The 276,530-nt window shown below is 43.8% G+C and overlaps 4 protein-coding genes, 1 non-coding gene and 1 pseudogene across 10 annotated transcripts; 2 read left to right on the top strand and 4 right to left on the bottom strand.

Annotated features, from left to right (window-relative positions):
* Nucleotides 1–38,264: 38,264 nt before the first annotated feature.
* Nucleotides 38,265–74,228, bottom strand: LOC135509172 (zinc finger protein 536-like). Its single transcript, XM_064929604.1, has 4 exons — nt 74,199–74,228; nt 54,590–56,433; nt 45,873–47,045; nt 38,265–39,065 (listed from the first exon to the last, which is right to left on the bottom strand). The coding sequence occupies exons 2-4, from the start codon at nt 56,220–56,222 to the stop codon at nt 38,827–38,829; spliced, it is 3,045 nt and encodes a 1,014-aa protein (XP_064785676.1). The 5' UTR covers nt 56,223–56,433; nt 74,199–74,228; the 3' UTR covers nt 38,265–38,826.
* On the bottom strand, nt 52,059–52,113 carry LOC135509808 (U7 small nuclear RNA). The gene has a single exon (XR_010450977.1). It is a non-coding gene; the product is annotated as a U7 small nuclear RNA (small nuclear RNA).
* A 2,958-nt stretch (nt 74,229–77,186) lies between the features above and the next one.
* LOC135509171 (unconventional prefoldin RPB5 interactor 1-like) lies at nt 77,187–91,270 on the bottom strand. 3 transcript variants are annotated; one of them, XM_064929602.1, is made up of 11 exons: nt 90,907–90,954; nt 89,987–90,769; nt 89,709–89,743; nt 89,262–89,340; nt 81,187–81,322; nt 80,032–80,123; nt 79,617–79,885; nt 79,193–79,460; nt 78,946–79,097; nt 78,487–78,727; nt 77,187–78,125 (listed from the first exon to the last, which is right to left on the bottom strand). In XM_064929602.1, the coding sequence occupies exons 2-11, from the start codon at nt 90,104–90,106 to the stop codon at nt 77,943–77,945; spliced, it is 1,575 nt and encodes a 524-aa protein (XP_064785674.1). In that variant the 5' UTR covers nt 90,107–90,769; nt 90,907–90,954; the 3' UTR covers nt 77,187–77,942. The 3 variants fall into 3 exon arrangements, with proteins under 3 accessions (XP_064785674.1, XP_064785673.1, XP_064785675.1); XM_064929601.1 differs by having other exon boundaries at nt 89,987–91,270; XM_064929603.1 differs by lacking the exon at nt 89,987–90,769 and having other exon boundaries at nt 90,907–91,270.
* A 7,698-nt stretch (nt 91,271–98,968) lies between these two features.
* On the bottom strand, nt 98,969–102,256 carry LOC135509169 (cytochrome b-c1 complex subunit Rieske, mitochondrial-like). Its single transcript, XM_064929600.1, has 2 exons — nt 102,003–102,256; nt 98,969–99,699 (listed from the first exon to the last, which is right to left on the bottom strand). The coding sequence occupies exons 1-2, from the start codon at nt 102,166–102,168 to the stop codon at nt 99,089–99,091; spliced, it is 777 nt and encodes a 258-aa protein (XP_064785672.1). The 5' UTR covers nt 102,169–102,256; the 3' UTR covers nt 98,969–99,088.
* Nucleotides 102,257–103,708: 1,452 nt separating this feature from the next.
* Nucleotides 103,709–106,794, top strand: LOC135508794 (ribitol-5-phosphate xylosyltransferase 1-like; annotated as a pseudogene).
* Nucleotides 106,795–111,177: 4,383 nt separating this feature from the next.
* Nucleotides 111,178–273,494, top strand: LOC135509168 (SLIT-ROBO Rho GTPase-activating protein 1-like). 4 transcript variants are annotated; one of them, XM_064929598.1, is made up of 22 exons: nt 111,178–111,743; nt 161,012–161,207; nt 177,520–177,682; nt 184,140–184,202; nt 190,527–190,706; nt 191,884–192,012; nt 198,670–198,891; nt 199,476–199,577; nt 209,816–210,013; nt 210,639–210,723; nt 211,925–211,952; nt 234,074–234,107; nt 237,141–237,201; nt 238,014–238,091; nt 241,587–241,721; nt 244,155–244,263; nt 245,005–245,229; nt 249,551–249,630; nt 256,175–256,355; nt 261,433–261,570; nt 267,098–267,479; nt 268,403–273,494. In XM_064929598.1, the coding sequence occupies exons 1-22, from the start codon at nt 111,680–111,682 to the stop codon at nt 268,802–268,804; spliced, it is 3,255 nt and encodes a 1,084-aa protein (XP_064785670.1). In that variant the 5' UTR covers nt 111,178–111,679; the 3' UTR covers nt 268,805–273,494. The 4 variants fall into 4 exon arrangements, with proteins under 4 accessions (XP_064785670.1, XP_064785669.1, XP_064785668.1 ...); XM_064929597.1 differs by having other exon boundaries at nt 267,095–267,479; XM_064929596.1 differs by lacking the exon at nt 234,074–234,107 and adding an exon at nt 233,306–233,414 and having other exon boundaries at nt 267,095–267,479.
* The last annotated feature ends 3,036 nt before the right edge of the window (nt 273,495–276,530 follow it).

The following is a 276,530-nucleotide window of genomic DNA, read 5'->3' as shown; positions in this document are numbered from 1 at the left end:
CTGTCAGAAGCATTTTGCTCTGATATCTGACAGATTTACTAAAGATACTCTTCTCAGGGCACTACTCTTTATATCGTTAGTTTAATGCACAATGACATGACCAATTATAGTGAGCTACATGCTCAAATAGCATGTCAAAACCTGTGTATCAATCCATTAGATCCTGTCTCCTAGCACATTAAGTGGTACCTTAAGAAATCTCTCCAGCAGTACAGAAGTGCTGACTGAATGGAAAATCTACCTCAGCTCACCATGTTGTCTTTTGTAGAGAGGCACTGGAAGAAACATCAACAATACATCTAGATAATGGCTGGCATTGTTTACTTCGCACTGGAAAGTAAACAATGTGCGAAAGCCTAGAATGCATTTAAGGCATATAAGTCACTCGATTTAAAGCTTTGTTGATACTCTGAGCTTTCAAAAACTGGAGAGGTGTCATGACACCATCATATCTTAGAGTCTGCGAGCCAAACCTCTGATGAGTCCACTGACTCACCCTGCACATTGCTCTGTAGCTCTCCCTCCCACCATGCATCCCAATAATCTGTCCTTTCTGAAGCGTCCTCTTGTACACTGCTTACCACAATTTTAAAAATAGTTACAGTAGGGACTTTCCACCATATTACTTATACCAGTCATTTCTTTTCAAATCCACGAAGAGAAGTAAACACTGAGAAATGACAGATTATTGGGATGCAGGCTCTGTCTTTGTGTTCTCCTGCCCTGTCGACTATGACAGTCAGTGGGCTTGGGGGGGGGGGTGATTTAGTACAGCTGGTCCTAACGACCTCCCTGTCCTTGTGATGAGGACACCCCCTCAGGGCGCTGGCATGGAGGATACATCTCGGACCGACTGGCACCTCGCCTGGCTGGCACCACGCTGCCCACATGGCACCACGTCCACACTCTGCCACCCCTCTGATAGATACCTCTTTGATGCCACCTTTATTAAACTATCTGGTAAATCACTTTTGATTTGTTATCATGTTTTTCTGATGAGTTTTTGTGGATAAAAATACCCTCCAGCTAAGGCATAGGAATAATTGCATTACCCTTCCATATATCAGCTTAATGCAAGCGCACCTGTTTGTGTGTGTGTGTGTGTGTGTGTGTGTGTGTGTGTGTGTGTGTGTGTGTGTGTGTGTGTGTGTGTGTGTGTGTGTGTGTGTGTGTGTGTGTGTGTGTGTGAGTGTGTGTGTGTGCATGCGTGCGTGCGTTTGTGCGGGTGTAAAACAATTATTGAAACAGGTCCACATTACAGACCCTGCTAGGTAAAGTCCCCCCTTATCTCACCATAGCATCTCCCACCTGTAGCACACACTCCAGCAGGTATATCTCTCTAGTCACCCCCAAAACCAATTCTTTCTTTGGCCGCCTCTCCTTCCAGTTCTCTGCTGCCAATGACTGGAACGAACTACAAAAATCTCTGAAACTGGAAACACTTATCTCCCTCACTAGCTTTAAGCACCAGCTGTCAGAGCAGCTCACAGATTACTGCACCTGTACATAGCCCACCTATAAACAACTACCTCTTTCCCTACTGTATTTATTTTATTTATTTATTTTGCTCCTTTGCACCCCATTATTTTTATTTCTACTTTGCACATTCTTCCATTGCAAATCTACCATTCCAGTGTTTTACTTACTATATTGTATTTACTTTGCCACCATGGCCTTTTTTTGCCTTTACCTCCCTTATCTCACCTCATTTGCTCACGTCGTATATAGACTTGTTTCTACTGTATTATTGACTGTATGTTTGTTTTGCTCCATGTGTAACTCTGTGTCATTGTATGTGTCGAACTGCTTTGCTTTATCTTGGCCAGGTCGCAATTGTAAATGAGAACTTGTTCTCAACTTGCCTACCTGGTTAAATAAAGGTGAAATAAATTTTAAAAAAATAAACAGAATAGAATTGAATGTCCAGTGACATGGCCACTATATGAAACTGTTGCCTTTAGTGGTGACTGCTTTTTCGAATGTGCCATTTCAGAGCAACCACATCAATAAGGTATGATTACAAGGCTGACAAAATGAATCTCAACTGTCATTATGGTTTGGACAGGCTCTGATCAAGTTTCATTAGTGTGAAAGCAAATGGATGATTTGACCCAAATCTAAATCAGTTTAGGCAACACTATATTTGGATAGTCCGGATTATCCATCTGCAGATGGTCATACTATCAACAAACTATCTGTTGATATGCAACTGCTTGCTAAAGTTACATTTAGGGTTAAGTTTAAAATAAAGGTTAGGACTAGGGTTAAGTTTAGGGTTAGGAGAAGGGTTAAGGGTTAAGGGCTATGGTTAGGGTTCGTAGATAGTGAGTTGACATGTTTACTGGAGATAGTCTGTAGAGCATCTACAGATGGACTATCCTAATAAATGTTAATTGAATTTATCAAGCCTTCTATTTGCCAAGGGATTATTACGTTCAAGAATCATACGCTGTTTGAGACAATTTACACATGGAGCTGTGAATTTTAAATCCTCCTCTGTATTATGAAGCATTTTAGCAGGTAACAGTTTGGGTTACGGTTCAACAATGGGATGCTGTTGGCATGTGTTTACAGTATGTTGTGGCTTTTGTTCCCTCCACACACACATTGTAGCCTACTGCACAGATGCATACAAGATTTATATGGGTCAAAGATAGTCATGTATAAACAAAAGAGGCCTTACAAATTCTGTAAAATGAACATTTACAGTATCTTGACATGAATGTATACCAGAGACAGAGAGAGCATACAGAGACCAGCATTTGGATAAGTCAAGTCACTCCTTAAAGCTAAAAAGGCTTTTTTTTAGCAAAACTGAGAATGTATTTTTTCCATCTGAAAACGTTGTAAACGTCCTTTAGGATGAGGATTCAGCTTCTGGACAGAGAAGGTAAGAAGGCCAGCTCAGGACATCCTTTCCTCTCCTCTGCAATCCAGACACAGTGGTTAGACACGGCAGACATTTTGACACAGTGCGTCAGGCTAATCCAACAAGACATCCTCATGTTTTATCAGAGCTTTCAAAAATGGGCCGTCGGTCTCCCTCTGCGTCTTCCGTATGTCAGTCTGTCTCCTCCCGAATGCGTGGTGTCGTGTAGGTGGCGTTGCCAACCTCTCGAGGAGACGGAGCGCCTGAAAGAAGCAGCAAGAGAGCGGAGCCAGCGCCGTGACCTCCTCGGCCATGCGACGTGTCTGGAGTTGGCAGGGGACGCAATTGAGACTGACACTCCTGGTTGGAGCTGCCAAACTGCCACTTCCTGTCCTCTTTATTCACACGTAGTGGGAGTTTAGAGTGGACGTTTGAAGAGCCCAGAACAGACATGTGTCTCCATGTCCAGCCATCCCTTCTGACTGTCATTAATGTAGTGCAGAGCCATTCAGTTACATACCAAATAATGTATGTTTTATGTATTTGTACCCAGATCCCCTCCTAGATAAACAAGCGGCCCACCTGAGTAGGTCGCAGCTTTTAAGTAGGCAAATTGAACACATAGACTTAAGAAGTATTCATACCTGTCACGCCCTGATCTGTTCAACCTGTCCTTGTGATTGTCTCCACCCCTTCCAGGTGTCGCTTATTTTCCCCGGTGTATTTATCTCTGTGTTTCCTGTCTCTCTTTGCCAGTTTGTCTTGTATGTTCAAGTCAACCAGCGTGTTTTTCCCGTGCTCCTGCTTTTTCTATCCTCTTTTTCTAGTCCTCGCAGTTTTGACCCTTGCCCGTTTCTTGAATCTGTACCCACCTGCCTGACCATTCTGCCTGCTTTGACCTCGAGCCTGCCTGCCACACTGTACCTCCTGGACTCTGAACTGGTTTTGACCTTTTGTCTGTCCACTAACATTCTCTTGCCTACCCTTTCGGATTATAATAAATATTGAAGACTCAAACCATCTGCCTCCCGTGTCTGCATCTGGGCCTTGCCTTGTACCCTTATAATACCTCTTGACTTATTCCACATTTTGTTGTGTTACAGCTAGAGTTTACCTTACCCATCTACACACAATAACCCCATGAAGTGAAAACGTGTTTTTAGACATTTTTGAAAATGTATTGAAAATTAAATAGCAAAATATCTAATTTCTCATTCAACCCCCTGACTCAACACTTTGTAGAAGCACCTTTGCCAGCGAATACAGCTGTGAGTATTTCTGTGTAAGACTCTAAGAGCTTTCCACACCTGGATTGTGCCCATTATTCTATTCAAAATTCTTCAAGCTCTGTCAAATTGGTCGTTTATCATTGCAACAACAATTTTCAGGTCTTGCCGTATATTCTTAAGTAGTTTCAAGTCCGTCTGTAACTTGTCCCCTCAGGAACATTCACTGTCTTCTTGGTAAGCAACTCCAGTGTAGATTTGGCCTTGTGTTTTATGTTACCGTCCTGATGAAATGTGAATTAATCTCCCAGTGTCTGGTGAAAAGCAGACAGAACCAGGCTTTCCACTAGGATTTTGCCTCTGCTTAGCTCCATATCGTTTGTTTTTTCCCCTGAAAAACTTCCCAGTCCTAAAGGATGAGAAGCATACCATTAACATGATGCAGCCATCACTAGTGTCACGCCCTGGTCGTATTATATTGTGTTTGTCTTAATTTATTTGGTCAGGCCAGGGTGTGACATGAGTTTATTGTGGTGTGTTTTGTCTTGGGGTTTTGTGGGGTGTTGGGTGTGTGGCTTAGTGGGGTTATCTAGAAAGGTCTATGGCTGTCTGGAGTGGTTCTCAATCAGAGGCAGGTGTTTATCGTTGTCTCTGATTGGGAACCATATTTAGGCAGCCATATTCTTTGAGTATTTCGTGGGTGATTGTTCCTGTCTCTGTGTTTGTTGTCACCAGATAGGCTGTATAGGTTTTCACGTTCCGTTTGTTGTCTTTGTATTGTTTGTGGGTTTTTTCGTCGTCATTACATGTATCAAACATACCAAGCTGCATTTTGGTCCGCTTCTCCTTCACCAGACAAGAACCGTTACAACTAGGCTTGAAAATATGGAGAGATGTGCTCAGTAATGTGTTGTATTGGATTTGTAGTCATTACAAAAAGTGCATTGCTTTGTCAAATTCTTTGCAGTATTACTTCAGTGCCTTGTTGCAACCAGGGTGCATGTTTTGGAATATTTGTATTCTAAAAAAACTTTCTTTTCACTCTGTCAATTAGGTTAGTATTGTGGAATAACTACACTGTTGACCCATCCTCAGCCATTAAACTCTGTAACTATTTTAAAGTCACCATTGGCCTCATTGTGAAACCCTGAACGGTTTCCTTCCTCTCCGGCAACTGAGTTAGGACAGATGCCTCTATCTTTGTGTATTGAGACACCATCCAAAGTGTAATTAATAACTTTACCACGCTCAAAGGGATAGTCAATGTCTGATTTTTTATTTTACCCGTCTTTCCAATTGGTGCCCTTCATTCCGAGGCATTGGTGTTTGTGGTTGAATCTGTGTTTGAAATTCACTGCTCGACTGAGGGACCTTACAGATAATTGTATAATTTTTAAAGAAGGCAATCAAAAATCATGTTAAACACTATTATTGCACACAGAGTGAGTCCATGCAACTTATGTGACTTGTTAAGCACATTTTTACTCCTGAACTTATTTAGGCTTCCCATAACAAAGAGGTTGAATACTTATTGACTCAATACGTTTCAGCTTTTAATCTTTAATAAATGATTCCACTTTGACAAAAAGGGGTATTGTGTATAGGCCAGTGATTAAAAGAAATCTGAATAGAATCAATTTCAAATTCAGGCTGTAACACAACAAAATGTGGAATAAATCAAGGGGTATGAATACTTTCTGAACGCACTGTTTATTTTAATGTTTGTGTTCACAAGGCTTTTAACTTTAGAGGGGATCAAGTTTGTCACTCCCCCTCCTCCCTTCTCTGCTTTAATGTCTTTGTTTTCTCCTTCTGAGTATCCCTAATAACACTTCAGCTGGCCATGAGTCACTTTCACCAATACAAATCAGATTCAAAGTGATATGTGTCCAGACTCTGGTTTCCATTCAACTCTGTCCCCTCAGGTCAAGTTTGCGCTCTCTCTCTCTCTCTCTCTCTCTCTTTTTTTTATTATATATATATATATATATCGCCTCAAGCTATTACCAGAATAAGCCGATTTATTCACTCAGCCCAATGGAAATGTAATATATTCTGAAGTAGCCACATGAAGATATAACAGCTTCAAGCTACTTTCCCAGGTCATTGCATCCAGTCATTCTGAGTTTACAAATCAATACAATTATAGATCTATATACCTATCTGTTGTTTTAAATGTCACTCTAAAGAACAGCTTTATACACGTTTGTGCTTTGGCATAATGTCTTCTATTCATTGTTGAGTCACAGAGAGCTGCCAGTAAATGTAAAGAATGACTGCTGTGACTTAGAGGGCAGCAGGGAGGGAAAAAGTGAGATGTTACAGTGAGTGGAGGGAGGCAGGCACACAGAGCAGAGAAAGTTGGAGCTGGGACAAAAATGTGTCTATTCATGCCAACTGGTGTCCTGACCCTCCTCCAGGCAACTATTGCCTTCTGTCAGGGAGAGAAATTACAGGGATTGGGGAAGAGGACAACACATAGCTAGACAAAGGAACCAAATTACTGTTCGTTCATCTTTACAGGTAGTTGTTTCAATCCCAATCCTTAAACAGGGTTCAAGCTGATTAAAAAGGGAGTGTAGAGAAAATAGGTTTCTGTCACTTTAAGGTGAAACACTGAGGTGCCAAATAGTGAACTGTTCCTTCCAGAGGAGAGAAGGGGAAGGTCACGCAGAGTTCAGCAGTGAGAGAGGATGAGTGATGGCTATAGTGAGGGGCTCTGGTGTCCGCTCTCCTCTGCCATGTTCACTGTGCTGCAACTCTCCCAGGCAGAGAATGTACATGCACGCACACACACACATGTGCGCGCACACACACACACACACACACAGTCAGTGAGATGCTCCCCCACAGCTGTGCCTGCAGTCCCCCAGGCGATGTGACCAAAGAGAGGGGGTATGTATGTAGGTGGGCAGTATCACAAGGTAAGGTCAGGACATCCTGTGGTGTCTGATGTGTTATCGCTTAGTGCTTTACCATTGCAAGCTGTAGCCTAGGCTAAACCAGACCTGGGCGACCAACGCATATCTTTCTCTCTCTCTCTCTCTCTCTCTCTCTCTCTCTCTCTCTCTCTGTCTCTCTCTCTGTCTCTCTCTCTCTCTCTCTCTCTCTCTGTCTGTCTGTCTCTCTCTGTCTCTCTCTCTCTCTCTCTCTCTCTGTCTCTCTCTGTCTCTCTCTCTCTCTCTCTCTTTCTCTCTCTCTCTCTCTCTGTCTCTCTCTCTCTCTCTCTGTCTCTCTCTCTCTCTCTCTCTCTCTCTCTGTCTCTCTCTCTCTCTCTGTCTCTCTCTCTCTCTCTCTCTCTCTCTCTCTCTCAAGGAGGAAAAGGAGGGGGAATTCAGATTCCAAACTTGCCATACAATTGTTGTCTCTGTCTCTCTCTCTCTCTCTCTCTCTCTCTGTATATATATATATATTGTGAGAGAGAGACAGAGAGACAGAGAGAGAGAGAGACAGACAGACACAACAATTGTATGGCAAGTTTGGAATCTGAATCCCCCCTCCTTTTCCACCTCTAGCGTTTTCCGCACCCTCAGCAACCCAAGTGGTCATGTTCTCAGACTGCTCTTCTGTGAAGTGGCCCTTGCCATAAAACAACAGTGACGTGACTGATTGATCCAGCAATGAGGATGGCAGTGGTGTTCTGCATCAATATGAAGCCGGGCAGGCAGCCTGGGGGACTGGAGGCCTTTTAGACAGCTCTCTGCTTCTCCTCCTTGGAGGGAAAATCCATACACAATTGATGGCAGTTCAAAGGGAGGCTTTATTGTGGGATATCAAATAAAACATCAGAGAAAGAGGGGGAGAGAATTCGAGGGAGAGGGGGATGAGGGAGAAAGGGATGGAGAGAGAGTGTGTGGGAGATAGAAATGGGAAATGTGCTCTGCATTCTGTGCTGTTGTTTTCACCTGGTCATGAACTGGACTGGCTGAAATAAGAGGACATGTACATGAAACGTCTCACTCTTGGATGTATGTCCCCCTTAATTAATTTGACCTCGATTCAATTTAGTCCAATATAGGTACATACAGTACAGTTGCAGTACAGTAGCATTAGCTAGTAAAATGTAGACAAACAACAAACAATTGTAAATATGAATGAGTGCAATGACCCCTGGATGGGTAAAACCACAGTATTTTTAAGCGCATGACAGGGTGTAGAACAGTGTGACTGACAAGTGACAGAGACATCAGTCCAACCCTACATGCCTGCCATCCTCTCTGTCCTCTATAGCTGATCCTCCAGCAGGCCCCTGCATGATTTTACCAACACAACCTCTAATCCACTTTGCTTAATGAAATACATGATTAACATAGCCTAATTGCAGTAAGGACAGTTTTGACAGAAATAATTTCCTGTGGTTAACAGCGTGTTAATTGAACGTGTTCCTCGCTCCCTATCAAGACCTTAGAGTGGCTGAAAGTTGTTTATTTTTCCCTTAATATGCTTCTTTCTCTTTTGACTGCTCTCTCCTGGTTTTGACTGATGGGTGTGTCAGACTTTGATGGGGCGTCATGGAAGGCAGAGCGGGTTGGCGGAGAGGTCCAACAGCAGATGGTACAGTGGAGTATTAGACAGGGTTCACCTGCTGTGTGGTCTCCTGCATCCACCCTGAGTTATACAAACATCACTGAGAGATAGGGGGAGGTGGAGGGGTAGAAAGGAAGGAGGGAGAGGGAGGGAGTGAAGGAGAGGGGCAAGAGAGAAAGGGAGAGGGGGAGGGAAGGAGGGAGAGGAAGAGAGGGCTGATAATTTGCACATAGGGAAAGAGATGCAGAGAGAAAAAACTGCTACCCAGATGAACAGTCATATACCTCCTCTCCTCTTTTCTCTTCTCCTCTTATCATCACTCCTATTCCCTCTCTCCCCTTTCTCTCAGTATCTAAGAAAGGCCCATAACGGAGATGGTGACTAGGACCCATTAAACACACCTTATAGACCAGAAGTTGGCTATAGATGGCCATGGAGGGCCTGTAAAGAACACAGAGTAACTATGAGTGATCACTGAGGACTACTCCAGGGAATATCCTCTATGTAATTCTCTTAGAGCAGAGCAGCGTCATTTATCCTCACAAATAGACATAATGACCCTGCAATACCCCTGTGTCACGCAGAGTTCAAGACAGAGTGCAGGAAGAGAGGATCGTGCACACACACATGTGCACGTGTAGGCATTTGCACGAGTTCACACACATTTAAAGATGTATTGTTACATGCACAGGATACAGCAGGTGTAAAACAGTACAGTGAAATGCTTGCAAGGTCTTTCCCAACAATACGCAATAAAGGTCATAATATACACTGAACAACAATATAAACGCAACATGGAAAGTGTTGGTCTCATGTTTCATGAGCTGAAATTAAAAATCACAGAAAATGTCAATAGGCACAAAAAGCTTACTTCTCTAAACTGTTGTGCACAAATTAGCTTACATTCCTGTTAGTGAGCATTTCTCCTTTGCAAAGATAATCCATCCACCTGACAGGTGTGGCATATCAAGAAGCCAGACATGTCACCCATTGAGCATGTTTGGGAAGCTCTGGATCGACGTGTACGACAGAGCGTTCCAGAGCGTTCCAGTTCCCACCAATATCCAGCAAGCCATTGAAGAGGAGTGGGATAACATTCCACAAGCCACAATCAGCAGCCTGATCAACTCTATGTGAATGAGTTGTCAAGCTGCATGAGGCAAATTATGGTCACACCAGATACTGACTGGTTTTCTGATCCACGCCACGACCTTTTTTTTTTAACCAACAGATGCATATCTGTATTCCCAGTCGTGAAATCCATAGATTAGGGCCTAATGAACTTATTTCAATGGACTGATTTCCTTATATGAACTGTAACTTAGTAAAATCTTTGAAATTGTGGCATGTTGCGTTTAAATGTTTGTTCAGATAAGGAGAAAAAAAGATGTACAACAAAAGAAAAAAAAGGAAAGAAGAGAAATGTGTGAATGCAGTTATATAGAGGTCAGTGCAATGCTAGTACTGTTATTACAATGTGTAGGGGTACTGGAGTGGTTGAGCAAGGAATGTACACGTAAACAGGGGTCAAAGTAGCTGGTAGCAGGATAAATACTAATGGTAATGATAATCGCTATAATCAAAATAGCAGCATCGAATGGTAATGGTTGATGGGTAATGGTCGTTCCATGAAATGTGTGCCTTTTGTGTCCCTTTGATATTTCAAGTAGAAATTGTGCACCAATATTGCATTTTAGAAGCCTGTTATATTAAATTAAGTGACCTTAAATATAGACTACATGGAACATTAAATACATTTGATTTTTTAATATGAATAAACTTTTGTTAGAGTGCCCAAATTAAGCATTTTGTCATGTCTAGTAAGATTTTAACCCACGTTGTCCTTTCCTGCAGTCAATGACCAAAAGCGTCCTCTTTGGCCTCATGGTTGGAATGTTGGTAATATTTTTCCTAATTTCATCATGAACCAAGATGATAATTAAAAAGAAAATCCGGTGTTTCTATGTCAAACAGTTTTGTTATATTTCAGTCTTCTGTAAGTTTAGTATTGGGCTGAAAACTCAAAATGTAATACATTTCACCTCTATATTTGATATGGTACAAGTGTCTTTTTTTAAGCCCATAACCATGTGTGTGAGGTGTATACTGTTATTTCAAAGAATATTGGTTTAAGACTACCAATAACCACTCTGTGTGACCCTGATTTAGCCCACTGCAGTAAAAGGGTAACCCCAACATTTCAAAATGTCACCATCATTGTAAAGCCCTAGTTATTTTGTTGCTTTGACAAAGTCATTTCTGGAGATGATTATTCATTTCATGTCATTAGTGATTCCTTTACGTCTGTCAGTCATTTTTGGGTCAGCCCATTTACATGAATTAAATTCATATTTTCTAAATAATCTAATATTCATTTTTTTTTGTAAAATCAGGTGAGCTGGTCCTACTCTTTTTGGCAATTTTCTGGTATTTTGTGGTGGAGCATACACTACATGACCAAAAGTATGTGGACACCTACTCGTCCAATATCTCATTCCAAAATCATGGGCTGATTCAGAGGGGTTGGGTTAAATGCGGAAGAAACATTTCAATTCAGTTGTACAACTGACTAGGTATCCCCTTTTCCCTTTCTCTTAATATGGAGTTGGTCCCCCTTTTTCTGCTATAACAACCTCCACTTTTCTGGGAAGGCTTTCCACCAGATGTTGGAACATTGCTGCAAGGACTTGCCACAAGAGCATTAGGTCCACCACGGATGTTGGGTGATTAGGCCTGGCTTGCAGTTGGCGTTCCAATTCATCCCAAAGGTGGGGTTGAGGTCAGGGCTTTGTGCAGGCCAGTCAAGTTCTTCCACACCGATCTCGACAAACCATTTCTGTATGGGCCTCGCTTTGTGCACGGGGTTGTTGTCATGCTAAAACAGGAAAGGCCCTTTCCCAAACTGTTGCCACAAAGTTGGAAGCACAGAATCGTCTAGAATGTCATAATATGCTGTAGCGTTAAGATTTCCCTTCACTGGAACAAAGGGGCCTAGACTGCACCATGAAAAACAGCCCCAGACCATTATTCCTCCTTCACCAACTTTACAGTTGGCACTATACATTGGGGCAGGTAGTGTTCTCCTGGCATCCGCCAAACCCAGATTCGTCCGTCAAACTGCCAGATGGTGAAGCATGATTCATCATTCCAGAGAACGCATTTCAACTGCTCCAAAGGCCAATGGCGGCAAGCTTTACACCACTCCAGCCGACGCCTGGCAATGCGGATTGTGATCTTAGGCATGTGTGTGGCTGCTCAGCCATGGAAACCCATTTCAAGAAGCTCCCGACGAACAGTTCTTGTGCTGGTGTTGCTTCCAGAAGCAGAACTCGGTAGTTGCAACCAAGGACAGACGATTCTGTGAGCTTGTGTGGTTCCATTCTGTGAGCTTGTGTGGCCTACCACTTCGAGGCTGAGCTGTTGTTGCTCCTAGACGTTTCCTTTTCACAATAACAGCACTTACAGTTGACTGGGTTAGCTCAAGCAGGGCAGAAATTTGACAGACTGACTTGCTATAAAGGTGGCATTCTATGGATCTGCCACATTGAAAGTCACTGAGCTCTACAATAAAGCCATTCTATGGGCAATCTTTCTCTATGGAGATTGCATGGCTGTGTGCTCGATTTTACACATCTGTCATAGGTGTGGCTGAAATTGCCGAATCCACTGATTTGAAGGGGTGTCCACATACTTCTGTATATATAGTGTAACACGTCAACCCTGTTACCCAAAGATAGACAGGCTAGAAATGTTTTAACCTTTTGGGGGGGGGGGGGGGGGTTGCAACATCACCTACGCCACACTGACCCTCAACATTGGGGCCCCACAGGGTTGTGTGCTTAGTCCCCCAATGAGACAGCCTGGAGGGAGGAAGTCATGAGGAGGGAGGAAGTGGCAGAATGGTGAATATGGGTAAAATCAGAGTTTGTTTTGGATCAAGTTACAGAAATTGGTGGAACAACCCATTAATCACTCCAATCAACCAATTACAGCAGCAGCATATGTTGCGTGTGCATGGTAATGAGTGAATGTGAGTCTATGTGTGCGGTGTCAATAGTGAGTGTGGGTGCATGAGTGTATGTGTATGTGGGTATGCGTGAGTGTGAAGTGTGTCAGTGTAGGTGTGTGTGGCTGAGTGGTAGAGACCCGAGGATGGGCAGAGGGTCCATGGAGGTAGTCAGTGCAGATAGTCTGTGGGAGAGCAGGAGGGCAGGGGTAGTTAGCTATTCAACAGTCTTATGGCCTGGAGAAAAAAGCTGTCACAGAGCCTGTTGGTCTGAGACACAATGCTCCGGTACTGCCTACCGGACGGGAGCAGATTGAACACTCCATGGCTTGGGTGGCAATTTTTCGGGGCTTTCTCAGGCACCGCCTGGCATGATTGTCTTGGATGTCTGGGAGCTTGCCCCCAGTGATGCGCTGGGCCGCCAGCACCATCCTATGTAGGGCCTTGCAGTCGAGCATGGAGCAGTGCCATACCAGGCGGTGATACAACCATTCAGGATGCTTCGATGTTGCACCTGTAAAGGTTTCTGAGGATTTGAGGGGCCATGCCAAATCTCTTCAGCCTCCTGTAGTCCACGATCACCTCCTTCGTCTTGTTGACATTGAGGGAGTGATTGTTGTCTTGGCACCACACTGCCAGGTCTCTGACTTCCTCCCTGTAGGCTGTCTCATCGGGGGACTATTCACACGCCCCTGTGGGGAACCCGTGTTGAGTCAGTTTGACGGAGGTGATGTTGCCTACCCTCACCACCTGGGGTCAGCCGTTAGAAAGTCCAGGATCTGGTTGTAGAGGGATGTGTTCAGTCCCAGGGTCCCGAGCTTGGTGACAAGTTTGGAGAGCACAATAGTTTTTATTTATTTATTATTTAACCTTTATTTAACCCGGTAAGCTAGTTGAGAACAAGTTCTCATTAACAACTGCGACCTGGCAGTTGAACGCTGTGCTGTAGTCGATGAACAGCATTCTCAAATAGGTATCCCTCTTGTCTAGGTGGGAGAGGGCAGTGGAGTGCAATTGAGATTGTGTCTTCTGTGGATCTGTTGGAGCAGTATGCAAATTGAGGTGGGTTGATTGTGTGCCATGATCAGCCTTTCAAAGCACTTCATGATCACTGATGTGAATGCTACAGGGCGGTAGTCAACATGGCACATTGACTTAGGGTTCTTGGGAACAGGATTGATGGTTAGTCAGCTTGAAACATGGGAATTACAGACTGAGACAGGGAGAGGTTGAACATTTTCATGAGGATGCCAGCCAGTTGTTCTGCGCATGCTTTGAGGACACGCCCTGGAATACCGTCTGGCCCTGCGGCCTTATGAGTGTTGACCCATTTAAAATACTTACTCACGTCGGCCTCAGAGAGTACCTAGGCTCAAGTACAATACAGCCACACCCAACCATCTTGAAGTCGGTCCAACATCCAACAGACACACATCCTGTGCTCCTCCTATCTGCCCTCTACAGACTCTACAGACTCTAACCAAAGCTGTTAGGGATGAGTAGGATGAGTGGCAGGTGTGTGTAAATGCTGCCGCTGATATGTCACAGGCACCAATCTGCCGTCTCTAGGGAGCGCTCCGGGAGTTCAGGCACAGTATCACACAGAGAAGAAAACTATTTCTGCTGCCAATACTCCCGCGCAGATGAGAAATGTTTTAATATTCGCGGCTGCTTTATGGGGGAGGGTTATGACAGTGATGGGGAAAATGTCAGCTATTTCTCCCCCTCCTTAAATGCCATTCTTTGTCTCAGCCTGTTTCTTTTCATTGATCTCCGCCTTTGGTCGTGAAATCAATAAGGTCGGCCAAACAATGTATTTTCTTTTCGAAGATGTCTTCACTCACTGGCGCGTTGTTGGCTTTCAACAATGTCTCAGAATTCTGAAAAGAATGGGTAGTCTTTCTGTATGCCTAATTAGTCTTCCAATATCTGTCCTAATGTATAGCGTGTTAAGAGAAAGGAAATAGTCAGTCTCTACGGCAGTATGTCATTGGCTGACACATTATATTAGATTTTATTTGATTCAATTAAGATTGTCCCTATAGCCTATGGTGTGCTAGATGTCTACTGTTCTGTACTATATGTAACATTATGTGTGCAGTACCAGTCAAAAGTTTGGACACACCTACTCATTCAATGGTTTTTCTATATTTTTACTAGTTTCTACATTGTAGAATAATAGGCAAGACATCAAAACTATGAAATAACACATATGGAATCATATAGTAACCAGAAAGTAATTTGCTTTGAAAGTTGATTAACTTGTAAACTCACTTTTGAGAAAATGGCCTTTGAATTATTTGGTACTACTATTGGAGAGCCCTTCTTTGTCTACACCCATTCAGCATCATTCACACCCTCTTAAGCCTTAGCCCCACCCATCTCTTCAGGGGTTGATCTGAATGTACTAACAACAGCAGTCAAGCACCCAAGCTAACTTTATAGCTACTTCCAGACATCTAAGTGAGACAGAACAGCTGAGCTTAAAGAGGGTGTGCACGATGCTGAATAGGTGTAGACAAAGAAGGGCTCTCCAATAGTTTACTGACACTAGAGAGTTTTGTTAATTAATAAGTTATTCTGCGCTCTCTGGCACACTCAGACGAGAGTGCTCTGAAATCAGAGTATATGGCCAGACTGAATTTACGAACTCACCCAAAATGGTTTCGTAAAAACATGTAGCTAGCTAGCTAGGTAAACAATGAATCATAATCACAACTCATGACGTTACTACCCTGCATGAATCTGCAGGTAACTAACCAACCAGGTTCAATGTTAGCTTGCCAACATTAGGCTATAGCTAGCTAAGCAAATATCTCTGATATGAATAATAAGGTCATACACGTAATGTTAGCTAGCGAGTTAGCTAACGTTAGCTAGCTAGCTAGGTCAACAGTGAACCAAAATCACAACTCTTGTACTACCCTGCAGGAATCTGCAGGTAGCTAACCAACTGGATTCAATGTTAGCTAGCTAACATAAGGCTATAGCTAGCTAAGCAAATAGCTCTGAGATATGAATAATAAGGTCATACACATAACATTAGCTAGCTCGCTAGCTAGTTAGGTAAACAATGAATCATAATCACAACTCATGATGTTACTACCCTACATGAATCTGCAGGTAACTAACCAACCAGATTCAATGTTAGCTAGCTAACATTAGGCTATAGCTAGCCAAGTAAATGGCACTTCCTGTCAAAATTAGAAACATGTCATATCTGATAATGTATTTAGCCAGACTATCGTCTGTATACATCATTCAGGTTGGACGCGTCTCCTGTCGGATGCCATGGTTGCACTTAGTTTGAAGATGTAATCCCGAAGCTACCATACTCAAATTCCACTGATTTCAAAACTCAGTCCTCCAGAAAGTGGAGAGTAACACTTGTGCAGTTTTAATACACGGTACATTTAACAAAAAAAAGCTGCATTAGACAGGATTATCTAGACATACTGACCATCTCAAATAGATAGAAGCCTGCTGTATGGCAGACCAATCCAATCTCATGTACAGCCCACTCATTATCTCAGCCAATCATGGCTAACGGGAATGTTGCCACTTTTTCTTTGGCTAAACCAACTAGGCTCGTAATTTGACAATTTTATTCGTATTTACAGATGGCTTACAAGTTTGTTATTAAAGCACATGAAAGTTCACATGTTTGAGAAGGCATTTCTGCAAAAAAAAAACGCATTTTGATCAAAAAAAATAAGTTTACGTTCAAACGCCTCTCCTGTCAAGTAGTGAGACGCGATATACGCCTAGTTTCCTGAAACGGGTCACATATGTGGGAACTCCTTCAAGACTGTTGGAAAGGCATTCCAGGTGACTACCTCCTGAAGCTGGTTGAATGTAAAGCTGTCATCAAGGCAAAGGGTGGCTACGTAGGAGAAAATATAAAATATTTTGATTTGTTTAACACTTTTTTGGTTACTACATGTGTTATTTCATTATTTTGATGTCTTCATTATTATTCTATAATGTAGAAAATTATACAAATAAAGAAAAACCCTTGAATGAGTAGGTATGTCCAAACTTTTGACTGGTACTGTATATCTATCCCTAGGCCATAGCACCTACCAAATCAGCAGCACCACTAACATGCCACCACTACACCCTCTCTCCGACCCCCATTCCACAGCTCCCCGGATGTGCATGTCACTAGTAACTGATCCAAACTTGCACTCTCTTGGGTGGTTGAATAGTAATTGAGTTAGAGTTGAAGGTGAGAGGAAAGTGGAGTGTATGCAGTACTTCATAGATGGTATACCATGTGTAGCATGATGTACTACAGCTCTGATATTTTAAGTTTTTCTGATTGACCACCCTAAATTCCCAAAAGCAGATACACTTCCTCATGGATTGTCAAACTGAATATCTTATTGGAGGGGGGTGTTTTAGACACAAGACAAAGTAGCGTCTGTTTGACAATGATTGTCTGATTGCCTGAGTCCCATATCTGTTTGTGCTGTTTTGACAACTTCATTGCTGTCATGGGATTGGCTAGACAGCACAAACAGATCTGGGACTCAGGCTAACTGTCTGAAGGTTTGAGATTAAAACTTGATACAACAATAGCCCCATTAAGCTGGAACATTGATTCAGGGGTCATCTGGGGGACTGGTGGGAGAGTGATGATGCAATAGAACGCATCATTTCCCTTACATGGAGACAGGGCAAACAATTAAAGGTTTGTTCTCACTTGGAATGTCTTCCAGTCTCTGGGGTTGGGACGTGAAACTGATCGACCCCTTAGTGACATAATGAACAAACTGTACTGTATATGTAGATACAGACAGAGACACAGAGAGACAGAAACACACACACACACACGCACACACACACACACACACACACACACACACACACACACACACACACACACACACACACACACACACACACACACACACACACACACACACACACACACACACACACACACATCTTGTTTCCCTTGAACAATAGACCAGTAGAAGTAATGTCTAGATACACAAGGATTTCATCTACACAAGGGAATAACTTCTAAGGGCTGTTTAAGGCTAATGTTTAAGAAAACATGTCACTTACCCACCTCCCCTCACTGCCTAGACTCCAATACTGTATGTCTGCAGTTGGTTAACAACTGGAAGCCGCTCATTCTCCTGTCACACACACACACACACACACACACACACACACACACACACACACACACACACACACACACACACACACACACACACACACACACACACACACACACACACACACACACACACACATACACACAGTGGACACGTGTCAGGTCAAAGACTGGAGGTGAGTGAGAAGAGCTGCTGCTGATGGTGTGTTAGAGAGGTGAGGCCCTCAGAATACGTGTCGTCAGTGAGGTGCTACAGCTTGTCAAAGCACAGCAGTGTCAGATGACCACATGTTCCCTCAATTATAAATGGCCCAATAATGTCAGAGGCTGTGAACCAGAGGCTTCAGCTCTGTCCATCCATCAGCATGGTGTCTGAACAATACAGTCAGTGTCTCTCTGCTGTATCACCTCTAAGTGTCCAGGTAGGCTACACAACAGTAGCCTCTGACTTTCATGTTACACATCACAATGCCCATTTAGGGATGGATTGAGGTATTATTGAAAATAAATTGATTGATCTGTGCAGTGGGACACACTTCTAGAGATAACACTATAATACAAACATGCACTGTAATACAAACATGCATGCACACACGTACACACACGTACACACACACACACAGCGAGAGAGAGAGAGAGAGAGAGAGAGAGAGAGAGAGAGAGAGAGAGAGAGAGAGAGAGAGAGAGAGAGAGCGAGACCCCACCCACAAACATTCCTAATGACTAGCCCACAGTACCACCACTGACCTGAGACTGACCCAGCCTATAGGAGTGATGCTGGGACTGACCTAAGACTGACCCAGCCTATAGGAGTGATGCTGGGACTGACCTAAGACTGACCCAGCCTATAGGAGTGACGCTGGGACTGACCTAAGACTGACCCAGCCTATAGGGGTGACGCTGAGACTGACCCAGCCTATAGGAGTGATGCTGGGACTGACCTAAGACTGATCCAGCCTATAGGAGTGATGCTGGGACTGACCTGAAACTGGCCCAGCCTATAGGAGTGACACTGGGACTGACCTAAGACTGGTCCAGCCTATAGGAGTGACACTGGGACTGACCTGAGACTGACCCAGCCTATAGGAGTGATGTTGGGACTGACCTGAGAAGGACCCAGCCTATAGGAGTGATGCTGGGACTGACCTGATAATGACCCAGCCTATAGGAGTGATGTTGGGACTGACCTGAGACTGACCCAGCCTATAGGAGTGATGTTGGGACTGGCCTGAGACTGACTCATCCTATAGGAGTGACGCTGGGACTGACCTGAGACTGACTCATCCTATAGGAGTGACGCTGGGACTGACCTGAGACCGACCCAGCCTATAGGAGTGATGCTGGGACTGACCTGAGACTGACTCAGTCTATAGGAGTGATGCTGGGACTGACGTGAGACTGACCCAGCCTATAGGAGTGATGTTGGGACTGACCTGAGACTGACCCAGCCTATAGGAGTGATGTTGGGACTGACCTGAGACTGACCCAGCCTATAGGAGTGATGTTGGGACTAACCTGAGACTGACCCAGCCTATAGGAGTGACGCTGGGACTGACCTGAGACTGACTCAGCCTATAGGAGTGACGCTGGGACTGACCTGAGACTGACCCAGCCTATAGGAGTGACGCTGGGACTGACCTGAGACTGACTCAGCCTATAGGAGTGATGCTGGGACTGACCTGAGACTGACCAAGCCTATAGGAGTGACACTGGGACTGACCTGAGACTGACCCAGCCTATAGGAGTGACGCTGGGACTGACCTGAGACTGACCAAGCCTATAGGAGTGACGCTGGGACTGACCTGAGACTGACCCAGCCTATAGTAGTGACGCTGGGACTGACCTGAGACTGACCCAGCCTATAGGAGTGACGCTGGGACTGACCTGAGACTGACTCAGCCTATAGGAGTGACGCTGGGACTGACCTGAGTCTGACTCAGCCTATAGGACTGATGCTGGGATTGTCCTGAGACTGACCCAGCCTATAGGAGTGATGCTGGGACTGACCTGAGACTGACCAAGCCTATAGAGGTAACGCTGGGACTGACCTGAGAAGGACTCAGCCTATAGGAGTGATGCTGGGACTGACCTGAGACTGACCCAGCCTATAGGAGTGACGCTGGGACTGACCTAAGACTGGTCCAGCCTATAGGAGTGACGCTGGGACTAACCTGAGACTGACCCAGCCTATAGGAGTGATGTTGGGACTGACCTGAGAAGGACCCAGCCTATAGGAGTGATGCTGGGACTGACCTGATAATGACCCAGCCTATAGGAGTGACGCTGGGACTGACCTGAGACTGACCCAGCCTATAGGAGTGATGTTGGGACTGACCTGAGACTGACCCAGCCTATAGGAGTGATGCTGGGACTGACCTGATAATGACCCAGCCTATAGGAGTGATGTTGGGACTGACCTGAGACTGACCCAGTCTATAGGAGTGACGCTGGGACTGACCTGAGAAGGACCCAGCCTATAGGAGTGATGCTGGGACTGACCTGAGACTGACCCAGCCTATAGGAGTGATGCTGGGACTGACCTGAGACTGACCCAGCCTATAGGAGTGATGCTGGGACTGACCTGAGACTGACTCAGTCTATAGGAGTGATGCTGGGACTGACCTGAGACTGACTCAGTCTATAGGAGTGATGCTGGGACTGACCTGAGACTGACCCAGTCTATAGGAGTGACGCTGGGACTGACCTGAGACCGACCCAGCCTATAGGAGTGATGCTGGGACTGACCTGAGACTGACTCAGTCTATAGGAGTGATGCTGGGACTGACCTGAGACTGACCCAGTCTATAGGAGTGACGCTGGGACTGACCTGAGACTGACCCAGCCTATAGGAGTGATGCTGGGACTAACCTGAGACTGACCCAGCCTATAGGAGTGATGTTGGGACTGACCTGAGACTGACCCAGCCTATAGGAGTGACGCTGGGACTGACCTGAGACTGACCCAGCCTATAGGAGTGACGCTGGGACTGACCTGAGACTGACCCAGCCTATAGGAGTGACGCTGGGACTGACCTGAGACTGGCCCAGCCTATAGGAGTGACGCTGGGACTGACCTGAGACTGACTCAGCCTATAGGAGTGACGCTGGGACTGACCTGAGACTGACCAAGCCTATAGGAGTGACGCTGGGACTGACCTGAGACTGACCCAGCCTATAGGAGTGACGCTGGGACTGACCTGAGACTGACTCAGCCTATAGGACTGATGCTGGGATTGTCCTGAGACTGACCCAGCCTATAGGAGTGATGCTGGGACTGACCTGAGACTGACCCAGCCTATAGGAGTGACGCTGGGACTGACCTGAGACTGACCAAGCCTATAGGAGTGACGCTGGGACTGACCTGAGACTGACCCAGCCTATAGGAGTGACGCTGGGACTGACCTGAGACCGACCAAGCCTATAGAGGTAACGCTGGGACTGACCTGAGAAGGACTCAGCCTATAGGACTGATGCTGGTACTAACCTGAGACTGACCCAGCCTATAGGAGTGACGCTGGGACTGACCTGAGACTGACTCAGCCTATAGGAGTGACGCTGGGACTGACCTGAGAAGGACTCAGCCTATAGGAGTGACGCTGGGACTGACCTGAGACTGACCCAGCCTATAGGAGTGATGCTGGGACTGACCTGAGAAGGACTCAGCCTATAGGAGTGATGCTGGGACTGACCTGAGACTGACCCAGCCTATAGGAGTGACGCTGGGACTGACCTGAGACTGACTCAGCCTATAGGAGTGACGCTGGGACTGACCTGAGACTGACCCAGCCTATAGGAGTGATGCTGGGACTAACCTGAGACTGACCCAGCCTATAGGAGTGACGCTGGGACTGACCTGAGACTGACCCAGCCTATAGGAGTGACGCTGGGACTGACCTGAGACTGACTCAGCCTATAGGACTGATGCTGGGACTAACCTGAGACTGACCCAGTCTATAGGAGTGACGCTGGGACTAACCTGAGACTGACCCAGTCTATAGGAGTGACGCTGGGACTGACCTGAGACTGACTCAGCCTATAGGAGTGACGCTGGGACTGACCTGAGACTGACCCAGCCTATAGGACTGATGCTGGGACTAACCTGAGACTGACTCAGCCTATAGGAGTGACGCTGGGACTGACCTGAGACTGACCCAGCCTATAGGAGTGATGCTGGGACTGACCTGAGAAGGACCCAGCCTATAGGAGTGATGCTGGGACTGACCTGAGAAGGACCCAGCCTATAGGAGTGATGCTGGGACTGACCTGAGAAGGACCCAGTCTATAGGACTAACGCTGGGACTGACCTGAGAAGGACCCAGTCTATAGGAGTGATGCTGGGACTGACCTGAGAAGGACGCAGTCTATAGGCGTGACGCTGGGACTAACCTGAGACTGACCCAGCCTATAGGAGTGACGCTGGGACTGACCTGAGACTGACCCAGCCTATAGGAGTGATGCTGGGACTGACCTGAGACTGACCCAGCCTATAGGAGTGATGCTGGGACTGATCTGAGAAGGACCCAGTCTATAGGAGTGATGCTGGGACTGACCTGAGAAGGACGCAGTCTATAGGAGTGACGCTGGGACTGACCTGAGACTGACCCAGCCTATAGGAGTGACGCTGGGACTAACCTGAGACTGACCCAGCCTATAGGAGTGACGCTGGGACTGACCTGAGACTGACCCAGCCTATAGGAGTGACGCTGGGACTGACCTGAGACTGACCCAGCCTATAGGAGTGACGCTGGGCTGGGACTGACGCTGGGACTGACCTGAGACTGACCCAGCCTATAGGAGTGATGCTGGGACTGACCTGAGACTGACCCAGCCTATAGGAGTGATGCTGGGACTGATCTGAGAAGGACCCAGTCTATAGGAGTGATGCTGGGACTGACCTGAGAAGGACGCAGTCTATAGGAGTGACGCTGGGACTGACCTGAGACTGACCCAGTCTATAGGAGTGATGCTGGGACTGACCTGAGACTGACCCAGCCTATAGGAGTGATGCTGGGACTGACCTGAGAAGGACCCAGCCTATAGGAGTGACGCTGGGACTCGGGGAATGCAAGGGAACAATGAAAACACAATAAACAATGCATGATGTGTGAGCCGGGGCTTTATGTGATGGTTGGCCAGTGATTAAGCAGATATTTCACAATGTAGAAGACTTACAAGGGATCCCATGATACCACACAGAGATGAGAGAGACATTATGATGAGGTTCATGATGATGATAAAATCAGTCCAATACACAGGGCATGTTTTGAAATCTATCTTCAGATAGATTTTTATCCCCTGGTTTCAAATAGTGAATTCATTTGCAGAAGATTTATTTTATGATTTGTGGTTTATTTTATGTTAACATTTATCCCATTGAGATGTGCAAACTCCCTGACCTCTATGGAGAGAGCAAAGCACAGATTATTTAGAGTTGGTGCAAAGTCAGAGAACCAACCCATCATGCAGACAAAATGACTTATATACTGTATATAGACTGAAGCAATAAGGCCCGAGGAGGTGTATTTCTGGCCAATATACCACTCCTAATGACCGTTCTTTAGCACAACGTGGCCCTTAGCTGTAGTATAGTGGCCATATATCACAAACCCCGGAGGCGCCTTATTGCTATTATATCCTGGTTACCAACGTAATTAGAACAGTAAAAATACATGTTTTGTCATACCCGTGGTATGAGGTTTGATATACCACGGATTTCAGCCAATCATCATTTAGGGCTCAAACCACACAGTTTATAATAGAGGAGAACATTTAAAAATACAAAAATGAGCTCCCACCTATATTAAATATGACATTTTATCATTTTAGTTACATCAACTGCACTCAAGATTAATACCATATCAATCAATATGTAATTAAAGTTGTTTATCTAAGATTTAATGTCATTCATGACCTGATAAAGAAATACATTAAATTATATTTTCATTTCAGTTTAACTAATGACGAGCCTGACCTCTAAGAAGAAGTACAACAGTAATAATCCAAAACAGGAAGTAATAATACTTATTACAGGAAGTACTAACGGGTCTGTGTATAATGGAATTGCAGTGCAGATTGGGCTCTTCTATCCTGCGTGCTATGACGTCAGGGTGGAAAAACAGTGTTTGTTGTTTGCAGTTATTTACTTATTGTTGTTAAATTGCAAATGGACGTGGCTGTTTCACCATTAAGGATTCCAGCTTTAAAGAGTATCTATTATATAAGGGAATATACGCTCTTAGAAAAAAGGGTTCCAAAAGGGTTCTATTCAGTACCAACAAGGGTTCTACAAAGGTGGACAGCCGAATAACCATTTGGTTCTAGATACAGTGCCTTCAGAAAGTATTCACACCCCTTGACTTTTCCACATTTTGTTGTGTTAAATTATTTTTTTAAATTCTTCTTTTCTTCTTTTTTTACATACAGTATGCTAGAATTTTTTCTGTCACTTTGACAGAGTATTTTGTGTAGATTGTTGGGTAAAAAATATATAACTAAATCAATTTTAATCCCAGTTTGTAACACAACAAAATTAGAGAAATGTCAAGGGTGTGAATACTTTCTGAAGGCACTGTCACACCTTCTTTTGTAGGAGTGTACCATCACGTTCACTTGTTCGAAAAAGGGAAGAAAAATGGCAATAAGTACCTGGATGGGGGAAATAGAGCATGCATCAATATCCTTGTCTCCACTGCAACAAGTAACATATTGTGTCACCGCTCTCTACATCTCCATCAATACTTATAGGTGGGCTGTCGAGAAGGGTTCACTTCAACGTTTTTCCCATCAACCCATAGCACAAGAGATGGCACCAACACCTTCAGTCAGATACATGACATCTAGTGAAGCTATGCAGAGAGACAGGAGACTATGTGTACCTCTTTACTACCAGATACTGAAATACATCCGTATGCCAGGTTAGATTCAATCTGTTGTGTTATCATTTGAACATGCCAAAAACTGTTGGCACTTTCGACGTCATTCAAAGTGAGACGGGAGATTACAGTGAATGTCACCCTCCTCTCCTTTTTCAATCATCCACTTTCAATCCATCCTTGTCGCAGGGTTTGATAGACAGCTTGGTGTTGATGCCAGTAAAATGGGATCAATAGAATAGGGAAAAACCGGCCAGACAATCTCTTACCCCCTTGAACGTATGTACCCATGATTGATTTGTCCCCTGTCTCAACAGAGGAGACATTACAGGAAAGGAAACATGATGTGGCACGGTGTGTGTGTGTGTTCATGCCTGCGTGTGCATGGGTGAGTGCATACATGTGTTTATGTGTGTGTGCGCGCGCGCATGCCTGCATGCATACAGTACGTGTGTGTGTGTGTGTGTGTGTGTGTGTGTGTGTGTGTGTGTGTGTGTGTGTGTGTGTGTGTGTGTGTGTGTGTGTGTGTGTGTGTGTGTGTGTGTGCGTGCGTGCGTGCGTGCGTGCGTGCGTGTGTGTGTGTGTGGCTGATTCACTCATGCACACTAAGCCCAATGATTGATGATCTGAAGCACATACACATCATCAGTGAGGCATTTGCGAGGTGTGTGAGTCAGGAGCTGTCATCCCCCTCAGTCTGCTCCAGCAGACGCCACTGTGGCTGATTTATAGTAAATCATTAAAATCTGCTTATTATTGCAGCAGCTCATCACCCACCCCCTCCCTCAGTCCCCATAACCAGCCACTCCCCCAAATCTGCCACTGCAGAGAGAAAGAAAGGGTGAGTGAGAGAGAGGTAGAGAGAGAGGAAAGGGAGACATAGAGAGAGAGAAAATAGGGAGGGGGGCAGACAGACTAATTCATCAAAACTAGACAGGGTTTGACCAGTCCACACCAATTCTACCTGCCTGACACACAGAAGCCCTGCAAACTAAAACTGAAATGAGTCCTTAGGACGTCCTCAGACCGTCCTGAAATGGTCATCTAAAGTCGTCAGGGCGTCGTGTCATGATCCGCTGGAGGTCTTTGTTTAGATCTCAGTGTATTACCGGAACCTTACCGGGGACATTTTTAGGACATTCTTAGGACATTGTGTCATAGGTTTGAAATAATACATTCATCTAAAGAAATAATTTTATCCAACTCAAAATAGCAACTTAATCTAACTTTAAGTAACAATTGTATCCAACTCCAAATAACATATTCTCACATCTAAGGGTTAGGATCTATTTCTCAATGTGTTGACTGCATGTGAAAGTTAAACAATGATGTTTACAGAGATTTATCCAGAAAAGACACACAAACAAACTCACACACACTTTCATAGCCTTGCTTGTGTGGCATTGATATTGCGATGTGACTTGATCCAATGGCAGGTGTATATTTGTCAAGGACATGGCTGTCTCTTCAAGTCAAGTGAAAAAAAACATTCACTAGTAGAGACTTTCCACTTCTGAAGATTTGGCCTGACATAATTTCATTACAAAATGGTCACCCATCCCTCAATATATAAAGATACAATAAAATACAATAAAAGGTTTTGAGGGTCAAGCCTTAACACATTTCTAGTAAATATCCTAACTTCTGTATTGTCTGTTTGCACTCTATCATCTGGTAAAGTAGATTTAAATTAGTGGTAATTGAAAGCAACATCACATCCCCATGAAGTGCTTATAATGGAGTTTGCAGCAGTGCAGACATTTATAACTCAAGACAGGTCTTATCTGCATATAGCAGAGAGGAGGCCTCAAACCCAAATGAACTTCAGAGGTAATCAGACACGATTGGCTGAGCATTTCACTGATACTCCAAGTACGAGTTGAACCTAACCAATTCAATTTCTGTGCATGTATGTACAGATGTCGGATCTTAATTTGACCACTCTTTTGTTGATGAGAATTTTCCTGCACAGCAGGAAATGCAAACTTTTTGTATATTTTAGTTTTTAAAAGGGTTCTAAAGTTTGTAATTTCCACTTTGAAATTTCTGACTCGATTTGACATAATGAAAAATATTTCAACCCCTACAAAAATGTGCATTAATTATAATCCACATAATAATTCACATTTAATGTTGCTGCAGGATTATTCATGCTGTAGCAAACTGGCTCAAATTAAGATCCTAGATCTGTATGTATGTAGATTAGGTTAATCTCCCCAAATGTATGCTTAAAATACATTCATGGGTTTTGGAATCCAAGCAAGCAAAGTTTACATCTCAGTGCCCTATACTGGCATATTCTCTCTCTCTCCCTCTCTCTCTCTCTCTCTCTCTCTCTCTCTCTCTCTCTCTCTCTCTCTCTCTCTCTCCCCCAGTCTTTCCTCCCTCCCCCTCTCTTCTCTCACACATCAAAGCATCATCCCTCTCTCCAGCCTGTCTCTAAATCCCACTGGATGTTTGGAGCACAGGTGCAGGACTTCGGAGCTCCAGTCTGCAGCCCTGCAGCTACTGTAACAGGAGAGGAACGTACACACAGAGAATTACCCAGTCTCCATTTCTCACACTGACATAATCCTCATGTTTTATTTGTCCCCTTGTAATTCTTTTTATATCTTGAGCTTATGTTCTTTGGCAAGCATTCAATCCCAGCCTCGGGACATGCGGGGCTGTTGAGCCAAAATGTGTGCCTAGTTGCAGTTAACGGGCATTAGTTTCTTTGTAACAGTGACTGAACTTGCACGTCTCAGTTCTGTGGGAGCCTGTTTCATTTTTGACTGACAGGCCATGACTGGATGCTGTACTTTGAGTCTCACACGGTCTTGTCAAACATGAGTGCTGTCAAAAGCATTCTTCACTCAGTCCCTGCCCCACCTGGCCTGCATGTCTGTCAGTCAAATGTGTAGAAGACGGAGAGTCATGTTCATATGGCAAACCATATATCCCTGAATTGTTCTAATAGATGTACCTCTACAAGATTTCCCTACCCTTAAGATCTGACATGGAGAATGTTAGTATGTTCTACATGGTTTCATGATCGCACAATCTACTTTACCTGCCAAATATTTCTGTATTCATCAGATGTCACTGGAGGGTGTTTTTTAGTCTACAATTCTTTGGGATTCAATCCGAGAGAGATGTCTAAGGTTGTACACTGTCAGGGGAGAAAAGCATGTTAAAACTGTGGCACCATGTCGCAATTGCCAACAGTATATTGTTTTCACAACTGTGCAAGCTAATAAGCATGCATTTTTCATGTACAGCGTGAGGAACAGTGTCTACATTCCAAATGGCACCCTATTCCCTATTTAATGCACACTTTTGACCAGGGCCCATAGGACTGTGAACTAATTAGGGATTGGGTGCCATTTGGGATGCAACCTGTGATTAGTGTCTATTAGTTCTCATTACCTCTCCTGTCACACTGTTTCCTTTACTTCCTACAGACAGGCTGATTGGCTCAACATGATCTGCCTCTTAGAACTTCTGTGGAAGCCATTTGCAAAGATATGTGAATGAAAGGTTGAGTGTATTACACTTGAAAACACAGTTATGAGAGTGCTGACCTTCATCAACTTAATCTTGGCAAACTTCAACTTTAACCCTAGTTCTGTGGAGGACAATTTGTAAAGAGATGTTTGGAATGTAGATATTGTAGTAATGCTGCTTTCACATTGGATTTATGGTATTTTGCCTGTAAAAGAAATTGTGCAATGTTTATATGACCCCCTTGTAAACAGGCCCATTTTGACCAGATTCTTGCCTGCATATGCCTTTTATATCTCCCGCATGCCGGCACACTGGTGATGAGTGTTAGTAGTGGTGTGCAGATGTGGGTAGGCGTCTATTTTTTTCTTTCTTGAGTAAGGCAGCTCCAAAATGCAGGTGTTTCAACCTAGCTCAGTGCTTTCTGTAGTGGTGGGGCAGACCGCGGAAAACACGGAACGTAGTGGTTGTTAATGCCCTTTAGTTGCGTCATGATTGGCTCAATGTTCTGTCAATCATGGGGACACTACGTCATCGCCAAATCTAAGGGTAGAGCACAAAAAGACCCTTGGGTGCTGCCATAGAGTTACATTAGAAGTGCCGATCCAAGAAGACTTGATGTCATTGGCCACAGATAAAATAACGTCAAATCACTGTTATATCTACAGTAACTTTGATTGGACTGATCATGTCAACATCATACTTTCTAAATCTTAGCTAGCTGTCATCATCATGAATCAAGTCGACAATCTACTGGCAAATCCTTTTTAATCCTTGTCATAAGAAGAGAAATAATGAAGAGAAATTATAGATAGATAAAACGTATCGATGCTCATCGGCCATTGGACATTGGCATTACACAAGTTGGAAATCGCAAATTCAACTATGAGTGGTTTGGAAGGAATCAGTGGCGAAATGCAAGCATTGAAAAGCAATCACAGGCCTGCTATTCAGTGGAGTGGGTGTGTGGTCTCAAATCTGGGTTTAAGGGTCTATTTTCCAAGCTTAAAAGGATAAACATTCAACATTGGCTTTGCTGTCAATCCAGCATGACTTCTGCCGCGGTCAAAACAACAGAAAACTCGGAACTGGAAATCTGACTTCAGTGAGTTCAAGACAACAGGGAACTCGGGGAAAACATGAGCTCCGACTGGGAAAATACGTTTTGAACGGTCATCCAACTCGGAATTGTACATCTGGAACTCAGGCCTCTTTCTAGGGAACTCGGGCCTCTTTCTAGAGCTGTGACCTGAAGCTCACTGACATCATCGAGGTTCAACCTTGTTTTTGCCCACAAAGGACCACTGCGCCTCCTTCTTGTTCAAGTGAGCACAGCACAATAAGAGGAGTCCAAAAATGTATTTTATGCAGCTGCGTAAATTATGTAATATGCCAGAGAGATACAGTGCCTTCGGAAAGTATTCAGAACCCTTGACCTTCTTCACATTTTGTTAGGTTACAGCCTTTTCTAAAAACAGATATTTTTTTTAATCCCTCATCAATCTACACACAATACTCCATAATGACAAAGCAAAAACAGGTTTTTAGACATTTTTACTAATTTAATAAAAATGAAAAACTTAAATATTACATTTACATAAGTATTCAGACCCTTTACTCAGTACTTTGTTGAAGCACCTTTGGCAGCAATTACAACCTCGGGTCTTCTTGGGTATGACGCTACAAGATTGGCACACCTGTATTTGGGGAGTTTCTTCAATTCTTCTCTGCATATCATCTCAAGCTCTGTCAGGTTGAATGGGGAGCGTTGCTGCACAGCTATTTTCAGGTCTCTCCTGTTTGGTCAGGTTTATGTCCGGGTTCTGGCAGGGTCACTCAAGTATTTTCAAAGACTTGTCCCAAAGCCACTCCTGCGTTGTCTTGGCTATGTGCTTAGGGTCGTTTTCCTGTTGAAAGGTGAACCTTCGCCACAGTCTGAGGTCCTGAGAACTCTGGAGCAGGTTGTCATCAAGGATCTCTTTATACTTTGCTCCGTTCATCGTTCATCTTTGCCTCGATGAATGTAGCACAAAATATCTCCACAGAATGATTCTGCTGCCACCATGCTTCACCGTAGAGATGGTGCCAGGTTTCCTCCAGATGTGACACTTGGCATTCAGGCCAAAGAGTTCAATCTTGGTTTCATCAGACCAGAGAATATTGTTTCTCATTGTCTGAGAATTTTTAGATGCCTTTTGGAAAACTCCAAGCGGGCTGTCATGTGCCTTTTACTGACGAGTGGCTTCCGTCTGGCCACTATACCATCAAGGCCTGATTGGTGGAGGGTTGCAGAGATAGTTGTCCTTCTGGAAGGTTCTCCCATCTCCACAGAGGAACTCTGGAGCTCTGTCAGAGTGACCATCTGGTTCTTGGTCACCTCCCTGACCAAGGCCCTTCTCCCCGATTGCTCTAGGAAGAGTCTTGGTGGTTCCAAACTTCTTCCATTTAAAGATGATGGAGGAACTGTGTTCTTGGGGACCTTCAATGCTACAGAAAATGTTTTGGTACCCATCCCCAGATCTGTGCTTCGACAGAGTCCTGTCTCGGAGTGCTACTGACAATTCCTTCGACCTCAAGGATTGGTTTTTGCTCTGACATGCACTGTCAACTGTGGGGTGTTTCTCTTTCCAAATCATGTCCAATCAATTAAATTTACCACAAGGACTCGAATCACAATGTAGAAACATATCAAGGATGATCAATGGAAACAGGATGCACCTGAGCTCGATTTCGAGTCTCATAGCAAAGGGACTTAATACTTATGTAAATACGTTTTTTTAACCTGTTTTCGCTTTGTCATTATGCGGTATTGTGTGTAGATTGCTGAGGATTTTTTTAAATCCATTATAGAATAAGGCTGTAACGTAACAAAATGTGTAAAAAGTCAAGGGGTATGAATACTTTCCGAAGGCACTGTATATATACTGTTGCTAAGAAAGGAATACTAAGCGTATGTTGTATAGTAATCTGTTAGTTTTCCATGCGCCTCACCCTAATCATTTGGTCCCTTTCCTCTCTTAATTTCACCTGCTGTTATGATTTGATGGTGCACATGTAGCCTATAACCTGTTTTAGAGAAATGCAATCATCAAATATTTTAAGAGCTTTCATTGTCTGCTTATTTGCCCCCTTTATTCATCCTACGGTTCTGACTTGGTGTACAGGGAGAACACTGTAAGAACGGCCCATGTTCTGAATTCTGTCGCTGTACATTTCAAAAGTGCTCAACAAATAATTATATTGACTTTGTCCGTCCTGCCATAGTTTGTACATCTCAATTGTCAGTAGAAACCACATTTGTTTAAGCAAGTCAGCCATATCAGCTAAGTTTAAGATTTTTTAAAGGCTGTAAATGAGGCTGAATGAATTATTTTGCTGCCAGACAAAGCTCTACTGATAGCCAGGTGTAACAGTGGTAAGGTGTTGCGACTGCTGTCGGGACAGCTTTATGTAGGCCTTAACAGTTTGTGGGCACCGTTTGTCACCATTATAGTGCAACTAATGTATTGTCTCTTGTTGATATCTGTTGCCTATATGGGATTGAGCAAAATAATAGGCCTACACTTGATTTGGGCTCCATTATGCAAGAGATAATCAAAGAGCGGCTATGCATTCTATGGAAAGTAATGAACAACGTGGAAGGTGTGTTCATCAACGAAGCGCTAGCGGAGTGGGACTTTTTGGTAAAAACTCAACTCGTCATGTTTGGAGGACAAAGAATGCTGAGTTGCATCCAAAGAACACCATACCTACTGTGAAGCATGGAGGTGGAAACATCATGCTTTGGGGCTGTTTTTCTGCAAAGGGACCAGGACGACTGATCCGTGTAAAGGAAAGAATGAATGGGGCCATGTATCGTGAGATTTTGAGTGAAAACCTCCTTCCATCAGCAAGGGCATTGAACATGAAACATGAGTCTTTCAGCATGACAATGATCCCAAACACACCGCCCGGGCAATGAAGAAGTGGCTTCGTAAGAAGCATTTCAAGGTCCTGGAGTGGCCTAGCCAGTCTCCAGATCTCAACCCCATAGAAAATCTTTGGAGGGAGTTGAAAATCTGTGTTGCCCAGCAACAGCCCCAAAACATCACTGCTCTAGAGGAGATCTGCATGGAGGAATGGGCCAAAATACCAATAACAGTGTGTGAAAACCTTGTGAAGACTTACAGAAAACATTTGACCTCTGTCATTGCCAACAAAGGGTATATAACAAAGTATTGAGATAAACTTTTGTTATTGACCAAATACTTATTTTACACCATAATTTTGAGGACATAGGATCCTCTTAAAGAAGAAGTTTCAGGTCTGTGAGAGCCAGAAATCTTGCTTGTTTGTAGGTGACCAAATACTTATTTTCCACCATAAATTTCAAATAAATTCATTAAAAATCCCACAATGTGATTTTCTGGATTTTTTTTCTCATTTTGTCTGTCATAGTTGAAGTGTACCTATGATGAAAATTACAGGCCTCTCTCATCTCTTTAAGTGGGAGACCTTGCACAATTGGTGGCTGACTAAATACTTTTTTGCCTTACTGTGTGTGTATATATATATATATATATATATATATATATATATATATATACTACATGACCAAAAGTATGTGGACACCTGCTCATCAAACATCTCATTCCAAAATCATTGGCATTTATATGGAGTTGATCCCCCCTTTGCTGCTATAAAATCCTCCACTCTTCTGGGAAGGCTTTCCACTAGATGTTGGAACATTGCTGCAGAGGCTTCCATTCAGCCACAAGAGCATTAGTGAGGTTGAGCACTGACGTTGAGCGATTAGGCTCGGCTCGCAGTCTTTGTTCCAATTCATACTAAAGGTGTTCAATGGGGTTGAGGTCAGGGCTCTGTGCAGGCCAGTCAAGTTCTTCCACACCAATCTCGACAAACCATTTCTGTATGGTCCTCGCTTTGTGCACGGGGGCATTGTCATGCTGAAACAGGAAAGGGCCTTCCCCAAACTGTTGCCACAAAGTTGAAAGCACTGAATTGTTTAGAATGTCATGGTGTGCTGTAGCATTACGATTTCCCTTCACTGGAACTAAGGGGCCTAGACCGAACCATGAAAAACAGCCCCAGACCATTATTCCTCCACAAAACTTTACAGTTGGCACTATGCATTTGGTCAGGTAGCCTTCTCCTGGCATCTGCCAAACCCAGATTTGTCCGTCAGACCGCCTGTTGGTAAAGCGTGATTAATCACTCCAGAGAACGCATTTACACTGCTCCAGAGTCCAATAGCGGCGATCTTTACACCACTCCAGACGATGCTTGGCCTTGTGCATGGTGATCTTAGGCTTGTGTGCGGCTGCTCAGCCATGAAAACCCATTTCATGAAGCTCCTGACAAACGGTTCTTGTGCTGATGTTGCTTCTAGAGGTTGTTTGGAACTCGATAGTAAGTGTTGCAACCGAGGACATGCAATATTTACGCGCTACACGCTTCATCACTCGCCGGTCCCATTCTGTGAGCTTATGTGGCCTACCACTTCGTGGCTGAGCCATTGTTGGTCCTTGATGTTTCCACTTTGCAATAAGAACACTTACATTGGACCAGGGCAGCTCTAGCAGGGCAAAAAGTTGACCAACTGACTTGTTGGAAAGGTATCATCTTATTACAGTGCCATGTTGAAAGCCAATGAGCTCTTCAGTAAGGCCATTCTAATGCCAATGTTTGTCTATGGAGATTGCATGGCTGTGTGGTCAATTTTATAAACCTGTCAGTAACGGGCAGTGGTGCAAAGTACGTAAGTAAAAATACTTTGAAGTACTACTTAAGTCGTTTTTTGGGGTATCTGTAGTTTACTTTACAATTTATATTTCTGACTACTTTTACTTTTGCTCCACTACATTCCTAAAGAAAATAATGTGCTTTTTACTCCATACATTTTGAATGCTTAACAAGACAGGAAAAGTGTCCAATTCACACACTTATCAAGAGAACACCCCTGGTCATCCCTACTGCCTCTGATCTGGCAGACTCACTAAATACAATTGTTTCATTTGTAAATGATGTCAGACTGTTGGAGTGTGCCCTTGATTATCTGTAAATAAACATTTAAAAAGAAAATTGTGCAGTTTGGATTGCTTAATAGAAGGAATTGTAATTTTTTAATACTTTTACTGTAACGTAATTCTTCTTCCTCCTCTAACGAGGAGTATGAAATGTCGGACCAATGCGCAGCGTGGTATGTGTTCATGATGTTTATTAACTGAACAACAAAATACAAAATAACAACGTGAAATAAACGAAAACCGAAACAGTCCTGAAAGGTGCAGAAAACACAAGACAGAAAATAATCACCCACAAAACACAGGTGGGAAAAGGCTACCTATGTATGATTCTCAATCAGAGACAACGAACGACACCTGCCTCTGATTGAGAACCATACCAGGCCAAACAGATAAACACAACATAGAAAAAAGAACATAACTACCCACCCCAACTCACGCTCTGACCATACTAAAACAAAGACATAACAAAGGAACTAAGGTCAGAACGTGACATTTACTTTTTCTTTTGATACTTAAGTATATTTAAAAACAAATACTTTGTGGCTTTCACTTTTACTTGATTCATTTTCTGTGAATGTATCTTTACTTTTACTCAAGTATGACAATTGGGTACTTTTTCCACCACTGGCATGAGCTTGTCCTCATTTCTAATACAACATATTGGATGCATGTCATTCATATTCCATTCACCCAGTTCAATGCAACATCGATAAGTTTAGGCTACTACATGATTCTTGAATTTGCCCTATACTCATCATAAGGTGCTTCAACCTAGCCTACAAATTAAAATGTGAAATGTAGGTAAACAGGTCGAGAGACAAATTGGAGTAATCAGTTGAGGTCATGCAATCAATACCACCTTGCACACTCTTGCCTGCACCTAGCTTATCTGAGATGTAATCATCAGTCCAAACAAGAGTTTATTTTGGACAAATTCAGGTAGGTCCATCTCTGTTTCGTTCCATTTGCTTTTTTTTAGCAAATGTTTTGTAAAAGAATATGTGGAATGAAAACACCCCTGATCACCTACACACAGTTCATTTCCATAGCAACCACATACAGCATCATCACTTTGCTCATTCTATAATTCCTTCTCGCATATACACACTCTCCTCCTCTTACCTTTTCCATTTTGCTTATGGACCTCAGTGCATAACACAACAGCTATCTGTGACCAGGCGCAGAAACCTCTTGAAGTGAAATCTTTATACCATAACCCCTAACCACTACATAGCCTACATCGTTATCACCATATTAGCTAACATTATAGTCAACCAACTCTAACGAAAGCATGAGTAAACCCACAATCCAATCAATGTGTACAATCATGCAGTACAGTGTACAGCAAGCAGTTAAGCAGTTACCCACTGGCGGGCCCCAGTGTCAATAAATTTATAAAACCGAAAGCTTACCTTGACTTGGAAGAGCTAAAATAAATAGCATTTTTAGTTGGTTGAGTCAGGTTGTTGAGAGGCTAAATTGTCTGCATTAGCTAAAATAAACTCAGAAAAAGAGAAAAATACAATGAAAGATCTCCTTCTCTCCTCTCTCTCTCTGCTGCTTCTCCTTCATTTTCAACTATCGTCTTTCTTCGCTTTGAGTCAACTACTCTCCACACTTTATGCACTGCAGTGCTAGCTAGCTGTAGCATATTCTTTCATTAATAGATGAATTCTCTGACCCTTTGATTGGATGGACAACATGTCAGTTCATGCTAAGAGATCTGATAGATTGGAGGACATCCAAACGTTTCTGATTGCACAAGTTCAGATAGTAGGCCTTCCTCCCCATTTTGTTCCTAGTGAATAAGACCCAGGTTTGCCGTATCCTCTGCTTCTGTTAAACTGAATAGTGAACCCCTCTCAGTATCACATTGGCTATGGTGAGAGATGACAACTGAAACATTCATCTTGATCAGGGGTAATTAATTAATGCGTTAATTAATGGGGTATGCCTTAAGGAAACTGCGTAATTAAGAGTTTGACATGACAAGGTTTGAGGCAATGCACACAGGTGAGTGTGTATGTGTGTCTGTGTGCGTGCGTGGGGAGGTGGCAGAGTTCAAAGATGTAGGGTTTAGTAGCACCTCTAAACTCTCTATCCTGTGTCCTCTGTCACCCACCACCCCAGGCAGGTAGGGTAGGGTACAGCACGGCTTTGGCATGGCCTGGACAGACTTTAGACAGATACTGTATGATAGGTCTCTGATTACCCAGTCAGCTGGAGGACTGGGCCTTGTCACCTGTCAGTTACAGAGATGGAGGGATGAGTGAGGAGAGAGACAAGAAAGGCAGAGAGGAAGAGAAGCAGGAGGGGATTTGAGAGGATTAGATTCATCACCAATGACAACGTACAGCACAAACATTAAATATATAGACACAAATCATTTCCTTATACTGTATTAGGTGAGTTGGAGAGCCTTCACAAGGAGGATAGTGTGGACTGCCCAGGCAGCAAGGGAGAGAGCGGGAGAGGAGACCTTTGACAGACACGTCTCACCCAGACTGACAGATCTGTCAATAGCCCCGGGATGGCTGCCCTGATTGACAGCTAGCAGGTGGCTGGCAGAATGGAGTTATCAGGGCGTTTGTCAATCAAACACATCACCGTGGTTACTGTGGGCTGGCTACAGACACACAGCTGCCCAAGGTGATCTCTTGTTCTAATGGCGGAATGTTGGCACACTGGTCGAGCAGTCGCCTGCCTGGATCATGCTAACATTACCGTGGATGGCCACTACTTGTGTGCGCGTGTGCGTGTTAGGCTTTCTTTATTACAAATGGGCTGATATACAGTAGGCTCATATAGAGTGCCTTCAGAAAGTATTCAGATCCCATGACTTTTTCCACATTTTGCTACGTTACAGCCTTGTTCTAAAATTGATAAAATTGCAAAAATTACCAAGATTCTCTGGTCTGATGAAATCAAAATTGAACTCTTTGGCCTGAAATCCAAGCGTCACGTCTGAAGGAAACCTGGCACCATCCCTACGGTAAAGCATTGTGATGGCAAAATCATGCTTTGGGGGTGTTTTTCAGCGGCAGGGACTGGGAGACTAGTCGGGATTGAGGCAAAGATGAACAGAACAAAGTACAGAGAGATCATTGATCAAAATCTGCTCCAGAGCACTCAGAACCTCAGACTAGGATGAAGGTTCACCTTCCAACATGAAAACAAACTAAGCACACAGCCAAGAAAACGCAGGAGTGGCTTCGGGACAAGTCTCTGAATGTCCTTGAGTGGCCCAGCCAGAACCCGGACTTGAACCCAATACAACGTCTATGGAAAGACCTGAAAATAGCTGTGCAACAATGTTCCGCATCCAACCTGACAGAACTTGAGAGGATCTGCAGAGAAGAATAGGTGAAACTCCCCAAATACAGGTGTGCCAAGCTTGTAGAGTCATACCCAAGAAGACTCAAGGCTGTAATCGCTGCCAAAGGTTCTTCAACGAAGTACCGAAGTAAAGGGTCTGAATACTTATGTAAATGTGATATTTCAGTTTTGTATTTTTCATACATTTGCTAAACTTTCTACAAACCTCTTTTGGCTTTGTCATTATGATGTATTGTATGTAGATTGATCAGAAAAATAATCAATTGTAGAATCAGGCTGTAACCTAACAAAATGTGGAAAAAGTCAAGGGGTCTGAATACTTTCCGAAGGCACTGTACATCTACAGTATGGATGGTTGTCATCTTTGATTTGTATTTCATTTTAGTGCCTCCATGATATCAATGAATATATGTAGTTTTCCATGTCTTTGGTTCCCCTTAAATGAATATTGTTCACATTGTTAATGGGAGATAATGATATGTGTGAAAGGTGCCCCCCCGAATGGAATACAGAACAAATGAAGGCATTCTACTCCATTACATCTGCCAGGATTACACCCTGAACATCTGGCATAGGATTCTGACTGATAACGGTTTTGAAGAACTCATATTAGGAGATATTTACGAAAACACCGACATTTATAGTGCATGAAAGAGCTTGGGGGAAGTTAGTTTGGTGCCTGCTCACGATCAGACAATTAGTCAGTGTTGAGCTGAAGGATGTATGTGGGTGAATATAAATCAATATGACACTGAGTATAAATTAAGTAAAAAGCACTCAATCTCTCTGTACTCCACACACCACAATACACTTTATTATAGGCAGTTTGTTTCATACAGATAAATATATTTTCAAGTCCACACTAGAATGTACATCGAGTTTTTTTTCCATCTCCAAGAACATAACCCTATCCTCCCTCTGTCATCCTCCACACCTGAAACTAAAGGACTAAACTACAGCAAAAAAAGCTTAATTCAATTGTCACCAGCATTACAGTTACAGTTACCAACGCTCTGGATAACATGAAAACAGCCTAACCAGCTCTGCTAGGGCAAGTAAAGGTGTTTTCTCATTTGTGTCTGGAAGCAGCTAGCAAGCTAGCCATCGTTAGGCAGTTAGCTTGGGTGCCTGACTGCCGATGTGAGGTCTGAACACTCAGATCAACCCTACTCCTCGGTCAGAGCGTCCAGTTTGCGTTCTGAACGCTCCGATAGCGAAACTCTGAATTTACTAACTGACAATCTGACAACTTTCAGAATTTACTAACGCCCAGAATGCACTCTGAGCACATTCTGGCACTCCAGATAAAATGTTCAAACACACCCTATGGTTAGATGCAGTTGCCATAGCAACATCAAGTCCCACACAATGATGCCATAGTGATATCTCTCCCAGTGGGTGTAGGCCTAGGGGCAGAACCTTCCTGGGAGGTGTAGTGTGTCACAGGGGTGTTGGCACGGGGCCGTCGGAGGCGTCTGTCTGGGTACAGGCTGCTGTCGAAGGGCCTGCGGTGAACACACAGGACATGAGTCTTCAGGTTCCCCTTCTGGGTGGCACTGTAGGGGCAGTACCTGCACTGGAAAGGCTTCCCCCCTGGCAGAGAGGAAAGCATTGCTTTAGACAAATCAACCTCCCAGCCCTCCCTACTGATTATACTTCATTGTGTTTAATACTGCCAACTCTCCAGTGCCAACTCTCTAGTGGTAGTCATAAAATACTGTGGATGAAATGATAATAACCCTATTGGTGGAATCATGGAAAAACAACCCCATGCGTTCCCCATCTAATTCCACCTCTGACTAGTACTACATGAAACATACTACTTCATTTGTGATTTTGAAGTCCTTCCCTTCTCATTTTATGCACACAAAAAACAACAGAAACACACACACATGCACCCTGGGCTCATGGTGGTGATGAGTGTTGGGCTGAGGAATGAGAAACGTCTGCAGCTGGCTACACTGAGCCCTACCTCCATCTCTCTCTCCCATCAACTAATAATGTGACTCATTTGTGCTGGGTTCTACTCTAATGTTTTTACTTCTACACACACACTAGTGCCCTGTTCAGATGGGATAAGTTTAACTGGGGGAGCTTCGGTAATAGAATTATGTGCACGAGCACAAATCACCACATCAGTAATTTTAGTCCCGTCTGAATCTGGCATGTCAGTCATTTTTACTTGGCAAGAAGGTTATTATCCCAGCCCTAAAAACCTACTGTTTTTCAGCAAACTCCCCGGTCCTCTGATAATTATCGTCATCCCTGTGTTTTGAGGGATATTACAGTGTTTAACAGGTGCTGCACCCAGTTTGGGTAAGAACATGGGAACAAATGGATGCTTAAAACAAAGTGCTATGCAAGTAGCATACAGATGAATGAACTGCCTTGTCATATATCAACTTCAGCCTCCAGGCTTCCATCCTAACGGTCAATTTTGAATGAGGATAACAAATTATTACAGGGGCAGTTTGGTAAAACAAATCCCATCCGAATCGTCCACTGGAACAACGGACATGCTGGGGCAATAATTACATAACCAACGTTCTATAGTAACACAAGTCCCGTGCGAATAAGGCTTATGTCTAGATGTTGTCTTGTGCTATTACAGGCCTGGTTACAGCACAACTCATCTCCATGCTTTCTTTCTGGAAGAACTCCACGGCTTCTTCTATCATTCAGGATTACAGTAAACCGTTATGGGATGATGTAATATGACCTCAAATAACACGCTGCCACAACCTTTTAACCTCTCTCTTCCTCTTCTCCCCCCTCCTCCTCTTCCTCCTCCTTCTGTATGAAATGGAAAGCTTTCTTTAACATCTACATAAAAAGTAATTTTGGTGAAAAAATGTAAAAAGCCCACAGAAGGAAACCAACCAGCAGTACAGGAAATGAGACTATGAAATGAGACTGTGACACATCTGTATGCCCTCTGAATATCACTGACCTGTCTGTCTGAATATCACTGACCTGTCTGTCTGAATATCACTGACCTGTCTGTCTGAAGATCACTGACCTGTCTGTCTGAAGATCACTGACCTGTCTGTCTGAATATCACTGACCTGTCTGTCTGAATATCACTGACCTGTCTGAATATCACTACCCTGTCTGTCTGAATATCACTGACCTGTCTGTCTGAATATCACTGACCTGTCTGTCTGAATATCACTGACCTGTCTGTCTGAAGATCACTGACCTGTCTGTCTGAATATCACTGACCTGTCTGTCTGAATATCACTGACCTGTCTGTCTGAATATCACTGACCTGTCTGTCTGAAGATCACTGACCTGTCTGTCTGTCTATCACTGACCTGTCAATCTAGTCTGAATATCATTGACATGTCTGTCTGAATATCACTGACCTGTCTGTTTGAATATCACTGACCTGTCTGTCTGAATATCACTGACCTGTCTGAATATCACTACCCTGTCTGTCTGAATATCACTGACCTGTCTGTTTGAATATCACTGACCTGTCTGTCTGAATATCACTGACCTGTCTGAATATCACTACCCTGTCTGTCTGAATATCACTGACCTGTCTGTCTGAATATCACTGACCTGTCTGTCTGAATATCACTGACCTGTCTGTCTGAATATCACTGACCTGTCTTACTGATGCTCTGGGAGCTAAAATATAAATTACAATATATATATATACAGTTGAAGTCGGAAGTTTACATACACTTACATACACGGTTGGAGTCATTAAACTTATTTTTAACCACTCCACAAATTCCTTGTTATCAAACTATAGTTTTGGCAAGTTGGTTAGGACATCTACTTTGTGCATGGCACAAGTATTTTTTCCAACATTTGTTTACAGACAGATTATTTCACTTATCGTTACTGTATCACAATTCCAGTGGGTCACACGTTTACATACACTAAGTTGACTGTGCCTTTAAACAGGTTGGAAAATTCCAGAAAATTATGTCATGGCTTTAGAAGCTTCTGATAGGCTAATTGACATCATTTGAGTCAATTGGAGGTGTACCTGTGGATATATTTCAAGGCCTACCTTCCAACTCAGTGCCTCTTTGCTTGACATCATGGGAAAAACCAAAAGAAATCAGCCAAGTCTGGTTCATCCTTGGGAGCAATTTCCAAATGCCTGAAAGTACCACGTTCATCTGTACAAACAATAGTATGCAAGTATAAACACCATGGGACCACGCAGCCATCATACTGCTCAGGAAGGAGATGCGTTCTGTCTCCTAGAGATGAACGTACTTTGGTGCAAAAAGTGCAAATCAATCCCAGAACAACAGCAAAGGACCTTGTGAAGATGCTGGAGGAAACAGGTACAAAACTATCTATATCCACAGTACATCGAGTCCTATATCGACATAACCTGAAAGGCCGCTCAGCAAGGAAGAAGCCACTGCTCCAAAACCGCCATAAAACAGCCAGACTACAGTTTGCAACTGCACATGAGGACAAAGATGATACTTTTTAGAGAAATGTCCTCTGGTCTGATGAGACAAATATAGAACTGTTTGGCCATAATGACCATTGTTATGTTTGGAGGGAAAATGGGGAGGCTTGCAAGCCGAAGAACAACATCCCAACCGTAAAACAAGGGGGTGGCAGCATCATGTTGTGGGGGTGCTTGGCTGCAGGAGGGACTGGTGCACTTCACAAAATAGATGGCATCATGAGACAGGAAAATGATGTGGATATATTGAAGAAACATCTCAAGACGTCAGTCAGGAAGTTAAAGCTTGGTCGCAAATGGGTCTTACAAATGGACAATGACCCCAAGCATACTTCCAAAGTTGTGGCAAAATGGCTTAAGGACAACAAAGTCAACGTATTGGAGTGACCATCACAAAGCCCTGACCTCAATCCCATAGAAAATTTGTGGGCAAAACTGAAAAAGTGTGTGCAAGCAATGAACATGACTCAGTTACAGCAGCTCTGTCAGGAGGAATGGGCTAAAATTCACCCCACTTATTGTGGGAAGCTTGTGGAAGGCTACCTGAAACGTTTGACCCAAGTTAAACAATTTAAAGGCAATGCTACCAAATTGAGTGTATGTAAACTTCTGAACCACTGGGAATGTGATGAAAGAAATAAAAGCTGAAATAAATAATTGTATCTACTACTAAAATAAAGTGGTGATCCTAACTGACTTAAGACAGGCAATTTTTACTAGGATTAAATGTCAGGAATTGTGAAAAACTGAGTTTAAATGTATATGGCTAAGGTGTACGTAAACTTTTGACTTCAACTATATATATATATTAGTACCAGTCAAAAGTTTGGACGCTCATTCATTAATTCTAGTTTTTTTTATGTTTTACTATTTTCTATATTTCTCTTTGTTTATTTGAGCTGTTCTTGCCATAATATGGTATTTGACTAAATAGGGCTCTCTTCTGTATACCCCCCTACCTTGTCAAAACACAAATGATTGGCTCAAACGCAAATTAACTTTTAACAAAGCACACCTGTTAATTGAAATGCATTCCAGACTACCTTATGAAGCTGGTTGACAGAATGCCAAGAGTGTGCAAAGCTGTCATCAAGGCAAAGGGTGGCTACTTTGAAGAATCTCAAATCTAAAATATATTTTGATTTCTTTAAAAAAAATGGTGTTACTACATGATTCCATATGTGTTATTTCATCATATTGATGTCTTCACTATTATTCTACAATGTATAAAAATAAAGAAAACCCCTGTAATGAGTAGCAGTGTCCAAACTTTGGACCGGTACTTTATGTGTATGTTTTATGGTCACGTTCACCGGATAGGTGCAGTGAAATGTTTTGTTTTACAGCGTCAGCCATAGTATTGTCTGCAAATTAAAGGCTTTCCCTATTGTATTGTAAGAAGGGGAAAAAAATCTACCCTGACTTTGCAGGGTGTAATACATCGCTAAATGCAGGATCAAATATTTTGGAACAGGTCAGGACAGTGCATTTGGCAAACCATATGTTTCAAGAAAAGGATATTACACTTAAAATATCTTACCAAATCTCCTTTCTTCTTAGAGCCATTACAAAATGTAAGCTATCTTTTTAACGTGTTACAAATTAAGCATATTCAGCAAATAATATAATATAAAGCAAGTCAAATCTCTACACGTATAGTGATTGCCCTATCTCTCCCCTCTTTCTCTCTCCTCTTCCTGTCTTGTACATTCTTTTTTCCTGATATCTCCCTTCCAATGGACGAGAGGTGAGGTCCAGGAGAGGGAAACCTCCAGATAAGTTCCATTACTCACAGGCCACAGTCTAATCTAACTAATATTTTACAATTAGAGGAGACAGGACTGGGCCCAGAGCCATCCATCTCCCCAACACATGATCACCCATTCATAGGCTAAACACCAGTCTCAAACCAGACCAGCTCACACACACATTTACCAGGAAACAAGAAAGGATGTGGGAAGGGGAGGGAGAGTGTGTGTGTGCGTGAGTGTGAGTGTGCAATCTCGGTGTTTAGGTATGTCACACACAGGGTGTGTGTGTGTGTGTGTGTGTGTGTGTGTGTGTGTGTGTGTGTGTGTGTGTGTGTGTGTGTGTGTGTGTGTGTGTGTGTGTGTGTGTGTGTGTGTGTGTGTGTGTGTGTGTGTGTGTTTCAGGCAGAGATAATGACCATGATGACAGTGGCGGGACTGTGGGGGCCAGAGGAGCTGAATGGTGACGGATGACACAGCACTGAGCTCTGATGGCACAGAGACAGTGAGTGATGACTGCACATCCTTCCCAGCACTCCACCCTTCATTATCTCTATGGGGAGACCCAGGCACAATGGCAGCCTGCTCGGCCTGCCCTCTCTCTGCCCTCAAACGACATCTGCTCAGAGACAGCCACACTTGCCTTCTTCTTTCACCTCGCTGTCGCTCCATCTATCTCCATCTATACTCTCTCTCTGTCTCTCATCCTTTCAGTATAGGGTATGCACTCAGACAACGAGGTAATGACTCTTCTCCCTTTCAAATCGGGTATTTTCTTTCTTTCATTCTTAGATAATCTATTCTGTATCGATCTACTCATATTCTCCATGTCTCACGTTTTTTTTCCTGAAAAATAATTGGATTGTATCGCCATCTAGCGGCTGTGATTGGGAGATGCAGTTGCAGGACATTAACCATGAGGGAGGGCTCGATATAAAACAAATGAGCATACAGACTGGTTCATCCAGGGGTCACCATCTGGCCAATTACCACCGTTGGCACACTGTGTCCGACCTGAACTGTCATTGCACACACATCACTCCATGTCCACGGTGCCCAGCAATATGTCACTGAGTGACTAGACCTAGACGTACAGTATGGGGACAGGAGGCAGGTCCTTGACAATGCCACCTGGCCAACATTCAAAACAGAGCAGGCAGAAGCAGTTGTTGTGATGAGAATAATGTCTGACTGACCACCTGCTTGTTGTTTGTAGTTAGAGGGCACTCGCTAGGCTCAATGTCAATTATGTCAACTTTGACTGATAGCTTTCCATCTTAGCTAATGATAGACCCTACTTTAGAGTGCAATACTGAGGGGGGGGGGGGGTAAAGCATGTACAGTGGGTTTACTTAGTTATCCTCTTTCATAATTTCTATACCAAACTATACTAGCGATGTAACTTGTAACTTATTGTAAAAAATTGTACAAGTGACCAAAGATAAGTAAAAAAAATTGTAAACCCTGAATATGCATGACCTGAAGAGGTGAGATGAGTGCAGAAATATACATCACTTCAGGAAGTTGTAATATGCATCTAGTATATCTAAGAAAACCATTATTCTGACATACTGTAGCCTATACTTTTACCAACAGGAACCATCAATGAGCAAAACACATGTTGTGCCCAAACAGAGTTGACAGACACTTTCATACGAGAATATTGTGTGTTTCATATAGTGTTTCTGCATCAGATGGATCAGAATGATGGGGTATCAAGTTGCACTCATAATACATGTATATCATATCAAAGGATCCCAAGTGTCTGAAAGAACAGGTAATTAAATCTTGCTTTCGGCAGGCGTCTCACACAAGATTTAAGCTTCTCCATTGCCAGGGTTATTTGTTACCTATCAGATAGTGAAATTGCATCGTCCTCTAAGTGCGGATGTAATCAATGCCACACACCTGTGACTCCAGTACCCTTGTTTTAGTTCTTCTGAGTTTCACAATCACAAGTGTTCATACTAACTAGAGTTCGTCAATTTCATCTGATAAATTGTCTGCTGAGGTAAGCCTATTTTTTGAATGAAAGAGAGTGTACTAAATATCCAAACATATAGGATAGGACAGTATAGGAAAGGATGATATAAGGGGGCAGGATCACTACTTGTCCACTAGATGGCATTGTACTCTCATGTAACGTTGAAAAGAGTTAGGAACCAGAGGGACAGTTGACATCATTCATTGGGCAGAGAGAGGGACACTCACTTGAAGTATCTGCTCTCTCCATTGGCCCTCCCCCTCCACCATTCAAGCTCTCTTCATTGTCATTGAGGAACGTGTGATTCTGGCCACTGAAGGACCAGAGGACTGAGAGGTTCCTGTGGGGATGGAGGCAGTGGTGAGGAGTCTGCCCTGGCTTCAACAGCTCCAGAGGAGAGAGGAGAGGCTGGATGACCGACCTGTCCCACTGGCCCTGCTTCCCTTGGGTACACTCAGGGGCCTCACTGGGCCCCTGGGGAACAACAACCATCATCTCTGTCATCTCCTCACTCAGCCCTGCTTCATTGCTGCTACTCTTCATCATCCTCCACTTGTTGAGGTCCTCTTCTTCCTCCTCTTTGTTAAACACAGGTCTCTCCAGTGTACACTCCCCATTGTGAGCTGATGAGTCATAGGTGTGTGTGTCCTCCTGATCTATAGACAACTCCAGGTCACTACCAGTGTCAGACCTGGCTGTGTGTTGTCCAGCCTGCAGCCCATTGCTATTGGAGGAGAGGGAGCTGTGCTGCTGGAATAACCCAGTCAATCCCCCTGAACCAGGCTGTGACGACAGCACCCAGTCTGGCCTGAGCGACAAATCCAGAGGCTCATACTGGGACTTCCTGGTCCTGGGTGTGACTGCAGAGCCACCAGCACCTGCCTCCCCCTCACTGTCCCAGTCACTCCCCCTGACTCTAACACCATACTCCCCCTCAGAGCTCCCCTGTCCTCCCCCGGGAGGGCTGACCCTCCCTCCCCTTGCTCTCCTCTTTCTACCACCTCTCAGAATGCTGGATGTCAGGCCATTGATGAAGGTCTGTATGGATTGATGAAGACCCTGTGGGTTCACACTGTTCTCCTCCATAGCTGGAGGTCCTCCATAGGCCCGGCGTAGGTTCAGGTTGGAAGGGTTGGGCAGGTTGGGAGGCCTGTCCATTTGCAGTGTACCTGGGTTTCTCCGGTTCTCATCTGTGCCTTCCATCCCACTGTAGAGGCCAGAAGTAGGGCTCCAGTCCTTGGGGCTTGGGGTCTGTGGGGACGAGGGGGCTCTGTTGTCCATGGTGTCCTGGTTCCACTGGGGGTGTTGGTTGGGGTGGTAGCCCTCTAGATGGTAACTGAGAGAGGCTGATTGGGCACTGATGTAGTCACTGGAGGGACAGCTGTAGAACTTCTCCTTACCTGTTAGAGCCACAAGACAGAACAACAGTGCAGCGTGAACCAGACATCTCCATACCAGTATTTCACATTTAAGTTTCTCTGGATAGCTGTATACATGTTATATTTCACAAACAATTGTCTGACTTGTACAACTAAATCATTGGCATACTGAGAACCAACCTAAAGAACCTGAGCGATTGGATCATCTCTTTGAACTTGGGAAATGTGTGTGTACATATGGCCACCATTTCTAAACATGAATAATGTGTTCAGAGCCACACAATGCTGAGTTGAATGATTTAAGTTGTGCTCCGCAGTAAATCAGGCTTGTAATCAGCTTTCAGCACAGGTGATACATCATCGCACAGCATGGAGTATAGAACACCATACGCAAGGAATATACTCAAAGATGTTAGCAGCAAATAAATGTATATTGTTGGCTTATCCCCATAAACTTGGTGAGCAAGTTGGAATGACTTCTCACCTGTACGGTGTCCATAATAGGCCAAAGTCACATGTCCATGAAACATCTGTCAAAGTCATTTGGAGTTGGATGTTTAACTGTCCTAATATCGACAACGTATACATGAACACTTCTCTCCAGGAGTCATGTTAGGTTGAACTGTGTTATAACAGCCTTGCCTATAGGGTTTTACATACAGTGCCACCATGTTGAGTTAGTGCTTGTCTGAGAGACCCTTGAATGTGTCCCAAAGGGCACCATATTGACCCAGGGATCTGGTACAAAAGTAGTGCTCTATATAGGGCATAGGGTGCTATTTGAGACACACCCTTTGCATTCCACCTTCTTTAAGCAGCCCAGCTGTTTTGGTGCCATTCCAATTACTGTAAAAGTCATCTGCCGCTATTAAGCCACAAATATTGGCAGTTTATTGTCCAACACTCTCCTGGCATTTGAAGGTCAGGGCATACATTATACTGGGTCTTTTAGGGATGTGGCGTCTGGGATGGCGAGATAAATTTACAGCGGCATTCATTTAATTTTGTGCATATTGATGCCTTATTGTTCTTCTTTAATGGATTAATATCTGACTTACAACAGTGATTCATTCCCCTCGGCTGAAAAATCCATTTCATAACACCTTGAGATCAGATCTGACCCTGAGGTAATTGTCCCTGAAGTAAATCTCTCAATCTAATGATCTAAAGTTGTTTGTTATGCTGTCTCCAACTTTAATACCAACACCATCCGTCATTTAATGAGATAAATTATATGGAAAAATAGCCTTTGTTTAAATATTGGAATTTTAAACTACTTAATATACCCAGAGGAGAGAGGAAAATAAGTGTATTGAATGGAGCAGATCATAAAACATCACACTAATAGGTTTCATTTAGACAGGCAGCCCAATTCTGATATTTTTTATGCAAATTTGGTCTTTTGACCAATCACATCACATCTTTTCACATCAGACCTTCTTCAGAGATGATCTGATTGGTCAAAAGACCAATTACCGGGGAAAAAAGTTCAGAATTGGGCTGCCTTTAAACACAGCCATAGTGAGGTAGAAATCACAGCTGGAGTCACATATTAATGACCTTCAACAACACAGTCAACAATAATTTGTGTGTATGCATGTGTTCAAACAGGACAGTGAGTGGGAAAGAGCCTCCTCAGAAACACCACATCCATTGTCTTTAGTCACAAAAAAAACGCCTGCTTAATGGCAGTATTTCAGACGGTTAGGCTGCGTTTACACAGGCAGCCCAATTCTGATCTTTTTTTCACTAATTGGTATTTTGGCCAATCAGAACAAGAGTTGATGTGAAAAGATCATATGTGATTTGTCAAAAGACCAAATTTGCGTAAAAAATAACAGAATTGGGCTGCCTTTGTAAACGTAGGCATAGATACACTGTCTCTCTCAATTAATCCGTGGTTTACATTACCATGAAATTACCTGCAGGTCTGAAATGCAAAACCCCCCAAAAAGACATATCTGACCTCATCTTTGGCCACTGTCTCTTTCAAAAACACATTTGCTCGCCAATATCTCCCAGAGCAGCGAAATAACAAAAAGACTCAAGCCCCGACTCATCTTCTGTCTTTGGACGGGTGCCATCTTTCTGATTGCCTGGTTCATGCTAACTTAATCAGTTTTAGATTTACTTACACTGACGAGACCCACATTATGAGTAATTTTAGTGCTTAGATTTATCAACCAAACTCCAATTACTGTATCATTACATGGCCCTGCTTCTCTCACCTAACACAGACATTCAGATAATGAAGAGATGCATATGAGTTATCCAACCTGTGATTAGAAATGCAAAAGAAAACATCTGATACTGTGATGTGGCAAAGCATACAGCTGGTAGGGAAAGTGATTCATTTCATATGGAAATGCACTCTTTATTCAATCTGTTCACCACCCATGTAAACACACACACATGTGCGCATATACACACACATGCACACACACACATAATTGTTATATTGTAACAGTCTGCGTGCAGTATAAACTAAAGCACCTAAATGACTAAACCTAAGCGGTTTGCGTTGAGATGAAACCGCCTGAGAGGGATATTCACACCCAAGACTGCTGGGGAGAGAGAAAATAGGGGCACCAGATGTTCTTTGATGTTTATAATAGCATATTATTAATATTAATTAGACCACATCGTCAATGACGCATTTGGGACGTTTCCAAGTCAATTAAGCCAAATGGCATTCAGGAGACGTGGAACAATATTTCAAGGCAGGTGTTCACAACTCCCAGGGTAAATCTTTTTATCAGCAGCTAGGAAAACAAGCATTTTGAGCTTAGTTTGAGCCTCATACCTCATATCTGCAATAATAATTAAAAAGAGGATTAGGGGACAAAAAAATGAGATGGGGAAGTCAAGCCCAACAGGTAATCCGGTTTATAAATCATAAATCAGCAGTGTTCAAATCTACTTACGTATATAGGCCCAGTTTGTGTGTTGAAATAAAAACAGCCATGCTACAACTTAAAGGGATTGTTTAGCGAAATTACATATTTAAATGTTTTATAAACATGTGCTTTTGCTGAACTATCCATTTAAGAATCATCGGATGCCAAGGGTTGTAGGAACTAGAAGTTAGAACGATTAAAAAGTTACACTGATTTCTATTCCCCTAAACATGATCCTTCCTCGTCTCTCTGTAAGCACTCGTAACCTGTAACATCTGTACAGTAGAAGTAGTGTGACGGCTGGAGAAGGAAACAAAGACCAAGTGAGGATGACATCATTACATGGTGTCTGCTCATTGACCTTGGGGTTAAGAGTTTGAATAGGACTAATGAATAACTGCCAGAGGATTTCAGGCATGTTTGTGTTCCCAATTTAAATCTGGACACTCTGGTGTCGGTCAGGGGCTCTAATAAGCACATCATTATTCATGATCTAAGATTAGAATTACAGTCAAAGGAAGTTTTTTAATCTGTCTTGATTAGATTTTAAGAGCAGCATTTTCAACACTAGCTAGTAGCCATATGAGTAAAGAGACCATAATCTAACACGTTGACACTGTATCTATCGGTCACGCGTGGCTCAGTTGGTAGAGTATGGTGCTTGTAACACCAGGTTTGTGGGCTCGATTCCCAAGGGGTCCAGTAAACAGAAGGGGGGGGGTATGAAAATGTATGTAAGTCGCTCTGGATAAAAGCATCTACCAATTGACTAAAATGTAGCAGAGCAGTCACTAACTCTGAACTGTAGTCACTATCCATACTGGGAACAACAATATAATAACTTAATGACTTCTGTTTGGCTGGGAAAAAAATCAGCCACTTGTTCAGGCGTAATCAATGTGTCTCAAACTGAAACATCTGGCAACAATGGTAATTCCTCACCTTCTGAGTTAAAACTACTCCAGCCCCTGTAATACAGGCACAGTAAACTTATCCCATTCCTAAAACCCCTCATCAAGACTTGCACTTAGTGCCTGTACGTTCTCCATATGTATAGGATTTACCTATCTGTCCCGCAGCAGACCTGTGTGTTGAGCTGGGGCCAGCAGCGTGTGATTGTGTTAATTAATCTGTCGTGGAGAGCAGCTGCAGAGGTCTCTGGGATATATTGTCAGAGCAAAACAATGCAGTGCTTAAGCCCCTGAGTGAGTCCTCCATTACACAGGAACAAGAGGAGGAGAGGCGAGCTGGGATCCATCATATAAAGAAGCAGTGACGCCTGACCTTTAAAATGAATTAGTTTCCATGCTTAATATCGACTCAAATTACACTCTGATACCGAATGTGGCAGCCCAGAATTCATCCGATTCATTCTCAGCTAGCTTTTATAAACATAACCCTGCAGTATTGGCTGGGTATATGGGCTGGGGACTGGGGAACAGGAGAAGCTGAAAAGTACCAATGATTGTAACTGTTTTGTAAAGGGCTGGCAAGGATTAACCTTAAAATACTGGTATAAACATGTAAATACAAGTATAAGTAGACAATATGTCAACAAAACATTTAACAAGATTAGACCTGATCCATTTATCTCTTTTTCACGGTGGATCAAATCCTCCAAAACCGTGTCAGAGACGCTGACTCTCACCATGCCTGCTAGAAGATCAAACCTGGGTTCAAAGACTATTTGAAATCTTCCCAATACTTTGAGTGTTTGCTTTAGTCTGCCTAGAGTGCTCCTGAGCCTGTTGGGAGTTTGTACTTTTTTATTGGTTCCAGTGCAACAAGAAAGCTCAACCGAGAACAGCTAAAGTATTTTAAAGAATTTAAAATAGTATTTTAGCCCAGGTCTGTGGAAGATCCAAAATTCTAAGCCAGGGAGGAAAAGAGTAAAATATATGCTTTAAGCTAAAGGTCAGCAAAACCACTACAGTGGATACTGTAGTGTACTGTATTATGTATAGTTAACTGTACAATAGTGAAAGAAAACTGTAGTATATACTATAGTAATTAATGTAGTGTTTTTTCAGATTGTAGTATTTACTGCAGTGTTTTTGCGAACTGTACTTCCCTATAGTATTTTTGCAGATTGTAGTATTTACTATAGTGTTTGTTTTAATATCTTTGACATAGAAATGGAGGCTCTCTCTTTCAGAAAACCTACTGGAGAAATACTAAATGAGCAAATTTTCCATAATCTGTAGGTAGGTAGGTACAGTGCATTCAGAAAGTACTCAGACCTCTTGAATTTTTCCACATTTTGTTAGGTTACAGCCTTATTCTAAAATTATTAAAAAATGCCCTTCCTCTACATGCAATACCCTATAATGACAAAGCAAAAACAGGTTTGGAAAGGTTTGCAAATGTATTAAAAATAAGCTGAAATATCACATTTACATAACTATTCAGACCCTTTACTCAGTACTTTGCTAGAGCATTTTTGGAAGAAATTACAGCGTCAAGTCTTCTTGGGTATGACGCAACAAGTTTGGCACAACTGTATTTGGGGAATTTCGGCCATTCTTCTCAGCAGACCCTCATAAGTTCTGTCAGGTTAGACGGGGAGCGTCACTGCACAGCTTTTTTCAGGTCTCTCAAGAGATGTTTGATCGGGTTCAAGTCCGGGCTCTGGCTTGCCCACTTGAGGACATTCGGAGACTTGTCCCGAAGCCACTCCTGCGTTGTCTTGGCTGTGTGCTTAGGGTCGTTGTCCTGTTGGAAGGTACACCTTCGCCCCTCTCTGATATGCTGAGCACTCTGGAGCAGGTTTTCATCAAGGATCTCTATGTACTTTTCTCCGATCATCTTTGCCTCGATCCTGACTAGTCTCCCAGTCCCTACTGCTGATCTGTGCCTCGACACAATCTTGTCTCTGCGCTCTACGGACAATTCCTTCGACCTCATGGCTTGGTTTTTGCTTTGACATGCACTGTCAACTGAGGGACCTTATATAGACAGGTGTGTATCATGACACAAGGCGAGACCCAAATTCAGACACAGGAGGCAGATGGTTGGAGTCTTATAATGTTTAATAATCCAAAAGGAGTAGGCAAGAGAATGGTAGTGGACAGGCAAAAGGTCAAAACCAGATCAGAGTCCAGGAGGTACAGAGTGGCAGAAAGGCTCGTGGTCAAAGCAGGCAGAATGGTCAGGCAAGCGGGTACAGATTCCAGAACAGGCAAGGGTCAAAACCGGGAGGACTAGAAAAAAGAGAATAGCAAAGGCAGGAGTACGGGGGGAAAAACGCTGGTTGACTTGAAACATACAAGACGAACTGGCACAGAGAGACAGGAAACACAGGGATAAATACACTGGGGAAAACAAGCGACACGTGGAGGGGTGGAGACAATAATGAGGACAGGTGAAACAGATCAGGGTGCTTTTCCAAATCATGTCCAATCAATTGAATTTACCACAGGTGAACTCTAATCAAGTTGTAGAAACATCTCAAGAATGATCAATGGAAACAGGATGTGCCTGAGCTCAATTTCGAGTCTCATAACAAAGGGTCTGAATACTTATGTAATAAGGCATTTCTGTTTTGCATTTTTAATAAATCTGCAAACATTTCTAAAAAACCTGTTTCTCACTTATGGATGGCACAAACTGAGATATGGGGGAGGGGAATGTGCAGAGTACAGAGTATATGCAAATTGAATAGTGTAGTATTTACTGTAGTTAAAAAAGTCAGTATTTTTTCAGACTGTAGTGGTTTTTCAGACATTACTGTAGTATTTACTACAGTGTTTTTATTGCTGATAATACTGCAGTACTTACTATAGTATTCTACAGTATACTACAACATTCTATAGTAAGTACTACACATTATTGAGGGATACTGCAGTGTGTAGAATAGCATTCTACAGTTTACTACATCATTCTATAGTAAGTACTGTAGTATTCTATAGTAACATTTAGTATTTCTCCATGTGAGGCAGCTATTTAGAATCCAGACAACGTGTAACTTAACAGGATGCTATGACAAGAAAAGCATGCGCCCAGGGAGTCAAATCATCAAAATCACCAGGTGGAACAGAATACTATCAATAAAAATACCAGGTGGTATATATCAAATAATTAAAAACACCAGATGGCATGCATTAACATCTTGTGCCACTTAGGCAAGGGTTGGGGTGGCAATGGAACTGATATAAAATAATGGAGGCTAATTATCTGTAGCATTCAACATGACAGCATTAAAGTTAATAAGAAAAGAAAGGCCTTTATCCAAGCAAGCAACAAATATAACCGATTATATTTGTTGCTTGGATATGCTGACCTACTGACCCTGTGCTTCAAGGCAAGTCCACCTGAGTACATTAGTGAAGTTTAGCCAAAGGCATAGTTTAATCTCCTGATGGAACAGCACGGTTCTATTCCATGCTAGTCTGTGCATGGGAGGGATAACAGATTGTTTACATCGGAAACTAATGGCATATTTATGGAAGTTCTCAAACATCCTATCGATATAAATGTGCCCAAGTCATCATGTGCTGGTCATCCAGTTGACCTTGACCATGGATCTGAGGATATATCAAGTACTGTAGAATATTGACCATAGAATATAGAATACACATATTAGATGGACCTATGATAAATAATTGAGAGAACTGGAAACAACAAAAACGATATGCAACCATTGAGTTGTAAGGAAAGACGGTAATGTACCTGAGACTGAGGAGGGTAGGCTGCTGTTATCCTGGGTACTGCCGGTCTGAGTGAGGCCTGGTCCTATAGAGCTCTCCTCCAAGATATGGCTCAGTCCTGGGCTACAACTCCTACTAATAGCCTGGGTGTCTGGGTTGCACACAGGTGCTCGTCGCTCATCTGACACCCTCCACCCAGCCTGGTAGGCCCGCTGCTGTACTTTAGCTGTGTATAGGTCCTCCTGATCTACAGCCAGTCCTGGTGCCATGACCTGCCAGCCTGGGTAGCTCTTGAGGTCGTTTCTCTCATTGGCAGGAGCTTGTGGTTGATACTCCACATTGCTCGAACTCAGGGGAGGCACCAGATGATTCAAACCCAACAGAGAGTGATTATTATCACCCTCCGTCGGTGAATTGTGTCTGGGTGCCAGCATGTTACCCAGCATCTCCTTCACCTTCATCCTGATGCCTGCTGTGGCAAGGATCTGCTGGAACTCCGACTGGCCCGCTTTCTCTGCAGAGAGGAACCTGCTGTGGAGGCTTGAGATGTACTGGGAGTAGAGGTTTGTGTAGTGGGCGTCCTGGGATACTCTAGCCATGCTAACAGATACCTGAGGGTCAGCAGGAAGCTGCTTGGTCTTAGCAGACAGCTTGTTGAGGTGGACCTTCATGTGGTTCTTGAGGAACCAGGGTTCTTTGAAGCGCCGGCTACAGATCTGGCAGCAGTGCTCGAATGAGTCCTTGTGCTTCCGCATGTGTCCCTTGAGGAACCAGGCCTGGCTGAAGGTCTGACCACACACCTTGCAGGGGAACTCCCCACCAGGGGGCTTCAAGCCCCGACCACTGCCCACCGCGGAACTCTGACTTTGGGCTGACACGGCGGTGATGTGGGCCGTCTCCACGTGGCTGATGAGCTCCTCCTCCTGGGAGGCCGCATACTCACACAGGGTGCACTTGTATGGCTTGTGGAGGATACGGATGTGGCGTTCCAGCTCCTGCTGCTTCCTGAACTTTCCTTTGCAGAAGGAGCAGCGGAACCCTGCGGAAGGCTGAGCCTGTGTATGATCCTCCTGGCCTGTGGTGGTCATCTTGGGGGAGACAGATGGCAGTGAAAGGGTCTCCACAGGGCCAGGGCCTGTGCAAGTCAAGGGGAGCTGGGTGGTGCTAGAAGCAGGCTGGGGCTGCTGGAGCTGGGGATGGGGGATGTGGGGTGGTGGTGGCTGGGTCAGACGACCTATACCACCCCTGATGTGCCTATCCCTCAGGATGGCCCTCTCCTCCAGCTCGTGGAGCAGCCTGTTCTCCTCTCTGATCCGGCCACGACCTTTCCCAAGGTTGCCCTGCTTGTGAGTGCGTAAGTGGATCTTGAGGTTGCCCTTCTGCGCTGCCCTGTGGTCACAGTAAGGGCACTTAAAGGGCTTCTCGCCTGTGTGCGTGCGCATGTGCAGCGACAAGATGCTGTTGAAGCGGAAGCGTTTGCCACACAGTGGGCACGGGTACTTCCTGTTCTTGTGCGTGTCTTCCTGGGTGATGTTGACATGGGTCATGTGACCCTGGTTCTGTACCCTCAGGAACTGTGGAAGGTGATCCACCCTCCCATTGATGCCATTTAGAACCCTGGCTGAATCCACCAGCTGATTGGCTAGCAGTGCCATCTGGCCCCTTAAGTGTGGCTGCCCTCGTCCAATGGCGTGGTGGTTTTCTATACTCAGAAATCTGTGGACTGTTACAGTGTGGAGGTCAGGGATTGGATGTCCCAGAGTCCTTCAGAAGGTTCTGCTTGTGGTTGATGGTATAGCAACCTCTGACACCTTTTCCTCAGAGAGGGGAGTTGGAGACACCTTCGCATATAATAGAGACTTCCACCTAAAAGACAGAAAGGAAAAAGACACATAAGGCATACACATGAACATGAACAATCAGTGCAATAGAGCCCTCATATTACATACATTTAAAGAAACCTCAAAGTAAAAAATATGAAATATTCAACAACAACAACAAAAGGATTAGATGGAAATGTCACAGTAAACTTTCAGTGCCTTTGGAAACTAATTCAGACCTCTTGAATTTTTCCACATTTTGTTATGTTAAAGCCTTATTCTAAAATTCATTCAATAGTTTTTCCCCCCCGTCATCAATCTACACACAATCGAGTGGTCTTGGGTATGATACTACAAGCTTGGCACACCTGTGTTTGTTCTTTTCCCTCCCATTCTTCTTTGCAGATCCTCTTAAGCTCCTGCATTGTGGCTGTGTGCTTAAGCACAAGATGGAGCCGATAGAGATCGCTTAAGTCCTTACGAAACTGTGCAGTATTTTGTTTTTTTATCGATTATTTCTTACATTGTTAGCCCAGAAAACCTTAAGTGTTATTACATACAGCTGGGAAGAACTATTGGATATCAGTGAGATGTCAACTTACCAGCACAACCAGCACTACGGCCAGGAATACAACTTTCCCAAAGCGGATCCTTTGTCTACACCTCCCAGGGCATTTGAACTGATTCCAGAGGCCAACCCAAAACAACGGAGTCGGAGGAGAGGGTGCCGGAATGGTCTTCTAGTAAGGCTTCGGATGAGCGCACATCACCCACTGCTTCCGAGTATATAACTTGCTAATGTCCAGGGCAAGAGTTGCTTTCCAAAGAGATATACCCGGGATTGTAACATACTCTGTTTCACAGAGACATGGCTAGCTGGGGACATGCTGTCAGAGTCCGTACAGCACATCGTGCCTAGAGGAACAAACATCTCTCTGGTAAGAAGAAGGGCATGGGTGTATGTTTCATGATTAACGACTCATGGTGTAGTTGTAACATACAAGACCTCAAGTCCTTTTGTTCACCTGACCTATAATTCCTCACAATCAAATGACGGTTATCATCACAGCCGTGTATATCACCCTGCAAGCGGATACCAAGACGGCCATCAAGGAACTTCACTGGACTTTATGCAAACTGGAAACCAAAATGAAAACCAGCCCCGTTGCGGACATCGACGTCTAGCTCCCAGACAAATTAAACAACTTCTTTGCGCGCTTGGAGGACAATACAGTGCTACAGACAAGGCCCGCTACCAAAGACTGTGGGCTCTCCTTCTCCGTGGCCGACGTGAGTAAAACATTTCAACATGTTAACCCTCGCAAGGCTGCCAGCCCAGACGGCATCCCTAGCCGGGGCCTCAGAGCATGCGCAGACCAGCTGGCTGGTATGTTTATGGACATATTCAATCAATCCCTATCCCAGTCTGCAGTCTGCTATCCCCACATCCTTCAAGATGGTCACCATTGTTCCTGTTCCCAAGAAAGCTAAGGTAACTGAACTAAATTACCATCGCCGCATAGCACTCACTTATTTCATTGTGAAGTGCTTTGAGAGATTAGTCAATGATCATATCACATCCACCTTACCTGACACACTAGACCCACTCCAATTTGCTTACCGCCCCAATAGGTCCACAGACGATGCAATCGCCATCACACTACACACTGCCCTATCCCATCTGGACAAGAGGAATACCTATGTAAGAATGCTGTTCATTGACTACAGCTCAGCATTCAACACCATAGTACCCTCCAAACTCATCATTAAGCTTGAGACCCTGAGTCTCGACCCCACCCTGTGCAACTATGTCCTGGAATTCCTGATGGGCCACCCCCAGGCGATGAAGGTAGGAAACAACATCTCAACTTTGCTGATCCTCAACACTGGGGCCCCACAAGGGTGCATTCTCAGCCCTCTCCTGTACTCCCTGTTCACCCATGACTCTGTAGCTATGCACGCCTCCAACTCAATCATCAAGTTTGCAAACGACACTACAGTGGTAGGCTTGATTACCAACAACGACGAGACAGCCTATAGGGAGGAAGTGAGGGCCCTCGGAGTGTGATATCAGGAAAATAACCTCTCACTAATCGTCAGCAAAACAAAAGAGATGATCGTGGACTTCAGGAAACAGCAAAGGGAGCCTCCCCCTATCCACATCGATGGGACAGCAGTGGAGAAGGTGGAAAGTTTTAAGTTCCTCAACAAACTGAAATGGTCCACGCACACAGACAGTGTGGCAAAGAAGCCGCAACAACCCTCACTAACTTTTACAGGTGCACAAATGAGAGCATCCTGTCGAGCTGTATCACAGCCTGGTACAGCAATGGCACCGCCCACAAACGCAGGGCTTTCCAGAGGGTGGTGCGGTCTACACAATGCATCAACGGGGCAAACTACCTGTCCTCCAGGACTCCTACAACACCCGATGTCACAGGAAGGCAAAAAAGATCATCATGGACAATAATCACCCGAGCCACTACCTGTTCACCTCGCTTCCATCCAGAAGGCGAGGTCAGTACAGGTGCATCAGAGCTGGGACAGAGAGATTGAAAAACAGCTTCTATCTTAAGACAATCAGATTGTTAAACAGCCACCATGAGCACATAGAGGTGGCTGCCTACCTACAGACTTGACATCATTGGCCTCTTGAATAAATGTAACACTAGTCACTTTAATAATGCCACTTTAAGAATGTTTACATATCTCTCGTTACTCATCTCACATGTACAGCTGAAGTCGGAAGTTTACATACACTTAGGTTGGAGTCATTAAAACTTGTTTTTCAACCACTCCACAAATTTCTTGTTAACAAACTACAGTTTTGGCAAGTCGGTTAGGACATCTACTTTGTGCATGACACACGTCATTATTCCAACAATTGTTTACTGACAGATTATTTCACTTCATTCACTGTATCACAATTCCAGTGGGTCAGAAGTTTACATACACTAAGTTGACTGTGCCAATAAACAGCTTGGAAAATTCCAGAAAATTATGTCATGGCTTTAGAAGCTTCTGCCAATTGGAGGTGTACCTGTGGATGTATTTCAAGGCCTACCTTCAAACTCAGTGCCTCTTTGCTTGACATCATGGAAAAATCTAAAGAAATCAGCCAAATTGTAGACCTCCACAAGTCTGGTTCATCCTTGGGAGCAATTTCCAAACGCCTGAAGGTACCACGTTCATCTGTACAAACAATAGTAAGCAAGTATAAACACCATGGGACCAAACAGCCGTCATACAGCTCAGGAAGGAGATGCTTTCTGTCTCCTAGAGATGAACGTACTTTGGTGCAAAAAGTGCAAATCAATCCCAGAACAACAGTAAATTACCTTATTAAGATGCTGGAGGAAACAAGTACAAAACTATCTATATCCACAGTAAAACAAGTCCTCTATCGACATAACCTGAAAGGCTGCTCAGCAAGGAAGAAAACCGCCATAGAAAATGCCAGACTACGGTTTGCAACTGCCCATGGGGACAAAGATTGTACTTTTTGGAGAAATGTCCTCTGGTCTGATGAAACATAAATAGAACTGTTTGGCCATAATGACCATTGTTATGTTTGGATGAAAAAGGGGGAGGCTTGCAAGCCGAAGAACACCGTCCCAACCGTGAAGCACGGGGGTGGCAGTATCATGTTGTGGGGTTGCTTGGCTGCAAGAGGGACTGGTGCACTTCACAATATAGATGACATCATAAGGTGGGACAATTACGCACAATTGGCCTAGCGTCGTCCGGTTTAGGGAGGGTTTGGCCAGTAGGGATATCCTTGTCTCATCGCGCACTACAGACTCCTCTGGCGGGCTGGGCGCAGTGCACGCTAATCAGGTCGCCAGGTGCATGGTGTTTCCTCCGACACATTGGTGCGGCTGGCTTCCGGGTTGGATGCGCGCTGTGTTAAGAAGCAGCGCGGCTTGGTTGAGTTGTGTTTTGGAGGACGCATGGCTTTCGACCTTCGTCTCTCCCGAGCCCGTAGGGGAGTTGTAGCGATGAGACAAGATAGTAACTACTAACAATTGGATACCACGAAATTGTGGAGAAAAAATAAAATAAAATAAATAAATGTCAAAGACTCCAGTCACCCATGTCATAGACCGTTCTCTCTGCTACCGCACGACAAGTGGTACCGGAGCGCCAAGTCTAGGTCCAAAAGGCTCCTTAAAAGCTTCTATCCCCAAGCCCCAAGCCATAAGACTGCTGAACAATTGGACTATTTACATTGACCCCACCCCCACATTTATTTTACAGTGCTGCTAGACAATTTGTGCCAGCTCTATGCACCAGACCTCCAGTACGCCTCCACAGTCCGGTACATCCTGTGCCTGCTCCTCGCACTCGCCCTGAAGATCGTGTCACCAGTTCGGTGCAACCTGTACCGACCCCACGCATCAGGCCTCCAGTGCGCCTCCCCAGTCCGGCGACGGTCCACAGTCCGGAGCCTCCCGACGACGGTCCACAGTCCAGAGCCTCCCTGTGACGGTCCACAGTCCGGAGCCTCCCGACGACGGTCCACAGTCCAGAGCCTCCCTATGACGGTCCACAGTCCGGAACCTTCTACGACGGTCCACAGACCGAAGCCCTCCTTTGCGCCGATGCCCAGTCCAGGCACGTTGTCCAGTCCCGCTCCATGGCAGGAGCCTCCCTCTGCGCCGATGCCCGGTCCAGGCACGTTGTCCAGTCCCACTCCAGGTTAGGAGCCTTCCTCTGCGCCGATGTCCGGTCCAGGCACGGTGTCCAGTCCCGCTCCAGGTTAGGAGCCTTCCTCTGCGCCGATGCCCGGTCCAGGCACGTTGTCCAGTCCCGCTCCATGGCAGGAGCCTCCCTCTGCGCCGATGCCCGGTCCAGGCACGTTGTCCAGTCCCACTCCAGGTTAGGAGCCTTCCTCTGCGCCGATGCCCAGTCCAGGCACGTTGTCCAGTCCCGCTCCATGGCAGGAGCCTCCCTTTGCGCCGATGCCCGGTCCAGGCACGTTGTCCAGTCCCACTCCAGGTTAGGAGCCTTCCTCTGCGCCGATGTCCGGTCCAGGCACGGTGTCCAGTCCCGCTCCAGGTTAGGAGCCTCCCTCTGCGCCGATGCCCGGTCCAGGCACGTTGTCCAGTCCCACTCCAGGTTAGGAGCCTTCCTCTGCGCCGATGTCCGGTCCAGGCACGGTGTCCAGTCCCGCTCCCGGTTAGGAGCCTCCCTCTGCGCCGATGCCCGGTCCAGGCACGTTGTCCAGTCCCACTCCAGGTTAGGAGCCTTCCTCTGCGCCGATGTCCGGTCCAGGCACGGTGTCCAGTCCCGCTCCAAGGCCGGAGCCTTCCTCTGCGCCGGTGCCCAGTCCAGGCACGGCGTCCAGTCCCACTCCATGGTAGGAGTCTTCCTCTGCGCCGGTGCCCAGTCCAGGCATGGCGTCCAGACATGGCGTCCAGTCCCGCTCCAATGCCAGAGCCCTCTTTGGCGCCGGTATCCAGTCCGGGTCCGGCGTTCAACCCAGCTCCATGGCCCTCCTCTGCGCCGATGCCCAGTCTGGGCACGGCGTTCTACCCGGCTCCATGGCCGGACCCGTGGTCTGAGTGGGTACTTTGCCCCGCACCGGAGCCGCCACCGACGCTACATGCCCACCTGGACCCTCTCCTATAGAGTCAGGTTTTGCGGCCTGAGTTCGCACCTTTGTGGGGGGGGGGGGTACTGTCACGCCCTGACCATAGAGAGCCTTTTATTCTCTATGTTGGTTATGTCAGAGTGTGACTAGGGTGGGTTATCTAGGTTGTTTTATGTCTATGTTGGCCTGGTATGGTTAGCAATCAGATGCAGCTGTTTATCATTGTCTCTGATTTGTGATCATATATCGGCAGCCATTTCCCAACTGTTTTTTGTGGGATCTTGTTTGAAGTTAGTGCATGTTGCACCTCTTATGTTACAGTTTGTTGTTTGTTTCTTTTTTTGTTTTGTAAGTTTCACGAAATTAAGATGTGGAACCCAGATCAAGCTGCATGTTGGTCCGAGAATATTTCCAACGATGATCGTGACAATTTAATCCATTTTAGAATAACGCTGTAACTTTAAAAAATGGGCAAAAGGTCAAGGGGTCTGAATACTTTCCGAAGGCACTGTATCTGACAAATCAAATATGTACGTTGTTAACATGCTTTGATAATTTTTGCATTGAACTAATGCACCTGAAATAGGTCATCAAGCAGAGTAAAACAAATGCTGCGTGTCTCTTCTTCCTGTCTTTAGTATATTTTTGGTCTCAGCTTATTGTTGAAGGATGCTAAAATGCTTCTAACCACAGTCTTCCTCTCCATATATCTACTCTACTATGATGATACTCTCCTATGATCTGCTACTATGATCTCCTTTTAGACGTACAGTAAGTAGCTACAATACTTAACAGTCTTTGCTGCAGGTCCAGTGGTTCCTTTGAAACAACCCTCTGTGCTCAACATAAGTAACGAGGGAACTTGGTAACTTTAAGAAATGGCTACAAATAAAAGTTCAAGGAGAAGAAATCTAAAAATCTGTTCAAATGGAATTTAAACATAACCTCCTCTCCTCTTCTCCACCCACTCACTCTCCATTGCTCTCTACTAACAAACAGAGGCAAATTCTCAACACTACAATGGTAGAGGTCACATATTAGAACATACAGTGCTTTAGTGCAGTACCAAAGGGCACGGAACAAAGCATGCATTGTCCACACAGAATTAACACAGGCTTACATCATCTAGGGCTCAAACCTCAGTAATGAAAAGGATGTATATTGTAACACACAGATAAAGAGCTACCCTGCGAGTTTAAGTCCAAACAGTACTCTGTTCCCATGTCTGATCTACAGTACCAGTCAAAACATTTGACAAACCTACTCATTCAAGGGTTTTTCTTTATTTTTACTATTTTCTACATCAAAACTATGAAATAACACATATGGATTCACGTAGTAACCAAACAAGTGTTAAACAAATCAAAATATATTTTATATTTGAGATTCTTCAAATAGCAACCATTTGCCTTGATGACAGCTTTGCACACTCTTGGCATTCTCTTAGCCAGCAGTTAGGAAAGCTAGCTTTTTCAAACAGAAATTTGCATCCTAACTCCAAAACGTTTTGGGACACTGTAAAGTTCATGGAGAATAAGAGCACCTCCACCCAGCTTCCCACTGCACTGAGGCTAGGAAACTCTGTCACCACCGATAAATCCACAATAATCAAGAATTTCAACAAGCATTTCTTGTTGTACATATTCGTCGCCAAACCCACTGGCTCTCGGACATCTATAAGTCTTTGCTAGGTAAAGCTCCTCCTTATCTCAGCTTACTGGTCACCATAACAACACTCACCCGTAGCACGTGCTCCAGCAGGTATATCTCACTGGTCATTCCCAAAGCCAACACCTCTTTGGCCACCTTTCCTTCTGCCAATGACTGGAACGAATTGCAAAAATCGTTGAAGTTGGGGACTTATATCTCCCTCACTAACTAAGCATCAGCTATCTGAGCAGCTTACCGATCGCTGCAGCTGTACACAGCCCATCTGTAAATAGCCCATCCAACTACCTACCTCATCCCCATATTGTTTTTATTTACTTTTTTGCTCTTTACACACCAGTATTTCTACATGCACATCATCATCGCACATCTATCACTCCAGTGTTAATTTGCTAAATTAAAATTACTTCGCTACTATGGCCTATTTATTGCCTTACCTCCTTACTCCATTTGCACACACTATATATATATTTTTCTATTGTGTTATTTACTGTACTTTTGTTTATCCCACGTATACCTCTGTGCTGTATGTGTCACACTGCTTTACTTTATCTTGGCCAGGTCGCAGTTGTAGATGAGAACTTGTTCTCAACTAGCTTACCGGGTTAAATGAAGGTGAAATATATATTTTTTTAAAGGGCCTGTATTCATAAAGAGTGCTGGTATAGGATTAGTTTAGCTTTTTAGGATATAATGAATTAAACATTATATGGACAGCGGGGGACTTGATCCCAGATCAGAAATCTTACTCACATTTTGAATACATGCCCTTAAATATACAACCTAATCCTCCTGAAGCTAAGCATATTTGACAGGTGTGAGAGAAACATTGAAAGATATCCACCACTTGTTTAAGGTGTTGTTCTGATCATCTAAGTCTGTAATCACAAGGCTTAGAACCATGATCAGGTGCTAGTTAATATGGCATGCTGGGTGGTGGAGGAGGAAGACGGTTGCTAGGGAAGCGGAAAAGCAGACCTGTCAGGTACCATCTTTCAGAGTGAAGTACACTCTTTCAGGGGGAGATTGAGAAAGAGGGTGATTGTATAAAGCATCGTGTCACATGATAGGGCTCCCCAGATGTGGCCATATACATGCTAATGCTATGTATTTTGATTATTCATTGTTGGGTGGGTTTGCTCATTGACCAACTGCCCATATCAACCATTTAACAGTTCTAGAGCATTGGACAGATATCCAACAGACATTGGACAGATATAAAAACAATTGTAAACAAGATTCTGATTCCAGCATGTTCTAATTTCAAGTATGGGTATGGTTTTTGATGCAATGTTGCACCTTTTCAGCAGTGCAACTGTGGTAAAAGAAAATACCACACATTTGCTGAGCCTGCAATTGCTTTTCATACACAACTAACAGTGACCTAAGCCAAGTCCAATACCGACATAATACCACAGTAATGTTGTGACCTATATACTAAAGTAATTTTACATAAACAAAGAGTAAAGAAAACTGCAGATACAGTAGTTGGCCCACATGACTGAATAACCCAGATTCTTTGGTTAGCCTTGTGTCATCATGATCACCAAAGAAATCATGTTCTCAATCCTTGAAGTGAAATGTTACATTTAAAACTTCTATGGACATAAAAAGGACTCAAAATAACTTAAATTAGTCATTTAGAAAATGTAGCTCAAGTATAAAATTCTACATTTAAAAAAACTAAGTATAGGCACTCTGCTTATCCACATATACATTTTAGTCATTTAGCAGATGCTCTTATCCAGATCAATTAGGGTTAGGTGCCTTGCTCAAGAGCACATTGTCAGATTTTTCACCTAGTCTCCGGCTTTCAAACCAGCAACCTTTACTGGCCGTTACTGGCCCAACGCTGTTAACCACTAGGCTACCTGCCGCCCCACCCAGCCTGTAGATTGTCAAACTGTGGATGAAGTCCTTTTACTAAAGCAGAGGGTAGACATACTGATAATGCACCTGACCACCCCACCATGGCTTATCTAGCCCTAGACAGAAGATAACACAAATATACACACAGCTCTTTTGACAAGGGGATTAATGAGAACCTATAGCTTCGCTGCAGGCATCCTGAAACCCTGAGACAGAACGGCCTAACCAGCCCCACTCCTTACTGGACCACTACGGTGCATAGAAAGAGCACACATTTTTGCAACCCTTCTCATGAGTAGTCTCTTTCTGCACACGTGAGCAATAGAGAATATTCATAAAGGCACATGCATTTATTGTGTATGTACCACTCTTTTGGTGGGAAATATCAACATTTCATGTAGCTTATTCTAGCAAACAATATATAAATTGTCAAATAAAGGAGGCAGAGGCAAACAATGCCTTCATTCCCAAAAATGCAAGACAGTGAGACAGGGATCATGGTGATCTGTTATGTCATGACAATCACACACTGTGTGATTTGAGCTACACACGTTTAACATGGCTTTGACTCCGTGTGTGCACACATGAGGCATGTGTACACAGCACCATCAGGAAACACACACACACTGATATTAAATCACTACTGTGTAAACAGTTGCTCTTGTTTGCACAGACCAACTGTTCATTCTGGACACAAACAAAGCTCTGGCTTATATCACGGGAAGTGTTAACAGTTGGACAGACAGGGAGGGGATGTCTTGCACATGAGCAGTGCATCAGTGTATCCACATGGTGTATTCCTCTTCAGATGGTTAGACTCTGCAGGGGAGCAGCGCTCTCCAACCATCTCCAACGCAGCTCAGAACAGCATCAGTCCAGATACCGTGGCCAAATCCTTCACGCTCACCAACCACCATGTCATTTCACAAGGACATCCTCCATAGTGTTCTCTTCAGAAAGTGAACTCCATTTATAGTGAATGTGGGTTTTAGTGATCAACCACTTACAGTGATCAAATTTTCCTACACGGATGTGATCACTATAAAAGAAGCACACACTGAACTTGAAATACTGTAATATGAATGCTCTAAACAGATTCTAGTCAGTGTACCTGATTTTTTACTTTACACTTTCTGATTTATTACACATAATGATGTCTTACTTGGCACTGATTTGGCATCAACTGTGATACATACTACAGTGCACCATAAGACTCCAAGAAGGAGGCGCTGACAGCAGTTTACACAGCAGTTCTCAGAAGCACTAGAACAAAAGTAATTAACCGAGCCATCACAAAATCACAGCCGGCCTACTTATCTCAAAACAAAACATCCACCATTAGACTATGGTGTAGCAGTTGTAATTATAAAATGACTTATTTTACAATACTGGCTAAGTAGTTTACATACTGTCATCATAGTGACCAAATCATATTTTCATTAATTTCACTGATTGAGCTCATCAACCCAGTAGGATCTCTGTGTTGTGCTTGTTGTGCTCAGGGAACAACTGGGCTCAGAGCATTTATTTAAGCAAACATTATTACATGTACCCTTCTACTGCTGCCATGAGGCTAACTTCTCATTTTACTTTATTGTGCTAATTTGTGCATTAGATAGATCACACACACACAAAAAAAACATTGGCGTGTCAATATTTGCGATTGAGATTTTGGAGATTGTGGTCCGCACGTTTAGCTATTAAGCTCCACCTTCACTGTGGAGTATAAACACATTGCAGTGTGGCTAAGTAGAATGGATGTAACCAGCATTTCCAGATGTCAGGTTAAACTTTTCCTCGGTGCACTATGACAATGACCTTACACTTTGGTCAAAGCTTGATACATTGAATAACTGTAAGGGCCATTTGTTGCAAAGGATTTTCTTCATGCATATTTGGCCATACATAATCTCCAGTCTAGACTGCCTGTCACCTTGCGTTCCTAAAGTGAAGTCATTTTTCTCTCATGGTCCTATGAGGCAGCTAGCTGTCACCATGTGTTGCCAATAAAGCCAATAGTTTAATGAGGCAGCTGTTGGATTTTCACTAATCACTCTACCCTGATTACTCTGATGAGTGGATGATGCTCTTAAATGATCACCCTGCAATGAAAAAAATGTTGCAAAATAATTATTATCTCCCTAAGTACTGCAGCTGCACCGCCTGCAATGATTACAAATAGAACAGGGTGCCTTCTATCATACCTTCTAATCACTTATTATTATAAGAGACAATGCTGAGTGAAATCATAGTTTCTGTTGGCATGCATTGAAACGCATGGCTTTCTCGTGGCTTTTTTATGCAAAATAACTACTTATTTGACCAAATAATTATCAATATATAACACCATATTCACTGTATTCCAATAAAAACTAGCAGATCTATTTTGCTCCAGCAGCTAGCATAATCTGTCTGCTCGCAAATTCACCTGTGGGAACATGGCAGCTCTCAACACCCGACAACAGAAAGCATTGGCAGCTACTATCCGAGAGATTGTTCGTGAGGACATTACCTCGACTTGCAATTAAAACCGGTAAATTAATCTCTTGCACGGCTCACTTCAAAAGTGGATACCTACTCAACTAAAGTGGAACGTTTGGAGACAGTGGCTAATGTGACAGAGGGTCAACTCAATGATATGGAAACAACACAAACTAAGCTAGAAGGGGCAATCAATCTCCCCCCAAAAGGAATCACTCAAAAATCATTCCAATAAAATAAATATGTTGGTCACAGGACTTGAAACTGGTGTGGAAGCGGGCAACCCAACTTCCTTCATGAGCAATATTTTCGATGTACTGTTTGTGTAACGGTTCTTGTCTGTCGAAGGAGAAGCAGACCAAAATGCAGCGTGGTGGTTATTCATGTTCTTTAATGAAAGGGAACTCGACATGAAATAACTAACAATACAAGACGACAAACGGAACGTGGAAACCTATACAGCCTATCTGGTGAACAACAAACACAGAGACAGGAACAATCACCCACGAAATTCTCAAAGAATATGGCTGCCTAAATATGGTTCCCGATCAGAGACAACGATAAACACCTGCCTCTGATTGAGAACCACTCCAGACAGCCATAGACTATGCTAGATACCCCCACTAAGCCACACACCCAACACCTAACAACACCCCAAGACAAAACACACCACAATAAACCCATGTCACACCACAGCCTGACCAAATAAATAAAGACAAACACAATATACTACGACCAGGGCGTGACAGTTTGGGCAGGAGAAGCTGGGCTCATGCCGCTGATAAACATTGAGCACAGCATGCCCGTGTCTTCTCCGCAACGGATCCTGAAATATGATTGTACGAATCCACTGTTTTGAAGTTGAACAGCAAATTGTTCTCCTCACAGCAGAATCGGGGGCTCTGACCTATGCTGAGAAGAGGATCAGCATCTAGCCAGATCTGAGTGCCGAGCTGCTGAAACAGAGGGCGACCTACAACGAGGTGAGACCCCAGCCACACAAGCCAAACCTGAGATGCGGCTTCATTCACCGGGCAAAACTCATCTTGACCTTCCTGAATACAACACATGTTTTCCACTGCCAAGGAGGCTTAAGACTTATTGGAGAAGCACATCAAGCCCAACACACAAGGAGATGAAACGACAGATACAGACTACATTTAGATAATGATAACACCACGCCAGTTAATGAACAATGGACAAGATATTGAAGTGTCATACAGACTGGGGCTGCTTCCTTGTGGGACTAAGGCATCCCTATATGGGCTAAATATGGCAATATAAATTGGAAGCTTGGTCAATATAAACTTTGTAAAGAAAAGATCTAATGCTGAGTGGAGCAGGTCTGTAAATACAGTATTCGACAATGGTAACACATTATTTGAGTGCCTACATAAAGACTTCATAAGACATTCATATCCCGTTAATAGCCCATTCATAAGCAGTGCATACGAAAAGCTTATATCAACACCCGCAAGTTATTTCATGTTTTTTCACAGTAATGTCATTTATACTGCAATTGTAATTAACCCTAACTTATGGAATTCTTAATGGGATTCATCATAAAATACCTGCTTTGGTTTTCACAATATCTAGTCAGAAGTCTTTCAGCCATGGTGTTGTGGTATTGACAGTGCATAATGTGTGGGGAACCCTGATAATCAGTGCAGGGAGGGTAGTAGACTTCATATCGGATCCCCTTGGATCTGTTGTTGCCCTCACCCATCCCCCTCGCCCACTATCGGCCTGGCAGACACAATTAACATTTCCATAAAAACAATTCTCTGCCTCCAATAGTCCAATGCAATTTGTTTTCCATCTCTGTTCATTAATCATTGTTTAAGTTGGTGAGCCCTCTTATACTCCCTGCCATCTGCACTCAGCTGTGTTACCGAGATGACACCTCGCCTCTTAATCGAAGTTGACAGCCAAGAAGACGCCTGTCCAAATAGCTTTCTGCATACTGTATGTGCACCCCTTCTCCACTCAACACCCCTTATTCCTGCCATCAGGTAAAAGTCGGTGATTCAACGGATTCTAATTCATCTAAGAGGTGTGGTCACGCAACGCACACACAAAGGCATACACACACATGCACATGAAATGCACTTTCTAAATTATGACATGCAAAGCTATGGCTGCTTGTAAAGGGAAAAAGAGAACAACAAACGCAACGACAAAGGAATCTCATTGTAACGCCTCCTACCGAAGGTGGCTCCCCTTCTTGTTCAGGTGGTGCTCGGCGGTCGTTCTCACCGGCCTACTAGCTGCCACCGATCCCTTTTTCCATTTTCTGCTGGTTTGGTCTGATTTGTTTAACCTGTTTCTTGTTTAGACTTTTAATTTGGCTATTTAAGTCAGTAGGCCCGCCTGCTCTTCATGCGGGCTTGTTTATTCCCACTTTGTATGTGTGGTCGTGCGATCTTGGTTTGGTTCCTGTTTTGGGCATTTGTTTTATGACGCTCAGTTTCGTTATATAGACTATTTTGTCTGGTGCTGAATAAAGCGCTATTTAGAACTTTCTGCCTCCTGCACCTGACTCCGCACCCACTACGCCTAAGATTGTCACAGAAGCCCGCACCACCGATGGAGTCAGCAGGAGCAGCGGCCACCCCCCTTCCATCGATGGAGGAACGCGTTCTCCATCACACCACCATCCTCCATCGGATAGGGTCAGCGATGGATCAGATGATGGAGAGAATGGACCGATGGGAGAGAAGTGGCCTCCCCACTTCACCACCGGCTCCTCCAACGAGACCACCTACTCCACCCCCAGTGTGCGGCTTCAGCGCACTTCGTATTGTGCCTCCAAGGGAGTACAATGGAACGGCGGCTGGGTGCCAGGGGTTTCTCCTCCAACTTGAGTTGTACCTGGCTACCGTGAGGCCGACTCCCTCTGGGGAGGAGAGTGTGAGCGTCCTTGTCTCATGCCTGACAGGACGAGCTCTGGAGTGGGCCAATGCTGTCTGGAATGGCCCAGACTCGGCAAGGGAGAATTATTCAGAGTTCACCTGTATTCGACCACCCTTGGAGTTCCAGACCTTGGCCGCTGGGGCCAGGTGGAACGACAGGGCCCTGATGGACAACTACCGTTGCAGACTCCGGGAGGACGTTCGCAGGGAGCTAGCTTGTCGGGACACCACTCTTCCTAGACAAACTTATAGACATGTCTATTCGGCTGGACAATCTGCTCGCTGCCCGCGGGCGTTCAGAAAGGGTCCTGTCAGTTCCACCTCCTAGCCCTCCCGCTCCCATTCCTATGGAGTTAGGGGGGACTCCTCCTGCACCAGTTGTGGTCAGAGAGGACACACGGTCGACCGGTGCTAGAGGAGTCCGTCTGGGAGTCGAGAGGGCAGGCGGAACACTTCTTGGTCACCCCAGGTGAGTAAGCTGGGAACTTTATGGATCGCGGACTTGCCCTCAAGCTGGGAATTCCGCTGGTGCCGATAGATCCCCCCTTCCCCGTGTACTCCTTAGATAGCCGGCCATTAGGGTCAGGGCTGGTCAGGGAGGCCACGGTTCCACTGGACATGGTGACGCAGGGGGATCATAGGGAGCGGATTAGTCTCTTCCTTATCGATTCACCTGCATTTCCAGTGGTGCTGGGGGTTCCTTGGCTGGCCAATCACAATCCCAGGATTTCGTGGAGACAGGGGGTTCTCCAGGGGTGGTCAGAGGAGTGTTCAGGTAGGTGTATGGGAGTTTTCATTGGTGCCACGTCGGTGGAGAGTCCAGACCAGGTTTCCACTGTGCGCATTCCCCCTGAATATGCCGATTTGGCTATCGCTTTCTGTAAGAAGAAGGCGACTAAATTACCACTTCATCGACAGGAGGATTGTGCGATAATCCTCCAGGTAAATGCTGCGCTTCCCAAGAGTTACGTGTACCCATTGTCACAGGAGGAGACGTTGGCTATGGAGACATATGTCACGGAATCTCTGGGACAGGGGTACATTCGGCCCTCCATCTCACCCGTCTCCTTGAGGTTTTTTTTTGTGAAAAAAGGAGGGAGGTTTGCGTCCGTGTATTGATAAGAGGTCTCAATTCCATCACGGTGGGGTTTAGTTACCCACTACCTCTCATCGCTACGGTGGTGGAATCATTTCACGGGGTGCGGTTTTTCACAAAACTGGACCTCAGGATCTGGTGTGTATTTGGGAGGGAGATGAGTGGAAAACAGCATTTAGTACCACATCGGGCCATTATGAGTACCTCGTCATGCCGTATGGGTTAAAGAATGCTCCAGCCATCTTTCAATCCTTTGTAGACGAGATTCTCAGGGACCTGCACGGGCAGGGCGTGGTTGTATATATAGATGATATCCTGATCTTTTCTGCCAAACGGGCCGTGCATGTGTCTCTGGTGCGCAAAGTGCTTGGGAGACTGCTGGAGCAAGACCTATACATCAAGGCTGAGAAGTGTGTGTTCTCCAAACGAGCCGTCTCCTTCCTGGGTTATCGCATTTCCACCTCGGGGCTGGTGATGGAGTGTGACTGCGTTAACGCTGTACGTAATTGGCCGACTCCAACCACTGGGAAGGAAGTGCAGCGGTTTTTAGGGTTTGCCAATTACTACAGGAGGTTTATCCGGGGTTTTGGCCAGGTAGCAGTGCGTTTGCGGTGGTCGGCAAAGGCTGACAGAGCCTTCAATCGGTTGAAGGTGCTGTTCACAGATGCACCCGTGTTGGTGCACCCGGACCCTTCTTTAGCGTTCATAGTGGAGGTGGACGCGTCCGAGGCTGGAGTGGGTACCGTGCGCTCGGGTACGCCACCAAAACTCCGCCCCTGCGCTGTCTTTTTGAAGAAGCTCGGTCCGGTGGAGCGTAACTATGATGTGGGGGACCGTGAGTTGTTAGCTGTGGTAAAGGCTCTGAAGGTGTGGCTTGAGGGGGCTAAGCACCCTTTTCTAATCTGGACTGACCACCGGAATCTGGAGTATATCCGGGCAGCTAGGAGATCTTGGTTTGGTTCCTGTTTTGGGCATTTGTTTTATGACGCTCAGTTTCATTATATAGACTATTTTGCCTAGTGCTGAATAAAGTGCTATTCAGAACTTTCTGCCTCCTGCACCTGACTCCTCACCCACTACGCCTAAGATTATCACACTCATACATTCCACAATTTGTTCAAGCTGACAGGAGTCTTTTTATCCTGTTAAATGAGTTCTCTGTTCCTATGCAAAACTATTGTTTTTCTGGATTTGGGAGAAAGATTATTAATTATTCACTGTTTAGTATCCTTGTATGAGGGAGCTGTGCTTTTCATGCCATTGCCTCATAGTTCACACAGACTTAAGGCCATGGAACTGGCATTATGCTTAGAGAGTGTTGTTAATCATAAACCAGGTATTAAAATGAAACTTCACTGTCTTAAGATAAAAGTAACTGTTAAGAAATTAGTAACAGATTGGATGGTTGCGCTTTCTGATCTCCTTCTCTGACTGGATAACAGCTTGGCCACTGTACTGCTGAGGACCAGAGGGTCCAGACAAACACCTCAAAATACTTTTGCTGCACTTTTTCAAAGTGATTTAAGCCAACCAGAAAACAGCTCAGAATTTTTGGGAGAAAATCCGACTTATGATGATGGCAAGAGAGGGCCAAAAAGCTAATTTGGGCTGTTCAGTTGAGCTTGGATTATAGATGTTCAAATCAGGTGCTTGGTGTTCAAACAAGTGATTCCATCAGAAAGTTGCCATGTAGGTCCTCTAACAGCACTTGCAGCATAGTAAAGAGAATAAGATACGAGCATATGACTTGACATTGATTTCAGCTTCACTCAGCCTCACTCTGATTTTCTCCTTCCTGCTTCATGCACATTTACTTGCATTTGATGAAAAAATATCCCTACTTGGATTCTGCATCATAATAGAAATAGCAGTGAGTTAAATGCTTTTCTAACATTACCACAATTCCATTAGCCTGGGTGCCAGTCTGTGTTCTGCTCTCTTGACAACTTCTTTAGGGAATTGACAAACTCTGGTATACTGGCCCCATCATAATAAACAGATAATACTCCAAACTTTTTCAAATCAAGACATGTATTGCTTTTCACAGCTTGCTTATTCTCTAATCAACAACAAACACATTTATCAACTAGCTCCAGTTTTTGTTTTTCTAATAAAGTGCATTGCGGTTAAATTATGTGTAAATTCCAAGGCTGAATATTTAATGTTGATTGATCATACTGGCTGCCACCCACCTGCTCCTCCTCCTGTCCCCTTGGAGCCTGAGAGAGGAGAACTCTGGAATGGAGAGAAGCAGAGCATCATGGACTCTCTTAGCTCACATATGACAGATGGGGCATCATCGCTTCACCTCTCTATCCAGGTTACAGTGACAAGAGATGATATTTTATCAATGTATTTACAGTTCACACTCACATAACCTCTGCATGTCACCATTCACGTTACACACATTATTATAGATATCAGAAGTCTGACAAACATCCTTGAAAAAACGTCTTTACATCCAACAGTCCGTCAGCCACAGCCCTCAACTACTGTGGATCATTTGATATGTGGCGTATTGAAATGAGTATTTACTGCAACAGATTATTTTGGATGCAAAGATCACAGCAGGCTGTCATTACACTATATCACAGAGTGAGAGAGAAAAAAAACATCAGCCTATAAACAGTGTATTTTGACATGCATACGGACCTGCTATTCAACCACCATATACAATCCTATTCTATCCATTCAACATGACTTATTCACTTTACATGGGCCTACACTATCCAATACTTTACTTAATTTTTAACGATATTTCCCTTCTCTTAATAGCCTACTGTCATTGGCATTACCAGGGGCAGCCAACCTCACCATAAGGGTTTATGCATGCATACAAATATATTCTGAGAAACCATGTTATTCTGAGAAATCATCATTCGGAGAAACTGAAAGTTAAGAGCTGCAGGAGATTCTAAATATATTTTGATATATACATTTCCTTACCTGGGCATTCAGATCGGAGGGTGTAAAACCGCAGCGCGTATTGGACTCGAAGTACAGCTTAAGTTCAGTCAGTGACGAGTGATGAGCTGTGTCTGACTTTTCCTGTGATACTGCGCTAAAGGATAACAATCAAATCAGATCTCCGTCAACACCCTTCAACTATTCATCCATGCGTTCGAAATAAAGTATGGAAGCATATGAGCTTATAGTTTAATTTCTGTGGGAAGGAGGGGATATGACCACTTCGAGATGTGCGTGGGCTCCCCCATCTGGTAGTTGACAAGCATTGTAGGCCTCCTGTTCCTGCGTAAATTACGCATAGGTTATTTGCGCCTCCAAATCCAAGATGATCAACTACTCCTTTTATTTAAATTAAGCCTAGTCATCATGATGCACATAGCATTCTGTTAATTTTTGCACTGAACAAACGTCACATTTTAGTGGGTTATTTTAAATTAGGCCTTGTCACTCACTATGCACCAACATTCTGTACATTTGTGCACTGTAAAAACGTCACATTTAGTAGACCTGGCCTAGATTATTTTAGGCAAACTCTTGTGACAGACACAGGAAGAGGTTTGGTGCGACTGTGTTATATGGCCCACCACCTTTTCATCTTACTCTCTCCAGTGTGTGTGTGTGTGTGTGTGTGTGTGTGTGCATGCGTGCATGCGTGGATCCTGCTCCTTAAACCCTTGTAATAAGTCAATATCCAAAATGTAGCCCTGTGACCTCAGATTGTTCCTTCTCCAAATATTTATAATGAGGGTTTCAGCCACTCTGACCCTTTGTAAAACATAATGAATAATGCAAGATTGATGCTTTGCAATTGTTTCAGGGCATTGGGAAAGCTCTGACTTGTGATTCAGCTGTATAAGTGCTTAGAGTGCTCAGAGGCTTCTTTTCAGAAATCTTAATTGGATGCGTGTAACATCCATCACACTGCTGTCATCCCAATGACTTTCTCACTGGATTATTTTCAAATAGAGAGAGGGAGTTCATTTATAAAATAACCACACTCACAATATATGCACAAATTGTGCATACATCCTCAGGCATTCTACTTATTTATTATAGAAAATGTATAGTCTCAATGTACTGACGTTAGCTGCTGGTGCACTCTGACACCATTTGCAGAGGTCTATGAAAAATGAACTATTTGACCTAAGATTGTTTGAATGTTAAATAGATTCAAGAACAAGTGAGTGTGTGCATACTTATAGTATAGAAACATGTTGATTTAATACTTCAGGGGATATTTCATAGACCAAGATTATGCCCAACTACATTTAAAAGCAGCAATTCTCTATAGAACATAGTTTTAAGTACAGGAGTAGGCTTTATCTCGGTCCATGAAACCGGCCCAGGTGTACAGCAAGGAATAGTTTAATGCCCCATGACATTTGTAGCTGGGAGCAAGAGCTTCTTCTCTGAGCATCTGTCTGGTCAACAATACCTGCTCGTCTCTGCAAGGAGATCCTAAATAACCTAACTCTTAAATCCTCTTTAAACCCGGCAATGTAGATCTCTCTATTGTTTTCAATTATTAACGTGTTCCTCTAGATCTCTTTGAAATGTTAAGTACATGTTCCAACATATACCTTCAAAGCTTTTTAAGTCCAATGATCTGTGTCTAGCCAGCGCTCAACCATGTTAAGCATTAGCTAATCTGTCTCATGCTACCTGGATAGATTTTTCCTATTGCAGCCCTAATCCTGACGAGGGGGAATCAACTAAGGACCAGTTTAAAAGCTGCTTATCGAACCCTGCACTCTCGCTACTTAGCGAGCAGCTAGTGATAGCTTTTCAAACTCACAAGGTGCAACTTTAATTACAGCGAATCTGGAAGGATGGAGCTCACAGATGCAGAATTCCCAGCCGAAACAGCAGCCATATGAAAAGGTGGTACAAAAATAGAGTTGGCAAGTCATTTTACATAGGAGAGATGATCTATTGCTGGTCATTGTGGTTCAACATTGTCAATACATGTGGCATACCTGTGTCATGGACAGGACAGACCAACACGTACATCAGCAGTGGATGGCCATCCTATCACATCTGACCATAGAACATCAGCCGTCATCTTGGTTATTTCCCGACAATTGTGCATGTTGAATAGTTGACACTCAGCAGGTTTTCTACTGCGTATGTACAACTTTTCTGTTGGTCTGTCTTGTTCTTAGTGAGGATTGGAAATAAGGTTTGAGAAAATCTACCCCAAGGGGAGTAACACCTGACTTTGTCCAAAAATCTTTTATTTTAATTCCAGTTTACAACAATATTTATTTTTGACATAAAGCTGGTCACAGAGGTGGACATACATTCAATAGGCAGGTACAAGGGGATTTGAGGAAATAAAGGGAAGTTGACATCTGACCCTGTCGTAGAATAATTAAGAAAGGAAAAGGCAAAAATAAATTGAATGATGCAGAGTATGTCGTCTTAGCATAGCAGGCAAAATCATGGATCAAACAATGAATAGAGTTGTAAACTACTGGCTTTGTCAGAGTATAGTCAAGACACTGACACAAGATCAACCACCATAAAATGTACACCTAGGCAGTGTTGACTAATGTAGTGCCATAATGTTGGAGGATGAGGGCTCTAAATAAACTACCTCTTTACTTAAAAACATATTGCGGTGAAGTACTAATTCATAAATAACGGGGCTATTTGCTAAAAAGCTTGATGTTCCATTATACAAGGCAGGTAAATGGTTAAGAGTGAGTGTGTTGGGTTGCTTTCTCAACAAAGTTATGCTTTGTTGAGAAACAAAGTTGGGCAAATTGTTTATATTGCAATGTGTACTAACAGGAAAAGCATTATGAAAGAGAAGAAGAGAGGCTTGAAGAGTGATGCCAAAAAAAGAAGAGGGATGGCAGATCATAGGGTGGGTTCACGGTCTGTCCAACTCAAAAAAGTGTTGGCATAGAAAATCAATGTTAAAAAAGGAGCCTGTAGTGTGGATCCTGGAGACTGGCTCTTCTGGGTCACTTCTGCTGCAGCCGGGCAGTTTTGAACTTGGACACCCTCTTTGGGGCCTCTCGGGGGGCCTCGGGGGCCACCTCCTCCAGTTTCCTCTCTGGGATGGTGGGCAGCGCTGGCAGAGCAATGGTGAATTGGGGGATCGACAAGGGAATGGGCTCCTTCTCAACCACCGTGCCTGAAAAGGCCTGGATCAATGACAAAGAATAAGATGGTGGTTAATGTGATGCTGTAAACTTGGCAGGACATAGACCACTCCTGATCTAAGCATTTATTTAAGTTCAAAGAAATTGTGAACTAATCACCCCTGTCTCTTGCACGTTTTATATCGATGATCGTATTTATTGCACTGTACATTTAAATCATTATCTCTCATGTTTCTTGTCTATTTATTGTATCTGTGCCGGTTTGTTGTATGTGTCTGAAGCACGGCTGTTGCTGTAATAAGAATTTCCCTAAAGGGACAAATAAAGTTGTTGGCACTGAATTGAAGATCTTTACAGTATTATAATATTGATGGAGTATTGAATCAGGACCAGCTGAGTTTACCTGAAAGCTGCTGGTGGGATGTAGGAGGACCCCGGTGGGGCTGTCCTCCTCCGTGATGCCGTCACTGGTGTCGCTGTATGTGTTCTCGTCATGGCTCAGAGTGCGTCCAAACGTCCGCCGCTCCTCGAAGTCGGCAGCGCTGCTCTCACTGGTGTCACTACACACACTGCTCTCTCTGCTCCGGGACTTCAAGATTGACTTCCTGGGGATGGGCTCGCCGTTCTTCACATCCACAAACAACCTGACAAAAGGCCACAAACATACACCCAGTCAGCCATTATACCCAATCAGATCACAGAACTTGTTAATAGACAGACACCATACCAAATCAGAATAAAGAAATCTGGAAACATTCAGAGTAAACACCATTCCATATGCCATTTTTACATTTGATCCAAAATGTTGCCAAAAGTTCATACCAACCAAACATTTAACGATTGATGTGTAGCCTGTGTGTACCTGTAGAGGTCTGTGGGTGTAGTGATGTTGTGGAGCCCGTGGTGAGAGTGACCATTGCTGGTGCCGTTCTTCTTTTTCCTCTTGGCTTGCTGCTTCTGTTCTTTCAGCTCACTGAACTTCAACATGGTGTTCTTCCCTGTGTTTATCCTCACCTGGAGAGAGAGTGAGATGAAGTAAATTGATTTACATAGCTCAAATAACATAATGGTTGACTGCGATGAGATTAATACGCTTCATACACACTGACCTTCTTAGGTTCCACCGTATGAGAGAAATAGATGGTAGGCAAACAGTCGCCTTCCTCCTCCTCTGCTTCATCTTCCTCCTCCTCCTCCCCCTCCCTGGTTGACTGAGCTGTACTGTTGAGTTGGCTGCCGTTGTAAGGCACAAACGCCCTGCCTTTGCTCCTCTCATCATGTCCATTGACACGATGATGGCTGCCGCTATCTCCCTCCTTCTCTTCCTCAGAGGATGTTGTGTCATCGTTGCCATTGGTGTCTGCACTGTCAAACCGTCTGAAAACAATAGAAACAAAGTATCAAGCCAGGAGAAATCTAATCTTCACTATATTTTGTAATGAAACACAGGCGTGAAGGTGGATAGAGTGGCGCTGAATTACTCCTCAATTTGAACATCTATGCATTTTTGTGTGTGTGTGTATTTAACTCTACCGGTGATGCTCCTCTTCCTGCTCCTCCTGCGCTTCCAGCTCATCCAGTCTGGCCCATAGCTCCTCCTCGGACAGCACTCTTCTCCTGCTCCCTCCATCTCCCTCTCCACTGCCCTCTTCGTCCTCCTCCTCCTCTTCCTCCTCTATCTTCACAACAGCCTCCATCTTGGGCTTAGAGTGGGGCTTAAGAGCCACACGCAGCTTTCCTTTGCTGACCATTTCTTCAATACTTCCAACCTCTTCTCTGATGTCCACATAGTCCCCTTTAGCCTGAGGAAACAGAGAAGGGTATAAGTGTGTGTGTGTTTAAAATATATGATCATATAAATAGATTTTCTGCACAGGGAGTTGTCTATCAGATAAGCTGGCTGAAGAGGATCCTAAAAACTCTTTATTATCACTGTAATTACACTTACGCCTGAGAGTTTTTCTAGATCCTCTGTAAACCCAACTCTGGCTTCAAAGTCCTTCCTCGTCTTGTGCAAGTCATCCAGCGCACTATTTACATCTAAAAGACAAAGCACAAATATTGTGTGATGGAATAGAAAAATCCGCCAACAAGGGGTTAAACTCTTAACACAGTAAAAAAAAATTTATGACAAACAGTTCATAACATCGCATGCCCTCGGTGCTACTTCGGATCATTAAAGCTTCACAACAATTAAACCCCCGTTCGCTAATGGCAGCAGGGGCACCGTTGCCATGGCAACAGCGAGCCTTCAGCCGTACTCTCGAAACGTTGGGGAAAGGTCAAACGCGGACGGCCTGACAACTCAGCGGGGCTGTTTGACAGATCTCAGCGATCCATGTTTGCATTATGGCACTTAGTTGTGTAAAAGCGGTCTGGGCAGGGTCAGGGAAGGTTATGTCACATTCACGCTTCAGGTAAACACCAGTCTAATAATGGTCGCATCATCATCATCACACATTGTTATTTAGGCCCATCTGACGCTATATATTAAAGAGCTTTTTCGGGTGCAGAGTGAATACCAAAGGGGAGTGAAGGGGAAAAAACTCTTTGGCAGGAGGGTTTAAGTCTGGACATATTGTGACAAAATAATTGCAGATGGCCAAAATCAATGAGTAACCAACAAATAGCAATCTGAACATAATTCTGCATTTTCAATAGAAATGAACTTGCAGTATTACAAATTATGACCAAGATGACTGTGTGTTATTACTTATTTGCTAATGCAATTGTAATTTGATACATAATGGTCCATCAGAAACTGTATCAAACATTCTAACAACCCATGTATTCACAAAATAAGTAGCCATTCAACGTTTAGTTTGAACTGAGTGATCACCTCTTTCTCGGTTTGTCTGACAGCAAGTCCATGACAACAACCCCCCTGCTGGATGAACCGTGGTAGTGTTGAGAAGACATTGAAAACATTACCTCAATCTTTCTCAATAAGAATTATCACTAGCATACATTGCGAAACAATATATAGGCATACAATTGAGGAATTCTCTCGTTTGTTTAATAATATTAGTTATGTGGGTGTCAGAGTTGGGCATGGTGCCATGCTATCTGAGAAAATTCTAAATGGCTTCCAAAACAAACGCACATTTCTTCCTGTGCTCCACGAGCTTCTGGGCCTGCTTGGCAGAGCACTTTGCAAACCAGTTGTCCCCCAGCAGCACGGTGATCTCATTGGTATGGACCAGCTTCCCAGGCATGAAGGCCAGAGGGCCAAATGGCACCTGTTACAGAAGAGGAGAAGGAGATCAACTTGCATTATTCAAGTTGAGTTCAACTTTCAACTTGACTTTCAATCGTTTTTATTGAATTTTTGTTATATATACAGTACTTTATTTAACCTTTATTTAACTAGGCAAGTCAGTTATTAAGAAGAAATTCTTATTCACAATGACGGCCTACCAAAAGGCAAAAGGCCTCCTATAATATATAGGACAAAACAGACATCACGAGGAGACAACACTACATAAAGAGAGACCTAAGACAACAGCATCGCATGGCAACAACACATGACAACACAGCATGGTAGCAACACATCTTTGTAACATGACAAAATACGGTACAAACATTATTGGGCACAGACAACAGCACAAAGGGCAAGAAGGTAGAGACAACAATACATCATGCAAAGCAGCCACAACTGTCAGTAAGTGTCCATGATTGAGTCTTTGAATGAAGAGATTAAGATAAAAAAAACTGTCCGGTTTGAGTGTTTGTTGCAGGTCGTTCCAGTCCTTTAACAGAATGTGACTGGCAGAACGGGTGTTGTATGTGGAGGATGAGGGCTGCAGTAAATATCTCAGATAGGGAGGAGTGAAACCTAAGAGGGTTTATAAATAAGCACCAACCACCGGGTCATGCGACAGTACCAGTCAAACGTTTGGACAAATCTACTAATTCAAGGGTTTTTCTTTATTTTTACATTGTAGAATAAAAGTGAAGACATCAAAACTATTAAATAATGGCGCAGCAGCCTAAGGCACTGCATCTCGGTGCTCGAGGCATCACTACAGACCCTGGTTTGATTCCAGTCTGTATCACAACCGGCCGTGATTGGGAGTCCCATAGGGCGGCGCACAATTGGCCCAGCAATCTCCTCCAAAATAGCCCTTACACAGCCTAGAACTGTGTTGGGTCATTGTCCTGTTGAAAAACAAATGATAGTCCCACTAAGCGCAAACCAGATGGGGTGGCGTATCCCTGCAGAATGCAGTGGTAGCCATGCTGGTTAAGTGTTCTTTGAATTATAAATAAATCACAGACAGTGTCACCAGCAAAGCACCCCCATACCTCCATGATTCACGGCGGGAATCACACATGCAGAGATCATCTGTTCTCCTTGACTGACCTTTATGTCTTAAAGTAATGATGGACTCTCTTTTTGCTTATTTCAGTTGTTCTTGCCATAATATGGACTTGGTCTTTTACCGAATATGCTATCTTCTGTATACCACCCCTACCTTGTCACAACACAACTGATTGGCTAATACGCATTAAGGGGAAAAAAAATCCACAAATATTACAGTTTTTAACAATCTAGAACCCATTTCTCAATACTTAGGTAGCTTTTTCAAAGCTCTTCACACAGTAAGCACAGCAGCAGTCTATGTGGGCTTTGGCACAAAATGCATTCAATGACTAAATCTTTCAAATTTCATGAATTATTTTCTCACTCAGACACAAGCACCACCAAAACTCTATGTACCTACAGGCCAATTTGCAAATGTTTATGTTTAGTTCAAAACCTAACATAACACAAAATTGAATAAGACATCAATTTGCTATATTTCTACAGTAATAGCGTATTGAAATATATTCCAAGTATAAAACAATTAAATACTATCAAAACAATTAGACCAACCACAGCTGATTCCCATTGTAGCTGAACACCTACCCAGGTGTTAGTCTTTCAATTTCATTACCATCTACACAAAAGGGGACATCATATGAATAATGCTGGACGGTAATGTAAACATGGACCCAGCCAGAGATAGAGAAGTGGCTGGGAGAGGGAGGGAGAGGAGTACATGTGCGTGGTGGAAGAAGACTGAGTGGAAGATCAAGAGCTGTAGTCTCAGATGAGATTAGGGATACTATAATTGATCATGTAATAAATCATGGTCTATCAATGAGAGAGGCTGGTCTGAGTGTGCAGCCAAATCTGCAACGCTCAACAGTGGAATCTATTGTGAGACATTTCTGGCAAAACAACACGTAAGATGTGCATTCTGCAAGGGGACATTCTGCACATTTTAGAAGTAAATTGAGCAAAGCCTCCAAACCCACTTGTGTGTAATTGTTTTTGTATTTCTGCCTATGACACAACGGTTACATCCCACAGGTGGGAGAGGTAGGATTTCACTGCTGTGCAGGAAACTGTAATCGTTGATATGGTCATCAGAAACAATGACATAAAACTCACAGAGATTCGGGACAGTTGGCGGACAACATTACATTTGGAAATATTCACAACGTAAGCATAACAACTATTTCTAGAGTCCTGAAACAACATCAATTCGGGATGAAGCAGTTGTACACTGTCCCCTTTGAGAGGAACTCTGAAAGAGTCAAGCAACTCAGGAACCAATATGTCCAGGTAAGATGACTATAAAATACAGAACTGGTTTTGAAAAACATGGCATGTTTTTAGGTATAATGTAAACTACCATAATAGCCTAAATCTTATGTTACCGTGTGGATTTATTTGAGAGAGTCATGGAGATTGAAGCCAGGCAAACAGCCCACATATTCATCTTTGTGGATGAGGCTAGTTTCAACTTGGCTAAAACACGGAAGCGAGGAAGGAATGTGATTGGGAAAAGAGCCACAGTGGATGTCCCGGGCCAGAGGGGTGCCAATATCACAATGTGTGCAGCAATATCCCCTGTTGTTACACAAACCGCTAATTGGGCCATACAACACCGAGCGTCTCCTTTCATTCCTGGATGACATCTATGGAAGGGTTGTGCCAGGTGAGAAAAGTGTTGCAGTGAGGCGAAATCGGCCAACGTTTGTAATTGTATGGGACAATGTGGTATCTCACCACTCACGTGCAGTCACAGAGTGGTTTGCAGCTCATCCCAGGATGGTGTCCCTTTTCCTCTCACCTTACTCTCCATTCCTCAACCCCATAGAGGAATTATTTTCCTCATGGAGTTGGAAGGTTTATGACCACCATCCACATGATCAAATGTCCCTCCTGGACGCAATGAATGCTGGATGCCTGGACATATCTGCAGAAGATTGCCAGGGATGGACCAGGCATGCCAAAATATTATTTCCTAGGTGTATTGCCCAAGATGACATAAGATGTGATGTGGAGGAGAACCTGTGGACTAGCATTTCTACTGTATCTGTAGATGGTGTATATACAAATTATTGTATTTTGGAATCACTCAATGCCAAAATATTACATAAAACATATTGAAGCATATTGCATCATGTCTGATTCATTCCTGTAACATATACTGGAGTGAATTCTAAACAGTAGAGGTGTCATTCTTTTTTGGTAATGCTACCTGTAGTTAGTGTTTTTAGGTCATTGTTTTTCGTGTGACAAAGTGTTCTTGTTGGGAGACAAACTTTGTGAGTGTTATGGAATAATGAGTTAATCTGAGACATGTATGGAGTGTTTTGGTAGTTTTAGTGAATTTTGGATGTGAAATTAACTGCTGTGCCAAGCTGAAAGTTGGTTAGGAGAACTGTGTGAAGAGTTTTGAAAAAGTGACCTAAGTATTGAGAAAGGGGTCCTAAAGATTTTTTTTACAATGTAATTGAAATGCATTCCAGGTGACTACCTCATGAAGCTGGTTGGGAGAATGGCAAGAATGTGAAAAGCTGTCATCAAGGCAAAGGGTGGCTACTTTGAAGAATCTAAAATCTATTTTGATTTAACAATTTTTTGGTTACTACATGATTCCATATGCATTTTATTTATTAAATGTTTAACTAAGCACATCAGTTAAGAACAAATATTATTCATAATGACAGCCTACTCCGGCCAAACCCTAACCCGGACGACGCTGGGCCAATTGCGAGCCGCCCTATGGGACTCCCAATCACGGCCGGTTGTGAAACAGCCTGGAATCGAACCAGGTTCTGTAGTGATGCCTCTCGCACCGAGAATGAGTAATGAGTAGGTGTGTCCAAACTTTTGACTGGCACTGTATATTAGGGCAATTTAAACATGGTTATGCATACTTTTGTACAAACTAAAAGTGAAGCTGAATAGCTGAAAGAAAAGGACAATAGAAACTGATAGTGAAAGATAAGGCCTTCCCTACAACACACCATGTGTAAACATCTCAAAAGCACCCATCTCGCTGTATTAACTGCTGTGTTTTCGCTCCAGATAAAGAGGGGACAATGGTTTGGGAATTCACTCGACACACCTCATAACAAACTGTAAATAATACCCTGCTCTGGAAACTCACTCTCCAGTGCATTTACTGCATTTGACTGGACAAGATGGCGCCGACAGACACAGTCACCCTGTTTTCTAGCCAAATTTGCATTTCACATTTCCAGTATAATTTCATACTGCTGAAAAAAATTTTTGGTTTTATCCACTTTGTATATGGGTGCTTACATTTATCCTATTTCACACATGGACAAGTCTGAATTGTTAATGTATTTGTCGCTGTTGATAATAGCTAAGAAACCCTCAGCTATTATCAATGGCAACCCTGAAGCAATTAGGGTTAAGCGCCTTGCTCAAGGGAACAGACAGATTTTTCACCTAGTTAGCTAGGCTACCTGCTACGGTTAGGATATACAGTGCCTTGCGAAAGTATTCGGCCCCTTTGAACTTTGCGACCGTTTGCCACATTTCAGGCTTCAAACATAAAGATATAAAACTGTATTTTTTTGTGAAGAATCAACAACAAGTGGGACACAATCATGAAGTGGAACAACATTTATTGGATATTTCAAACTTTTTTAACAAATCAAAAACTGAAAAATCGGGCGTGCAAAATTATTCAGCCCCTTTACTTTCAGTGCAGCAAACTCTCTCCAGAAGTTCAGTGAGGATCTCTGAATGATCCAATGTTAACCTAAATGACTAATGATGATGAATACAATCCACCTGTGTGTAATCAAGTCTCCGTATAAATGCACCTGCACTGTGATAGTCTCAGAGGTCCGTTAAAAGCGCAGAGAGCATCATGAAGAACAAGGAACACACCAGGCAGGTCCGAGATGCTGTTGTGAAGAAGTTTAAAAGCCGGATTTGGATACAAAAAGATTTCCCAAGCTTTAAACATCCCAAGGAGCACTGTGCAAGCGATAATATTGAAATGGAAGGAGTATCAGACCACTGCAAATCTACCAAGACTTGGCCGTCCCTCTAAACTTTCAGCTCATACAAGGAGAAGACTGATCAGAGATGCAGCCAAGAGGCCCATGATCACTCTGGATGACCTGCAGAGATCTACAGCTGAGGTGGGAGACTGTCCATAGGACAACAATCAGTCGTATATTGCACAAATCTGGCCTTTATGGAAGAGTGGCAAGAAGAAAGCAATTTCTTAAAGATATCCATAAAAAGTGTCGTTTAAAGTTTGCCACAAGCCACCTGGGAGACACACCAAACATGTGGAAGAAGGTGCTCTGGTCAGATGAAACCAAAATTGAACTTTTTGGCAACAATGCAAAACGTTATGTTTGGCGTAAAAGCAACACAGCTCATCACCCTGAACACACCGTACCCACTGTCAAACATGGTGGTGGCAGCATCATGGTTTGGGCCTGCTTTTCTTCAGCAGGGACAGGGAAGATGGTTAAAATTGATGGGAAGATGGATGGAGCCAAATACAGGACCATTCTGGAAGAAAACCTGATGGAGTCTGCAAAAGACCTGAGACTGGGACGGAGATTTATCTTCCAACAAGACAATGATCCAAAACATAAAGCAAAATCTACAATGTAATGGTTCAAAAATAAACATATCCAGGTGTTAGAATGGCCAAGTCAAAGTCCAGACCTGAATCCAATCGAGAATCTGTGGAAAGAACTGAAAACTGCTGTTCACAAATGCTCTCCATCCAACCTCACTCACTGAGCTCAAGCTGCTTTGCAAGGAGGAATGGGAAAAAATTTCAGTCTCTCGATGTGCAAAACTGATAGACATACCCCAAGCGACTTACAGCTGTAATCGCAGCAAAAGGTGGCACTACAAAGTATTAACTTAAGGGGGCTGAATAATTTTGCACGCCCAATTTTTCAGTTTTTGATTTGTTAAGTATGAAATATCCAATAAATGTCGTTCCACTTCATGATTGTGTCGGACTTGTTGTTGATTCTTCACAAAAAATACAGTTTTATATTTTTATGTTTGAAGCCTGAAATGTGGCAAAAGGTCACAAAGTTCAAGGGGGCCGAATACTTTCGCAAGGCACTGTATATAGTATTCTAGTCATGGCTCATCCTGTACAACTACTGCCATACACACCTTTTTCTAATCATATGCTGTCCATACATTAGATATACACACAGTGCCTTCAGAAAGTATTCAGACCCCTTAACTAAAAAAATGTTAGCCTTAACACAAAATTGTTTATTTTTATTTTTAAATTCCCCCTCAATCTACACACATTACACCATAATGAAAAAGCAAAAACAGGTTAATAAAGTTTAGCAAATTTATTAAAATCAGAAATATTACATTTACAAAAGTATTCAGACCCTTTACTCAGTACTCCGTTGAAGCACCTTTGGCAGCAATTACAGCCTTGAGTCTTCTTGGGTATGACGCTACAAGCTGCGCACACCTGTATTTGGGGATTTCATCCCATTCTTCTCTGCTGATCCTCTCACGCTCTGTCAGGTTGGATGGGGAGCATGGCTGCACAGCTATTTTCAGGTCTCTCCTGAGATGTTCGATCGGGTTCAAGTCCGGGCTCTGGCTCGGTCACTCAAGGACATTGAGACTTGTCCAGAAGCCACTCCTGCATTGTCATGGCTGTCTGCTTAGGGTCGTTGTCATGTTCGAAGGTGAACCGTCGTCCCAGTCTGAGGTCCTGAGTGCTATGGAGCTTGTTTTCATCAAGGACCTCTCTTTAATTTGCTCTGCTCATTTTTCCCTTTATCCTGACTAGTCTCCCAGTCCCTGCCGCTGAAAAACACCTCCCACAGCATGATGCTGCCACCACCATGCTTCACCGTAGAAATGGTGCCAAGTTTCCTCCAGACGTGACTCAGAGTTCAAACTTGGTTTCATCAGGACCAGAGAATCTTGTTTCTCATGGTCTGAGAGTCATTCGATGCCTTTTGGCAAACTCCAAGCGGGCTGTCATGTGCCTTTTACTGAGGAGTGGCGTCGTCTGGCCACTCTACCATAAAGGCCTGATTGGTGGAGTGCTGCAGAGATAGGAGAACCTTCCAGAAGGGCAACTATCTCCACAGAGGAACTCCGGAGCTCTGTCAGAGTGACCATCAGGTTCTTGGTCACCTCCCTGATCAAGGCCCTTCTCCCCTGCTTGATTAGTTTGGCTAGGTGGACAGCTCTAGGAAGAGTCTTGGTGGTTCCAAACTTCTTCCATTGAAGAATGATGGAGGCCACTGTATTCTTGGAGACCTTCAATGTTGCAGAGATTTTTTGGTACCCTTTCCCAGATCTGTGCCTAGACACAAACCTATCTCTGCACTCTATGGACAATTGCTTTGACCTCATGGGGGGTTTTTGCTCTGACATGCACTGTCAACTGTGGGGCCTTATATAGAAAGGTGTGTGCCTTTCCAAATCATGTCCAATTAATTTACCTCAGGTGGACTCCAATCAAGTTGGAGAAACATCTCAAGGATGATCAATGGAAACCAGATGCACTTGAGCTCAATTTAAAATCTCATCACAAAGGTTGCTTTGTCATGATGTAATATTGTATGTAGACTGATGGAAAAAATGTATTTAATACCTTTTGGAATAAGGCTGCAATGTAAGAAAATGTGGTAAAAGTGAAGGGGTCTGAATACTGTATATATATTATATATATGCTCTGGACTCTTTTATTGATATTGCTCGTTCTGACATTTCTTAATAATTGATTTTATTGTGTGGGGGGGTTTGTCTATTGTAATTGCATTTTGTTGCACCTGCGATAACATCTGCAAACCTGTGTGCGCAACCAATAAACTTTGATTTGATAAGAGAAAGATGGAACGTACCATGATGTCATAGGACACCTGATCTGGAAGAGTTTTGAGTCGATCCTCAAGGGTTTCATAGTCACCCTTTACCTTCGCCCTGAAAGTCCAAAGTTTTTTTAATTTCAGTTAAAAAATGGCACACACACAAAACATTACACATGCCCTTCCTGATCTACAGGTCACGCCTGAAAGGACACATAGATAGATAGATAGATAGATAGATAGATAGATAGATAGATAGATAGATAGATAGATAGATAGATAGATAGATCTTGTATTTAGCCTATCTATCTATCTATCTATCTATCTATGTCCTATCAAGGATGTAGTGAGTGACTCGTGGTGGAACTAGTAATGTTATCTAGAAGCACAGTAGCACCATAACTCACAAGATGCTGTGTGTATGAGTGGTAGTGGCTGACTCCAATGCCATAGTCACTACATGGAATCGCTACACAAACTCACCAGTGCTGGATCTGACCTTCGCAGCCTTGCACCACCTGTTGTTAACAGAGTGACAATTATTTAGGTCAAACTTTGCATTTCTATTATCTCTAAAAAAAAAAAACTGTCAAAAGAACCCCCTCCATTGTAGTTGTTTACACTTACTCACTGGGGGAAAACAACACAGAAGCAAATTATCGGGAAGTTTAGAGTATTTTGTTTAAACAGCTGTCAAAGATGAATTGTATCGAAATGTAAAAGGATCAAAAGCTTTTCTGAACCACCCAGTATATACTTACATACACAGGAGCACCAACCTGGGGGCAGGAAGGGGCATCTGCATACTTTGCAATGAATGTCCAATTTGTAAGTCGCTCTGGATAAGAGCGTCTGCTAAATGACTTAAATGTAAATGTCATACCAGGAAGTAGCCTACTACAGTACTACACTTTGGGTAGAGCATGTCCCAACACCAACACATTAGCCTATGTTTCTATTTGAAAGGCATGAAGTTGCGCCCTCAATTGCATACTGCATGACTCCAATTCTAATGTAACACAACAAGAACATGACTTTGCCAACTGACTAACAGTAGCTAGCTAGCTGGTTCTTTCTTCACTGTTGTCCTGTACTGCATTTGCATTGCCAGTAAATGCCTTTTATTAAACATCATCAGTCATCAATGCCCTACACTTTGGATTGATATTCGCTTTACATTTAGATAAGATTAAAGTAGTTAGTTATGGATGTTGAATCTAGGTTAATTTTTAATGGGCAGTAGGCCGGCCGCACAAGGAAATGCTTGTGTATTGTTACGTGCATGGTTAATTTGTTTCCTTTCCATGCTTTGTACTTGCTGAAATAGATAAACATGGGTCAATATCAGAGAAATTGACAAACTTGATTATGCATACTCGATGGTTGTACACAACATGGCTTGTCCAGGATCCACGCTGAAATAAACAACAAGCAACATGTGACCGCTACCTCAAGGAAGCTTCTAGAAAAAAAAGGTTTAGAAAATGTCCACGATAAATGATCTGTCGAAGAGGCAACGCGCGCATAAATGAATATGCAACCTGCTGAAAGAGAATGCATGTTAGGTCTCATCTCACGAAAATGCAAAACGATTTGCAAAATTATGTTGAATGATCAACACGCACAGCTCACGCTAGCCAGGTAACGTTAGCTACAGTAGCAAGCTAATTCATTGTTTTACCTTTTTATGCTCCACTCGAAGTCTATCAACTCCTTGTGGGACCTCTATAATCATTTTATTTCTCTCAGCCATTTTCCCATGTAATATTTAGATGAAAATGTGACGTTTGTGAATAAAAAAACAATGCTCAGGGGTTGTAAGTCCTAAAAAAATGTTTATGAATGCAATTGCAGGTATTCCTGAGAGGCGTTTTCCTATTATTCATCAAAGGGGCAGTGGTAGATATCCAAGATTTCGGAAGTGAAACCATTTCACATTCTCATTTTAGGATTTCAGCATGATCTCCGAAATATCCACGGAATATAATCCTCAATTGTTCAGCGTCCTCCTCATCGACCCTGCGCCATGTTCCTCTGCCCGTTTCCCGGTGTACTCTGGGTAAAATGCTCTCAAGCACAAGGATGTTGCAAATGCATGAAAAATTATTACATATGGTAAACAATTGGCTACAGACAGAGAGCATTTCCCTTTCTCGCAATATTGTTAGATTAAACATATTACAAACTGTCTCTTTCCACATTCCGTGAGGTAAATTGACAGTATATATTGTGTGATTGGTTCCAATCCCCCCCACCTCATTAAATACCATAATATTTTAAACCCAGAGCGTTAGTTTATATTTGCACTTTCATTTTAGTAATTTAGCAAACGCTCTTATAAAGAGCGATTTACAGTAGCGAGTGCATACATTTACATACTTTGCAAATTATATAACATAGTTGTAAATTCACTGTAGTTACAGAGCATTGGTTAAAACTATATTCCATCAATCCAATTAGTATGATAGATTGAGGTTGTAAAATTACTGTAATTATGTTTTTTTAAACATTGTGAATTGTGCAAGATCGAATCTTCTACTTATGTTGCACCAAGATATAATAATTTGCCAGATAGAGGACAGCATTATAGTTGGGAAAATCAGTTGTCTCTTTTGCTAACTATACTGTAAGTTCAAATGGCAAAATCTCAGGAAAAGGGCACACAAGCTCAGGGCTACGTACGAAAACAAGCAATAAGCATTCAATTAAACGGAAAAAGTGCTGTTCTAAACGACCTGTTTAAAAAAGGTTGTGGGATCAGGTTCAAAATGTACCGCTGTCCTTTAAACAGTAATGTCCGCATCAAGCCACACCTCATCGGGGTGGCATCTAACCTGGCGGGTAGCAGCATTGCGCAAGTAACCAAAATATTGCTGGATCAAATCCCCAAGCTGACAAAGTCGTTCTGCCCTTGAGCAAGGCAGTGAACCGCCGGGTGCCGATGACGTGGATGTCGATTAATGCAGCCCCCTGCACCTCTCTAATTCAGAGGGGTTGGGTTAAATCTGGAAGACACATTCCAGTTGAATGCATTCAGTTGTACAAATATCATTTCAATTTAAGGATCTTTATTGGCATGGGAAACATGTTTACATTGCCAAAGCAAGTGAAATAGATAAACAAAAGTGAAATAAAAAAAAACATTTAAACAGTAAACATTACACTCAAAACAAATTTTATTGGTCACATACATGGTTAGCAAATGTTAATGTGAGTGTAGCGAAATGCTTGCGCTTCTAGTTCTGACAGTTCAGTAATATCTAACCAGTAGTCTACCTAATACACACAAATCTAAAAGGGATGGAGTAAGAATATCTACATATAAATATATGGATGAGCGATGGCCGTGTGGCATAGGCAAGATGCAATAGATAGTATAAATACAGTATATACATGTAAGATATGTAAACATTATTAAAGTGGAATTATTTAAAGTGACTAGTGATCCATTTATTACAGTGGCCAATGTTTCGAGTCTGTATGTAGGCAGCAGCCTCTTTGTGTTAGTGATGGCTGTTTAACAGTCTGATGGCCTTGAGATGAGACTGTAAAACAGCTTCTTCGGTCCCAGCTTTGACATCAGGTGCTATGTGTGTCCCGGAGGGCAGGTAGTTTGCCCCCGGTGATGCGTTGTGCAGATCGCACCGCCCCTCTGGAGAGCCTTTCGGTTGAGGAGGGTGCAGTTGCTGTACCAGACTGACAGGATGCTCTCAACTGTGCATCTGTAAAAGTTTGTGAGGGTTTTAGGTGAAAAGCCAAATTTATTCAGCCTCCTGAGGTTGAAAAGGCGCTGCTGCGCTTTCTTCACCACACTGTCTGTGTAGGCGGAACATTTCAGTTTGTCGGTGATGTGTACACAGAAGAACTTTAAACTTTCCACCTTCCTCTGCTGTTTCCTGAAGTCTACGATCATCTCCGTTGTTTTGTTGATGTTGAGTGTGAAGTTATTTTCCTGACACCACACCCCCGAGGGCCCTCACCTCGTCCCTGTAGGCTTTCTCGTCGTTGTTGGTAATCAAGCCTACAACTGTAGTGTCGTCTGCAAACGTGATGATTGAGTTGGAGGCGTGCATGGCCACGCAGTCATGGGTGAACAGGGAGAACAGGAGAAGGCTCAGAACGCACCATTGTGGGGCCCCAATGTTGAGGATCAGCGGGGTGGAGATGTTGTTACCTACCCTCACCACCTGGGGGCGGCCCGTCAGGAAGTCCAGTACCCAGTTGCACAGCTTGATGATGAGTTTGGAGGGTACTATGGTGTTAAATGCTGAGCTGTAGTCGATGAACAGCATTCTCACATAGGTATTCCTCTTGTCCAGATGGGTTAGGGCAGTGTGCAGTGTGGTTGAGATTGCGTCATCTGTGGACCTATTTGGGCGGTAAGCAAATTGGAGTGGGTCTAGGGTGTCAGGTAGCGTGGAGGTGATATGGTTCTTGACTAGCCTCTCAAAGCACTTCATGATGACGGAAGTGAGGGCTACGTGGCAGTAGTCGTTGAGCTCAATTACCTTAGCTTTCTTGGAAACAGGGATTATGGTGGCCCTCTTGAAGCATGTGGGAACAGCAGACTGGGATAAGGATGATTGAATATGTCTGTAAACACACCAGCCAGCTGGTCTGCGCATGCTCTGAGGACGCGGCTGGGGATGCCGTCTGGGCCTGCAGCCTTGCAAGGGTTTACACGTTTAAATGTTTTACTCAAGTCGGCTGCAGTGAAGGAGAGTCCGCATGTTTTGGTTGCGGGCCGTGTCAGTGGCACTGTATTGTCCTCAAAGCGGGCAAAAAAGTTATTTAGTCTGCCTGGGAGCAAGACATCCTGGTCCGTGACGGGGCTGGTTTTCTTTTTGTAATCCGTGATTGACTGTAGACCCTGCCACATACCTCTTGTGTCTGAGCCGTTGAATTGTGACTCTACTTTGTCTCTATACTGACGCTTAGCTTGTTTGATTGCCTTGCAGAGGGAATAGCTACACTGTTTGTATTCGGTCATGTTTCCGGTCACCTTGCCCTGGTTAAAAGCAGTGGTTCGTGCTTTCAGTTTCACATGAATGCTGCCATCAATCCACGGTTTCTGGTTTGGGAATGTTTTAATCGTTGCTATGGGAACGACATCGTCAATGCACTTTCTAATGAACTTGCTCATCGAATCAGCGTATTCGTCAATGCTGTTGTTGGAAGCAATGAGGAACATATCCCAATCCACCTGATCGAATCAGTCTTGAAGCGAAGTCAGATTGGTCGGACCAGGGTTGAATAGATCTAAGCACAGGAGCTTCTTGTTTTAGTTTCTGTCTGTAGGCAGGGAGCAACAACATGGAGTCATGGTCAGCTTTTCCAAAAGGAGGGCGGGGGAGGGCCTTATATGCGTTGTGGAAGTTAGAATAGCAATGATCCAAGGTTTTACCAGCCCTGGTTGCGCAATCGATATGCTGATACAATTTAGGGAGTCTTGTTTTCAGATTAGCCTTGTTAAAATCCCCAGCTACAATGAATGCAGCCTCAGGATGTGGTTTCCAGTTTGCAAAGAGTCAAATGCTGTTCATTAACAGGGCCATCGATGTGTCTGCTTGGGGGGGGAATATATACGGCTGTGATTATAATCGAAGAGAATTCCCTTGGTAGATAATGTTGTCGACATTTGATTGTGAGGAATTCTAAGACAGGTGAACAGAAGAACTTGAGTTCCTGTATGATGTTGTGATCACATCATGTCTCGTTAATCATAAGGCATACGCCCCGCCCCTCTTCTTACCAGAAAGATGTTTGTTTCTGTCTGCGCGATGCGTGAAGAAACCAGCTGGCTGCACCGATTCCGTTAGCATCTCTCGAGTGAGCTTGAGGTAGTCACCTCATGCAAACACTTGGGAGTATAGCTAGACGGTACACAGTCCTTCTCTCAGCACATATCAAAGCTGCAGGCTAAAGTTAAATCTAGATTTGATTTCCTCTATCGTAGTTGCTCCTCTTTCACCCCAGCTGACAAACTAACCCTGATTCAGTTGACCATCCTACCCAGGCTAGATTACGGAGACGTAATTTATAGATCGGCAGGTAAGGGTGCTATAAAGCAGCTAGATGTTCTTTACCATTCAGCCATCAGATTTGGCACCAATGCTCCTTATAGGACACATCACTGCACTCTATAGTCTTCTGTAAACTGGTCATCTCTGTATACCCATTGCAAGACCCACTGGTTGATTTTTTTATAAAACCTTCTTATGCCTCACCCCCCCCCCCCCTATCTGAGATATCTACTGCAGCCCTCATCCTCCACATACAACACCCATTCTGCCAGTCATATTCTGTTAAAGGTCCCCAAAGCGCACACATCCCTGGGTCGCTCGTCTTTTCCATTCGAGGCAGCTAACGACTGGAACGAGCTGCAACAAACACAAACTGGACAGTTCTCAATCTCTTCATTCAAATACTCAATCATGGACACTTACTGACACTTGTGGCTGCTTTGCGTGATGTATTGTTCTCTACCTTGTTGCCCTGTGTGCTGTTGTCTGTGCCCAATAATGTTTGTACCCTGTTTTGTGCTGCTGCCATGCTGTGTTGCTGCCATGCTGTTGTCTTAGGTCTCGCTTGTCGTGATGTGTGTTTTGTCCAATATTTTTATAGGCCCCCGTCCCCGCAGGAGTCCTTTTACTTTTTGGTAGCCCGTCATTGTAAATAAGAATTTGTTCATAACTGACTTGCCTAGTTAAATAAAAGAGAACTTCTACCAGCAATATATATGAAATGTATTAGAGATGTATGCTAATTTCATGTGGTAATTAATGATTAACTCATGACTCCCAATATGGGAATGACTAAATATTATTGGAAAAACAGACCAAAAACAGACCATATGAAAAACTATGAACACGTTTCAGACCGCTTTGCTATCACCCTCTGTAGTGGCTTTAGATGAAATTAACCAATCCAATGAAGCACTGGGCCAGTGCATTTTGCATGGCCCGGTGAGTGGAGAATTCAATTAAGGAACAATGGAATAGTCTAAAATTCCGCACACCCTGGGCACCGGGCCATGCAAAACGACTGTGACAAGGCTCAATGGAAATCAAGAATGAGGCTTTAAAACCAATGAGAGATATATGCACATTGTTAAAAACAAAAATAACTAATTTTGACTGGCAACGAACCTTAAAATAAATCTAGCAAGCATACAGTTTAATAAGGAAGGTAGTTTGACTATTAGTTTATATTGCATTATTTGTATCTTATCACTGTGTAGCTCACATGCAATGTCAGAGAGCAAATGATACTTGTATCCTCATCATTAGCCCATATCATGAAGTGATACATTGTAACTTGAACTGTAGCAAATAGGAATTAGCATTAATGTTAATTAAAATGTCTAAACCGAAACAAGTAGAATACTTACATCTATTATACTGTAGTACCCTGACAATGCTTATCTATTTATTGTAGCCACATATTTCCTGCTGTTCAAATGTCACTTCTGTTTTTTAAGTCATCATACCCATTTGATTATTGAAGAATGTGGGTCTGAACCCTCAACCTTTGTTCCCCAGAATGTCCCAACGAAGAAAAGATGTGTTCTGAGTCGTCTAAAACAGCAGATATAGGCCACTGTGATTTTACGAAGGGGCCGTGGCAGCAGGGGGTCTAGCCTTTGCAAGAGGACTGGTTGGAAGCCCCCTTGGCATTGCTATTCAAATCAAATGTTATGTCACATGTGCCAAATACAACCGGTGTAGACCTTACCATGAAATGCTTTGTTACAAGCCCTTAGCCAACAATGCATTCCTGGAAAATAGGCTTAAGAAAAGTTACTAAATAATACATTTTTAAAAAATGTATAAAAGTAACAATATATTCAGGGGTTACCAGTACTGAGTCAATGTGCAGGGGTACAAGTTAGTCGAGGTAATTTGTACATGTAGGTGGGGGTAAAGTGACTATGCATAAATAAAACTGTGTAGCAGCACTGTAAAATAAGGGGGGGGGTGAGAATAGTCTGACTTGGGTGACTGGAGTCTGACAATTTTTGGGGGCCTAGCTCTGGCACCGCCTAGTATATAGTTCCTAGGTAGCAGGAAGCTTGGCCCCAGTGATGTACTGGGCCGTATGCACTACCATCTGTAGATGCAGAGCATTTGCCATACCAGGCGGCGATGCAACCGGTCAGGATGCTCTTGACAGTACGTACAGCTGTAGAAATTTGAGGATCTGGGGACCCATGTCAATTCTTTCCCAGTCTCCTGAAGGGGAAACGGCGTTGTCGTGCCGTCTTCACAACGGTCTCGGTGTGTTTAAACCATGATAGTTCATTGGCGATGTGGACACCAAGGAATTTGAAACTCAAGTTCACTGGGGATTATCAAAATGAAAAGAATGCTTGTCAGCTCAAATGAAAATTCCTAACTAATATTGTTAGTAGCCAACTGTGAATAATGCTCCATGTCAAAGGGTGAGATCAATTAGACCATACACTTCAAAATAATCATAAGAATTGTGCACAAACCAACTTCGTAGAGAACAATGGCTTGTGGTCTGTAACATTTAAAACGGTTGTTTAACTGATGCTTTATTTCAGACATTTCCCTACCTCTTCCGAATCATCGGTCAGGGGGTGCTGTCAGTGGCCTACTGGGATGACCAGTTCATGCCGCTGACTCCAATCATGGAACTGACCCCGGGGCATCGTCAGAAACTCTGATGTCATGGGTGATGTCCAGTTGACCAACATGGCCCAGCTGACTGCCCTGGTCATGGGCAACACCACCCTACAGCAGCAGGTGACTGCTGCCCTCCAGGGTTATGTGAACAAGGGGCACCAGCCAGAGGTGCAGTATGTAGACTGACAAGGCCTCTGAGGGGAGTTCAGAGAGCACATCTCTTTAGGGTTGTCAAAGGAAATTATGCTGGTATGCCATTTTGAACAATCTCAAATGCAGGACAAGACACTAGTAATAGTGGGGCTGTACACTGAAGGAAGAAAACCTCCATAGTCCATGAGAAGGAGACACTGATTGAAAGAACAAGTTCATGAAATTACTGTTATTTCAAGAGGTTTGTCCTTTGTTTGGACTAACCAAGTTAAGAATTGTGAAAAGATATACCTATTTAATTATGTCCTTCTGGAAGTCACTCATACGCTACATCTGTGAAAGCTGCCACTTATCAAGTCAGTTGTTTCTAGACTGGTGTGCTCTGCATGTTTAAACATTAAGAATATAGGGGCCTAACCTTTCTTCAGGGTTTGGTTTAAACTGACACCAGTCCTTTTATTGAGTCGGTGCCATAAAGAATTCATTCAACTTATATGTTGACAAACTGACGTTCACACCGATGTATACCAATAGGCCAGTGTATACCCATCTTACCCGTGTTGATGGTAATATCACCACCCCTTGACATGGAACAATCCAAATGTGAACACTACTGCTGTTTGCTGCCTACAATCTGAAAGGTACATTTTTGACAATTAAAAGGCAACGGGAATGTTTGTGTTGATATGCAGCAGTTGGAATGATGTTCCTCCAGTTCAGTGAGGCAAACCACCCTCATTCCTGACACTATATCCTACCAAGATATCCTGGAGGCCCTAAAACTCTTCAGGAGAATTCAGAGCATTGCAGACAAAATGTACAAAGTAACCATTTTTGGCAAGAGATTTAACAGACTACCCAGAGTAGGTAACCTGAGAGCAAAGCACTGGATCCAGTGTTAACTGGTTTTATCTTACCTTTGAACAAAGACACAAAAACATGTTTCAGGTTATTTTAAAATGCCCCTTTATTAGTAACCTTTCTTTAACCTAAGTTCTCAGACAGACCCATTCGAAAAAAACAAATAAATATACTAGCGAGGGAAGTTATGGAGCGCAAACATTATCCCACAACAACGGTGTCATCGTCTGGGAATTCGTAATAGGGCACCTCTAGGTTGAGAGGTGCGGGTCCCTTCCGAATTCTCCCCGAGGCGTCGTAGTGGGAGCCGTGGCAGGGACAGTAGTATCCTCCGTAGTCTCCGGCATTGGCGATGGGCACACAGCCCAGGTGGGTGCAGACACCGATCACGATGATCCACTTCGGGTTGGCTACGCGGTCCTTGTCGTGTTGGGGGTCACGTAGCATGGCCATATCCACAGCTTCCTCGGTGGCGATCTCCTTCTCAGTTCGGTGGCGGATGAACAGAGGCTTGCCCCTCCACTTGAAGGTCATGTTCTTGCCCTCTGGGATCTCTCCCAGCTTCACCTCAATCTTGGACATGGCCAGCACGTCGGCTGAGGCGCTCATAGAGGAGATGAACTGGGTGGCCACCGTCTTGGCTGTGTAGACGCCCACCACAGCTGTGGCCCCAGTGACCAGGTAGGAGAAGGTCTTCCTGGACTCGCTGCTCTCCTGGGAGGACTTCTTGGGGTCCAGCAACTCAGGACGACGGTAGTCAGAGAAGTCTGGGACCTTGATGTCTGTGTGGGCCATGCGAATTCCACCAGGGGCTACATATGAGAAATACAATATGCAAAATTATGTTCACACTTAATATAGTTCGTTATTAGACAGGTTCTTTATACATAAGAGTGATTACAATCAAAGCTGAGTGACTTGAGATCATGCAGACAGTGTAGCCAACAGAGCCGACCCGCTTGCTGACAGCTGCACTAGGGTCGCACAGACTTCCTATGTAGATTAAGACACCCCAGAGCCGGCACGAGATATGGCTCAGAAAACATTACCCAATCCAGGGATGACAAAGGAAGTGTACTTCAAAATTGCCCCAACTGTTACACCAAGGGATTGAACAACAGTTTCAAGAAACTGCCATTTTCCTCCTCTTGCTAGCCAACGTATTTTTCTTCTAGGATATCATGGCAGTCCGCAAACAATTTAAGTGCATGCAGCCACCTACTGTGCTGGAATGTACGATCAATCATGATCTGCCCAATTCTGAATTAACATGAAAATAAAACTAAATCCCTACTAACTTCTGTCATCCTCCCACTTTATCGTGCTGAAACACTCCACCCTTAATGGTTGTTGACATGCTGAACAATCCTAACAGTAATATCCGTTAGCCCCAATCTCTTTTTCCATCTCCACAACCTTCAACCTGGCATTTCTGCTTTCCACAACCGGAGTCATATTGATAGCTTTTATTGGTAAGGTTATGTCAACTTTATCATCAAAGTGCCCTTTGACACCGCACATTCATGAATGCAATTTTTCATGAGCGCAACCGCCAAACCACACCAGGACCAGCAGAAACACCAGCCCCGACATTAGGTCTACTTACTAAAGGAACAGCTATGGAAGCTTCATCATGCCAGTGTAGTTCCACCAATCTGTTTTACAGCCTCTGCATACAATACATTATGACTTGCTCTATATCTCTGAGCCTCTCTAGCCTGTCTCTGCACCTGGCGTCAACTAAATGCTGCACTACGCCCCCCCCCCCCCAAAATTAGAACAAAACCTTCACATTGCTCCCACATTCCTCTTAACCATGGTCCCCTCCACACTTGGCACATCTTTTCCTTCCTTACACTGTACAGCTCCATGTACCATTATTTGACATTTAAAACACTGCAATGGGGATGGGATAAATCCTGACATTGAAACTAAGGGAGTATATCTGTACTTTCCCAGGCAAAACCTCCTCAAACCGACTGATCAACCTTTTGGCCTCAATCGCCATCTCCCTTGACATTTTATTTAATATCGTCTACAGACATATTGGGAACCCAGTGATGACTCCTCTCAATCAGGCATAAACACCAGGGACATGGTTTTTAATCTTCTTCCCATTAAGCACATCCATGTTTATAATCTCTTGCTGACCCTGGCTACCACAACATTTCCAATGAACCAAGCTAATTTCCTCGACCTCTTTCGCTACAGCATGCCGCACTGCTATGCTTTATCTCGGCCAGATCACAGTTGTAAGTAAGAACAAGTTCTCAACTAGCTTAACGTTACCTGGTTAAATAAAAGATGAAAAAAAAAAAAAAAAGTGAGTCGAATAGGGTGTGAGTGAGGCCATGTGATCTCAAACACTCACCACATTACACTTGCTTCCTACCATGGCCTTCTTTACTAGATGCTCCACTGCTTTCGGTATCATGATAACTTCTTCCTATGTCTTGCCACTACAGACCATTCCGGTCCTTGACCCTCATCCTCCGGAATTTCCGGACCTTGCAGAAGCCACAGCAGCCCTACAGAGACACTTCACGTTGAACAACAAAGGAGCGGATTGGCGGACACTGCCATTCCAAAATGGCTACTGTAGCTTCTGCTTCATAGCATGAAGACAAAAAAAATACAGTTAAAAGTTTTGCTCGGTGTATCAGTTGGGATAATTCTGAGAGAAACATCATCCCTAAATTGAGGTACATTGTCTGAACCATAGCTCCCGTCGGCACCGCGGTGTCTTAATCTACACAGGAAGTCTATTACCCCTAGACTCAGGCGGTCGGCTCTGCTGCCTCTTAGACAGTGCAACGTTTGATATGTAGAATGTAGCTGATTTTACGAGGAGTTTGTATTCATATGTAACAGTTAAGCTTCATATACAGGATGTTGACAAGTCCACTCAGGGCGCCATGTCTGGGTCACAACATGAAGTTGACAAGACGAACCATATCAACCTAAACTAAAGCCAAGGAGCAAAGTACCAAAAGGTCTGGTTGAGACAACCCCCCCCCAAAAAAAGTAATCACTGACATTGAGGCGGGTTAAAAATCACAATATACATTGCCCAAGATAAGCAGTTAGCAAGCTAGTTTTCTGAATGCGACCTTACCACTAACGCAAGCTGAAATAGCGGGCGTCTTCTGTGAGCTGGATTTCTGCAGTGAATCTCCCTTCACCGCTCCAGGGAGCAGTGCTTTGAGGGATCCATTCACAGCTACATTGGTCGCCTGCAAGTACGGGGACAAAGCCCCAGAACGAGCGGCTAAGGACAGCATCTTTATCCGAACCAGTAATTTAACTCGGTTGGGGGACACACCGACCTTTGAAAAGACCCGTGAGTTCCTCCATTTATTGGGAGGTCGATCGGCCTGCGTAAAATCCTGACGTATATTTTAGGATACTGTTAGCAATTTATTTAGTGTTTAGCTACCATTATGCCTCAATAGTCGCATTAATTATCAAAATATGAAATAGGCGACTTATTTCGTAATAAAAAGACGCTTCACGTAGATTAATTTCAAAAAGTTTGTAATTTTTCTCCGGCAATTCTTATGCCAGCATTTGAGCTGGGTCCTTGAACTGTAAAAAGTCGCTTTATGAATGTTTCCACATAGCTAGATACTACAGCCACAAAGTATCGTATGTCTCTATCGCAGTAGTAGATACAGTAGTTAGTTCATCTTTGGCTATATCGTAACAAATCCTTTAAACAAAAATGTGCTTTTTTGGTATTATTATTTAAGGTTTGCCATAAGGTTAGCAGTGTGGTTCTGTTTATCACATTTAAGAGGATAAATTGTATAAATAGGCGGGATTTATGCGGATATATGTTTGGGGTCTTTGTTTTTATTTTTTTTGTCCATTAAAATAATATAAAATTGAACAGAAATACAGTGTTGACATTGTTAATGTTGTAAATGACTAGTGTAGCTGGAAACGGGTAGATTTTTTTTAATGGAATATCTACATAGGCTTACAGAGGTCCATTATCGGCAACCAGCACTCCTGTGTTCCAATGGCATGGTGTGTTAGCTCATCCAAGTTTATAATTTAAAAAGGCTAATTGATCATTAGAAAACCCTTTTGCAATTATGCTGAAAACCGAAAGCTGAAAACTGTTGTCGTGATTAAAGAAGCAATAAAACTGGCTTCTTTAGACTAGTTGAGTATGTGGAGCATCAGCACTTGTGGGTCGATTACAGGCTCAAAATGGCCAGAAACAAAGACCTTCCTTCTGAAACTCGGCAGTCTATTATTGTTCTGAGATGTGAAGGCTATTCCATGTGAGAAATTGCCAAGAAACACAAGATCTCGTACAACGCTGTATACTACTCCCTTTAAAGAACAGCGCAAACTGGCTCTAACCAGAATAGAAAGAGGAGTGTGAGGCGCCGGTGCACAACTGAGCAAGAAGACAAGTACATTAGAGTGTTTCTCAAACTAGACAGACGCCTCACAAGTCCTTGACTGGCAGCTTCATTAAATAGTACCCGTAAAACACCAGCCTCAACATCAACAGTTAAGAAGCGACTCCGGGATGCTGGCCTTCTAGGCAGAGTTCCTCTGTACAGTGTCTGTGTTCTTTTGCCCATCTTTTATTTTTATTGGCCAGTCTGAGATATGGCTTTTTCTTTGCAACTCTGCCTAGAAAGCCATTCCTGGACCTGTGACCAAAAACGAGCGACATATGGACAGTCCCAAAATAAATGATTTAATGACCCTGCCTCCTCGCAGCAAAATCTGCAATTGACTGTCATTTCTCTTTGCTTATTTGAGCTGTTCTTGCCATAATATGGACTTGGTATGTAACCAAAAATGGCTATCTTCTGTATACCACCCCTACCTTGTCACAACACAACTGGTTTGTCTCAAACACATTTAAGAAGGAAAGCAGTTCCACAAATGAACTTTTAACAAGGCACACCTGTTAAATTAAATCCATTACATGTGACCTCATGAAGGTGTTTGAGAGAATGCCAAGAGTGTGCAAAGCTGTCAAGGCAAGGAGTGGCTACTTTGAAGAACCTCAAATGTAAAATATATTTTAATTTAACACTTTTTTTTGCTTACTACATGATTCAATTAGTGTTATTTCATAGCTTTGATGTCTTCACTATTATTCTACAATGTGGAAAATAGTAAAAATAAAGAAAAAACATTGAATGGGTAGTTGTGTCCAAACTTTTGACTGGTACTGTATATAAAATTATAAAAACAACACGTGAATACCTGGAGATGGTTTTGGACAGGTCATGTGAATTGGCTACTAAAGGCCAAAAGCTAGCTAGCGCTAATATTGTTATTGTTCTGTTGTTTTGGTGATTACAGGTGATGGTGTTGTGGCTCCATACAATGGGGATGAGGAGTGTAACCCTTGGGAGGCTGAGCAGGCTGATGATATCTCTGCTCTTCTCAAACGGAGGGAGGCTTTCAGACAATATACCAGGAGCTCATTGACAAGAACAGGCCCAAGAGATACAAAGTTCAAATCTGGGGGAAAGCTGCCATAGGTAAGCCATGCCTTTTTAGTGATGCTCTGTGACAAGTTGTCCAGTATTGCCTGATATCTCCTCTTACAGTAACAGTTAAGCTACATGATGGTGTAAAACACAAATTATTATGGACATTGTCACACCGAAGTAACTCCTCTCTTCTTTCAGGACTTTACCTTTGGGAACATATTTTAGATGGGCCCGTCAACCCCACCAACATACTGTAACAAGCATAGTGGAGAGAGGGGGAGATAGATTTCATGTAAGGCATCACAAATTAGACTTATGTCATAATAAAAGATACATATGATCTTGCTGATGTCAGTTATTTTGCCCCCCCCCCCACCCTTTCTCTATCTATCTCTTTCTCTCCCTTTTTCTTTTCTTTGTATATAGTTTCTACACAGGCCCAGCGGTGATCCAGGGCCACGTTCCTTTGGACACAGACAGTGTGGTTCTGGTGCTGAATGGCCAGGAGCAACAGAAGATCCCCTGCGCTACCCGGTGGTTGCAGCACATCCAGACCCTCATGTGGGTTGATGCTGTAAACTGTTTAGCTGTGGTACTGCTAGGCAGCAAGCGCTGCACAAAAGACTGGATCAGCATCTACCTGAGGAGGCATGGGGTCTTCGTGGACCTGCTCTTCCTGGTCCATGGAAGACCCTGGGTCAATGACAAGGATCTTCCAGTGGCCCGTTGGAGTAGCCATGTATGTCTTCTTTTCTGGGATCTGGGGCCATGTAACAAGGTTTTACAGTATGAGTGCTGATCTAGGATCAGTTTGATATAATTAAATGGACGGGGAAACTGATTAGCACTTTGAATATGGACCCAGATTTATTTTCTCATGATCTTAGAGTTCCTCTCTTCTTGTTTGTCTTTTACCCTCACCATACACCTTTTATTTAGCTCATGTTTCCATTTCAGTACACCATACCTATCCATTGTACCAGAAAAAAAAGCGTTATTTGACTGTGGATTTCTATGTCTCTCTCTTTTCAGATACAGGCAGTTTCCTGTAGTCACGGCAAACTCCCAGATGGTGAACTCCACCAGGCCCTTCCGGACTGGAAAAATAGTGCATCATTACTGCCTGGGAGAAGTATGTCGCTGTCGCTGTCGCGCCCCGTCTGTTTCAGTACACGGTAATGGTTTTCAGTCCAATTTTTGCATCCTGGCTCACTTCACTGGAAATACTCTTTGTTATTAGGCCTTGTTTACCAATAAAATACAAACTCTGACATTCTCAAATAAAGTTCAACTCTTTTGATCTTTGTGTTAGCAGTTGATGTTGTTCTTTAATTACACAGACTACAAAGCAAATCAGGTGTATGAAAATAGGTTTATTCAAAGAGGATAACTCATAGATGTTATGCTGAGAGGTATATGGTAGATTGTCATGATCCCCTGTCCTCAGTGGTTCTCTCCAGTGAACAAAGTGACAGGATGTAGTTTATAACCTAGTCCTAGCCTGTGGTTGACCAATTACAATTCCTTGCAATAAAACTGGGCCAATGGCCAAATAACAAGTATCCTATTTCAGGCTCACTGTATAGACACATTTCTCCTACATCTCTGACCAATTGCTCATTACTCCCCTATTACAGAAAAAAACACTTTCCATTGATCGTTAGTACTCTATTGACTTCTCGTTTAAATGTGTAATACATTAAATTAATCCTCTGCTCACTATTCCTTACAGTCATTCCTCCTCCTCTCCTGCATCAGGTGGCTTCCTCAGGAGACAACAAAGAGTCTGAGATGGTACCAGACAGCCCTGGCCCAAAGCGAGCTCACCCTCTCCCCGGTGGAAATCTACATGGAGTGCTACCGCATCTACGAGGCTGTGCCTATGGTTCGGTGCCCGTGGTGGAGGACATTGTGACTCCAGGTGGGTGCTCTGCTGCACACAGCTCCCCACTGCATCTCCTCAAAGCTGTAGGAGCCCTCTTCATCTTTCTCACGGACTATAAGGAGCTGCCAGGCCTCCTGGAGAAGGAGAAGGGGATGAGCCAGGAGGAGAGGACTGAGAGGAGGAGGAGACTGCTGGAGTGGTATAGCAGTTTCCGCCTGCAGATGAAGGACAGGTTCACAGAGGTCTTAGAGGTCAACTGCAAGGCTCTCCTGAGGGTGATGCGGTCTGCACAACGCATCACCGGGGGCAAACTACCTGCTGTCCAGGACCCCTACAGCACCCGATGTCACGGGAAGGCCAAAAACATCATCAAGGACAACCACCACCCGAGCCACTGCCTGTTCACCCAGCTACCATCCAGAAGGTGAGGTCATTTCAGGTGTATGAAAGCTGGGAGCATGAGACTGAAAAACAGCTTCTGTCTCAAGGCCATCAGACTGCTAAACAGCAATCATTAACTCAGAGTGGCTGCTGCCTACATAGAGAATCACTAGTCACTTTAAACAATGCCACTTTAATAATGTTTACATATCTTACATTATGGCCATACTCATCTCATATGTTTATACTGTATCTTATACCATCTATTGCATCTTGCCGCTTGGCCATCGCTCATCCATATATTTATATACATATTCTTATTCCATCCCTTTAGATTTGTGTGTATTAGGTAGTTGTTGGGGAATTGTTAGATATTACTGCACTGTCGGAACTAGAAGCACAAGCATTTCGCTACACTCGCATTAGCATCTGCTAACCATGTGTATGTGACCAATAAAATGTCATTTGATTTAAGGAGGCGTTCTTCAAAAACAACTGAGAGAGAAACTTACAGCTCAGAGGAAAATGGATCATCCTTACAAGGAACAATGTGGATTTCATTTTATGTGTCTTCAGGGAGAGAAGCCAAATTTCTTGGGGTTTATGTGGGTAATTTGTAAAGCTACCACTGGACATGTATCAAATACAACAGGTGTAGACTTTACCGTGAAATGCTTGCTTCCTAACCCTTCCCAATGATGCACTTTTTAAAAAGTATTAAGTAGCATGAGAAATAAAATACACAAGAATTAAGGTATATGCAGATTGTACCAATACCAGATCAATGTGCAGCGGTACGAGGTATTTGAGGTAGATGTGTACATTAAGGCAGGGTAAAGTGACTAGACATCAGGATAGATGATGAGTCAAATAAAAAACCGTAGCAGTTTTTACAAGAAAAAAACACATAAGCCCAAAAATAGATTGTATTTGAAAATAATAATTTCATACCTTGATTACGTTGAGACACGATCGCTTGTCTCTTCTTTTATTTGTGGGATTACTTGGGAACAGATTTCCCCATTTTTTTGCTGAATTACTGGCGATTTTCCAGTCTTTCTTACTAAACTAAACTTTTACAAAAAAATCACTTGCGAGCTTGTTTTGGCTGCGTTTTGCCGGTGTGTAGACCCCTTGACTTTTTCCACATTTTGTTACGTTACAGCCTTATTCTAAAATGGATTAAATCAACTACATTTCTCAGCAATCTATAGGCAATACTCCATAATGACAAAGCGAAAACATTGAAAATAAAAAAGAGCAAAAACCAAGCCATGAGCTACATCATTCTTAAATGAAATAAGTATGTAACCACCTAGGCTCTTCCTAGAGTTGGCCGTCCAGACTAACTGAGCAATCAAATGAAAAGGGCCAGGGAGGTGATCAAGAACCACATGGTCACCCTATGGCAGAGCTCTATTGTTACTCTGTGGAGATGGGAGAACCTTCCAGAAGGACAACTATTTCTGCATCACTCCACCAATCAGGCCTTTATGGTAGTGTCCAGATGGAAGCCTCTTCTCAGTAAAAGGCACATGACAGCCTGCTTGGAGTTTGCCAAGAGGCACCTAAAGACTCTCAGACCACGTGAAACAAGATTCCCTGGTCTGATGAATCCAAGATTGAACTCTTTGGCCTGAATGTCAAGCGTCACATCTGGAGGAAACCTGGTACCATCCTTATGGTGATGCATGGTGGTTGGCAAAGCCCTAAGTATGGGCTTTGGCTGGGCCACTCAAGGACATTCTGAGACTTGTCCCGAAGCCACTCCTGTGTTGTCTTGGCTGTGTGCTTAGGTTCGTTGTCCTGTTCGAAGGTGAACCTTGGCCCCAGTCTGAGGTCCTGAGCGCTATGGAGCAGGTTTTCGTCAAGGATCTCTCTGAACTTTGCTCCGTTCATCTTTGCCCCGATCTTGACTTGTCTCCCAGTCCCTGCCAACCACCATGCATCACCATAAGGATGGTACCCGATCATACATCTCTGGAGAGGCATGAAAATAGCTGTGCAGCAACACTCATACAACCTGACAGACTTTGAGAGCATCTGCAGAGAAGAATTGGAGAAACTCCACAAATACAGGTGTGCCAAGCTTGTAGAGTCATACCCAAGAAGACTTGATGCTGTAATCGCTGCCAAAGGTGCTGCAACAAAGTACCGAGTAAAGGGTCTGAACACTTATGTAAATGTGATATTTCAATGTTAATTTTTCCACATTTGCTTCAATTTCTGAACCTGTTTTTTTTTATTTGTCGTTATGGGATATGTGTAGATTTAGGGAGGAATTAAAAAAAAATCTATTTTAGAATAAGGCTGTAACAACAACATTCTGAGAAAGTCCAAAGGGGTCTGAATACTTTCCAAAGGTACTGTATATAGTGTATGGGAAGATGTCAATTGCATACTCCTTGTGTCCTGTTCTCGTAGGGTCAATGCAGATAGTCTGGATAACCAATTCATAAACTTCTACCCCAAGCCATAAAACTGATGTCTCGGAGCCTATTGTTCCGTGAGCCCATACTGGTACCGTTTGCCGGACAGTAGTAGTGTGAACAGTCTAAGGCTTGGGTGGCTGGAGTCTTAGGCAATTTTTTGGGGTCTTCCTCTGACATCGCCTGATAGAGAAGTCCTGGATGTAGCACTTTGCAGTCGAGGGCAGTGCATTTGCCATGCCAAGCGGTGATGCAGCCATTCAAGAGGCTCTTGATGGTGAAGCTGTAGAATCTTTTGAGGATGCGAGGGCCCATGCCAAATCCTTTCAGCTTCCTGAGGGGGAAAAGGAGAGTGACAGTTTCCTCTAAACGACTGTGCGGTTGTGTGTGAACCATGTAATTCCTTAGTAATGTGGGCGCCAAATGCCTTCAAGCTCTCGACCCGCTTCACTACAGCCTTTGTCAATGTGGATGGGGATGTGCTCTCCCTTCTTTTTCCTATAGTCCACTATCAGCTCCTTGGTCTTACTGATGTTGAGGAAGAGGCTGTTGTCCTGGCACAACACTGCAGGCTGTCTCATCTCCTACGGTGATCAGGCCTACCACCGTCGTGTCATCAGCAAACGTGATGGTGTTGGAGTCGTGCACGGCCAGGCAGTCGTGGGTGAACAGTGAGTACAAGAGGGTACTAAGCACACACCCCTGAGGCCACCATGTTGAGGGTAAGTGTGGCGGAGGTGTGTTGCCTATCCTCACCACCTGGGGCCCGGCCCGTCAGGAAGTCCAGGATCCAGTTGCAGAGGGAGGTGTTCAGTCCCAGGACCCCGAGCTTGGTGATGAGCTTGGAGGGGACTATGGTGTTGAACACTGAGCTGTAGTCTATGAATAGCATTCTCACAAAGTTATTTCCTGTCTTTTCCAGGTGGGAGGGGTCATCTGTGGATCTGTTGGGATAGTATGCGAATTGGTGCGGTTCTAGGGTGTCCGGGATGATGGTGTTGATGTGTGTCATGACCAGCCTTTCAACGTACTTTAATTGTGGTTGAACTTACATATACTGAATGCACACAATTCAAAGCAGTATTGTGATGGGCCTTTTTAGAATTTTTTACCCATCTCGATATTTGTCGGCTGGATATCTAATTTTCCTTTTATGTTTAGTCATAGATCCATCTTTAAACTGTTATGTAGGGTTTGTTATTGTGACAGCGGTAAGTGGATCTCCAATGCAATTGCTGTAAACCATATCCTAAGATGTGTTCATGCTGCTAATGAAATGTAGCTTGAATAATGAACACTGTTCCTTTTCTGTGAAATGTTGTGCAATGTTTATCTTGCCATTAAAACATGTATAACTTTTTAAATGATTTAATAGGATATGTGTACAGGAGACTGGAAAGAATGAATCTGCACCATAACATGATCTCCTGCAGATGGAGTTATAGAACCACAGCCAGTTCAGTACATATTGTTTTGTTGAATGTACAGTATAGTGAGCAGAATTAACACTTGGTTATATTAAATACATATTAAGAGGTTTCTTCTCATAAAGCATGCTTATCACCAAATGTGCTCCATTTTCTCATAGGGCCCTCATCAGGGACATTGATCCTGGTAAAGAAAATAACTGTACATAAACTGATGCCACTTTTACATAAGATACATTTTTTTTTGTTCCACAGATGCCACACAGCACGTGAGGATAGATGGATAACTTCTAATATAAATAATTAAAACTAAAATATTGTGTTGAATATATTGATTCATATTTACAGTCATTTTTAAGTGTAGAAACCCCCAAGGCTATTTAACCAATGGAAACATTGTAACACTGGTAGCAGTTACTTTGTATAATCATTCCAATGTCACTGATGCAACTTTGATACAATTTTACAGCCGTGTTTATAATATTCAACAATGCCTTGGGACGTATGTGGATCATACTCTGTACATGGCTGGGGAAAATCCAGCAGGAATTTCACTGAAATTAGCCCGAAAACATAATTGGCACTACTGGTTAGATACAAATCATGTCAATCCATCTCTTGTTTCCGCTATGCCTCTTCGATCCCTCCCATTTCCACACGGAGTCTGTGGCAACTGTGCTGCAGTCTGTTTTGTCTGGGAAAACGAAGCAAATGGGAAGTGTGGGACCCGGGAAACTAGAGAGCACCAAAATAACGATATATATAAGACACGTGACGTACAGTTGCCGTGTACTACCTTGGTGCCGCGTGCAATAAAAGCGCGCGCCTCTCACCACATTGAAGATTTCTATTTCTCGGATTATTAAAGGTTATGCAGTTGCATCGACGCGACATCCCCGCTCTGCCTGGCATTGCCAGCAGTTATCAGTGATTTCATTGATTGATATCAGGATTTCGTTTTGGCCTCCTTTTCTAGGACTACTCGTGTATAAGGAGAACAATGGGCTAAACGTTTTCTTGAATAGCTACTTTACAAGGGAATAAATCTAATTTGAAAGTTGGCGCCGAGTTTTCGTGGCTACAAATTGTTGTTTGGTAGGGGAAAACTACTCAATCTGTGTGATGCTTCGGGTGATATAGGCGTGCAGCAAGACGAGCCTTTTAATAGTTGAATTTCCTAACCACTCTGAATCGACCCGAAAATGTCTAATACAAAGTTCAAAAAGGATAAAGAAATCATTGCTGATTACGAGAGTCAAGTTAAAGGTAAATTTGTTTTACATTTCGCCTACTTTGATTTTAGCCCCATTATGGGGTTAATTTAGTGAGCTTTGTCTAAACTCAAGAGTATGAGATATATAGCCTAGCTGACCCTGTGCTCCGTAAAGCTTTTGCCAGACTCACTGATGAGAGATCAACAATATGATTGGGCTACTAAAGAAGACGAACAAACTGTTATTCTGTGTTTGTGTCCGATATTATATACCAGTTTGAGAGACCTATTTACCAGTAGATAGAAAGATCTATTTTGTTTGAAAGATTAACATTTCAAGCGTTTGGGACTGAGGTTCTAACTGCATTTGTCAACATTGAGTTATTGACATAATATTGAACAGAATAGTACTATATAGTACTCTAAATACCCCAAATTATGTTAAATTCATAATAATAAAATATAACAATTTCTGACACCATTCAAACCAATGAAAGCCAATTATTTCAGAATTATCTTTGCAGATATAACCTTATACTATCAAGCTCTCGATTTGTCAGTCTGTACTCTGTTCCCTTTCATTCCCACTGTTGTCAAATGCTCTATCCTTTAATTTGGGTTCACTTCATTTGCCTTCCTTGTGTTTTGTATGACTTGTTTCAAATATACCTTCATCAGGCATTGTCTGCAGCCCCGGGCTGTAAAGATAGCCACATCTTATTTTAGGCGTGTCCTAATCCTTTTTAACAGAACGTTCTGATTTAAATGGCTCTGCTTTGGAGTGTTCTTGTCACCTCAAACTAGCCCGGGTCTCAAAATAACAAACGCAAACAATAAAACCTGGTGCTTATACATGATTTATACACGTGCTTCTTTTGATACTTGGCTTGGGGCCATTAACATTAATTTCCCAACTTTTTTCACTCTCCAAGCCCCCTGCAAACATACAAGAGGCTTTTTTTCCAGACAAATGTACACAGAAAAGGGGCAGTTACTGCTGCTCTGTGGTAACCGTGGGGACTTGGCCCTGGCCAAGGAACTGCGTTCTCCAGAGCTGTTGGGAGCTCTGACATACCACCTATTCATGTCTCCATAGCAAACCTTAAATCCAGAGAGAGGGCTGGAGGGGGGGGGGGCAATGCTGCTTTAGGAATTACCAGATTGTGTACACTTGAGCAGAAGCTCTCATTTGTGAGGAATGTGTGTAGCCCCTTCGCTTGTGATGACTAAGGCCTTTCAGCTGTATTAGAAGGGTGATGCACAGTCATAAGGGACACTGTGGGTGCGGAACCTCCCGTTTGTCATGCAAAGCGAGCCAAATGGGGTAATAATAACACAGCTGATACAACTGGAGCATTCCTCTTGGGGAACAGAGGTCTGAATATAGCACACAGAGACAACCTGTTACTCTATGGTGGATCAGCCTTGATCTCACTCTGTTGGTTTTGAAGTTGAGTTATTTGGCCTCAATAGATAGTCGTAGTTTTCCCCATATGACTTTTTCTGAAAGATTGATTTACCCCATGAGTAGTTCCATGATATTGGCAATGTCCTTTCATCTGCATACCTTGCTGTCCTCTTTGCATTGCAAATCTTTTAACTTTTGTATACTCTGTGTAAGAACTGTATGTTCCAGACTATTTACCTTAGATTTGTTGTATATTTATCCTATATAGCCATTCTGTTTTTCATGAATAGTGGTAGGCAGCATGAACTAAAAGTATATAATGTGATTGTCAGTGTCATTTGGAAATAAGGGGAAGCATGTGATATCTCCCTTATCCTTTGTCCATAGGCTAGTCTGTGTGAAGACAGGAAAGTGGCTATACTTGGATTTAAAAAAAAATATTATGTTCAGGGAAGATTGCCATCAGTCGCTACTCCCAGACTCTTGATTTGTACAAATTCCTTGGCTCTTTTATTCAACATAATCTTGACCCTTGAGATTAATGCTGTTGTGCTGTTCCAAACTCTGCTAAAGCTGTCACTATCTAATTTTACACACACATACCTTTGGTGTTGCAGACATAAGTCATGAGTTGTATTTGTAAAATACTTACTAAAAAACACAACATTCTCCATTCATTGTAAACCCAAGTTTCTGAAATATTTTTGGCACCCCAGTTTTGTAGCATCTTTTAACGGGTGTCTCTATTTGCCAAAGCATATATCTGAAGCCGGAGGCAAGTTTTGTACAGACATTGATTACTCAAGGAGCAGAACCTCAAGCAACCCCAGAGGAAAGGAGAGGAATATGTTTGATGTGCTAGTTCCCAGCCTCGCAGCCTCTCTTTTGGAAGATGAGGACTGGTATGCTTTATTTGGACAAATAGTTGTCTGAGAGGACCCTCTCAACCTCCACTATCCTATCAACTGGCAGTGCAACCACCATTATTGTCCATCTGACAGTTATGCCTGACACCAACTCCAGTGATTCTACTTAAAAAATAAATATAAAGCATATCCTACTCTTTCTACTGATAACTTCTGAGAGCTGTATGGAGAAAAGCTAAGAGTGATTATTATTCAAGTCAATAGTTTATCCTCGTATTTCATCCTCTCTAGTTCTTTGCTGTCTGGCTTTGGCAGTCTCTCTTGGCTGGCTGGCAATGTTTTCAATCAGAGCCTAATCTGTCATTCAACTGACATTCATTTCTTAAGCATCTTCCAGGAGAAGCTTTTTTATCCTTCCCCACCAAATGGAATTAAAGTTTAAGTTATTTTGATTTCAAGGTTAGAGGAAATTATTCATAGGTGATATTACAGGAATCTACAACTCTAAACTGAACATCATGTTTTTTTAATTAGATTTTTATTTGACCTTTATTTAACTAGGCAATTCAGTCAAGAACAAATTCTTATTTACAACGATGGCCTATCCCGGCCAAACCCTAACCCGGATGACGCTGGACCAATTGTGTGCCGCCCTATGGGACTCCAAATCACGGCCGGTTATGATACAGCCTGTAATCAAACCAGGGTCGGTAGTGATGCGTCTAGCACTGATATACAGTGCCTTAGACCGCTGCGCCACTCTGGAACCTTTAGGCCTATATATTATGTATTATCATTAAATGATGGATAGTTCATTAGTATTTAAGCCAGTTGAGGGGTGTGGGTGAAATGAGACTTCATCTGTCATTCTGTCCCTGTGACCAGCTGAACAGAGAACAACAACTTTCCCCTGTCGGTTCTCTCTTGGCCCCAGTGGCCCCTCTTGTTGGTTTGATGTCTAGCGATGGCATGCTCTCCGTGGCCTGGTTGTGCCTGTCGGCCCTTCCCCCCCACAAGTTGCTGACCGGGGTCCTGTCCCAAACCATCATAAAGGGTGCCCCTGTGGTCTTCCCCACTGCCTTTGAAATAAGAGGTTCACCCCTCGGCATTGAAGATGAGTGGCTGGGACTGTTGTCCATATGTATGCAAGGCAATGGGTGGGGGCAGATGAGAAAAAAGAAACCCGCACACTGCTCTTGCTAGTATCACTGGTCTTGATTAAGCTTCAATGGGTGGGGGCACACATCATTGTCCCTGTTGATCTAGTTATGTTTTAATATAATTTGTTTTGTGGCAAAATACATTTATATTGTGTTTACGCTACTTGTCTACTTGGATTCATGTTTTGTTTACTTGTGGTACTAGATTCATGTTTTGTTTAGGCGACTTGAGCAGAATCTGGCATACGAGTATATTGGAAGCAAATAAATGGTGTAAGTTCATGATTAATAGCTCAATGTTTTCACAATTTTACTTCTACTACTTTGAGCAATCAGAACATAGGCCTAATGCTGCCAGTACTCTGAATGGCTGGTGAGACCGTAGTGTCTGTTGGGCGATTTCCCAATATAAGATGGGGATCCAGAAAGCCATGTACACTAAGCTGCCTGCTCTTTATTTAAACATGATTCCCAGCAGTAATTGTGACTCGTTGTGCTGACACCACCATTTTGCGTTACCAAAACCAACATTGAGACTTTCTCTTTACAGTACATTATCCAAATAGTCTTGTAGAGCAGGGGTTCTCAAACTGTTTGGGGCCAGGGACCCCTTTTGTGATGGCAAATTCATCAGGGACCAGAACATAATCCGATCACAACTCGAGTGAGATGATGATGATGATGATGATGATAATAATAGCATACAAGGAGTTTTACTATGACTTCGGCAGTGCATGGCTGGACAAATCTAATCCCCAGGAATTCAACTTTATATACACTGCTCAAAAAAATAAAGGGAACACTAAAATAACACATCCTAGATCTGAATGAATGAAATATTCTTATGAAATACTTTTCTTTACATAGTTGAATGTGCTGACAACAAAATCACACAAATTATCAATGGAAATCAAATTTATCAACCCATGGAGGTCTGGATTTGGAGTCACACGCAAAATTAAAGTGGAAAACCACACTACAGGCTGATCCAACTTTGATGTAATGTCCGTAAAACAAGTAAAAATGAGGCTCAGTAGTGTGTGTGGCCTCCACGTGCCTGTATGACCTCCCTACAACACCTGGGCATGCTCCTGATGAGATGGCGGATGGTCTCCTGAGGGATCTCCTCCCAGACCTGGACTAAAGCATCCGCCAACTCCTGGACAGTCTGTGGTGCAACGTGGCGTTGGTGGATGGAGCGAGACATGATGTACCAGATGTGCTCAATTAGATTCAGGTCTGGGGAACGGGCGGGCCAGTCCATAGCATCAATGCCTTCCTCTTGCAGGAACTGCTGACACACTCCAGTACATGAGGTCTAGCATTGTCTTTCATTAGGAGGAACCCAGGGCCAACCACACCAGCATATGGTCTCACAAGGGGTCTGAGGATCTCATCTCGGTACCTAATGGCAGTCAGGCTACCTCTGTCGAGCACATGGAGGGCTGTGTGCCCCCCCCCAAAGAAATGCCACCCCACACCATGACTGACCCACCGCCAAACCGGTCATGCTGGAGGATGTTGCAGGCAGCAGAACGTTCTCCACGGCATCTCCAGACTCTCTCACGTGCTCAGTGTGAACCTGCTTTCATCTGTGAAGAGCATGATGTGCCATCCTGGATGATCTGCACTACCTGAGCCACTTGTGTGGGTTGTAGACTCCGTCTCATGCTACCACTAGAGTGAAAGCACCGCCAGCATTCAAAAATGACCAAAACATCAGCCAGGAAGCATAGGAACTGAGAAGTGGTCTGTGGTCCCCACCTGCTGAACCACTCCTTTATTAGGGGTGTCTTGCTTATTGCCTATCATTTCCACCTGTTGTCTATTCCATTTGCACAACAGCATGTGAAATTTATTGTCAATCAGTGTTGCTTCCTAAGTGGACAGTTTGATTTCACAGAAGTGTGATTGACTTGGAGTTACATTGTGTTGTTTAAGTGTTCCCTTTTATTTTTTTGAGCTGTGTGTGTGTGGCAGATATTTGTTGTGGGTTTAAAAGCTAATATCTTGCATTTTTCCATGTGGCAGAAAGGACTTTGCAGTTTATAGCTAAAATTACAGTGCATTTATGTATTAAAATGTATAATTGGCAGAGTAATGTTGATACCAATATCTCTGTGAGCCTCCCAGGCCCATGTTGCCCATGGTTAAGAACATCAATTTAAGAGTAATAAAATTACATCGTATTACCTCAAGTTATTTCACGGGTCCCTTGGCCAAAATCTGTTTAATCTGCTAGTAATGTTAATAACAATTATATATTTGTTTAGTTCTTGCTGCGGACCCCACTTTGAGAACCCCTGACGTTGAGAGAAGACGCCACAAAGGGCAGCTCATGGAATGCTTTCTCAGAATGTTGAAAACATGGGAAGCTGTCTGTTTTCTGTCTGCTCTGCCTACTAGTTTCCTAAAGTCTTGACTCGTCTTGGATATCCTGTTTTTCATTCCTTTTTATTACTGTCCATCCCAACGGGGGAAAAAAATACTAACCAAGGTCATGAACTTTTTTCCCCAAATGGGCAACCTGGAAGTACTTTTTTAGTTGCCAGCTGTTTCCTACATTATGTAATAGACCCAATGCCCTCAACAGAGATTTTCATGATACTTGTGAGATCACAATACAAATCATGTATCAGCCTTTCTGTGATCAGTTGATTTTATGGTGACGCATCGGGAGAATGTAATAGCAGTGGTTTTATGAACAATATAATCAATCTAACTGTGCCTACGAGGCTGCTGGGTGATACCAGCGAGCCGTTTATGGGCAGGCAGCTGTTCTTCCTCAGCATCTTCATTCAGGAACACACTAAAAGGTGTCATCATGTAGAAGGTTATGAGACATTCAAACTCTGTGGTCTGTGTGATTGCATTCTGGTGAAAAATGGAACAGCTAGAGAGTAGCAGATTTATTGTAGTCTTTTGTGCGCTACTATAGTGCCCAAGGCTTGTGCTTTGTTGACACTATGAAAGAAGTCGGTTATGACCTAATGATTTTTGCAGATAATCTGTTTTGTGAGGCTGTAAAACAGTGTTTCCTTGAAGGAAAGGTTGAAGGGTATGATTGTGTTGTACCAGATCTATAATCCTGTGCACATGCCGGCAAGTTGACGAGCGGGAGTAGGGGTGGACTGATGTGAGTGGTCTATTTCAATAAATCCATTTAAAATACACCATCACAAAAGTCCATTACTAATTTTAGGCAGGTCCTAAGAAACACTAAAATGAATTTTCAAAAGAATAGCATATTTTGAGTTTGACTATGTTATAGGCTGCACATTATTGTATGCTAAAAGTTTCTGATCAGTGACAGATGAGCTACACCTCCACTTATTTTCCCAGCCAGAGACGATGAACAAAATGGCCTATACAGACGGAGAGTCAGTGAAACAAAATCCCATTGATTATCAGTCAAGCTTTTGTCTGGAGTAGGCTACTAAACCGGTGAAGAGCAACATAATCCACTACACTAATCATGAGCAGCTCTCACATCAATTTAGCTAACATTTCCCCAGCCTAATTGTAGCCTAACCAATATCCAAACTGATATTCAGTGAAAACAAAAATCTGACTGATTTATCAAGACGAGTCCCCATGCTTGTTTCAAAGCAGCGTGATTGTGCTGTCCCTGTCAAAACGGTGATTAAATGATCATAGTTGACCACACGCAGGTAATGCTTCAAATTTAATATAATGCTTGGATGATTTTGGGACAGGGCCGGCGCTAGAACTAATCAGTTGGAAGGGCCTTTGATCATAGGCTGGCACGTTATTATTTATTCACAGGACCTCCTATATGTGCTCGGGTGTTCACAACTTATTTTACAGGTGTTCTAGTAAAGACCATAGGCAGCTTGTGAGTTTCAAGTTTGGGGAAGCTTACAGCTTATCCTACTGTTTCGACCAATCAATGTGACAGTTCTGATTTATTTTTATATGCTAATTTTCCTGGAACAGTATCATTTCAATAATGTTTTAGTTTCTCAATCTTTGTCACGTAGTTAATCACAAAAATCTGAAGTAAAACTAACCCCAGCTCTGCCATATGGACGCAGACCTCTTAACTTTTAACACATTTTGTTTCGTTACAGCCTTATTCTAAAATGTAATAAATAGTTTTTTTCCCCCTTATCAATCTACACATAATAACCCATAATGACAAAGCAAAACAGGTTTTTAGAACTTGTTGCAATTTTGTTTTTGAACACATTTTAAACACACACACACACATTTTATTTAAGTATTCAGACTCTTTATTCCGTACTTTGTTGAAGCATCTTTTGCAGAGATTACAGCCTCAAGTCTTCTTTGGTATGACGCTACGAGCTTGGCACACCTGTATTTTGGGAGTTTCTCCAATTCTTCTCTGCAGATTCTCTCAAGCTCTGTCAGGTTGGATGGGGAGCGTCGCTGCACAGCTATTTTCATAGATGTTGGATTGGGTTCAAGTCCGGGCTCTTGCTGGGCCACTCAAGGACATTGACTCCTGTGTTGTCTCTGCTGTGTGCTTAGGGTTGTTGTCCTGTTGGAAAGTGAACCTTCGACCCAGTCTGAGGTCCTGAGCTCTCTGATGCAGGTTTTCATCAAGGATCTCTCTGTACTTTGCTCGGTTCATCTTTCCCTTGTTCCTGACTGGTCTCCCAGTCTCTGTCACTGAAAACATCCCCACAGCATGATGCTGCCACCACCATGCTTTACAGTAGAGATGGTTCCAGGTTTCCTCCAGATGTGACACTTGGCATTCAGACCAGAGAATCTTGTTTCTCATGGTCTGAGAGTCCTTTAGGTGTATTTTGGCAACATCCAAGCAGGCTGTTGTGCCTTTTCCTGAGGAGTTACTTCTGTCTGGCCACTCCACCATAAAGGCCTGATTGGTGGAGTACTGCAGAGATGGTTGTCCTACTGGAAGGTTCTCCCATCTCCACAGAGGAATTCTGGAGCTCTTTCAGAGTAACCATTGAATTCTTTGTCACTTCCCTGGGGTTCAAGGCCCTTCTCCCCCAATTGCTCAGGCTGGCCTGCTCTAGGAAGAGTCTTGGTAGTTCCAAACTTCTTCCATTTCAGAATGATGGAGGCCACTGTGTTATTGGGGACCTTCAATGCTGCAGAAATGTTTTGGTACCTTTCCCCAGATCTGTGTGTCAACACAATCCTTTCTCTGAGCTCTACGGACCAAACGCTCTGAATACTTACACTACCGTTCATAAGTTTGGAGTCACTTAGAAATGTCCTTGTTTTTGAAAGAAAAGCACTTTTTTTGTCCATTAAAATAACATCAAATTGATCAGAAATACAGTGTAGACATAATGTTGAAAAGGACTATTTTAAACACATTTTTTAAAAGGTAGTGTACAGTCGTTTTGAGAATGACACAAATATTAATTTCCACAAAGTTTGCTGATTCAGTGTCTTTTAGATATTTTTGTCAGATGTTACTATGGAATACTGAAGTATAATTCCAAGCATTTCATAAGTGTCAAAGGCTTTTATTGACAATTACATGAAGTTGATGCAAAGAGTCAATATTTGCAGTGTTGACCCTTCTTTTTCAAGACCTCTGCAAATCCGCCCTGGCATACTGTCAATTAACTTCTGGGCCACATCCTGTCTGATGGCAGCCCATTCAATGCTTGGAGTTTGTGGGTTTTTGTATGTCCACCCGGCTCTTGAGGATTGACCACAAATTCTCAATGGGATTAAGGTCTGGGGAGTTTCCTGGCCATGGACCCAAAATATCGACATTTTGTTCCCCAAGCCCCTTATGCCTCATGGCAAGGTGCTCCATCATGCTGGAAAAGGCATTGTTCGTCACTAAACTGTTCCTGGATGGTTGGGAGAAGTTGCTCTCGGAGGATGTGTTGGTACCATTCTTTATTCATGGCTGTGTTCTAGGCAAAGTTGTGAGTGAGCCCACTCCCACCCCACACATCAATGGTCTCAGGATGCTTTACTGATGGCATGACATAGGACTGATGGTAGAGCTCACCTTGTCTTCTCCGGACAAGCTTTTTTCCGGATGCCCCAAACAATCGGAAAGGGGATTCATCAGAGAAAATGACTTTACCCCAGTCTTCAGCACTCCAATCCCTGTACCTTTTGCAGAATATCAGTCTGTCCCTGATGTTTTTCCTGCAGAGAAGTGGCTTTTTTGCTGCCCTTCTTGACACCAGGCCATCCTCAAAGTCTTTGCCTCACTGTGCATGCAGATGCATTCACACCTGCCTCTGCCATTCCTGAGCAAGCTCTGTACTGTTGGTGCCCCGATCCCACAGCGGAATCAACTTTAGGAGACGGTCCTGGCGCTTGCTGGACTTTCTTGGGTGCCCTGAAGCCCTCTTCACAACAATTGAACCGCTCTCCTTGAAGTTCTTGATCATCCGATAAATGGTTGATTTAGGTATAATCTTACTGGCAGCAATATCCTTGCCTGTGAAGCCCTTTTTGTGCAAAGCAATGATGGCGGCACGTGTTTCCTTGCAGGTAACCATGGTTGGCAGAGGAAGAACAATGTTTCCAAGCACCACACTCCTTTTGAAGCTTCCAGACTGTTATTTGAACTCAATCAGCATGACCGAGTGATCTCCAACCTTGTCCTTGTCAACACTCACACCTGTGTTAATGAGAGAATCACTGCCATGATGTCAGCTGGTCCTTTTGTGGCAGGGCTGGAATGCAGTGGAAATGTTTTTGGGATTCAGTTCATTTGCATGGCAAGGAGGGACTTTGCAATTAATTGCAATTCATCTGATCACTCTTCATAACATTCTGAAGTATATACAAATTGCCATCATACAAACTGAGGCAGCAGACTTTGTGAAAATGAATATTTGTGTCATTCTCAACTTTTGGCCACGACTGTATGTAAATAAGTTATTTCTGTTTTTTATTTTTCATACATTTCCAAAAATGTCTAAACCTGTTCACTTCATCATGGGGTGTTCAAATCGAATGTATTTATATAGCCCTTTGTACATCCGCTGATATCTCAAAGAGCTGTACAGAAACCCAGCCTAAAATCCCAAACAGCAAGCAATGCAGGTGTAGAAGCACGGTGGCTAGGAAAAACTCCCTAGAAAGGCCAAAACCTAGGAAGAAACCTAGACAGGAACCAGGTTATGTGGGGTGGCCAGTCCTCTTCTGGTTGTGCCGGGTGGAGATTATAACAGAACATGGCCAAGATGTTCATAAATGACCAGCATGGTCAAATAATAATAATCACAGGCAGAACAGTTGAAACTGGAGCAGCAGCACGGCCAGGTGAACTGGGGACAGCAAGGAGTCCTCATGCCAGGTAGTCCTGAGGCATGGTCCTAGGGCTCAGGTCCTCCGAGAGAAAGAGAGAGAGAGAATTAGAGAGAGCATACTTAAATTCACACAGGACACCGTATAGGACAGGAGAAGTACTCCAGATATAACAAACTGACCCTAGCCCCCCGACACAAACTACTGCAGCATAAATACTGGAGACTGAGACAGGAGGGGTCAGGTATTGTGTGTAGTTCGATGAGGGAAAAACATTTTATTTAATACATTTTAGAATAAGGCTGTAATGTAACTGTGGAAAAAGTCTTTCATTTACGAAGACTATTATATTACCGATCGATTTATCTCAAATCTTCCAGCAGCACTATTTGCAGAGTTGGCTATACAGGTAAATGTTGCAATTTTTCAGCCATTCCTAAAGCTGCGACCAAAAACAAGTTTTATATATGGGCAGTACCAAAACAAGTGATCTCATTTACTTTAGGGGAAGCCAGCATCCAAACTGTGCACCTGCCAACTTTCTTTTCCAATTTGCAAGAAGCGCATTGGGCTTATTCTAGACAGTGAGCCCACTGTCTTACTATACAGTGGGGCAAAAAAGTATTTAGTCAGCCACCAATTGTGCAAGTTCTCCCACTTAAAAATATGACAGGCCTGTAAAATCCAGAAAATCACATTGTAGGATTTTTTTTATGAATTTGTTTGAAAATTATGGTGGAAAATAAGTATTTGGTCACCTACAAACAAGCAAGATTTCTGGCTCTCACAGACCTGTAACTTCTTCTTTAAGAGGATCCTCTGTCCTCCACTCGTTACCTGTATTAATGGCACCTATTTAAACTTTGTTATCAGTATAAAAGACACCTGTCCACAATCTCAAACAGTCACACTCCAAACTCCACTATGGCCAAGACCAAAGAGCTGTCAAAGGACAACAGAAACAAAATTGTAGACCTGCACCAGGCTGGGAAGACTGAATCTGCAATAGGTAAGCAGCTTGGTTTGAAGAAATCAACTGTGGGAGCAATTATTAGGAAATGGAAGACATACAAGACCACTGATAATCTCCCTCGATCTGGGGCTCCACGCAAGATCTCACCCCGTGGGGTGAAAATGATCACAAGAATGGTGAGCAAAAATCCCAGAACCACACGAGGGGACCTAGTGAATGACCTGCAGAGAGCTGGGACCAAAGTAACAAAGCCTACCATCAGTAACACACTACGCCACCAGGGACTCAAATCCTGCAGTGCCAGATGTGTCCCCCTGCTTAAACCAGTACATGTCCAGGCAAGTTTGTTAGAGCATTTGGATGATCCAGAAGAAGATTGGGAGAATGTCATATGGTCAGATGAAACAAAAATATAACTTTGGTAAAAACTCAACTCGTCGTGTTTGGAGGACAAAGAATGCTGAGTTGCATCCAAAGAACACTATACCTACTGTGAAGCATGGGGGTGGAAAAATCATGCTTTGGGGCTGTTTTTCTGCAAAGGGACCAGGACGACTGATCTGTGTAAAGGAAAGAATGAATGGGGCCATGTATCTTCCATCAGCAAGGGCATTGAAGATGAAACATGGCTGGGTCTTTCAGCATGACAATGATCTCAAACACACCACCCGGGCAATGAAGGAGTGGCTTCGTAAGAAGCATTTCAAGGTCCTGGAGTGGCCTAGCCAGTCTCCAGATCTCAATCCCATAGAAAATCTTTGGAGGGAGTTGAAAGTCAGTGTTGCCCAGCAACAGCCCTAAAACATCACTGCTCTAGAGGAGATCTGCATGGAGGAATGGGCCAAAATACCAGCAACAGTGTGTGAAAACCTTGTGAAGACTTACAGAAAACATTTGACCTCTGTCATTGCCAACAAAGGGTATATAACCAAGTGTTGAGAAACTTTTGTTATTGACCAAATACTTATTTTCCACCATAATTTGCAAATAAATTCATTAAAAATCCTATGTGATTTTCTGTTTTTTTTTCTTCTCATTTTGTCTGTCATAGTTGAAGTGTTCCTATGATGAAAATTACAGGCCTCATCTTTTTAAGTGGGAGAGCTTGCACAATTGGTGGCTGACTAAATACTTTTTTGTCCCACTGTATGTAGCCCATGTATTTGATGCTGTCTGGACAGAAATGGAATGACACACCATACTCGTTTGGTCCAGACTGTCTCAGTATTTGTAGACAATCGATCTGATGCTGAGGGGTGCTTTTTCGCTCGCTCAGATGCTTTCTTTGAGATTGGTCCGCATCTCGGTTCAAATAAAATGTCAATATTTCTATTTTTGGGGATGGGCAATGAGGTGCGTTAGGGCGGGCCAGGCCCCCTAAGGCCCGCCCATATTGCCAGCCCTGCTGTGGGAGTTTTGGTAAGCAACAATTTGCTACATGACTTCAATTGCATTAGCCCATTTCAATTGCATTAGCCCATATTTTCATCATTCAGGGATATTCATTCCCACGGTTATTCTTTATGGATCCATCCAGTTCTGGTTAAGAAAACAGGTCATGCATCGTGGTGGGCTATGCGACATGATGGGTGAAGTGACATGCCTCGCAAAGTTTAGAACTGCCACAAGGATGGTAACAGCCTAGTAACGGGAGCTGTCTAGCAACCATCAAGAGCGTAGTGCGTGCCAATGCCGCTTCAGCATTACGGCTACATTTTATACTAAGCCACAGACAGAACTTTACCTCATTCATGACTACCTCGCTTGGCAGACAAAAGTACAGGTTTGTTACCGGCAATATAAAGAAAAGGTGGCAAAAAATGTGAGTTTTAAAGTTGGCTGCTTTTCGTGTTGATTTGAAAGGGATATTATTAACAGTAACGGGGAACCTGTTAACAGTGCTCAACCCCTACCCCTGTTTAAGCTCAGGTCATCACCAGTGTGCTCACTAATGACTCGGAGGTATTAATAAAGATTGGGATTCATGGAATTCTCACTTCCTACAGGAGGTTGTCTTACAATTACCACACTCCTACACCTACCATCTGTCTCGCCAGCCCCCTCTGCTTTGTGCTGAGGTGTGCTGCCTTGCTTGTGTGCTTTGCTGTCTTCACCCCTGGTGGTATGGAGATAGGTGTGGGCGGTAGGTTATTGACTGCACCATCTGTGGTCACTCGCTCTTTCTGCCGTTTGAATAAACCTCCCCCTGCTGTGCTTTTCACTCAGTCCACAAAAGCCATCAGGATAACAGTGCAGCCTCCTCCCATGTCCAACCCTGAGCTCGACCCCATCCCCAAAACAATAAAACTGTAACTCAAGTGGCACTGATGCAGGGGCAACCGATGAAAGAAAAGGAACCCTTTTGTCTTTGGCTGTAACGGACACTGGTTATTTGAATTCCATTCTACTCCATAACCCAGTAAATGCAAGCCACACATTATATATTCACTACACTTCTCTACCAAAGAGTGGATGAAATAAATCATGGAAGGGATATATGAATAAAGAGACCATTCCTCTTGCAGAGTTTGAGGCTGGCACTGTTTCTCTCTCTCTCTCTCTCTGCTTTTGGTGTTAGCCATGGAGTGGGATGTCTGGTTTAGACCAGACCTCACCGGAGAGCCTGGTCATTTGCTGGATGGGAATCATGATTTGGCTGCGTGGAGCTGCTCTGCATCAGTGCTGATATGAGATATGCGGCGTTAATGAAATTGGACCACGCTGTTGAGCAAGGCTGGTGGGATTTCACCCACCCTGCCTGGCAGCCACTCCATTCCTTTGAACCTCCTGAGAGAACCGACAGATGGAAGGACAGACAGATCCTTAGCCTGTCTGTTGGGCGAGGCTGCTGCCTGCAGCTGAGTTGGGTGTAACTATTTGGGACGCATGGGCAAATGGACATACAAACAGACCAACAGCCTGTCTGTTGGGTGAGTTGGGTATAAATCTTTTGGGTGAATGGGCAGACAGACGGATGAGGTCAGACTAGGAATTAGACGGTTCAGGTCATCGCCTCTGTCTCACAGTTAACTAGTCTTTTTAATCTGTGTTCGTGTTTAGCAAACTAATTTCTTGTGTGGAGGTAAGCTGTTTATGTGTTTTGTGGTGGAGGCTCTCTTTAAGACAAGTGTAAACATCCTACAAGGCAGGCTGAGGCAGCCGGTCCCAGTCCCCTCTATTTCCTCCATTTGCTTAAACAATGTGACATCTGCCACTTTGGCTTCCTCCTTTCTATTTTTAAAGCCAGAGTGACCACAGCAATGGGTCCACAAGCTGTTGCTCGGCTCAGGTACCCGGCTTGTCCTGTAACAGCCCTCTGGGAAGAAATCAGGCTACAGCTACATGTCCTCAACAAATCTCCCCACTTCTTCCCTGTTTTAAAAGACACAACAATTTCAGCACTTGGGTTTACTCTAGGGGCCGGTTAACCAGACACAGATTAAGGCTAGTCCTGGGCTAAGATAAGAGGCTATTTCAATGTGGAATATCTCTTAGTCCAGGATTAGTCTTAATCTTTGTCTGGGAAACTGGCCCTAGATTCATTATAAACATGAGCTACATTGTTGGTACTGTAAGTGCATAAGAAAGGTAACATAATGACACTGTACTGAAACCACTTCATTACCAAGGCATGTACACTATTGAGTCATGAAGTCATCCCATGCATTATAGATGCGTTCAGAGAGGAGACTGTTTAGTGTGTCACTGTGATTACATGATGATGATGATGATGATGATGATGCCTTCTCGTTGACAAATGGCGTTCGTTCAACACCAAATCAGGTAAACTAATATCACTCTTCAGTGTCTAACCAAACATTGGCCTCTTTTTTTTATGATGAGTCTGATTATTTCGCTCAATATTTCCGGACATTTTGTCTTCTATATCATGGCTGTTTGGCCAAACCTCCTTGTGTCCTTACTGTCTAATGTTACTGATGTACACAGTGCTATCCATCAGTGTTATCCATTATGTAAGACTCAATCGTGTCCTCCACTGTAAAGATGCAGCCAAAAACTAAGCTTACTTGCTCTGGTTTTGTGTGTTCCCTATGGTTTCCCTGTCTGCATTCCAAATAGCACCCTGTTCCCATGTTATACACAGTGTACAAAACATTTGGAACACCTTCTCTTTCCATGACAGACTGACCAGGTGAATTCGTACAAAATATTTTTGGTTTCTTTTTTTAAAAAAGTTAGAATGAAAGTGGAGCACAGTGAGTCCCTGTAGGCTCATGTTTCTAATGATTGAGACTGGCAGGGCACTAGCAGCAGGCACACAGCAATCCCTGTTAGTCTTTCAACTCACGTTTGTCTGGAAATAGACTGTGCCTGCCTGATGCTGTTTTGTTCAGTTCTGTTACTGTTAAGTCATTGACCCAAGTAGAGCAAAGAGTTTTAGCCAAAGTGGACACGCAAGAAGAATGTAAAAGGGGCATTCACAGTTTTTTGATAAACTGCTTCTTTTAATTTTATCATAGGCAAATTTCTGAGGCTGCTAACTAATGAACTTATCCTTTGCAGCAGAGTTAACTCTGGGTCTTTCTTTGTGGTGGTCCTCATGAGAGCCAGTTTCATCATAGTTCTTAATTGTTTTTGCGACTGCACTTGAAGAAACTTTCAAAGTTCTTGAAATGTTCCATATTAACTGACCTTCATGTCATAAAGTAATGAATGACTGTCATTTCTCTTTGCTTATTTGAGCTGTTCTTGCCATAATATGGACTTGGTCTGTTACCAAATAGGGCTATCTTCTGTATACCACCCCTACCTTGTCAACACAACTGACTGGCTCAAATGCATTAAGAAGGATAGAAGTTCCACATTCACTTGGAACAAGGCACACCTGTTAATTGAAATGCATTCCAGGTGACTTCCGCATGAAGCTGGTTTGGCATTCTCTAAGAGTGTGCAAAGCTGTGGGTGGCTACTTTGAAGAATCTCAAATTTAATTAATACATGATTCCATGTGTTATTTCATTGTTTTGATGTCTTCACTATTATTCTACAATGTAGAAAATAGTCACAAAAAAACAACAACAACTAATGAGTAGGTGTGTCCAAACATTTGACTGGTACTGTATGTTGACTGATCCTTTGACTCTGGGAATTTCCATGGTAACAGACTGATACTGAGACTGAGATTTTATGCTTTAAAATGTGTTCCAAACAAAAACCAATGATAGCAAAGTTAAACAAACCATACAACTCTATGCACGCGGATGACTTTTAACAATTTCCACTGATTGCTTTACAAGAAACGTGCAGATGCAAAGTTTGGTAACAGAATGACTGCACCAACAGCACAAACCGTCATTCTGTTACCAAACTTTGCATATGCACTGTTTTTCAAGTAAATGTGTTTTTAGAGTTGTATGTTTTCTTTAACTTAGCGATAATTGTTTTTTGATTTGACATTTTAAAGTGAAAAAGCTGATTTCTCAGCATCATTCTTTTACTGTGGAATTACCCCTCTTGTCCCCCACATCGCCCTTCTACCTTGACCTCTTAACCTGCGGGAAAGGAGGCTTAGAGCTGACTGTCACCATAATCAATAGCTAAAGGCCACCACTACAGCGAAGGCAGCCTCAAACTGATGTCAGGGACTACCGTTAGGAGACGGGAGGGGGAAGCTGCTCTTTAAAAAGCAGCAGTCAATGAAATGTCAGCCAGAGGCCTCGTCTCCTTTGTATCCTCTAAACCTGATTTTTATTATAGCCTGGAGCCAAAAGGAGCAACCCTCTGTCCTTTAGTTATGGAAAAATACAATGCTGTTTCATAACTGTGGAGACACAATGGTTCAACTGGCTAGTGGCCACTGTCACCTCGTTCTTGCCCAAGCTGGGAACATTTTGGAGTAGTATCGGAAATACTGAAGAGTTTCCCCATGGCTTATCACCCACACATGAAAGGGCTGTTGTAGGAAGCAGGAGACTGAGGAGAGGGCTTGGGCCTGTGTGAAGGTCTGAAGGAGGGCTGGCTGTCTGAGTCAGGAGCACCAGGTTGGTCTTGTGAACTCCTGTACTGGAGACATGGGTACATTTCCTGCCACGGCTGTGATGGGCGCTCTGTTCTAAGGCCCATTTAGGAAATTGAGAGCTGTGCGCCATATTCCTTATTGTGTGCCTGCTGCCAGCGGTCACGCATGGACAAGGGGTTCTTCAAGGGCGTGGCCTTCCTTTGGTCTTCACTGTGTTTAATGCAACGCCTCTGCTCTCTCCTTCCCTCCGCCTGCAGTCTATTTCAGGGCTTCTTGGACAGAATTTGTCCTCTGTCTGCAATTATGTCCCAATGATAACTGCTGAAGAAATGGGACATTCATTTTGTGGAAAACCAAAGGGGTCATAATGTTGAGATCATGGGCGTAAATGTGCTTAGGTCTCAATGTAATGACCCGTCTGGCTTTCCATACATGGTATATTTGTCACGAGTCTGCACTATTCCATCCGTTTACAGAATGGATGCACCAAGTTAACAAACAGATCATCGACCATTTTGAATCCCACCGTACCTTCTCCGCTATGCAATCTGGTTTCCGATCTGGCTATAGGTGCACCTCAGCCACGCTTAAGGTCCTCAACGATATCATACCTGCCATCAGTACTGTGCAGCCGTCTTCATCGACCTGGCCAAGGCTTTCGACTCTGTCAATCACCACATTCTTATCGGCAGACTCAACAGCCTTGGTTTCTCAAATGACTGCCTCGCCTGGCTCAGCATCTACTTCTCGGAGTTCAGTGTGTCAAATCGGAGGGCCTGTTGTCTGGACCTCTGGCAGTCTCTATGGGGGTGCCACAGGGCTCAATTCTCGGGCCGACTCGCTTCTCTGTATACATCAATGATGTCGCTTCTTTGATGCACCTCTACGCAGACGACACAATTTGTATACTTCTGGCCTTTCTTTGGACACTGTGTTAGCAAACCTCCAGACGAGATTCAATGCCATACAACACTCCTTCCATGGCCTCCAACTGCTCTTGAATGCAAGTAAAACTAAATGCATGCTCTTCAACCGATTGCTGCCCGCCCATCTAGCATCACTACTCTGGACGGTTCTGATTTAGAATATGTGGATTACTACAAATACTTAGGTGTCTGGGGAGACTAAACTCTCTTTCCAGTCTCACAGTAAGCATCTCCAATCCAAAATTAAATCTTCACTCATGCTGCCAAACATACTAGTAAAACTGGTTATCCTACCGACCCTTGACTTCGGCGACCGTCATTTACAAAATAGCCTCCAACACTCAGACTGCATCCAATTTGCTGAGTAATCACAGTGCCATCTGTTTTGTCGCCAAAGCCCCATATACCACCCACCACTGCAACCTGTATGCAATAGTTGGCTGGCCCTCGCTTCATATTCATCGCCAAACCCACTGGCTCCAGGTCATCTGTAACTCTTTGCCAGGTAAAGCCCCGCCTTATCTCAGGTCACCAGTCACCATAGCAGCACCCACCAGTGGCACACGCTCCAGCAGGTATATTTCACTGGTCATCCCCAAAGACAACTTCTACTTTGGCTGCTTTTCCTTCCAGTTCTCTGCTGCCAGTGACTAGAACAAATTGCAAAAATCACTGAAGCTGGAGACTTATCTCCCTCACTAACTCCCTCACTTATATCTCCCTCTGACAGCATTAGCTGTCAGAGCAGGTTACTGATCATTGCACCTCTACACAGCCCATCTGTAAATAGCCCACCCAACTACCTCATCCCCAATTTGTTCTTTTTTTTCTACTTTGCACCACCGTATCTCTACTTGCACATTCATCTTCTGCACATCTATTACTCAGTGTTTTAATTGTAAATTGTAATTATTTCGCCACTATGGCCTATTTATTGCCTTACCTCCCTAATCTTACTACATTTGCACACACTGTATATAGACTTTTCTATCGTGTCATTGACTGTACATTTGTTTATCCCATGTGTAATTATGTGTTTGTCGCACTGCTTTGCTTTATCTTGGCCAGGTCGCAGTTGTAAATGAGAACTTGTTCTCAACTAGCCTACCTGATTAAAAAATAAAAGTGGAAAAAAAAATAATATCGCAATGTGATTCCCAACCTGAAGGCCTTGTTTCTACTAGGCCTGTGAATTGCTAGGAACCTCACAATATGATCACTATAGTTAGGTGTCGATACGTATTGTGATTCTCAGTATTCTACAGCGATTTGATACTTCAATTCAATTTGCTGTTCCAAACATATTGCTCACCATATGTCTGCTACAGTGAGACAAGAGCATCCAAATTTGTTTTGATCAGTCATGGAAATAAGTGTTGGCTCACTATTTTAAAAAGATGGAATGAAAATATTGGAGTTTGGCACAGGTACAGCCGACCTAGTTATAGATATATCGTCGAAAAATATTACTATATGCATCTGTATCCATTTTAACAATTATTTTGTTCTTTTTCCCCATCACTAGTTTCTACCCAGGTTTGGAACTGGTTAAGGGAATAAAACTGGAAAATAATGAAATTAAAAGCATGGGAATGGGTTAATGTTTTGTGTTCCGGAGAATCAAGAGCCTTTGCAAAGCCCTCACTCTGTCACAAATTTATGCAGTGTTCACGTGCTAGTCAGAACTGGACACAAAAATTTTCGGCTTGCTAATTGGTTGCAACAGTGTATATACACGCAGCATGTGTATAACTAGTTAGCAAGTCAGAAATGTCAGAGTTCCGACTAGCATGTGAACACAGAACTATTCCAGCGTCTGCTGTATGCCAGCCTACCTCGCCCCTCTGAAGCATAGATTACTGTAGCCTACTGATGACATTACAAACGTAATTCAGAAATTAGTGAGACATGTTTAATTAGAGAAGGGATTCACTTTTTCAATGCTAGTTAAGGTTACTATAGTTATCACGAATCAAATTGAATTTATAAACTACAAAAAGCTAAGTGTTTATAATTTTTGCAGCTGCTCTGCACTCACAAGCTTGTTAGTTAACATTTGCTCTGGTCCAACATTAAACCAACTTGGAAGTTCAGATATTCAAAGTTCCTCCATAGAAGCTGCTCCTCTAGGTATAATCCGGTGGGCCTAATTCAGATAATTCATGTCATAACCAGATGCCCAGCTCTTCAAGGCAAGCGTCCTCCATCCTCTCTCTCTCCTCACCCTCAATTTAAGTTGCATCTCGCACCCTATACTGTGACCTGTTTTTTTTCATTAATATTAAACCATGCTGTTACAGCAAAACACAAGTAGCTCTTTCCTATACAGATTAATTGGCCTCCCCGCTCCACAGCAAGCTGCTCTATCCCCGCTGATTGATGAAGTAATTAAATGTTGTAAATAAATAAATAATAATTGTATATTTCAGAGGTTTAAAAAGGGATGATATAAACTGGTACTTTTTGTGGGGTTCAAACTGGTTCAGAACTTTATTTTGCTGGTTGGAAAGGGTGGAACGGAAAGAAAAGAAATGGTTCAGAACGAAGTTTCAACTGTATCATCCTGGGGCATACGGACAGAAAAAATATCTGTAGAATATCCCCACTGAGTCACCACCTATGCTGAAGTTAGACACACCCACACATTATCTTTCAGACACTGAAAACTCTCTCTCTCTCACACACACGCATATGTGTGCACACATGCCTGCGCGCACACACAATCAGTGCTGGTGTCATCTTGAAAGCATAGAGGCCTGACAGGTCAAGTAAAGGGTATTGAATAAAGATCAGGCTTAGTAGAGTGCAACACGACTCCAGGTCCCCTGTTCTATCCCCCTCTGTCCACCCCCCTGAGCCCCTACTGTTTCCCCTCTGTCCAGTGCACTCTGGCCCTCGACCCCTGCTCCTCCAGTCCCATGCTGCTGCCTTACTGCTGGGTGTAATGTGGAGCCTCTGGCCCTGACAGCTGTGACTGCAAGATGGCCCCGTGGCTATGCAACTGAAATATTCACCCTCTTCTTTCCTTTTACATTTGGTTAGGTGATTACCCCACTGTGACATAAATGAGAAAGTGCTCTACTTCTCTCTCATGTCCAGTTAGTATTTTTATAGCCCACCAGGTTTACCGGTTCATGAGGTAATAGACACACCAGATGTCTGAGCTATCAGGTATTTCCATCCAGCTTTTTTATGTCATTGTTACAGCAAGTCAGGCCACCATTGCACAAGGATTGGAGCAGGTGATGCACTGCAGTTTAATGCCCATTTTTTGTCATGCATTCTTTTTGAGTTTTTTTAAGTTAGAATGAAAGTGGAGCACAGTGAGTCCCTGTAGGCTCATGTTTCTAATGATTGAGACTGACAGGGCACTAGCAGCAGGCACACAGCAATCCCTGTTAGTCTTTCAACTCACGTTGGTCTGGAAATAGACTGCCTGCCTGATGCTGTTCTGTTCAGTTCTGTTACTCTTAATTAAGTCATTGACCCAAGTAGAGCAAAGATAGTTTTAGCCAAAGTGGACACTCAAGAAGAATGTAAAAGGGGCAATCAGTTTTTTGATAAACTGCTTCTTTTATTTATTTTTTATCATAGAGGGATTGGATATTTTTGACAATATTGCTTATTATAATGCTACCTTTAAGCCTGATTTTATAATTACATTATTAGTTGCTTCATCAAAAGGATTGCTAGGGGAGTGATCTAATTTAGATCAAAGATATGCAATACAGAAGGATGTGGAGGATGTCTGAAAGTAAAACACTTTATTCTTATACTAAGGGTAACTAATTTCCTGGCAATATGGGCATACTGAATGAATACTGTGAAGTAGCATTCACCTGCAAACTCTAGTGCTCTGTCCAATGTGTGTGTGTCACCCGACTCGTCTGTCTTACTTTTTAATCAGGCCGTGTGCTTGGAGGAAGAGTCAGTCTTCCTCAGGGTGCTGTGATTACTTCTGTTTAAGGGGGGGGGGGGTTCAGAGGAGGGGTTGATGTATGGGCATGTGGCACATGCGTGAGCGGAGAGCAGTGGTCTGAGGCCACACACACACTTTTTGGCATGCATGCATACACATACACACACTCGCCCGCAGCGTAGAGGGAGTGGGCCACGTTATTGAGTAATAGCTCTGAGGGAGACTGACTTACAGAGAAAGGCCCAGACAGACCTGCTCTCTATAGTGCAGAGAAACAAAGGGCTGGGTCTGTAAGCTGATATCCTCCCTCCTTCTCTCAATCTCTCTTTCTCATACACACACTCTGGGCAGAAGCCTTGTGGTTCTCTAGTGCTGTGGCCCAATATACAAAAAAAATGGCTTTATCGAATCCTGCATGACTTATGATCCAGTTTACTGTTAAGAGCTTTGGGGAAACTGATATCATTTAATTGATTAATCTCAAAGGCCTGGATATGTCAACACAAAGTGAAAAGCCAAACTAGCTATTAGTGTCACTTAGAGGTCTACTGATTTAAGGGATCAAAGGAAACGGGATGAGAAACTGAACAGATTGTATTGATAAACAGGATTGTTGGCCCAGACAGAGAGACCTTTGCCATGGGAAAGCGGGTGGGACCTGGCTATTGAACAGCCCCTGAGGGCTAGTCATAGGATGAGACAACAGTATGTGACCCTCTGTCATTTCCTCCACATTGCCTTCCAATGTAATTACCTGGGAAAGGGGGCTGTATAAGGCATTTTCCTCTCCTCAGATCTGGCCCCAGATTAAGGCTCTGGGAGAAGAGAGGAAGATTATGTTAGCCTCACCGGCCTCTGGTCCCCTGTGAGGGCAGGTTCTTTCATCTTTTGTACACTTCCTAATTTTTCACGGCTTAGCTTTCAGTACAGTTGCCTGCTGAAAAATCAATCTAGTTTGGCTGACTGGGACACTGAGGGGGAGTGAGACTGAGTTGTCCGCAGGCTGCGTGGTAGGGCCGGGTTTAGGGCCATCCTAAAATAGTTGAAACGTGAGTGAACAGGAATATAAATATCACATGGACCAAACCTATGAAGACTTTTAAGTGAAAAATCCAACACTTGATGAACGCTACACAGATTAAATGCATTTTGTTTACAGGAGTTAGGGCCCAGACAAGATCCTTGTTACCGCATTATAACAAGTATAGCAAGGAATTTGTTTTTCCTCATGTTAAGCATGATTACAGTATAATTGTTCCTATAGGGAATGACTCCTACAGCGTTGTCACACTACTCCGCACCCAGTCAAATGTCAGTTGTAAACCCAAATTAACCAACCTCTTCCCAAAACCAACACCTCCTCCATTATCATTTAGGGAATCCAACCACAGTTTAATCTCCAAGCCCAAGGTCATTCCGCCATCTCTCTATGGATTTGGGTGTGAGGAAATATTTGCCCATCATGCCCGGGGGTAAAACCACCAGAATGGCCACAACTACCATCAGCTTTCTTCATCAGGGGATACTCCTCTTCGTGCCCACATAGCAAAGTCCTCTTGATTTATAGTGCTACAATCTTTTCTGTTAGTTTTTTTCTTTTGAGTTGTCATTTTAGTTTGAGGTGGAATTGAGTTTTCCTACTTAGTATTTTGTCTGTATAGGCTTGTGTTGCACCAGTCAGGGTGGGTGGGTGTCCCTCCCTCCCTGCAGTGTGAGGCTGCTGGGATTCGTCAGCATTCTGAGTCATTAGCAGATAGGCCTTTTAAAACAGCCATTCAAAATCTATGCACATCTTCGGTCGTAAAACTCCAAAATCTGTGCCTATCTGTTATTTATGGCTCTTTCAATTGAGGTTAGGCTGGTGCTTTGAAGATGGGCTCTTTGCAAAATGTCAGCGAGCATAGCTCTCCTGTGGCCATCAGATAGAGAATGTTCCACAAGTGTCTGAAGTGATGATAATGAGCGTGATTGCGGAAGTATTGTGTGAGCCTTCAATAGTTGATCTTCAAGGGGAAAGAGTTTTCAGCAAGAAGGGAAGTGATGCAATTGAATTGGACAGTGCCTGATGCATTCTAACATTCTAAGTTACCTCATTCTCCAGCTTCATAGCATGTTTTCGTCAACACTTACGATCACCATCAAACTAATCTTGAATCAGTGAGGTTTAACCCCAATGTGAAGAGTCATACCTTCATACAGGAATCTCCTCTCTGGGTCCCTGTGAGAGAATGCTGCTATGTACGGAGTCAGCCTGGCCTGTCAGCCCCATCCAGAGCCAGGCTCCATCCATTCTACCGATCCACTGTGTCTCAGGGCCTTGGCTAGGTGACCAGATGTCTGACCAGATGTCTGACCAGATGTCCAGATGCACCTCAGGTGTTTGCGCTGCTACCTCCACTATCATCCCTCTGTCCCCGGGAGTGGAGGGCATTGTCAGTGCTTAGAAGAGAGCTAGTTTAATGGTGAAAATAGCTATTTCCCATTTTTTTCCCACGCTACATTCGTGCAAGCCAATGCATGCTAGAAGCAGAGAAGCTTAAGAACCAAGACTCAACACGTGATTACTTCCTGTGAAATGAGAACATACCACTCTCTCATTGACTTGTCTAAATCTTCCCTGCAGGAGTTTCAGGAAGTAATGGAATCTTTTGAGTCTCGCGATCTTGAGTCTTCTCTGGGGCTAGCACACATTGGTTTGCACAGATATCGCATGATAATGGAGAAGGAATAGCTGAGGAAATCAGCAAACATGAGATCGATGTGAGGCTCATTGTGGGAGGGAGATATCCCGAGGTGTTTCTGTGGTGAAACGGGTCCTGGCTGCCGACACTCTCTTCTAAGCCTCTGATTAGAGATCCTGCTGCTTTACATTCTTCCTAGTCAAGATATTTACACAGAGCTGAAGCAGCTCTATACAAATGGATTATCTCAGCTGTCACAACTCCAGGCATGAGGCAGGGTGAATATCACTGCTCTTCCTCAGAAGAGCTCGCTGCCCGTTAAGACTGACAACAGAACAGTCTTTAAATGGTTCAAATGTCGGCGGGCTGTCTGGCTGCAGTGAAGATTATCTTGACTGTTTAAGTTGATGACTTTGTCCACAGGACTGTGGCTGGTGTTTTTACTGGGGATGAGTGGGGGGTAGATGAACTGAGCAGGGTGAAGTTTACTTTGAGCTTTCTGCCTCCTCTCAGAGTAGTAAATGTGATTGTTATCTGTAGGGGCTGCAGACCATTAACTGTCTGGAGGCTCATATGCTGTTGTCCTGCATTGTGCATCCCTATACAGTTGTATGTTATGCTGTGTAGTAATTACATTTTATAGGGCACTCCAATGATGCATATCACCAATAACTTGTAAGACTTTATACATATGAAATACATTTTATCAGATATTTGGTTTGGTTTATTTGATACATGATTGATTTTACTGGAGCTTGATCATAGAGGTACTGTTTCCATGGGAACATGCAGAGGAGTTCAGTAGTAACTGACAGTGCTGAGAATGAGATGACTGGTCCAGTTGTACTACAACTTCTCCAGAGTCACTCCAGGACATGGGAATCCAAGTAATCCTATTGTCTGCGGGTGCTGTTTTTAAATGGATTATTGTGGTTATTGTTCAATGAAACTAAGTTGCTATTCTTCACACACAGAGATAAAGAGGAATACATCAGCAAACAAACATTTGAATAGATCCTATATACGCTCGGCATGCTAGGACACAAGGGCACAGTGTGTTTGTTACCTAGTGTGGCTAATGTGAAAATAATTTCCCCAGGAATCGATACTGCCACTGTTTAGACACCGGGATTTTTAGACAAACCAATACATGTGCGTGTGTAATTGAAAAGGGGAAGAGATAGAGACTGTGTGTGTGCATGTGAGCAATCAACTTCCAGCTGTGCTTTGCCTCTGTCCACCAGCCAGCTGCTTCTTGAAGATACATTTTCCCCCAATCTGACCTGTTCTTCAAAAGCCCATTTTCCTTTAAAAATGCAACATTTATGAAAAACCGGATACTTCGGTCTTCCTTTTCTGTTATTCCAAGGATATCTTTGTTTCTTATTGGGGGGGGTGCGGGGGTGCTTTGCAAAGACCTGGATTTGAAGTGGAAGCCTGAATCAAGAGGAGGAAGGGAAAGAATCTGCAGATTTCTGGCCAAGATAAGTGAACACAATGTATAAATGCTTTTGTGTACAGTACAGAAAAGAGACCATTGTTGTCATGGACTTTGCGTCATCAATATGCTCAAGCTTGTAGCTTTCCATACCACCCACTCCCTCTATGCTTATACAAATATTAAATGATGAATGGTATTATGATGTGATGCAAACTAGCTACAGGTAATTTCCATTGCTCTTGTGGAATGAATCGTATGTTTTCTGGGTAAAAAAAACTTCTTAAACAAACCCAGATACTGTAGCATGTAACCCCTAGGGGTATACTCTTATACGATCACCTCACCTCACTGTCTCTCCAACTATTCTCTCACATTCTTCCTTCATAGCTCCAGGTCAAAAGTATTAGTCCATAAGAAATGAAATAAGAGGCCTGGCCCTCAACCATCCAGTGTCTTGGTCTAGGGTTTCATGGTCGTTACCCTGTTATTACTCCAAACCAGCCCCTTGAATGGAAGCGCTGGTCTTGAATGGAAGCGCTGGTCTTGAATGGAAGCACTGGTCTTGAATGGAAGCGCGGTTGCTCTCTGGTTGCCCTCCCTCTAACCAGCTCAACTCAAAAGCGGGCTAAACCACACATTCTCCACAGTGCTGGTCGAACGAGGAGGACGGGAGGAGAAGGGTGGTTAAGAATGGAGAAAGAAAACGAGTGGAATAAGACTTTATGGGGGGGGCTGTTTCGAGGATGGGTCATACAAATCACAACGGAACTGTTCATGTTCCCCATGTGGCTTTTTCGGGGTTAATGCACTCTGCTCTTTCTAGTTTTAGGTCTGTAGTCTCTTGGGTCAGTCTCTCTGGCAGCAGACGTGGCATCCGGCTGTGTGTTCCCTTTCCTGAGGCGATGTCGTCCATCACTTGTCTGCATGGCAGAGCGACTACAGGATAATCAGAGGGGATCATCTGGGGGGAATCTCTGCCTGCTGTCCACAATAACAGCAGAAGAAACATGGTCTTCTGGGTTTGACATGGTGGAATGTGCTTTAATTGAGGGTCCGTACACACTTCTTGTGGCAACACAGTATGCCTCTACATGCCTCCACAAGCCAACACCACTCTGGCACTCCTTGCTCCAGTCTGTAATCCGAACATGTTTCAAGCTGACCAGCATTGTCCCTGTTCCCAAGAGCTCCAAGATAACCTCCCTAAATGACTATCGCTCTGTAGTACTCACATCTGTAATTATGAAGTCCTTTGAAAGGCTGGTCATGACACACATCAACACCATCATCCCAGACACCCTAGACTAGAGGTCGACCGATTAATCGGAATGGCCGATTTAATTAGGGCCGATTTCAAGTTTTCATAACAATCGGAAATCGGTTTAAAAAAAAACATTTTTGTATTTTTTTTAAATACCTTTTTATTTAACTAGGCAAGTCAGTTAAGAACACATTTTATTTTCAATGACGGCCTAGGAACGGTGGGTTAACTGCCTTGTTCAGGGGCAGAACAACAGATTTTCACCTTGTCAGCTCGGGGGATCCAATCTTGCAACCTTTCAGTTAACTAGTCCAACGCAATAACGACCTGCCTCTCTCTCGTTGCACTCCACAAGGAGACTGCCTGTTATGCGAATGCAGTAAGCCAAGGTAAGTTGCTAGCTAGCATTAAACTTATCTTATAAAAAACAATCAATCATAATCACTAGTTAACTACACATGGTTGATGATATTACTAGATATTGTCTAGCGTGTTCTGCGTTGCATATAATCTGACTGAACATATACAGATACTTGTATCTGACTGAGCGGTGGTAGGCAGAAACAGGTGCGTAAACATTCATTCAAACAGCACTTGCGTGCGTTTTTCCAGCAGCTCTTCGTTGTGCGTCAAGCATTGTGCCGTTTATGACTTCAAGCCTATCAACTCCCGAGATGAGGCTGGTGTAACCGAAGTGAAATGGCTGGCTAGTTAGCGCGCGCTAATAGCGTTTCAAACGTCACTTGCTCTGAGCCTTGGGGTGGTTGTTCCCCTTGCTCTGCATGGGTAAAGCTGCTTCGATGATGGCTGTTGTCATTGTGTTGCTGGTTTGAGCCCAGGTATGAGCGTTGATATTTGTGTGTCTAACTTTCTAACTTATCATTATTCATAGTCCTGAATGGATCAATCTGTAATCTTTTGTGAATAATGATGATTGAGAAAGTTAGACGCACAAATATCATACCCCCCAAGACATACTAACCTCTCGCCATTTCAGTAACGGGCAAGGTAGCATTTTTTTGGGAGGGTATGATATTTGTGCATCTAACTTTCACAGTCATTATTCAGGACTGTCCATTATAATGGAATCATCCACATTAATTGTGAAGTGTTTAGAAACATTATTTTACATTATTTTTGGATGAAAATACCTTCAAATTAAAGCTAACAGTCTGCACTTTAACATTTATTAGTTTACTCCATTGATTTGTATTTCTCTTTAAATTCCTACATTAAAGTGCTTTGAAGTGCTCTTTCATATTTTGATAATTTCTTGAAATTATAATAAAAGGATTGATAAATGGCCAAACTCGCAGTTGTTCTTTTTATATGAAATGTCATTTTATTCTCCCAATCTAAGCCCTCCCAGGCATCCTCAACCCCTATTGACCTCCAATCTGATGAATGAATAAGGTCACTGATTAGTAAGGAACTCCCCTCACCTGGTTGTTAGGTCTTAATTGAAAGGAAGAAAAAAGACCATGGAGTGATTTTGATACCCCTGATGTAGACCTACTGCATGGAAATGGCTAGGGCCTGTGTTATCTGTATCACACTGAGGTTGCTAATGGGAAGGTTTCGCCCACCAATAGCCATTTTATAAGCAGCAATAGTGCTAGCTGCGCTGTTCATAGTTCCTGTACTGAGGAAGTTTCGCTTGGTGCATTGGAATTCAATCAGGCAAGTGGTAATGTATGACCTTTCACAGGGCAATGGATCTAACTTTGAAAATGACACGTCAGCTGTAGTTGTGTGCACTCACACACCAGTCCTCTCTGGATCCCTGGTGCCACAGTGTCCTGGCTGTGGGGATGTGTTGTCAACCCGGGCTGGCAGACAGTGACACCCTGGTAGTGGAGGGAGACTGGGTGAGCATTAAGAAACAGGGTTGAGGAGGAGTGTCAGAATGACTTTCCCCTGTGATACATCAGAATAATGGTCTGCATTGCTAGGTTTAACTCCATACACAGGTGCATGGTCTTGTATCTCTTCCCCAACACATGGGTGTTGGACTAGGCACCTCATTGGGTGGTCCCTCTACTCTCAAGGCTGCATGCTTTGTCCCAGGGGCTCCTCAGGTTTCATGCTTTATCCTAGGGGCCCCTTCAGGCTGAGGGCTCAGCAGTAATACAGCCTCGGCATTACAACTACTCTGCCATTCATGTGGTTCACTTATACATTTTTCTGAATCCATATTCCATTTGAACCTTGACATGCCTTTACTTTCAAACTGTATTGAGTGTTTACCTCAGTGGAAGCATGAACATTCATATGGAATTTTCATATGTGCTGTACTTGAAGTTGTTTTGGGGGATTTTCTAAACCACAGGATGATTTGTTTGGGCGAAAAAAAATCTAAATCCTAACTGTAAGAGCTGGGGCCTGCACTGACAGTTCATTGTGTGAAGGAGCAGGGAGGTGTGTGGTGTCTGACATACGATCCTTAGCCCCCTCTATCTCTCTCCCATCACTGGTATTACCAAACCAAAGTACAAAGCCACTACATATGCTAGCCTCCTTGTAATTTTTCAGCACTGTGGGGGACAAGATACGGTTGCGATGTCATTTTCCAAGTGGGAGTGTATGGGATGGAATGGCCCTGTTAAACACAACCGTAGCCTGGATGCATGTATTGAGTTTCCAAAGCCAAGGAGTTCACTCTCTGCTGCTGTCCCCTCAGGGCAGATGGCCACAGCTGGACTGGGACTGGAGAAAAAATTATGAGTGGGGTTAAAGAGATGAGGCAGGAGGGTTAAGGCTGTAGGAGGCTAGGGAACTGGAGGAGGCTGAGTGGCTAGGGCCAAGGTGGTGTTGAGTTGGTAAAAGCAGGGGGTGGAGGTAGGGTGGGTAAGGAAATGCATAGAGGATGAAGAAGACTGAGAATGGACATTCTCTCTCTCTGTCTTTCTCTCCACTATCTTAAGTCACAGCTCCTGTTGAGGCTCTAGGGAGGGTGTACATGCTGGATTTGTAGCCCCACACTTACTCAACCCCACCAGCCACGGAGTCGAAGTGCAGAACCAAAGGCGTCCAGAGCAAACAGGACAGTTGCTGAATAAATACAATTTCCTTCTAAAGTGTGCTTACTTCTCCCACCATTCAGCTCCTTGAACTCTGCTCCTCTATTTGGGTTGGAGCTGAATGATGGTCCTCACATTCCACCATAATGATGCTCGGTAGTGATTGATGCCCCCCACTACGCTCTGCCGGTGTTCACTCTGGTTGAAATGTCACCTCAGCAACCACTGCTGTTGGCTATTGTGCCTGCTTGGCAGATATGACCTAATGCTGATTTGAAGATTATGACAGTTATTGCATGTGTGATTGTACACTTGAATAATTACCCTGTTGAATGGGAAATAAATTTGTTAATGTCAATATATAATGAGTCGCTTTGGCCTGGCCTGTTTGTGAAGGATTTTGCCTCGTCAATCAAAAATAAATAGAAAACTAAAGGAAAAACCTGGCTAGTAGAGCAGCATTTCCTGTGTGTGGCCGTGACCCAGTGTGTGTTACTTAGAGGGTGTGCGAGTCAGGAAATAGTGACAGGCTAATAGTAGATCACAGGCCTCTGCACCCCAGCGGTATTGATGTGGCTGTAGTACCAAACAAACAAAGCTGTTCCTGCTGCTCTTGACAAAACAACCCTGAGACTCCCTGGCTGAAAACAAAATCAAATTACATTTTATTGGTTGTAAATGCATATTTAGCAGATGTTATTGCAGGTGTAGCAAAATGCTTGTGGCGTAGTGAAATACTGGAACAAGAGAGAACGAAGTGGGAACTAGCCCAACATCACTGCATACTGTATTGACTTCACAATGTTGGTTTAAACAGTGTGTGAATATATACTTTTGATGGCTCCCATGGACTGAATGCTTGAAATCTCAGGATATTGTGTTCTGTCAGCCTCAGCCTCTCAGCCAACAGCCTCTCTCCTTTTTTGGTGTGTGCTGCTAGTATTTATCGATCTGGACCTCTGACTCAGAGAAAGATGCATGTCTCTGACTCATTGCCTCACACAGGCGTCCCCAAGGATGCATGCTCAGTGCGTGAGTGTCCTGGGCAGTCCTGGCTAAACACACACACACACACACACACACACACACACACACACACACACACACACACACACACACACACACACACACACACACACACACACTCTTAGCTAACCTTGAGAAATTAAGCCTATTTTTTTCTGTCACTTTGCAGGTGGGTAAATTAGACTATTCACTATTCCCCTTTTTATGGCAGTAGGCCACAAGCCCTAGTCTGGAGGTTCCAAATAGGAGTTGTCAAAACAGCACCACAGATCTGGGACCACCACGCTACACTAGCAACGTTGTTTAGCTTCTCTCATCTCTATATGTTGTCATCTTGGATGTGGCAGCTCCACAGACAGTTGGACACTAGGTTCTTCAGTGACCGCTCTGTGACATAACACTAAGGTGGTGATACATTCTTGCCTCTATCTGCCCAGCGTTGTCACTGACAAGAGACTCCACTGTTGGAGAGTAGCTCAGTCTCTCACGTAACCAATAAATGATTAATCGCTTAGTATATTATTCCAACTGATGTCATTCAATGGCTCTCTTTGTAATAACACGCGTCGTGACATGGGTACTGCTTCACCGCAACACATTTGAGTCACTCCAAAATGATTTTTATCTCTCAACAAAAGTTGTGACTGAATCAGTACAGTATGTGACAAAAGTACCGAGGCTCTCATGATGTTCAAAATACATCTGAAAGACTTTTTAAGCTCAGTCTCTCCATTGCATGAGGTCATCTTAACTACACTGAACAAAAATATAAATGCAACATGTAATGTTGGTCCCATGTTTCATGAGCTGAAGAAAAAGATCCCAGAAATGTTCCATACTCACAAAAAGCTTATTTCTCTAAAATTTTGTTATCAAAATAATTTGTTTACATCCCTGTTAGTGAGCATTTCTCCTTTGCCAAGATAATCCCATCCACCTGACCGGCGTGGCATATCAAGAAGCTGATTAAATAGCATGATCATTACACAGGTGCACTAAAATGTGCACTCTAAAATGTGCAGTTTTGCCACAACACAATGCCACAGATGTTTTGAGAGAGTGTGCAATTGGCATGCTGACTGCAGGAATGTCCACTAGAGCTATTGCAAAAATAATTTAAGGTTAATTTCTCTACCATAAACTCTCTAGGGTATGTGGGACGCTAGCGTCCCATCTAGCCAACATTCAGTGAGATTGCAGAGCGCCAAAATCAAATACAGAAAACAAAACATATTTTACATAGGTTTAAAGATGAACTTCTTGTGAATCCAACCACGGTGTCAGATTTTTAAATGCTTTACGGCGAAAACATACCTTACAATTATTTGAGAACATAGCCCAGTTGACAAATTATTACAAACAGTAACCAGCCAAGCAGAAGCGTTACAAAACTCAGAAATAAAATTAACCCTTACCTTTGATCTTCATATGGTTTCACTCAGAAGACATTAATTTAATCAATAAATATTCCTTTTGTTCAATAGTCTCTTTATATCCAAAAACTCCCATTTGGTTTGCGTTTTCTTCAGAAATCCACAGGCTCAAACGCGAAACATGCAGACAAAAAAATCCAAATTGTATCCGTAAAGTTCATAGAAACATGTCAAATGATGTTTATATTCAATCATCAGGTTTTCTTTTTTGCCTAAAGGATCTATAATATTTTAACCGAACAATAACGTTGTCAATATAAAAGGTAAACAAGAAATGCACTCTCTTGGGATTGCGCATGAAAAAGGTCGGTGACACGTCAGGGTCCACTCATTCAGACTGGTCTTACTCCCTCAAGGCATAGGAACTGCAAATTGAGTCCTAAGTCAATGGATACTGTAATGGCATTGAATAGAAAAACTACAAAACCACAACTTCCTGAATGGATTTTTCTCAGGTTTTCGCCTGCCAAATCAGTTCTGTTATACTCACAGACACTATTTTAACAGTTTTGGAAACTTTAAAGTTTTCTACCAGTTATATGCATATCATATCTTCTGGGCCCGAGTAGCAGGCCGTTTTAATTTTGGCATGCTTTTCATCCAGAATTCCGAATGCTGCCCCCTACCCTAGAGAAGATAAGCCACCTCAATGTTTTAGAGAATTGGGCAGTACATCCAACCGGCCTCACAACCGCAGACCACGTGTATGGCATTGTGTGGGCGAGCTGTTTATTGATGTCAACGTTGTGAACGGAGTGCCCCATGGTAGGGTTACTGCTGGGGCGGATTGGGGCAGACTGCTGGGGCGGATGGGGGCAGACGGCTGGGGCGGATGGGGGCAGACGGCTGGGGCGGATGGGGGCAGACGGCTGGGGCGGATGGGGGCAGACGGCTGGGGCGGATGGGGGCAGACGAATGGGGGCAGACGGCTTGGTCGGATGGGGGCAGACGGCTGGGGCGGATGGGGGCAGACGGCTGGGGCGGATGGGGGCAGACTGCTGGGGCAGATGGGAGGTGCAGTATAACATTTAACAACTGGGCAGAACTGCACCAGCAGTAGTGCCACAAACGTCTGCTGTTTGGATGCTGTTTGACGTGAGAGCAACTGAGGATGCAGCACGAAGGAATCCCTCAGCAGATGCCATAAAGAAGGTCCGATCCTATTTGGAAGTGCCCCTCTTCTTGAAAACGAGACAAATAATTATTGAGAGAAGAAACCGCATCGGCCCCTCAAGTGAGGCAGCTTGCATTTCTGAATGCAAATCTCTCATAAAAGTACAATATGGTCAGCATTGCTGTGTGCTGCTGGTTATAACATGGCAATAAAGAAGAGAGAGAAAAGAGGGACCAGTTTAATGTTTTAAGTGGGATGCTGGCAGTTTTGCACATTTGTTATTTATTTTTTCTTTGATATGGATATATATTCTATTATTTTGTTCAGATTGTATTTGTTTTGAATTGTTACATTTATATGCACTTTGATTATATACATTCAAAAGTTATACTTTAAATGCAAATGTTTAATAGCATTCTTTTTCATAACAAACCAATGCATTTTTAAATACATTGTGGTTAAGGTAGAGTGATTTAATTTAATTATTGAAAAGAGCCGGAATGCCCATCACTATTGCCAACACCGTATCCATGGTGTCAGACTCGACAACAGTTGCTATCCATTGGAGCGCCATGATTGTTTACCCAAAATTCTGGGACTGGGTTTAGCGAGGGCTCAATTGAATACTCTCCCCAAAGGTCAGAACACAAGAGATCCAGCTCTCTGGCATGTGATCCAGCTCTCAGCAGTAACTGAAAGTGTGTTATCGGGTAAAGAATCATGATCCTAGTCCATAATTACCTTTTGATGCTATTTATCCAGTCGATCTTCCTCCGTTTGAAGCCATGATTTTGATTTGATTTGATGGACAGCCCTCCTAACCCCACGTACAATGCATTCGGAAAGTTTTCAGACCCCTTCACTTTTTCCACATTGTCACAATACAGCTTTATTATAAAATGGATTTAAAAAACATTTTTGTCATCAATCTACAACAAGATACCCCATAACATCAAAGTGGAAACAGGTTTTTAGAATTTTTGTAAATAAATAAAAAACAAAAGTATTCAGACCCTTCACTATGAGACTCAAAATTGAGCTCTGGTGCATCCTGTTTCCATTCATCATCCTTGATGTTTCTACAACTTGATTGGAATTCCCCTGTGTTATTTTCAATTGATTGGACATGACTTCTTAAATGAAAGAAGTTCAGAACAACCAAGACTCTTCCTAGAGCTGGCTGCCTGGCCAAACTGAGAAATCAGGGGAGAAGGTCCTTGGTCAGGGAGGTGACCAAGAACCCAATGGTCACTCTGACAGAGCTCAAGAATTCTTCTGTGGAGATGGTTGTCCTTCTGGTTCTCCCATCTCTGCAGCACTTCACCAATCATGCCTTTTATGGTAGAGTGGCCATACAAAAGCCATTCTTCAGTAAAAGGAATATGACAGCCCGCTTGGAGTTTTCCAAAAGGAACCTAAAGGACTCTGACCATGAGAAACAAGATTCTCTGGTCTGATGAAACCAAGATTGAATTCTTTGGCTTGAATGCCAAGCGTCACATCTAGAGGAAACCTGGAACCATCCCTACGGTGAAGCATCATGCTTTGGGGATGTTTTTCAGCGGCAGGGACTGGGAGACTAGTCAGGAACAAAGGAAAGATGAACAGTGCAAAGTACAGTGAGACCCCTGTTTAAAAACCTGCTTCAGTGCACTCAGGACATCCAACCTGACAGAGCTTTAGAGAATCTGCAGAGAAGAATGAGAGAAACTCTCCAAATACAGGTGTGCCAATCTTGTAGCGTCATACCCAAAAAGACTTGATGCTGTAATCGCTGCCAAAGGTGCTTCAACAAAGTACTGAACAAAGGGTCTGAATAGTTATGTAAATGTGATATTTCAGTTCTTTATTTTTTTCATACATTTGCAAAAAAAATCTTAAAAACAGGGTTAGCTTTTTAATCAATTTTAGAATAAGGTTGTAACGTAACAATGTGAAAAAGTCAAGGGGTCCAAATACTTTCTGAATGCACAGTATCTACCAGATGGTGAGGCAGGGATGGTGTATCTACCATCATCCCTCCAGACCCCATGCTGAGCTATTTCAGGTGCTGCTGATGAGCATGTGGAGACCCTTGGAGGACTAATTATACAACTAAATGTAAAAGATAACTGGGGTAGAAGAGCAGTGAATGGGCCAGGGGAGCTTTTTAGTGGATTTGGTTCATAGCAAAGTGAATTGGTGGGAGAATGGAGAGCCTGTTCGCATGGCAGAGGCAGGAAAAACTTGTCTCTGCTTCTCCGACAGTGGGCAAGTTGTTTTCACCGATGCTCGTTTCTTTCAGGAGATCAACAGTGTTTCATTCTCTGTCGCCCTGCCTACATGGCACTTTCTCTCACAATTTCTCTGCAATTAAAAGCAATGAGTTGCAACTTTGGACATATTCGCCACCGTGATTGGGGTAATGGGAAGTAGCCTATGTTGTCGTGCGCTCTTTGAAAGGGCTGGTTGGATGACATCCCGTACAGAACAAAAGGCCCTTGGTTCCATCTGATCACCACAAAGACCAAATGGCTCTTTCTCTCATTGTCTATGTCCACCCACTGTGCATTCTGGGACACCTTTCATTTGGATTGGATGGTTGGTTTTGTGCTTTCAGCCCTGGACATGCCCTGGTCGCAAAGGTCCACAGAGTCAGTATGCATCCTTGTATGCTCCTTTTCCAAACCAGGCTGAACTGTGATATTACTGTTTACAACTTCTAGAATCCCTCAAAGCCCATCCGTAGACTCCCTCCTTGGCCCTGTCCTCTTTTACAGCCACAGAGGTGCTTGTAAACTGTCCCCCCCCCCAAATGCTATTGAAAATCACATCAAACACTTACTAGCAGAAGACTTTATACCCAATCATTTTGATCAGAGCAAGGTGTTCACTTGCCCTGAGGTGCCAGACAAAATCGGTGGAAATCTCTGAGATATCCCCTTAGTTGTCTCAGGTAATTTACATGTAAAAGGATTACAGGTCGACCGATTCTGATTTTTTTCAACACCGATACCGATTATTGGAAGACAAAAAAAATGATACCGATTTAATCGTCCGGTTTTTAAAATGTATTCGTAATAATGACAATTACAACAATACTGAATGAACACTTATTTTAACTTAATATAATAGATCACTAAAATCATTTTAGCCTCAAATGATGAAACATGTTCAATTTGGTTTAAATAATGCAAAAACAAAGTGTTGGAGAAGAAAGTAAAAGTGCAATATGTGCCATGTAAGAAAGCTAATGTTTAAGTTCCTTGCGCAGAACATGAGAACATATGAAAGCTGGTGGTTCCTTTTTAACATGAATCTTCAATATTCCCAGGCAAGAAGTTTTAGGTTGTAATTATTATAGGAATGATAGGACTATTTCTCTCAAAACCATTTGTATTTCATATACCTTTGACTATTGGATGTTCTTATAGGCACTTTTATTGCCAGTGTAACAGTATAGCTTCCGTACCTCTCCTCGCTCCTACCTGGGCTCAACCAGGAACACAACGACAGCAGCCACCCTCGAAGCAGCATTACCCATGCAGAGAAAGGGGAACAACTACTCCAAGTCTGAGCAAGTAACGTTTGAAATGCTATTAGCGTGCACCCCGCTAACAAGCTAGCCATTTCACATCACATCGTTACACCAGCCTAATCTTGGGAGTTGATAGGCTTGAAGTAATGAACAGCAGAACTGCCGACAAAACGCACAAAAGTGCTGTTTGAATAAATGCTTATGAGCCTGCTGGTGCCTACCATCGCTCAGTCAGACTGCTCCATCAAATCATAGACTTAATTATAACATAATAACACACACAAATGTGAGCCATAGGTCATTAATATGGTCGAATACGGAAACTATCATCTCGAAAACAAGACGTTTATTCTTTCAGTGAAATACGGAACCATTCCATATTTTATCTAAAGGGTGGCATCCATTAGTCTAAATATTCCTGTTACATTGCACAACCTTCAATATTATGTCATAATTACGTAGAATTCTGGCAAATTAGTTCGCAATGAGCCAGGCGGCCCAAACTGTTGCATATACCCTGACTCTACGTGCAATGAACGCAAGAGAAATGACACAATTTCACCTGGTTAATAGTGCCTGCTAACCTGGATTTCTTTTAGCTAAATATGCAGGTTTAAAAATATACTTCTGTGTATTGATTTTAAGAAAGGCATTGGTGTTTATGGTTAGGTACAGTCGTCCAACGATTGTGCTTTTTTCACAAATGCGCTTTTGTTAAATCATCCCCCAGCGTTGCATCGATTATATGCAACGCAAGACACGCTAGATAAACTAGTAATTTCATCAACCATGTGTAGTTATAACTAGTGATTATGATTGATTGATTGTTTTTTATAAGATAAGTTTAATGCTAGCTAGCAACTTACCTTGGCTTCTACTGCATTCGCGTAACAGGCAGGCTCCTCGTGGAGTGCAATGAGAGGCAGGTGGTTAGAGCGTTGGACTAGTTAACGTGTTAGGTTGCAAGATTGAATCCCCCGAGCTGACAAGGTGAAAATCTGTCGTTCCGCCCCTGAACAAGGCAGTTAACCCACCGTTCCTAGGCCGTCATTGAAAAATCGGCGCACAAAAATACCGATTCCCGATTGTTATGAGAACATGAAATCGGCCCAAATTAATCGGCCATTCCGATTAATCTGTCGACCTCTAAAAAGGACCCATGAGCTCCAACGTGAAGTTCATAGGAGCATGTCGAATTCGGTGTCAAATGAAATATGAGTCTATATTTTCGAGACATTAAGGCATATACATTTTGTCATCCATTTTCCATCCTAAACATTTGATTTCTGGTCAAACAGATGGAAAAGGATTCTTAGAAAACATCTACATGAGAAATTTAAGGGTATTAGAAATACATCACCTAGCTTGGCTCTGTTGGTACAGAATGGTACTTGCAAAGCCAGGGTTGTGTGTTCGATTCCCACGGGGGACCAGTACAAAAATTTATGCACTTGCTACTTCCTGTAAGTCGCTCTGGATAAGAGCTTCTGCAAAATGTAAATGTAAAGACCCCTGCCAACTAATAAACACATTTTCTGCCTTCTGTAAGTTTTAATAAGAAACATTGCCTTGTGCCTTGAAATTCCGTTACCAAAAACCTACATCTTATTTTCTTTAAAAAAAAGAGTTTTACACCTTTTTCATGGTATCCAATTGGTAATTGGATCACTGCAACTCCCTACGGATTTGGGAGAGGCGAAGGTTAAGAGCCGTGTGTCCTCCGAAACACGACCCTGCCAAGCTGCACTGTTTCTTGATACAATACCTGCTTAATCCAGAAACCAGCCGCACCAATGTGTCAGAGGAAACACTGTACACCTGGCGACCGTGTCAGTATGCATGTGACCGGCCCAAAACAGGAGTCGCTGGGACAAGGACATCCCTGCAGGCCCAACCCTCCCCTAACCCGGACGATGCTGGGCTAATTGTACGCCACCTCATGGGTCTCCCGGTAGCAGCCGGCTGCGATACTGCCTGGAATTGAATTAGGATCTGTAGTGACACAGCTAGCACTGCCTTAGACCGCTGCGCCACTCGGGAGGCCCTAAAAACACATCCTTTAAGATCATTTCTAATCTCCCCCTCATGCGGGAGAATAATGAAAGTTTACAGAATTAACAAGGTAGACTTATCAATTAGTGTTTTTACTGATATCAGTTTTGTTTATGAATTATTAAGTGATTTAAAACTCATTCTGTTATCAAATCGGTAACAGGATTTCTGCAATTGATTTGGCTACAGTGGGAAATCATTCTAGTCCCAAACAACAGTTGGGTTCACAAGTTCAGTACAGAACAGAGTACAGTAAAGAAAAATAGACTATAGTACTGTACAGTAGAGTTCAATGAAACAGAGTACACTAGATTTGAGTACACAAATGTACTGTACTGAACTCTACTGTGCTGTACTTTGATATCCAAATTTGTGAAACATAGACATTATGTGTTATGGTTGTCGTAGGTGGAAGAAGGTGAAGAGGACCAAGGTGCAGCATGGTACGTGTTCATGGTAGATTTAATAAAGAAACTGAACACAAGAACAAAAAAACAACAAAGCAGAACAAACGAAACAGTTCTGTCTGGTGCAGACACACAAAGACAAAACAAATACCCACACCCATAGTGGGAAAACAGGCTGCCTAAGTATGGTTCTCAATCAGAGGCAGCTGGCAATCATTGTCTCTGATTGAGAACCATACTTAGGCAGCCTGTGGGAAAAATGTCCTTTCTATTTTATTAAGCGAAGTTCAATCATATAATGGCACAGGACTTTATATGCATATATTGTCTGCTAAATGAAGAAGCCTACAGCTAACGCCATGGCGCATAACCGGATAACATATATTAGGCCAACTCCTATTCTGTTCTTCTAAAGAACATTTTCTTCATATCATAATGTTTCTTTAGGTATATCTAAAATATATATAATGGATTTATTGTGATTGTGTATATTCAATCGATTTTAGACGTTCCAAAGTTGCGCCTCAGCCAGCGGTTTGTATGCGTAGAGGCCTGCGATGCTAAATGTGTTAATGTTAATGTCAGTTACTGTGAAACCGGCAGTATTTTGTGCATGACAATAACCAGCAGACAAAATTTCATGACCGCCACAGTCCTGCTAGGGGTTTAAGCTTCTCTGTCAAATGTATTTCCTTTTCAGCCTCCTAGTAATTCAAGAGAAATAATTATAATATTGTTGTCAAATTGTATCTTTAGTTGAATACAATAAGTTATGTGTAGGGAGAGTGTCGCGTGTGGCTCAGTTGGTAGGACCAGACTGAAACGTAATATTCCTTGTTCCATGAACCAACCATGAACTTCTAGAATCCCTCTAGAAGAGCTTTGCGCATGCAACGCCAGTGTTGTGGGTTTAATTCTCACGAGTGGCCATTATGAAAAATTATATAAAATATATGCACTCACTGCTGTAAATCGCTCTGGACAAGAGCCTGTGCTTAGTGACAAAAAATAAAGAGTCCTAGTTTTATACCGTATAGTCCCCTGTTTTACATGTGCCTACATTATCATGAGCGATAATTCATCAAATGTTGACAGGTGATTTATATGCAATGTCATTCATAATGCTTCAACACGGCATAGTGCCACTAGTCAATGTTTGACATGCACTATGGATGATTTAAGGAGATGCCATGTTCAGTCATGAATATAATTGTGTTAAATGATCCACTCAGCTCTTTTGCATTCATTTCATGCTTGCCTTGCTTTAATTCCAAATCCTCATTCACTGTTTAAAGTTAGGAATTATACACACTTGAAATTCTGGGTTTCTCATTCATATAAAAACCCCAAACCTATGGTAGCCTCTAGAAATATCCTTTCTCCTTCTGCTCTCTATGTTGCTGAAGAACCTGGTTGATCTTGTGACTTACAAACATTGACCACCAGCCCTTGGAAGCACACCATGATGGCACAAATCCCAGCTTCCTTATAGGTCTACCTTACCTGCACTGGACCTACAATCTAAAAAGTTCAATTTAAAGTTGAAGTTTAGAATAAAGAGGCTATGGCTTGGTTACCCATACAGGGGTGAAGGGTGTCTTTGCTGCCCTGTAGCCATAGGGTTCTTCCGGCTTATGGTTGGTTTCTCTCTGGCCCCTCAGATACTTAATGCTTATCTCTGCTGTTTCTTCCCTGAACAAATCAGACTAAGCAAAAGCCCTCAACCCCCTCCTCAGTTTATCCCCCTCCTTTCCTGTCCCACCTGCCCCCATTTGAATGTGCCAGGATGAAAGAGCCTCTCCTGAAACCTTGGGAATGAAAATACCTAATCAAGGATTTCTAATAGACCCCACTTAAATCATTAATTTATCAAGATTGGGAAGGTATTTACGCTGATGAATGAAGCCAAGCTCTTGGCTAATTCCACCATTGCATTTTGGAACACACAACGAGCAACTCTCAGAGCCCAGTTTAATTGAGGCAGCAGTTAATCAATGATTTGACTCAATCACTGGTATTGGCCAGTTATTGATGGATGCCAAATGGAGGAGTACTCTCTGGGGGATCCTTGGGACAGTTTGGAAAATGCCTATTTTATCCCCTTAAACAAATTTAATCCCAGTCTGTTTTCGTAGCCTGTACTTTACGGTCATTGATGGCTGAGTGGTCATTAAGCTGAGGTGAAATTAGGAATAGTTCTCAACTTTTGCCATAACTGGCCATTGAGGTGTGTTTTGTGGTATTAGACCATTTACTTGTATGTCAGTGTATCAGTTTTATGTTGGCTGACTACTAAAACCAGAATCTCTGAAGACATTAATCAGATTTCCAACCAGCCTTTTTATTTGATTGAAGTACATGTTGTTTCAAAAATATCACAACAGGCCGGATGGAAACAGCAAATTTGTTGGTAAACTTTCCAAATGCTGACAACACAAAATATGCTAGACTAGGTAGGATATTTTTGTCGGTAAAATTAATTATTTTAGAAATAGTGGTGGAAACAACATCTTTTATGTGCAAATATTGATATACTAAAGATGATTTTTGATAAGTTACATAAGTTACATTTACATTACATTTAAGTAATTTAGCAGACGCTCTTATCCAGAGCGACTTACAAAGTTACGATGAAATTCACAGGGTGGTGAAAGTGCACGGTGATGAGCTTGATCAAATCAAATTGATTTATATAGCCCTTATTACATCAGCTGATATCGCAAAGTGCTGTACAGAAACCCAGCCTAAAACCCCAAACAGCAAGCAATGCATGTGTAGAAGCACGGGGGCTAGGAAAAACTCCCTAGAAAGGCCAAAACCTAGGAAGAACCCTAGAGAGGAACCAGGCTATGAGGGGTGGCCAGTCCTCTTCTGGCTGTGCAGGGTGGAGATTATAACAGAACATGGCCAAGATATTCAAATGTTCATAAATGACCAGCATGGTCAAATGATAATAATCACAGTAGTGGCGAGGGTGCAGCAAGTCAGCACCTTAGGAGTAAATGTCAGTTGGCTTTTCATAGCCGATCATTAGGAGTATCTCTACCACTCCTGTCTCTAGAGAGTTGAAAACAGCAGGTCTGGGTCAGGTAGCACGTCCGGTGAACAGGTCAGGGTTCCATAGCCACAGGCAGAACAGTTGATGTTGATGCTCCTTTAAAATAAATATCAAAGGTATTATTCTGGTGGCATGATAATCGATATTTGGATGTCGTTGAATGTTTTCTCACTCTTTTGTCCATAATGATCTCATTTTGTAGGCTATGCCCACACCGTACCTGCCAGCTATTGGCTAGAGCGCATGTTCGGTCCCTGCTCATCCATATATGTATATGTACATATTCTTATCCCATCCCTTTACATTTGTGTGTATTAGGTAGTTGTTGTGGAATTGTTGATATTGCTGCACTGTTGGCACTGTTGTGCTTCTTGTTCCAAGCATTTCTCTACACTCGCAATATCATCTGCTAACCATGTGTATGTGGCCAATGAAATTTGATTTGACATGTCAGTTTGGCAGCGCATCTCTAGCGCATTTCCTAGTAGTGTGGTCAGCTGTTTGTTCACCCGCAATTGCTAATAACCCATCAGCAACTGTCCAACTACAGTGCCTTGCGAAAGTATATCTATCCTACCATGCCTTTCTAAGGTCTTCGAAAGCCAAGTCAACAAACAGATTACCGACCATTTCGAATCTCACCATACCTTCTCTGCTATGCACTCTGGTTTCAGAGCTGGTGCACCTCAGCCACGCTCAAGGTCCTAAACGATATCTTAACTGCCATTGATAAGAAACATTACTGTGCAGCCGTATTCATTGATCTGGCCAAGGCTTTCGACTCTGTCAATCACCACATCCTCATCGGCAGACTCGACAGTCTTGGTTTCTCAAAAGATTGCCTCGCCTAGTTCACCAACTACTTCTCTGATAGTGTTCAGTGTGTCAAATCGGAGGGTCTGCTGTCCGGACCTCTGGCAGTCTCTATGGGGGTGCCACAGGGTTCAATTCTTGGACCGACTCTCTTCTCTGTATACATCAATGAGGTCGCTCTTGCTGCTGGTGAGTATCTGATCCACCTCTACGCAGACAACACCATTCTGTATACTTCTGGCCCTTCTTTGGACACTGTGTTAACAACCCTCCAGGCAAGCTTCAATGCCATACAACTCTCCTTCCGTGGCCTCCAATTGCTCTTAAATACAAGTAAAACTAAATGCATGCTCTTGAACTGATCGCTACCTGCACCTGCCCGCCTATCCAATATCACTACTCTGGACGGCTCTGACTTAGAATACGTGGACAACAACAAATACTTAGGTATCCGGTTAGACTGAACTCTCTTTCCAGACCCATATCAAACATCTCTAATCCAAAGTTAAATCTAGAATTGGCTTCCTATTTCTCAACAAAGCATCATGCTGCCAAACATACCCTTGTAAAACTGACCATCCTACCAATCCTCTACTTTGGCGATGTCATTTACAAAATAGCCTCCAATACCCTACTCAACAAATTGGATGCAGTCCATCACAGTGCAATCCGTTTTGTCACCAAAGCCCCATGTACTACCCACCATTGCGACCTGTACTCTCTCGTTGGCTGGCCCTCACTTCATACTCGTCACCAAAGCCACTGGCTCCATGTCATCTACAAGACCCTGCTAGGTAAAGTCCCCCCCTTATCTCAGCTCGCTGGTCACCATAGCATCTCCCACCTGTAGCACACGCTCCAGCAGGTATATCTCTCTAGTCACCCCCAAAACCAATTCTTTCTTTGGCCGCCTCTCCTTCCAGTTCTCTGCTGCCAATGACTGGAACGAACTACAAAAATCTCTGAAACTGGAAACACTTATCTCCCTCACTAGCTTTAAGCACCAACTGTCAGAGCAGCTCACAGATTACTGCACCTGTACATAGCCCACCTATAATTTAGCCCAAACAACTACCTCTTTCCCTACTGTATTTAATTAATTGATTAATTTTGCACCCCATTATTTTTATTTCTACTTTGCACATTCTTCCATTGCAAATCTACCATTCCAGTGTTTTACTTGCTATATTGTATTTACTTTGCCACCATGGCCTTTTTTTTGCCTTTACCTCCCTTATCTCACCTCATTTGCTCACATCGTATATAGACTTGTTTCTACTGTATTATTGACTGTATGTTTGTTTTACTCCATGTGTAACTCTGTGTCATTGTATGTGTCAAACTGCTTTATCTTGGCCAGGTCTCAATTGTAAATGAGAACTTGTTCTCAACTTGCCTACCTGGTTAAATAAAGGTGAAATAAATAAAATAAATTTAAAAAAACACTGCTATCGTCCTCTTTTACCACCTCACCAAATTTTTCCCAAACATTGCTTACGAAAGCAAAACATCAATGTACCCTGTAGATATGAATTGCACAATAATTATACATTTATGGATTTTTAATGCATTGTTTTCTCTTTATTCAACCCACCCGCCTCCCACACGCCCTTCATTCACACAATATTTTGTGGCCCTAAACCCGCCCGCCCCGCAGATATAACCACAGGGTCTGTGGGTTATGAGTTTAGCCTCACTAGTGTGCAGTCACCGGTACCATCTGTGAAGACTAGCATGTCCCCTGTTTCCCTGCTGGTGAATGTGGTGCGCAGTCACAGATAGCAAGTTGTGAAAGACCCTGGCTTTGCCTGGCAGTGTGTCAAGGCAGCATCTCAATGCTCCGTCTCTGGGTTATTGATTCGTAACAGGGCTCATTTGTCCTAGAGTGGCGTTCAGCAGCTTTAATGAACCACCATAGACCAGCACTTCCAACCCTCACTTCCAAAGCACCTGGAGATCCTATTTGTGCTTCAACGTGATCATTCACCTTTTCCTCCTTCAGAAAGTATTCACACCCCTTGACTTTTTCCACAGTCGTTGTTACAGCCTGAATTTAAAATCACTTGAATTGAGATTTTCTGGTCACCCACCAACACACAATACCCCATAATGTCAAAGCGGAATCTTTTTTCAGAAATGTTTAGAAATCAATGAAAAGCTGAAATGTTTTGAGTCAAGAAGTATTTAACCCCTTTGTTAAGGCAAGCTAAAATACAGTTGAAGTTGGATGTTTACATAGTGGGGAGAACAAGTATTTGATACACTGTCGATTTTGCAGGTTTTCCCTACTTACAAAGCATGTAGAGGTCTGTCATTTTTATCATGGGTACACTTCAACTGTGAGAGACGGAATCTAAAACAAAAATCCAGAAAATCACATTGTATGATTTTTAAGTAATTAATTTGCATTTTAGCAACCAAGCTTCTTGCCTGATGTCTTGAGATGTTGCTTCAATATATCCACATAGCTTCATGAGGATGGAAAATTATCTATTTTGTGAAGTGCACCAGTCCCCCCTGCAGCAAAGCACCCCCACAACATGATGCTGCCACCCCCGTGCTTCACAGTTGGGATGGTGTTCTTCGGCTTGCAAGCCTCCCCCTTTTTTCTCCAAACATAACGATGGTCATTATGACCAGTTTCATCAGACCAGAGGACATTTCCCCAAAAGTATCATCTTTGTCCTCCTGTGCAGTTGCAAACCGTAGTCTGGCTTTTTTATGGTGGTTTTGGAGTAGTGGCTTCTTCCTTGCTGAGTGGCCTTTCAGGTTATGTCGATTTATAGGATTCGTTTTCCTGTGGATATAGATACTTTTGTACCTGTTGTTTCCTCCAGCATCTTCACAAGATCCTTTGCTGTTGTTCTGGGATTGATTTGCACTTTTCGCACCAAAGTACGTTCATCTCTAGGAGACGACGCGTCTCATTACTGAGCAGTATGATGGCTGCTTGGTCCTATGGTGTTTATACTTGCGTACTATTGTTTGTACAAATGAACATGGTACCTTCAGAAATTTGGAAATTGCTCCCAAGAATGAACCTTGTGAAGGTCTACAATTTGTTTTTTGAGGTCTTGGCTCATTTCTTTTGCTTTTCCCATGATGTCAAGCAAAGAGGCACTGAGTTTGAAGGTAGGCCTTGAAATATATCGACAGGTACACCTCCAATTGACTCAAATGATGTCAATTAGCCTATTAGAAGCTTCTAAAGCCATGACATTTTCTGGAGTTTTTCCAGCAGTATAAAGGCACAGTCAACTTAGTGTATGTAAACTTCTGACCCACTGGAATTGTGATACAGTGAATTATAAGTGAAATAATCTGTCTGTGAACAATTGTTGGATATTTTTTTTGCCATGCACGAAGTAGATGTCCTAACCGACTTGCCAAAACTATACATTGTTCACAATAATTTTGTGGAAAACAAGTTTTAATGATTCCAACCTAAAGTGTATGTAAACTTCCGACTTCTACTGTAAGTTCAGAGGTAAAAATGTCCTTTACAAGTCACATAAGTTGCATACTGTGTTCAATACAAGTGTTTACCATGATTTTTGTAATGGCTACCTTATCCCTGTATCCCACACATACAATTATCTGTAATGTCCCTCAGTCGAGCAGTGAATTTCAAACACAGATTCAACAAGGGAGGCATTACAATGCCTCCAAAAAAGGGCACCTATTGGCAGATGGGTAAAAATACATATATCCCTTTTGAGCATAATTTAAGTTAATTACACCCAGTCAGTACAAAGATACAGGCGCCCTTCCTAACTCCGTTGCCTGAGAGGAAGGAAACTGCTCAGGGATTTCACCATGAGGCCAATGGTGACTTTCTAACAATTAGAGTTTAATAGCTGTGATATGAGAACTGAGGATGAATCAACAACATTGTAGTTACTCCACAATACTAACTTAATTGACAGTGTGAAAAGAACGAAGCCTGTACAGAATAGAAATATATTCCAAACATGCATCCTGTGTGCAACAGGTATTAAAGTAATACTGCAAAAAATGGGGCAAAGCAATTCACTTTTTGTCCTGATTACAAAGTGTTATGTTTGGGGCAAATCCAATACAACACATTATTGAGTATCACTCTCCATATTTTCAAGCATAGTAGTGGCTGCATCATGTTATAGGAATGCTTGTAATTGTTAAGGATTTAGATGCACTATTGTAAAGTGGCTGTTCCACTGGATGTCAGAAGGTGAATTCACCAATTTGTAAGTCGCTCTGGATAAGAGCGTCTGCTAAATGACTTAAATGTAAGGACTGGGGAGTTTTTCAGGATAAAAGAGGAATGGAGCTAAGCACAAGCAAAATCCTAGAGAGAAACCTGGTTCAGTCTGCTTTTCACTAGACACTGGTAGATGTATACACGTTTCAGCAGAACAATAACCTGAAACACAAGACCAAATCTACACTTGAGTTGCTTACCAAGAAGACAATGAATGTTCCTGAGTGGCCGAGCCACAATTTTGACTTAAATCTACTTGAAAATCTATGACGACATGAAAATTGTCTAGCAATATCCAACAGCCAATTTGACAGAGCTTGAATAATTTTGAAAATAATTATGGGCTAATGTTGAACAATCCAGGTGTGGAAAGCTCTTAGAGATTTAGCTTGAAAGATCCACAGCTATAATCACTGCCAAAGGTGCCTCTACAAAGTCCTGACTCGAGGGTGTAAATACTTACGTAAAATGAGATATTTCTGTATTTGATATTTTATACACTTTTTAAAAACATGTCACGTTGTCATTATGGGGAATTGTGTGTAGATGGGTGAGATGGAAAAAATATACTGTAATGCAACAACATGTGGAATAAGTCAAGGGGTATGAATGCTTTCTGAAAGCATTGGTTTCCATTGGAATATTGGCTGGTGTTGACTACTAAGATTGACATATTTCTCAACTGTCTGCTCTGTGTGGTTCTAAGAGATCTACAAACCTCTGACTTTTGTGTGTGTGGTTCTCGACATCCATCTGACTTGGTTGTGTCTGTCTGTGTCCTCAGAGATCCGTGCCCAGCTGGTGGAACAGCAGAAATGCCTGGACCAGCAGACAGAGATGAGGGTGCAGCTCCTCCAGGACCTGCAGGACTTCTTCAGGAAGAAGTCCGAGATTGAGATGGAGTACTCCAGGAACCTGGAGAAACTGGCAGAGAGGTTCATGGCTAAGACTCGGAGCACCAAGGACCACCAGCAGTACAAGTGGGTACAAGTGTATATAGGTCTTGTATGTGTTTTTCTCTCCCTGACTTATGGGCTGTCTGCCTGGGTCTAGGTCTGAGACTTTTATGTCTTTATGTCTCGGTTTATGTCTTTCTTCTGCAAGTTAAGTCACTGGATGGAACTGTCGCTGTCTGAAATATGCCTCTCTCAGGTTCAGTGTTCATGAATACCTGTTGCATTAGGCAACCAGAATCAGTGTCATATTTGATTATATATTCATGACTATCAATCTGGAAAATACATTCAACTTTGATTACAATGTTGACCCGGCAAATCAATAAATGTTTTTTTATTATAATCAGTCTGGTCACACACACACCCATCCACCCACCCACCCACAGTGCTCAATGATTCCCTTTCCTATTCATTTCTCATTATAAGACATTTAATTGTCATGTCATTCTACTAATTTCCTCTACTCCATTAGGCGACTGAAATCGATTTAGACGGGCGGGTTTTATTTCCCATTTTTTTCATAAATGTTCAAATGTATGTGTTCCCAATATGAATAAATGAACAATAATTATTGAAAAGCAATATCCTATGAAGGCAGGCTGTTACACCAGGAGCTCCAGCAATAAATATCCATATCCTCTATTTCCCCCTTTAGCCCATTCTGCATAATGTCCCTTTTGTTCATTGGTACTTCTGATGGTTAGCATGGGTAGCCCTATATTTCAAATACTTTCCCCCATCTTACATCACAATTCACAAACTGTCACTCTCTGTCAATGCGTAGATGGTATTTCCAGCACCATGTGAATTATGTAAGTGGAGAAACTCCAATGAACAAACTGATACCTCCCAGAATGGGTATAGATTTTCTGAGTTAAAAAATGGATATCAGATGATCATATCATGACTGCTCACGCTCTCCAATGGTGACCAGATCCATAATACAGAATACATGGAATGGTGAGAGGAACCCTAGTTCTATAATCATTCTTGTGGAGAATAACCTAACTATGTCTACAGTGAGTTGGTCTCGGTCTGATGTAGTCTAACCACAAATGAGACAAGACCTGAAATGACAAAAGATGAAAATGTGTTAATCTCTCCCCAAATCAATTGAAGTATGATCACACTGTAAGAGAAGACCTATCCCTCAATCTCTTTCCCATGGCTTGTTTCTTTACCCCCTGTCTGTATGGTAAAGCACCGTTTGACTCTGGCCTGATGCTATTGATGAGCCGTATTGGAAAGTTGACACAGTCGAGCAATGCTGTACTTGGGGTCTCATTACGCTGGAGTATACTGCTTATGGAAAAGGAAACATTAGCATATTGTTTGAACTTGCGGCGGGGACCAAAAAGTAAAACGTCTGTTTGCCCTACTCGGTGTCCTCAAATAGGCCTCAACTGAGTCTAATGCTCCTGAAAACCACAATGGCTCTACCAGCTGTGTGTGCAGGACTGGGAGACTGAGGAGAATCTGATGGCATGGATCGCTAGCTGTGGATTTCATCGTGTGATATAGAGTCCAGTCTGTTCATTTGCAGGGTAAACATTTGTCGAGCGGCATATTTCGGTGCTCTGTAAATGCCAGACGTTTGACTAACAGTGAATGCCCTGCTGCCGGGTTTTAAGACGTGGCCTATTTATTTTTTGTGATTGTATAAACAAGGTTAATACAGAACAGCTTATGTATTTTCCACATTCTCTAGGATGTTTCCTTTGGAATGACTTGTGTGAGGTTGAAAAAGTGTACTTACGTCTGACTCTGAGCTTCATGGCCTAACGTTAGTGCAGTGCCTCAGCCTAGCTTGGGCTGGCTCTGTGTGTAATAAAATGGATTAGCTTTAAAATGTGCTCTTTAAATCATTGGCTAATTAGCTGGCATTTCCACACTGGAGAGCAGTGAATATTGACAAGCTGCGTGCAGTTAGGCTGCTAACTGCTGCTAACTGAGTTGAGCATTGTCACAGATTTCTTATGAAGTTGTTCCACATTTGACAGGAAGCCAAGTTATGTTCATTCAGTTTAAGTTGGTCAAATAATAAAAATCACCAGAGAAGTTGGAGAAGTCAAGTCTTTGTCCTGATGTCTGGCCTCGGTTTCCTCCATTTGGAGAAAGAGAGTCAGAGGGGATATGGTACATTTCAGTGTCCAGGACAAGGAATGTCTCGGCAGCCATGTTTTTCTACTCTATCGGGTCGCTTTCAGGAGTGAGATAAAGTAACTGTTTGTAAGGAAGTACACCATTTGTGCTACCTATGGGATTATTGCTACAGCACCTCAGTTGGCCCAGAAGCGATCTTGCTAGGGTACAGCTCTGCAGCAGCAGTAGGCTGTAGGGATGTTATTTTAGCTTGATAGCGTTAGCTAGCGCTAGTTGGCTGTACCTGCGCGAAAACACCTGTATTTTTCATCCTATAGTTTGTTTTCAATCTTCCTTTTAAATAGTGAGCCAACATGTTTTCAGCACTTTTAATATCCCTGACTGATCAAAACTCATTTTTTCAAGCACTCTCGTCTCTCTGCAGCAGCCGTGCACTGATTGCACAAAACATTGTACACTCAGTGCATGACCTAGACTGACCAGGTAAATCCAGGTGAAAGCTATGATCCTTTATTGATGTCACTTGTTAAATCCATTTCAATCAGTGTAGATGAAGGGGAGGAGACCCGTTAAAGATTTTTGAGCCTTGAGACAATTAAGACATGGATTGTGTATGTGTGCCATTCAGAGCGTGAATGGGCAAGACAAAAGATGTAAGTGCCTTTGAACTGGGTATGGTAGTAGGTGCCAGGCACATCGGTTTGTATCAAGAACTGCAGCACTGCTGGGTTAACTATGGATGCTGAGATAGCTATGGACTGGTGGCAAATGTAGTTAATATATTTTATGATATACAGTACCAGTCAAAGGTTTGGACACCTACTCATTCAAGGGTTTTTCTTTATTTGAACTATTTTCTACATTATAGAATAATAGTGAAGACCTCCAACTATGAAATGACACATATGAAATCATGTAGTAACCAAAAAAAGTGTTAAACAAATCAAAATATATTTTATATTCTTCAAAGTAGCCATCCTTTGCCTTGATAACTTTGCACACTCTTGGCATTCTCTCAACCAGCTTCATGAGGAATGCTTTTCCAACAGTCTTGAAGGAGTTCCCACAAATGCTGAGCACCAATTTCCACCGGTCTAATGTCTATTGCTCGTGTTTCTTGGCCCAAGCAAGTCTCTTCTTATTGGTGTACTTTAGTAGGGGTTTCTTTGCAGCAATGCGACCATGAAGGCCTGATTCACACAGTCTCCTCTGAACAGTTGATGTTGAGATGTCTGTTACTTGAACTCTGAAGCACTTATTTGGTAACTCTAATGTGTTTATCCTCTTCAGCAGAGGTAACTCTGGGTCTTCCTTTCATGTGGCAGTCCTCAGAAGAGGCAGTTTTATCATAGTGCTTGATGGTTTTTGCGACTTTATTTTCATTTTTTTTAATTTCACCTTTATTTAACCAGTTAAGCTAGTTGAGAACAAGTTCTCATTTACAATTGCGACCTGACCGAGATAAAGAAAAGCAGTGCGACACAAACAACACAGAGTTACACATGGAATAAACAAACATACAGTCAATAATACAGTAGTAAAAAAAATAAAACAAAGGCTATATACAGTGAGTGCAAATTAGGTCAAATAAGGGATTTAGGGCAACACATAGGCCATGGTGGTGAAGTAATTACAATATGGCAATTAAACACTGGAATGGTAGACGTGCAAGTAGAGATACTGTGGTGCAAAAGGAGCAAAATAAGTAAATACAGTATGGGGATGAGGTAGATAGATGGGCTGTAGGGAGGTAAGGCAATAAATAGGCCGCAGTGACAAAATAATCACAATTTAACACTTAAACACTGGTGATGGATGTGTAGAAGATGAATGTGCAAGTAGAGATATTGGGGTGCAAAGGAGCAAAAAAAGTAAAGATAAATAACAGTATGGGGATGAGGTATTTACAGTTGGGCTATGTACAGGTGCAGTGATCTGTGAGCTGCTCTGACAGCTGATGCTTGAAGTTAGTGAGGGAGATATGAGTCTCCGGATTTAGTGATTTTTGCAATTCGTTCCAGTCATTGGCAGCAGAGAACTGGAAGGAAAGGCGGCCAAAGGAGGAATTGGCTTTGGGGGTGACCAGTGAAATATATACCTGCTGGAGCGCGTGCTACTGGTGGGTGCTGCTAAGATGACCAGTGAGCTGAGATAAGGCAGTGCTTTACATAGCAAAGAGTTATAGATGACCTGGAGCCAGTGGGTTTGGCAACGAATATGAAGCGAGGGCCTGCCAATGAGAGCATACACATCGCAGTGGTGGATAGTATATGGGGCTTTGGTGACAAAATGGATGGCACTGTGATAGACTGCATCCAATTTGCTGGGTAGAGTGTTGGAGGCTATTTTGTAAATGACATTGCCGAAGTCAAGGATCAGTAGGATAGTCAGTTTTATGGGGGCATGTTTGGCCGCATGAGTGAAGGATGCTTTGTTGCGAAATAGGAAGCCGATTTCTAGATTTAATTTTGGATTGGAGATGCTTCATGTGAGTCCGGAAGGAGAGTTTACAGTATAACCAGACACCTAGGTATTGTGTTGTCCCAATAAGTCAGAACCGTCCAGAGTAGTGATGCTGGACGGGCGGGCAGGTAGGGGCAGTGATCGCTTGAAGAGCATGCATTTAGTTTTATTTGCATTTAACAGCAGTTGGAGGCCACGAAAGGAGAATTGTATGGCATTGAAGCTCTTGAAGAAACTTTCAAAGTTCTTTAAATTTTCTGCCGGATTGACTGACCGTCATGTCTTAAAGTAATGATGGACTGTCATTTCTCCTGGTTTATTTATTTATTTGAGCTGCTAACATAATTGCAAAAGGGTTTTCTAATGATCAATTAGCCTTTTAAAATGAGACTTGGATTAGCTAACACAGCATGCCACTGGAACACAGGAGTGATGGTTGCTGATAATGGGCATCTGTATGTCTATGTAGGTATTCCATACAAAATCAGCTGTTTCCAACTACAATAGTCATTTACAACAATAACAATCTCAACACTGTATTTCTGATTATTTTATTTTAATGGCCAAAAGTTGTGCTTATCTTTCAAAAACAAGGACATTTCTAAGTGACCCCAAATTTTCCCTCATCAATCTACACACTACCCCATAATGACAAAGCGAAAACAATTTTTTTTTTAAAGATTTTAGCTAATGCATTAAAAATAACAAATATTTTATTATTTACATAAGTATTCAAGAAATTGTAATTGAGCTCAGGTGCATCCTGTTTCCATTGCTCATCCTTGATGTTTCTACAACTTGATTGGAGTCCACCTGTGGTACATTAAATTGATTGGACATGATTTGGAAAGGCACACACCTGTCTATACAGTGCATGTCAGAGCAATAACCAAGCCCTGATGTCAAAGGAATTGTCCGTAGAGCTCAGAAACAGGATTGTGTCAAGGCACAGATCTGGGGAAGGGAACAAAAACACATAAACAGCTGCAGAATTGAATGTCACCAAGAACACAGTTGCCTCCATCATTCTTAAATGGAAGATGTTTGGAGCCAGCAAGACTCCTCCTAGAGCTGGCCACCCAGCCAAACTGAGCAATCGTGGGAGAAAGGCCTTGGTCAGGAAGGTGACCAAGAACATGGTCACTCTGCCAGAGCTCCAGAGTTCCTCTGTGGAGATGGGTGAACCTTCCCGAAGGACAACCATCTCTGCAGCACTCAACCAATCAGGTCTTTATAGTAGAGTGGCACCTAAAGGCCTCAGACCGTGAGAAGCAAGATTTTAAAAACTATTTACCTTAATACCAAGCGTTACATTTGGTTAATACCAAGCGTCACGTTTGGAGGAAACCAGGCACCGCTCATCACCTGGCCAATACCATCCCTACGGTGAGGCATGGTGGTGGCAGCATCATGCTGTGGGGATGTTTTTCAGCGGCAGTGACTGGGAGACTAGTCAGGATCGAGGGAAAGATGGCCCATCCAGAGTTCAGACTTGAACCCGATCAAAAAGCAAAGTACTGAGTAAAGGGTCTGAATACTTATGTAAATGTGATATTTAGTTTTTTTGTTTTTGAATTAATTTGCACACATATGTTTTTGCTTTGTCAATATGGGGTATTGTGTGTAGATTGGGGGGGGGGGGCAGTTTAATCCATTTTAGAATAAGGCTGTGACGTACATTTTTGGGGATAAATTCAAGGGGTCTGATTACTTTCCGAAGGCACTATATATTCTTTAGGGGGTAGATCAGCTTTAATATTGCAGATTGTAGCTTCTATCAATATGTTTGTCTGCGTCTCTTCCAATCCCCCATATATGATTTATATCTAGTTTATTTGTAATATAATGTCCTTTATTATTTTCCCCTAACCCTACCACCCCTCCCCTAATTGGTGTAAACTAATGGACAACCACTATTAGGCTTCTACTTCCAGCTTATACATACTATAAACGGGACATATTTGTCAAAATCTTTGTGTGTGTGTGTGTGTGTGTGTGTAGATTGATGAGGGGGAAAAACCAAACTGACTGTTTTCCTGTGTGGATAGTACTCTCTCATCATTGCTCCCCTCCAGAGCAGACCGACACCATGACACCCTATAAGCCCCAGCTGGGTCAGCAGCTCTTTTACCCACTTCTCTCTTTTCCTCCCAGAATGCAGTGGGAGAGAGCAACATCAGGCCCCACAGCAGTGGCCAGAGCCCTATCCTAGGGAGTGACAGTCAGTCAATGACAGTACCATTGCTGTTTGCAAAATGAACACATTAAACACACACACATTATGCAGTACTGTTTGTTTAGGGAATGTCAGAGGGATGGAATGGAGAGGGGTATAATTGAATTATTTATATAGCCAAGGCCACCCCTGAGAGTGAGCGACTTGAATAGACATTTCTTTCCCCCATCAAACAAAGCGAATCGGTCAAAGAGACCTCCCTTTTTGCGTATCATAGGATTTAAATGACCTTTCATTCATGGTGAAATGATCCAAATATACACTAAACACTCCCAATTTCAGATAGTAGCTGTCATTCCACCTTTGTAAATGCCACTTGCAATTGTAATATCATAATATAATAAACCATTTAGCAAACATTTCTATCCAAATCGACTTACAATCATGCGTGCATGCATATTTCTTATGGGTGGCCCCAGCATGAATCTGAGCTGAATCAAACCCACAATACTTGTTGGAAACACCTTGCTCAACCCACTAAGCGACAGAGAACCAACTGCTTACTGTATCAGCTGAAATTATAGCCTCACTCACCAGGCAATTCATTAGCCTACTAACTATAACAGTTTGCAATCCACCCAGAGCGAAATTTCCATTAAAGCTAGTGAGGCGGCTTATTAATGAAAAAGTCTTATCGTAAAGGACTTTGCTATTTCAGATAAGGCCTATGCTGCTGTGTAAAGACACTGCATAGTGGGATTAAATATCCTTACTTGTCGCTACTGTAAGAAGTGACAGATAGTTTTATATGGTTATAATGGCTTTTCAGTGGAGTTGGAGCTGTCAGGACAGTTATTTTCTCCTGCACACACATGCACATGTAGTCATGCATGCACCTCCGCACGCCCACATGAGTAAGCACAAACAGTTAATGAGATTCCTCTCTCACGCAGACTTTCTCCCTCTTATCTCTTCCGAGGACAGTTGTTTACTCTCCCCCCTTTCTTCCTTTGTCGTCCTCTGTGGTTTAACCGAATTCCTGCATTGTGTAGAAATAATGACATTGAGAGAGTTTCCTACCATTATGTAGGGTAGTTGGCAGAGTCCCAGAGGTCACAGTGCTGCCATGGCCCTCGTCACCTCCACACACACACTGGCAGCCCTCACACTTAAGCACACTAGCGCTGATCGCATTTAGTCGACTGGTCGATTGTTTGGTTGATTAGGCTGTTGGTCAACCAAGATTTCTTTAGTCGACCAGACACCTGTCTGATTCGCGCCTGTCTCAGTGAACTAATCCATTGTGTATGGTTATATTATCTGACGGTATTTTAATACCGGTGTATCGTAAAATAATACCGGTGTATACCGCCCAGCCCTACAACAGCCTAACTGTTAAATGTGCCTGGCTTTAGAAATCATCCATATACAGTGCCTTCGGAAAGTATTCAGACCCCTTGACTTGTTCCATATGTTATGTTACAGCCTTATTCTGAAATTGATTAAATAACAAATACTCAGCAATCTACCCATAATGACAAAGCATAAACATGTTTTTTTTGAAATACTAGCAAATTGATAAAATTTTAATGCCTTATTTACAGAAGTATTCTAACCCTTTGCTATGAGATTCGAAATTGAGCTCCGTTGCATCCTGTTTCCATTGATCATCCTTAATGTTTCTACAACTTGATTGGAGTCAATCTGTGGTAAATTCAATTGATTGCACATGATTTGGAAAGGCACACACCTGTCTAAAGTTGACAGTGCGTATCCGAGCAAAATCCAATCCATGATGTCGAAGGAATTGTTCGTGGAGTGACAAGGCACAGATCTGAGGAAGTGTACCAAAAAATGTCTGCAGCATTGAAGCTCCCCAAGAACACAGTGGCCGCCACCATTCTTAAATGGAAGAAGTTTGGAACTACCAAGACTCTTCCTTGAGCTGGCTGCCTGGCCAAACTGAGCAATCGGGGGAGAAGGGCCTTGGTCAGGGAGGTGACCAAGAACCCAATGGTCACTCTGACAGAGCTCCAGAGTTCCTCTGTGGAGATGAGAGAACCTTCCAGAAGGACAAACATCTCTGCAGCACTCCACCAATCAAGACTTTATGGCTGAGTGGCCAGACGGAAGCCACTCCTCAGTAAAAGGCACATGACAGCCCACTTGGAGTTTGCCAAAAGGCACCTAATGACTCTGTCCATGAGAAACAACATTCTCTGGTCTGATGAACCCAAGATTGAACTCTTTGCAAAGTGTCACATCTGGAGGAAACCCTGCACCATCCCTACTGTGAAGCATGGTGGTGGCAGCATTATGCTGTGGGGATGTTTTTCAGCGGCAGGAACTGGTAGACTAATCAGGATCAAGGCAAAGCTGAACGGAGCAAAGTACAGAGAGACCCTTGATGAAGACCTGCTCCAGAGTGTTCAGGTCCTCAGACCTGGGGTGAAGGTTCACCTTCCAACAGGACAACTACCTTAAGCACACAGCCATGACAACACGGGAGTGGCTTCGGGACAAGTCTCTGAATATGCTGGAGTGGCCCAGCCAGAGCCCGGACTTGAACCCGATCGAACCTCTCTGGAGAGACCTGAAAATAGCTGTGCAGCAACGCTCCCCATCCTACCTGACAGAGCTTGAGAGGATCTGCAGAGAAGAATGGGAGAAACTCCCCAAATACAGGTGTGCCAAGCTTGTCGTGTCATACCCAAGAAGAATCGATTATGTAATCACTGCTAAAGGTGCTTCAACAAAGTACTGAGCAAAGGGTCTGAATACGTATGTAAATGTGATGTTTCAGTTTACATTTGTTAATAAATTCTGAAAACCTGTTTTGCTTTTTCATTATGGGGTATTGTGTGTAGATTTGAGGGGGGGGTTAAAAGTATTTAATACATTTTAGAATAAGGCTGTAACGTTACAAAATGTGGTCTGAATATTTTCTGAAAGCACTGTATATCGACAGAAGTAAGATAGATCTTGCATCTGTTGCCTGTGAGTGTTTTGTTTAATAGCCTTCTGATTCCGTGAGCACCAAGCATCATGCAATGTCAAAATGTTGGGTAAAGCAATTTCACAGATTCAACTGTTTTGAATTTTATTATTATGATAATCAATATAGTATTAAGTAATGTCGTTATCATTAGTAGTCTTTGTATAGTATCCTTGTATAACCACCATCGAGCTGTACGCCTGAGAGCGCATCCTGTTTAGTATTAATACAGTAACTTACTTAGGACTATATTTCGATAGGCTACTGTATCAATCAATCAATCATTAATTTGTTAATGCCATCACACAGCATACAGGACATGAATGCCTTGAAATGCAATCAAGCATTTTAGTTTTCAATTAAATAACGATCCTAAAAAATAAATAAACTGCAATTCAAGAATGCTTGCAACTGTTTTTAGTATGTTTTAATAAAGGCTTTATTTATCTTTTTTTTTGAACAGACTCTCTGGTACAGTTATTTAGTGTCATTTATACTGTTCCAAAAGATCCCCATAAATATACATCTAACAGCAACTGTTTGGCACACACAATACTCACTCAATGCTTGCTCCTATGCCCTCTTTTTTCTGGATCTCCAGTAGTTTCCACAACTAAGTCAAATGTCTTCCACAGATCTGACTTCTCCTTTCCCTCCTGAGCAACCAGTAAACATTCACCCATTTCGAGCTTCTTTTTCATGTCCTCTGCATCCATTTCGCTGTCACGTGTCATGGTGTTCATACTTTGTTATAACCAATGTATTGATGTGACTATGATAGGCTATAGGTCAGGCCTTATTTGTCACATGCATGCAATATTTCACGTAAAGAGAGTAAGGGTTGCGAGAAAAGGGAATGTTTTTTCAAAACAAATTCGGTAACAGAACTTTTCAGTCAGAAGCGAAAAAGAAACTAAATGGCTGTAATGATGTTGCAGCTTCCTCATGGACAGCCCAATAAACACTTATTGTGCTGTGGTGCCTTTTCACTGCCGTAGGGAGGAGAGCGAGACCACGTTCGCCAGTCACACACACTGACCATCTTGAGTCGTGTGTGTCTTTTGTTATCTAATCAAAGTGTGCTTAAAGCATCAGACAAGCTCAGTGCATATGTAGTTAAACTGTATTTGTTTGAATAACGTTATCTGTCTATATACGGAAACATTTTGACCAATTGATTGGTCGAAAGAACAGAACCAGACTAGGTCGACCCAAGATATTTTTTGTTGTTGTCAGGGACAGCCCTAAAACGCGTGCGCGCGCACACGCCTAACTGAATGGCCTGTCACTTGGTCCAGCAATATGTCTCAATAGCCAGCACACAACCCCACTATTATGCCATTGATTTATTACAACAGCTACTGTTCATTCAATGGCTCCCTTAGTGTTTCCATCTACACTAGTTGCACATTTGGAATAAGGCCCCTTTTAGGTCCCAAAGCCTTTCCTCCATTCATTCTGATGTTTCGGGGACTGTAATTGTAAGTTCCTGTCAGTTGTTCATTACAGCCATTATGCGCAACAAAGCGTGTGATGAAAGAAATCTGTGTGGTGACTCATCAGCTGTCTCTTTTAGGCTGCATCCCAAATTGCACCCTATTCCCAATCCCTACATAGTGCACTACTGTTGACTAGGGGCCCATATGACTCTGGTCAAAAGTAGACGGCCGTACAGACACGCTGTAGTGCACCCCTCTCTCAGCAGAGCCCATCCACTAGCGAATGGGTATATTAATTAGATAACTGGGACTTTTATTTAACCCGTGGTCACAGTTGATGTCCCATGACCAAGCTCATTGCAGTAGACTGGCTAATCACATACTCAAGTGTACACACACACACACACAAAACACACACACACACACACACACACACACACACACATGCACAAACACACACTTCACACAAACACTCACTTTCTGGTAGCCCTCGCCTTCTCATACATACTAGGCTAAAAAAACAAAAGCACACACAGGCAGGAACAGAGAATAAATGAAAGAACGCCACTCCACTGAAGCATAAGGCAGGAAAGATTTACAGTAACTTCAGTCTTGTGTGGGTGTGATGCTGTCCAGCAACTCTGCCATAAGTCTTCTATTGCCATAACTGTTTGTTTCTTCCTGGTAACTTCCCTGCCAATGCCATGTTCTGTACATGTTTCCCCATGCGTCACTTATGCTTTTAGCTAAATTTGATTATTCCTTTTATGAAAAATGGCCTTGCGTTTGGCAGTCACCAGGATGTTTTTCATTTCCTGTCCTGTCTTTTGTCACATGCACTATAGTTCCTGTTTTCCAAACTTCACAAAGTTCTGAGAGGGCGAGCGAGAGAGACAGAATGTTACAGCTCTGTGGCCCGGGATGTTTTGTCCGCTTCCAGCAGCTATCATCAAAGAGTTATGTAGTTCAGGGATGCAGCATTGGCCATGTGCCAGGGCGAGGGTACAGAGTTTCACCTGTTGCGTTGACAAGTGTGGGTGTACTGCCTGTCTTTGCTAACTGACCTTCGGGGTGGAGCTCTTCCAGAGGAGAGCTTCCATATGATTCCTGCCAGCTGGCCCTAAGGCCTCAGGACCTGGCCTTTCTTCTGTCCTCCTTCCTCTCCTCGGCTAACTGCTCTGCTCCACAGCAGGAGCAATGTTTTAGATTACATTTAGGAATTCAGCCTGCTGCAGGCCGCTGCTTAAGCACAGCCATGTCTCACTCTCTGTCGCTTTCTCTCTTTCTCCCTCTTAGCCTCTTTTCTTTTCCTCTTTCTGTATTGTTTCTTGTAATGCTCTATTCTAAAACTTTACTACACGTGAAGTAACTTCTCTAACAAATTATCTAACAAGGAAGTCTTTAATTTCCTAAGTTTACGTAAGCTTGTGGGAAGCTCTCTCCCATGTTGCTCCAGCTATGCCCCAGAAATGTTGCTGATACACACTTTCCAACCCAACTCCCCCACAGGTGCAGTGTGCACTCAGTGCTGATATATAGTGCATGCTATTATATAGGGCACTCATCACCTGGGAATGGCTGTGGAAGCTAATACTTACTAGCTAATACTTTGTGATTTTATTTTATTTCATCTTTATTTAACCAGGTAAGCTAGTTGAGAACAAGTTCTCATTTACAACTGCGACCGGGCCAAGATAAAACAAAGCAGTGTGACACAAACAACAACACAGAGTTAGACATGGAATAAACAAGCGTACAGTCAATAACACAATAGTGTGTGCAAATGGCGTGAGGAGGTAAGGCAATAAATAGGCCATAGTAGCGAAGTAATTACAATTTAGCAGATTAACACTGGAGTGATAGATGAGCAGATGATGATATGATAGTGGTGTGCAAATGAGCAGAAAAGTAAATAAAAACAATATGGGGATGAGGTAGGTAGGTTGGGTGGGCTATTTACAGATGGACTATGTACAGCTGCAGCGATCGGTTAGCTGCTCAGATAGCTGATGTTTAAAGTTAGTGAGGGAAACATAAGTCTCCAACTTCAGCAATTTTTGCAATTTGTTCCATTCACTGGCAGCAGAGAACTGGAAGGAAAGGCGGCCAAAGGAGGTGTTGGCTTTGGGGATGACCAGTGAGATATACCTGCTGGAGCGCGTGCTACTGGTGGGTGTTGTTATCATGACCAGTGACCAGCTGAGATAAGGCGGAGCTTTACCTAGCATAGACTTATAGATGACTTGGAGGTAGTGGGTCTGGTGCCGAAATATGTAGCAAGGGCCAGCCGACTAGAGCATACAGGTCACAGTGGTGGGTGGTATAACAGGCTTTGGTAACAAAACGGATGGCACTGTGATCGACCGCATCCAGTTTGCTGAGTATTGGAAGCTATTTTGTAGATGACATCGCCGAAGTCGAGGATCGGTAGTATAGTCAGTTTTACTAGGGTAAGTTTGGCGAGTGAAGGAGGCTTTGTTGCGAAATAGAAAGCCGATACTAGATTTGATTTTGGATTGGAGATGTTTAATATGAGTCTGGAAGGAGAGTTTACAGTCTAGCCAGACACCTAGGTATTTGTAGTTGTCCACATATTCTAGTTCAGAACCGTCCAGAGTAGTGATGCGGGATGGGCGGGCGGGTGCGGGCAGCGAACGGTTGAAAAGCATGCATTTGATTTTACTAGCATTTAAGAGCAGTTGGAGGCCACGGAAGGAGTGTTGTATGCCATTGAAGCTCGTTTGGAGGTTAGTTAACACAGATGTATCTAGAATGGTGTCGTCTGCGTAGAGATTGATCAGGGAATCACCCGCAGCAAGAGCGATATCGTTGATATATACAAAGAAAAGAGTCGGCCTGAGAATTGTGGATGACCCCATAGACTGCTAGAGGTCCAGACAACAGGCCCTCCGATTTAACACACTGAACTCTGTCTGTGAACTAGTTGGTGAACCATGCGAGGCAGTCATTTGAGAAACCAAGGCTATTGAGTCTGCCGATAAGAATACGGTGATTGACAGAGTCGAACGCCTTGGCCAGGCTTGGGCCTGATCCACATTAAGAAGTCATGAAACATCTCGCTAGGTGAGTGTTGAGCAGACAGGACAGAGCTGTCAGGTAACTGGGACCTTGATCTCCAAGCACACATTGCTTTTCACGTCACTTCCTGTTGAACGCGGAACAAGGTAGAGCTTGGTTAGTTATTTTGGAAAGTTTGTTGCGGTGAACGTCTATAGAAAAAGTTTGGTTACTAGATAGCTACCTTTTGAGTTTTGATCCTATGACTCGGGACCACTACTATCTGTCCAGTGATCCTGCCGAATAAGGCCGGGTCTGAGAGCTGCTTGGCTTAGAAGCTAGCCTAGGTGCTAGCTAGCTGCCTAATCAAGCCAGTGGTGTTTTCTTGAGGGCTTGAACGCAGCACTCGAAAGTTAGCCATTGTGGCTGGGACCGCGGATTGTCCCGGGGCTGTGGCTGTCTAGATCCCTGCTGTTTGTTGTTGTTTCAAATACATTTTGATGTCACATGTGCCTAATACAACTGATGTAGACCTTACAGTGAAATTTATACTTACAAGCCCTTAACCAACAATGGCAGTAAAAAAAAGTAAGCGAATACCACCCCATAAAAAGTGAAATTAAAAGTAACACAATAAAATAAGGCTATATACATGGGGTAATGAGGCAATGTGTGGGGGTACAGGTTGGTCGAGGTAATATGTACATGTAGGTAGGGGTGAAGTGATTATGCATAGATAATAAACAGTGAGTAGTGGCAGCGTAAAAAAAGGTGGTCGATGCAAATAGTCCAGGTAGCCATCTGATCTTTAGCAGTCTAATGGCTTGGGGGGTAGAAGCTGTTAAGGAGCCTTTTGGACCTAGACTTGGTGCTGCGGTACTGCTTGCCATGCGGTAGCAGAGAGAACAGTTTATGTTTAGGGTGGCTGGAGTCTTTGACAATTTTTAGGGCCTTCTTCTGACACTGCCTAGTATATAGGTCCTGGATGGCAAGAAGCTTGAACTCAGGGATGAACCAGGCCGATTGCTCTCGATGGTAAAGCTGTAGAACTTTGTGAGGATATGAGGACCAATGCTAAATCTTTGTGAGATGCAGAGTAGATGAATAGATCTCCACATGTGCGGTTCCCACCATGAAGCATGGAGGAGGAGGAGGTGTGATGGTGTCGGGGTGCTTTGCTGGTGACACTGTTTGTGATTTATTTAGAATTTAAGACACACTTAACCAGCATGGCTACCACAGCATTCTGCAGCAATATGCCATAACATCTGGTTTCCACTTAGTTGGACTATGGTTTGTTTTTCAACAGGACAATGACCCAACACACCGCCAGGCTGTGTAAGAGCTATTTGACCAAGAATGAGAGGGATGGAGTGCTGCATCAGATGACTTGGCCTCCACAATTGCCTGACCTCAACCCAATTGAGATGGTTTGGGATGAGTTGGACTGCAGGGTGAAGGAAAAGCAACCAACAAGTGCTAAGCATATGTGGTAACTCCTTCAAGACTGTTGGACAAGCATTAAGCTGGCTGAGAGTGCCAAAAGTGGGCCAAGCTGTCATCAAGGCAAAGGGTGGCTACTTGGAATAATCTCAAATATTTTGATTTAACACTTTTTTTGGTTACTACATGATTCCATATGGGTTATTTCATAGTTTTGATGTCATCACTATTATTCTACAATGTAGAAAATAGTAAAAACTAAAGAAAAACCCTTGAATGAGTAGGTGTGTCCAAACCTTTGACTGGTACTGTATGTAAATTGTAAAGCCTTTTGTCTGTAATATCTTTTTCGTTATGTTTCGGACCCCAGTAAGACTAGCTGTCGCCATTGGCGTTGACTCATGGGGATCCTAATAATCAAATCAGATGACAAAGACCGCCTTCAGAGAGCCAGGCAAGAAGGCACACAGGCACACGCGCACACACACCTCTGTTTCTTAGGGTGCCTAAACACATCCCTACATTTCCCTGTCTCTACTTGTCAGTGTCTCTATCTCGTTTGTCTATGCAGTGATCAGTGTATGATAATGAAGTTGTGGACAGTCACTGTTCTGTTTTATATGAATGAACATGAGTCAAGTGAAAATCTTTCTGTAAAGAGGGTCATCTTATATCTTGTATCTTATAAATCCTTTTTAGGAAGGACCAGAACCTGCTGTCCCCGGTTAACTGCTGGTACCTGTTGCTGAACCAGGTGAGGAGGGAGAGCAAGGACCACGCCACCCTCAGTGACATCTACCTGAACAACGTCATCATGCGCTTCATGCAGATCAGCGAGGACTCCACACGTCTGCTCAAGAAGGTGAGACCTGTCATGTAGTTTGTACTCTGACCTGTGACCTGGCTAGATGCGGTCACAGAGAGGCTAGAGGTCAGACGAGGTGAGATCCCAGTGATCTCACGTAAGGAAGTGCAACTGATTAGGGACAGGAGTTGTTCCTTACCACTTGTCTTTAATTGATCATGGAGCTCTCCGGTACCTCATTATGTTGGATAAATCCTGGGCTCATTCACATAGTCAGGACAAAACTGTTCCCTGCTGCTAATTATACATTTATCAATCTACAGCCTTAGATACACTGGACTGCTCTCAGAGATTTGATGTATGGTTGGGTGTATCAGTGGACTATTATGTTTCAAGTTGTCTGATGACATTTTGATGGCAGCTCAGTTGCTGGGTTGTGTACAGAGGACCCTCCTCATCCCACACTGCCCTGATCATAAGCATAAACGGCCTACATCAAATCAAATGTATTTATATAGCCCTTCGTACATCAGCTGATATCTCAAAGTGCTGTACAGAAACCCAGCCTAAAAACCCAAACAGCAAGCAATGCAGGTGCCTAACAATGCAATACCTAACCCTCCCATCTGAGGTCTGACCTCATGACAGAAACCCTGTTACTAATGTTGCTGCCACCTGTTTCACTCCTGCCACAAAGAGGACAACTCCCTACCAGATTATGAGCTCTCCTATGCACCAGGAGTCACATGAACCATCCACAGCCCTGAAAATGACAAACCAGGGCCTGTTTCAATGGGGTGCTTTGTATCAAATGTTTCCTATTTCTTTCTCTTTCGTTGAGGGGTCTTTAAATCTGTCTGCTAGATTAAGACTAAACAAAAGGGGTATTTTATTTATGGTAGAAGTCATTATCGTCTCAGTGATTTAAACTGGTTGGTACAGAGGACTGGTCTACACACTAACAACACACAGACAGACAGACAGACAGACAGTGTTTTGTCAGATGTTTCTCCCCACTCAACCCACATTGCTAATTTTGAAAATGATAGTCCACTAAACTCATCAATGTGTTCCCCTCCTGCAATGCAATCAAAGCAATTATACTGTATGTATATACATTTTGGATATTTAAATAAAGACTATACTGTACTTCATTCTGTTAGTTGGTACCTGAGAAGCATTGATAAGTGAAAATATAATGTATGAGGTTTAGTTCATAGCATCCCTCATATGAAGACGTTTGCATTCAGACATTACACACAGTGCATGAGGGGAGAAATGATTATCCCTCCTTATTGCTCCACCAATTATAATTGTTGGTTGGCCTTGAACACAACATGCAACGACTGCTTGAACACAACAGGCAACGACTGCTTGAACACAACAGGCAACGACTGCTTGAACACAACAGGCAACGACCTGCAGTCACCGGACACTGTCAGGTCTTCAGTGTTTGTGACTGTGTGGATGCGTTTCATGCATGTGTGTGTTTGTGTCTCCCCTCTGGCTCGTATAGTGACGTTTGGCAGCCAGGGGCCAAACCAATCGGCATCCTCCTGGTGGGGGAGGAGGAAAGAATCTGTAACAGGGGAGCAGAGACACCCCTGCCCTCTAATCAGTGAGTCCGTGTCTTTGATCTCTCCATTAACGAGAGACAAACACCGGGGGAGGCCCCCCAGTTACAACACAGTTACTACAGCTCCTCTTCTTTTAACACGAGAGGGCTGCTGTTTTGGCATCCTGGCATCAAAGACTAGTGTTTTTATATTTTCAAATTCCAAAGTTTTCTACCTTTTTATGTTATGAGGTGTAGCTGTATAGAACCTTAAATTAAATATCCTAACAGTTGACCATTGGCTTGTGTTCATGCTATGTTTATTTATGAATAGTATTGTGCACAAGAAAGTCGCAGCTTACCTCGATTTGTCTTTGTTCGAAGGAGAAACCTCTAAATACAAGTTTTGTCACTCAGTCCATTCATGGTCGGGCAGGTCTTATCACATGTATTCTCTTTTCATTATTCATACAACTCGCTTTTTGTTTTACTTAGTCAGTCCTCTTTTATTTATGGAAGTCCCATTCTGGTGGAACTACAAGGTGAATTTCTCCCAAGGCTTGAAAGCCTCATCTGTATAGAGGGAGGAGAAAGGAAGTTATTAGTTTGTCAAGTTACTCCATTGCACACTCCTCCATTCATTCACTACAGAGGTAGGAACGAAGGGTGAGGGAAACTCAAAACTGCACCAGGTACCACTAAATTGCTCTTGGCATTTGATCAAGCACAGTGTAAAGTGTTTTAACACTTCATTAGGATTAGAGCTTGACAATTTACTGATTTACTACCCCGCTTGGTCCATTACTAGACTAACTCCAATGACTGTTTCTGTATAGTATATGAGTCAATATGATTTGTGTAGCCTCTCACTAGAGTCCCAGTGTGTTTCTTCTGCCATATGGAGCAGCCACCAGAAATTGACTCCAGGGTTATGTACAGTCCCTCTCTGGGGACTAATTAATGTTGGAGGCAACATGAAACCCATCACCCCTGGGGGGTGCTCAGTGGATTCTTGTCTCTTCCTGTCTCACTCAGATGTGGTTAGCATCACTCATAAACAGTGCACTTAAAAGGGGAAGCCCATTTGTGTTAGTCCTTTAATAAATTATCTGTGTTGGAAAAACCCCAGTTGACATTCCCCTTTAAATAATAGAAGACCTATAAAGGTAATCATAACATTGTGCGTGTGTGTGTGTGTGTGTGTGTGTGTGTGTGTGTGTGTGTGTGTGTGTATGTATATGTATATATATATATATATATATATATGTGTATGTATGTGTATTATATATATATATATGTGTATTATATATGTGTATTATATATATATATATATGTATTATATATTTATATATATTATGTATATATATATTGTGGCAAACCTCTTCAAGGTTAGGAGCGTTTGTCACAAACTAAGTGGTAAACTGTCACCAAATCACCCAAGAATGAGAGTTCTTTCGAACAGGACAGTACCTGTGTGTTTGTTTCTCCGTCCTGGTCCACCCAGGCCGTAGGCGAGGTCAAGGATAGCAGGGTTTGGTACACGAATCGGGTTCTCGGTAGGTCCAGGTCCAAACGCCAACAGGTACGTCCAAAACAGTCCAGCTCATACACGGTAAATCCAGCCAATCTCTATTGTCTCTTTCTCTATTGTTCATAGATCCTTCCAGCACTCTCTTCTTCTCTTCCTGGTTTTTCTTGACCCTTTATCTGTGGGTTGGCTCCACCTTCTGAGGGTTCCCCTTGCTTCTGGGACTTGTAGTTTTGGTGGTCAGCCATTTTGTGATCTGTAGTTCTGACAGGGGTGGCCATTTTAGTGGTCGGGCAGAGCCCGTTTATTAGTTCTGCTCTCACATATCTGCCATTTACCACTCGACCCCCTTCTTTGCCACAATATATATATATATATATATATATATATATATATATATATATATATAGTACCAGTCAAAAGTTGGGACACACCTATCCATTCAAGGGTTTTTCTTAATTTATGCTATTTTCTACATTGTAGAATAATAGTGAAGACATCAACTATGAAATAACACTTATAGAATCATATAGTAACCAAAAAAGGTGTGTAAAACATCAATATATATTTTATATTTGAGATTCTTTGAAGTAGCCACCATTTGCCTTGATGACAGTTTTGCACACTCTTGGCATTCTCTCAACCAGCTTTATGAGGTAGTCATCTGGAATGCATTTCAATTAACAGTGAATTTGTGGAATATCTTTCCTTAATGTGTTCGAATTTGAGATTTTTGTTTCCAACCGCCGTGTCTTTGCGAGACGCAGAGTAGGTGAATGGATGATCTCAGCATGTGTGGTTCCCACCGTGAAGCATGGATGAGGTGTGATGGTGTGGGGGTGCTTTGCTGGTGACACTGTCAGTGTTTTATTTAGAATTCAAGGCACGCTTAACCAGCATGGCTACCGCAGCATTCTGCAGCGATACGCCATCCCATCTGGTTTGCGCTTAGTGGGACTATCATCGTTTTTCAACAGAACAATGACCCAACACACCTCCAGGCTGTGTAAGGGCTATTTGACCAAGAAGGAGAGTGATGGAGTGCTGCATCAGAGTTGGACCGCAGAGTGAAGGAAAACCAGCCAACAAGTGCTCAGCATATGTGCGAACTCAGACTGTTGGAAAAGCATTCCAGGCGAAGCTGGTTGAGACAATGCCAAGAGGGTGCAAAGCTGTCATCTAAGCAAAGGGTGGCTACTTTGAAGAATCAAAAATATATTTTGCTTTGTTTAAAACTTGTTTGGTTCCATATGTGTTATTTCAATGTTTTGATGTCTACAATATTATTCTACAATGTTGAAAATAAAGGAAAAAACCCTTGATCGTGTAGTACTGTATATACACTACCGTTCACAAGTTTGGGGTCCCTTAGAAATGGCCTTGTTTTTGAAAGAAAAGCAATTTTTTTTGTCCATTAAAATAGCATCAAATTGATCAGAAACACAGTGTAGACATAGTTAATGTTGTAAATGACTATTGTATCTGGAAATGGCTGATTTTAAAGATTAAAAAAGCAATAAAACTGGCCTTCTTTAAACTAGTTGAGTATCTGGAGCATCAGCATTTGTGGGTTCGATTACAGGCTCAAAATGGCCAGAAACAAAGACCTTTCTTCTGAAACTCTTCAGTCAATTCTTGTTCTAAGAAATTAAGGCTTTTCCATGTGAGAAGAATGTTCTTTGTTTCTGGCCATTTTGAGCATGTAATAGAACCCACAAATCTCCAGATACTCAACTAGTCTCAAGAAGGCCAGTTTTATTGCTTATTTAATCAGAACAACAGTTTTCAGCTGTGCTAACATAATTGCAAAAGAGTTTTCCATTAGAACACAGGAGTGATTGTTGCTCATAATGGGCCTCTGTACACCTATCTAGATATTCCATACAAAATCTGCCGTTTCCTGCTTCAATAGTCATTTACAACATTAACAATGTCTACACTGTATTTCTGATCAAGTTGATGTTATTTTAATGGACAAAAAATTTTCTTTCAAAAACAAGAATTTAAGTGGCCCCAAACTTTTGAACTGTTGTGTGTTTTTTTTGTTGCAGCCTGCTTCACACATTTTGAGCAACAGGAATGATCTCACCAGTCCATAATTTACCTGGCACAAATCTCAGTGCCACAACCAGCTTATAGATTCTGCTCTTCATTCTCTGTATGTGAGAGCACCTTATCTTCCGCTTAGGTGACTTAGCTCTATTTATACATGGCTAAGTCTTTTTGTCCGGTGGCTGTCTGTGTGGTAATATGTAAGTAAAAGAGAGAACTGGCTGAGGAGGTGTAGGCCAGTGCCAGGAAAGGTGTAGGCTGGACTGGGTCTGCCAGAGGAGACTGATTGATTTACTTAATTACGCATGCATGCACAAACACACACACAACGGGGGCTAATCCTCTATGGTTTACGTCCACATGTCTGGGCTGGACACCACCTCTTCCACCAGTCAGTCAGCAGGACTTACAGTAGAGCAGCGCTCTCTTTGTGATGGACCTGTGTTTGTTTGTGCCCTGACTTCCTCCTTCAAACAATCATAGATGCTCTAACTAAGAGTTTCACTGTTGGTGCTCTAGCCAACTCCCCTGGTATGCTGTGTTTGTCATCCCAAACCTGTATGGCATGACGACAAGAGCGTAGAGGTGTTGGCTAAAGCATACTATTCAGATATGGCGGCTAGGCTAGAGAGTCCCGACTCCAACCCATGACGTTCCATTGGAGTGTGGTTGACTGTGTCTGCGGTGGCTCACTCTAACATGGGTGTTTGTGGCAACTAGGATGTGTGCAGATCCACCTGGATCAGGGAGGTTGGTGACCTCAGCAGAGACACTTCCTCATCGGTTACGGCGTCATGCCCATACAGGAAGCCACAGTTGTGGTGGGATAGATTATGTTTCACAGCCCTCTGAGGGCTGGGAAAGGCCTCCACAATGAGTTAGGGGCCAGATAATAGGGCCTGCGTGGAGAACTGTGTGCTAATGCCCAGGTAATATATAAGTTGAATAGGATATCCATGTGCCTTATTACATCTTATACAACAGGTTGGTCTAATCCTGAATGCTGGTTGGTTAGAACCGCATTCCAGCCGGTGTCTATTTCCCATCTGGTCCGCACGCTGCCAGTTCGAGACCCCTGCTTTAACTCTGCATCAATCAAATAACTGTTATTTCCCCGTAGGGAGAATCTCAGAAATTTTAATTGTGGGCTCATGTTTGATGGCAGATTTAATTCATTCATTTGAGATCTCTCACGCCATGCAGACAGACGGCTCTATGGGCAACTCTCTTTTCGATGACCTCATTACCAGTTCTCAGTGCTCTACTCTATTCCCAACTCTGTATACTTGTTTGTTCCATGTGACAATGTATAAATATGTGACTGTACTGCAAAGATGATAGATGTCTCGAATTGAACACGTTCTTTCTCTCTTTTTCAGAGTAAGGAGATAACGTTTCAGCTTCAGGAAGACTTGATGAAGGTCCTCAATGAGCTTTACACTGTAAGTTTGAATGTGTCATTTAATTGACTGTTTCCTGACTTACTATATCACTACAGTTCGAGAAAGGAGCCAGATCTCTCACAGGATGTATAAATCTGAAGCATCCGTTTAGAACTTCTTCTCACCACCAATTATGTCCAGTGTCGGGAAGTGGGAGAAGATGGAGCTAGATGAAACATGGCTGACATTCTGCAAAGTTTTCTGTTCCCAAATCTAGAATCTGTTACGAACAGAGTGGACTAAGTTTTGTTGACTTGACCATTTCACGTTTCTCAAAACTGCATTGTTTAAAAGGAATGCAAGGGCGAATTGAGTTATTGCACAAGTGCACTTCACAGATTCGGCGTTCCCTAACGGAAATAAAGTGCATTCAGAAAGTATTCAGACCCCTTCCCCTTTTCCACATTTTGTTACGTTACAGCCTTGTTCTAAAATATATCAAATCATTTTTTCCCTCATCGATATACACACAATACCCCATAATGACAAAGCAAAAACTGTTTTTTCAACAAAACAAAAAATGCTAATGTATTAAAAATAAAAAACATCCCTTATTTACGTAAGTATTCAGACACCTTGCTATGAGACCTGAAATTGAGCTTTGGGGAAGTGTACCAAAAAATGTCTGCAGCATTGAAGGTCCCCAAGAACACAGTGGTCTCCATCAATCATAAATGGAAGATATTTGGAACCACCGAGACTCTTCCTAGAGTTGAACCCCCCGTCAAACTGCACAATTGGGGGAAAAGGGCCTTGGTCAGGGAGGTGACCAAGAACCCGATGGTCACTTTGACAGAGCTCCAGAGTTCCTCTGTGGAAATGGGAAGGACAACTATCTCTGCAGCACTCCACCAATCAGGCCTTTATGGTAGAGTAGCCAGATGGAAGCCACTCCTCAGTAAAAGCACCACAGACTGGGGTGAAGGTTCACCTTCCAACAGGACAACGACCCTAAGCACACAGCCATTCAACGCAGGAGTGTCTGCGGAACAAGTTTCTGAATGTCCTTGAGAGGCCCGGCCTTGAACCCGATCGAACACCCCTGGAGAGGCCTGAAAATAGCTGTGCAGCGATGCTCCCCATCCAACTTGACATTAGCTTGAGAGGATCTGAAGAGAAGAATGAGAGAAACTCCCCAAATACAGGTGTGCCAAGCTTGTAGTACCCAAGAAAACTCAAGGCTGTAATCGTTGTCAAAGGTGCTTCAACAAAGTACTGAGTAAAAGGGTCTGAATACTTTTTTATTTATTTTATTTATAATATATTTGACCCCCTTTTCTCCCCAATTTTGTGGTATTCAATTGATAGTAATTACTATCTTGTCTCATCACTACAACTCCCATACGTGCTCGGGAGAGACGAAGGTCAAAAGCCATGCGTCCTCCGAAACACAACCCAACCAAGCCGCACTGCTTCTTAACACAGCGCGCATCCAACCCGGAAGCCAGCCGCACCAATGTGTCGGAGGAAACAGCGTGCACCTGGCTACCTTGGCTAGCGCGCACTGTGCCCGGCCCGCCACCGGAGTCGCTGGTGCGCGATGAGACAAGGATATCCCTACTGGCCAATCCCTCCCTAACCCGGACGACGCTAGGCCAATTGTGCGTCGCCCCACGGACCTTCCGGTCGCGGCCAGCTGCGACAGAGCCTGGGCGCGAACCCCCCTGTTAAAAGTCTCGCTATTGTTACTTTACTGTTGCTCTTTAATTACTTGTTACTTTTATTCCTTTTTCTTAACTGCATTGTTGGTTTGGGGCTCGTAAGTATGCATTTCACTGTAAGGTCTACACATGTTGTATTCGGCACATGTGACTAATAACATTTGATTTGATGCTTAATTTGCTCCCATTTGTTAACAACACCGGTGGTGTATCACTGTAATCAGGTCACATGTTAGGAACAACTCTCAGCCTTATATCTTGAGTAGGGCACTAAGAAAGGGCTCCCAGACCAGTGTCTGCCTGGTCATGCCTTAAAGTAGCTGCAGGCTTCTATGTTGATCTGCTTTCCCTGCCATCTGTGGAGGATAGGCTGGTCCCAGAACAGTTTGTGCGGTCTTGCCTACACCTATGGTCATTGTCACAAACGTTTCTGACCTTGGGGGAAGGCAGGGCGCTGAAACAACTGATCAATATTTAATTCAGCAGCATTATTGCTGCTTTCAGGCCTGTTATAGGGGCAGCAGAGATTCAAGTCTCCCAAGTGGCCATTGTTACCCTAATGACATGCTAATACGTCCAGGTAGAAGGGTATGGCTTGTGTGGTCTACATGGCCTTGGCATCTTCCCTCTTGTTTAACCTCTAGCGTCGAGCAATCCCGTATCCGGGAGCGTAATCATAGCCTCAAGCTCATTAGCATAACACAACGTTAACTATTCATGAAAATCGCAAATGAAATGAAAGAAATATATTCACTCACAAGCTTCGCCTTTTGTTAACAACACTGTCATCTCAGATTTTCAAAATATGCTCTTCAACCATCAGAGTTTTCTTTCCAAAGCTGTCAATTATATGCATAGTCGAGCATCTTTTCGTGACAAAATATCTTGTTTAAAACGGGAACGTTTTTTTATCCAAAAATTAAAAGAGCGCCCCCTATATTGAAGAAGATAAACTATGCGTCATAGAATATATGTGAGTAGGTTATGGGTACTTTCCCATTCATCTGGTGGCAATACTATCCACTTCATTAGATTTTCTAACCTTCTGATGTTGATTCTGGTAGAAGGATAGTTTGATCAATGGCTAGAGAGCAGTTGGGATCTTTCATTGACCAGAAACTAAGCCAAACACTGGAACCCATAATATTCCAGTGTTATTTTAAACTCTGGTTAATTTTTTTGAGGGCATTAATATCCCCATTCCCATTCCACACTGGATAGACGCCCCTAATGTTGTGAATTAAAAGTGCTGCTGTAAACTAAACTAGTTGAGAGCATGATAGAGTTGATCTATGGCACTTTGAGGGGCTATGAAATGTTAGTCCTTGTGCATTATGCACCACCATATTAGATGAGTTCCCTGTTAACATGGACACAACTACCTTCTTTACAAACCTCTCACCCATCCTCAATCATGAGGTAGTGAATGCGTGGCTCATTCTCATCCAACCGACCACAGCCCTCCAAGTCAGGTCAATAACATCAAATTAACTCAATCACTCTGCACTAGTGATTGTAAGTGGTCAGGGACAATTCCAATAATCGATTCCAATGTGTAACCACAAAACAGATATCATGCTATGATTACAGCATTGATTGTTATGGTAAAACACAAGGAAAAGATGGGAAACAGTTCCTCTGTTGTCCCAGGAGACATTCAGCAGGGGTACAACTTCCCTGTAGCGGAATGAAGATTATGTTGTGTTCTACTTACAATCATCCATGACACGTGTAACGGCCACAGCTCAAAGTGTGTTAGTCCCTCTTGCTGCGGCTCAATTTGACCTGATTTACCCCTTGGTGCAGAAAAACACACACACACACACTCAGTAGGCGATTGCATCACACAGCCACAGGGGCCTGTGTGGCCAGGGCCTGTGAAATAACAGGTCTGGTCCCAGTCCTTCTAAATCTGTCCCTCTAAAAGAAGCAGGGGAGAGTCAAAGTAAACACACCAGTGGTGCTCCAGACCAGTAAGTGAGGAGTATGGCTGCGGTTGGTCGCCCCTCTCTGGCGCTCTCCACTGGTCCCTATTACGTGGCTCTGGCCACCAGCACAAAATGTACAGGGCGAAGTCTGTTGTTCCACCCATTACCAAAATATATTTTTTGGGGTGGAAAGGAGATGTTTAGGTTTTAAACACAGTCTGTATTTTAATTCCGATTTGAGGTTATAATGTATACCGGCCGGTGGGACTGTAATTTACTCTACGCAGAGTCTGTTCATTCTGTGTTATGCCGTATGATCTCTTTTTATGTTTTCCATCTGCTTTGGAGTGACTATCTTCAGTGGCTTGGCAGGGGAGGGCAATAGTTCTGTTTGTGCCATCTTGCCAACTCCATTGCTACTGTATCATTGTCTGTTGGCAAGACGGCACAAATACATCTGGGACTCGGCTCTAGGGCTGGCCTGCCACCACAGGGGAAAGGGTGCTGGTTCTCTCCGACCCAGCGGGCCACAGTGACAACCAAGCTAAGGCCTCTCCCGCTGTCCACACTGTTCATGACCTCTAAAGATCCTGAAAGAGAGAAATGTGTGTTTGTCAAAGTTCAGAGATCTTATAGCTTTTGGGTGGTTTAACAAGCTAGCTGATTGAGACAGGAGGAAAGCAATTTTTACAAAAACTTTACTAGAGTGAGTAGGTTAGTTGTGACCTGGGCTCGAAAACAATATATAACAATCCATTGGTAGCACTGGTGCTCCCAACTTTAAAAAAGTTAGGAGCACCACGGAATTTAGGAGCCCCAGAAAATAAGATTGTTTTAATTGATAGAGAGAGTCTATATTGGCCCTATATTCATTCTAGCTAATCACATGTTGTGCCCTAGAACCTAATATGTAACACTGTAAATACATTCAATTATTATAATAGCTAAAATGTTGATCAGAATACATAGTCATTTTTGGAATATCGGATTTCTACCTTGTGTAAAAGCACTATTTTCCTACTGAAAAAAATGTCAGGATCGTGATGATAACATGCAAGATATCTGTCATTCATTCATTGCTATGATCATTGATCTCCTGAAGAAACCATCACTTTTCCTTTCTTTCTGTACCCCCAAATATTTGGATATACTGGTGAAGTTACCAGGTTGTCAGCTAACTAGCCAATGAGGTAACAACAAAGTGTAAACAAATGCTTAACGACGTCGACACGCGAGTAGTTTTTGAACGGCTCATGGCATGGTTTATGAATGTAAAATGCAGTCCTGGCTATCAGCTATAGGAAGATAACATTGTTGCGCCAGTAGTATGGGTCAGATATTTTGACCTGGTTGGGCTCGAAGCCATCTGTTTTCACTGTAGTAATAATGGTGCAACCATGACGCTAACACATTTTCACTTCCTCGTTTCTCTAGGGTACTCAGAAACAACAGTGCAGAGAAGCCTTATCAAAAATTATAATATGGCTGATTATTTTTTTGTTTATTGAATGCACAGTGCTCTCAAAATACAACTTTTGGTTGCACAGATCCATATTTGGTCGCACTTTAGAGCCCTGGTCGTGATTCCCGTTGGTGGTAATTGTTAGTCTCATTGAGTCCCTTAATTTCTGTCAGCCTTCCATTCCAATCAAAGAGGCATTATGATGTGTTAAAAATAGTCTCTTGAACTCATGTCACTGCCCTTGAAGAAATCGGGCTTTACTTGAGCAGCAGTTGTACCTGGCTATTCATGAGTCACTCCCTAATGTTTTCTACAGTCATTTGAGTGTGAGTAATAGTAATAGCTCCCTCCTGTTTGGATAACAATGAGTCAAACAAAAGGAAGTAGCTTTAATCAGCGGGTTACTATGGAGGTAATGCTTCCCACTATGCCTGCGTCACTCCTCCTCGATTATGGTTCGGACGTATTGACATGGGGAGCAAAACCACTTAAAATGTAGTATATCACCAGATCTGACTAAATACTATTTGAAATCTTTCAAATACTTTGAGCTTTTGCTTTAGCCCGCCTGGAGTGCCAGGTGGGCGGGGCTTACACTTTACAGACTGTTCTATTGATTCTCTTGGCATGCTCAATCATGCACAGCTATAGTATTTGAACCCAGGTCTGCATATCACTTCATGCCAAGCCATATTTGGTGTCTTTTGAAACTCCTGGCCTGAGGTTTCATTGCTTTCCACTTCAAAGGGGAGAGAACAGGGCTGTGTAAGTGGTTTAGTCTGTCAGTCTGTCACCATCTGATCTGATGTGGGCCCTGCCTGCTGGCACCCCTCTGACGGCACTCTGCTTTGGGCTACAGCAGCCAGGGATGATTGGATGCCTGTGGGTGGATTGAAGTCCCTCGGTGCCCCATTACAGAGCTATAGCATTTCCTACACAACTCGGATGGAATTGTCATCCCAAATAAAATGGTGGTGGTAATTCCAACAAACTGCTAAGTGTAATTCTCTGGAGCTGGAATGTCAAACTCAGAGCAATATGGTAAATGGGAACAGCAGTGAATCGTGTTTGTTGAGGTTGTAAGAGCATCATGTAAAAAGAGAGGTAATCTGCCTATGATTTGTGGTGGTGTAGGAGAGTCCTATTGTGAAGTAGAGCTGGAGTGATCTGTGAAGAGTGGGTGGGTAGTAGATGAAAGCTTTGTTTGGTTCAAAGCAGCCTCTGACTCTTACTGTGAGGTTGAATGACTCTGACCTCTTCATCCAACCCCCAGGTGATGAAGACTTACCACATGTACCACACGGAGAGCATTAGTGCAGAGAGCAAGCTGAAGGAGGCGGAGAAGCAGGAGGAGAAGCAGATCGGCCGGGCCGAGCCCGTCTTCAGCTACCGCCTGGAAGACAAGCACCAGAGACGCAGCTCCGTCAAGAAGATTGAGAAGATGAAGGAAAAGGTACAGCACACTTATGCCTGATTCACACTATAGGGCCAAACCAAGCCAAGCCAAGCAAAGCTGTACTGGGATGGCCTGCTTATGCCTCCATCATAGTTGAGAAAAAAGTTGCTAGAAAAGACGACGTGAAAAGGATCAGAGCCAGCACAGTATGGTTTGGGATGGCACGATGGTGTGAGAGAAGGGTATTGTGAAGGTCTTTACACTGGTAACGATGATAATGGTTGCAGAAGGGAAGGTTGGAATGTCTTCTCATTAAACACAGTTAGGGGTGAATCTCAGCCAGCTGCGATTAGTCAAGCTCAGACTATTATAGCTTCTATTTCTATGGTGATGCTCTCCTCTACATGAATATATTTTCCATTCCTATGGCCCAAACCTTGAACTCAGGTTGACATCCAGGTGTCCCTGAAAGTGTTTATCATTTGTAACAGAAACAGACTTCTATTGGCCAGCCAGACTTCTACTGGCCACCCCTCTGGTGTGTGTGTGTGTGTGTGTGTGTGTGTGTGTGTGTGTGTGTGTGTGTGTGTGTGTGTGTGTGTGTGTGTGTGTGTGTGTGTGTGTGTGTGTGTGTGTGTGTGTGTGTGTGTGTGTGTGTGTGTGTGTGTGTGTGTGTGTGTGTGTGTGTGTGTGTGTGTGTGTGTGTGTGTGTGTGTGTGTGTGTGTGTGATGGAAACCACACTATGAACACTATCACTTGCAGCCAGATTGCTTTGTGTTATTCTCAGAAGGAACAGGCCTGTTTTATGTTAGAACTCGGTGACCAATTGTTTAATGGCCACAGGAACAGCATTTTCTCACAGGCTCTTCCTGGAATGCGTTGGGATTGGGGGAAGCGTTACAATATGGAGGACCGTGTCAGTGGGTCAGTCAGTGTCTATTGGCTAGTGACTAACAGTCTGTCTGGCAGGCAGCTAGGGAGGAAGTCTGAATGAGCAGGGCTACCAGCTCCTGTTTGCCAATCATCCTGAGTTGTGTTGTGAGCGAGCCACCAGACTGTGTACATGCAGACATGAAAGCATGCTCTGCTGTTCATAAAGGCATTTTTGCTAATTAATTTCTCTTTCTGTTTCTCTTTCTCTCTCTTTTTGTCTCGCTCTTTCTCTTCCTCTCTATTTGTCTCGCTCCCTCTCTCTCTCTCTCTCTCTCTCTCATTCATACCTATCTATCTCAGCGCCAGGCCAAGTACTCGGAGAACAAGCTGAAGTCAATCAAAGCACGGAACGAGTACCTGCTGACACTGGAGGCGACAAATTCCTCCGTCTTCAAGTACTACATCCACGACTTGTCTGACTTAATTGACGTAAGTAAACCGTTGGAAGAAATGTCCAGCTAAAGAATAGACTCCTTCATCTCTACTCTAAAACTGGGAATGTTTGGTTGACAGTGTGTTACTGAACAGTGTCTACTCCCTCTTCTCTCGTTAATAACCCATAGATTGCATCCACATTGGCACCCTACACCCTATACCCTACATAGTGCACTTCTTTTGACCTGGGTGCCATTTCGGACACAACCCCAAAGATCTGAAGGAAATTATACACTGAGTGTACATAATAGACTACAAGGTGTCGAAAGCACTCCACATGAATGCTGGCCCATGTTGACTCTAATGCTTCCCACATTTGTGCCAAATTGGCTGGATGTCCTTTGGGTGGTGGACCATTCTTGATACACACAAGAAACTGTTGAGCATGAAAAACCCAGCAGCGTCTTTTATCTTGGATTTAACAAGTGACGTCAATAAGGGATCATAGCTTTCACCTGGATTCACCTGGTCAGTCTGTCATGGAAAGAGCATAATGTTTTGTACACTCAGTGTATGTCTGCTGCAGAGAGACAAGCTGCCGGAGAGATTCTGCCACAAACGGAGAGCTGCTTCTCAGTCTAAGCCTCTCCTCACTCCAGACTTCAAATGAAGTTGTCTGCCACCCAATCAGTATTTTTTCAAAAATCCCATCTCACTGCTACAGAAAATTGTATTACTCTTTTTTTCTATCCTCATAATGCTGAAGAAACCCTGCCTTTCAGCAGTATTTTCTGAGTCCCTTTTTGAGGTCTGAACTGTGGAAAGAAACTGATGAGTTTAGCAGCAGAGCAGAAATCTGAGCAATGGTGAGAGAGGACACACACCAGACAGACTGTGGGATGGAAATTACTGAAGGAAGAGAATTAAAAAGCCCAGGAGATTATTAGCTTTTGTGATCCGAGCTACTCTACTATTCTAGTCTCAGTCCTCATATTATACACCATACTGCATGACTGACAGTACAGACAGAGAGTACAGACATACAGATAATACAGGGGCTTGCGAAAGTATTCACCCCCTTGCCATTTTTCCTATTTTGTTGCCTTACAAATAGATTTTTGGGGGGTTTGTATAATTTGATTTACACAACATGCCTACCACTTTGAAGATGTAAAATATTTTTTGTGAAACAAACAATAAGACAAAAGGCGTGCATAACTTTTCACCCCCCCCCCCCCCCCCCCCCCAAAGTCAGTACTTTGTAGACCCACCTTTTGCAGCAATTACAGCTGCAAGTCTCTTGGGGTTTGTCTCTATAAGATTGACACATCGAGCTACTGGGATTTTTGCCCATTCTTCAAGGCAAAACTGCTCCTTCAAGTTGGATGGGTTCCGCTGGTATATAGCAATCTTTAAATCATACCACAGATTATCAATTGGATTGAAGTCTGGGATTTAACTATGCCATTCCAAGACATTTAAACGTTTCCCCTTAAACCACTCAAGTGTTGCTTTAGCATTATGCTTAGGGTCTTTGTCCTGCTGGAAGGAGAACCTCTGTCACACAGGAAGCGGCGCAGGTCCTAATCCAGGCACTTGTCATCTCCCGTCTGGATTACTGCAACTCGCTGTTGGCTGGGCTCCCTGCCTGTGCCATTAAACCCCTACAACTCATCCAGAACGCCGCAGCCCGTCTGGTGTTCAACCTTCCCAAGTTCTCTCACGTCACCCCGCTCCTCCGCTCTCTCCACTGGCTTCCAGTTGAAGCTCGCATCCGCTACAAGACCATGGTGCTTGCCTACGGAGCTGTGAGGGGAACGGCACCGCAGTACCTCCAGGCTCTGATCAGGCCCTACACCCAAGCAAGGGCACTGCGTTCATCCACCTCTGGCCTGCTCGCCTCCCTACCATTGAGGAAGTACAGTTCCCGCTCAGCCCAGTCAAAACTGTTCGCTGCTCTGGCCCCCCAATGGTGGAACAAACTCCCTCACGACGCCAGGACAGCGGAGTCAATCACCACCTTCCGGAGACACCTGAAACCCCACCTCTTCAAGGAATACCTAGGATAGGATAAGTAATCCTTCTCACCACCCCCCCCTTAATGATTTAGATGCACTATTGTAAAGTGGCTGTTCCACTGGATGTCAGAAGGTGAATTCACCAATTTGTAAGTCGCTCTGGATAAGAGCGTCTGCTAAATGACTTAAATGTAAATGTTAATCTCTGGAAGACAAACAGGTTTCCCTCAAGAATTTCCCTTTATTTAGCGCCATCCATCATTCCTTCAATTCTGACCAGTTTTCCTGTTGATGGTGTTCTCGGGGTGATGAGGGGTATTGGGTTTGCGCCAGAAATAGCGTTTTCCTTGATGTTCAAAAAGTAACATTTTTGTCTCATCTGACCAGAGTACCTTCTTCCATATGTTTGGGGAGTCTCCCACATGCCTTTTGATGAACACGAAACGTGATTGCTTATTTATTTCTTTAAGCAATGGCCTTTTTCTGGACACTCTTCGGTAAAGCCCAGCTCTGTGGTCCTATGGACAGATACTCTAATCTCCGCTGTGGAGCTTTGCAGCGCTTTCAGGTTTATCTAGGGTCTCTTTGTTGCCTCTCTGATTAATGCCCTCCTTGCCTGGTCTGTAAGTTTTGGTGGGCGGCCCTCTCTTGGCAGGTTTGTTGTGGTGCCATATTCTGTCCAGTTTTTAATAATGGATTTAATGGTGCTCTGTGGGATGTTCAAAGTTTTGGATATTTTTTTATAACCCAACCATGATCTGTACTTCTCCACAACTTTGTCCCTGACCTGTTTGGAGAGATCCTTGGTCTTCATGGTGCCGCTTGCTTGGTGGTGTTGCAGACTCTGGGGCCTTTCAGAACAGGTGTATATATACTGAGATCATGTGACTGATCATGTGACACTTAGATTGCACACAGGTGGACATTATTCAACTAATTGTGTGTTTTCTGAAGGTAATTGGTTGCACCAGATCTTCAAATTAGTTGATTAGGCTATTTCAGACACACCCGTTGCTGACAGGTTTATGAAAACGATCACACAGCCATGCAATCTCCTTAGACAAACATTGGCCGTACAATGTCCTTACTGAAAAGCTCAGTGACTTTCAACATGGCATCGTCATAGAATGCCACCTTTCCAACAAGTCAGTTGGTCAAATGTATGCCTGCTCGAGCTGACCCAGTCAACAGGGTGTGTGCTCAATTATTTACACCTATCAGCAACGGGTGTGGCTGAAATAGCCAAATATACTAATCTGGAAATGTATTAAATATTTTAAAAAACAATACCTTATTTACATAAGTATTCAAACCCTTTGCTATGAGACTCGCATCCTGTTTCCATTGATCATCCTTGATGTTTCTGCAACTTCATTGGAGTCCACCTGTGGTAAATTCAATTGGTTGGACATGATTTGGAAAGGCCCACATCTGTCTATATAAGGTCCCACAGTTGATAGTGCATGTCAGCGCAAAAACCAAGCCATGAGGTCAAAGGAATTTTCCATAGAGCGCAGAGACACAATTGTGTTGAGGCACAGATCTGGGAAAGGGTACCAAAAAATGTCTGCAGCATTGAAGGTCCCCAATAATTTTTTTATTTATTTTATTTATTTATTTCACCTTTATTTAACCAGGTATGCATGTTGAGAACAAGTTCTCATTTACAATTGCGACCTGGCCAAGATAAAGCAAAGCAGTTCGACACATACAACGACACAGTTACACATGGAGCAAAACAAACATACAGTCAATAATACAGTAGAAAAAAGTCTATATACGATGTGGACAAATGAGGTGAGGTAAAGGAGTTAAAGGCAAAAAAAGGCCATGGTGGCAAAGTAAATACAATATAGCAAGTAAAACACTGGAATGGTAGATTTGCAATGGAAGAATGTGCAAAGTAGAAATGAAAATAATAGGGTGCAAAGGAGCAAAATAAATAAAATAAATACAGTAGGGAAAGAGGTAGTTGTTTGGGCTAAATTATAGGTGGGTTATGTACAGGTGCAGTAATCTGTGAGCTTCTCTGACAGCGGGTGCTTAAAGCTAGTGAGGGAGATAAGTGTTTCCAGTTTCAAAGATGTTTGTAGTTCGTTCCAGTCATTGGCAGCAGAGAACTGGAAGGAGAGGCGTCCAGAGAAAGAATTGGTTTTGGGGGTGACCAGAGAGATATACCTGCTGGAGCGCGTGCTACAGGTGGGTGATGCTATGGTGACCAGCGAGCTGAGATAAGGGGTGGATTTACCTAGCAGGGTCTTGTAGATGACATGGAGCCAGTGGCCTCTGTCATTCTTAAATGGAAGCAACTTGGAACCACCAAGACACTTCCTAGAGCTGGCTGCCCAACCAAACAGTAATTGGGGGAGAAGGGCCTTGGTCAGGGAGGTGACCAAGAACCCAATGGTCACTCTGACAGACCTTCATAGTTCCTCTGTGGAGATGGGAGAACCTTCCAGAAGGACAAACATCTCTGCAGCACTCCACCAATCAAGCCTTTTGGTAGAGTGGCCAGACGGAAGCCACTCCTCAGTAAAAGGCGGGGCAGCCCCTTGGAGTTTGCCGAAAGGCACCTACACTTGCCATGAGAAACTAAATTCTCTAGTCTGATGAAACCAAGATTGAAGTCTTTGGCCTGAACGCCAAGCATCACGTCTTGAGGAAACCTGGCACCATCCCAACGGTGAAGCACGGTGGTGGCAGCATCATGCTGTGGGGATCTTTTTCAGCAGCAGGGACTGGGAGACTAGTTTAGTCAGGATCGAGGGAAAGATAATCAGAGCAATGTACAGAGAGATCCTTGACGAAAACCGGCTCCAGAGCGATCAGGACCTCAGACTGGTGCGAGGGTTCACTGTCCAGCAGGACAACGACCCTAAGCACACAGCCAAGACAATGCAAGAGTGGCTTCGGAACAAGTCTCAATGTCCTCAAGTGGCCAAGCCAGAGCCCGATCTAATATATTTGGAGAGACCTGAAAATACCTGTGCAGTGACGTTCCCCATCCAACCTGACAGAGTTTGAGAGGATCTGCAAAGAATAATGTTTAAAAACTCCACAAATACAGGTGTGTCAAGCTTGTAGCATCATACCCAGGAAGACTCAAGCCTGTAATCACTGCCAAAGGTGCTTCAGCAAAGTACTGACTAAAGGGTCTGAATACTTATGTAAATGTGATATTCCAGTTTTTTTTTTTTTTTTTTTTTCATTTGCAAAATTTTCGAAACGGTTTTTGCTTTGTCATTATGGGGTATTGTGTGTAGATTGATGATTTTATTTGTTTTACACACTTTTTTTGGTTACTACATTATTCTATTTGTGTTATTTCATAGTTTTGATGTCTTCACTATTATTCTACAATGTAGAAAATGGTAAAAATCAAGGAAAACCCTTGAATGAGTAGGTGTGTCCAAACATTTGACTGGTACTGTATGTAAATATTTCCGTTTTTTTTAATTTTCAAAGCAAATTGTTTTTGCTTTGTCATTATGGGGTATTTTGTGTAGATTGACAAGGGGGAAAAAAAACAATTTATCCATTTTAGAGTAAGGCTGTAAGGTAATAAAATGTGGAAAATTTGAGGAAAATTTGAGAAAATTTGAGCTTGAATGAGGTGTGGGAAAGACCCTGCACCTTTAACCAATATTTGGGAATTGCTGATGTGTGTTGCAGGTCAGCCATCCCGTCTCTCATATCACCACTCTGTACTATGTCTTCTGTTCTCTACTCTACCTACCAAGCAGATGGCTTTGTTTTCTCCTCCAGAACCCAGACCTATAAACGGGACATATTTATACACTAGCTACCTGGGATATTCTTTTTCACCCTTAAAAATAATGTACTGCACCATTTCTCCAGTGTTGACAGGTCAACACGGGTGAACGCTCGGTACTTTTAGCGATTGTGTATTCCAGACAGACGGCGAGGAAGGGCCATTCTGGGTGCTAAAATGTGCACCTCTTCCCTCCCTCCTGCTCTCTAGCCTATGTAAATCACGAGGGTGTGTGTGTTCGTACCTGTGTGTGAGCTCCTGCTTGTTTTGCATGTGTGTTTGTGCATACCAGTGTGCGTACACTTGTTTTAGTATGTTTTGCAATCTGTCATAAGAGTTGACAGTCAATTGTTAAAGAAATTATAGTTGATGAATTGGACAGATAACATCCAATGTAATGTGGACAAGCAAGGCATTAGGGAGCCTGGCAGACAATGCTCCTGTGTCTGGGTGTCTTCATCACCTCCAAGGCTGTCTGTGAACTCTCAGGCCCTGGCTTACCAAGGTCCTAGTTAATGAGATCCAGCATCAGATGTTGGGAACATTATTCAGGTTCTATAACTCCGGGCCAAGCCAGCAGTCAGAGAATGTATCAGACTACTCAGTTAATGGCCAATAATGTTCATGACTGCAGTGTGTCGAGAGACTAAGAGAGCAGACATTGTTGACCGTGTTGAAACCATTACAAAGTTGCTGGTTTTTCCATGAACGTATGTGTTTTTGCTGGAAAAGAAATGACATGTTTTAGGACAATCTGCAGAATGTGTTTGGTGTACCGTTGTGGGCACTAAAGTTAGTTTTTTATTTTTTACCTTGTACCATGGCTGGACTTGACATTTTAGAAGCTTCTCATCAGGTTGTCAGAAGTTGCAGTAAACGTGACATCCTGATCCAATACAGTCTCATCTTCCCCTCTACCAGTGCTGTGATCTGGGCTACCACGCCAGCCTGAACCGTGCCCTGAGGACCTACCTATCCGCTGAGTACAACCTGGAGACAAGTCGCCACGAGGGCCTAGACATCATCGAGAACGCCGTGGACAATCTGGACCCCCGCAGCGACCGCCAGCGCTTCATGGAGTTGTACCCCACAGCCTTCTGCCCGCCCATCAAGTTCCAGTTCCAGCCCCATATGGGCGATGAGGTGAGACATTGAGACCCACAGGCTTGTTGTTCTTTGTGTCCATTTCTCCATCCATCTATCCACTCAGCCATTCATTCATTCATTCATCCATCCATTACTGTAGTGAACGCTAGTGCTGTTTGTCCTAATGGTTGAGGAGACCTCAGTTTTTTTAACAGAACCAATATGTTCAGTCCTATATGCTGTATAGGGTGGAAGTGAGGTTGGTTTTAAGGTCTTGTACTAAATGAGCCCTGGTTTTGGCAGCTTAATTGCACAGTTTTACTGTGTCTGTGCCATCAGAGGAGATGTTTATAGGCTGAAGCCAATGGCAAGCACGTCTCATTTCTCAGCCTCAAGTGAAATGGAGCAGCGCAACACGCTGAATTAATTTGAGTCGTTGGCTCTGGGGTCCCTGATATCATGTCTGTTTACAAGCTATTGATCTGCGGCTGTCTGGATTCACATCTGGGTCAGTGACATTTGTGGTGTAGTTTAAAACACATTTCTGATGTCTTTGCCATTTTAGGATAAGATGAAGTAACCCCCTGTCAGATGGTGGTGACTTTCTGTTTAGTGATGATGTGTTTCCTCTTCCTGCCCAGGTGTGCCAGATCGCGATGCAGCCGCCGGTGAGCGGAGAGCTGATGTTGAGGTTCCAGCAACTACAGTCCCGCCTGGCCACTCTGAACATCGAGAACGAGGAGGTAAGAGGGAGCCTAACACTGCCATACAGTGGTCTTATTCAGTAGGGTATGCAACAGAAAAGTATTGCAATGAAAAATGCAAATGGGTGTTTTTTTTATTGGACCTGCTAGTCCTTAAATCTAGGTGGTCCCTCCCTGTTTCAGTCAGTTTTTTTCATTTGGATCCTAATGAACCCGACCCTGACTCGCTTGGGGAGCCAACCACACCAACCAACATCATCTGCTTGCATTTTGGTCCATTGTGGTCACATGTTGGGAAGGAATTGAAATGCTGTATGAAAAGTTCACTTCAGTCAGAAGGTAGCCAAGGAGGGTTGATATCTTAACTCTTTCAAAAATCGAAGTTGGAATAGTTTCCATACAACAAAACTCTCCTACACTGCAGGCAGCCTTCAGAACCACTCAGAGAAGTCTTCTCCCTTGCTCCCAATGGTGGAAAAAATCACTCTCTTTCTAACACACACACACACACACACACACACACACACACACACACACACACACACACACACACACACACACACACACACACACACACACACACACACACACACTCACACACACGCAATCTCTTTTATTTGTACACTGTCCCACTTCTCTCGGTTTCGACATTGGAGGTGCATCCCTGGCTGTAACGTTTTAATCGGACTGGCTGGCATGCCTGAGTGCTTACTAAATAAAAAGCCAATGGGAAGGAAATCACACTGTCTGCTGCTGTGGTGTTAGGGAGTGCAGTCATGTCCATCAGTCTGGCTTCTTGTGTCTCTTGTTGTCTCACGTCTGACCTGCTTCTCCTTTCTCCGCTTCATCTCGTCTTGTCTCACTCCAGAGCACACAGCCTTGTGCCTTTTATCTGGTGAAGAAATAATGACTTGGGAAAGAATGCTTGTATATGTGAAGAGCGATTTCAGACCGGCTTGATTATACAACTAAAGAAAATGCATAGATCTGTTTTTTTTGTCAGATGCATAATGTCTGCAAGATGTCTATCTTTTTGACCTCTTCACTGTATGTTTGTGGTGTGAGTGGTGTGTTTCATAGAGTAGAGTACAAGGCTCAGACTATCCCCCACTGGGGGTATGATGTATTTCTGGATGGGAGTTGTTGTTGACACCTAAGCCCAGCTGGTGCTTTCACACTGCCTGTGTGTAGTCAGTGCAGGCAGAACCAATCGGTGTGGAGGGTCAGGAAGAGCCATGGTGCTGCATGCCCTTGTCTGCCTGGATGAAACGGAGCTCCACATATGGATCAGGATGGGGAACCACTGCTCTGTGTCAAGTCCACAAGATGGCCTCTTCATGGTGTCTCATTGAAAAGGCCTTTCCAGCAGCTGTCATTTGAAGACACTGAAGCAGAACTGTACACATACATTACTAGCTGTCAAATCCTTCCTCCTTCCCTGTTTCCTCAATTCCTCCCCAAGCTCTCCAATGCGCTTTGAGAGGAATTGAGGAAATGAAGAAGGAGGAGGCAAAGATTTGACGGACCAAGATCTACTCCAGCCAGGAAAAGTGAAAAGCTGGGATTTGTTGTGTTTTTCTCTGGTATCATGATCTGCAGCTGTTTCCTTGACAGCACGAGAGGATGAAGGAAAACATGGATGAATCATTTATTAGTATGAGAGTAGAAATTCTCTCATCCCCATTGGGGCCACTGGCCCCCTGGTCTGGTTCGCCTGCCCTCCAGATGTATGGATCTACAGTGTATATATGCAGATATATCTGCAGAAATGGAGTATGTTCTGCTATGTTGGTTATCAACTCCCCTTGTTGGTTAAACTTCTGAGGACAGTGTTGTGTTCATTACAATTCCTTTGCCATTCAATGTGGGTATTTCTCAGAGCTAGCTAATAATCTGGTGATATTACATTTATATTCCCTTCTCTTTAGACAGATACAGACAGCGTCTCCATCTCTCGCTAGATGTGTATCAAACTTAATAAATATTCTCAAGGCGTTTTGTACTAAACCCCGGCAATCCAATACGGTCTCCTTTGTAGGGAGCCTGTGTTTTTTGTTTTCTACAGATAAACCTCAGAGTGTCGCATCAAAACATGGGAGATGTGTGCTCGGTGTTAGTTCAGTGTTGGCAGCCCTGATTCACTGATTGTGAGATTAGCTTGCTGCTCACCACAGGCCCTGAGGAATAGAAATCATGCTATTCCCCAGAGAGGTTTATACTGGAGGTGACATGCTAGTTTTGAAGTCCCATGCCAGTTGTGAAGTCCCAAGTCCCAGGCCTCCTGATCGGATCCTGCTGGGCACCAGTGGGTAGATCTCAGTGAGCCTCTCCATCTGAAAGCCCTGCTGTAATTGAGCCTAGCAGTCAACACTGGTAACTAGTAGTCTGCTGAATGATGGAGGGACTTTCATGCATGGGTCCTCTCTATACTGTAATTCAAAAGGCACTTGCACATCTGCGCTATCTTTTTGCAGGTGCATGGTAACAGTTGAATAAGATGAGAAAAAGAAGAAACGCGCACACTGCTCTTTAATACGCTTTAGATATCGGCCTCACGGCCTTTGTCAGAGCGCCTCTTCATGCTGTGATAGCTGGGCCCCTTGGCCTCCACTGTCCCACCCGGGAGAGGCTGGGAGAGTGGGGGCTCGCCTCTTATTCAGGGCCTTGTTAGGAAAGGTACTCCTATGCCCATGGCACAGAGATGATTGAACCCATGGGCTGGTCCTAAATAGTGCAACTCTGGACTTGTATTCAGTACCCGTATTCAGTACCTGTATTCAGTACCCTTATTCACAAAGCCTCTAGGAAGACCCAGGTCTTTTGGTCCTATCAAAGCAGAATGTTGGGAAAGGAAGGGAAGTATTTTGAGCACCCTCATTCGTCAGTATTATCACTCTTCATCTGAAACTACTAAAACTGTCAAATAACCCAGTTCCCTTAGTAATTGAAGGTAAAACTATAATAGTGATTCAGATGTCCTAAATCACCACACCATAGATCAAACAGACAGGTGGACTTTTTAAAATTTGAAACGTCTCTTATTAGAAGTTGAATTGCCTGCCAATCCTACATTTTGTCTCGCAGACTGCCATTATCCCTGTCCAGACCTGTAGTGTTGTTTCTGGTTTATGCTCCACATAGAGACGAATGACAGTGTAATACAACTGTGTGTGTGTGTGTGTGTGTGTGTGTGTGTGTGTGTGTGTGTGTGTGTGTGTGTGTGTGTGTGTGTGTGTGTGTGTGTGTGTGTGTGTGTGTGTGTGTGTGTGTGTGTGTGTGTGTGTGTGTGTGTGTGTGTGTGTGTGTGTGTGTGTGCGCGCGCGCACGCGAAGAATCAGTTATGAACCTTACCGTTACCACATGTAGATGAAAGGGGAGTTGAATGAAAGAGAGCCTTGGCTTTATTCATTCATAGCACCCTGTTTTTCTAAGGTGCCTCAAACATTGAATGAGTCATGGGTCTTAACCTCCCTGTCACAGTTCTGTGTTGTATGCAGAGTGGTTCTCTCTCGCGCTTTGGGGTTTTATTGGCATGGGAAACGTATGTCTACATTGCCAAAGCAAGTAAATAACAGTAAACATTACATTGTTTTTAAGGATGGTGCGTATGACCACAAACGTTTCAGTAAACATTACACTTGCAAAAGTTCCAAAATTATAAAGACATTTAAAATATCATATCATGTGCAAATAGATAAAGTACAAAAGGGAAAATAAATAAACATATGGGTTGTATTTCACTGGTTGGTCTTCACTGATTGCCCTTTTCTTGTGGAAACAGTACACAAATCTTGTTGCTGTGATGGCACACTGTGGTATTTCACCCAGTAGATATGGGAGTTTATCAAAATTGGGTTTGTTTTCAAATTCTTTGTGGGTCTGTGTAATCTGAGGGAAATATGTGTCTCTATGGTCGTACATTTGGCAGGAGGTTAGGAAGTGCAGTTCAGCTTCCACCTCATTTTGTGGGGAGTGTGCACATAGCCTGTATTCTCTTGAAAGCCAGGTCTACTCACTCACTCACTCAATCTCTCTGTCTCCTATCTCTCCTTCCTCTCTCACTGTCTCCTTCCTGTCTCTCTCCTTCCTCTCTCCTTGTCACTCGATCTCTATTTCCTTTCTCTCCCCTTTCTCTTTTTCCATCCTCTCTCCGCGCATCTTTCGCTCGCTCTTGCTCTCTCCCTCTTTTTCTCTCTCCTTCCTCTCTGCTTCCTCTCTCGCACGCTCTTGTTCTCTCGCTTTCTAAACAACTCCATCAGGTGAACACATGCGCTCTGCCATTGCATGAGCCATAGGCATACAAAAACATTTCCCTGCTGTCTATCTATCTCCTAACTCTCTCCCTGTCATTTCGCTCCATCTCACCCAAATACACACTGCTCAAAAAAATTAAGGGAGCACTAAAATAACACATCCTAGATCTGAATGAATGAAATATTCTGATTTAAATATTTTTTTCTTTACATAGTTGAATGTGCTGACAACAAAATCACACAAAAATGATCAATGGAAATCAAATTTATCAACCCATGGAGGTCTGGATTTGGAGTGACACTCAAAATTAAAGTGGAAAACCACACTACAGGCTGATCCAACTATGATGTAATGTCCTTAAAAGAAGTCAAACTGAGGCTCAGTAGTGTGTGTGGCCTTCACGTGCCTGTATGACCTCCCTACATGCCTGGGCATGCTCCTGATGAGGTGGCGGATGGTCTCCTGAGGGATCTCCTCCCAGACCTGGACTAAAGCATCCGCCAACTCCTGGACAGTCTGTGGTGGATGGAGCGAGACATGATGTCCCAGATGTGCTCAATTGGATTCAGGTCTGGGGAACGGGCGGGCCAGTCCATAGCATCAATGCCTTCCTCTTGCAGGAACGGCTGACACACTCCAGCAACATGAGGTCTAGCATTGTCTTGCATTAGGAGGAACCCAGGGCCAACTACACCAGCATATGGTCTCACAAGGGGTCTGAGGATCTCATCTCGAGAAATGCCACCCCACACCATGACTGACCCACCGCCAAACCGGTCATGCTGGAGGATGTTGCAGGCAGCAGAATGTTCACCACGGCGTCTCCAGACTCTGTCACGTCTGTCACATGCTCAGTGTGAACCTGCTTTCATCTGTGAAGAGCACAGGGCGCCAGTGGCAAATTCGCCAATCTTGGTGTTCTCTGGCAAATGCCAAACGTCCTGCACGGTGTTGGGCTGTAAGCAAAACCCCCACCTGTGGACATCGGGCCCTCATACCACCCTCATGGAGTCTGTTTCTGACCATTTGAGCAGACACATGCACATTTGTGGCCTGCTGGAGGTCATTTTGCAGGGCTCTAGCAGTGCTCCTCCTGCTCCTTCTTGCACAAAGGCGGAGGTAGCGGTCCTGCTGCTGGGTTGTTGCCCTCCTACGGCCTCCTCCACGTCTCCTGATGTACTGGCCTGTCTCCTGGTAGCGCCTCCATGCTCTGGACACTACGCTGACAGACACAGCCAACCTTCTTGCCACAGCTCGCATTGATGTGCCATCCTGGATGAGCTGCTCTACCTGAGCCACTTGTGTGAGTTGTAGACTCCGTCTCATGCTACCACTAGAGTGAAAGCACCGCCAGCATTCAAAAGGGACCAAAACATCAGCCAGGAAGCATAGCAACTGTGGTTACCACCTGCAGAACCACTCCTTTATTGGGGGTGTCTTGCGAATTGCCTATAATTTCCACCTGTTGTCTATTCCATTTGTTGTCTATTCCATTTGCACAACAGCATGTGAAATTTGTCAATCAGTGTTGCGTCCTAAGAGGACAGTTTATTCCACAGAAGTGTGATTTACTTGGAGTTACATTGTGTTGTTTATTTTTTTTGAGCAGTGCATATTACATCAGGGCGTCAGTTTAGGCCTCCTCACAGAATTGAAGTTTTATAAGTGGCCAAAACTTCTCTCAAATTGAGAAGGGACGTTTCTGAGGCGGGAAATTTTTGTTTGCAAATAAGATGGAAATCATATCCACTGGAAATAAGTATATGTTTATTGTCAGTGTCTAGTGGAAACTTGCATTGTTGTGATGGGATATGCTTGGCCAAGCCTTGACATTTATAAGCTCCTGGAAAAGCACTTGGGCTGACGGCAAAGTGGCCACTATGGAAATTAATTTTAAAAGCCTGAGACTGAGTACCTTTCACCCCTACCATCCTTCCACCTCTATTATTTCATCCCTACCTTCCCTCCATCTCTATTCTTTCATCCCTACCTCCTTATTCTTCCGGCGCCGACAGAGATGGCCGCCTCGCTTCGCGTTCCTAGGAAACTATGCAGTTTTTTGTGTTTTTTTACGTGTTATTTCTTACATTAGTACCCCAGGTAATCTTAGGTTTCATTACATACAGTTGGGAAGAACTACTGAATATAAGAGCAACGTCAACTCACCATCAGTACGACCAGGAATATGACTTTCCCGAAGCGGATCCTGTGTTCTTCCTTTCACCCAGGACAACGGAATGGATCCCAGCCTGCAACCCAAAACAAAGACGTCGTAAAAGAGGGTAACGAAGCGGTCTCCTGGTCAGGCTCCGGAGACGGGCACATCGTGCACCACTCCCTAGCATACTTCTCGCCAATGTCCAGTCTCTTGACAACAAGGTTGATGAAATCCGAGCAAGGGTAGCATTCCAGAGGGACATCAGAGACTGTAACGTTCTTTGCTTCACGGAAACATGGCTCACTCGAGAGACTCTAACGGAATCGTTGTAGACAGCTGGTTTCTTCACGCATCGCGCCGAAAGAAACAAACATCTTATGGTTAAGGAGACGTGGTGTGGTCACAACAACATACAGGAACTCAAGTCCCTCTGTTCACCTGATTTAGAATTCCTCACAATCAAATGTCGACCGCATTATCTACCAAGGGAATTCTCTTCGATTATAATCACAGCCGTGTATATTCCCCCTCAAGCAGACACATTGATGGCTCTTTGCAAACTGGAAACCACATCCTGAGGCTGCATTCATTGAAGCTGGGGATTTTAAGAAGGCTAATCTGAAAACAAGACTCCCTACCTTGTATCAGCATATCGATTGCGCAACCAGGGCTGATAAAACCTTGGATCATTGCTATTCTAACTTTCGCGATGCATATAAGGCCCCCCCCGCCTTCCTTTCGGAAAAGCTGACCACGACTCCATTTTGTTGCTCCCTGCCTACAGACAGAATCTAAAACAAGAAGCTCCCGCTCTCAGGTCTGTTCAACGCTGGTCCGACCAATCTGATTCCACGCTCCAAGACTGCTTCCATCACGTGGACTGGGATATGTTCCGCACTGTGTCCAACAACCACATTGACGAATACGCTGATTCGGTGAGCGAGTTCATTAGAATGTGCATTGAAGAAGTCGTTCCCATAGCAAAGATTAAAACATTCCCAAACCAGAAACCGTGGATTGATGGCAGCAATCGCGTGAAACTGAAAGCGCGAACCACTGCTTTTAACCAGGGCAAGGTGACCGGAAACATGACTGAATACAAACAGTGTAGCTATTCCCTCCGCAAGCCAATCAAACAAGCTAAGCGTCAGTATAGAGACAAAGTAGAGTCGCAATTCAACGGCTCAGACACGAGGTATGTGGCAGGGTCTACAGTCAATCACGGACTACAAAAAGAAAACCAGCCCCGTCGCGGACCAGGATGTCTTGCTCCCAGGCAGACTAAATCACTTTTTTGCCCGCTTTGAGGACAATACAGTGCCACTGACACTGCCCGCAACCAAAACGTGCGGACTCTCCTTCACTGCAGCCGATGTGAGTAAAACATTTAAACGTGTTAACCCTCGCAAGGCTGCAGGCCCAGACGGCATCCCCAGCCGCACCCTCAAAGCATGCGCAGACCAGCTGGCTGGTGTGTTTACGGACATATTCAATCAATCCTTATCCCAGTCTGCTTTTCCCACATGCTTCAAGAGGCCCACCATTGTTCCTGTTCCCAAGAAAGCTAAGGTAACTGAGCTAAATGACTACCGCCCCGTAGCACTCACTTCCGTCATCATGAAGTGCTTTGAGAGACGAGTCAAGGACCAAATCACCTCCACCCTACCCTGACACCCTAGACCCACTCCAATTTGCTTACTGCCCAAATAGGTCCACAGACGATGCAATCTCAATCACACTGCACACTGCCCTAACCCATCTGGACAAGAGGAATACCTATGTGAGAATGCTGTTCATCGACTAGAGCTCAGCATTTAACACCATTGTACCCTCCAAACTCGTCATCAAGCTGGAGACCCTGGGTCTCGGCCCCGCCCTGTGCAACTGGGTACTGAACTTCCTGACGGGCCGCCCCCAGGTGGTGAGAGTAGGTAACAACATCTCCACCCCGCTGATCCTCAACACTGGGGCCCCACAAGGGTGCGTTCTGAGCCCTCTCCTGTATTCCCTGTTCACCCACGACTGCGTGGCCATGCATGCCTCCAACTCGATCATCAAGTTTGCGGACGACACTACAGTGGTAGGCTTGATTACCAACAACGACGAGACGGCCTACAGGGAGGAGGTGAGGGCCCTCGGAGTGTGGTGTCAGGAAAATAACCTCACACTCAACGTCAACAAAACTAAGGAGATGATTGTGGACTTCAGGAAACAGCAGAGGGAGCACCCCCTATCCACATCGATGGAACAGTAGTGGAGAGGGTAGTAAGTTTTAAGTTCCTCATCGTACACATCACAGACATAGTGAATTGGTCCACCCACACAGACAGCATCGAGAAGAAGGCGCAGCAGCACCTCTTCAACCACAGGAGGCTGAAGAAATTTGGCTTGTCACCAGAAGCACTCACAAACTTCTACAGATGCACAATCGAGAGCATCCTGTCGGGCTGTATCACCGCCTGGTACGGCAACTGCTCCGCCTACAACCGTAAGGCTCTCCAGAGGTTAGTGAGGTCTGCACAACGCATCACCGGGGGCAAACTACCTGCCCTCCAGGACACCTACACCACCCGATGTCACAGGAAGGCCATAAAGATCATCAAGGACAACAACCACCCGAGCCACTGCCTGTTCACCCCGCTATCATCCAGAAAGCGAAGTCATTACAGGTGCATCAAAGCAGGGACCGAGAGACTGAAAAACAGCTTCTATCTCAAGGCCATCAGACTGTTAAACAGCAACAACTAACATTGAGTGGCTGCTGCCAACACAGTGACTCTAATAATGGGAATTGATGGAAATTGATGTAAAATATATCATTAGCCACTTTAAACAATGCTACTTAATATAATGTTTACATACCCTACATTATTCATCGTATATGCATATACTGTACTCTATATCATCTACTGCATCTTTATGTAATACATGTATCACTAGCCACTTTAAACTATGCCACTTTGTTTACACACCCTACATTACTCATCTCATATGTATATACTCTACTCAATACCATCTACTGCATCTTGCCTATGCCGTTCTGTACCATCACTCATTCATATCTTTATGTACATATTCTTTATCCCTTTACACTTGTGTGTGTATAAGGTAGTAGTTTTGGAATTGTTAGATTAGATTACTCGTTGGTTATTAATGCATTGTCAGAAATAGAAGCACAAGCATTAACATCTGCTAACCATGTGTATGTGACAAATACATTTGATTTGATTTCTTTCATCCCTTTTTTCATTATTTTTTATTTTTTACCTTTATTTAAAAAGGGAAGTCAGTTAAGAACAAATTCTTATTTTCAATGACGGCCTTGGAACAGTGGGTTAACTGCCTGTTCAGGGGCAGAACGACAGATTTGTACCTTCTCAACTCAGGGATTTGAACTTGCAACCTTTCGGTTACTAGTCCAACGCTCTAACCACTAGGCTACCCTGCCGCCCCTACCATCCTTCCACCTCTACCATCCTTCCACCTCTATTCTTTCATCCCTACCTTTCTTCCACTTCTATTCTTTCATCCCTACCTTCCTTCCACCTCTTGTTTCTGAGTGCATGCAAATTCATTGCTCTGGTCTGGAGTCATGCTCAAGGACGGATGCATTTGTCATGCTGAGTGTGAAATGAAAGGCCATGCAGAAAGAATTGAAAAGCCATGCATTTATCACATTACTGCGTAGGAGTTCAGGGGTCATTTGGTCAGTGGTCGCCACTGAGCACTGGTCCTTCAAGCCGGATTGGGAAACTTGAGTGAGCTTATGAGTACTTGAGGGAAAACAAATTACAATGTAATGTGTTTACACCTGTGACACTGTAAACCTGTCCTAAAGCGCCAATCCTCCTTGGGTGCCCTCCAGATCAAGAAGACATCAGAGGCCACCCTGACGACCATCCAGGACATGGTGACCATCGAGGACTACGACGTCTCTGAGTGTTTCCACCACAGCCGCTCCACCGAGTCGGTGAAGTCCACCGTGTCGGAGACCTACCTCAGCAAGCCCAGCATCGCCAAACGGAGGGCCAACCAGCAGGAGACGGAGCAATTCTACTTCATGGTGAGTGGAGCGCCCCCTATTGGTAACCTCCAGGTTATGACTGTAGAGAACTGGGCAGGGTCATATTCATGTGCATACTGTAGTAGCAAAACATAGCAAAATGTTTTACAATGGAAAGCAAAAACTATAATTTCTTATTGGACACGTTCAGTAAGTCCTGCTGACTTTAAATTCAGACTGTCAGTCACTATGGAAACTGCTGTTGATAGATGGCTAGGATATTAATACATTGGATTTTGACTAGTTTGGATGGTTGGGATCCATGGTCTTGTGGTAGTAGTTGTAATCTATCTGAGGAATGTGAACAGAAGCTGTGCTTGTATTTCTAGGGATTTGTTAGAGCTCTAAAATGCTGCATATGATATGTATTCCCTCTCTTGGCATTTTAACTCTCAGAAACAAAGCTCTCCAAAAATATATCTTCCTTAGCGAGCGGTTAGGCTATTTTCTCTGCTTCTGTCCTCCTGGCTGTCTAAAGATGGACATGGTGCGATAAAGCTTTAAAAAGACTCCCGTTGTTGTTCTGTCCTTTGCCCTTGGCTGCCTTATCAGAGATTGGTGTCGTAAGTGCAGGCAACGCTTACTTGGCTCATCAGCCCTAGTAATCACTCTGAATTCTCCACAGAAATTCCGGGAGTTTCTGGAGGGCAGCAATCTCATCTCCAAACTGCAGGCCAAGCACGACCTACTGAAGAGGACTCTGGGAGAAGGTAAGGGATCAGAGACCCACATTGTGCTGGCCTACTTCCTGTCTGGCGGTCCCGTCTGTCCGTCTGTTGGTTAGTTAGTCTTTCTGTCTGTATCTGTCTGACTCCTCTGTCTGTATGTCTGTTTGTCTGAGTTGTGATCTAAGCAGGTTTCCATATGTATGAAATGGTATACTGAACGTCTCCGCTTTTGTCTGTGTGGGTTTGTAAAGGAACTCCTGAATAAATGAAAGGGAAAGATTGCATGCACATTCCAAACGAAGTGCAGTGCTTTAGAACTTTAGAGCTAATTAGAAACCATCAAAAACATATTCGGTTGATTCTAAAATTGTCCACTTCACTCTAACCTCTGTGGTAAAATTTCCATTGTGAGGCCTGATGGAGAAAGTAGCACAACCGAGATGCTAACCTCAGCATTAGCGCGACAAGTCAGAGCTAAAGGGATTGTACTGATGTACTATCCCTCTTCGGGATTGATTAGTGGTTAGCTTAATGGCCTGGCAGCATTAGCGCGGTATGACTATTATGGCTGGGTTCAATGTTCTACATTGGTGGGATCTCCTCAAGGCCTTTGACTAAGCTAATGTCAACACTGAGCTGCTGCTGAATGCTAGCTAACTAGCTAACAATGCAGGAAGCAAGCTCTCGGGTGGTCTAAATCCGTCAGTCTCAGTCAATCTGTTGGCTGTACAAGGAGTTGAGGAAGAGAATGGGGACTTAGATAAGAATTAGTCATGGACTCCTGCCTGCTACAGTGAATGTTGGTGAGTGTGTTCAAGTAGGTATAGGTATAGCTAGCCCCACCCTAGTGTTACCCTGACAAGTCGGATCCTGTCCATGTGCATAGTGGATGGGCACAGGTTTAAAGTTGAAACCGTTCCTCTTGTTAGGAGCAATTTGTTGGATTTGGAGTTTCTTGACTTGTGAAAACATGCGTTTTTGCGTGTGAAGGTAAAATTGCGAGTGAAGTGTGTGTGTGTGCGTGCGCTTGGACAGGTGATTTTTTTTATTATTATTTTTTTACTGCAGTTAAAGTGTGTATTACTGTGTGTGTGTCATTGTGTGCGTCACCATGAAGTCAGTGGTTGTGGGCAGATGGCAGGGCTGCATATGCTTTACTCAGCGTGTGCACAATGCTCTGCAGGCTCCTCTCTCATCTCACATCCTCTCTCTCCCTTCCCCTTTCTCCCCTCGGTCTCCACAGGTCACCAAGGGGACTATATGACCACAAGGTAAGACACTACCACGCTCTCTCTCTCCCTCACACACTAAGCTCTTAGGTTTTAATAAGACCATTTCTCTCTATATTTAGCTGTCCCTACTCAGTTCTTTGAAAACTTATCCCCATAAGTAAAAGTCAGTGTACTCTTTGTTGCGAATGCCATTTCTCTTGATCCTCCTACAGTAAAACGATATCTAGACAAATATATATTTCCACTGGTTTGTAAAGAAAATACAAGTTTGCCACTTAAAGTTCTCACTTATCACTGTGTGAAGAGTAGAACAATCCCTACTGTACTTGAGCTATTATCAAACTGCTGACCCTGGAGAAGAGAGACCAGATGTTACTGCTCTAGACTCCCCAGGGTTTGAATTTGCCATATGCCCAGCATGGTATGGCCTGGTAATATTGTCCCCTTCCAGGAGCCTCAACCCTCTTGCTCTCTCTCTCTTGCTCTCTCTCTCTTGCTCTCTCTCTCTTGCTCTCTCTCTCTTGCTCTCTCTCTCTTGCTCTCTCTCTCTTGCTCTCTCTCTCTTGCTCTCTCTCTCTTGCTCTCTCTCTCGCGCTCTCTCTCGCGCTCTCTCTCGCGCTCTCTCTCGCGCTCTCTCTCGCGCTCTCTCTCGCTCGCTCTCTCTCGCGCTCTCTCTCTCTCTCTCTCGCTCTCTCTCTCTCTCTCTCTCTCTCTCTCTCTCTCTCTCTCTCGCTCTCTCTCTCTCTCTCTCTCTCTCTCTCTCTCTCTCGCTCTCTCTCGCTCTCTCTCGCTCTCTCGCTCTCTCTCGTGCTCTGCTCGCTCTCTCTCGTGCTCTGCTCGCTCTCTCTCGCGCTCTGCTCGCTCTCTCTCTCGCTCTCTCGCTCTCTCGCTCTCTCTCGCTCTCTCTCGCTCTCTCTCTCGCTCTCTCTCTCTCTCTCTCTCTCGCTCTCTCTCTCGCTCTCTCTCTCGCTCTCTCTCTCGCTCTCTCTCTCGCTCTCTCTCTCGCTCTCTCTCTCGCTCTCTCTCGCTCTCTCTTTCTCTCTCGTTCTATCTCTCTTTCAATTCAATTAAATTTGCTTTATTGGCATGACATAACAATGTACATATTGCCAAAGATTACTTTGGATATTTACAATATTAAAATAATAAGAATCAAAATTGTCAACAGGACAACAACAGTAACAACAATAACCAAGGTTCAAAATAACCATACATTGAACAATAACAATACGCATACAGTAGAGGACATGTGCAGGTTGATTGGTCTGTCAGACACTGTCCCTCATCTTATGGCAGGCAGCAATGTAGTGCGCTGCCAACCCACAGCTCTCTGCGTCCTCCCCCAACAGAACAGGTAGCCTATTCTCATCAGAGGTCTTTGAACCCTTGAATAAGGGTTTCAAATTTGGGGAAATGAAACTCTAATTGTTTGATATTTTTTTAACAGTTTGTCAGGAAATGCAGTTAGCCACGGTGTACTGTAGATTTAGGACCAGATAGCACTGCATTTTGCTTTGTGCTTGTGTTTCCCAGTAAGCAATGTAGTTTTGTTTTGACTGTGTTGTAGTTTGTTTTATTCTGATTGATTGGATGTTCTGGTCCTGAGGCTTCAGTGTATTAGTAGGACAGGTTTGTAAAACTCAGCCCCAGGACCAGCTGGATGAGGGGACTCTTTTCTTTGCTCAGCTCTTGGTATTGCAGGGCTTGGTAATGATATGAGAGGGGTTCAAAGTATTTTGGATGTTTCTAAAACTTAATTGCTCTTTTTCAAGTTGTTGTTATTATTAGTGGATATTGGCCTAATTCTGCACTACATGCATTGTTTGTAGTTTTCCTCTGGACATGTAGGAGAATCTTACAGAACTCTGCATTGAGGGTTTCAATGGGGTGTTTGTGCCATTTGATGAAATCTTGTTTTGCAAGTGGACCCCACACCTCGCTGCCATAAAGTGTAATTGGTTCAATGACATATTCAGTTAGTTTTAGCCTAATTTTAATAGGCATTTCAATTAGAATTGGTTTTTAATTGCGTAGAATGGCCTGCTTGCTTTCTCTCTGTTCATTCACTGCATCATTAAGGTGTCCAGTTGAGCTTATTTTTAAACCTCAGTAATTACGTGTGTGCAGTACTCTATTTATTTTGTACCAATTGAGGACTTTGGTCTAATTCCCTGAGATCTGGATCATCTCTGGAAAATCATTATTTTAGTATTTTTGGGGTTTACTGGGTGACAGCAAGCATAGGTCATTTGCGAAGAGTAGGCATTTAATCTCTGAATTGTGGAGACTAACCACTTTTTTGCCATATGCCTGAATATATATATATACAGTGGGGCAAAAAAGTATTTAGTCAGCCACCAATTGTGCAAGTTCTCCCAATTAAAAAGATGAGAGGCTTGTAATTTTCATCATAGGTACACTTCAACTATGACAGACAAAATGAGGGAAAAAAATCCAGAAAATCAAATTGTAGGATTTTTAATGAATTTATTTGCAAATTATGGTGGAAAATAAGTATTTGGTCAATAACAAAAGTTTATCTCAATACTTTCTTATATACCCTTTGTTGGCAATGACAGAGGTCAAATGTTTTCTGTAAGCCTTCACAAGGTTTTCACACACTGTTGCTGGTATTTTGGCCCATTCCTCCATGCAGATCTCCTCTAGAGCAGTGATGTTTCGGGGCTGTTGCTGGGCAACACAGACTTTCAACTCCCTCCAAAGATTTTCTATGGGGTTGAGATCTGGAGACTGGCTAGGCCACTCCAGGACCTTGAAATGCTTCTTACAAAGCCACTCCTTTGTTGCCTGGGTGGTGTTTTCGGGATCATTGTCATGCTGAAAGACCCAGCAACGTTTCTTCTTCAATGCCCTTGCTGATGGAAGGAGGTTTTCACTCAAAATCTCACGATATATGGCCCCATTCATTCTTTCCTTTACACGGATCAGTCATCCTGGTCCCTTTGCAGAAAAACAGCCCCAAAGCATGATGTTTCCACCCACATGCTTCACAGTAGGTATGGTGTTCTTTGGATGCAACTCAGCATTCTTTGTCCTCCAAACACGACGAGTTGAGTTTTTACCAGAAAGTTATATTTTGGTTTCATCTGACCATATGACATTCTCCCAACCTTCTTCTGGATCATCCAAATGCTCTCTAGCAAACTTCAGACGGGCCTGGACATGTACTGGCTTAAGCAGGGCTACACGTCTGGCACTGCAGGATTTGAGTCCCTGGCGGCGTAGTGTGTTACTGATGGTAGGCTTTGTTACTTTGGTCCCAGCTCTCTGCAGGTCATTCACTAGGTCCCCCCGTGTGGTTCTGGGATTTTTGCTCACCGTTCTTGTGATCATTTTGACCCCACGGGGTGAGATCTTGCGTGGAGCCCCAGATCGAGGAAGATTATCAGTGGTCTTGTATGTCTTCCATTTCCTAATAATTGCTCCCACAGTTGATTTCTTCAAACCAAGCTGCTTACCTATTGCAGATTCAGTCTTCCCAGCCTGGTGCAGGTCTACAATTTTGTTTCTGGTGTCCTTTGACAGCTCTTTGGTCTTGGCCACAGTGGAGTTTGGAGTGTGACTGTTTGAGGTTGTGGACAGGTGTCTTTTATACTGACAACAAGTTCAAACAGGTGTCATTAATACAGGTAACGAGTGGAGGACAGAGGAGCCTCTTAAAGAATTTACAGGTCTGTGAGAACCAGAAATCTTGCTTGTTTGTAGGTGACCAAATACTTATTTTCCACCAAAATTTGCAAGTAAATGCATTAAAAATCCTACAATGTGATTTTCTGGATTTTGTTTCTCATTTTGTCTGTCATAGTTGAAGTGTACCTATGATGAAAATTACAGGCCTCATCTTTTTAAGTGGGAGAACTTGCACAGCCCCAAAGCATGATGTTTCCACCCACATGCTTCACAGTAGGTATGGTGTTCTTTGGATGCAACTCAGCATTCTTTGTCCTCCAAACACGACGAGTTGAGTTTTTACCAGAAAGTTATATTTTGGTTTCATCTGACCATATGACTAAATACTTTTTTGCCCCACTGTAGTTGATGTTTTTTACTGCTAGATTGATACCTTCTTCACTGTAAGTGAATGTGGTATCTAGAAAGTTATCTAAGAGCGTTTGGATATTTTGGTTCCAGGTTGCTTTCTGGTATTCTTCTGTGCTGTTTTGGGCCCATCTGTATGAATTTCTGATGTTGTACAGCTTACTGGGCTGTGGATGTGTGGTTGTTTTCATGTCTGTTCTTTTGAGGAACAATGTAATTTGGCTGTGATCAGACAGAGGTGTTCGTGGCTTGACAGTGAATGAGCTGGGAGAGAAAAGGTCAATGTCTGTAATCATATAGTCTACTGTGCTGTGGCCAAGAGGTGAGCAGTAGGTGAATCTTCCCAAAGAGACCCCTGTAACCTACCATTGACAAAGTACAGACCCAGGCTTCTACAGAGCTGCAACAGATCCCTTCTGTTTTTGTTGATGGTGCTGTCACTGTTGTTTTCTATGGGGAGATTAAGACAGTTTGAAACAGTATGGTCTGTAATAAAGCTGTCCCCTCGTGTGCTCGTTAGATCAGGTAGTGTTCCTGTGCGCGTATTTGTGTCCCCACAGATGAGCACATTTCCCTGGGCCTGGAAATGGCACGTGTCTTCCTCAAGGGTGGGGAAGATCTCCTCTGAGTAATATGGGGATTCTGAGGGGGGGATATATAACTGCACAAAGGAACACATCTTTTTCTGTCAATACGAGTTTTTTTCAATTTTAACCATGTGATAAATGTGATAAACTCAGCAAAAGAACAAACGTCCCTTTTTCAGGACCCTGTCTTTCAAAGATAATTTGTAAAAATCCAAATAACTTCACAGATCCTTATAGTAACGGATTTAAACACGGTTTCCCATGCTTGTTCAATGAACCATAAACAATTAATGATCATGCACCTGTGGAACGGTCATTAAGACTCTAACAGCTTACAGACGGTAGGCAATTTATGAAAACCTAGGACACTAAAGAGGCCTTTCTACTGACTGTGAAAAACATCAAAAGAAAGATGCCCAGGGTCCCTGCTCATCTGCTTGAACGAGCCTTAGGCATGCTGCAAGGAGGCATGAGAACTGCAGATGTGGCCAGGGCAATAAATTGCAATGTCTGTACTGTGAGACGTCTAAGACGGCGCTACAGGGAGACAGGACGGACAGCTCATGGTCCTTGCAGTGGCAGACCACGTTTTTAGATTAACTGTCTTCAAAGTAATGACTCGGGACGTCGGGTTTGATATGAAAGCTTCTTTTAGTAATAATGCTTGTTCATGTTACATTTAACACCTTTAGATTCTACAGAGCAATGCAGGTAAGATGCTAGCGAAAAATCAGCTTAATCACTTTGCACCTGCACATAACTGGCGCGTTATCTCTCTCATTCCTGTCGCAAGGCATTCTGGAACTTGCAGTCGAAAGCGTAATTCAATACTAACCAATACAATTACATATGTAAATAACTGTAAAGAAATATCTTTAGATACAGCTCAATGAATTAACTTAAACATTAACTCTGTAACACAAGTTACAACACCCCCCCTCCCGATGAACAACTGTGTTCTTCTAGATCTCTTGGCAGTATATCAACTGAATAGGTCTCCTCAACAAAGTCCCTGAAGCAGTACGAACTGAACATGATCTAACTAGGCCATCTCGGCCTGGAAACAGTTTGTCAATCTTTCCTAGTTTCCAGGTTTGTCTGGGTGTGTTATCTTCTCCAATGAGTACAACGTCACCCGCTTTCAGTGGGGTGGGGTGGGCTGTGGTGTGTCACAGCAGTGTGCTGACTTTAGATCCAGCAAGTAGTCTCTTCGCCAACTGGTCACAAGTCTCTGCCTGTACTTCCATCTGCATGTAATTTCCCCCTTGTTTAATGTTGGGTGCTGAGTGTCACTTGCTCCAGAATGCATCACCTTCTCATGTGAAGTTGGACTGTTGCAGTCTTCCTCCTAAACTGAGTAGTTCGTGTTTGTCCAGGAAAGGTTTCAGTTCTCTGAATATACAGTCATTGTTTAGGCTTTTTCCTGCCTTCAGTAGTTTGATCTCCTGTCCTAAACGCTGTTGTTGTGTTACCTTAATCCAGTACTTTTCTGCATCGAACAGTTCGTCAGCAGTCAGTTCACCTTGCATTTTTATATTTGTACGAGCATTGGCTATGAATCTCTTTATCCAGGCGGTGACTCTGAACACTCTTTTCAGTTTGCTGTACCTTTTCAAGCTCCAACACAGGTTCAGTAATGTCTGTGCCGTTTGCTGCGAGTTGTACAGTAACCTGGCAACTGGACTTGAGTTCTTTTTTCACCTCTTCTGGAACCTTGTTATCATCAGTCTCTTCGGACTGATTGAGTGATGTCAGAATTCTGGTTCCATTCCACCATAGCCCGCTCTGTGTCAAGTTGTGAACAGTTTGTCCTCTTGTAGGGAGGTCAGCTGGATTAGTTTTCCCTTCAATATGTGACCATGACTCTGGATTGGTCAAGGACTGGACCTCCGTCACTGTTCGCAACAAACTGTTTCCATTTCTGAGCTGAGCTGCAAATCCAATGCAGCACGATCATCGAGTCTGTCCACATTTTGATCTGTTTTTCTTCCATTTTCAGTGTGGTCATCAAGTTGTTTGCTAGTCTCACTCCAATCACAGCTCCCATGAGCTCCAGGCATGGCAGTGTCCATTTCTTGAGTGGGGCTACCCTGGACTTGGATACAACTAGACTTGTTGTTTCCCTGTCTTGTGACTCACCTTGCAAGTAAGCTACTGCACTGTAAGCCCTTTCACTTGCATCACAGAACACGTGGAGTTTCAGGGTGTGGTTATTCTGTGGCCGCATGTCTGTTCTGTACCACCTTGGTATGGTGAGCTGGTGTAACTGGGGTAGTTCTGAACACCCCTGTTGCCATTCTCGTGTCAGATCAGATGGTAATTCTTCATCCTGTAACTTGATCCTGATGGTGAAAGGAGTTAAGAAACCAAGAGGGTCGAAGATGCGTGCAGACGACTGCAGAACACTTCTCTTTGTGTTTTCCTTTTGCTTTAGAATGCGCAGTAGCGGCCTGAGGTCAAACACAAAGTCATCTGTTTCCGGCCTCCATACTAAATCTAAAACCTTCAGCACTAATCCTTGTGTTTCTAGCGTCAACGGGTGGTCAGTTGTCGTACTCTCCTCCCATTTTGTTTTCAATTCAGGAGAATTGGTCACCCATTTGCAAAGGTCCATGCCTGCAATCGACAGCATTCGCTTTGCAGTTGTTGTCACAAGGTAAGCCTCTTCAACATTACGTGAACTTGCAATGAAGTCATCTACATAGAGTGACTCTCTCAGTATCTCGACAACTTCTGGTTGTTCTGTTTCATATTGTTTCAGGTGCTTCCTGATTGTAGCTGCCAGCAACAATGGACTTGGGGAAGCTCCAAATACCACTCTTTTCATCCTCGGCACACGCAGCTCCTCTTCATTTTCTCCCCTTGGTGGGCCTGTGAGCCATATAAATCTCACGCCGTCTCTGTCTCTCTCTGCTAGGGATATCTACAGGAAATCTTTCTTGATGTCTGCCATGAATGCGATCTCATGTAATCTGAACTTTATCAGAACGCTGAGCAGATCCGGATTGAGGTTCGGTCCTGTGAGTTGACAGTCATTGATGGATGGACAGCCATCTTCATGAGACGAGGCATCAAACACCACTCTCAGTTTTGTCACCTTATCTTCTCGGAGTACTGCATGGTGAGGTAAGTAGTATTTTACGTTGTCTGCGCTTGATGCGTTGTCCTTGAGCACGTCCTCTGCCATATCTTGTTGTAAGTAGTCCTCTACTACTTCAAATCAAATTTTATTTGCCACATACACATGGTTAGCAGATGTTAATGCGAGTGTAGTGAAATGCTTGTGCTTCTAGTTCCGACAATGCAGTAATAACCAACAAGTAATATAACTAACAATTCCAAAACTACTGTCTTATACACACAAGTGTAAGGGGATAAAGAATATGTACATAAAGATATATGAATGAGTGATGGTACAGAGCAGCATAGTCAAGATACAGTAGATGGTATCGAGTACAGTATATATCAATGAGATGAGTATGTAAACAAAGTGGCATAGTTAAAGTGGCTAGTGATACATGTATTACATAAAGATGCAGTAGATGATATAGAGTACAGTATATACATATCCATATGAGATGAATAATGTAGGGTATGTAAACATTATATTAGGTAGCATTGTTTAACCTGTTGAAACTCCCCATCCCACCAATTTCGGCGCAGGACACCGGGCGGACACCTGGTAAATGTGGTCTCTTATGGTCAATCTTCCAATGATATGCCTACAAATACGTCACAATGCTGCAGACACCTTGGGGAAACGACAGAAAGGGCAGACTTACTCCTCTCGCGTTCACAGCCATATAAGGAGACAATGGAAAACAGAGCCTCAAAAATCCTGCTCATTTCCTGGATGCCGTCTCATCTTGGTTTTGCCTGAAGCTCACGTTCTAGGGCACGCACAGAAAATATCTTTGCAGTTCTGAACATGTCAGAGTGTTTTCTTTCGAAAGCTATCAATTATATGCATAGTCGAGCATCGTTTTGTGACAAAATATCTTGTTTAAAACGGGAACGTTTTTCATCCAAAAATGATATAGCGCCCCTAGAGTTTCAAGAGGTTAAAGTGGCTAGTGATATATTTTACATTTCCCATCAATTCCCATTATTAAAGTGGCTGGAGTTGAGTCAGTGTGTTGGCAGCAGCCACTCAATGTTAGTGGTTGCTGTTTAACAGTCTGATGGCCTTGCGATAGAAGCTGTTTTTCAGTCTCTCGGTCCCAGCTTTGATGCACCTGTACTGACCTCGCCTTCTGGATGGTAGCGGGGTGAACAGGCAGTGGCTCGGGTGGTTGTTGTCCTTGATGATCTTTATGGCCTTCCTGTAACATCGGGTGGTGTAGGTGTCCTGGAGGGCAGGTAGTTTGCCCCCGGTGATGCGTTGTGCAGACCTCACCACCCTCTGGAGAGCCTTACGATTGTGGGCGGAGCAGTTGCCGTACCAGGCGGTGATACAGCCCGCCAGGATGCTCTCGTGTGTGCATCTGTAGGAGTTTGTGAGTGCTTTTGGTGACAAGCCAAATTTCTTCAGCCTCTTGAGGTTGAAGAGGCGCTGCTGCGCCTTCTTCACGATGCTGTCTGTGTGGGTGGACCAATTCAGTTTGTCTGTGATGTGTATGCCGAGGAACTTAAAACTTACGACCCTCTCCACTACTGTTCCATCAATGTGGACAGGGGGGTGTTCCCTCTGCTGTTTTCTGAAGTCCACAATCATCTCCTTAGTTTTGTTGATGTTGAGTGTGAGGTTATTTTCCTGACACCATACGCCGAGGGCCCTCACCTCCTTCCTGTAGGCCGTCTCGTCGTTGTTGGTAATCAAGCCTACCACTGTTGTGTCGTCCGCAAACTTGATGATTGAGTTGGAGGCGTGCGTGGCCACGCAGTCGTGGGTGAACAGGGAGTACAGGAGAGGGCTCAGAACGCACCCTTGTGGGGCCCCAGTGTTGAGGATCAGCGGGGTGGAGATGTTGTTGCCTACCCTCACCACCTGGGGACGGCCCGTCAGGAAGTCCAGTACCCAGTTGCACAGGGCGTCGAGACCCAGGTTGATGACGAGCTTGGAGGGTACTATGGTGTTAAATGCTGAGCTGTAGTCGATGAACACCATTCTCACAAAGGTATTCCTCTTGTCCAGATGGGTTAGGGCAGTGTGCAGTGTGGTTGAGATTGCATCGTTTGTGGACCTATTTGGGCGGTAAGCAAATTGGAGTGGGTCTAGGGTGTCAGGTAGGGTGGAGGTGATATGGTCCTTGACTAGTCTCTCAAAGCACTTCATGATGACGGAAGTGAGTGCTACGGGGCGGTAGTCGTTTAGCTCAGTTACCTTAGCTTTCTTGGGAACAGGAACAATGGTGGCCCTCTTGAAGCATGTGGGAACAGCAGACTGAGATGGGGATTGATTGAATATGTCCGTAAACACACCAGCCAGCTGGTCTGCGCATGCTCTGAGGGCGCAGCTGGGGATGCCGTCTGGGCCTGCAGCCTTGCGAGGGTTAACACGTTTGAATGTTTTACTCACCTCGGCTGCAGTGAAGGAGAGTCCACATGTTTTCGTTGCAGGCCGTGTCAGTGGCACTGTATTGTCCTCAAAGCGGGCAAAAAAGTTATTTAGACTGCCTGGGAGCAAGACATCCTGGTCCGTGACTGGGCTGGATTTCTTTTTGTAATCCGTGATTGACTGTAGACCCTGCCACATACCTCTTGTGTCTGAGCCCTTGAATTGAGATTCTACTTTGTCTCTATACTGATGCTTAGCTTGTTTGATAGCCTTACGGAGGGAATAGCTGCACTGTTTGTATTCGGTCATGTTACCAGTCACCTTGCCCTGATTAAAAGCAGTGGTTCGAGCTTTCAGTTTCACGCAAATGCTGCCATCAATCCACGGTTTCTGGTTTGGGAATGTTTTAATCGTTGCTATGGGAACAACATCTTCAACGCACGTTCTAATGAACTCACACACCGAATCAGCGCATTCGTCAATGTTGTTGTCTGACGCAATACGAAACATATCCCAGTCCACGTGATGGAAGCAGTCTTAGAGTGTGGAATCAGATTGGTCGGACCAGCGTTGGACAGACCTCAGCGTGGGAGCTTCTTGTTTTAGTTTCTGTCTGTAGGCAGGGATCAACAAAATGGAGTCGTGGTCAGCTTTTCCGAAAGGAGGGCAGGGCAGGGCCTTATATGCGTCGCAGAAGTTAGAATAACAGTGATCCAAGGTTTTGCCAGCCCTGGTTGCACAATCGATATGCTGATACAATTTAAGGAGTCTTGTTTTCAGATTAGCCTTGTTAAAATCCCCAGATACAATGAATGCAGCCTCAGGATGTATGGATTCCAGTTTGCAAAGAGTCAAATAAAGTTCGTTCAGAGCCATCGATGTGTCTGCTTGGGGGGAATATATACGGCTGTGATTATAATCGAAGAGAATTCTCTTGGTAGATAATGCGGTCGACATTTGATTGTGAGGAATTCTAAATCAGGTGAACAGAAGGATTTGAGTTCCTGTATGTTTCTGTGATCACACCATGTCTCGTTAGCCATAAGGCATGCGCCCCCGCCCCTCTTCTTACCAGAAAGATGTTTGTTTCTGTCGGCGCGATGCGTGGAGAAACCAGCTGGCTGCACCGACTCCGATAGCATCTCTCCAGTGAGCCATGTTTCCGTGAAGCAAAGAACGTTACAGTCTCTGATGTCCCTCTGGAATGCTACCCTTGCTCGGATTTCATCAACCTTGTTGTCAAGAGACTGGACATTGGCGAGAAGAATGCTAGGGAGTGGTGCACGATGTGCCCGTCTCCGGAGTCTGACCAGAAGACCGCCTCGTTTCCCTCTTTTACGAAGTCGTTTTTTTGGGTCGCCGGCTGGGATCCATTCCGTTGTCCTGGGTGAAAGGCAGAACACAGGATCCGCTTCGCGAAAGTCATTTTCTTGGTCGTACTGATGGTGAGTTGACACTGCTCTTATATTCAGTAGTTCTTCTTGACTGTATGTAATGGAACCTAAGATGAACTGGGGTACTAATGTAAGAAATAACATGTAAAGAAAAAAAACTGCATAGTTTCCTAGGAACGCGAAGGTGAGGCGGCCATCTCTGTCGGCGCCCGAAGTTCTTCATTGTATCCGCAATGTCACGTCCTTCTTCAGTCTTTTATTCAGACCTTCAAACCGTTTATTGACGATTCTATAGTTATCTTGGAGTTCTGACATTTCTCGTTTCCATGGCAACTCCACTTGGTATCGCCCATCTTTGAAGGTGGTTGTTTCCTCGAACCTTTGTAGATCCTCATTTTCCTCTGGGTTCTGTGTTTTCTCGCTTAGAATACCCAGAGACTCAAGCTCCCAGAATGCATGCAGTTGCTTGGAGACTAGTGTCTTCATCAAGTGGGATGAACATGCAGGTTGCCTTGGCGACACTTGACATGGACACGGGTCTCTGCACCGACCATCCAAAGGTGCTCTCTAAAGCAACTAGCTTCTCCATCAGTCGCTCCACTCTGCCTGATACTGTCTGCTCCTATCAGGACAGAGAGTTCAGGATCATTGTCATCTCCTGGAAAGTCTGCGAGCTGCAGTCCCTTTCTATTGAGCTCATGTTGAATCTGTTCACCAGGAACCTTCATCACAGCTGTGCACACTTGTGGGGTTTCAATTGCCTCTATCTCTATTCTCTGCTGTTTGTCCCAGACATTCTCCAAGATGACTTTCACTGTGTTGCGTTGGGACGTTGCTGGGGCAGAGGAGCCAAACGTGTGAAGAGTGAGTGCCTCTTGTCTGATTACTGGTAGCTTCAAGCCCTTCACAAGGTTTTCATGTATGAAGCTTCTCTGACTGCCTCCATCTAGTAAGCAACGAGCTATCTTCCTGCCCGATGGACCTTCTACCCATGCCTTTGCCGTTTGTAGCAACACAGTGTTCTGTCCATCTGGTTTCATCCTCACTGATTGGGGAATAACTGAGGAAACAACAGCATCTACAGAAACAGTAGGGGGTTGCACCTCACTCCTCTTACCGGCACACACAGCAATGTGATGTCTGCTTCTACATGTTGCACATGACACATCTTTGACCTCACAGAATTTTGCTATGTGTCTCTGTCCTAAACATACAAAGCATCTTCCCATTTTCTTTAGTTTCTCTTTGCGTGTAGCAATATTGTGGTCAGGGCAGTTTTCTGATTTGTGGTCTGCATTGTCACAGAATAGACAGTTTTGTTCCTTCTGACTGGCTGTATGCAGTGCTGAGGGCATGTTGGGTATTTTTGTTTTCATTTCATTGGAGAAGCATGACTTGTTCCATGGTTTGCTCTCTTTCTGTTGGTTGCATAATCTTGTCATTTGTGGCGTTCTATCCCTGCTCTGAACCTCTTTCTGTAGGAAACGGATCATCTCAGACACGTTCCATTCATCATCTACTCCCCTCTGACGAATATAGTCAACAGCTATGTCCTCTGGAATCATCTGCTGTAAGATTGGGCATAGTAGGCTTCCATAGGTTTTTGACACTACACCCAGTGATTCCAGGCTCCTAATCTGAATTTCACATTCATCATATAGCTAGCTGCCTCAATGCATTTAGATCAGAGGATTTCTTCACAGGTGTGAGATTCAACAGCTTTGACATATGAGCACTAATCACAAGATCTTTCCTTCCAAATCTGCTCCTGAGTAGAGCAATTGCATCATCATAATTACTGTCTTTTCACATCAGTCCTGCTACTGCCTTTGCAACTGGTCGAGTGAGATGTTTTCAGATAGATAAACTTATCTTTATTACACAGTGAATCATTGTGAATAGCAGTCTCATACTGGCTCCAAAACTCATGCCACATACTGACATCTCCATAGAATTTCTCAATAATCAACTTTGGTAGCCTTACTGATTGTCTCTGTGATCTGTTTGAGTTAGCGTCACTCACCCGGGCTGGTAGTGGATTGACATCCTGTTTCTCCTATATCACTCTTTGTGCCACAGCTCTTCAGCATGATAATGCACTCTTTGTAATCCTCCGTGCATGCAATCTCTGCCTCCAATCTGTCCAATGGCGTTAACTGTTCAATTCCACTATCAAGTTCAAACAAACTGTCCTCCTTAGATGATAGCAATTCCAACAATGTACTCAAGTGATCGGTATCCTGATTCGACTGGGCTATTTCCATGTCAATCTGATACAAAATCCGCGTTGTGGCGCCTCGAATGGTACCCCGCTTTCGACTCATTCTTTCTGCTTCATACCGACGTTCCTCCTCAGCCATTTCAGCCACTTCTTCTTTGCAGCTCATATCCCGGGTTTCGGCACCAAATTTATATTAACTGTCGTCAAAGTAATGACTCGGGACGTCGGGTTTGATATGAAAGCTTCATTTAGTAATAATGCTTGTTCATGTTACATTTAACACCTTTAGATTCTACAGAGCAATGCAGGTAAGATGCTAGCGGAAAATCAGCTTAATCACTTTGCACCTGCACATAACTGACGCGTTATCTCTCTCATTCCTGTCGCAAGGCATTCTGGAACTTGCAGTCAAAACCGTAATTCAATACTAACCAAAACAATTACATATGTAAATAACTGTAAAGAAATATCTTTAGATACAGCTCAATGAATTAACTTAAACATTAACTCTGTAACACATTAAAGTTACAATACACGTGTAACAACACCTGCACAGGATCGGTACATCCGAACATCACACCTGCGGGACAGGTACAGGATGGCAACAACAACTGCCCGAGTTAGACCAGGAACGCACAATCCCTCTATCAGTACTCAGACTGTCAACAATAGGCTGAGAGAGGCTGGACTGAGTGCTTGTAGGCCTGTTGTAAGGCAGGTCCTCACCAGACATCACTGGCAACAACGTTGCCTATGGGCGCAAACCCACCATCGCTGTCTCACCAGGGATGATGGTCAGATTCGCATTTATCGTAGAAAGAATGAGTGTTACACCGAGGCCTGTACTCTGGAGCGGGATCGATTTGGAGGTGGAGGGTCCGTCATGGTCTCGGGCGGTATGTCACAGCATCGTCGGACTGAGCTTGTTGTCATTTTAGGCAATCTCAATGCTGTGCGTTATAGGGAAGTCATCCTCCTCCCTCATGTGGTACCCTTCCTGCAGGCTCATCCTGACATGACCCTCCAGCATGACAATGCCACCAGCCACACTGCTCGTTCTGTGCGTGTTTTCCTGCAAGTAGGAAATCACGCACTGGTTTCTCTGTGACTTACTGGTTTCTCTGTGCCAGGAGTAATGAAGGGTCCCACGATAGCACTGTCTGCGTATGCAGATGACGTGACAGTTTTTATTACAGGGGGTGAGGATGTTAAGGTTCTCTCAAACACTTTAAAGGTGTATGAGGGGGCCTCCTTAACTAGAGTTAATTGGGAAATGAGTGAATCACAGTGGGCAGGTCAGCCCCAGACGGGGTCTGCTCCACGGTTACCAGGTGGGCTTCAGTGGGGCAGAGATGGGATGAAGACATTTGGTTTTTTTCTAGGCTCTGATGTATTTCAGAAAAAGAACTGGTATGGTGTAGTGGAGTAAGTGTGTGCCAGACTGTCGAAGTGGAAATGGGTGCTACCCCAGCTGTCTTAAAGAGGAAGGGTCCTGGTAGCTAATAATCTTGCCGTCTCTACCCTGTGGCACAGACTCTGATTTTACAGCCACCGGGGGGGTCTGATACAAGCACTTCAGAGGACCCTTGTCAATTTCTTCTGGTATGGACAACACTGGATTAAAGCCCTGTACCTGCCACTGCACAAGGGTGGGCAATGCCTGGTGGACATTTCTTCCAGGATCATGGCTTTCTGGCTTCAAGCAGCCCAGAGACTGTTGTACAGTGACGGTTCTAGCTGGGTCGACACAGCCTACACATTGAGGAGAACGGGCTGTTTGGGCTTAGAAAAGCACCTTTTCTTCTTCAAGCTGGAAGGGGTGATTTATCTGGCCTGACTCCATTTTATGAGTCTGTTATGCAGGCTTGGAGAATTCTTGTCAAGTCCCGTAAGGCTGGCATGTCACCAGGGATGTGGCTTTTTGAAGAGCCTATTTTTTTACAACACTGCCATCCAGTCCCGTGCTCTGGGTTCAGACAGCCTACGTTTTTGTCTGCTAGGCGTGGGGTGTACTAAGCTGGGTCATCTGATGCGGAGCAGGAGCAGATCGTTGGAGGAGCTGGGAGAAAGAGCGGAGATCCGATCATCTCGCCTACTGAGGAAGGTCGTAGCTGAGGTCTGCGACTCCTTGCCAGAGCTTCATCTGCAGTATGTGACTGACACTTACAATTCTGATCGGTGGAAGGAGGGTCTGGATTATGTGTTCCCTGCACTGATTGTTAGTGCTGCGGCGGGGTCATTCGAGGAGATGCTGCTTTCATTCGATACCCCGGGGCTGGGGTAGTTCAACGCGGTGGGAAAGAAGGCCCTGTACAAAATTTGTGTAAAACTGTCCTTCCCGGGAAGAGGTCAACTCGGCGAGGTGGGCGGGTGTGTTTGGTCCAGGTGCATCCCCAAAAGGCTGCTGGCGGTCTTTATACAAACTGCCTATTGAAAAGAGGACAGCTGACCTCCAATGGAGGATAAGACATGGAGCCATAGCCACCAACATGCATCTGGTACACCTGGGGAGGGGTGCACATTCTGTGCTGAGTCTGAAACTCTGGCACATCTGTTTTTACAGTGTCCCAGGTTGGTCAGGATGATTGACCTGATCACTTCTTGGTTCTCAGCTTTGGGAGAGATTTTCTCTTCCCAACAGTTTATATTTGAGCTAAAGTACAGGTTTAGTCGAAGGGGTGTAGTTATTGTGCTTAATTTTGTGTTAGGGGCAGCTAAATTAGCAACATGGAAGACCTGAAAAAACAGTATTCGGGGACAGGGGTCTGTGGATGTGGTGGGATTGCTGGAGGGGATGTTGGCAAAGAGACTGAGGGTTGAGTTTGCCTATTACAAACTGGTTGACAATATTGATCTGTTTATGAGTATATGGGATATTCAGAGTCTGTTGTGTTTAGTTCGTGTGGAGGAGGATTTGGTGCTGTGTTTTTAATTGATGTGTAACTATGGTTTGGTAGTGTAGCCTAGTGGTTAGAGCATTGGACTAGTAGCCGAAAGGTTGCAAGTTCAAATCCCCGAGCTGACAAGGTACAAAATCTGTCGTTCTGCCCCTGAACAGGCAGTTAACCCACTGTTCCTAGGCCATCGTTGAAAATAAGAATTTGTTCTTAACTGACTTGCCTAGTAAAATAAAGGTAAATAAAGGTGTTGTGGGTTCCGAGACTCAATAAAAAGATTATTTAAAACTCACTCTCTCTCTCTTTTTCTCTCTTTTTCTCTCGCTCTCTCTCGCTTTCTCTCTCTTTCTCTCTCGCTCACTCTCTTTCATGCTCTCTTTCTATCTCTCTCGCGCTTTCTTTCTATCACTCTCTCCCGCTCTGGGTTGCAGAATTGTTCTGAATCTCTCCCTCCTTTGAACTTTCTCTCACAGGGAAAGAAAGATGGAGAAATACTGTACTTTGCATGCAAATGCACTTTGTGTTAGTATCAAGATCAAAGGCTCTTGGGAGGAAATATTTGAGGGTGAATCTATGAAAATTCTCTCTACTTGTTTTGAAACGGTCTAATACAGTCGTACTACACCAGCTCTGACGCTCTTTGGATGTGGCAGGGCCTGTAAAACATTAGACTATAAAAGGAAGCACACCCAAGAGCTGCCCAGTGACACGAGCCCTACTGGATGAGCTAAACTACTTCTGTGCTCGCTTCGAGGCAAATAACACTGAAACAAGCATGAGAGCACCTGTGTGATCACACTCTCCGCAGCCGATGTGAGTAAGGCCTTTAGACAGGTCAACATTCACAAGGCCGCAGGGCCAGATGGATTACCAGGACATGTACTGCGAGCATGCGCTGAGCAACTAGCAACATGTTTTAAGCAGACCACCATAGTGCCTGTGCCGAAGAACACTAAGGTAACATGTCTAAATGACTACCGACCCGTAGCCGTGAAGTGCTTTGAAAGGCTGGTCATGGCTCACATCAACACCATCATCCCAGAAACCCTAGACCCACTCCAATTTGCATACCGCCCCAACAGATCCACAGATGATGCAGTCTCTATTGCACTCCACACTGCACTTTCCCTCCTGGACAAAAGGAACACCTATGTGAGAATGGTATTCATTGACTACAGCTCAGCGTTCAACACCATAGTGCCCTCAAAGCTCATCAGCAGGTTGAAAGCTTCAAGTTCCTTGGTGTCCACATCACCAACAAACTATCATGATCCAAGCACACAATGACAGTTGTGAAGCAGGCACGACAAAACCTATTCCCCCTCAGGAGACTGAAAAGATTTGGCATGGGTCCTCAGACCCTCAAAAGTTCTACAGCTGCACCATCGAGAGCATCCTAATTGGTTGCATCACTGCCTGGTATGGCAACTGCTCGGCCTTTGACCACAAGGCACTACAGAGGGTCGTGTGTACGGCCCAGTACATCACTGGGGCCAAGCTTCCTGCTATCCAGGACCTCTATACCAGACGGTGTAAGAAGGCGGCACTAAAAATTGTCAGACTCCAGCCACCCTAGTCATAGATTGTTCTCCCTGCTATCACACAGCAAGCGGTACCGGAGCACCAAGTCTAGGTCCAAGAGGCTTCTAAACAGCTTCTACCCCCAAGCCATAAGACTCCTGAACATCTAGTCAAATGGCTACCCAGACTATTTGCATTGCCCTCTCCCTCCCCTCTCCACACCACTGCCACTCTCTGTTGTCATCTATGCGTAGTCACTTTACGTAACTCTACCTACATGTACATACTACCTCAACTAACCGGTGCCCCCCGCACATTGACTCTGTACCGGCACACCCCTCGCTGTATGTGTGTGTGTAGATACATACACACACACACACACACACACACACACACACACACACACACACACACACACACACACACACACACACACACACACACATACACACACATACAGCGAGGGGTGTGCCGGTACAGAGTCAATGTGCGGGGGGCACTGGTTACTGCTGCTCTTTAAATACTTGTTGCTTTTATGTCTTATTCTTATCTGTATTTTTCGGTTAGGGGCTCATAAGTAAGCATTTCCCTGTAAGGTCTACACCTGTTGTACTTGGCGCATGTGACTAATACGATTGATTTGAAGATATTGATTGTTTTGACACATTACTCACGTTTGTTTTTTCTCTTGCCTATTCTAGTAGAAATGTGTTTAAATATAACCATGAGAATGGCAGTAGAGGGACAACCCTGCTGGCCACAGTCGTGAGATTATTGAACTCACGAGACAACCCCCCCGGTCATCCTACATTCCACAGTCACTCATACAAATACTATTTGCCGGTCTGTGGTGTGTAATGAGGAGCAACGAGACGCTGCACTTGAATCGACTTATTCCAGTTACTAATAAGCACGCACCCATTAAGAAAATTACTGTAGAAACTGCACTGCACTATGAAACAAAGATACATTATATAAAGAATGATAGTAAAAAGCTTTGGGGCACCTTAATGAATTTTGGGAAAGATCAGATGGCTCATTCATTACAAAGCCCACTGATATTGCTACCTACTTTAATTACTTTTTCATTGGCAAGGTAAGCAAACTTAGGGATGACATGCCAGCTACAAACGCTGACACTACACATCCAAGTATATCGGACCAAGTTATGAAAGACAAGAATTGTACTTTTGAATTCCGTCAAGTCAGTGTGGAAGAGGTGATTATTTTTTTGTCTATCAACAATGACAAGTCACCAGGGTCTGAAAATCTAGATTAAAAATGACTGAGGATATTGGCACTCCTATTTGCCACATCTTCCATTTAATCCTACTAGAGAGCGTGTGCCCTAAGGCCTGGAATAGTAAAGCCCCCTTTACTTGCTCAAATAGCCGACCAATCAGCCTGTAACCAACCCTTAGTAAACTTCTGGAAAAAATTGTGTTTGACCAGATACAATGCTATTTTACTGTAAACAAATTGACAACAGAATTTCAGCATGCTTACAGGAAAGGACACTCAACAAGCACAGCGCTTACACAAATGACTGATGATTGGCTGAGAGAAATTGATGATAAAATGATTGTGGGCGCCCTCTTGTTAGGCTTCAGTGCAGCTTTTAACATTATTGATCATAGTCCGCTACTGGAAAAACGTATGTGTTATGGTTTCACACCCCATGCTATAATGTGGATAAAGAGTTACTTGTCTAACAGAACACAGAGGGTGTTCGTTAATGGAAGCCTATCAAATATAATCCAGTTATAATCAGGAATTCCCCAGGGTAGCTGTTTAGGCCCCTTGCTGTTTTCAGCTTTCAAAGACATGCCACTGACTTTGAGTAAAGCCATAGTTTCTATGACTCAACACTTTACACGTCAGCTACTACAGTGACTGAAATTACTGCAACACTCAACAAAGAGCTGCAGTTAGTTTCAGAGTGGGTGGCAAGGAATAAGTTAGCCCTAAATATTTCTAAAACTGAAAGCATTGTATTTGGAACAAAATACTCACTAAACCCTAAACCTCAACTAAATCTTGTTATAAATAACGGTGAAATTGAGCAATTTGGGGTGACTAAACTGCTTGGAGTAACACTAGATTGGAAACTGTCATGGTCAAAACATATTGATGTAGTAGTAGCTAAGATGGGGAGAAGTCTGTCTATAATAAAGCAATGCTCTGCCTTAACAACACTATCAACAAGGCAGGTCTTACAGGCCCTAGTTTTGTCGCACCTTGACTACTGTTCAGTTGTGTGGTCAGGTGCCACAAAAAAGGACTTAGGAAAATTGCAATTGGCTCAGAACAGGGCAGCACGGCTGGCCCTTGAATGTACACACAGAGCTAATATTAATAATATGCATGCCACTCTCTCCTGGTTGAAAGTGGAGGAGAGATTGACTTCATCACTACTTTTATTTATGAGAGGTATTGCCATGTTGAATTGATTTGATTGATTTAAAAAACAGATAAACTCCTTATGGAACACCAGGGACTGTGAAGCAACACACACATTGGCACAGACACATGCATGCATAGACACATGCATACACACACTATACATACACATGGATTTAGTACTGTAGATATGTGGTAGTGATGGAGTAGGGGCCTGAGAGCACACATTGTGTTTTGAAATATGTGAATGTATTGTAATGTTTTAAAATTGAATGAACTGCCTTACTCTTCCTGGAGTCCAGAAAAATTATCTGCTGTTTTGGCAGCAGCTAATGGGGTTCCATAATAAATACAAATACACACACCCTCTCCCACCGGGACATGTCGTCAGGTGGATGCTGCCGCACAGCGCACACACACACTCATCCCAGCAGGCCTGGTATTTTCATGACCTTTTGAAGTTGGGTGGTAATTCTCTCTCTAGGAGATGGTGACACGACTAGTGGGGATATCAAACCCTCCATCTAATATTCTCTCTCTAGGAGATGGTGACAGACTAGTGGGGATATCAGGATCCGGGCCCAGTGTCATCTCACGACTAACACTCAAACTCACAGGACAGGCTGGGTGACACCATACACGACTTCACAACACAAGAAGTCACTAGTGGTGATAGTTTAGGATTGTTCACATTTGCGTGCGTAGTTTGTCTGAAATCTCAGATGTCAGATTTTTGAACTTCGGACATTGGTGAGTTCAGACAAACTGTGTATGTTCATGGTGGGAGATTTCTCTAACACAGTCTCCATTTTCCAGGCCTCCCAATGTGCCGCCCAAACCTCACAGTGGCACAAATAGGAGGGCTAGGCCCCGCTCTGTCTTTAACGTTAAGTTGTTTAATGGCAATCTGGAGTCCTTTGTCAAGGTACTGGTCAAGTCTGGCCTTGGACTGCTACCGACCGTCTCTCCGACCGTTTCCATAATAATGACCGTAACTCAACAACTCACACTTTTGTCTTTTTCCTGGGGTCTGATCATTAGGCTGACCACACCAGTCAGGGATTTTATCTTCTCATTTCTCTCTGGAGTCTCAAACGTTGGGGAAGCACAGGGGTGGCATTGCTACTGACAGTGCAACCAGGGAAGGATGACAGAGCAGAGGGCACACTGGCACAGTGGAGGGGGGTGAAGGGGGAGAGGGGGGTGAAGGGGGATGGTGGGGAGAAGGAGGACGGGATGTAGGGAAGATGTTTGTCTCCATCTTTCCCCCGAGTCTCTGCTGTCAGCTAGGGCATTGGTATTCCTCCCTATTTCTCTCTTCCTTCTCTCTCTTCTCTGGCTGGTTTGAAAGCAGCCATTGTCAGCATTATATATGTGACAGCCAGGGGATGGTGGCCAGAGCGATAAGGAATCCACCACCTCCCCACAATGCCCTGCTGCTTCCCCTGCGTTTGACGCCAGCTCTATTCTTAGTGTGTGGGGGGTGAGGGCTGGGCTGTGGTACTGTAGCTGGCTGCTGTGGTGATTTAATCTGGGTTTCACCCCTTTCTCGCTCTCTCTGCTTTCTTCTCTGCTTCCTCATAGCCGCGGACGACGGAACTCGCACGCCAGACACCAGGTAGAGTGGAGACACTGTGGAGTGGAGAGGGACCAGTCCCTACTGCTACCTGTCTGTCTCTGTCAGGGCCGGGGTGATAACAGTATTGCCATACTCGTTAGTATTGTGGCAAGGAAACAAAACACGAAGCGGGTTTAACTTCTTTAGGAATAGCTCCCTAATGTTGGAAACAAACATCATTATGTTGTCATCCAGAGTCACATTTATTTACACTGCTCAAAAAAATAAAGGGAACACTAAAATAACACATCCTAGATCTGAATGAAATATTCTTATTAAATACTTTTTTCTTTACATAGTTGAATGTGCTGACAACAAAATCACACAAAAATGATCAATGGAAATCAAATGTATTAACCCATGGAGGTCTGGATTTGGAGTCACACTCAAAATTAAAGTGGAAAACCACACCACAGGCGGATTCAATTTTGATGTAATGTCCTTAAAACAAGTCAAAATGAGGCTCAGTAGTGTGTGAGGCCTCCACGTATGACCTCCCTACAACGCCTGGGCATGCTCCTGATGAGGTGGCAGATGGTCTCCTGAGGGATCTCCTCCCAGACCTGGACTAAAGCATCTGCCATCTCCTGGACAGTCTATGGTGCAACGTGGCGTTGGTGGATGACGTCGAGATATTATGTCCCAGACGTGCTTGATTAGATTCAGGTCTAGAGAACGGGCGGGCCAGTCCATAGCATCAATGCCTTCGTCTTGCAGGCACTGCTGACACACTCCAGCCACATGAGGTCTAGCATTGTCTTGCATTAGGAGGAACCCAGGGCCAACTGCACCAGCATATGGTCTCACAAGGGGTCTGAGGATCTCATCTCGGTACCTAATGGCAGTCAGGCTACCTCTGGCGAGCACATGGAGGGCTGTGCGGCCCCCCCAAAGAAATGCCACCCCACACCATGACTGACCCACCGCCAAACCGGTCATGCTGGAGGATGTTGCAGGCAGCAGAACGTTCTCCACGGCATCTGCAGACTCTGTCACGTCTGTCACATGTGCTCAGTGTGAACCAGCTTTCATCTGTGAAGAGCACAGGGCGCCAGTGGCGAATTTGCCACTCTTGGTGTTCTCTGGCAAATGAAAAATCGTCCTGCACGGTGTTGGGCTGTAAACACAACCCCCCCCCTGTGGACGTCGGGCCCTCATACCACCCTCATGGAGTCTGTTTCTGACCATTTGAGCAGACAGATGCACATTTGTGGCCTGCTGGAGGTCATTTTGCAGGGCTCTGGCAGTGCTCCTCCTGCTCCTCCTTGCACAAAGGCGGAGATAGTGGTCCTGCCGCTGGGTTGTTGCCCTCCTACGACCTCCTCCACGTCTCCTGATGTACTGGCCTGTCTCCTGGTAGCACCTCCATGCTCAGGACACTACGCTGACAGACACAGCAAACCTTCTTGCCACAGCTCGCATTGATGATCTGCACTACCTGAGCCACTTGTGTGGTTTGTAGACTCCGTCTCATGCTTCCACTAGAGTGAAAGCACCGCCAGCATTCAAAAGTGACCAAAACATCAGCCAGGAAGCATAGGAACTGAGAAGTGGTCTGTGGTCCCCACCTGCAGAACCACTCCTTTATTGGGGGTGTCTTGCTAATTGCCTATAATTTCCACCTGTGGTCTATACCATTTGCACAACAGCATGTGAAATTTATTGTCTATCAGTGTTGCTTCCTAAATGGACAGTTTTATTTCACAGAAGTGTGATTGACTTGGAGTTACATTGTGTTGTTTAAGTGTTCCCTTTATTTTTTTGAGCAGTGTATGTTGCAAGCTATAGCACACAATATTTTACATACAGCAGGTTTTTAAAGGACCAAATAGTTTGGTCTGCTTTGTGTTTTCATTTTTGACATTGAAAAAATATTGCGATACTGTTATCGTCACAGTCTTACTGTCTATGCTGACTTCCTATCTCTGTCTCTCTCTTTTTCTGCCCCTAACATCCCCTCCACTTATTGTCTGTGATAATCTTTCACCCGTTTGTGCTGATGTGCAATACTAACTCCCTGGAGGTTTGTCCTGACAGACTGAACTGCTCACATCTATAGATGTCAATTTATTGATATCGTTATTCATATATTCCTGTGCCAGGGTTACAACTGGATTATGAAGTACAATTTGATCTGTACCCTATTAATTGAAAATGTACCCTATACTTACAATTTGGCTTAGATTACATTGTCAAATTTGTAGAATGCCCAACACTTATTTCAGACCTTACAACATCTACATTGACAGATATTGAATTCCTCCAAACATAGTCTGTCTTGCTTAGTCCTCAGCTACAGAACATTGGTACCCGGTGGTTCCTGGAATCCCGGCATGGTTTAGGGCCGTATGTCTACGCCCCCTGGGTGAAAACCCATCCACAACATTATTAGAAGCATGTAAGAGGTCTCTGCCTCAGCAGGGAGCTAGCAGCTGGTACTTCGGCCAAGTGTACACTGGAGTGCAGCTCTTGTACCCTTCTACTGAAGGAGGGAGGAATGTGTTCTCTGTAAAGGGACAGCTCCTCTCGCTCTCTCCTCTTTTCTCACTCCTCCTCTCTCTCCACTCCATATGGAGTGTGTGGTAGTGTCTCTGTTACATAACCTCACATCCCTTATCAGTGTCCCAAGTGTGCTAACACAATAAAACATGATAAAGAGGCCATGTTTAGTACCACTGAAGCCCCATTGAGTTGTATTGGCTAAGAGAAACTGTGCATGAATGGTTCTGTAGCTGCAAAACTTTAGTCTGTCTCTGTAAACCTTCAGTATGATCATTGGTACACTTTACTGTAGTCCCTTATATGCCAATGGCAGATGTTATATTATCATAAGTAGTTATTATAAAGGCTTTATGAATGCATACATAAGGCTGGCTACAGTAAAATGTCACCGGTCATTTCTCCCTTCACCCATTAAGTATAATAATGGAGGCATGCATTTCGGGAAAAATAAGCATGTAAAGACTGAATGATATAATGTATTTCAGAATGAGCCATCTGTTAATATGACATGTCCTTCCTCTCATTGTGAAGGACTCTGGACAAGCTATTCCCCGTGTGGTGGAGAGCTGTGTTCGATTCATCAATCTCTATGGTGAGCTAGTCATCCATATATTACTTGTATTTGTTTTGCAACAGCTATGAATTTCTCTGCTTTTCTCACCTCTTGCAGGCCAATCAAGCGTAACAGTCCAAAATGACTGTGTGGTGCTAAAACTTCTCCCCTGGTCAAGGCTAACATTGAGGCAATTTCAGTGTTAATTGTCTGGGTGTTTCCATTCTTCCCGTGTCTGTGTTAAAATCTGTTCCATTTTAGTCACAGTCATGGGAAAGACTATGCAGATGCCATCTTGTTTACAGCATCTGTCCATGCAGCCAATGGGATGGAACACACACATTCCACACACACACACACCCTTCACACACACTGTCAAATAGGTTAGTTAGACTATCACTGTGAGACGCATTAATAAAACTCCAACAAAACACGTCAGCTTAAACTTTTGAAGGCGTGACGCTAATGACCTCTCTGTGTTTTGCGGACACCGGCGATGTCTTACTGGGGCGGCCGTCTCTAGTGGGGAAGACCCTGACTAATTAAGTTCCGAACTGACCTCTCTCCTTATTAAATGCTAATCCTGGCTGGAGGGCACTTTAGTAAGACTTGGTTGCGGTCTCTCTCCCTCATTAATTATCTTTAATTGGAAAACTTAAGGGCAAGAGGAATGGGATGTGGCCTTTAGTTGGGACTTAAACTGGCTTTTCTTTTTGCACTGGTGGTCTTTTATAATGGCTGCCTGTCACAATGGACTAAACATGTGTGTCTACCTTTCTGTCTCACCTCTCTCTTCCTCTCTCTCTCGGTTCTGTACTTCTCTCCCCTCTGCCATTCTTTATTCCCTGCAGGCCTTCAGCATCAAGGGATATTCCGTGTGTCCGGGTCTCAGATGGAAATCAATGACATCAAGAACTCATTCGAGAGAGGTAATGTAGGATGTTGTGTTACTGTAAGGTACTGTCGGATGTTGTGTTACTGTAAGGTACTGTCGGATGTTGTGTTACTGTAAGGTACTGTAGGATGTTGTGTTACTCTAGGATGTTCTGTTACTGTAAGGTACTGTAACGTACTGTAGGATGTTGTGTTACTGTAAGATACTGTAGGATGTTGTGTTACTGTAAGGTACTGTAGGATGTTGTGTTACTGTAAGGTACTGTAGGGTGTTATGTTACTCTAGGATGTTATTTTACTGTAAGGTACTGTAGGATGTTATGTTACTGTAAGGTACTGTAGGATATTATGTTACTGTAAGGTACTGTCGGATGTTGTGTTACTGTAAGGTACTGTCGGATGTTGTGTTACTGTAAGGTACTGTAGGATGTTATGTTACTGTAAGGTACTGTCGGATGTTGTGTTACTGTAAGGTACTGTAGGATGTTGTGTTACTGTAAGGTACTGTAGGATGTTGTGTTACTGTAAGGCACTGTAGGATGTTGTGTTACTGTAAGGTACTGTAGGATGTTGTGTTACTGTAAGGTACTGTAGGATGTTGTGTTACTGTAAGGTACTGTCGGATGTTGTGTTACTGTAAGGTACTGTCGGATGTTGTGTTACTGTAAGGTACTGTAGGATGTTGTGTTACTCTAGGATGTTCTGTTACTGTAAGGTACTGTAAGGTACTGTAGGATGTTGTGTTACTGTAAGGTACTGTAGGATGTTGTGTTACTGTAAGGTACTGTAGGATGTTGTGTTACTGTAAGGTACTGTAGGATGTTGTGTTACTGTAAGGTACTGTAGGATGTTGTGTTACTCTAGGATGTTCTGTTACTGTAAGGCACTGTAGGATGTTGTGTTACTGTAAGGTACTGTAGGATGTTGTGTTACAGTAAGGTACTGTAGGATGTTGTGTTACTGTAAGGTACTGTCGGATGTTGTGTTACTGTAAGGTACTGTCGGATGTTGTGTTACTGTAAGGTACTGTAGGATGTTGTGTTACTCTAGGATGTTCTGTTACTGTAAGGTACTATAACGTACTGTAGGATGTTGTGTTACTGTAAGATACTGTAGGATGTTGTGTTACTGTACGGTACTGTAGGATGTTGTGTTACTGTAAGGTACTGTAGGGTGTTATGTTACTCTAGGATGTTATTTTACTGTAAGGTACTGTAGGATGTTATGTTACTGTAAGGTACTGTCGGATGTTGTTACTGTAAGGTACTGTCGGATGTTGTGTTACTGTAAGGTACTGTCGGATGTTGTGTTACTGTAAGGTACTGTAAGGTACTGTAGGATGTTGTGTTACTGTAAGGTACTGTAGGATGTTGTGTTACTGTAAGGCACTGTAGGATGTTGTGTTACTGTAAGGTACTGTAGGATGTTGTGTTACTGTAAGGTACTGTCGGATGTTGTGTTACTGTAAGGTACTGTCGGATGTTGTGTTACTGTAAGGTACTGTAGGATGTTGTGTTACTCTAGGATGTTCTGTTACTGTAAGGTACTGTAAGGTACTGTAGGATGTTGTGTTACTGTAAGGTACTGTAGGATGTTGTGTTACTGTAAGGTACTGTAGGATGTTGTGTTACTGTAAGGTACTGTAGGATGTTGTGTTACTGTAAGGTACTGTAGGATGTTGTGTTACTCTAGGATGGTCTGTTACTGTAAGGCACTGTAGGATGTTGTGTTACTGTAAGGTACTGTAGGATGTTGTGTTACTGTAAGGTACTGTAGGATGTTGTGTTACTGTAAGGTACTGTCGGATGTTGTGTTACTGTAAGGTACTGTTGGATGTTGTGTTACTGTAAGGTACTGTAGGATGCTCTGTTACTGTAAGGTACTGTAGGATGTGTTACTGTAAGGCACTGTAGGATATTATTTTACTGTAAGGTACTGTCGGATGTTGTGTTACTGTAAGGTACTGTAGGATGTTGTGTTACTGTAAGATACTGTAGGATGTTGTGTTACTGTAAGGTACTGTAGGATGTTGTGTTACTGTAAGGTACTGTAGGATGTTGTGTTACTGTAAGGTACTGTAGGATGTTGTGTTACTGTAAGGTACTGTCGGATGTTGTGTTACTGTAAGGTACTGTCGGATGTTGTGTTACTGTAAGGTACTGTAGGATGTTGTGTTACTCTAGGATGTTCTGTTACTGTAAGGTACTGTAGGATGTTGTGTTACTGTAAGGTACTGTAGGATGCTCTGTTACTGTAAGGTACAGTTGTGTTACTGTAAGGTACTGTAGGATGTTCTGTTACTGTAGGATGTTATGTTACTGTAAGGTACTGTAGGATGCTCTGTTACTGTAAGGTACTGTAGGATGCTCTGTTACTGTAAGGTACAGTTGTGTTACTGTAAGGTACTGTCGGATGTTGTGTTACTGTAAGGCACTGTCGGATGTTGTGTTACTGTAAGGTACTGTCGGATGTTGTGTTACTGTAAGGTACTGTAGGATGTTATGTTACTGTAAGGTACTGTAGGATGCTCTGTTACTGTAAGGTACTGTAGGTTGTTATGTTACTGTAAGGTACTGTAGGATGTTGTGTTACTGTAAGGTGCTGTAGGATGTTCTGTTACTGTAGGATGTTGTGTTACTGTAAGGTACTGTAGGATGTTGTGTTACTGTAAGGTACTGTAGGATGTTATGTTACTGTAAGGTACTGTAGGATGCTCTGTTACTGTAAGGTACTGTAGGTTGTTATGTTACTGTAAGGTACTGTAGGATGTTGTGTTACTGTAAGGTACTGTAGGATGTTGTGTTACTGTAAGGTACTGTAGGATGTTGTGTTACTGTAAGGTACTGTAGGTTGTTATGTTACTGTAAGGTACTGTAGGATGCTCTGTTACTGTAAGGTACTGTAGGATGTTCTGTTACTGTAAGGTACTGTAGGATGTTGTGTTACTGTAAGGTACTGTAGGTTGTTATGTTACTGTAAGGTACTGTAGGATGTTATGTTACTGTAAGGTACTGTAGGATGCTCTGTTACTGTAAGGTACTGTAGGATGCTCTGTTACTGTAAGGTACTGTAGGATGCTCTGTTACTGTAAGGTACTGTAGGATGTTCTGTTACTGTAAGGTACTGTAGGATGTTAACATATTATTGTACACTCAGCCCAATACTTTTATACTGTCCAGGATATATAGGTCAATCAGTCAATTTACATTTCACACATTTGATACCATCAGTGGATTGCAGCACATAGGGACAGAAGGAAAAGCAAACATAGGAAATCAATTATGTAGTTCATTTGAGCTGCAGAATATGACTTTGCTTAATTGCTAGTTAATTTTCTGTTTTGAGATAATTAGTTAACACTGGAAAGAACTTATTAAGCTAATGAAAGAAGCAGAAACATTGACATGTTTACAATGTACCCTAGTCAAATGGGCACTGCTTGTTTGCCAGTTTCAAACTTCCTTCTCGTCAGGGGAAATGTAATGATTGCCTGCATACAACACCCTCACATACACTTATCGATCTCCCAGGTAAAGACCCATTGACAGATGAAGAGAACAACCACGACATCAACTCGGTTGCCGGGGTTCTTAAACTCTACTTCCGGGGCCTGGAGAAATCCCTCTTGCCCAAGGAAAGATTTAATGACCTCCTCTCCTGCGTCAGTAAGTACCTCTGCTTGACGTTGTCTCTGGACCAGCACAGCTGGCTGTGCTACATTATAATAAACACACAGACGCACGCACACCCACACATATTATGGGCATATCTGCAAAGTTGAACTTAATGTCTTCATATTGAATAGAAGTGTATACATTGTGACATTCAGATGGAGCAGATGCCCTGTAGGAGCCATGTAAGTCATTAGTTGGTGTTCACATACCCTCCACAGGTCAACTCTTAATGTCCCACTATGGGGAAATCATCACAAACATCATAGCTACTACTTACTCTTCTGTGGTGTGTTCATCAGTAGCATTGTGTTATCCCGTCTTTGTGCCTGGAGGTGAATAGTACCACTTTGTGTTGTTGACTATCTTCTCCACTGACTAGGACATTCATGTGGTGAGCTAGGACACAAAGCTCACCATACAGCCTGGTGTTGGGTAATGAAAAGTATAAACGCACAACTACAGTAGTGTTTACATCAAACCATACAGTGGCGAGTTCACTACTCTGTCACAGACGGCCATATTGTTCTCTTGCTGTAACGGCAGTGTGACACGGTCTTGCATAGTTCAGTCCGCTCTTTGTGGGACACGCTCTAACCTTTTATAAGATGTCATGTGGGGGCTTTTGGGGGGGACTAGTGGAGTAGGCACTGTTGTTCAAGAACAATGGACTGGCTAGCTCGTGTGGGTCATGTACTGTACACAACGTTTGCCGATATGCCTTTGGTGTGTGTGAGAATGGGGGGGGGGGGATTCTGTGTGTGCACTCGCCGCCTTCTGTGTGTATGTGAGCGAGAGATATGGCATTGGTTTACATTGTACAGTCAGTGTGTGAGTGATGGGGATTCCCTGTTGTCTACATTCTCAGGCTTCACATACCAGCAATTGAAGAGTGGGCCTCTTGCCCAGCCACCAGTCTCCATATTAATAAAACCCTCCACTCCTTTCAGAATGAGCCAGATATTTAGCACAGTATCACCTTTTACTTTAAATGGTTGGCTCACTGGGCACTGGGTAAACATATTTATCTACGTACAGAATGTTGTCTATGTTTTTCACAGTGCTGCATTTGAACTTTAACTTGGTCTTTGTTGTACAGCTGCAAATGCCTGTGTAGTCTGTCTATGGTCTTTTCATTTGGGATTCACAACGAGTGGGCTGGGGTGATTGTGAGGAGGAGGGGTGACTGTTCTTTAAATAGCATCCATCTGAAGTGTTCAGGAACCATGCAGAAAGAAACCGAGTTAAGTACTCATGTAAGATGAATAACATCACAAGTATTCCCAAAAGCCAACTCCCAGATGGCCCAAACTCGTTTCACGTTGACAGCACTACTTCAGGCAGCCATCGTTGTCGTCAATGAAAAAATGAAATGGGCTGCTTTGGAACGGAGGAGATGGGCGGATTCGAGTGAAACAGATCAGTGCTCCCCCATTTGATCGTTCTGAGATGAGACTAAAGGGATGTTTTGTGAGATGCTTTGTCCTTGATAATTAAAGCAGTAGTGACAAAAATAGTTTAAAACGACAAAGATCATTTTCTCTGGCTGACTAGAAAGAGACCGAGATAGAGAAACAGTATGAGGTCTCGACATGTTTTAGTGCTTCAGCAGACACTCTTGTCCAGAGACTTCTAATCAGAACGTTGTGCTCTGAGACATCTCAAGAAGACACACGCTCATTCTCCCATCTGATAGAAGAGTGTAACATTCTTACGATATTTAGTGCAGCAACAGAAATGGAAACAGCAGAACTTATACCGCTGTGATTTATAACTGTGCAATTGTCTTCTATGATATTTCTAACGGTTCTTCACAGGACTTCTAAGAACAGTGCTATAGTGCTATTGGGAGCAGTTTTGTGCTCTGAGACAACTTCATCAGTGGTTAACTTGGTGAGGGCTCCAGATACAGCTGTCGCCATTGAGCGCAGCATTGAGTCTGATTCAACCAGGCTATAGAATTTGTGACCTATCCTAATGGCCTCAGCCCGAATATGCTGCTGTGCTATTTATCGCTGCAGCCTGCAGTCACACTGGGTATCAATGAGTGAATGGTCACATTCAGGTGGATAACTCTCATTAAATATGCAGCCCTGCAAAGTGGTGGGTCAGACACATTTTAGAGAAGAGCATGGACGACAAAGTGACAGAAATCCGTTCTCTGGATGTGTTGGTTTCTTGGCAGAACTGTTCACTCGCTTCGGATACATGTATTTGAAATTGATATGTGCATACTAATAAAAAATGTAGATATGTAGCTAAAAACAGTTCAACCGCATTGTGTAAATGGCTTCAGTCTGTACTACTAAGATTTATAGAGTAATATCTAATGATTTAATACAACCCCATAGTACTAACATTTCTCTCTCTCCTTCCCCCCCTCTCCCCCTCTCCCTCTCCGTCTCCCCCTCCTTCTCATCCCCCCAGGAATAGAGAACCTGTATGAGAGGTCCCTGTACATCCGTAAGATTCTCCTGACCGCCGTGCCCAGATCCATCCTCATCGTGATGCGCTACCTTTTTGCCTTTCTCAATCAGTAAGTCCTCAACAATCATACTCCAGGGTCATATTCATGAGGCATCAAACTGAACATTTTTTACTGAAAGGGAGAGGTACTACCTGGCAAATGTTGGTTTCCTGTTATGAATGGTTTTCCATTGCTTGCCCTAATGAATAATATGACCCAGGCTTGTTCACTGACTCTTCATTGTCTGATATATGGTTTGAAAGCACAAAACACACATTGACTGGCCTTCTGTATGGGGACATGTTACTCAGTCACCAAATAGCCCTAATAACCTGCACCTTTAAGATCATTGTACAGTACATTTCTCCTGTTTGTTACTGTATGTAGAGAGAGAAAATGAGCTAGCGTTAAAGTAAACATGTCCATGTCCTCCACCTGAAAGGTGCTCATTGTTTTACTGCTTAGCTGATAAAGAGAGGAGCATAATCCCGTTGTGTGATCTGTTATTAAAAAGCTTTGAGAAATGATCACTACCCAGACAGTGAGAGGATGGGCAGTCCATTTGGTGCCTCGGCTGAATGCAGTTGTACAACACAGAACTAATTCCTGTTTGTACACAATCAAATAAAAATTCAGTGTTTGAGAAGGGCAACGTTTATCCGCTTTATCTTGTTAAAGAGATGATGCTAACTTAATGTAAAGTCGATTGTTGTATGTAAACCCTTTATCTCTCACCTATCTCTCGCTCTGTCTATCTCCCTCTACCACTCTCACTCACCCTCTCTTTGCTCCGTCTCCCCTGTCCCCCAGCCTGTCCCAGTACAGCGATGAGAACATGATGGACCCCTATAACCTGGCCATCTGCTTCGGGCCCACCCTCATGCCCACACCCAACATCGAGGACCAGGTGTTGTGCCAGGCACATGTTAACGAGATCATCAAGACCATCATCATCCACCACGAAACCATCTTCCCCGACACCAAGGAGCTGGACGGGCCCGTCTACGAGAAATGCATGGCCGGGGAAGACTACTGGTGAGCTGAACATAGAAATAGAATTACTAGAAAGGCAACTGGGGCGGCAGGGTAGCCGAGTGGTTGGAGCGTTGGACTAGTAACCAAAAGGTTGCAAGTTCAAACCCCCGAGCTGACAAGGTATAAATCTGTCGTTCTGCCCCTGAACAGGCAGTTAACCCACTGTTCCTAGGCTGTCATTGAAAATAAGAATTTGTTCTTAACTGACTTGCCTAGTAAAATAAAGGTAAAATAAAAATTAAAAATAAACTGGTGAGCTGAACGATTGAGCTGCATGATTTGAGCAGGGTGTATGAGAAGGGCATGGCTGGTGGAGACCACTGGTCAGGGTTCTTGCTTTTAGACACTTTATAAATTCCATTACTTTTTCATGACTTCCCAAGTCTACAGATGAGAATTTGTATGACAGTGGCTAAACATGTGCCGGGCAACACCTTGTGACAAATGTACAGAAGAATGCATTTGAATCTACGTTTAATTTCCAAACAGCAATTCATCTGACATTTCATGATTTTTCTTCATTGTGTCAATAGATGTGTTCAATTCTCTGGCTTTCCATGTCTGGAATGGTATTTTGTCTGATATTCCAGAAGGTCCCTGACCTGTGAGAACCCTGTGAGATGATTGACTGAGCAGGGTCGCCCTTCGATGACGTCAGAGGTTATTCATTAGTGAAACTATGCGGGCGACTTGCAATGATGTCATTTTGACAAGCTTCACTGAGGTGTTGGCTGGGAAGCCAGTAGGGGTGTTTTTCTCATCCCCGTCCTGTGACTGTATCGTAGCTCTTCACTGAGGTGTTGGCTGGGGAACCAGTAGGGGTGTTTTTCTCATCCCCGTCCTGTGACTGTATCGTAGCTCTTCACTGAGGTGTTGGCTGGGGAGCCAGTAGGGGTGTTTTTCTCATCCCCGTCCTGTGAATGTATCGTAGCTCTTCACTGAGGTGTTGGCTGGGGAACCAGTAGGGGTGTTTTTCTCATCCCGTCCTGTGAATGTATCGTAGCTCTTCACTGAGGTGTTGGCTGGGGAACCAGTAGGGGTGTTTTTCTCATCCCCGTCCTGTGAATGTATCGTAGCTCTTCACTGAGGTGTTGGCTGGGGAGCCAGTAGGGGTGTTTTTCTCATCCCCGTCCTGTGAATGTATCGTAGCTCTTCACTGAGGTGTTGGCTGGGGAACCAGTAGGGGTGTTTTTCTCATCGCCGTCCTGTGAGTGTATCGTAGCTCTTCACTGAGGTGTTGGCTGGGGAGCCAGTAGGGGTGTTTTTCTCATCCCCGTCCTGTGAATGTATCGTAGCTCTTCACTGAGGTGTTGGCTGGGGAACCAGTAGGGGTGTTTTTCTCATCCCTGTCCTGTGACTGTATCGTAGCTCTTCACTGAGTTGTTGGATGGGGAGCCAGTAGGGGTGTTTTTCTCATCCCCGTCCTGTGAATGTATCGTAGTTCTTCACTGAGGTGTTGGCTGGGAAGCCAGTAGGGGTGTTTTTCTCATCCCCGTCCTGTGAATGTATCGTAGCTCTTCACTGAGGTGTTGGCTGGGGAGCCAGTAGGGGTGTTTTTCTCATCCCCGTCCTGTGACTGTATCGTAGCTCTTCACTGAGGTGTTGGCTGGGGCGCCAGTAGGGGTGTTTTTCTCATCCCCGTCCTGTGAATGTATCGTAGCTCTTCACTGAGGTGTTGGCTGGGGAGCCAGTAGGGGTGTTTTTCTCATCCCCGTCCTGTGAATGTATCGTAGCTCTTCATTGAGGTGTTGGCTGGGGAGCCAGTAGGTGTGTTTTTCTCATCCCCGTCCTGTGAGTGTATCGTAGCTCTTCACTGAGGTGTTGGCTGGGGAGCCAGTAGGGGTGTTTTTCTCATCCCCGTCCTGTGAGTGTATCGTAGCTCTTCACTGAGGTGTTGGCTGGGGAGCCAGTAGGGGTGTTTATCTCATCCCCGTCCTGTGAGTGTATCGTAGCTCAGGCTCGCAGCCAAATATCCCTTCATATGGGACATAATACTCCATGCTGCCAGTATGTGTGTATCTGCACTGCAGTGGGAGCTGCAGCTGTCTCAATACGTCGTTAGAGTTAACGCAGGTCATTTTGCTAAATTATTAAAGTGTCCGTGGTGAGACAATATGACGGTACAGCTCTCTTTTCTGTATCAGACCTTTAGATATCTGCCTTGATGAAATGACACTGACTGAATCGATCACCATAATGTCCCCAGACGCAGAAGAAAAGAGACCAAGTCATTTTTAACGTCATGTAATGCAGCTTGTATTTGTACGTTAAAACAGAGCAGAGTAACGTCCCTGGACCAGCTAGCTCCACAGCTATGAGGAGCTGACTAGGGAGACTTTATCGTTCTCTTCCCCTGAAGAGCACTAGCCTGGTCCCAGATCTGTTTGTGCTGTCTTGCCAACTCCTATGCTTTAGATATTGGCCTTGATGAGGTGAGATGGACCGAAGCGATCACAATTGGGAAGGAAACACTAATTATAACCTAAAGTGCATCACATAGAATTACATTAACAGACCAAAGTAAAGTTTGGCAGGATGGCTCCACAGCTGTGAGGAGAGCCTGTCTCCTCCTCTGAAGAGCACGTCTCTCTCTCTCTGTTCCTTGGCAGAGCGTAAGCCTTTGCACTGCCAGAGATAATCACCTGTCACAGCCATCAGGACACCATCCCTGACCGAGCCACATCAAACTTAGAAGATTTGTTGTCGTCCCCCCCCCCGGGGGTGGGGCGGGTGGCTGTGGTGTGTTACCCTGGGAAGCGGAGCTAAGTGCCAGTCGGAGGACGATGTAAGCGGCATTAATGCCAGGGACGTCTGAAAACCGATAAACAGCACCTAGCCTGAATACTGATGATGCCCTCTATTTGGTAGTCGGTGGCTTCCAATAGTCGGTGGATGCCTCTCAATGTGGCTGTAGGTGCATCTCAAAATATCTAAAGTCAAGTCAGTGAGACAGACCTGTCCTTTACACAGGAGCTCGGACTCAGACTTGTTTACTTAAGACAATTTTTTTTACCTTTATTTAACTAGGCAAGTCAGTTAAGAACAAATTCTTATTTTCAATGACGGCCTAGGAACAGTGTTTAGCTGCCTTTTCAGGGGCAGAATGACAGATTTGTACCTTGTCAGCTCGGGGGTTTGAACTTGCAACCTTCAGGTTACTAGTCCAACGCTCTAACCACTAGGCTACCCTACGTGGGCAATATTATTTGGTCCCTAAGCCCTTTATGCAGGGGCCACTTCCTGTGTTTGATAGGGATCACTCCAGTCTGCTACTCTTTTGGCCAAAATGACAACTGACATAATGCACACTTGAATCCCAACTGGCACTTGTCAATATTCCAAAATTATAAACCCATTCGCAAACATCTTTTGTCCTGCCGCAACCTGTTTTGTAGCATGATTTGCTATGAAACGCTGCCAGACAGGTGCACTCTGGTAACAGATAGTGAGAAAGTTGTAAAAACCAAACGGCACCGAAGAAGATACGTTGCCAACCGACAGTGACTTGATAAGCTAATTTAGCTAATGTGGCCTGCCTGCTCAAAGTGCCTGCTAGCTACTACTAGCTAGCTTAATTGACAAACACAAAGATGGAACTTAGCCAGCTAGCTAGTAGTGATTTTAGTTTAACAGCTTGCTGATGATGAACTTGTTCTCAGAAATCAGTCCTGACTGCAGCCAGCAGCAGCTGACTTCATTCTGTCTGCAGTTCGCCGACTTGTAGTGTAAATACCTGATGTACAATTGCACAACTAAGACCTGCTCTGCAATGAAGTCAAAATTAATTACAGATTTATTGATTTATATTTTGAGGAAGTGGTAGTGGCTAGGTTGTTGCTACCGTGACTCAGGAGGGACAAACGACAGTAACTGCCAGGGTAAGATATGCAAACATAGCACAACCACATCGAACCACACCCCCAAGACACAAATCTTGTTTTTCTTAATGAGCAACAGAAAAACACATGCGGAATCGGTGCATTCAGCCCCCTTTAACAGCGGCCCTCCAGACCTCGGTGAAGACTGAATGCAGGCTGTGGGGATAAATTAGTTTGACACCCCTGATCTACACTAAAAGTCTTTGATAGATGAGATCTATATGAGTGCATACTACTACCAGGTATTTGCTTTCACCAGTCCAGTAGTGTCACATCATTGCCGATGAAGGAAAGGAGGCAAATAGGGGTATCCGCTTTAAACAAGATACACCCTGAGGATGGATGAAATTGAGTAGCGGGTACAATTGTATCCATGGTAGCCTGACCTCAACCTATAATCTCTGACCCCTAACCCTGACCTCTGACCTTCTCTCCCCCCACAGTGAGAGTCCCTACAGTGAGCATGGGGCCATAGAGGAGGTGGACAATGAGGGAGGCACTGAGACGCATACGAGTGAGGATGGTGAGTACCCTTCAACCAGGCACCCTTGTAACCCTATGATGTAATGACATACCAGATGAGAACGTCATGGGAAAAGCATACTTTCTTTCTCCAGTGTCTGTGCTGTGGTCTACTGAGGGTTAAATCCAGACTTTCCCCTGTGTCTGTGCTGTGGTCTACTGAGGGTTAAATCCAGACTTTCCCCCGTGTCTGTGCTGTGGTCTACTGAGGGTTAAATCCAGACCTTCTCTAGTGTCTGTGCTGTGGACTAGCGAGGGTTAAATCCAGACTTTCTCTAGTGTCTGTGCTGTGGTCTAGCGAGGGTTAAATCCAGACTTTCTCTAGTGTCTGTGCTGTGGTCTAGCGAGGGTTAAATCCAGACTTTCCCCGGTGTGTGTGTGCTGTGGTCTCGCGAGGGTTAAATCCAGACTTTCTCCAGTGTCTGTGCTGTGGTCTCACGAGGGTTAAATCCAGACTTTCTCCAGTGTCTGTGCTGTGGTCTAGCGAGGGTTAAATCCAGACTTTCCCCAGTGTCTGTGCTGTGGTCTAGCGAGGTTTAAATCCAGACTTTCCCCAGTGTCTGTGCTGTGGTCTAGCGAGGGTTAAATCCAGACTTTCACCAGTGTCTGTGCTGTGGTCTAGCGAGGGTTAAATCCAGACTTTCCCCAGTGTCTGTGCTGTGGTCTAGCGAGGTTTAAATCCAGACTTTCCCCAGTGTCTGTGCTGTGGTCTAGCGAGGGTTAAATCCAGACTTTCACCAGTGTCTGTGCTGTGGTCTAGCGAGGGTTAAATCCAGACTTTCACCAGTGTCTGTGCTGTGGTCTAGCGAGGGTTAAATCCAGACTTTCCCCAGTGTCTGTGCTGTGGTCTAGCGAGGGTTAAATCCAGACTTTCACCAGTGTCTGTGCTGTGGTCTAGCGAGGGTTAAATCCAGACTTTCACCAGTGTCTGTGCTGTGGTCTAGCGAGGGTTAAATCCAGACTTTCCCCAGTGTCTGTGCTGTGGTCTAGCGAGGGTTAAATCCAGACTTTCTCCAGTGTCTGTGCTGTGGTCTAGCGAGGGTTAAATCCAGACTTTCCCCAGTGTCTGTGCTGTGGTCTAGCGAGGGTTAAATCCAGACTTTCACCAGTGTCTGTGCTGTGGTCTAGCGAGGGTTAAACCAAGAACCCACTGGCCTGTGTGGATAATCCTGCCTTGCTAAATGGAATGACCTTGGAGGGGCAGGGAACTGGGCTCCAGAGATGTGGGCATCTATTCATATTCTAATTCCTGCTGTATCGCCAGCACCCCATGGGACCTGGGCCACACAGTGATGGCAGCACCTCCCCCCCCAGACCCCTGGTGGGCTCTTCTGCATCCCTCCGGACCCCCTCGGGTGATGTGATGAGGGATCTTTAAATTTTGGGGTTAGCCGATAGTATTTGAATGAGCCCTAATCCTATGGGTTGGTCACTCAAATATACCCAGCATATAAATACTTTGGGGGAATTATTTTGAACTCCAAATATGAATGGGGAGTGATGATGATGAATGATTATGTCTATAATACCATCTGTATTGTCTATGCTTTTAAACGACTTCAGCATGTGTTAATGTGATAGGCCTCACTCACACCAGCCTCAGAGACACTGCACTGCAGGCCAGGGAACTATATACTTCAAGAACTAAGTAAAAAGTGTGAGTTGAGACGTCTGCTCTTCCATCTGGTCTGTTGGACCGGGTCTCAGACGAGGGCAGGTGCGATGGAGTTGGTCTGTTCCAAATCAAATACACTGACCCACCTTGGGCTACAGAGGGGTCAGGTTGGCTGAATAGGACAGAAACGGGTTGTTTCTCAGGGAAACATTACAAAAACGCTGTACAGCTAAAGTGCCTTTAGACATTTTGTAGAAAATAAATATATTCCTAAACATGTATCTTGTTTTCAATAATGCATTAAAGTAAAACTGCAAAGAATGTGGCAAAGAAATGTACTTTATGTCCTGAATGCAAAGCCTTAGGTTTGGGGCAAATCTAACACATCACTGAGTACTATTCTTCATATTTTCAAGCATGGTGGTGGTTGCATCATGTTACGGGCATGCTTGTCATCGGCATGGACTAGGGAGTTGTTTTTAGGATGAACATAAATGGAATAGAGCTAAGCACAGGCAAAATTGTAGAGGAAAACCTGGTTCAGTCTGCTTTCCAACAGACACTGGGAGACAAATTGACCTTTCAGCAGGACAATTTTTATTTTACATTTATTTAACTAGGCAAGTCAGAACTTAAGACAGCCTAAGAACAGTGTGTTAACTGCCTTGTTCAGGGGCATAACGACACATTTTTACCTTGTCAGCTCGGAATTCGATCTTGCAACCTTTCGGTTACTAGTCCAACGATCTAACCACTAGGCTACCTGCCGCCCCAATAACCTAAAACACAAGGCCAAATATACACTGAACCAGTGTAGACACTGCGTTGCTTACCAGGACGACATTGAATGTTCCTGAGTGGCTTAGTCACAGTTTTGACTTAAAGCAACTTGAAAATCTATGGCAAGACTTGAAAATGGCTGTCTAGCAATGATCAACAACCAACTTGACAGAGCCTGAATAATTTTTAAAAGAATGTGCAAATATTGTATGATCCAAGTGTACAAAGCACTTAGAGACTTACCCAGAAGGACTTTATCATTGTGGAGTATTATGTGTATATGGGTGAGAGACAAAAATGTATTTCATGTTTAATTCAGGCTGTAATACAACAAAATGTGAAATAAGTCAAGGGGTATGAATTCTTTCTGAAGGCACTGTACGTAACAAACATTTTACAAAAATGCTGAACAACTACGTAACAAAAAAACTTGACAAAAACTTTCAAAGTTGTGTTGTAGTCCACATTGTCTAGTCTACAACGGAGCCCAACCCGGTTCCATTCCCCCTTCCCTCCATGCTCCTTTCCCCCTTCTGATGACCAGGTGACGAATCGCATCTCTGCATGTCTGGCAGACATATCAGTGTGGATGACGGATCACCACCTCAAGCTGAACCTCGGCAAGACGGAGCTGCTCTTCCTCCCGGGGAAGGACTGCCCGTTCCATGATCTCGCCATCACGGTTGACAACTCCATTGTGTCCTCCTCCCAGAGCGCTAAGAACCTTGGCGTGATCCTGGACAACACCCTGCCGTTCTCAACTAACATCAAGGCGGTGGCCCGTTCCTGTAGGTTCATGCTCTACAACATCCGCAGAGTACGACCCTGCCTCACACAGGAAGCGGCGCAGGTCCTAATCCAGGCACTTGTCATCTCCCGTCTGGATTACTGCAACTCGCTGTTGGCTGGGCTCCCTGCCTGTGCCATTAAACCCCTACAACTCATCCAGAACGCCGCAGCCCGTCTGGTGTTCAACCTTCCCAAGTTCTCTCACGTCACCCCGCTCCTCCGCTCTCTCCACTGGCTTCCAGTTGAAGCTCGCATCCGCTACAAGACCATGGTGCTTGCCTACGGAGCTGTGAGGGGATGGCACCGCAGTACCTCCAGGCTCTGATCAGGCCCTACACCCAAACAAGGGCACTGCGTTCATCCACCTCTGGCCTGCTCGCCTCCCTACCACTGAGGAAGTACAGTTCCCGCTCAGCCCAGTCAAAACTGTTCGCTGCTCTGGACCCCCAATGGTGGAACAAACTCCCTCACGACGCCAGGACAGCGGAGTCAATCACCACCTTCCGGAGACACCTGAAACCCCACCTCTTCAAGGAATACCTAGGATAGGATAAAGTAATCCTTCTCACCCCCCCCCTTAAATGATTTAAATGTAGATGCACTATTGTAAAGTGGCTGTTCCACTGGATGTCAGAAGGTGAATTCACCAATTTGTAAGTCGCTCTGGATAAGAGCATCTGCTAAATGACTTAAATGTAAAATGTAAAATAATAAGAACACACATTAGTAGCCTAATCATAATAACAGGCACAATCCCATCTCCTTTCCCTTTAGGTCTGAAAGTGTTTTTAGATTGTCCTTTTCATCATTCACCATCAGTCTTTATACATCATTTATACATGAGCTCCAGGATGGAAATGTAAACCATCACGTCTCATAGCTTTGCCAGCACACCCTCTTACAGAGTCAGACACATTTACGTCCATTCTAACTAATGAAGACACCTGGGGCGTGATTATTCGGTACCAAATGGAAAAAAAATCAATGAAACGGGGGAGGGACTGACTGCTTGGACATGTTCAATAAGAAAAACTATTTTTCCTGAATGAATGGCATCTGATGGTACAGACTAGAACATGTAGTTAACACACATGGCAGATATCCATTGCAAAGCAATTAATTATGGACAAGCAGGCCTAATAAACCATATGAACCTAACTCGGGCTACCATGGTATTGGTCCAAATATTGTCACCCTGTTAGGGTTGAGCGGAAAGCCTTTCTGACCCTGATGTTATTGCCATTCACTGTGGGCTCTTGAAGCCCATTCAGACCTATTGTCCACAGTTAGTGGTTGAAAATACTTAGGATCTTACTCAGATTTACAGTTTTGCTGAATGACGTCAATGTTCGATCCTAGTTGACTTCAGGGCTTCAATGTCTTTGTTAGCTTGTTGTATCATCCACCTTTTGTAACCAGCCAATAAGGCCAAGCCCTCTCCTCTCAGCCCTCCTGGTGTGTTAAAGCCCATTTACTTCCATTATGGATGAACTGGAGAAGCCACATTTACAGAACTTGTGTGTGTGTGTGTGTGTGTGTGTGTGTGTGTGTGTGTGTGTGTGTGTGTGTGTGTGTGTGTGTGTGTGTGTGTGTGTGTGTGTGTGCGATAGGAAACACATGCATCACATGGGGAAAAATGTTTGGAACTTCCGAGTGTGCCTTAATTCTTTCACATGCTACAGACAGTACTCAATTTTAATGACCTGCATTCCATCAACTCCTGTAACAACTGGCAATGACATGCGTGACATCGTAGCGTGACATTGTAGCGTAACAGTGTCCTTTTTTTCGATGCCCATTTCTCTCGCTCTGTCAATACATTGATGTTCCTTCCCTCTGCTGGTTAAACACTATAGGGTGTTGGAGTAGTGCATTCTCTTTACCCAGTTCAGTAGACACTGAACATGTCATTTCTCCCCCCCCCAATCTGTCTCTGCTCATCATGTCCTGTAGCAGATAAGCAGGAACTTAGATTTATTTTCAGAGCGAATTCATCGGGGCCTGCCTAGCTGCTGCTTTTCTGCCTCTCACTCTATCGATTGTTGCCGTATCTCACTCACTCCAAGGTGGTGATCTCTATTCACATGCATGAGCAGAGCGAGCCATGGGACTCGTCCACTGGGGTGTAACGGCATCCTACATTGCACTGCTGTTATATCAGAACCTCTTAATTTTTCTGTCCAGCTATTTTTGTGTGCACACACTTCTATGAGTGTCCTTGTCTATGAGCTTGCGCACTATAACATTTAAATGAAATCAGAGATCAAATTCCTGTCTGTCATGTCTCATTGACTCCACAACACCCCTGTCATTCCCCACGGCAGAGAGGGGGGAGAGGGAGATAACATGTATCCTGGTTCTCTTGTTTTATCTTGGAATCACTGTCCTCTCCACAGCTCCTCTCACCAGGATGCTCATCAGGGAAACTCACTGAGTTGTTTCTGTGAAAAGAACGTCATGGTGGCTTTTCACACATCCTGCTCTGGTTTCCTGCTATCTGAGCTCTGTGGTGCTTCTCCATTGACACCTCTTATCGAGGAAGCCTTGCTGTGGGGAGGAGCAGCAGGGAAAGGCAGGGACCCCCTGTCTGACTTGAGGAATTCTAGTGGTTGGATGTTCTTGGGGGTGGATGGGGTTGGGAGGAAACTAACCATTGACGATTGCTGTATCGCTATTGGTTGGGAGTCATGGTTGGCACCACCTAAGAGGAAAGGGCCCATATGACTGTTCCTTGATGTTTTTAGCTCACCTGCCAGCAGTAATAGGTATGTCGTAGTGCGATACTGACTGTGTTACAAGGGGCTATGTGATAAAGGTTTCTAACAACATTTTAAATAATATGTGGTGTGGTAATGTACTCCCAACAAAGACACTCGCAACAAAAAGCAGATGACAGTGTTTGTATTGGGTTTACCTTATAAACACTGTCCTCACTCAGACATCCCATGCAGAATCTCCATAGGTCTTTGTGACAGCTTGTCGTAGTCTAACCTCAGCAGAAGTCCATACTCTGGCTAAAGTACTGTGTACTGAGCAGTATAGATCTCCTTTCACTTAGAGCTATAATCATCCCTGTTCAGGGCCTTCAGGGCCTGTTGTCCAGGGTGTTCTATTCTATGTGTGTAGCTCGGTTGTTATTGACACTAACTAAACTAGACTGACTGCTGCTGCTTTCAATCTCAGATCAATAATACCAGACCCATTTGTGACATCATTCAGACATACATAATCGTGACATATAATTGCCAGAAATGTTTATACTCTGATGACACTCTGCTAAAAGAAAAATGGATTCCTTCATGTACTTTATCAGCCTTTAGTTTGACATACCTGACTGTGTGTTCCTTGTTTTCTTCTGCAGAGGGCGAGCCCATCGAAGCAATTGCCAAGTTTGACTACGTGGGGCGTTCTGCCCGAGAGCTGTGCTTCAAGAAGGGCGCCTCCCTGCTGCTGTACCAGCGGGCATCGGACGACTGGTGGGAGGGACGGCACAACGGCATTGACGGCCTGGTACCTCACCAGTACATCGTGGTGCAGGACATGTGAGTATGCAGCCCATAGACACACACACAGCTTCTAGAGGAGACACTGGCACATTTATTATCTACATATTCTTATTCCATTTGTACAGGAATAAGAATATGGACAGGTAATATGGACAGGTGGACACTGTATATAGCATTTTATTTTCACTCTTAACAGAGATGATCCACCCTCCCTTAATCCCATTTGGGGCTTCTTTTCAAAGTGAAAGTGATGACATCCATCCATCTTTAATGTTCTTCCTCTGAATTAATCACAGCTTTTTCTTACTAACAATGACTCTGAGGAGCCAAGGCTCTGGGGCTGTGTGAAGCAGGGTCCTGGGCTGCAGCCTGGGACCTCTGTCAATCCTACCCACTCTATGATGAACAAAATGTCCTCTAGGGGTCCTTAATTACCCCTTCTGCCCTCTATCAACCCCCCCGACAAACCCCAAGCACCCCTTAACACTGGCAACCGTCTCCCTGCCCAGGCAATGATCCATGCCTAATGGGGTGGAGCTACACCCTCATTAAGAGGGTGAGAGAGACATTGTTTAGTAGCTAGCCAGAGAAATGCATGTTTAAAGCTCTCCCCCTCCGTTAGTGTTGTAGGTCCTTTACCAGCTGTCCCTACATGTGCCTGTATCAATAATTCACTGGGGGAGGTGCCGGGGCTGATGGCTGTTTCCTTAGTTAAAGGAATGACCCTGAGAATTTACAGCCAGGTGTCCTGAAGCATGGCCAAGCATACTGTACTTGTGTGTGGAGGGGATATAAACTCAGCAAAAAAAAGAAACGTCCTCACTGTCAACTGCGTTTATTTTCAGCAAACTTAACATGTGTAAATATTTGTGGTGAACATAAGATTCAACAGAGACATGAACTGAACAAGTTCCACAGACATGTGACTAACAGAAATGGAATAATGTCTCCCTGAACAAAGAGGAGGGTCAAAATCAAAAGTAACAGTCAGTATCTGTTGTGGCCACCAGCTGCATTAAGTACTGCAGTGCATCTCCTCCTCATGTACTGCACAAGATTAGCCAGTTTTTGCTGTTAGATGTTACCCCACTCTTCCACCAAGGCACCTGCAAGTTCCCGGACATTTCTGGGGGGGAATGGCCCTAGCCCTCACCCTTCGATCCAACAGGTCCCAGATGTGCTCAATGGGATTGAGATCCGGGCTCTTCGCTGGCCATGGCAGAACACTGACATTCCTGTCTTGCAGGAAATCATGCACAGAACGAGCAGTATGGCTGGTGGCATTGTCATACTGGAGGGTCATGTCAGGATGAGCCTGCAGGAAGGGTACCCTATGAGGGAGGAGGATGTCTTCTCTGTAACGCACAGCGTTGAGATTGCCTGCATTGACAACAAGCTCAGTCCGATGATGCTGTGACACACTGCCCCAGACAATGGCGGACCCTCCAAATTGATCCCGCTCCATGTTCCAGGCCTCAGTGTAACGCTCATTCCTTCGACGATAAACACAAATCCGACCATCACCCCTGGTGAGAACTAACCGTGACTCATCAGTGAAGAGCACTTTTTGCCAGTCCTGTCTGGTCCAACGATGGTGGGTTTGTGCCCATAGGCAACGTTGTTGCCGGTGATGTCTGGTGAGGACCTGCCTTACAACAGGCCTACAAGCCCTCGGTCCAGCCTCTCAGCCTATTGCGGACAGTCTGATCACTGATAGACCAGGAATGCACAATCCCTCCAACTCGGGCACTAATGGGCGGATATCACTACTAAAAGAATTCAGTGTGACATACGCTGACTTTACCAAACATTAGGAACGCCTTCCTAATATTGAATACCCCCCCCTCGGTACTGCCTCAACTCGTCGGGCCATGGACTCTACAAGGTGTCAAAAGCGTTCCACAAGCCCATGTTGACTCCAATGCCCACAGTCAAGTTGGCTGGATGTTAATACACACAGGAAACTGTTGAGAGTGAAAAACCCAGCAGTGTTGCAGTTCTTGACACAAACCGGTGTGCCTGGCACCTACTACCATACCACGCTCAAAGGAACTTCAATATTTTGTCTTGCCCATTCACCCTCTGAATGGCACACATTCACAATCCAGTGGATTTAACAAGTGACATCAATAAGGGATCCTAGCTTTTACCTGGATTCACCTGGTCAGTCTGTGTCATGGAAAGAGCAGGTGTTCTTCATGTTGTGTATACTCCGTGTATAGAAACACTTGGGTGAAATACAGTAAGATGAGCATTGTGTATCAGATTGCTGGGCCTCAGTCATCCTTCTTGTGTGGATGTAGCATACTTGCACATTTTATTTATTTCACCTTTATTTAACCAGGTAAGCTAGTTGAGAACAAGATCTCATTTGCAACTGCGACCTGGCCAAGATAAAGCAAAGCAGTTCGACACATACAACAACAGAGTTACACATGGAATAACCAAACATACAGTCAATAATACAGTAGAAAAAGTCCTATGCAGCATGTGCAAATGAGGTGAGATAAGGGAGGTAAAGTCAATAAATAGGCCATGATGGCAAAGTAATTACAATATAGCAATTAAACACTGGAATGGTAGATGTGCAGAAGATGAATGTGCAAGTAGAGATACTGGGGTGCAAAGGAGCAAGATAAATAAATACAGTATGGGGATGAGGTATTTGGATGGGCTATTTACAGATGAGCTATGTACAGGTACAGTGATCTGTGAGCTGCTCTGACAGCTGGTGCTTAAAGCTAGTGAGGGAGAGACGAGTCCCCAGCTTCAGTGATTTTTTGCAGTCCGTTCAGTGATTTTTGCAGTCCGTTCCACTTTCCTTTCAGAGAACTGAAAGGAAAGGCGGCCAAAGGAAGAATTGGCTTTGGGGGTGACCAGTGAGAGATGCCTGCTGGAGCGCATGCTACGGTTGGATGCTGCTATGGTGACCAGTGAGCTGAGATAAGGCGGGGTTTTACCTTGCAAAGACTTATAGATGACCTGGAGCCAGTGGGTTTGGTGACGAATATGAAGCAAGGGCCAGCCAACGAGAGCATACAGGTCGCAGTGGTGGGTAGTATATGGGGCTTTGGTGACCAAACAGATGACACTGTGATAGACTGCATCCAATTTGAGTAGGGTGTTGGAGGCTATTTTGTAAATGACGTCGCCGAAGTCGAGGATGGTCAGTTTTACGAGGGTATGTTTGGCAGCATGAGTGAAGAATGCTTTGTAGCGAAATCGGAAGCCAATTCTAGATTTCATTTTGGTTTGGAGATTCTTAATGTGAGTCTGGAAGGAGAGTTTACAGTCTAACCAGACACCTAGCTATTTGTAGTTGTCCACAAATTCTAAGTCAGAATCGTCCAAAGTAGTGATGCTGGACGGGAGGGCAGGTGCGGGCAGCGATCGGTTGAAGAGCATGCATTTAGTTTTACTTGCATTTAAGAGCCGTTGGAGGCCATGGAAGGAGAGTTGTTTGGCATTGAAGCTCGTCTGGAGGTTAGTTAACACAGTATCCAAAGAATGGCCAGAGGTATACAGAATGGTGTTGTCTGCATAGAGGTGGATCAGAGAATCACCAGCAGCAAGAGCGACATCATTGATGTAAACAGAGAAGAGAGTCGGCCCAAGAACCCCCATAGAGACTGCCAGAGGTCCGGACAACAGGCCCTCCGATTTGAAACACTGAACTCTATCAGAGAAGTAGTTGGTGAACCAGGCGAGGCAGTCATTTGAGAAACCAAGGCTGTTGAGTCTGCCCGATAAGAATGTGGTGATTGACAGAGTTGAAAGCCTTGGCCAGGTCGATGAATACGGCTGCACAGTACTGTCTCTTATCGATGGCGGTCAAGACATCGTTTAGGACCTTGAGCGTGGCTGAGGTGCACCCATGACCAGCTCTGAAACCAGATTGCATAGCGGAGAAGGTACGGTGGGATTTGAAATGGTCGGTAATCTATGGTGTGTGTAGGATTGCAAACCCCCGGTAATTTACCAAAGTTACTGGAATTTTCTGAAGAATTCCAGTAGTTCACTAGTAACATTAGGATATGACCGGTAATATTCCTGCGCTTTGCAACCCTAGGTGTGTGTGGTTTATTGTCCTGTCCATTATTCCCCACTCCACCAGGCTCTGTGGCTACTAAGCAGCTCTGATTGCTACCACCTGACAAGATCACCATCTATAGTGTATGCAGCTAGTGCTCAGCTCAGTCAGGCACGCAGCCCACTGAGATAACCCATACAGCTGGCTTTGGTCATGCTGCCTGGCAGCCCTGGACACACCACTTCTAATGGAAGGATAATAGATCCAGGCCTATAAGTCAACATGAGCCTGGAGGAGAGGCTAGTTAGGAATGCTTGACTGAACTCAATGCACTGAACTATTCACTGTGGTATCAGAATACTTCATCTTCTAAACTATTCACTGTGGTATTAGATGACTTCATCTTCTAAACTATTCACTGTGGTATCAGATGACTTCGTCTTCTAAACTATTCACTGTGGTATCAGATGACTTCATCTTATAAACTATTCACTGTGGTATCAGATGACTTCATCTTATAAACTATTCACTGTGGTATCAGATGACTTCGTCTTCTAAACTATTCACTGTGGTATCAGACGACTTCATCTTCTAAACTATTCACTGTGGTATCAGATGACTTCATCTTCTAAACTATTCACTGTGGTATCAGATGACTTCATCTTCTAAACTATTCACTGTGGTATCAGATGACTTCATCTTCTAAACTATTCACTGTGGTATCAGATGACTTCATCTTCTAAACTATTCACTGTGGTATCAGACGACTTCATCTTCTAAACTATTCACTGTGGTATCAGGTGATGACTTCTAAATTTTTGTTGCATAAAAACATTGCTTGGACTTTTGCCGGATTGTCTTTTTGTCTTCTTTTGCATGTGTGTGTGCGTGTATGTGTATGTGTGAGTGTATGTGTGCGTGTATGGGTGCGTGTGTGTGTGTGCATGTGTGTGTGCATGTGTGTGTGTGTGTGCATGTGTGTGTGCATGTGTGTGTGTATGTGTGTGTGTATGTGTGCGTATGCGTGCGTGTGTGTATGTGTGCGTATGCGTGCATGTGTGCGTGTCTGTGTGTGTGTCACAGGGATGATAATTTCTCAGACACGCTTAGTCAGAAGGCTGACAGTGAGGCCAGCAGCGGCCATGGAGCTGAGGACAAGTGTTCAGGAAAAGACATGAGCTCTCCTACTGACACCAGGATCACTGACGCCTACATTGGCAGGTGAGCTCAACCACATCTCACCTCTACCTTACCGAGTGAGGCAGTATTTATTAAGCACCAAACAGAAGAATATGGACTGAAACATGGGGGGGACAACTTGGACTTACTGTTTTACATTGTATGACACACACACCCTAGCCTACTGGAACAGCGCACCTTGACGTCTCACTGTGGAATCTTCTCAGGTATCTCGCTAATGAAACAGCCAAACCAATAACTGCCTGTTTTCTGGGTCTGGCTGCCAGGGGGCGGTTCTGGCTGCCAGGGGGTGGGTCTGGCTGCCAGGGGGTGGGTCTGGCTGCCAGGGGGTGGGTCTGGGTGCCCTACCACCACCCAGTCCACTGTGCTCTGTGGTCAACTACAGTTTAAAAGATCAAAAGGGCTACATGACATTAGGTAGATGCATGTAAAAAAAAAAAACATTTTTAAACATTCTGGAATGGAGATGAATCTAGAATGAATTCCAAGAGAGGAAAAACAGTTGTGTGTACCTGTACCTTATGACTAACACTGAGGGACAGTACTGGAGTTAGTCAGTCTACATGAGAAGGACCAGATGTCATCTTACATGCAGGGTCATCCACAATGTTAGCTAAACCTGGGCCCGTATTCACAAAGACACTGGGAGAGCTGATATAGTATCAGCTTTTTTAGAAAAAATTATATGGACAGAGCAGACCTGATTCTAGGTCAGTGCTCCTACTCTCAGCCTAATGGCCAATAGAATCATCGTTGATGATGAGTTGTCCCATTCAGTGGATAATCTAAGTCCATTTTCAGATGGTTGGCTTCAGTCAACATCAGGGTGTAAATACATTAGAGTGGTTATTTCATAGTTGTCATTCTCAGAGCAATCTAGGGCAGACTCACACACACACACTCCTGGTGTATCTTTTTGGCAGGGACTATAAAGGCTTCTGGGAGAGCTACAGTATTTTCTCACTCGTTCTTCTGTTCATTGCTGCATTCTAATTTGTGTGACGGAGTAGGCAACCTTGAGAAATCTGTCACTGGCATCAGCCCTGTAAGTTTAGATAGTGTTTTATTGAAAGGCTTGCTCACTTCACCTCTCTCTCTGCTGGAGAAATGTTAATGAATCATACTTTTGACTAGCTATGCGTTCCATTCCTTGTTACCCCCTCCCTTGCTACCCCTGGCACCCCTCTACCCCTTGAGCCAGGACTACTTTCTCTACCCCCTGCTCCCTCGCTCTCTACCCTCTGCTCCCTCCCTCTCTACCCCCTGCTCCCTCCCTCTCTACCCCCTGCTCCCTCTCTCTCTACCCCCTCTCTCTCTACCCCCTGCTCCCTTTGTCTCTACCCCCTGCTCCCTTTGTCTCTACCCCCTGCTCCCTTTGTCTCTACCCCCCGCTCCCTCTCTCTCTCTCTCCCTCTCCCTCCCTCCCTCTCTCTTACCCCCTTCCTCTCACTACCACCCCTCCCTCCACCCCTCCCTCTCTATCATCCCTATCTCCCTCTCTTTCCACCCACCCTCCCTCCATCCCTCCCTCTATCCCTCCCTCTCTTCCCTCCCTCCATCCCTCTCTTCCCACCCTCCCTCCCACCATCTCTCTTTCTCTATTTCCCTCTCTACTGTTCTATGCAGACATGGCTCAGCACTGTTGAATCATTCATATATTTGGCTTTATTTAGATATCTCTCCTTCTACTCCAATTTTCAGCATTTCTATTATACAACAGCAGTAATTACAGCCTAGAATTGTAGTCAACCAGAGAACATTATTGTATTATCTGGTTTGCTTTTGTATGACATTATCAATAGTATGGAAAACATGGCAGTCATGATTCATATTATAATATGGTTTGTAAGTACCCAATGACTGTCTGTAGATTGTACTGTAGCAGTTGTTTTCCTTTCTGTAAGCCTGTCCATAGATTGAGTTGTGTGATCTTACACCCCCTACTGGTTATGAAGAGTCCATGCACGTGTTTACCCCTCCACGTGTTTACTCCACAAATCCCCAGTCAATCCTCAATCTGTATCAAAACACATTATGTCCCATATTTAGCTCCATGATGAATCGCCACTCTTAATGACGGTGGCTGAGACAGACCGTGTTAATTAGACTGAGACTTGAAACACACCTAGGAAGGATGATTAAGGGATGAATAGCTGCTAGACTCATTTTTATTATTTATTTAACCTTTATTTAACTAGGCAAGTCAGTTAAGAACCAATTGTTATTTACAATGACGGCCTACCCCGGTCAAACCCGGACGACGCTGGCCCAATTGTGCGCCACCCTATGGAACTCCCAATCACGGCCGGTTGGGATTCAACCCGGGGTCTGTAGTGTTGCCTCTAGCACTGAGATGCAGTGCCTTAGACCGCTGCGCCACTCGGGAGCCCTGAATGACTCATGAATGAAACTTGATGGAGATAAAGGTTTTGGGATATGAGACAGGAAGTACAGTGCAGGTAGCTTGGTCCCAGATCGGTTTGTGCTGTCTTGCCGACTACTATGGTCTTGTGGCATGTTAATGACTGAAGGAGTTGGCTATACAGCACAAACAGATCTGGGACCAGGCTAGAGCAACAATACACATTTGGACAAATGTTAAACCCTTTAGTAGATGTTATTTGTCCGCTTCTGTGTCGTTGCATAACAAGTCATTGATTTAGGGTTTCTGCCTGGTGGGTGGGAGGGTGGGAAGAAAGGGTAGGGAATATTAGTTTGATATTATGTTAGTGGTGAGGCAAAAATTGTCATCTCTCAATGGTTTATTGAAGAATTAAAAAAGACCGAACAAAAACAGTTAGTGAATGAAAAAGTCCCCTATCACCCTTTATCAAATCCTCAAAATACTTGTATCCCCTCACAATCTCCTCTCATAACCATCTCTCAATGAACTTTTTCCTCAGAGTATATCCACTGGAACAATCCTAAATTGTTATCCCTCTATGGTTAAATATCTTTATATATTTCTCTTATCAAATCATCCTCCGACACTGCTGCCAGACAGGCAACCTATCACATTTGGTGCTGATTAGGTAGGGGTATGAAACATTATGGCTGTCTCCTGGGCTGTGTCCCAAATGCCCCCTATAGTGAACTACTTTTGAACAGAGCCTAATGGGCCCTGGTCAGAAAAAGTGCTAGGCTGGGTTTCATAAATATGCAGAGCAGAGCAGGGTCTTATCAGAGCCCCAGTAGTGGTTGTCGTGTCTTTGGCATCATTAAAACTGAAGACTTATTTATCAAATAACTCTCTGTAATTATTATTACGCGATTAAACTGATTAATCATGTAACTGTAATTAACTAGGAAGTCTGGGCACCAAGGAAAATATTCAGATTACAAAGTTCTAATTTTCCTGATATAACTTTCAGATATTTTAATATCTGATCAATTTGAATTATTATTTACCTCACGTTAGTCTCATTCCAAACGTCGTAAATTGTTATCTGCACCAGCCCAGTCTTCACTATGAGTCAAACATACATCAATTGTCTTAAAATCATTTATTTACTAACTATGTACTCACAGAAATGCATCATACAAACAAACAAACAAAGTAGATATGGTTCCAAAGAAATGATAGGGGGGTGTGGGCTAAACTCTGCTTGTTAGACAGAGTGATAATTATAACAATTGAAATCATAATCCTTTGCACATGAACGCTCACTCATTCGGGAACAATTGCAGTATGTATAGATTTATGCTCAGTGTGTATCGTCAGGATCTCTGTTGAAAAGTTTGTTTCTGTTGGAGAGTCTGTCCGCCCTCTCTCTCACTCTGTCGTGGTTAGAATGGATAGTTCAGAGTGACATTCATTCATGTCGTTATAGAATACATGTTTCGGCAGTTGTCGGTCTTCGCATTCAATGATACCGAATTCCTAGCTTCAGACTAGTAATTAATACCAAAACTTATTCTTATTCTGTTGGTATCAATAATCTAAGAGTTTAACCACGTGGTATGTGTGCCTGCGTGCGTGAGTGTGCCTGTGTGCTACTAGGTCTCTGTGTGCGTGCCATGCGTAAGGGATGCACACCTGTGTGTGGCAGGTCAGGTGTATATCTATGTTCAGTCAGGAGGGTGTGTTGAGACAGCAGGTTCAGATGGAGGACAGATTTAATGCTGAGCCAGCTGAACCTTATCCCAGGCAGGCAAGGGGGCACTGTGTGGCTAAAGGTTCAGATAAAGACCCAGCCTGCAGGCCTCAGTGCTGCAGCTGGAGCCCTGCCTCAGAACAAGCAACTAGGAGCACTTTGGGACTGACATATAGGTTTATATATGAACACTACATTCAGACAGAAGGCTTCAACAACTCTGTCTAGAGTCTATATCCCCATACTGTCTAAGAATCTGTGTGACTGTACATTACCCCATACTGACTAAGAATCTGTGTGACTGTACATTACCCCATACTGACTAAGAATCTGTGTGACTGTACATTACCCCATACTGACTAAGAATCTGTGTGACTGTACATTACCCCATACTGACTAAGAATCTGTGTGACTGTACATTACCCCATACAGACTAAGGATCTGTGTGACTGTACATTACCCCATACTGACTAAGGATCTGTGTGACTGTACATTACCCCATACTGTCTAAGAATCTGTGTGACTGTACATTACCCCATACTGTCTAAGAATCTGTGTGACTGTACATTACCCCATACTGACTAAGGATCCGTGTGACTGTACATTACCCCATACTGACTAAGGATCTGTGTGACTGTACATTACCCCATACTGTCTAAGAATCTGTGTGACTGTACATTACCCCATACTGACTAAGAATCTGTGTGACTGTACATTACCCCATACAGACTAAGAATCTGTGTGACTGTACATTACCCCATACTGACTAAGAATCTGTGTGACTGTACATTACCCCATACAGACTAAGAATCTGTGTGACTGTACATTACCCCATACTGACTAAGGATCTGTGTGACTGTACATTACCCCATACTGTCTAAGGATCTGTGTGACTGTACATTACCCCATACTGTCTAAGAATCTGTGTGGCTGTACATTACCCCATACTGACTAAGGATCCGTGTGACTGTACATTACCCCATACTGACTAAGGATCTGTGTGACTGTACATTACCCCATACTGACTAAGGATCTGTGTGACTGTACATTACCCCATACTGACTAAGAATCTGTGTGACTGTACATTACCCCATACAGACTAAGAATCTGTGTGACTGTACATTACCCCATACTGACTAAGAATCTGTGTGACTGTACATTACCCCATACAGACTAAGAATCTGTGTGACTGTACATTACCCCATACTGACTAAGAATCTGTGTGACTGTACATTACCCCATACTGTCTAAGAATCTGTGTGACTGTACATTACCCCATACTGACTAAGGATCTGTGTGACTGTACATTACCCCATACTGACTAAGGATCTGTGTGACTGTACATTACCACGGCTGTTTACAGACACTGCAACATGTCTAAGGTTTAGCTAAAACCCATAGACTTGACCTCAGTGTCTGTCTGTCTCTTCCCGCCCTCTCCCATATCCCAGCAGGCATAAGAAGAGGACGGAGCCCCCCTCCCGCCGCCCCCCGGCACGCCCTAATGATGTCAACTGCATGGTGCACCCCTCCCAGCAGACCCACGGTGGCCAGGCTCACACGCCTGAGATGGGCTCCCCGGTTCTAGGTCACTCCTTCAGCCCCCGGGACCTGCTGCGGAGCCGTAACCACGGCCAGCTTCCCATGGACAGCCCCGAGCACCGGCGCCGAACAGGCCACGGCAGCCTGACCAACATCAGCCGCCACGAGTCACTGAAGAAGATGGAGAGCCCGCCCATTCGACGCTCCACAAGCTCGGGCCAGTACACGGCCGTGTTCCAGGACCCCCACCCGCACGGTGGTGGCAAGCCCCTGGATCCGGAGACCATTGCACAGGTCAGCGCCAGCACCGCGGGACGAGCGCACCTCCCTCCACCAGCAGCCCTGTCAACCTAGTTAGTCTGCTTACTCTGAGTTCTGCTACTACTGAACACCTCTGTCACAATACTCCCAAACACATTCACAATCTAGTTTTCCTTTATAGTTATCAAGACGCTCTTATTCAGTGACTTACAATAAATTCAGTCAGCTAAAGTAGGGGAGAGCAGACGACCACATATCACGATCATTGCAACAAAACTTTCTTTAAAAAAACTACTATCGGCAACGTCAGTACTAGTAGAATATCAAAAATACAATGTTAGTTTCTGTTACAGCATCAAATAGCTTCAGAGACAGATTCTGGGACATTGATGTTGAGTAAAATAGCTTTTGAGACTACCTAATTTTATAATGTTCCGCACGGTCACGTACAGTTACAAAAGCTGTTAATTTGGTCCGGGTGCTACGTGTCAGAACAGAAAATAGAAAATCATTATTACAAAGCAGCGTCAGTGTTTGCATGGCAATACTTTGTCGGCACAGGCCCCAATGACCTTATCAGAGCTCTGATAACAATGTAGCACATCTTGGCTGTAGCAGTGTGCATTGTGTGAAAGCATGAGAAGCAGAGTGGAGAGACTTCTAATAAGGAAGCTTAGGGTCAGAGAGAGGACGATGTCTCTCTCCATTGGGTTGTCGGTCTCTGGGAGATGCTCGGATGACTGTCCTGTCATCGCTGCATCCTGTCTTATTCTGAGTCAGGAACATACTTAGAGATTTCAGTCTTCAGCAGCACTTTTATCCTGACGGTGCTCACATACATGTATTTATTGTATGATGCATGCTGGTGGTGTGATATCACTGTATTCCCTTAACTTGTCTATTGTTCTTTTCTCTTTCTCTCCTCCCTTGATTTGCCTGTCTCTCCCTCCCTGCAGGACATAGAGGAGACGATGAACACGGCGCTGAACGAGCTGCGTGAGCTGGAGAGGCAGAGTTCGGCCAAGCACGCTCCCGATGTTGTGCTGGACACCCTGGAGCAGAGGCAGTCGACCGGTGGTCCCACCCCAGCCAGCTCCAGCGAGACCCTCAGCCCCCTCCACAACATCCTTCTGAGGGCTCAGACCGGCGAGGCCGGGGGGCCCCCGATGCGCCGCAGCACCAGCTCTTCCAGCGACACCATGAGCACCTTCAAGCCGGTAGTGGTACCCCGTATGGGGGTGCAGCTTAAGCCGCCTGCCCTGAGGCCCAAGCCCCTGGTGCTGCCCAAGACGGGCCCGGCTCACCCTCCCCCTGTACACCCTCCCCAAGACCCCCTAGACAAGTCGTGCACCATGTGAACTTTGAACTATGGGATGGGAACATGGACCAACAGGAAACTGGGAGAGGGTCTCTGACTACATACAGTAGCAATATGTTATCATTGTCTATAGATGATGATAATAATAGTAACAATATTGTGTAAGACAGTATAAGAACAGTCCATTGCCTGGACAGTGAGGATGCTGTTGTAATTTGCTTTGTGAGAAAGATGTGTTTTCTTGTGTCGAGAAGTTAACCAGTGTCCAGTAAGTTAACCACATTTATTAACAATGAAAACAGGAACATTCTCAGGTCTGCTAGACAGACTGAACTACCACAAGGAAAGGAGCATGTTTCAGTGTGACTAACTATTTAACAGACAAATAATTGTCAAGATCCATATGGAAAATACTGTAGAATCTGCTGAAATGCCTAGCATCGCTAGATAAGTCAACTTTTTCTTCTTGATCATTACTGTATTACAGAACAACAAATCACGAGGCTTCCTTTGAGGTTAGAGAAACGTGTCTGGTAGTTTACAAAAACTAGAGAACTACAAAAGAATGAACGCTAAAGAAACAAAATAGTGCACATTGCAATTCTGTTTTGCTTACTACTCAGCCAGGGGAACTATGGGAAATATAGTCCATGTCAGCTGAACCTGACTAAGGTTTGCTTCTCACTTAGATGGACAATGCTTAGATTTAGAGTACCAATCGTAAGGCTTTACTGCCACTCAGAAATATAAGCTGTCAATAGTGAAATTTCAAACCACCATTTGAAAGCTGTTGGAAGTTTGGATGTAGCTAATGTTTATAGCTGAGACTGAAGCAGGGAGGGCAAGAGTCCAGATATGTGTGTGATCATAAGGATGCACTCTCACATACAGTTTTGGCCAAATATATTCGCACCCTTGCACTTTTCTTAAATAATTCCCTATTTCTTCTCAAATAAATTGCAATTGGAATAAAACCTTTGTTATTGAATTTTCAACATTGCAGAACATATTTTATTTTTGTAAACTGTATTTTCTAAATTAAATTTGTAAACTTAAGACAAATGGCCTGGGCAAAATGATTGGCACCCAGGAGCTAGTACTTGTGCTGTGGGATTGCTTTGCTACGTCTGGTACTGGGGCCTTGAACGTGTGCAAGACATCATGAATCATGAAATCAGCAGATTATCAAGGTATTTTGGAGTTCAATGTTCAACACAGTGTCCAAAAATTGTGTCTTTAATGTTGTGGGTCTTCCAGCAGGACAACAATCCAAAACACACACCACCCTGAAATGGTTCAAGAAGAATCGCTGAACTGTTCTGGAGTGGCCAGCGAAGAGTTCAGATCAGAGTCACATCCATAACCTAATGGAGGAATCTGAAAGCAGCAGTTGGTGGAGGGCTCCCTCAAACGTTGAACAATTATAGCAGTTTGCTGCAGAAAAGTGCGCCAAATTGCCAGTTGAAAGGTATAGCAAGCTCACTGATGGCTCCAAGAAGCATTTATCTGAGGTTATCTTGGCCAAAGGCCATGTAACCAACTTCAAGCTCCAACTTCAAGCTCTGGGGTGCTAATCATTTTGTCCATGACATTTTCTTTATTTTCTCAAATTGTAAACTTAAGTTCACAAACATAAAATTGGTTCTGCCATGTTGAAAAACCAATAGGGAGTGGAGACCGGTTTATTTATTTTTTAAGTTTCTACTTATTTGAGAAGAAACAGGGAATTATTTAAGAAAAGTGCAAAGGTGCCAATGTATGTTGCTGCAACTGTATATACTGTAGATATAATTGGACAGTAGATGATGAGATGTTTATTTGGTGCACAACAGAAGAGTACAAATGAACTGGATACACTTTTGTCAAGGACTAGGCTGCACCTCCCAAAAGTTCTGAGAATGATGTTACAAGATTGCCTACATGTTGATTTTATATCGCTTTAATTTTATCGCAGCATCATAGTTCTAATCGAGGTCTGGAAGGAGACAAGAGGATACAACCACTGTGAAATATTACCCGTTATGGAAATCCTGTGAAAATGTTTATATACTCTTGAACACCTGTGTCAAACCTTCATTGGCTTTTTGTCTTTATATTCAAGGGGAGCGGTTGAGAATGGTTTGCATATAAAACAGAGTATAGAAAACACACCAGAGCTTGGTTTACAACAACACACAATGCCTGGCTTTCTCTGTCCAGACGACATATACTTTTACAGCTTGGATGTTTGTTTCTCTCTCTCCCTCCTCCTGCAATGTAAGCATTCTTTTAGAGTCCCTAAACTCATGGCAGTAAACTCCCAAAGACAGAATGCTGGACTGACTGTTACTGTAAAAGACCCATTTTGTTCATACTGCTTCTTGTCAGTGTTTTAGGAGCTTTATATCCCATCCCCATAGCCCCTTCTGATCTGTAGGCTAATCCTTGTGTTGTGGATGGGGAGATGGGCTGGTCCATTACGCTGTGGGGGAGATGTGACTGATGTTTAGATTCTCCATCATGACTTTGTTAGTAGTTGTGTGCCAGATCCCAGCTGTATAGAGGAGCAGACGCAGCACATGTGGACGTGGGGAATGCATACTCGCATGTTCACTGAAGACCATGTCACAGGATGTGGGTGTCATTGTGTTGGCTGCTGAGGGAACGATGCCTCATAAATGTATGGAATGGAGTATAATCTAGTGAATGGAATCAAACACATGAAAACCATGTGTTTGATAGCATTCCCTTCACTCCATTCCGGCCATTATTATGTGCCGTCCTCCCCTCAGCAGCCTCCACTGGTGGGTGCATGTAACAACTTTCACAAGGGAAATGGCCTCCTCATACTGTAACTGTATGTTCCCCTGTGACAGTGCCCTCTATGGGTCTCTTTTAAAGGTGCTGTGTAGCTGAAGACAAGAGACTGATGGGTACATGCGTGGGAAGCTTGCATCTGGTTAAAGAACAAGGACTCCAAAAAGCATTGTCTCAAGTTTGCAATAAGCAATGCTTTCCTTGGCATACAAACTGCAACAGGTTTATTTTTGTCTGTTGCCAAAATGTAATGTATATTAAAAGTGAATATGATTTGAATTCTGGATTACTAACCCTTTCTGGATTTTGTAATCATTTTTGTTTAAGATTTTGTTTGTTGGAATTGAATGGGATTTTTAGAACAAAGGTTGTAGAAATTCAAAGGTCCAAAGAACAGAGCCACGGAATTTGCAGGTGCCCCCCCACAAACTTTGGTCATATTCATCAGACACCAAAGGGAAGAGAACAAACAGGAAGGGATTACCCCAATAAGAAACACTCATTTTGTTTTCTGTTTTGCAACAGTGTCCTAATGAACATGAGCCTGTTGTAATCTGTGTTGTCTTTCTATATGCCATTATACACAGTTAGCAGTGGAGTCCTGCCTGTTGACTGTTGCTTTGTTTCCATGTACATCTGTAGTATGTACACATGAAAGTGCCTTAGTTCATAGTTTCTCTAAAACATTTTCAATGTTCTGTATGGTTGCATTCTTATTTCAGACCCTGTGTTATGAGCAAGTGGAGTAGGAAGCGAGACAAATTAATGAATGAGCGAAGTCTTGCATCTCAATATCTGCGGTGTTGCTCGTGGCAACGTCAATCTTTAATAATAAAGATACTGCTTATCCATTGTGACATTGCACAGAACTGTATATTTGGCATGTAACAGCTTAACAACTTAGAGTTCTGAGGACTGTTCCTCAAGGGTTTTTCTGTCTAATAAAGGAAATACACTGAACAACAATATAAACACAACATGTAAAGTGTTGGTCCCATGTTTTGTGAGCTGAAATTAAAGATCCCAGAAATTCTCAATTCGCACAAACTCCCTCTCAAATGTGCACAAATTTCTTTACATCCCTGTTAGTGAGCATTTCCATCCACCTGACAGATGTGGCATATCAAGGAGCGGGTTAAACAGCATGATCATTACACAGGTGTACCTTGTGCTGGGGACAATAAAAGTCCACTAAAATATGCAGTTTTGTCACAACACAATGCCACAGATGTCTCAAGTTTTGAGGGAGCGTGCAATTGGCTGCTGACTGCAGGAATGTCCACCATAAACCAGCTCCTATGTCGTTTTAGAGAATTTGGCAATATGTCCAACCAGCCTCACAACCCTAGCCCACGTGTAACCACGCCAGTTCAGGACCTCCACATTCTGCTTCTTCATCTGCGAGATCATTTGAGAGCATAAACCCGGACAGTTTATGAAACTGTGGGTTTGCACAACCAAATAATTTCTGCACAAACTGTCAGAAACCGTCTCGGGGAAACTCCATTGCATGCTCGTTGTCCTGACCAGGGTCTTGACCTGACTGCAGTTTGGCATTGTAACCGAATTCAGTGGGAAAATGCTCACCTTCACTGGCACGCTGGAGAAGTGTGCTCTTCATGGATGAATCCTGGTTACTGATAACGAACACAATTCCATTATCGATGGCAATTTGAATGCACAGAGATACCGTGATGAGATCCTGAGGCCCATTGTCGTGCCATTCATCGTCTGCCATCACCTCATGTTTCAGCAGGATCTGTGACCAACAGATGTGCATCTGTATTCCCAGTCATGTGAAATCCATAGATGAGGCCCTAATGAATTCATTTCAATTGACTGATTTCCTTACATGAGCTGTAACTCAGTAAAATTGAAGAAATTGTCGCATGTTGTGTTTATATTTTTGTTCAGTGTAGTTTGTTCATTCTGAAGTGGCCTTGTACTTTTGTGATAACATGAGCACTGTGCACAGTCAGCAGAATTACAAGCCTCTGTTGAATCATTGGTCATTGTGTTACATGACATACTTCACTATTTGGTTTCCGGTTCCGGGTTGGAGCGAGCGGTCGCATCTACACTTCGGTCCGCAGGTAGTATAACTTTTCATTACATTTCATTATAGTACAACGGTTTGATTTGTCTAATCTTAGCAACTTCTTCTTAGCTAGCTACATAGCCGACTTTGTATCAAAGATAATTGCGTAATTATCGTATTTCGTCGTCCTAACGTATCTGCCCAGCAGCTAGCTAACGTCCACTAGCACTGTAGAAACTATTACACTCAACGACTCGATTAGTGTAGTGTTAGCTAGCTACATAGTTGTCTTTGCTGTCTTCGTATCCAAGGTAATTGTGTAGTTTAGAGTGTGTAGACTTAGAGTGATTATCTTAATTTACCGAGGTTAGCTAGCCAGCTACTTGTCGTCCTTAACGTAGGAGTTACTGCTAGCTAGCTAGCCAACAGCTAGCCAACGTCTTCCGATTTGAACTTCAACAACCCGGTCAACATTCCGCCTCGCTCCACAGGTAGTATCACATTTTCATTTCACTTCATTACAGTACAACGGTTTGATTTGTTTGATCGTAGCTAGCTAGCTACATAGCCGTCTTTGTATCTAAGACAATTGTGTAGTCTGGAGCGATTTTCTAGGTTAGCTAGCCAGCTATTGTCGTTCTTTTAACGTAACGTTACGTAATCAACACTGCTAGCTAGCCAGCTAGCCCCCGAATAGCAGCACTGTAGAAACTATTACACTCGACGGAACGACTTGATTAGTGTAGTGTCAACAACGTAGCCACTGCCAGCTAGCCTACTCCAGCAGTACTGTATCATTTCAATCATTTTAGTCAATAAGATTCTTGCTACGTAAGCTTAACGTTCTGAACATTCGTTAAGTGTAGTCCACTTGTCATTCCAATCTCCTTTGCATTAGCGTAGCCTCTTCTGTAGCCTGTCAACTATGTGTCTATCTCCTCTCTGCACAGACCATACAAACGCTCCACACCGCGTGGCCGCGGCCACCCTAATCTGGTGGTCCCAGCGCGCACGACCCACGTGGAGTTCCAGGTCTCCGGTAGCCTCTGGAACTGCCGATCTGCGGCCAACAAGGCAGAGTTCATCTCAGCCTATGCCTCCCTCCAGTCCCTCGACTTCTTGGCACTGACGGAAACATGGATCACCACAGACAACACTGCTCCTCCTACTGCTCTCTCTTCGTCCGCCCACGTGTTCTCGCACACCCCGAGAGCTTCTGGTCAGCGGGGTGGTGGCACCGGGATCCTCATCTCTCCCAAGTGGTCATTCTCTCTTTCTCCCCTTACCCATCTGTCTATCGCCTCCTTTGAATTCCATGCTGTCATAGTTACCAGCCCTTTCAAGCTTAACATCCTTATTATTTATCGCCCTCCAGGTTCCCTCGGAGAGTTCATCAATGAGCTTGATGCCTTGATAAGCTCCTTTCCTGAGGACGGCTCACCTCTCACAGTCCTGGGCGACTTTAACCTCCCCACGTCTACCTTTGACTCATTCCTCTCTGCCTCCTTCTTTCCACTCCTCTCCTCTTTTGACCTCACCCTCTCACCTTAACCCCCTACTCACAAGGCAGGCAATACGCTCGACCTCATCTTTACTAGATGCTGTTCTTCCACTAACCTCATTGCAACTCCCCTCCAAGTCTCCGACCACTACCTTGTATCCTTTTCCCTCTCGCTCTCATCCAACACTTCCCACACTGCCCCTACTCGGATGGTATCGCACCGTCCCAACCTTCGCTCTCTCTCCCCGCTACTCTCTCCTCTTCCATCCTATCATCTCTTCCCTCTGCTCATACCTTCTCCAACCTATCTCCTGATTCTGCCTCCTCAACCCTCCTCTCTTCCCTTTCTGCATCCTTTGACTCTCTATGTCCCCTATCCTCCAGGCCGGCTCGGTCCTCCCCTCCCGCTCCGTGGCTCGACGACTCATTGCGAGCTCACAGAACAGTGCTCCGGGCAGCCGAGCGGAAATGGAGGAAAACTCGCCTCCCTGCGGACCTGGCATCCTTTCACTCCCTCCTCTCTACATTTTCCTCCTCTGTCTCTGCTGCTAAAGCCACTTTCTTCCACTCTAAATTCCAAGCATCTGCCTCTAACCCTAGGAAGCTCTTTGCCACCTTCTCCTCCCTCCTGAATCCTCCTCCCCCTCCCCCCCTCCTCCCTCTCTGCAGATGACTTCGTCAACCATTTTGAAAAGAAGGTCGACGACATCCGATCCTCGTTTGCTAAGTCAAACGACACCGCTGGTTCTGATCACACTGCCCTACCCTGTGCTCTGACCTCTTTCTCCCCTCTCTCTCCAGATGAAATCTCGCTTCTTGTGACGGCCGGCCGCCCAACAACCTGCCCGCTTGACCCTATCCCCTCCTCTCTTCTCCAGACCATTTCCGGAGACCTTCTCCCTTACCTCACCTCGCTCATCAACTCATCCCTGACCGCTGGCTACGTCCCTTCCGTCTTCAAGAGAGCGAGAGTTGCACCCCTTCTGAAAAAACCTACACTCGATCCCTCCGATGTCGACAACTACAGACCAGTATCCCTTCTTTCTTTTCTCTCCAAAACTCTTGAACGTGCCGTCCTTGGCCAGCTCTCCCGCTATCTCTCTCAGAATGACCTTCTTGATCCAAATCAGTCAGGTTTCAAGACTAGTCATTCAACTGAGACTGCTCTTCTCTGTATCACGGAGGCGCTCCGCACTGCTAAAGCTAACTCTCTCTCCTCTGCTCTCATCCTTCTAGACCTATCGGCTGCCTTCGACACTGTGAACCATCAGATCCTCCTCTCCACCCTCTCCGAGTTGGGCATCTCCGGTGCGGCCCACGCTTGGATTGCGTCCTACCTGACAGGTCGCTCCTACCAGGTGGCGTGGCGAGAATCTGTCTCCTCGCCACGCGCTCTCACCACTGGTGTCCCCCAGGGCTCTGTTCTAGGCC

Source organism: Oncorhynchus masou, chromosome 22 (genome assembly GCF_036934945.1).
Source record: "Oncorhynchus masou masou isolate Uvic2021 chromosome 22, UVic_Omas_1.1, whole genome shotgun sequence".
Classification (NCBI taxonomy): Eukaryota; Metazoa; Chordata; class Actinopteri; order Salmoniformes; family Salmonidae; genus Oncorhynchus; species Oncorhynchus masou.
This window is presented reverse-complemented; position numbering and strand designations above follow the sequence as displayed.

Bases quoted from the DNA above. Each gene is read 5' to 3' on its own strand.
- LOC135509169 (XM_064929600.1), bottom strand. From the start codon at position 102,168: ATGCTGTCCTTAGCCGCTCGTTCTGGGGCTTTGTCCCCGTACTTGCAG. The intron at 99,700-102,002 runs GTAAGGTCGCAT...TCTCATATGTAG, and splicing joins TATTTCAGCTTGCGTTAGTG to CCCCTGGTGGAATTCGCATG.
- LOC135509171 (XM_064929601.1), bottom strand. From the start codon at position 90,106: ATGACATTTACATTTAAGTCATTTAGCAGACGCTCTTATCCAGAGCGA. The intron at 81,323-89,261 runs GTACGTTCCATC...CTTCTGTAACAG, and splicing joins AGGTGTCCTATGACATCATG to GTGCCATTTGGCCCTCTGGC. The intron at 79,886-80,031 runs GTAAGTGTAATT...CTGTTTCCTCAG, and splicing joins ATCTAGAAAAACTCTCAGGC to GCTAAAGGGGACTATGTGGA.
- LOC135509168 (XM_064929596.1), top strand. From the start codon at position 111,680: ATGTCTAATACAAAGTTCAAAAAGGATAAAGAAATCATTGCTGATTAC. The intron at 238,092-241,586 runs GTAATGTAGGAT...TCGATCTCCCAG, and splicing joins CAAGAACTCATTCGAGAGAG to GTAAAGACCCATTGACAGAT. The intron at 261,571-267,094 runs GTGAGCTCAACC...CCCATATCCCAG, and splicing joins ACTGACGCCTACATTGGCAG to CAGGCATAAGAAGAGGACGG.
- LOC135509172 (XM_064929604.1), bottom strand. From the start codon at position 56,222: ATGGCACTGCTAGCCAATCAGCTGGTGGATTCAGCCAGGGTTCTAAAT. The intron at 47,046-54,589 runs GTACATTACCGT...TGGCTCTAACAG, and splicing joins CCTACCCTCCTCAGTCTCAG to GTAAGGAGAAGTTCTACAGC. The intron at 39,066-45,872 runs GTGAGTGTCCCT...CCTCTCTGCCAG, and splicing joins GGAGAGAGCAGATACTTCAA to GGGGGAAGCCTTTCCAGTGC.